This window comes from Erithacus rubecula, assembly GCF_903797595.1.
Source record: "Erithacus rubecula genome assembly, chromosome: 6".
Classification (NCBI taxonomy): Eukaryota; Metazoa; Chordata; class Aves; order Passeriformes; family Muscicapidae; genus Erithacus; species Erithacus rubecula.
In genome coordinates, this window is record NC_136688.1 from 2,480,816 (window position 1) to 2,766,627 (window position 285,812).

The 285,812-nt window shown below is 40.0% G+C and overlaps 4 protein-coding genes across 4 annotated transcripts; all 4 read left to right on the forward strand.

Moving 5' to 3' along the window:
- Nucleotides 1-39,141: 39,141 nt before the first annotated feature.
- MUC2 (mucin 2, oligomeric mucus/gel-forming) lies at nt 39,142-100,155 on the forward strand (the record flags this gene model as incomplete). The annotated part of the gene is given in 65 exon segments (XM_079309981.1): nt 39,142-39,211; nt 40,810-41,074; nt 43,473-43,587; nt 43,724-43,814; nt 44,199-44,308; nt 44,534-44,750; nt 45,192-45,317; nt 46,003-46,120; nt 46,403-46,541; nt 47,060-47,170; nt 48,154-48,223; nt 48,649-48,786; nt 49,344-49,508; nt 50,077-50,114; nt 50,116-50,172; nt 51,059-51,185; nt 51,824-52,079; nt 52,967-53,019; nt 53,286-53,398; nt 53,809-53,960; nt 54,398-54,536; nt 55,089-55,199; nt 55,500-55,679; nt 56,612-56,851; nt 58,061-58,217; nt 59,252-59,380; nt 61,221-61,371; nt 62,061-62,104; nt 62,663-62,866; nt 63,215-63,244; nt 63,575-64,003; nt 64,581-64,730; nt 65,638-65,778; nt 66,951-67,565; nt 68,235-68,384; nt 69,416-70,171; nt 70,814-70,951; nt 71,606-71,836; nt 73,140-73,289; nt 77,053-77,667; nt 78,287-78,475; nt 79,425-79,562; nt 80,699-80,905; nt 81,983-82,132; nt 83,270-83,485; nt 84,531-84,734; nt 85,482-85,682; nt 86,730-87,988; nt 89,161-89,335; nt 89,890-90,137; nt 91,171-91,354; nt 91,477-91,681; nt 92,323-92,501; nt 93,119-93,188; nt 93,505-93,605; nt 93,765-93,796; nt 93,970-94,144; nt 94,753-94,857; nt 95,446-95,486; nt 96,107-96,229; nt 96,714-96,812; nt 97,468-97,596; nt 98,274-98,313; nt 98,593-98,722; nt 99,828-100,155. Coding segments are annotated over 65 exon segments (12,147 nt in total). The 3' UTR covers nt 100,084-100,155.
- An 8,934-nt stretch (nt 100,156-109,089) lies between these two features.
- LOC306803937 (mucin-5B) lies at nt 109,090-151,181 on the forward strand. The gene is made up of 47 exons (XM_079309962.1): nt 109,090-109,177; nt 110,761-111,016; nt 112,559-112,673; nt 114,009-114,096; nt 114,983-115,116; nt 115,294-115,519; nt 116,319-116,444; nt 117,164-117,281; nt 118,526-118,664; nt 119,267-119,368; nt 119,567-119,636; nt 119,869-120,006; nt 120,557-120,721; nt 121,559-121,653; nt 123,119-123,245; nt 126,260-126,512; nt 127,470-127,522; nt 127,928-128,028; nt 128,312-128,463; nt 130,201-130,339; nt 131,018-131,128; nt 131,536-131,715; nt 132,010-132,246; nt 133,096-133,252; nt 133,463-133,591; nt 134,020-134,104; nt 134,306-134,343; nt 135,390-135,545; nt 136,666-136,758; nt 137,380-137,621; nt 138,139-138,316; nt 138,605-138,855; nt 139,279-139,462; nt 139,969-140,161; nt 140,786-140,964; nt 142,687-142,756; nt 142,910-143,031; nt 143,395-143,426; nt 143,870-144,047; nt 144,626-144,730; nt 145,418-145,458; nt 146,018-146,140; nt 147,039-147,134; nt 148,417-148,545; nt 149,437-149,476; nt 150,152-150,275; nt 150,824-151,181. Exons 1-47 carry the CDS (start codon nt 109,096-109,098, stop codon nt 150,993-150,995), a joined length of 6,324 nt encoding a protein of 2,107 aa, XP_079166088.1. The 5' UTR covers nt 109,090-109,095; the 3' UTR covers nt 150,996-151,181.
- Nucleotides 151,182-219,136: 67,955 nt separating this feature from the next.
- Nucleotides 219,137-226,367, forward strand: LOC306804003 (mucin-2-like). The gene is made up of 9 exons (XM_079310064.1): nt 219,137-219,242; nt 220,806-220,877; nt 221,752-221,811; nt 222,722-222,983; nt 223,809-223,923; nt 224,406-224,496; nt 224,921-225,033; nt 225,527-225,743; nt 226,090-226,367. The coding sequence occupies exons 1-9, from the start codon at nt 219,170-219,172 to the stop codon at nt 226,257-226,259; spliced, it is 1,173 nt and encodes a 390-aa protein (XP_079166190.1). The 5' UTR covers nt 219,137-219,169; the 3' UTR covers nt 226,260-226,367.
- Nucleotides 226,368-227,215: 848 nt separating this feature from the next.
- LOC306803960 (mucin-5AC-like) lies at nt 227,216-264,724 on the forward strand (the record flags this gene model as incomplete). Its single annotated transcript, XM_079309982.1, has 42 exons — nt 227,216-227,331; nt 228,102-228,240; nt 229,550-229,660; nt 230,053-230,122; nt 230,879-231,016; nt 231,101-231,265; nt 231,972-232,066; nt 233,006-233,132; nt 233,677-233,932; nt 234,516-234,565; nt 235,160-235,260; nt 235,387-235,538; nt 236,044-236,182; nt 236,280-236,393; nt 236,686-236,865; nt 237,371-237,610; nt 238,155-238,311; nt 238,884-239,012; nt 239,342-239,483; nt 240,087-240,130; nt 240,221-240,427; nt 241,262-246,567; nt 246,618-249,437; nt 249,487-252,190; nt 252,343-252,566; nt 253,449-253,623; nt 253,810-254,060; nt 255,338-255,521; nt 255,872-256,070; nt 256,998-257,176; nt 257,402-257,471; nt 257,755-257,852; nt 258,214-258,245; nt 258,915-259,092; nt 259,752-259,856; nt 260,069-260,103; nt 260,487-260,609; nt 260,721-260,819; nt 261,480-261,608; nt 262,212-262,269; nt 262,878-262,983; nt 263,507-264,724. The coding sequence occupies 42 exons, from the start codon at nt 227,216-227,218 to the stop codon at nt 263,736-263,738; spliced, it is 16,179 nt and encodes a 5,392-aa protein (XP_079166108.1). The 3' UTR covers nt 263,739-264,724.
- Nucleotides 264,725-285,812: the final 21,088 nt, after the last annotated feature.

Genomic DNA, 285,812 nt, shown 5'->3' on the forward strand with positions numbered 1-285,812 from the left:
TATTGAATTCTTACTCATTTCTACTGCATCACACTTATGATCTTGCTTTCTTCCAGTAATGCACTGCAAAACAAGACAACACATCTGCCAGATAGTGGTTCAATCTCTCATTCTTCCCCAAGGTGAGAAAGATGCAGTAGTGGGGCTCTTGTTTAAAGAGCTGGTGTTTAACAAACACCATTAAATGTACCAGAAAAGCTGAGGTCAGTGCTGGCACACGGTGCATGACAAGCAGTGAGCATTAGAGCAGTCCTCTCTTGCTCTCAGGTAAACTCATTGGGGTATAATGTCAGCTTATCTAAAAGGCTGCCAATGTGGTAGAAGAGCATTGCTGAGGATTACAGCCTTTTGTCAGAGCTTTCTCAATGCTGAATTCAGACAGACTGCTGAAAGGCTGGTTCTGGATTTGAAACTGTATGGGAAGGCAGCACAGCTAACAAAGGATATGTGATACACTTATTATGGACTGATGAGAAGATGCTCTGCAGCATTTCTCATTGGCTATCTTTTCCCATATAATGAAAGTTTCGTGCTCAGTTTATTATCCTCTATGACAGTCAAGTCAATGCCATTTGTTGGAAAGATATTTAGCAGCTTTATATCCAATGGGAGACAACAAAAGAACTGTTTGTAGCCACTCATTGCTATCTGAGAATACCCATTTGTTACAGCCTATACTGACAGAGGCAGGTTTTCTACAGAGAGCTGCAAGCTACGAAGTGTTTTACTCAGCAGAAATACATTAATAACCATGAAAACATTTTTGCTGGTTTTGTCAGTGTTAATATTTTGTTCTGTTTGGAGTGATGATGAACACAGGTGAGAGAGAGAGAAAAAATGGTGTTTTCCAGCAGATTTTATAATGGCTAAACCTGAATGACCTTACTTCTCACAACTGAGAACAGTGGGGTGGCTGCTGTTGGGAGATGGAGGTTTTCTACTGTTTTCTACAATGCCATATGGCAACTCTATGATACACCAAGAAACTCAGCTAAGGCAACCTGCATCATGGGTGTGTCCTGGTTTAGGCTGGGATAGAGCTAGATGCCTCCTTAGTAGCTATGTTTCGGAGTTAGTATGAGAACAATGCTGAAAACAAATCAGTGTTTTGGATGTTGCTAAGTAGTGTTTACCCTTGGTCAAGGATTTTTCAATTTCTCACACTGCCAGTGAGGAGATGCACAGGAAGCTGGAGGGAACATGGCTGGGGCAGCTGACCTGAACTGTCCAAGAGCATGTTCCATACCACAGAACATCATATTCAGCATATAAACTGAAGTGAGTTATATGGATGGGTACAGCCACTGTTTGAGGACAGGGTGGGCACTGGATAGTGAGCATTTGTATTGTGCATCACTTGTTTGGTTGGTTTATTCCCAAGTTTTATTATTAGTTATTAATGTAATATAACATCAACATTAATTTTTATAATTAGCACTGTTATATTCTACATTTATATACTAAATTTATTAAACTACTGTTATCTCAACCCATTAGTTTGCTGGGTTTTTTCCTTTCCCTGACTCTCCTATCCCACAGCAGAGCAGACACAGGGGTGAGTGAGCAGCTTTTTGGTACTTGGTTAGCAGCTGGGGATAAACCCTGACAGTGGATTCTTACTTGGAAACAACTTAGTCTTGGAGCAAACAGGATAACAATCATGACCATTCTCTTGACAGTCTAGGTTGAGGACACTAATAACTTACATGATCATTCTTCACAATTGGTTTCCTAATTATAAGTCCAATAGGGGTTCCACTGGGATGCTAAAGGCACACTTATTGTCATAAACCTGTCCCTGCATGAAAGTTTTTTTCCAGAATCACAGATACAACCAGCAAAATGCTTCAGACACTGCCTGTACTGCTACACTGACTTCTATCACTAAGGCTATAATTCTCAACTTTTTTAAACTAGATGTGAACATAATGTTGTGTGTTGTTCAAGATTTAGCACTTTAATAGTGCCTACTTGCTAAATTAAATCCTAAAGGATCAGCAGAAAGTAGTTAAATGACCGTGGTAAAATCTCATCAGCAAGCACCAAACTCAACAGATATCTCAACAATGACACAAGCATGATTCACCACATCAGGATATCCTTGAGCATTTGAGGTTTTGAAATATTTACAACAAAGTTCTTTAGTGGAGTCAAATATAAGAATACACAAATGGAAGATGACTGGGTTTTCAATTGCTTATTTTTACTGAAGATGCAACATCTGTTCTTTTCATGTTGCCTTTTCAAGTATTTGGCCCTTTGAAGCATGTGGATTTAGAGAAGTCATGCTATTGGTTCTGGCAAAGGAAATGTCCATTCATGGCTACTGGCAAGGAGGGAAGGGTAAGAAACTCTCATCATTACTAAAGCATGTCCTCATCATTAAGTACTCTCATCATTACTGAAGTATGTACTGCTAAGTGTCTAAAGTCCAGCATCTAAAAAGTCCATATTATGAAAGAAAATAGATTTTAAAAGAAACATAATGGTTTCCCCAGCCGTCTTCTGCAGACCTGGGAGGCACAGAAGATCATCAAGGTAACTTTCTGGATCTGGGACCAGTGATGGTCCACATAAAAACCAGTAATATACTGTAAGACTTGTGTCTACAGATTGCTACTGGGTGGGATATCTCACTGATTCAGGGAAATTTTGTCAGATCCCCCACAAAAATGGTCTCACTGTATCTAATGTAGCAATACAAAAACAGAGCAACAGCATAAGAATTTGTGGAAATTACAAAGAGCTCTATTAATAAAGCAGTTATGAAGCATCTGTGACTTGTGATCTTACATATGGCATCATTTATTGATAATCTTACTAAAGGATCACCTAAGAAAAAAAACTCCTGAGCAACTTCAAGAAGATTTGAGCTATATTATATGACATTTGAGATATATATATATATGTTGGTTTTTTTTTTTTTCACCTGAGAGCAGATCAGGTAAACTAAATTCCCAATGCCCTAAAGTCAAAAGCCAAACATTAGGCTTGTACACTTTTTTTTTTAATTCCTTAATTTTTAACAGGCTTCTACTTCAAATTTTGAAAAAAAGTTGAAATTCTTCCCTACCTCTGTGACACTGAAGTTCTGTGAATACCCATCCATAAATAGGAAGAAGCATCCAAAACCAGTAAGCTTCTGAGATGTGATTCCATCCTTTCTAATGTGACAAACCAGGACTTTTCATGGCCATATGTTCAATATTTTCACATGTGACATCCTTACCTTGATAGGCCTGAAGCATTAAAGCCTGATACTCAGTAGCATTGTCTCTAACTCAAAAAAATACACATATGCAGACACAGAACAATTCCTCAGTGGATTGGAAAACAAAAAACAAAAAAGCAAACCAAAACACCACCTCACATCAACCCTCCAAATCAAACCCAGCTGTAATTACAGCTGAAGTAGCTTGTTTGTGGTTGGTATGGAGAGAAATACAGTGTTAAAGAGCATCTCTCTCTCCAATGACTAGTTAACTCTTCCTTTTGGAACCTCCCATGCTATTGAACATAATACTGAACACTGATCATTCATTACCCATGAAAATCTATTATGATTATGCTATTCTGGCATATTCAGACAGACTCAAGTCTTAAGGATGACTCTCAAAGTTCCAACAGCAACATAGGTTTAGGTAGGAATGAAGGGGATGCCTGATTAGGAAACCATCTGGTGAGCTCAAACTATTTTAAGCCATTAATTGAAAATGAAATGCCTTCAGGGCAGGCTCTCCTGAAAGAGAATAGCTGATCACTTGAGCTGTGTGAAATGTAGCAGACCCAGCTACCACACAATGAAACTGTCAGCAAGAAATTGTGTCCAGCAACTCGGAACTACTGCAAACACACCGAAACTGACAAACCACAGAACCAGCTTTCAATGTGCAATGATTCTTGTAATTTTCAGCATTTCTCTGGAGAATTATGCAAACACCATACTCAGTCTATTCTAGACAATTCATAGTCTCTTTCTAGCAGAAAAAAACCCCAGCTTTCAGGTAGCGTAGTCATACTTCAAAACGACTTAGGAATTTCGTGTCATTGCAAACACCATCTGTAACATTCCCCATTCTACAGCAATAGTTTGTGACAGGGTTGTGAAGGCAGCTTACCTGTCCGGCCATCCAGGAGCCATTCCAGCCGTGCCACACTCCCCCCCTGAGGGGACCAGGCCCTCAGGGCAGAGCCGCGGTGACCCAGGGGCTCCCTGCACACCCCCCTCACACTCAGACAAGGACTCCTTACCGCCTCGCCCCTCGCTTTCCCACAGCAGAGTCCCGCATGTCTGGATCCTCACAAGAATTTAACCACCACGCAGCAACATAACTACCAGCTCGAGCTGGGGACCGCCAAAAGATTTCCCGAGCTTTTGCCCTCACAGTCTGTGGCCTTCCTTCAGCACCTGCTGTGCCGCCGAGGTCCCCGCCGGGCCGCACGTCCCCGGCCCTTTGTTGTGCAAAGGTTCAGCACTTCACAGCCCCTTGCCCGGGGCTCCCGCCACGCAGAGCTCAGCCCTCACTGCAGCTGTTACCTGCATGAGTGTGCTCCTCAGCAGAGGGCTACATTCGGCAATTGGAGTGCTTTCACCTCCCGGCCTCAGGGCTTAACCAAAACCAGCTGCGCCTCAGCCTTCAACACTGCGCTGCAGCAAGTGCAGCCCGACTACGTGAAGGATTTCAAGCGACCTTTTCAATAAAAGTGAGTGTCTTGGTTTAAAGGACAGGTATTTTGCTAAGAAAGGCAGGAACTTTTTCCGATTATTATAATTTTTGAATTAGGGGCTTTCAGGCAGAGATATGGAGGTAGGAATAGCAGCTCTTTACTAATATATCAAACCAGACAAACGGTAACAACAGCAGCTATGAAAATTAACAACAAAACAGAGCAAATAACTCAGTTCTAGTCCCTTTCAGCTGCAGACGCATTCTGCCTGTGCTTGGTCCCAGCATAATAATGGGAAAAATTCTCTAAAGAGGAGGAAAAAATGTAAGGGAACAAACCCCAACCCCCAATAGTGAGTTTCCCTGACAATCAGACTAGAAGTATTACCATTTTAAACTATAAGATGCAGAATGGTTTTGGTTTAGAAACAAAAGGGAAAGAATGGGAGAAGACTGTGAACACAAACCCACAACATCCTCACAGCACAGCTTTTAACTCGGGGCACATCTTCCTCTTAGCCTTCCCCATGGCCTGAGCCCCCCTGTGCAACCCCCTGTGGGTTCTCAGAACTCTGACCTCGTTAATCCTGCAGGCCCCCTCACTATTCATGGGGCTCAGCTAAAACTTCCCTTCCCTTCCCTTCCCTTCCCTTCCCTTCCCTTCCCTTCCCTTCCCTTCCCTTCCCTTCCCTTCCCTTCCCTTCCCTTCCCTTCCCTTCCCTTCCCTTCCCTTCCCTTCCCTTCCCTTCCCTTCCCTTCCCTGTGGATGCCCAGCAGCTTGCAGGGAAGTGCCCTCATGCAAGAGGCAGCTGGTGAAAAGGAAGCAGTTTTCTCCTTTACTATTCAGCTGGGTTTTTTTTGAGGCAAAATACTGTCAAATATACATTAAATTGCAGGCAATTTGACATACTGTGTACCGAGTCTTGTGCTTTGAAAAAACTGAGTAGGGAGGTGGCCTGATGTGGTTTGCCAGGCAGTGTATCCCTCAGATACCCCTTTGGAGTCTGATCTGTCATCCACAAAACCTGTGCTCAGTCTGTCAGAGTGGTTCAAAGTGGTGTGGTGGGACAATTACTGAAAGTGGTTCAAAGAATGTATGGTGGGACTGGTTACACACCCAGGTTGTGTCTGCAGCAAAGTGGGAATGGCAGGTATTGAGCAATGCCAATTTTTTTTGCATACCAAAATATAGATGTCTATCAGTGATGCTGGCCTGTGTAGACCTAATGGAGTTGGTTTCAAACCTGGGTCTGTTTTCTCTCTCAGTAGTAATAAAACACAAAGGTAATTTATGTACATGTATTAAACTGAACTCAGCTAGGGTGTTGATTTGGTCTATTGTGGTTATTGACCCTTTGATCTTCCTGTTCTTCAAATTTTTGGATGTAATTTATTCAAAATTCTATATGCTCTGCTTTAAAATCTAGTTACCAGTGTGGTATCAAGAATATAATCTTTTTGATTTAATTTAAATATAGCATGTTAAGAGGATCAGTTCATGAGTAAAATAAAAGGATTTTTTTTAATTTTTGTTTTTTAATTTTTCTTGACTATGAGTATTATTGTTTCAAATCTAAGAGAGTCAATGGGGACTTTGGTATCTCTGAAAACCAGGATTCTGAGTACGTCAATAATCTCCAGAACAATAATTTTTATATCAAGAAATCCAGTAAAATTTAAAATGTTTACTCTTAACTGATTTTCCAGGACTTTAACTACGCAATCAACAGATAGAGTATGTTTACATATTGGTAGCAGTCAGTGAGTCACTATTTAGTATTTACATTCAGTGATGATGTTGATACCAGATTGTGATATCTCTGTAAGTTCCATATGGGCTTTTTTTTTATACTGTTGGTCTAACAGCCAGGTTTATCTCATCTTGTACCTACGGTATCTAAAGGATATTTCTATAGATTTCGTTTAGAGGACAAAATTGAATTGTCTGAAGCAAAGAATATGTGGTTGCTGGCATCTTTTGGCAGTATTTCTTTGTGGCAAATGCTGAAATTATTTGAGAGTTTTTCAGAGCAAAGTGTTGCCTATCTGAAATAAGAACTTGTGGCAGGTTGACCCTGGCTGGATGTCAGGTGCTTTATCACTCCCCTTCTCAACTGGCCAGGGTAGAGAAAATACAGCTAAAGGCTGTAATCTCATGGATTGAGATAAGGATGGGGAGAGATCAATCAGCAGTTGCTGTCACAGGCAAAACAGACTTGAGTTGGATCTGTTACTGAAGATTTACCCTCTGGTAAATCAGGGCTGGCTACTCCTGATTGAACTTCCTTGTCCTTCATGTCCCTTAAAATGTGTTCCAGGATTGGGCTCTCTGTCACCTTCCCAGGTATTGAGGTGAGGGTGAGCAGCCTCTAGTTTCCTGTGGCATTCCCTTAGAGGAAGTACCAGGATCTCACTTTGTCTATGAATTGTTCCAAATAATTTGAACCAATTACTTGCAAAGGAATCTTGCTAACTGTCAGTTTGATAGTGGAAAATCCTAAAAATCTCTTTCTGTGGTTTAGGAGACTATTTTGGTTTGTTAAGTATTACTTAAAATACCAGCATCTCCAAAATTCAAAAAATTTCCGGAATTATTTGGAGTTGCTCTGAATTGTTTGCATGCCTCTTATCAATTATCTCTGTATTCTCCAGTAAGTATAACAAAAGCAGTTCCTTAAATAGAATCATTACTCTTAGTTAGTAACCATTAGTTATTCAAAGAGCCAAAGCTAATTGCTTTGTATTCTAGTGATCTTTCCTTCCTGCTGTCTGAGGACACGACTTCTGGCCAAGATCCAGCAATCCTCCCCCAGATGTCTCCTCTGCTCATTACTCTCCTGTGCCAGGACTTCCCTTAGTTCTGGACCATGCTCTCTGCTGCTGCCTGCTGTGTATCTCCAGGCAGAAACACTGGAATCATTGGGAGGCAATGAGGAGAAATGTTGGTGTCTCAGGCCCAAGGCAGAGAACCTTTCAAGGCACACTGAAATGAGCATTGTGTATAAGGTTCAGACGTAAAGGTCTCCTACAGACCTAGCTGGATTCCATGACTGAAATCATGGGATGCAGAAGTGTTTCTCTGTTAAGGTGAGGTTTTCCAGCAAGGCCCAAAATGCAAGAACTAATTTGCAAGATCTGGTTTTTCTGCCTTTCCCTGAGTTGCAGAGCAAGATGAATTCTGCTTTAGGGTAGGGAGCTGTCATGCAATCTCTACGATTCCCCACTTCCATCATTAACACCTATTAGCACTGGTACTGATCCTTTACACTTCCTAAGCAGGGTGTGGTAAACTGTTCTGCCAGGCAGGAAGAAAATTATTAGTTCCAATCCAAAAATGAGAATACTGTGAGAGACAAAGATACCATTGGAACTGGATCTGCCTTTACTGATTATTTGGCTGACAAAGATTTATAGCAGGACCTGTGTCTTTCAGGGTGCCCTTAACCATCCATTCATCAGCACAAAACTACAAATCCTTTGTACCAGTCTGTGCTACAGAAAATTAGATATGGGTTTATGGTTGTTTTATTCACTTTCAGAATCTGTCAGTCTGAGTTGCTGGCTGCTTTATCAAAGACAAACCTGGATGAAGAAGCCATCTTCTCTGAGTGCTCTGCTTCTGTCACCTACTCCATGTGGCTTTGCAGTCTCATCTGTGTAGGCCTTTGTGCAGGCTGAGTAGACACCACAGAACTGCTCCTGGAAGGTAATTGCTACATCTTCCTCTGTGGTAACAGCTTTGAGGTAGTGCTGGCCATGCTGAGCTTTGGCCCCTTTGAAGATAAGAAGGATGGCAGCCATTCTGAACAACATTTAGGAGTGTTTATCATGCTTCTTTGGGGCTGGATTATAACAAAAGGTTGGCATTATTAGAGCAGTATACAATTTATAAACCCCTACAGTATATGAAGGCAGGAGTGGGAAGAAACTGATTTGGTGGGCACTGCCCCCTCTGAAAAGCATCTCCTCTGAGGAGTATGTAATACTGTGAAAGGAATACTGTGAAACTGTGTGTTTCTGTGAAAGGAAACTCCTAAAACTGCAGGTATAGGAAATCTAGTATGATGAACAAGGAGATAATTTTGAAAGAAAATCCTTGCATTAAGAATAGTAAGTACATAAAATATAAAAGGGCAAGATGTATTTTTATTCTTCTGGTCTATTTGCTACTAGATAAATAGGTAATTAAAATGGTATTAATGACTCTTTATATTCACTTTAGCTTGTATGTTTGGGGGTCTCCATTTCTGCTTGAGAAGGACTCTCCCTTTCCAAGCAGCCTTTGCAAGAGATATCAATTCATGATATTTCATGTGAAAATGCTGCCTTCAGAAATTCAAAGTGGAAATGTGTGGATGATCTCCCTAATACCTAATCACAGAAATCTATTTGATCAGAAGTAAAAAGATTTGGTAAATGGTGTAATAGCATATAATGGATAAGTGGTGTAACAGCAAAATTGACTTTTCTGTCCATGAGCAAAAGTCTCTGGGCTTCCCTCAGCGTGTGACCGGAAATCCGCTATATCATACAGAGAATCCGTGTGCCTTGGCACCTCTGCACTTCAAACTTGACTGGCCACCCAGAACTCCCTATTGTAATCCTTAGGGAGACTTGGCTGCTTCTGCATGCACTCCACTGTCCCTTAATTGATTAATATTGCTTCATTTATAAAGTTCCACTGGCAAGAGGTGACATTTGTATGGTTGCATTTGGATGGTGTTTGATATATTGCTGAGTACAGAATGGCTGTCAGGTTTGACAGCACAGTAACAGCATTGCCCATATTTTATATGCAATTGTGCAAAGTGATTTGGGCATTTCTGAGTTTGAAAGCCGAAAAATTCTTCTTTGATCTGCATACAAATTAATTATTTAGGAAAAAAGGTTCACAGGTTTTCCCTTTTGGCTTTATATAAATTGAAAAAATTGGACCTGACATACATAGGCAAAATCTACTGCTCTATAAGGATTATTCCCTGGATTTACAAAAATGCCACACAGTAACATTTATCTACTTATAAAACCACTATTTTTATAAAATAATGATAATCTATTGATATTGGTATTTGTAGTTGTTGATGTAAGAACTGCATGAGCATGACTGGCACAGTCCTGATAAGTAAGCAAGAGTTTTTGTGTGTGCTATTGGCAGGAGCAGGTGTGTCCAGTGATAGGTGCTTGGATTTTTATGAATACCTGCTTATGCAGGAGCAAGGAAATTATTTGTAGAAATCTCAACACAAAATAAATGAGTTTACCTCATTTAATTTAAAAGAATCCATTGTTAATTATGTGGAAAAGGAAATAAATAGTTGTGAGGGAGAGAAAATAAATTCTTTTTGCTTTTTGCTTTAATTATTTTTAAGAAAAGCATATGCACAATTTCAGTGAAAGAGTTTATTTTTCTTTTTATTTTCCTATTTTTAATTATTTTTTTAAATTTAGTATGATCTTTAGTTATGATTTTACAAAAAGCCTTCTTAATATATTCATGTTTCTTTATCTGGTGTTTTTAAAAGAAAGCTTGAGAGCAATGAATCAAGATCTAGTTTACTTCCAAATTCAAGTTTTGCAGTCACTGTCTCTTTGCTTTTGTACTTTTGGAACCAGACACAACTTCCAAAGGAGAATGCAGCTTCTCAAGTCTGAGGCAACAGAGTGCCTGGGCCTGGGGTACTTAGTGTTCTGGCCTGCCCAGAGCTGTGAAATCACTGGTGAGCTGTGCCTCCATGTGAAACAGCTGTGGGGAGGGGTCCACGAGCTGTGAAGAATCTGAAAGGATGAGAAGACCATCAAATGGCAATTCTCTGAGACCCCAGGCAAAACTGCCAGAGCAAGGGTGACCTGAGAAGTATCAGGTGTGGCTGAAGGGCAGTGGGGCAGTGATGAAGTCTTTGGGGATGGAGGTGGTGTTCATCTTGGTTTTGTCACTGAAGGAAGGGTCTGAGGATGACTCAGATCCCTCAGATCCCTTCCTTTTCTGAATCAGCATTCCTGGGCACTGCTCTGGAAGGCCTGGGCACTGATGAATGCAGTGTGGGGAACAAGCACAAGTTAAAAGTTTTAGAGTAGTTAGAGAGATGTCACCTCACTGGGGTTTGAAGGTGTGGTGGGATAGGTCACATGGTTGGAGTGTTCCAGAGGAGGGACCCACCAAGGCAAAATCCACCTGTTGATGCTCACAATTTCTCTTACAAATCTAATACCTTCTCAAACTGAATAGAGTCCAGTGTGATTTACCACTGCTGTCAAAGGAGAACTGCTATAGCAAAGATGAGACAGTGGTGGTCATAAAGGAGGAAGCAGATAAAAGAATCCAAATAAAGAATTCAAATTTGCCAAAGGTATTGGTAAATGAATTACCTTACTTAAAAAACTTTTTCCTCCATTCACATCTTGAATATTTCTATTTTTGAAATGTTTAGCAAACATCTTTAAAATGCTGTCATGAATGAGAGGAATAACTTTAAAAAGTAATGAAAAATCTTCCAACCATACAGAAAAACCCAGAAAACAACAAGCCAAAATTATATGCTACCACAAATACTAGATGCTGAGGCTAGAATGCCAATAAACAATAAGAAAATACTTAAGAATATTAAGAAATTGTCTACTTTGGTATCTACTAATGTTAAAAAGATACAGAGGAGTGGGATGCCTATTTCACTACCAACATCTGATTGAATTTAAAATAAATATTTTTATATATTTTTATCATAAAAATAATAGTATTATATTTATTGAGGACCTGCCTGTTTGTAAATTAAGGGGTTTGTTGCATGACTGCTTGATGCATATCAGCTAGAAATACTGCTTGGGTTTTTTTTTTTAAATGTGCTAGTCTCATGGGTGAGTAATTTCTATTTGACATTTCAAAAGCTTGAGAACAACACTAGGTATCTGGAGCTGATATTGAGAGAGGGTTTTTAACCTCTTCCTCATGTGTTTATTTCTGTTGCTTTAATATAGTAAACATTCTGTAATCTTGGATTCCAGTGTGATAAGACTCTAATTTTCCCTCACCAGCCAGGCCATCTAGCCCACAAAGTCCAATTTAATGTACAGAAAAAAAAATATAAAGGAAATAAAAGAACTGGATTTGTTTTCCTAGTGATAAAATTTTATGGACAAACTCTTGCTGTGTGTAGAGTTTGAGTGAGCACACTCTATGTGGCACACTTTGGTGGGAAAAGGGAATGGGCTCTCCCCTGCCAACCAGTACAGCAGATCAACAAATAACTTGCTCCTTTATCAGAGCTGGGAATGCAAGGGTAGGCATTCACAGCAAGGAACTCCCAAACTCAGGTTAATGAGCAGCCTTACTGCACCTAGAAAACAGATCACATATGGGTGTTAACACTTTTCTCAGTCTGTGGCATGTGCATGGAATAAATGGGGGATGTTTAGTTTGAATCAAGCAAGATACTCTGCATTTTTAGCATGTTTTGAAAAGGTAGTTTACAGCATCTGGAAAATGTAGACTGTAGATTTCTGTCAGCTAAGAACTATGCTATTGCCTGTTGACTAGAAACCATTTTGATGCTAACTTCAGCTCAGCTAAACAAGATTTTAACTCCAAATAATAGAAGTAACAATATTGTGCTATGCCTGTTAATTGTTTAATAAGGTCAGTAATCCACATCATATCTTATTTTCTATGTGATGGAAATTTAGGAATAATGCAAAGAATGAAGGAACAGACAGAAAAGATCATTTTCTCCAGTCAATATAACTACCCCAATCGATGAGAAGAATGACTATTCATAGTTTCAAGCAATACCAGGCAATCTGTTCTGGGGCATGGAATAACTCTGTTGTTTTTTTGCTGATGGGAACATTTGTCATTTGCAATTGCCAGACTGTACATATGTTGGCATTAGATAAATTCTCAGTATGCTTCTTGAATATTTTCTGCCTACTGAATGATTTGTGGCTGAAAACAAATCTGAGGAACTCCTGTCTTCTCTAATAAGCTAATCAGACAGTTCTGTTCCCTCCTCAGTCTGTGGGAGTACAAACCCATGTCTCTTATGGTTCACCAGGGTGCACTGATCACCATTAAACTGCCTCCTAGTCTGTGCAGAAATGCTCCTTTTTACAGTTTTATTGATGGTGTGACACAGTGCAGCAAGATTCGTGGAAGGGAGATAAAGCAAATGAGAAGGATCACTGCCCTCTAGCTTCTGGGATAGGGCATTCATCTGGAAGGTTGAAATACATCTCTGTTAGGCCCTGCAAAAACTCTAGCCCAGTAATTTGATGTTATGCTGTCATAATTACTTTTGTTACACCGTAACCAGCATTATACTTTCACACATACTTGTGTGCAGTTTAAAAAAGGATTAAATTGTCTGTCCTAGTAGATTTAGCATAGCAGCAAACTAGGGAGGTTCAGTAGCAGTATTCAAAGGAGATTGATGGCTTTAATGCTGTGCTCATTACAGACCTTTGCAAAAACAGAAGTCCTAAATGCTTACAGATCTCAATGCTAAAATCTTGAAGCCAATTGCTTGAAAGATGTGTTTGCACATTTTTTTTTTTCTTCAGTGAACTAATCTAAATGGAGGCAGTGTTTACTTCTGTGTGCATTTCCTCCAAAATCCGAACCTCAGATAACTGAAATGTCAGGTTACATTTTAAGAAATTACTTGTAATCAAATCAGCAGTTCTGTGTCATGGCAGATTTTACTGGCTGACAAAAAGAAAGGGAAAACTGATTCCAGATAGTTGTGTGTAATACATTATCTTGTTCTGTGTTATTTAAATAGTCCTGGTATCTGTGACTTCCACCTGTTACATGCCAAGGAAAGCAGCACATGCAAAAGTGTGGTAGAAAATTGTCTTTGTGTCATTTTCTTTCCATTCTCATTCAAGATCAGCTGTGTGGCTGCCTTTTACACTGACTCTCTTAGCCAGTATTGTGTGCTTACATTGCTTCTAATTTTCTCATGGGTATTAATTATAACTTCATTGGCTGGAAGTAGAGTTCCTGCCCTTTTGGAATTGTCATTGTGTTGCTGTCATGATTCCAGAGAGCAAACACTGTGCTTGCTTCCCTCTGGGAGTAGCAGTTCTTTCCTGTTTTGGAGCAAAGTCAGTTTCACGTTTTAGCACTATGGTAGCATCCCAAAATTTTCACAACCAGGATTATTAGCTTTTATAGTCTGATGGCTTTTTTTTTTTTTTTTTTTTTTTTTTTTTTTTTTTTTTTTTTTTTTGAGGTGTCTTTGCCTCTTCAGGAAATCAGTTACTCTGTATTTCTGCCTGCTGTGTCAGGTGGAAGGACAAATTTAAACTCTTCCAGCCATCATTATCTTTCCATAAATCTACATTAAAAATGCACTGAATTGACTTAAATACTACAGTTTAAAGAAAACAAATTAGATCATGAATTCTCAGTGAACATCAATGAGGTGTCTCATGACACTGATTATGAAAGATAAATCATTATATGGGAAAGTGTCTGCAAAGCCTAATTTTGGATCAGTAATAGACCATATCTGAACCCATTCTGTTATAAGTAATTTCAAAGAACTCTGCATAAACAAGCTTTTTCTCCTGGTAGTAGCCATGAGTAACTTCCTGAGATAGGCTGGTTGCTGGGGATTGCAACAGGTTCCCGGCAGTTCTGTCTGTGGCTATAAGGACTATGAACAATGCCAGGAAAAAAAGCTGGTTAATAAGTTACAGTGCCCTCAGGTGGGTTTATTGTGAGTGACCTGGATCATGGTGCATGCTTTACAATGAAGTGGTTTGCAGTGTCTTGTTTGGAGTGCCCACTTTGAAGTGTGTTAGAATATATGCAGTGAAATGCCAATGGGAAACCAGCAGCTCATGTAGACGAGCACATTAATGCAGAAAAGTAAATAGCAAACTTTCAGAGGTCACAGACTGGTCTATTGCTTTTTTTTTCTGTATTCTGGAATTTGGACAGCACAGTTGGCTGACAGAGGATCTAATTAGAGGTCACACAGGGCATGAGACTGGCAACTGTCACTGTCCTATGGGAACAAGTTTGGATCTGTATTATTTGGGCTTGTCCAGGAATAAAGGGACCAAACATGATGCTGAAGAGAGACTGGTATTAATGTTTGCAGGCTTTGTGTCCTTTCCCCTGTCCTTTGGTCAATGAATTCCTACCAGGGAAAGATCTTTCTTCTTATTTTCCATTTCCTGTGCAATGTCTTTATTTTTTCAGCCCCACCATATGTTGCCAGTGAATTTTGACAGAAGACTACTACTTAATGTTTATTCAAATAGTTTTATCTTTGGAACACAGTATAAAGGCCGTCTGCTGCTTGAAAATTCTCTTAAGGCTGGGGTGGCAAATGGTGTTAGTTTTGCTGCAGCAGAAAATGGAGAAGTGACTCATCCGTGATTGCAAAGTTTGTTGGCATTACTGCTAGAGAAAGAGAGAGCTCTGTACTAAACGGTCTCTAGAAATGGTTCCTAGCAAAGGAATTTCCCTTTTCTTCAGAAAAATTGATGTATTCGATCAGAGTCACTTAGAATAACCTTTTCAAGCTCCTCCTCTTCTGACTACCCAGCTTTATCCCAGATGGCTGATATAACCAATCCTCTGCTGTGGCAGAGACTTCTGTCTATGGTGATGCTTTTGCTATTTGTCTTTTTCTACTCAATCTTTTTTATCCATCTTCGTTCACTCCATGTACTCACTTTCTTCATATCTATTGAGACAAGAAATTACAAAGCAAAGGAGCCAGCACTGAGTTCTGAAGTGCATTAGGTGACACTGCTGCTTGACCCGTGTTCTTGGAGACTGTGTACCAAGCTGAGAAGGACAACTTCCTTCTTAGTTTTACAGTTTAGAAATAAGATTATAATTTTAGCAATTCAATGCGTTTGCCAACATCAGCTGATCTTTGAAAATCAGGTTCCTAGGCAATGCAATGTAAAACAGATTATCATAAAATCATAGATAAATGGTAGGATTTACTGTATAAATTACTATACTGTATAAATTACTGTGTTTTACCTGCCCTTTCCATCATTCAGCTACCACAGCTTCACCAATTCAATTTATCCTGCCATCTAGCACTGCATTTTGCCAATGGCGTGGGGGGAGAAGCGAGACAGCACAGCGGGGAAGTCGTGACTGAAGAGCTGTGTGTGCAGCGGTCCCTGTGGCAGAGCTGGAGCGGCTGCTGCAGCCGAGCCGGTGCCGCAGTGACTCAGGGAGCACAGCCGAGCACAGCCCGTCCCGGTGAATCACCGCAGCCTGGGCTACGCCCGGAGATCTGCACCCAGCGCCGCCGCTGGGGCACTCGCAGCTCCCATTCAGCACAGCTGCAAGCCCCAGCTCCCGTCCCCACCCGCACAGGGTCCTCTCCGTTTGCTGAGAAATCAGGGTTGGCTGCGGGAGAGCTCGGACTGGCAGTCTGGGAGTGGGAAGAGCTGCAGATCTCCCCTGCTGGTATGCAGAGACAGATGGAACTGATTGCTCGAGCACCTTTGGCCTGGGATGGTCATCAGACATCACAAATAACATGTTTTCTCTCTGAGCAGTAAATTCGTGTCCCAGTGTAGTAAAAAAGAAAAAAAAGAAAGAAAGAAAAAAAAGCCTGATAGGGTTTCATCTTCAGGGGCATTATGTTCTTCAGTCAGGCTAATTTTCTGCGCATGACTGTACATTTTCATCTTATTGCCTGAAATGATTTGTATTGTTGCTTAAATAGCTTCTGCACTTCATACCAGGTCTAACTGTGCTTCAGTGGTGGTTAAATAATAACTTTAGAATGCAAGAATTATTCCTGATAGTTATCCCGGTATGCCAAAGTGAAAGTAGTGGATGTAGCACTATTGGACAAATTCCAGATATATGGATAAAAGTATGTAAATGGGTTTTGTTGAACACCCCTGCTGGAATATGTGTGCATATACATATACATACACACTTTTAAAGGAAAAGAAAGGTAATTAAGAAGCTAATCTTTTTTTAAAAAGTTTGATTTCCCTGGTATTAGCCTAATTTATTGACCCCACCCAATGTTAAGACATAGTAAACAAAAAGCTTCATTGCAGCTGTGTGCTTCCAGCTGTGTGCATCCAGCTGTGGAAGCACACTACTTCAGCTGCAATGCATGAATGTGACTTTTTCTGTATTGTACAGTTGGGAAATTATTTCAATGCTGAAAAAACAGTTCTCTGTTAGTTTGTATCAGATCAAATTACATCTGATACAAGCATTATTATAAAATGCTTTTCATTAAGACTGTGACATAAAATCGTAACTCCCCCACATCCTCTTTGTTGGCTTACTAGTTTGCTTTTATCCTGTCTTTCAGAGAATCTTTAGGGCTGAGACCTTAGTACCTCTTTGCCAAGCATTTGAACAAATTCAGAACAGTGCTGGTAATCAGTCATTTTAGAATGGCTTTGAGTATTTTCACAGGCTTGGTTCCAGTAATTTCTCTCATCAGTCTATAATAGAGAAAAATTAAACATAAGGTAGTACAAGGCGTATTCATCTCACTGGGTTCTGTTCTTGGAAATGGAGGAGACTAAGAAGCAGAAATGTATGTTTGGTATTTAAGCAATGCTGTGAAACAGCTCCTGGGTATTGCAACAATACCATGAGGCTACATCCCCAACAAGATATCAGTTATTCCCAGTGTTTGGCTTGGTAAAGCTATGTTGTCATTACTGAGATATAGGATAAAGCATTGAAACTCTGAGTATCTCAGGAAGAAATGTCAGCTGATGGTCTGTAGATGTGGAAGTTGCTGAAAATAAATAAAGCAGTTGAGGCACTGGATTTAAAATCTGAATACAAAAGCTGTGGAGATATGAGCAGAAGAAAAAAGGGGCCTTTATTTTTTTTCAGTGAATGCTAACTCAGATAATTTGCTTTTCCCTACCCACTGGTTAAAAAGCTAATAATATATTTCTTACTCTTTTCCTAATGACCATCCTAAGAACCTTTTCCTAATGTCCATCCCATCTGAATGTCCCTTGACACAGCTTCGTACCATTATGTATTATCAGGGGTTGTAATTATGTTTAATAGGATTATTCATTAATTTTTGCATCACTTTCCATTTAATTGCAGGAATAGAATAATTGTTTACAGGCATTGTGATTCAGGGCCCAAGTCCATCTGCACAGGGCAATTTAAAGGAAAAAAGTATTCAAAGTAGTTTCTGTATGCAATAGCTTTCTAAATAATTTTTCATTAGCTATCAATTTATATGAGGCTTAAATTAGATGCGGATCTCTTTCTGTACATTATCTCTATGAACCTTTTTCACAGGTATGAACTGTATAAATGATCTGTGGTGTGTTATTACAGTGAGTTTTGGTATTTTCTGTCTCTTTCTGTCAGCATCCTGGTGTGGTCAGAGGGTTTCTTTTATCCGCCACTGTCCACTGAAACATAAACATGGCACCTTAGGCAAAGCATTCCATTTTTATGCAGGAATAAAAGAGCAAAAATATCTACACAGCTTTTGTTGATAATGCAGATCTTTTCCCTCAATCCCTTTCCGTAATGAGAAGTAATGTTGCCATCTGCTGGCAGAGGATGAGGACTCTCTCTGCTGCTTCTGGTGCTTTCTTCATAAAGCTGATGTGTTCCCTTGATGAGTTACAAATCTTTTCTTTCCCCCACGTGTTTGATTCATTGATCTTGGCCATATCTTTACCACACCGAGGCAATTATTTCTCTGTGAGATCCATGAGTTATTTATGAAGGTTTGAATCAGAAAACCATCTACATAGAAAGTTTTCCTTTCAGGTATCCATTGGCTTTGTCTTAGTAAAGGAGTTTAATAAAACATTAATGATGTGATTCTCATTATGATTTAATTAATCGGTGAGACGGTGTTAAAGCAATTTTTTTTCCTGTGAAACAGGGTAAATGTATGCTTTTGCTGTAAACCAGGAAGTTCCTTTCACTGCCACCTGCATAATAAGAAAATATTTCAGATCCTCTAATCTCAGTCAGAGGTCTCAACAGTAAAGCAAACAGAAAGAGACAGCTGGTCCCTCAGACCCTGCTCATCTGTCTTTTAATGCCTAGTTAATGAATGAATGCCGTAAAATACTGTCTAGGACTTTTGGGACTGTGTTGCTACTTTGCTAGAATGGGGATACCCGAACAAGACACTGGTTCAGTGCCAGTTGACACATTCTTCTTTGCTCTTGAAATGTGTACCCCTTTAATACCCCTGACCTGGGGTATTGTCTAGAAAGATACAGAAAAAATACTTGTTTCTCTCTGACGTTTTTAATGGTCTGATGCCATATCTGACAGCTTATTCCTAGGACTCCTCTTAGTTTAGCTTGGAAGAGCAATTCATATTCCTTTTCTCAGTCTGAGGGAAACTCCTCGAGACTGGTTTCACTTTAGCTCACAAGACTCAGTTTTTAAATCTTTTCTCTTAAACCACTGCCCCTTTGTTAAATTACTTTAACTCGGATCAGTTTTATAACTCCATTTTGCTTATTTTCCCAGATATCAAGTGTTAGCTCAGTTCAACTCCTGGAAATATAGGAAAAGTAAAAAATAAAACCAAAACACCAAAGCAACAACAACAACAACAAAAACAAAACAAAACAAAACCAAAAAACAAACAAAAAAAGCCCCAACCAGTCCCCAAACCAGCACCACCAACTGAGAATGCACCAGAGAATTGTTTCACCTGAGAACATCTGAAATTCTGTTCACAGATGACTAACAGATGTTGAGAAACATTAAAAGGAAAATGTGTAATACCTATATTCAAAAGAAAATAATAAATCAAACAGCCTTTTTTCCTTATCTGAAACATATTTTGTTTTAATACAGTACCATTTGGCTTTGTTGCTTTTTGCCTTCTGAACACAATGATACTCTTCTTCCTCTTTTCATAAAACTGCTGATCCTGAGGAGACAGGGGGAGAAAATATCCTGGTTTAACCTTGCTTAATTTTGCAGACCTCGTGTATGTTGCAGGATGCCAGTGGTTAAAAGTCCAGGCCTTCTGAAGGCTGTGGGAATGCTTTTCCATGAGTAACCACAGAGGGGCTCTGAAGGGTGTGTGATACTGCCCTACAGTATTTCTGACATTGATAATCTTCACCAACTGCTGGATTAAAAAAGGTGCATTTTTGTTGGAAATGGGGTATTATTAATTTCTTCTCTATGCAAACAAATGCTATGTCTGATGCCCAGGCCTTGATTTGGATATCAAATGCTGTGGAGTAGAGGAAGCTGCAGCTTTTCATTAACATACAAATCTCATCCATATGATAAGGTGGTGAATGTAAATAGCACCAGTGTCTAGGGAGAAATCATTCTGACTTCCTGGGGTTTTGGCAATTAAAGGCCAAGTTGTAGTAAATTCTACTTAAGTTCAAGGAAGGATGAGGAAGGAAACATTGCAAAAATTTGCAAAGAATCCTCACTGGTTAAGGCCTATGCTGATGTCAGAGTGGACAGCTCTTGAGAGATCTCAGATCACAGCTGTTGCGTGACATTGTTTGAATTGAAAGCTTTCCTCCTTCCTTGTCTCCAGGGAGAAGCAACCTGTTGGGTTACTGTGCATGACTGAGCATACCTGACATGCTTCTAATGAACAGACTGCTCTTTAGGCAGGTGTGTACTGAAGAGAAAGTATTTCTCAAATCTCCTGCAGAAAAAAAAGGGGATTAATGCAGAAAAGGAAAGCTGGTCTTCCCTGCTCCACATGGTTGGAACTGGAGAAGAGTTTCCATTGCTTCTTCATATGCTCATTTTTTTAATGGCAAGAAGGGAAAGAAGAAGAGGAGATTTCTTGGATGTAGTTGAGGGACAAAGCTGTCTCCACCATTTCATCCCTAGGCCCTGCAGGAAGATGGATTGTCTTTGAGGTTGGAGGACCGTAATAGGAACATGCATTGGAGTTGAAACAGAAAGCTAAAGCATATATAGCCAATTTGGGGGGATGAAGAAGTAAGGTTAAGTGAGCAGAAAAGTAAGGAACTGAGAGCTGAGAGGGAGGGGACTGGAGGTGAGAGAGAAGGGACTAACAGGAACTTGGATGCCCTGAATTCTGGAGCAGACTTTTCTGTAACCTAGGTTACTTCCTTTAACCTAATTTTATTTGCTCTTTCATTAAATTGCAAATCCCCTTATTTCTCTGTATTTTGGAGAGTCTTTTGTTCTGCCATGTCAAGTTTTAGTGCTTGGTACTTGGATAAATTAAAGATAGACTGAAAGAGATATTAAAAACCTTATCCATGAACATTCTATGATTTGGTTTTCAGTAGGTCAGCTGACAGTACCCTGTACCTCTGTGACCTGACACTGCAAATGAAATCCTTGCCTAGCCAATACTTCTATTTTCTGCTGCAGCCTGAGAAGTTTTAAACACAAACCTGAGAGTGTCTTCACCACCAAAATTATGGGAATGTGCTGGTGGAAATCCCTCTAATCTATCTAATCTAAATCTGTTCCTGCTGAGGCTAAATAACTGTGAGAAAGCAAGTTAACTAGAGGAAGCTCTGATAAAAAAGAGGCATCCTAGTTTTGGAAGTGAGAAACCCTGACCACAGGGCTTATATTGTTTATTGTATCTAATACCTTCTGTTTATTGTGACTGTGAACTCATCAACATTGTGATTTATGAAAACTAATCTGAAATAACTTTCTGAGTTTCTATGCAAACTTAGTTTCTATGCAAAAAACTTTGAATAATTTCTTAATCATATTAAATCTCTGTGTTTACCATTAAATTTTTACATGGTTAAAAACAACTGTGTTCCACCCGAGTGGGACTTTGACAGAGCCATAGCTGTGGAACAGTAAATTTTATTTTACTCTGGCCCTTTTTCACAGGTAGTAAATTACATTGCATGCAAACACTCAGGATTTGAATTTTCTGTTATGCTATCTCAAACCCAGTTCTACTGAAAAATGATTTGAAATGGACACAAAGAGTTTTGACTTATTTGGAAGTGGTGAAACAAAATGCTCAAATCAGTATATGGCTTGTCAAGAAAATTGTTGTTGCCAAAAAAGTCACTACCCCAAATGCCAAATCCTCTTTTTGCATAAAATGCGAGAGGTTTCATATTTTTGTTATGGAGATTTCTACCACAGCTCCTTCCATGGCCTTAGATTTCCAGTTTTTTTCTCTTGCTGCATTCATCCTGAATCTTTTATGGAATTTCTTAGCTGTCAGTCTTGGCCACAACAGCTAAACTGCATTAGCTAGATCTATCAAAATACAGCATTCACTCCAATGGGTAAGCTAGTTTGTTCTAAAAAGAAAAGATTTTTGCTCCATTATTTGGAATGTACAAAGTAATTTTTTACACAGTGGTGATAGTTGCTGTAAGGTTAAGAAATTTACATTTATAATGAAAATGTTACCCCGTGTCAACGCCACTGACTTTAACATTGAATTAAAAAAATCTTTGAGTTGGAGAATATAATTGAAGGAGAGCTTATTCTATGCTTAGCACAACAGGTTCATGTGTGGGTGAACTCTTCTATGCTACTGCTACAGAACGGAAGAATTGGATCTTCTAATGTTCTTTGAAAGAAAATAAATGCACTTAGGTGTTGAAGTGAGGTATGTTTAAGTGGTCAGTGCATTATACTATTGAACATTAGCTAAACAATACTGTTTGGGCTTTCTTTTTTATTTATTTTTCCCTTTGTGTTTTAAAATTCTGTTTGTAGCCCTGCCTTCAATCCAGATGCTTTAGCAGTCACTTCATTTCACTGTGATGATCATAACAAAATGCCCTGTGCAAGAGAACAAGTGGCATTTTACCTAGTCACAGTCAAAATTCATTGATCTGCTCTGCTGCAAACAAACATGACATATTAGCATGTGTGCAGACTGTCTTTATTTAAGTTACAGGAGGAGGCTGCTTTTCTTAGGAAATGGTTGTAGAATCACAGTCACAGGGTTTTAAGAAGAGCATTTCTTTACAAAACCGGAACTTCCTTTCCTTGAACCAGGAACTTGCCATAAGTCAAGTCACAAACGTAAAGATGGGTGCAAACTCCACATATAGGCACTCTCATAATTGTTATTTTTTTATCAGCTGTGGCATACAGCTGTTGTTAATTCTTCAGCTCCTCCTGGAGCCTCTATTGTTTGTTCCTTTTGGAAACTGGGCGGAGATTAAATAATGAATGTCTTTACTGGGTGTTTATCTTGGGCCAGGCAGCTCTTTAATGACTGCTGTTCTTTGTTGTAAAGAGAGTTTTCATTTTCAGAATCTTAGGATTACAGCATCTGCAGGATCTGGATAATTTAAAACTCCTTCAGAACATTCAGCTTCTCTTCACTGTTGTTCCCAAAAGCTAGTCTGAGTTTTCTGTATCAAAATGATCCAATTTTAGAGATGCTTTCCTCCATAGATCCAGTAAATGAAAAATAAGCATGTCCAATAAACTGTGTGTGATGAATAAAATATCATTCACTTGAGCTGCATGCTCAATCAGTTTATTACAATGAAGTCCTAAAGGCAGAAATCCTTTGTTTAGGATAGAGTTGCAGTGTTTGGTGAGATAGTTTTACAAGCAGCAGGCTGTATTTGTGAGATTAGAAGAATACTGAGTGAAAAGAGCTGGTAATGATTTTCTAGTTTTCAGTGTTGTGAAAATAAGTGTATGCACTGAAAAATGGTATGGTGTATGCATTTTTTATTTGAAAAATTACTTCAGTACTTAAGGAGTAGAATAAATATCAATGCTTGGGGGTATAAAGCATTTACTATAACCACATAATTGATACAACACAGTCGGTGCCTGTTTGTGCTTCAATGCTCTGTCTCATCTCAGCTTTGCTGATGCAGAATGACCACTAAGAAAAAAAAATGAATTATTGATGCATTTGATTGTGATTTGAGTCAGATGAATTCCTATAGACACTAGAAAGAACACAGTACTATTAATTTCATTTCTGGTATAGAATATGCATACTGCTAAAGCTGGAGTGATTTAACCTCAGTACCATTATCTCAGTTGTTTTCGAATTTCTCGCCAAGATATAAAGAAGATCTAAATACCATTAACAATTAAGAAAATTAATGGTCTACAGTGTATGGTACTATGAAAATTATGGCATCTCTTTAAGTCTTCATGCTTTTGCTTGTTATGTATTTATATTTTACCCTTTCCCAATCATTCTTACTTTTGTCTGATCATTAGGAAGGCTGCAGTTATTTGTGAAGTTTTCTTTTCAAAGTCGGTGTGTGATGAATTAACTATGACATTAAGATGGCATGTAAGAGGAAAAGAACTAAGCTGTAATGACAGGCTTTTATTTATTAGCTCTTAAACTCTGCCTCCCACTCAATTATTGCTTTAAAAATTGAGATCAGTACAAAGTGCCAAAAGACACTAGGTATTAATGGTACCAAATGGGTCTGTCTATATGTCATATATATTTGGATTTTTCTCTGATGATAATAATTATCCTGTTGTACTTCGCCCATTTTCATATTTTCTCTTCCTTTGATGGGGACTTTTAGATTGTCCCTGACAGTCTATTGCATTGCAGGTATTAACAATATATGTTATTTGCTACTGTCAAAATGTGTGTTTATTACACCCTAAAGATAGCCATGCATTTTGGAAAGGTGTAACTATTCATTCTATCACCATGGGTAACTCATGAATAAGGAAAAATTAGAACTGTGGATTTTTACTAAGGGAAATTTAACATTTTCTCACACCCAAAACCTGTAGATATCAAGAAATGGAATACAAATTTTCTCTGGAGTTCAAAAATAAGAGAAGGTGACTATGCAGTGGAAGCTCCTGCAAATGCCATCATTTGAATAACTCACACCGAGATTTAAGAAAATAAAAAGTATACTTCAGAAAGTAACCATGTTTGCAAAAAGCAGAGATGATAAAAAGAGCTGTGTGCTTCCACATACAGATAAATTACAGAATACCTTTCAATCATATTTATCTGTATTTTTTGACAGGAAATACTAATACATGCTTGATTGATCAAATATCATGTTATAGTTAGTCTTTCTTAATGTGGCTTTTATTTGTCAGAGAGTCTTTTATTCTAGCAGTTTGAAGTAACTCTTATGTAAGAAAGATCTAGCACCCATGTCTGTAAATGATTGTGTGCATAAGCAGTCTAGTTTGTAAAATGGATGCATTTAAATAAAGTAGGTAAATAGAGGTGAGAGGATAAGTCTTGTCTTAGAAATTAACCGTGTAAAAGAAGGCTACCAAGTACCCATGTCTTACATAACATCTCACTGCAAAGGTGGAAGAGACAGAAATAAGTAGTCAAGCCTTCAGAGTGAGAGGATTAGTGGGGCCAACTGTGACTTTAATTTCAAAAGTCTACTCCTGGGAGAAAATGCTGAATATTGATATATTTTTCCTACAAAATGCCTTGTTTTTCTTTAAATCCAAAATAAAAATTAATATTTTTTTCTTTGCATTGAGCAGTATCTACAACTGAGCAGAAATCACTGTGCTAACAGAAACCACTGTAGTAGCTATAGACTTAAAATCCCATCCTACTTTAGGGAAAATGTTGGTTAAATGTTAAGAGGAGGCCAACGCACTTTTGATTATTCATGCAACATAGGAAAAGTTGGAAGTAGAGGAAGTAGTCAGGAAAAAGAGAGAAAGAAGATATGGCTGCAAGAACAGAACATGTCTGCTTAGCAGTATCCATACACAGCATTCAAATGTTCAAAAGAACTTATTATTTTCTCACAATTTTTTTTTGATGCTGAAATGGACTCTTGAAAACACACACTTGGGAAGAAAAACCACCCCCTAACCCCAAAGTGCAAAAACCTTTAAAGGTCGTTTGAAAAAATGATTTTCTGACTTGACATTATTTCTGGAAAGTATTCACCTTGTCTGTGAGTTCTTAAGGCAGACAGACAACTGTGGGGCTGGACTGTGCTCACCTGATAGCAGCCTTCCTGTAGGTAAAGAGGCCTTAGGAAAAGTCTGGAGTGGGACTTTTCACAAGGGAATGTAGTGATAGAACAAGGGAGAATAGCCGTAAGCTGAAGGGGGGTAGGTTTAAATTAGATAATAGGAAAGAATTTTTTACTATGAGGATAGTGAGGCAGTGGAACAGGTTGCCCAGACACACTGTGGACTTTCCATCCCTGAAGGTGTTCAAGGTCAGGCTGGATGGGGCTCTAAATAACCTTGTCTAGTGAAAGGTATTCCTGTCCGTGGCAGGGGGTTAGAAGTACATGGTCTTTGAAGACCCTTCCAACCCACCCATTCTATGAGTCCGTGATTTGCCCAAGCTCATGTTTGTGTTCAGCACCATGGCCAGGGCAAAAGGTAGGGGATATGTAACAAGGGCAAGGGGGATGTGTAAATAATTTTAATAACAAGTAACCTTTTCCTGGATATGTTGCTGGTTGTATATTCAGTAGATGATCAGTAACATATGACTAGCAAGATTTACCAGGCATAAAACTGCTTGATTTCCTCCTCTTCTTGATAGTCAGTCTGTGTTTGTTTCTCCTGTAAGTCAGAGCTGACAGTAAGGGAGGTAAATTGCACTGTATTTATAAACTCTTAATCAGAAGTTGTTGGAGTTAGCGAGTTGGGGGTTTCTGAATTCTTTAGAAAGAAATTAAAGTACAGAGAATAAATTAAAGCTTGTAGATAAATTGAAGCATATTAAGTTACTTACATATAAAGTAGAAGTGTAGGTTTAAGTTTTAAAATCAAGTAAGTTTTTTTAAAATAAGTCAAGTAAGTTTTTTAAAATAAGTAAGTTGTACTGTAAGCTCTAATGCTTTTAAAATTCTAAGCTAAAACTTGGCATAAATTTAAATATCTGTGACTATGCCTTTTAAAACTGATGTACTTCTGCAATAAATAACCTTTTAATAATTATTAGCTGCTTTGCTCATTTTAGAAGATAACACAAGTTGTAACCTCCCAAGAAGTGGAAGATAATAATGCCCACAAGGAACTATGATCATGTCCCCTTCAATAGTGCCTTGCTTAGCTTCCTCTTTAGCACCTCGAGTAAGGAGTTGAAATGTTTATTCTAGGAAGCGTATTCCAGGTATGAGAGAAACGTAGTAAGCTCAAGAAACTCAGGATGTGCTTCTCTTTCTGCCTCTGTATCAAATATAAAGGTGATCTTCATAACTCATGCCTTCCCCACCCTGCCCAATCATTTACTAATCGGCATATCCCCTGAAAGAAAACATTAGTAATAAAACCCTGCCCAATAATTTGTAATCAGTGGCATATCCCCTGTAAGAAAACATTTGTAATAAAACTATGCATGGAATGTTTTGGAAAATGAGAGAGATTCTTATTTACAAAACTTCTAAATGAGTTTATCTCTCCTGAATTTCATTCAGTTGCCCTTTCACACTCACATTTTGCAAGCATTGAGCTTGGGTTGCCAAGTTTTACCAGCTTTGGCCAGGATTGTTGGTGTGCAAAGTAAAGTACAAGAGATATTGTTGTCAATGCCTACTGCATTTTTTTTTTTTGATTGGTGGACAAACTACTTTATTGATCTGTATATCCTTTTGTAGTCCCTAGCTGTTAAGACACGATCATTTGCCACAGAATATGGCTTATTTCAGCTTTCTGAAGTCTTAGATCTGATTACTGCTTATTATCTGTTTTCCCCCATTTAAGTTATATGTCTTTAGCTTGTTTTCTTGGCAAACTAAAGGAAAAGGAATGGAATACGTGACATGGTGCTACTTATTTCAGTCCCAGTCTCAGGATGCAGGTCTTACACTGTCAAGTTGTCTGTGCTGTGGTCTTAGCAGAGTGCAGACTTTTTTTCAGGATGCAAACAACACAATACCACTTTATCCCTGATAGCAGAGTCTTGGTACCAGTGTTCTTAAATTATAATTTTGTTCTTTCAGTCTTGGTTCTGCCACTTCTTCTAATGCTTACACACATACACATTCTTTTTCATATACATTCACATTCCTACCACCATCATCTAGTTCTGGGTCTAGTTCTGAAAATCACAGATTTTTAATAGTGTAACCCACACTCAGTGGCACTTCATATATAAGATATACACTTAGCAATGGAAAAAGTGGTGTAGGAAAATACAGACAGCCATAGTCATCTGTAGTGTCCATAGCTGTTCATAGACAATAAATGAGGGGCATCTGAAGACATCCAAGGTCCTTATAAGTGGTTAACAGAACTCCAGCTTTGCAGGTGAATATTCTGACCTTTTATAATAGGAAAATATGCTTCTTGGAATGGAATGACCAGAATAAGAATTTTGAGTTTTTTTTTTAAAATGTGATCCCTCCATGAATGCAATGTAGAATATTTCACTGTTACTTTGTGCTTCATTCTCTATGCCTTTAATACCACCATATTAACATTTTGAATGTCACTGGTCACTTAGATGGTATTACTTGGTACTTATCACATTTCAAGATATTTTTCCTGACAGCTGATAATATAATTGTTCCCTTTATGTCTGTAGGAAGGAAGGCAGTCTGTAAGAAGGAAGGATGGGAAGATAGTGTGGACACGCTGAAATTCTTCTTTTGAATTCACACTTTATGCAGGTAGTCACTGAATTTTATCTACCATTTTTTTCTCTCTCAACATTGTAGTCTAGTTCTGCAGTTCTCTTTCATTTTAGTTTTGGCTTTCTTGGATAATCTTGGATCTTAACAAATGGTGTGTAGCTTCACAGTTTACCACCCTTAAACCTGGACAGGTCACAGCAGTTGCTTCTGTCTGTTGTGACAACTGACTTTCCTACAGCTTGTTTAAATATCTAGAAAATTTGATCATCCAGGAAGTGACTACTCATGGGAGCTTGCCCTCCAACTACTGTTGAAGTGTAGCAGTTTTGTACTTGAGCTTCCTTAGAACAGTTAAGGAATGCCATCCAGTCTTGGAAGTTTGTTTACTGTCCAGTTTATCAATTTATTCTAAAATCTCCTTTTTCTTTATTTTGGACTATTTATTTTGGACTATTTTGGACTGTTATTTTGTCTCTATTACGGCTGGGCTTGGCCATGCTGGTTTTTGTTCTCATTCCTAGTTCTTTTAGCTCTGTTTTGGTTTATTCACCTATTTGAGCCTTTAATATGCCTGTAAACAGCTACAAGATCACTCCTTATTTTGATTGATGGTCAATCATTCATGGGCATTTCCCATTTTTAAAGTTAAATATTAATCTGCTATTAATGGCTTTATTACTCCCTGAGGTGTTGAATTATGTACATTAAAGCATTATTAAAGCATCTCATATCTCCACTCCTACATATAGCAGACAAGCCTCCACAAAACACATTGCAGACCAAGTTGTCTGTGCTTGATACTCAGATTTCCAGCACTGTAGTTTTGGTAGTGTCTGCCTTATTGCAAATCTTGTTTTTAGCTAATACCCATGGGTTGAAAAACAAAACAAAACAATTTCCCCAAACAACCCCAACCCCTAGCAATTAAAGAAAAATAAATTGTAATTGCTATAAATGTAATGCTGTAGAATTTGAGAAACTACACAGCAGAAAAGTAACTTCTAAAAAATTTTAATAACATATTTAAAATGCCTCCTTGATCCTGCTGTTTCAGTAGCTGAACAATTTACATCTCAGAAGGGTAAGCCTTTAACTTGTAACAGAAAGCTGTGTCAACTTCCTGAAGTTGTTGAGTAACATATGGATAGACGTGTTGGACCTGTTGGTGCTCTAGGTCTAATTGTCCTTTCTGACACTGTGTCTCTCAGATTACAGAGGAGATTGCAAACTCAGTCATGGCACTCGGGAGGTATAGATAGACCAGGCTCTGTCTCACAGAAATATGTTTGTGACTAGCAATGCTCATGATCTTGAGAATATTTTCATTAGGTTTTCCACAGAATCAAGATAAAGGTTCCCAGGAAGCTGTGCTGATTTTGGCTGGGATAGACTGAGTTTTCTTCATACTATCTGGTATGGGGCTGTGTTTAGGATCTGTGCTGTAAATAGTTGATAACACAGGGATGTTTTAGTTATCCCTGAGCAGAGGTGACACAGAGTCCAGGTCTTTTCTGCTCCTCACCCCATCAGCATGGAGGCTGGGGTGCACAAGGAGTTGTGAGGAGACACAGCCAAGACAGCTGACCCCAGCTGGCCAAAGGGATATTCCAGACTATATGGTTTCATGCTCAGCAGTATGAAGTTGGGGGAAGAAGAAGAAAGGGAGAGACACATTTAAAATGTGGGCGTTTTGTCTTGCCAAGTAACCATTGCATGTAATGTAGTCCTGCTTTCCTGTTGGTTCATGCCATTTTACAGTATTGAACTTTTTTTTTCTTTTTAATATCTTTTGCTTTTTTACTGTTCTTTTGAAAATTTTACTCCTGGTAGTTAGTGGTTTTTGTATTGACACAGTTCCACACAGGAAGTAGTTTTTGTGAGATGCATTTGATGACTACAAGGGTTCATAATAAATGAGAATATGAATGGTGGCAATGAAAGATATGAAGTGCTTTTTTTCTTTTTTTAGTCCAAATGACAGTATTTAGGCAACTCTTGTTCTGACATACAAGTCTTGGATTGAATGCAAATATCTGACATGGATTGTATAGAGTTAGAAACTGAAGTCTTCTATTCTTTTAATTATAACTATTTAGTCTTGTCACTATTTTGCTTTCTTCCAGCTACTCAAACTAGAAAGCTTTTTCTTAAGTCTCGTATAGAGTTACCTAACTCATGCTCATGACTCAGTAGCATGCACTAATCTTCTATTCACATCAGACTCCTTTTATATTTTTTACATTTACTTTGTGAAAGGGGAGTTGCCAGATTGTATGGGAGTTTCTCAGTAAACAAAGAGGATACACCTCCTTAGTCAATTAGAGAATTTATTATGAAGGTAAATGCCATAAGTTAAGCATCAATCACTTCCAAGTTCATCCAGGTATGCTTTGTTTGCTGACCTACTTTAATATTATTTATATAATCGGAGTCAAGATAATATACAGGATTATATAAATCCTGTTTAGCTTCATAAACCCAAATTCTGTTAGTTCAAAATTACTGAATCATTCCTTGCACCTTTAACGAAAATGTCGTCTAGTCATCCCAATGTAGGATGGGGTGAATTGCTCTTTTCAAGCACACTGTCCCCTCAGTTGAAAATTACTCTTTTTGTGTTTGCAGTTTATTTTGGCTCAGTTCCATATACTAGCTTACATGAGGGAGACCTAACATGTCTAGGGTCATGACATGAAAATGGAATTTTCAACCAAAGAGGGAGCTTTTTCTAGGACAGCTACAAAGTAGTTCCTATTAAAACTTGGATAATCCATGTTTTGTAATCTGTATTTCCATTAATATTGTGTGTTTAATATAAGTTTGTTTACAATAAATACTATCATTTGTATACATAGTGAAGCCTAGAAGTATGATTTACTTTCTATTTTATTATAATACTCTTCTTCAAGAGCTCATGTGCCTGTCTCAGTCTTTCAATTTCTGTAATGTCCTGAGCATGCTGAGCATCTTGTGATAAATCTACATTAAAGTATGACCATTTAAAAATAATTTTTGTTGTTTTAAGTACTTTTTCTGAATGGTGGGTGATTTACAGAAGAATGTTCCCCTCTTCTCAGAATGCTTGGATTCAATATCTTCAGAGTAAATGCCTAATTGCATTGTTAGTTTAGTGACAAGCATGTTCTATCTGGCCTAAAATACCAGAAAAAATATATTTTATTAATCATATGACCCTTTGAGATGATGAAGAGATGTTTCTGTAATAATTTGTGTACAGGTGTGTGGTACATGGTGAGATTTTGGTGATGGGAGCTGCACGGGGGCCTCTGTAGGATGAGATTTGGACAGCCCTGTGGCAGACCCAGCACAGCACACAGCTGAGCCTATCAGCCACACTGGTGGCTTGGAAATATATGTATGTGTTAGGAAATATATTTAAGAAATGTTGGAAATATATTTAAGAAAGACTAAAATGCTGTATAGCAGTTGGAGAGAAGAGGGAGAAATGTTCTGTTGAGGGGAGTGAGAGAGCTGCTGGATGAGGGTTTACAGTCAGCCAAGATGAACCCATCACAGCTGGCAAAATGAAGATTCTTTGAGTCTAATTACAGATTTGCCAGATTGCTGCAACACTTAATGCAACATTGGTGGAACACTGTTCTGGAAACTTTACTCTAGTCTCTGTCTTGGGAAAGTACAGATAAGATATTATCACTTATCTCATGGACTTGCTTTTGATTTAACATTTTTATTAAGCTATTTGCCTTCAGCAAACATCTCTTACAGAGTTCTTATGACATACTTTTCCTCTATAATGTTTCTAATTTACGTAAGCATTGCCAGAAAAATAACTGTTCTTCAAACTGGGCAGAGAAAGGGGATTGTACTCTGTCATCCATGTTCTTCACACTCATTCACATGTTCATGTTTACATGAACATATTCAGGTTCAGCTAAGTCTTACTTTTCAGGCCAAGATAAAAATTCAGCTTTCTTTTTTTAATTATCTTTTTCTTCCCATAATCTGAGAAACCTCTTTAGAGCTAGATAAAAAAATGTGGGTTTATATCCATATGAAAGTTCCATTTCCACAAGATACATCAAATATTTGGATTAAATGTGATCACGTCTCTCCTTCGTTTTCTCATCAATGATTTCCTCTAATTTCTGCATTGTAGAGTCATGCTCATTCCTGCTTATCTTACCTTTGGAAAAGTGAAGAAGGGAAGTATTCTGTGCAAAACTGAAGTGTTTCAAAATCAGAAGAGAGCCTTAGAGCCCAGGGATTCATGTATTAAAATAGAATTGGTCAGTTATAAGGGACCACACATGCCTTAAAGTAATTAATTTCTTTCTAGTATCAAATTTAAATCTACCCTCCTTCAGGTTAAAGTCATTCCCTTTTGCCCATGTAAAAAGTCACTCTCCAGTTTTCTTGTAGGCCCCTTTTCAGTATTGGAAGGTGCTTTAAGATCTCTCCAGAGTTTTCTTCCAGCTGTTTTTTTTTTTTTTTTGTTTGTTTGTTTTTTTAATTAGATTTTCCTTTTGCCTGGTGCAGGTATCTCCTTGTTCAGAATGCTGGAGTTTTGTGAAGGTGCATGTATCAAAGCTCTGAGAAATTCTGATGCTCTGGTAGCAGTTCTTTTGAACATTAATTACCCATAATTTGAAGTTATAATCAGATTTTTTTATTCCTAACATTATTTATCCATCCTTTACAAAGTTTGTATGTAGGTAGACCCAGTAGATGTAATAGAGTGAATGGCATGGACTGTCAGTCTTACTACTGGCATTTTATAGTGCAGATAATTGACTTCTGAGAATTGATATTTGAAAAAACAGCAACTGAAGAGGAGAAGGATGAAGGAATGCTCAAAAGTATTTTTCAGTTTTGCTTTCTGTTTGTCCCCTTCCAAAAGATACCTTGAGAGTAATATGATTCAAATTTTGAAATTACATGGAAAATAAACAAATAGTGCAAAACATCATGGAAATGTGTAAAGGAAAATTTTTCTCAGGTTTTCTAATTCATCATTTTGCAAAGTTTTCTTCTATATACTTTTTATATTCAAAATGTTGCTCTGATAAAGTGCTGTATTGACAATATAGTCTTTTTGATGACTCAAATGTTAGTTATAAAGTAACGTTGTTAGGAAATGTGCATGGCAGCTGGAAGGTTTGGATAGGAGTCAGACATATTCTCTTGTTTGACGCAGTTATTCCCTGTCCTACAGTACAGAAGGCACCATTAACTACGTAACTGCTGCCTTACATAACAGAAAAAAGTTAAACTTTACCATAACTATGCCAAGTTTGCTATTTTTTTGCAAGCGCAGCAAATTATACCAGCAGGATTGCAGTATTTGGTGGTAAGAAGAGGAAGACTGAAGATTCTTAGCAATTCTTACTTCAGATGAGCTCAACTGTTCATAACATCCTGTGGAACCATCACCATACCACTACTCAGAATATTGTTTATCTCAGCTACTTGATATTAAATCTTAAACTTACAAAAATCTGTCCCTTCAGTGGAGCTGTTGACTGTGGGCCATAAACTAAGCCATTCTATTAAGAGCTGGGGAGAAATGGGAAAAGTTTAATCTATCAGCCAAGAGACTAGGCTGGCCATGCTGAAAAATAAAAGAATATACTGTGCTGAGGAGTAATATTTGAAGTGTCTTCATAACTTGTTGTTTTGAAAGCTAAAAAATAACTCAGAGCAAATGTTGGTTTGAAGGCAATATTGATATGCTGTTGCAAATAGGAAAGAGTGAAGGATTTCCTCTCCATTTTTTTCGTGACAGTGAGTCTGATTTCCCATATAAAACTTTTAGTAAATGCAAATTTACTTCAGTTCCACCTTCAGTGTCAATTGGAATTTTGACACAAGGAGGTGGTAGAAAATATTAATAGAATAAATATGCAATTATAACACGTATGCTCACTTAGTTTTTTTGTTCAAATTCTCTCTAACATCTTGGTATGTGAGCTCCATTGAAAGAGCACAGGTTTAGGTACTCAAGTTTTGTCTGGAATATTTTCTAGCATCTAAGTGAACTATATTTTCAGAAAAAATCCTCTCCAGTGGACAGAGGAAAAAAAAGCACATTTTGCCAATATTTTTTTCTCCCGCTTTTTCCTACAGAGAAAAGAAATTATTCAGAAAATCCCACTCCCCTAGCAAAATTGCCAGTGTGGTATGTGTATTACCAGAGTAAAGTATGTGATGTGTAATTCCCTTGATGCCTTTCTCATGCCATCTCTTCTTAGCTTAGTTCATTTCCCTGTAGTAAATCTGACAGATGTAATCTGAGCAAAGGAAAGCTGGTCTAATATTATTTTAAATCATCAACTATTTTTCCTTGTGTATTGATGTAGAAGCTGCTGTGAGGATGCTTTTTGCAGACTAAAATTTTCTAGAAGCTGTGTCAGTAGGAAAGCTTACTATTTGAAGTTATTTCCTACATCCCTTCCTAATCTTCAGTAATTGTGTGTCGTGTTTAACCCCACTTGTACCTAACTGGAAGAGAAGGAAGTGTTTTGCAATTTTAGTCTCAGAGGATGAGCTGCTGACTTACAAAGTAGGAAGTACTATGAGTGGAAAATGTATGCTATTCTTAAAATTTCCCTGCTAAACCACTTAAGGAAGGGCATGTGAGAACATTATACTGCAGCCAGTATCAGCAGATATTTTACAATATTGTGTTTGTTGGAACAAAAAGTAATGCCCATAACCTAAAGGCTGCTCAAGGTTACAGTGATGAAATTGATTCTATATCAGTTTTACATCCATCTAAATGTTGGCATCTTTTGTGTTGATAATTCTGGATTAATCTGTTGATAGCATGCATGTCAAAATGAAATTCACCCCCATTACTTATATGTCATTGCTTTAACACTTTCATGCACTGTTCAGCCTTCTGCTGCTTGTCTCTGTTGCTTGTTAAGGTTTTGTCAAGATGTGCTATAGAGAGCTTAAATGCCTTGGTCAAGGAAATACATCTCTGAATTCATAATTTGACTAGATTTTACCTGAGCTATTTTAGAATGGCTGTCAAGGGAGTTCCAGCAACCCAGTTCAGACAACCTAAAAGGAATGATGTGCATATTGTGCATATTGTGTTGTATGGTCATGTGTAAGGCTGTGTGTGCTCTGGTGAAATTCTGGCAGGTAGAAGAGTGGCAGATCAAAATCCTTGGGTTACTTCTGAAGAGCAACATTACTGATAGAACACTGTTGCTTGATTTGGCAGACTGTGATCAGCAAGTCAGGACTACAAAAGCAGATATGGAAAAGACGTCAGTCACCAAGTATAATTGCACTTTTTGAGGTATTTGTACAGTTGTCATCCTGTAATTGCTGTGGCAAGACTGCAAATAGATTTCCTCTTATGTTAGCTAATAGAAACAAACTCCACATTCTTGAAAAATTGTTTATGCTTCCTAAAACAATAAACCCAGTCAGGTCTCAGCTGAATTATATCTTAAAGTCATATAAATTATATATATAGGCTCTTTTTTTTGCAGTGTGATTCAGAATGAAGATAATCTTCCATGTAGACTCTCTTTTTAACAACAAGTGTATTGCAAAATAAGTTTACCCTGTGACTAAATGAATATTAAAGGTTAGCTATGCTGATGGAACGATTGGAAATAGTCTCATAAAACTTTAAGGGTAGAAAAACAATGCATTGACATAACCATGACTCAAAACACATCTTTTATCTCTTCTTCTGCATCTACTGCTATAACAAACACACTTGCCATGCAACCAAGTTTTCTTTTTTATGCTTTGGGCTTTAGCAGTGATTTTTGTAGCACTGCTGATGTTTGGGCTTCCAGGTCAGGCATATAGTGAAAGCTTATGGAAAGTTATATTGCTACTCATGGGCTTCAGGAACTTTTAAAAAACTATCTCTGTTAATACTCAACTGTGGAACCTAAATATGAAAATCCTTCTTGTCACTTGTTCTGCTGCCTCTTGCATAGTGACAGCATGCAAAATTACCAGTAATATCTTTGGTAATAAAAGTGCCTGAACACCTGACATTGAAAAGAGGAAGGTGATTTCTGATGAAGATGACTAGAAGCAGGAATGGAAAAGTTCCACAAAAAGGTCAACACAGGTATAGATAATTTAGGTTAAGCTCAGGGCAAAGATGATAATGGTAAAGTGGAATTGACTTCATTGCAAAATGATTGGTTATTTCAGGATGTTAAACAATTTAAGGTAAATAAATTAATACATACATACAGATGTTACCTGCACATTATCAGTAAGATTCTTCTGGATTAAAATGTATAGTCCAAAAACCTTTGAGGCACCTTAGCAAGAAATAAACCAGGCTACCGCAAAGACTGATTATTTCTGAAAGACATATAAAACAGGTGGTAGACAGGATCATTACCCTTCTGACAATAAGGAAACAGAGACAGTATAGGTCAGGACACCTTCTAATGCTACCAAAAGTACAAATACCTAGGAATTTTGGAGATAAGGATCTATATTTCTCTTCAGATCATTATAGCCGTGTAAGCTCAAGTGTGAATTCTGCAAGAGTGGTCTCAGTGCTTAAAGACATGTTGATGTCTCTTATTCTCCAGTTAGGGATGTCATAGCAAGCCACATATAGGTGAGAAGAAGGGACACTTGGAAGTTGTTCTCTGAGAAGCAGAAATTGCAGAAGGAAAATTGTCCTGTGCAACTTCATAGCTCAAGAAGAAATCATGCTCCCTGTACAGGCAGGACAAAACTGGAGCAGAGTAAATCAGTCTCTAAAATTTAGAGGTGCTTAACTAAAAGTTAAGTCTCCTACACAGAATATATTAAAATTATTAAAATACCAGCATATTGAAGGATGGTGCAACTGTAATTGAAGGATTATTACCTTTCCCAGTCCAAATAAATGAATGAGTTATGTTCCATCAGGATCTAGAAGCTTTGGGCAAAGAAACCTGAATGAAAAATATGCACATTTCCAATTTGCACCAGTCAGCATGCACATCTGATTTAATCTAAAAAGGGGTCAGGTTTGCTGTGTACATGGAGTTGTTGCACTTTGCAAAGAAGGAATTAAGTAATGGAAACCTTTTTTCTTCTGAGGTGATAGTTCTAGCCAGGGGGACTACCTAGAAAAACACAGGCAGGAAAAGAAAAGGTCAAAGGAATCTCCTAAGTATTTTTAGGAACTAAAACACTTCTGAACTAAGAGTTTTGGTGGCATAAAAGAAAATACCAAGTTGGGAGATGTCTCTGAGATATCATAAGAAGTTAAGTCTGTTAAAATAACCACTGAGGAAAGATCTCTGTAGACTGTGTTTTTTCTTTGCTTTCTATGAATGATTGGTTCTAACTGGTTATTTCTGGGTTTATTTTTATTTTCCAAGAGGGAAAATAAAGTTATATTCTTCCAGTGGCAGATTCATCAGGGAGAAAAGGACTACTACTTAATTTGTGATAACACTATATAGTGTTAACTATAACACGAGTAGTGATAACACTATGTAAGGGTAAGAGAAGTGCGAATTTGTATTCTCAAATAGAGAAAGAAGAAAATCTGAAACCTTTTGAGACGTATTGTGGGAAAACAGGAAAATGTTCAGATAGAGTCTAGGCTATAGTTGAGATAAAATTATTAAATAAAAAAATAGCAGCTAAAGAATATGCTTTTATAAGAGGATATTTCTAGTTGACTAGAACAGCTGAAAGGGTTGAGTAAAAAGTTTCCTTGATGTTTTGAAAAATATAAAAATTCTATTTGTAATAATCTGATCAATGAAAGTAAGAAATACTTTAAATAATCAAGAGGATTACAGATTTCTGGTCACTGCATTGAAAATTTTTTTGATGCACAAATAGAGGCTGGCCTGAAAGCTTTAAGAAGTAAAACTCTGTTAGTGCTATTAAGCAGATGTGTTACAAGATGTGTTGAAGGACTCAAGGAGCCTGTGTTTTGTCTTCTGAAGAGACTTGCAGAAAGACTTTCAGCACAAAATAATGTGCATGTGGAAATTTTCTATTTCTGAAGCAGGATTCTGAACTTGCTTCTGATTCTGTTTTCTGCTTTCTGTCTTCTTCTCCAAAGGACCTTCCCATCTTTCTTGGCACAAAGCAAAGCTGACCTTATAGCTTTTGTAGGATCTGATGTGGGACAGCAGAGTGCAAATTCATCTTTTAGGTAGAAAGTAAGCCAGAATGAGCAAGAATGTTTGGGGAGATTAAGGACAGTAATGTTTTCTTGTTTTCCCTTTATTTACTTTTTCTCTAAAACTTAATATTATATGAGAATGTCTACAACTTTGATAGACATTTTTTTGCACCATGATAAGGTTAGAAAGATCACCTCTTTTACTGTAAAATCTTTGAACTTACTGTGTCACCCAGTCTCAATTATGTTTTGGGCAAAATGTGCAGTATGGGCAGCATTTTGGATTCGACATTCCTAAGAGCTTTAAAAATTAAAGAAATCCAATAATTGCCTGCAAAATAATTTTACAGCACATGATGTGCCATTTTATTTTTAAAGGTTACTGTTAATTACAGAGCTTCACAAGCATCACTTAATTTTTACAGAAATCATTCTATGTGATGATGAAAAATTAAAAACTCTTTGGTTTTGAAGCCTTTATTTTAGGGTCTCATCTTAAAATTTCTTCAAGGGATTTCTTTGTTGAGCCACCCCAAAATTCATTATTTGTTATGGGAGTTGCTGAAGGTTAAACTTGGCGTGAGCATTTGAAGGATTTAAAAGCACAGCATCCTGTAGATGAAATAGAGCAATAAAAAAATTACATGATTACTGAATCAATATTCTATCGTTTCCTGTATGCTGAATTCCTTCATTTATGAAGGAAAAAAAAAAGATTGTCTATTTACTTCTTATCTTCTGCAAATAATACACCTGTTTTTTCACCCCTCCTCTTGCCTCCTCCCTTTGAATCTCCTCCCCTGTGGTAGAATCAATTGCCCCAGTGGGTATTATAAAAAGCCGAGTTTTCAGTGGAGCTGCCGGTCACCCACCTTAGCCACCATGGGGCTAAGAGCGGCCAGCCTCTTCCTACTCTGGCTGGCGCTTTCCTCTGCTTATGAAATAAAAAAAGGTAAGCTCTACAGATGAAATGGTAGCAGGCTGCCTCCTGGAAAAGAGGGAGAGTTAAAATATCACTGAGGAGCTAGAATGAGGCAGTTCTTTTAAATAATGCCCTAGAGTTCCAGGATGCCTTAAATTACTTAAGCTTTCAAATACTGAGGCTGCATTGCTTGGACAAAACTGGTAGATACTACTTTCTTTGGAGAGATTAAGTGCCTATATCTACTGCATTGATGTCTAGTTTGATGTGCTTGGAAAATATTTTCAATGTTGCTTTTCTTTCCATGCATTGAGTCTTTACTAGGTATGGCAACGACTTGGCAGACAGGAACTGTATGACTTTGAAAGGTTCATTGTTAAAGCAATGAAGGGAGTGGATGATGGTGTCTTCTGCTATTTTGGAACAACATAAATTGTTCTTTAAAAATGAGCATAATAACATTGAAAAAAGCTAATTTTGTCATTTAGGAAATTTTCAACCCTTTTTGCAAAACCTCTAACTTACTGAATTTGCTATCAAATTTGAAGTGATAGCATGGAGCACTCCTACTGAAAACTGCCTTTTAGAGGAACAGGTGATGAATTACATCTAGTGATCAGGTTTGGGCTATCGAACTTGGTCTGCTGTGTCCTGAATTCAGCAATGGTAGGAAAGCTTTGCCTTGCATTTAGTCTTCCAGCTGTGAGCTCTGGAAGGAACTCTGTGCAACCTTCCTTCTGGGAAGGAATGGGTTCCAGCTTGGCTGGATGCATCTGGTATGATTGATACCATCAAAGTACAGTAACCTAGAGGTTTTCTTAGCAGTTTTGCTTTCTCATGTTAAATGCTGCAAGAAAATCTTGTGAAGATGAGAGATATGTCAAGATTCCCAAGGATGCTCAGCTTCTATGATTTGCCCCTAATCTACAATATCTGGAGATTTATCAGATATTGTGTTAATTTGTATTATTTGTTGGTATAGATGGCAGGGAAAGGAACAAATCATCTTCATATTTTGCTATTGCAAAAACTTATTTTTTCCCTCCTACCATGACTATTTTCTGACCTATCTTCTGGAAAATTCCTGTCTTGCAGTAATAGAAATCACTACTGCTATTAGGAAAAGAAGTAATTCCCTGAAATCTCCTATTTTGCCCAAGCCCTTTCATAACCTTTTAAGTATTTGCCTCCAGACTATGTAGTACTTTCTTGATTTCCTACCTGTTTTGTTTCTAGTACATATTGCACCAAGGAAGAAGGTAGTTCTTGGAAAAATTTATTATTGATAAAAATAATACTGTGATTCAGAATAAAATCATGTGCTTGGCGCAGAAGCCAAGTTAATGGTCAGTATTAAGTTTCCCCACACCATGCAGATAAGTTCCTTCACCTCAGTGAGAATTATAGGGTATACCCTGGTCTCAGAATTATTTAATATCTTATTCTCCTTTAGAGATTTTCATATTTCTGCTGGCCTGGCAGATACTTGATCAGGCTTAAAATCTTTGGAATCACGGTTCACATAATTGCAAGTGGTTCCTACTGTAAAAAGGAACACTTACCTTTTTTCACTCTAGATCATTTCTTGTGCTTCTTTTCATCTCTATTTCTTTTTCATCACTTAACAGGAAGAACAAGAAACCATGGCCACTATGTCTGCAGCACTTGGGGAAACAACCACTTCAAAACTTTTGATGGAGACGTCTACCAATTCCCTGGCGTTTGCGAGTATAATTTTGTTTCCGACTGCCGAGATGCTTACAAGGAATTCTCTGTCCACATCCAGCGTGCTCTCAACAGCAATGGCCATCCTGAGATCCAGTATATTCTGATGAAAATCAAGGATATAGCCATCTACCTCAAACCAAACCTGGTTGTGGTGGATGGGCGGATGTAAGTTCTTTTGTTATAATGGTGTTCAGAGAAATGTGCTGGGAAGATAAAAGCAGGGTTGATTCTTTACACAACTGTCTGTGTACAATTGCAGAAACTGCTGCAAAGCATTTCCACAGACTAACAAACAAACAAAAAAGCCTTTTGAAATTCAGCATTAAAATTGCTTTGGGGAGGAGCATTAGTATTAATTGTCATTTCTACACTGGCATAAGAGATTACTTAAATACAAGGTTTGAGTGAATTGTTCTTCCAGTTATGCAGAAAAAAGTGCACCTCATGAGCCAGATTTTTCACTGGCATAAAATGACATAGCTTCATTTGTTTAATGGCATCATCTTGAGTTTACTTAAGCAGATAGTCTAGAAAATCCTTGAAAAGGAAACGCATTTCTCTGGGGTTTTTCCTCCTATTTTCTGACAGAAGAGAGGTAGTTTTTTCTGATCTTCATAAATAATTCTCTAAGATCTGATGGCCATTCCTCAAGGGATTTTAACACACATAACACAGGTCAAAATTTTCACTAATTTATCTGTGGCAATATGTACTTTTTCAGACTAAGCAGTGCTATTTTTCTCTTTCTGTAACATGATTACACAAGAATCTCGTCTGACACCATTACTGATGCTAAGTAGTGTCTTAACCTAGTCTTTCCTATCATTAGCTTATCCTTATAGTGTGTGCATTTATATTCTGAAACAAGTGAAGCAACTCATGAGTTAATTAGTATGTTTTAGCATAATTGAAAAACAAAAAATAACTTTAAAATTGTCATTGGAGAACTCAGTTTTTCCCAGAATTCAGCTTTTGCTCTAAAGTTTGAAAGTCACTGCAATGAAAATATGTTCAAAGATTGAAAGTAATGTTCAGTTTTCCAAAGATTATACTGCAATGCATAAAATTACAAAAAATGTGTTCTTGCCTCAAATTGGAAAAAGTCTTTATTGTGTACTCTTAAATAAAAGAACTAAATGAAAAACAAGTTAGAAGTCCTTTTAAAACTTTCTCTTAAACTGAGCTGTTTTTCTCTTAGGTAGACTTTATTGTCATAAAACAACAGATCCCTGGCAAACAGGTTTTTGCTGTTTGGAGAACTTATTTTTTGTAGAACCTAATTTTCCATATTGATCCTGAAATGATAAATGATCAATTGTCATGTAAAATAGCATTTCACAGTGCTGAAGTGCAAACTGTAAAGTAGGAAAGTGTATGGATTACCCTTCAGGTACCTGATCTACTGATTGACTGAATGTTCTACTATTAGAAAAAAAAGATAAATATTCCATGCTGTGATAGCTAACAACTGAAAAGTTGTCCAACATTTTATGCTCCCCCTCAAGAAACATAATCTCTCAAGACTTCATTGTTTATTGGTGAGCAATACAGTCAAAAGCAGAAATAATGATCTCTGAGTTTGCACCTAGTCATTTGGGCATGTTAAAAAATGCCTGAGGTAAACAGCTGTAAAAACCCCAGTGACAGAAATTCAAGAGATAAAACTCTCTCAGTCAAGAGACTAGTTAAGAGGTGTGCATACACATGCATGAATCCTAATGAATAGCAATTGCATTGATAAATTTGTAGAATTACCCAGTTATTTTCACTGGATTGCAGTTGACATTACTTCTGTTTGAACAGACTCTAGTTCTCTAGATTTTATAGGATGAGACTGCCTGCCACAATCCTTTTATTGCTGAATGAAATTCAGCAGTTTAGTTTACTTGTAAGACAGACATGAATCGTTACCACACAAAAATATCTGTGCTCAGCCCTCTGCAAAATGTCTTGTCACCACTAACGAGCTCAGTCCTGCCCACTTAAAACTAAGTAACTAACTATACTGAAAGAGCTACTAAATTCCTCTTAACATGCTCCTTTCTTCTCAAAATTGTGTCGGCAGTCCCTGTAACTGCCTGTGCATTCTGAACTCTCTCTTAAGGAGACAGTTCCTTGCCATGGAATGTTAATTCTCTCTGAAATGGCTGTGAGATATTTTGGTAAAGAAATGCTGTAAATTAGGTTGTGGCTCCTTTCATTGATGTAAATTATTAGCGAGTATTTGAGAATATCCTCTGTTAATAGCACAATGATGATTTTTTTTTCTTTAATTAATTTGAAGACATCTGTCATTTTGGTTTTTCTTAAGTTAAAGAGTCCAAAGTGTTGGGTAAGCTTTTCCTCTGAAATTGCTTTTCATTTTAAATGAGTTTTGCAATGAGTTATTGTCTCAAGTGTCAGAGAGAGAAGACTGTGCTTCATTAAAACAGAGCATCCTGTGCAGTTAGGATGAGGTAGTCTGACTAGTTCCTCTATTCCTTGGGGCATTTGGCTTACTACAGACATTCATGTCAGCCCTTATGTTACCTAACTAATGCAATGTCTGTGATTTTATTTCTAGTGTGAAGACACCTTACTACTCCTCTGCAGTCTTCATTGAGGCCAATGAAATTTACACCAAGATTTATGCCAAATTAGGCATGGTTCTGATGTGGAACCAGCAGGATGCCCTGATGGTATGTATGATCAAAGTATTTTTAATTGGTATTTCCTGGGTTTCCTGGAATATATCTCTATTTCAGGAGGGGAAAAAAAAAGAGGGGAAAAAAAAGTAAATATTTTATGTTTTTCCTTTTTCGTTTCATTATTTAGGTGGAGCTGGACAACAAATTTAATAACCATACCTGTGGTCTCTGTGGGGATTACAATGGAATTCAGATCTACAATGAGTTCATCAAAGGAGGTGAGTCATCCCACCATACTGACAATTGTCACTGAAGATAGACTGACAAGCCTTGTGCATAGAAACATTACAGGAGAACAGATTTCACTTGAGAGGTTTCTGTGATTGCCCCAGACTAAACATGAAGTTCCAATGCTGCATTCCTAGTCTGAATTTATTCTATTCCAAATTAATCTTTTGGTTCTTTACTAGCTTTCTTTTTCTGTTTCCCCTTTACATTTTTAAGCACAATTAGGCAACATTCAGAGCCAGTACCTGTGTCTAACATGCATATTTGATACCATGGTAACTGTTTCCCTTGATCAGTACAGTTCCAGTTCAGATGCTCCTTGTTGTCAATTTTAGGAGCTCAGCAAGTTTTCTTTCTATTTTTTTTTCTCATAGATACAAGCTACAACTCAATTACATTTGGGAACATGCAGAAGATCAGCAAACCCACAGCCAAATGTGAAGATCCAGATGAAACCCAGGCTCTTCCAAGCTGTAATGAGCATGTAAGTATTTCTTATGGTGAACTTCACTTACATGGGCACGAGGACACATCCCTGTGCAACATGGAGTTAATTGCAAGGAGCTGGGAGGACTATCCCTTCCAGGATAAATGGTTACTTTTTCCTAGCTGTTCAAAAGAAAAGAAGGGTTTTTTTTTGCAAGATAAGGAATGTCCAGAAGCTCAGATGCTTGCAAATCTCTTAAACATTATTCCTCTTTCTCCTCAGCGTGATGAGTGTCACAGGTTGCTGACTTCCTCTGCATTTGCTGATTGTCGGCTCCGTCTTAATTTGGAAATGTACATCCAAGCCTGCATGCAGGACAAGTGTGCCTGTAGTGGGAAGACAGACTCCTTCTGCCTCTGCAGCACCATCTCTGAGTATTCCCGCCAGTGTTCGCACGCAGGCGGCCGCCCGGGAGAATGGAGGACAGAGAGCTTCTGCCGTAAGCAGTGACACAAATTTTATAAAATCCAAATGTTTCATGCATGTAGCACCAAGAGATTTAAATTCACTACTTCTTCACAAAGCTGTTGGCATGTATTATAAATTTCATACCGATAGTGCTAAAATATTATGTTCTCCCTCTTTTCTTCTTCTATTACTTTTGCAATTAAGAAATATTTTTCGGCAAATTCTGTTCCCATTTTAAAAAACTGGGATTTGATGCTGCAGGAGATGGGAATAATTTGGTATCTTTGAAACCAAAAGAAGTAAATATAAAACCCAGGAAAAGCAGTTCAGAATTAGACGAACATGCTTTGCCATGTGGAGTCTGGCTTGAGACACCACTGACTTGAAGGGAATAGGGTGTAGGATCTGTGGTTTCTCTCGAATGATGGACTTAGCACTCAAATAACTCTTGGTGTCTTTCTTATTCTTTCAGCCAAGAGCTGTCCTGCTACCATGGTCTACAGAGAAAGCAGCTCACCCTGCATGGATACTTGCTCACACTTGGACATCAGCAGCCTTTGTGAGGAGCACTACATGGATGGCTGTTTCTGCCCTGAAGGCAAGTGTTGTTCTAGCTGTTGCATTTGGGACAAAAGCAAGAGGCCTGTCTAAGGAAGTCATATTAAAATACTACATGTAGTCAAATTATGTCTTTTAAACTAGTAGAGCTACTCATTATTTTTCCCTCTAGAGGAAAATAACTGTAAAATTTTCTAAGGATATAATAATTGATTAATTAATCAATTATTTTATATTTCAAACATATTAAGGCAGTGGCAGGTAATAAACCTGCTTTTTAATTCTCAACAAGTGGGCTTTTGATACTACATAGTGAATCATGCTTTTTAGGTTGAATAGTTCTGAGACAATGGACATCATTTGCCCAGAGAGTGGCAGTGAACAAGACTGAGTGAAATTCTCAGGCTTGCTGTCAACTTTGGGAAAGAAGATTACATTGGTAGTCTTCACAGCCAAAAAGACTAAAAATCTAAACATGTGACATTCTGAGACTGTTCTTATATGCTTGTAATAGCCTTTTAACATGTGCATAGTTATATAAATGAACAGACTTGGATTTTCAAAGCTGAATAAAAGTGCTTTCCATGTGTCTTATATTATAAAAAATAGAGGCAGTATTCTTCACAGTTTAGGTAAACTCAGCCTTTGTGGCAAATTAGAGTTTTTTCTTTGTGGAAATTGATAATTTGAAAAAGAGCTGAAATAGTTAATGTTGTGTTTTATAGGGACTGTGTATGATGATATCAGTGAAAAAGGTTGCATCCCTGTTAACCAGTGCCACTGCAAACTCGGTGAAAAGACCTATGCACCTGGAGAAAGGATTTCCAAAGAATGTGAAGAATGGTAAGGATCCTGGTTGTTGTACACCTTTCTTTGAATGATTGTAAATGGGTCTGCATTTTTCAAATTTCTCGGTCATAGTAGATGTCCTGAAAACACTCTGAATTTAATGTTTATGTTGCACATCTATAAAACAAAATTTCTGAAAAGTTTTCTTGATATGGCATATGTCAAAGGGAAAAGCTAAGGAAATGGTCAAGGATAACGTTTTAATGCAGATACTTTCAGTGCTCTCAGCTCCTGTAATAACTACAAGCATTTTTTGTATTATTTGTCTGTTTATAGCACCTGCAATTCAGGCAGATGGACCTGCAAAGATCTAGACTGTCCAGGCACATGCTCAGTGGAAGGAGGTTCCCATATTTCCACCTTTGATGGGAAGAAATACACCTTCCATGGAGACTGCTACTATGTGTTGGCCAAGGTACTGTGTACTGTGGGTCTGTTCTCTTGTAGAATAAAACAGTGTCAGTGGGCTGATGTGTATCAGTTGGGAGTTATTGTTCTATTCCACTTCTATATAGTGGGGGAAGCAGAAATGCTGTAAGTTATACTAGAAAATTCAGGATTTAGCTGTAAAAGCCCTAAGGGGAAGCTGGGGACTTATTGCAACTGGTGATTAACTTAGTGAGATAGAAGACTCCTATACTGTCATTATCCAGTGAGTCCTTTGTATATAAGAAATCAAAAAGTCTCAGGATTAGAAGTTCTTGAACATTTCTGTAATAGTTATTTCTGAGTGTCAAAGTCAGGTGGGGAAAAAAGGGAGGCAGCTGTTTCATTCATCCCTAAAATATCTGGTGTCCATTATTCTAGAGAGAGAGGAAAATCTTGTTGAGCTAGGAAGGCTACTGCAACTGATAAATTTAGTCTTTGTTGTGGAAATAATCTAATGAGATTTTTTTATTTGACTAATGGATGTTTCTTTTCCTGTGATTGTAGGGTACTGAAAATGAGAATTATGCTCTCCTGGCAGAGCTGACTCCCTGTGGCTCCACAGACAAACAGACCTGCTTGAAGACTGTTGTGCTGTTAGCGGATAACAAAAAGAATGTAAGTGATGTTCTGTGAATTTTGCTAGATATATTGAAAATTAACATATTTCCCTTAATGTGGGGAAATATCTTTTTTCTTCTGGAGTCATTATTGTGGATAGATAAGGAACTTCAGACAGGCTGACAAACAGCTCAGATTTTTGCCTTGAGAATTCAAAATAGACCTAAACTTAAGAAAAGATAAGACTCAAAACAACTGACATTTCCCCCTCTTCTTTACTCTGCTCTGCACAGTATGATTATTCTCACAGGATTCCAGGTGTCTGGAAGCAGAAGTACCATTCTTCTTCCCATCACAAAATTTTTCTTAATTCAGATATAATTTTATAGATCTAATTGAGTCTTTTTCAGAATAATGTCTTTGTATAGTGATACAATCCGACCTCCTCAAATATTCTCTTTGTTTATGAGAATATATAGACTACCTATATATATAATTTATATACATATACACATTATTTTCCTCACATATTTTTGGGCTTCCATGTCCTTGCCAGCATTACTAGAACATAAGAAAACCAAATAAAAACCCAATAATTTTATGTTTCTATTGTATAGAGTAGCATTTTTGAGGAAGTTTAATAAACGGCTTTCTTGCCATGTCAGAATCATATTAACCATCACATAGAAGCTGTAGCACATGCTTTAATAAGGAATAAGAACTTGCTACAGATCCTGAAGACCTAATATTTTTTTCTACTTGCTGAAACCAAAGTGCCCAATATAAATGAGTTTTTAATTTCATTATTGCTATGAATTTTTGTAGGCAGATATAAGAGAAACACTGAATAGCAAGATACCTTATGCACACCCTATAGGGCTGCTGCCATGTTCAATTTTCAGACAGATTTTTTCCTGTAAAAAATTTGGAATTCAAGACAGAGCCTAAATTTGTAAAATGTCCTTCCTGTTAATTTTCTTTGTGTTAGTTCATTTTCCTCAGTCCCTGGAAGCTCATTGATTCCATTTGCCATTACACAGGTGGTGGTTTTCAGATCAGATGGCAATGTGCTCCTGAATGACATGACAGTGAATGTGCCTCATGTGTCAGGTAAGGGACACAGCCTTGTATGTCAAGTGTCACACACCTGATTTCTCTTATAGAGGTGTATTTTTATTGAAGCAAAAGTGGAAGAGAGTTATTTAGCACTTTCCCAACCTGGCTACATGGTGTGGGCATGCCCATTTGGTTCTGATCCCAGAGACCAATCTTTCTAAGTAATCAACTTGTTAATCAACTTGTTAATCAAGTAATCAGCTTGTAAATTTTTGAGGACCAGCATCATATCTAGTTGGCCAGTGATTTTTAAAGGAAAAAAATTAATTTGATCCTGGTCTCAGAGATTTAATGCCGGGTGATACATGAGAATCTATGTATAGAGATTAAATATAAGAATATATATATAAAAGAAGTGTTTCTTTTGGCAGCCTGTGTGTGTGTCTGTTTACTACAACAGTTCATGTTTTGTTTTTCAGCCAGCTTCTCAGTATTCAAGCCATCTTCCAACTACTTTGTTGTACAAACTTCTTTTGGGCTTCAGATGCAGATCCAGCTGTCTCGAGTCATGCAGCTGTTTGTGACTGTGGATCAATCAGTTAAAGGAAAACTTCAAGGCAAGTGTCTACACGAATGGCAAGGAAAACCGTGCTGTTCCACTGAATAGTCATGTATTTTTTATATGAGGGATAACTCATTCTATTTGTTGATTCAAGGGGAGAAAACAGAAAGAAAATCATCTCAAGCAAACTAGAAATGTGTTTTTATTTTTTGATATTAAAATGGCCTATCACTCTGGTGCCAGTACACAGGTGTTTCTTAGAATATTCCTTACTTTTATATTAAGTTTAATTTTTAGCTATCCACAAAACCAGGTTTTTGGTGTATTTTGTGGTTTCAATATCATGAGAAGGCATAAAAACTATGGGTTAGAATAGGTATCTCTTGAAGCACAAATATCTTCATGATTACTATTGTAGAAATTGAAGATTCAAAGCAGGGCTTCTAAAACTTCAAATACTAACTTCAAATAATGCATATTTATAACATGCATTAAATTGATGTGGGGTAATCAGATGTTTCTAATGTTTGTGATCAGTTGTCCCTTTCCTTTGACCTTTCAGTATGAGAATAGGTAATGCTTATGTGAAGTTTTTACTTTGTTCTCAAATAGGTCTTTGTGGAAACTTCAACGGAGTGGAAGGTGATGACTTTAAAACAACCAGCGGGCTGGTTGAGGCTACAGGATCTGCCTTTGCTAACACATGGAAAGCTCAGTCCACCTGCTCAGACCAGGTAGAAAAGCTGGAAGACCCCTGCAGTCTCAGCATTGAAAGTGGTAAGCAAATTAATAAGCCAAATAATTGGCTTCTGCCAGGGTGAGCAGTGTCTGCTGTGCGTTACTGCAACAGGCATGTAAGAGTTTTAGTGGGGCATTGAAGATTTTTTACAGGACTGTAAAATTAATAATTAATATCTGCAAGTATGTATACATAGAAGAACTTCATCAAACTGAAGTGAAAATTTAAGGGGTGATTGTAAAAGAATCCTAAGGTGGAAGAATGGAAACAACAGTCATTAATTTGCATTATCTGCATAGACAGCTTGTATCTCCTAGCACTATCTATCATTATGTTTAACTTAGCTTTATGGTCCCCAAATGGAAACAATTCCTGTGCAGAAGTTGCAAAAGTATGGTGCAATTTTTGATTTTATGATTGCATTTCTCTGAATTAAGGATTAGAAATGTATGTATGGTGGTTGCATATAGTTTCTCCACTCCCCAAAATGCACACAGTTCTCTCATTTGTATTGCTGCACTGCAATTATGTGTCAGCATAATTATGCACAGCACAGGGAATATAAGGAAATGTGATGAATTCCTTTTTTTTTTTTTTTTTTTTCAGCAAATTATGCTGAGCATTGGTGTTCTTTGCTGAAAAAACCCAAAGGGTCCTTTTGCAAGATGTCACGCAGCCATTGATCCTTCAGAATACTATAAGGTATTGTAATTTTGCACTCTTTTTGTACTGCATTATAGATGGTAAACCTGTAATTTATCATTGTTTGAACATTTGAGGCATCAGTGAGTAGCTTGTCCGTAAGAGATGATGAAGTTTTTACATTGACTGATTCAAGCAGCACAGCATCCAAAGTATCTCATCTGATTAGATCCTTATGGGTTGTTGCTGAATAAAAATGTACATTTTTTCTTTTGCTTTCTTATGTTTTGTGTTTCATGTACATTTTTATTGGCTTGGATATTTGGACTGAAAAGAAGATTCAAGAGTTGCATGTGTATGTTCACAGTTTAGGCCTACCCTTAAAGATTGGTTTCCATAAAGTGAGGGGGAAAATTCCAACCATATATTGGTTGGAATGTAACACCAAATTGATTTTCATGCCAGATTCTCCATTCCACCTCATCTCTGTTGAGCAGTAAGTGAAGCTTACCTGAGGAAAAGGAATTCCAAAATCATTACTTATACTTGGAAGTTAGTGTGAGCTCAAATGTTGTAAAGGTCTTCATAGACTTGGATAATACTTTGCCTTTATTATTCAGGCTTTTGTGGATCTCTGCATTTCTAATTAGTAACTGAGAACGAATGGTATCAATATCCTTTAAAAAAGGTATTCTTAAGGAGGCTGACTGCTTTTTAAAGGTTCAAGAGGCTTGGCTTAGGTTAGAATAAGCATCCAAATATTTTCATTGTGTATGAAATGGAGCAGCACTTTAACTCTCTGGTCTTTGCTTGTTCCTTCTTGTTCTCTCTTCATGGGAATTAATACAAATAACATCAGGAAAAGCAAACAGGACATTTTGTAGCAATCAAGCCCATTGATTTCCTGGGGACTTAGTGACCCTTTAGTTCTTTTTCTTTCTTTCAGAAATGTAAATATGACACCTGCCTCTGTGAAGACAATGAAGAATGTTTGTGTGCTGCCCTGTCCTCCTACTCAAGAGCCTGTGCTTTCAAAGGGATCATACTGGGAGACTGGAGAAATAGTGTCTGCAGTAAGTAGTGGCACAGTAATCCCTGTGGAAATAATTAACCATGAGAAATAAGCAGGTTTTCTCTGAATTTGGTTGTCAGTGATCTCACTGTTAAGGGATTTAGAGTATCTTAGAAATGTCTAATGGACCTAAAAGAGACAATGCTGAAAATGTTTGCTAATCCATGTTATATTCTTCAGGTGTAATTTGAAATTTTTATACTTAAAAGCAGAAAGCAATATTTTTAACTTTCATCTTCTTTCCCCCAATCTGGTTAATATAATTCCATTTACTAATGGAATCCCAGCCATCAGGGCATTTACCATGCATTTGTTTATCAATGTCTATGTTTCTAATCATGCTTGCTTTTCATCAACAGTTCAGTATGTTTGAGACTAGGAGTTTATCTGATTATCAGTATGTGAAACAAATAGGGGTATGAAAGTAGAAACTACTAATAGCAGTTAAAAATAAGTCTTCAACTGGTAAAGTTAGGTTAGTGTTACTTGTGACTTCTGATATTTTTGTACTTTAATAAGATCTAAGGGAATGTTTTTATCACGACATAAGGCACAGCCAAGGAAACCAGAATGGAAATATTAAGGCCAAATTGTCCATCCTACATTCCTTTTATATCAGTTTGGTTTTTTTCCCTCCAGGCAGCGAAACATCTTCTTGCTCAGGAAATCAAGTCTTCCTTTACAATCTTACAATGTGCCAACAAACCTGTCGTTCCTTTGCTGATGGTGAAAAGTATTGCTTGCAAGACTTTGCTCCTGTGGATGGCTGTGGCTGCCCATCCAATACATACTTGGATAACCAGGATAACTGTGTGCCCATCTCCCAGTGCCCCTGTTATTACAAGGGCTCATACCTGGAACCCGGGAAGTATTTCACAAAAGATGGAGAACGCTGGTATGTTTTATTTTGGTTTCTTTTTTGTGGGGAAAAAGCCCTTTAAAGATTGCTTGTTAAGTGTAAGGTGCTTAGGGTTTTTGGTACTTTAATGAGTAGTTGTAATGCATTTCACAACATCTTCATGCTGAGCAAAGCATTATCCTGTTGCAATGCAATTTACCAATGACTGAGCAGTGCAGCTTGCTTTGGAGGTGTGAGTACTGGCCTTCACAGATAAATGGTACTCTGAAGGCACAGTGTTAATAAGGCTTTGTTAAGCAGAAGGGTGAAAGGAAGATAAGCTATATGATATGTTTGCTTTTCTAGCAGACATGGATTGCTTGTATTTTCCACTAGAGGAAGGTCCTCTATCCTTGATATGTATTTACTTTAGCATAGGCTTTTGAAAACAACATCAATGATTCTGTTATCTTTTGCCATGATCTCTGGCAATGGTTTGCTGCCTGAGTCATCAGTGCAAATTGTGAGATGTTTTCTTTCATCCAGCAGAGGAAGCATATAGGTCAACAGATTTGCAGCATATAAATGGAATAGGCATGAAAATACACTGCATATCTAAATGGAGGCTTTGATTTAAATTATCACTTTTATCTGTATCATTATTATCTAATTCCTGAGTTGTCGTAAAACACAGTACTAAAGATTAATAGAATAGCTGTCATTCCTTATAACCTTTCTGTGCATTGTTCCTAAAATCTTGCTACACTTTTTCTCCAACAAAAAAAGATCAGTGTGATTCAATAGACTTGACCTTGAAATTTCAGTAGAAATTATGCAGGACATCTTTAATAAATTCTCTCAAATCTATATAAACAAATCCTTAGACTTAAATTGAAGATATTGAGCTTACTTTTTTTTTAATTTTACTTACTTCACTTTTCTAGTGTTTGCCGAAATGCTAAGATCCAGTGCACTTCAGTGAAAATAAAAATGAGAAGTAAGTGACATTCTATAAACTAAACTAAAATAAAACCCATAACCAACCTCCCAAGCCTACTTTCCTTTTGAATTTTCCATGTACTTGTTTGGCATGTTTTTTTCTCTTTATGTAAAACAGTAACACGTTTTTGCTTTGTTCTCTCTTCACTGAGCCTATTTTTTTCATAATGATATACTGAGATTTCTGTCTCAGAAATTAACACCTTTCATTCACATTTCTTTTGCCTTTTCTTGATTGATCTAAACCAACAATGTACCTTTCAGGTGAAGAAGCACCTTGTTCTTCCAACAAGACATACTTTGACTGCAGTGCATCCTCAAAGTGGAGTTCACAAACACCTCTACAGCTTAGCTGTCATACTCCTCAAACTGATCATGTATGTATTCAACTTTTCTTTCTATCTTGCTTTCTTTATTCTGTATTCATTGCATGACATGGTGCTACACAGCAAACACAGTTGTAACTAACAGTTTTTTCTCTTTGGTTTAATCAACCCTTTTTTCCTCCCCATGATATTAATCTGTTGCCATTTTTATGATGATTCCACTTATGGTTTACTGTGGCTTCAGTAGAGTGGTAATTTCCAGGTGAAAAAGAATTTTGCTTCTTGGACAATCAAAAAAGAAAAGAAAAACATTAGAAACCTAGAAAAAAAGAACCTTATAAAAATAATCAATATTAGACTATGTGGTTGTAAATGCAGTTTTTAAAGAGTGCTTGTGGATGAAGTAGAATTAAGATGCAGTGCTTTGTCATAAGGTAACCATTTCTCCTTATATTCCTTAGTTCCAGACAGAGTGTGTCTCAGGCTGTGTGTGTCCTGAAGGTCTATTTGATGATGGCAGAGGGGGCTGTGTTGAGCAGAAAGATTGCCCATGCATTCATAACAATGAATTGTATTCTTCTGGACAAAAGATAAAAGTGGACTGCAACACTTGGTGAGTTATAAGTAAATATTCTCTTCTAGAATATATTCATGCAGTATATTCATATCATATCTAGGCTTATGTACTACAGTAGCTGCAAAAGCTGGAAGTATCATCCTTAATTTTCAGGAATACTTACTGCTAACTCAGAAAATATAGATTCTTCTAGAAGTATGGGGGTAGTAGTTACCTCTGTTTTCAGTAGGCATCTCTTGTTGGGAAAATTCACTTGTTTTTAATAATGAAATGCTATCAGATTTAAGATTGTAGCTCAACAGAGAATGAAGTTGTATTATAGGCTTAAAAACAGGCAAAACAATTGAAGTTGAGGCTTGGATATTTTGCACATTATCACATTATATCAGGCAGCTGCTTGGCTTGTTCTGCAGTTTTTCAAACTGCATACTATTGGTGAGATCTGAAAATTCAACTTCTCTGCTCTCTTCTAGCACCTGCCAGAAAGGGCTTTGGAAATGCACTGACGACGTGTGCTATGGGACTTGCACAATATATGGAAGTGGCCATTATAACACTTTTGATGGGAAATTCTATGACTTTGATGGGAGCTGTGAATATGTGGCTGCTCAGGTAATGCTCATCAGGAGGGCTGAAAAGGAATTTGATTGCCTTGAAAATTTACTTTCGTCCATGGTTTTGTCATTGCTTATTGCCTGCAATCATTGTTCCCAAGATGTTCACACATTCTGTCAGGGTAAATTGTGTGTTTTCAGTGCAGGCAAGCTGTATGAATGTGGTTTTTTTTTCCCCCCCAGATATATCATAAATTGCACGTAACAGAACTGTGTTGCAGTGAGAGCTAACTATCATTTGTGAAATAAATCCAAATTCTAAGCTTAGAAATTTGAAACTTATTTTTAAAGATATATTCCTCACTTTGTTTTATTTTCCCACTCTTCTTCCCAGGCTGAGACTATGTTAACTGTTTATATATATGTATGGAAGTATGCATATATGGCTGTGCATCTGTAGAAATATGTGTGTGTAGGATCTCACATTTGAAGGAGCAGTAACTACTTATACATTGTGAAGATTTAAATGGTTGCAATTATTATGAGACTGAACTACAATGAAATATTCTACCTAATTTTCTCATGTTCTTTTCTTTCTCTTTTTCAATAGGACTTCTGTGGCGACAAAAATTCCAGTGGCTCATTCAGTATCATCACAGAGAATGTCCCTTGTGGAACTACAGGAGTCACCTGCTCAAAGGCTATCAAAATGTTCCTAGGGGTGAGTGGTGATAGTACATATCAGTAATCAAGTATTACCAAAAATGTAATGCTCCAAAGTCACGCCCCTAAAAGCAGCTGTAACAAGCATTAGAAGCCCTGTCAAATTATTCTGTAAAGGTGTGGGTTCTCAGCTGGTGAAAAACCTCTCAAACAGAAGTGCTACACCATTCCCTGCCATCTTGGAAGTCATCCCAGAGTTTGAGATATTGGTTTCAGAATGAGTTGCATTGTTACAAGTGTCTAATTTCTTGTCTCATCTTAGAGGTTAGTGTTACAATATTTCTATTTTATCTTTCAGAAAACTGAACTGAAATTGGAGAACAAAGAGTACAAAGAAATTCAGCGAGATGTTGGTGATGATGTGCAGTATTGGAACAGGACAGTCGGGCTGTACTTGGTTATTGAGGCTAGCAATGGTGTGATGCTGATCTGGGACAAGAAGACCACTGTTTTCATCAAGCTGAGCCCTGATTACAAAGTTAGTGCCTGTCTGTCTTTTTCTGAAGTAGTATTGTGAATAGAAAAGGAAACATAAATGTTCTTTTATTCTGACTCCTTGTCTAATTTCTATATCCTCTATGCACTGATGATTAGCTTGCATTATTACCATCACAGCTTGCAGAAGCACTTCTGAGGTTTCTTGCAGTCTATCACAATGTATTGCACAGAATTCACAGGATGTAACTCTAATAGAGATAAACAGGCAATACTCTTGAGTTTGTGAGTATTGATAGCAAATCATCCAGAATAATTTAGGGGGTGTGGACTGGCTGCATATGTGCTTGGAAACCTACATGCAGTCTCAGCCCTGTCTTAAAACCAAACTCCCTATGCAATGTATGTATGGCCATGGTTCTGGTTCCTGAAATTCAGCATGCTGAATTGGAGAATATTGAGGCATTGTACCAAAAATTCGCCATTGAGGACAGATTGATACATTTTTTTCAAGAAAAATGGTTCCCTGTAATTTCTCTTCCATGAATGAGGAAATGGTTTTCATTATATTAGAAATCTTTAATAAAAACAGCTTTGAGCAGAAATCAATTACCTCAGATTTATATTAATAGATGAGTTATGATAAATTGAGAACAACAGAGAAAAAAATAATTCTTCTCAGCTGTAAGAGGCTTGGGCACTCTTTAATATCTTAAATTGGATATGGAGACAGAGATACGGAAATAAGCCAGATATAATTGATTTTAAGGAGGGAAGACATGGCAGCTGAATAATTTGCCGAGGATGGATAAATAAAAATTTAATTTCTGTACAAATGATTTGATAGTAAATATGAAAGTCATCATTTACAGAGACAGTAATTTGTCACTTTTCATGTCAATGTTTTGCGTTTACTTTACCAGAGTCTGTTTCTCACTTCCATGGTATATTTAAAAACTCAATTTTCTTTTCCAGGGCAAAGTGTGTGGTCTGTGTGGCAACTTTGATGACAAGGCAAACAATGACTTTACAACAAGGAGTGGACTGCAGGACTCTAATCCTCTGATTTTTGGAAATTCCTGGAAACAATCTCCCATGTGCCCAGATGTCACAGAAGAGATTAAGCCCTGTGATCTGAAACCACACCGGAAATCCTGGGCAGAGAAAGAATGCAGCATCATCCAGAGCGAAGTCTTCGAAATTTGTCACTCCAAGGTTTGTAGAAGACAGTAGGTGATGGGACAGCACAGTGCATTTCTGATAATGCAGAACCAAAAAGACCATTAGAAATGAATGAACAGATGGTTAAACAGAGTGATCTTCATTTAACTCTTCAGTGCATCTACAGATGTCAGCACATTTCATGTGGCCTTAGTAAAGTAGTCTGAGTCTGTGGCAATGGGACTGTGTGGTGACAGCCCCAGCTGTACAATATTCATCCCCACAGTTTCACTGCTACTACTCTGCAAGTTAACTTCAGAAATGTATCCTGAACAGGTCTTTGTTTGCTACAGTTGCACCATCTCTTGTTTAGAGACTGTCAGTATTACAAGTACTGAAGGACCTTACAATCATCAGACCCATCTCCTGATGAAAATTAATACTAAACATGAAAGGTGACTGTTGAAGGGGCTACTACTTGTAGTATTCAATCCACAAAAGGATCTTCTTAGACACCACTGACATCACACAGTTTAGATAGACAGATGCTGATACTGTGCCTCCAAATTGCCACAGCAAACATTGTGACAGCCCACAGCTCCCACAGTACACTGCACAGAGAGCACTGCTCTTTGTTTCCCATCTCTTTCCTGATGTATGGTAATATTGTCAACAGTTTTTTCTTGACTCACAGTGGAGAAGTCACAAACAATTATTAAGTTAATTAATTTACTATATGTTTCCTTGTGGTTTACTTCAGCAGCAAAAATCCAGTCTAAGTTTCTCCTCTTGCAGTCGCAAACAAAAAAAAAAAAAAAAGCTTTTTTAAATTGTGTCATTGGATAAACTCCAAAAACTGACAGGCACTAAATTATATAATTCATATTTGCTGTGAATGCAGCCTTTCTGACATTGTTCAGCATTTGGTTGGCAAAGCTTGCTGGAAGATAAGACTTCACTGGCATAAATTCAACTTGGTTTTCGGAGCATTAAAATGGAACTCTATTAGGAAATGTGATCACTGCCAAGGACTCTTACTTTGTTTTTTCAGTCATAGCAACTTACAAAGGAGATCTATTATTTTAAGTCTGTTATTCCCCAGAATGTATTGAGCAGCTTCAAGCTTGTAAATGTTTGTGATTTGGTAACTCTTAGACACAATCTCATTCCTGGCCAATTCAATTCCCAAGTATCAAGAGCTCTCAAACATATTAGTTTGAAAACTAGTGAAATTAACTGGGGCATCATTTCTTCCCCTGACAGGTGAACCCACTTCCTTTCTATGAAGCTTGTGTTCATGATGCCTGCTCTTGTGACAGCGGTGGAGATTGCGAGTGCTTCTGCTCTGCAGTTGCAGCGTACGCCCAAGAGTGCATCAAGGCTGAGGCCTGTGTTTTCTGGAGAACTCCTGATATCTGCCGTGAGTAACAGATAAACACAACTGTATCTTTTAGCTGCTGTCAGAAAGCCAGTCACTGTCACTGCAAAGTCATGCTGGCTACTTGGTGAAATCTTTTCTCAGCATGTCAGGGAACACCAGGGCTAGTAAATTTATGTATCTCAACTCTCTTTTGTTCAAACTGGCTTTTCTTTTATCTCTTTTCTCTTTTTCTCTTTTCTTTGATCTCTCTCCTCTCTCAGTTCTTCAAATTACTCAGAATTTGATTATAGCAAAAAGTATACAGCACTCCCATGCTTTAGCACTGAACCTTATCAGTGTTATGTGTATTAAACAGTGTCCATTAGTCATGCTAGTATTCATACCAGTACACCATATATGAACATAAAATATTATTTAAATTAATATTACCCAAAAAGCACTCAAATCAAAATGTTGAGATTCTAAGTAGCAGAAATATACAATTTTTTAATTTAAAAAATTCCTTCAAATTCAGAATTTGGACTAATTGGAGCTTTTAAATGTAAGAAGCCAGTGAAACAAAAATTCTAAGTTTCATTCTGCTCTGATATATAATTTAATAAAAGCTCCTTCCTCTGTCTCTAGTCATCTAAGCTGAATTTAAGTTGTATTCATAACGGCTCATATGTTTCCTCTTGGTCTTTCAGCCTGTCTGGTACAGCAAGATGGCAATATTTTGTATAAAATGGAAAAATATTTAGGAGTTTGCAAGTAGCTACAGAAGAGAAATACTCTCAGAAATAAACCTTTAATTTTAAGCACAAATTATTTTTAAGAAATATCTTTATATCTTAAATCTTTATAATTTGAAGCATTTTTACCCAGTGGCTTGAATGTTTAAAATTTCAGTCTTGGGCACTGGTGTTTTGATGTATCCTTAGTTTCAGCAGAGTAGCAGAAAGTCTAGGTCTTGTACCTCAAGAGGAATTTGGCCAGCTTAACTTGTATATGATGCAGCTTGTACCTTTGAAGGCCTGCTCAGAACTGCATTCTGGCAACCCTGTTTTTAATCAGTTTCTCTCTTTTCTCATCAGCCATATTCTGTGACTACTACAACCCTCGCAATGAGTGTGACTGGCACTACGAGCCTTGTGGCAGTAATATCACAACCTGCAGGATGATCAACAATGTCAGCACCAACTTTACAATACCACTACTGGAAGGTAATGAATTCCTTGCCGTTCTATATTGTGTTTTGTATAACTTTGTTCAGATATCTTGCAATAATTATGGACTAGTCAGTCAACTTGATGAGATGTTCCTAAATCTGCTATATTGAGTTTGCCTCCAGTCTTACGTAGATGTTTCCTGTAACGTAATTTATTATTTATTAACCTCAATGGGTTATTAGTTGCATTGCTGTCAGCCACAAAACTAATCTCTGCTTGGATAGTATCCTTAAACATGCATTATTATTACATCATAGTTATTTTGAATCCCATGCAAAAGTATTTCAAAAGCAGGAAAATTTTTGATATGGCAAAGAAGCAAGTCAGTGATAGTAGGGCATTTTTTACCTTATTATTTCTTATGTTCCAGATCATCTTGCTTTTACTAGATTAGAGTGCAACATTTACCTACCTTTACACTGGAAAATATCTTTCATAGCAGACACACTGATGCTGCTATATATTGGATTCTTAAGAGAGATTCTGTTTCCTGTGTAGATGAGATACTAGTAGGTGACAGTCCTTGTGGTTGATAATGGAACAGAAATTTCACATTAAAAGGACTGCAGTGATCCAAGAATGTGAAAGATTTTACAGGTAGCTTCTGGTTTACCACAAGGTAAAGCTGGAGAAAAAACCTGTATTTTTAGCCATAAAGTCTTTTCGGTCTGTATTGGAAGCACTTACCTCCAGTTTAGGGATTGGCAAGAAATGCCTTGAGTTTGACTTTCCTTTGAACTGGTGGTAAAAAAATTAAAAGAAAAAAAATGAAACAAACCAAAACTCAAGAGAAACAAAACAAAACAAAATACTACCACAAAATTGTACTAAAAAATCAACAAAAATCCCTCACCAAAACATTTTTTAAAAACCCAACAAACCTCTGTGTTTAAAAATAATTATTAGAAATATCTGGGAAGGGTCAGAAGGCAGATTATTATATATCCAAGTATCTTTCTGGATGATTTTTGTTGTTTAATTTCACTAGAAATATAGAGCACACCTATTTTTGTTAGGGCATCTTAAGTACAGTCTGGCAGTGTAAGTACTAGCTAATTACATGGTGTTTCATTGTAAAGGCCATTTAGAACTCCAGTACAGTGCAAAGAGGACTTCATATTATATTATTCATATTAATATTCGTATTCGTATTCGTATTATTATTATTATTATTATTATTAATAATAATAATATTATTATGTCCTTAATAATTGGACTTAATAAGAGGTTATTTGGACAAAGGAGATACAGTAATAATAGCAGAATACTATTTTAAGTGCATTCACATGAAAAATGGAATGAGAATTTATAGTCAGTTAATTGTTTGCATTGAAGTTTGGATCCCTGCCCAAGGGTTAGGAAAAATACAGATAAATTGTCTATTTGAGATAAAGACATCTGATATATTCAAGACAAGCAAGAAATGTAGTGAAAAACCTGTTCATTAGTGAATCTTCTTCCATATTCCACACAAAAGTATTAGTGTGATTTATACAAAAATTGGGGTGTTTCTTTGTCTTAAAATTACTAGCTGCCCATTAAAATGAGTATAAATTAGGGATTTCTCTAAGGTATTGAACTAACAAAAAGAAACTTCACTAGTTTTTGTAAAAACACCTCTTACTTAATCCTCACCCCAGTATTATCAATGAAAACTGTTGAAGTCTTTTGGAAAGGCTAATTGTCCATGGATTGATTTGAATGGGAAGTTTTAGATTTCTTTCACTGTGCTCGATTCAGTGAGAATGATTTGCCTTCAGATGGTAACATATCACCGAGTTAGCTTTTTGTACTTTTTCTTCATCCTGTATTCTGTTCTACCTGTCATCAATAGGCTGCTACCCCAGATGCCCTAAGGACAAGCCTATTTATAATGAAGAGACAAAGGAATGTGTGACTGAAGATAAATGTGGATGTTACCTCGAGGATGGAACCCATGTACCCCCTGGGCAAGAAGTAGTCACAGAAGACAACTGTACAATATGGTATGTAAAAATTACTTGCAGTAATTCAGGAAATAATTTATGTATGCAGAGTCCCTCATTTATGTTACTGGGCCTCAAAAACTTCAGCTGAAGAGCTGGTATTCTTGTATTTCATAATTTTCCAAACCCACAATAATCCAGATTTCAGGTTGGTAGTGTTATTATAATAAATGTATTAGCAAATTCATTAGTTATACCTGTCAACTGTCATAAATTATAATACTTAAACCTGGGTGAACTTATAAAACAACTTTTCAATTCTCATGACTCTTTGGGAATAGAGGGGCTACTCTGCCTTGTATTGTCACTTAAAACTGGGACTTCCATATCACTGTAATCTGAAATACTCTTGCCTTGAAAGTTGAGTCCCAACTATGTGCTTAGGGTGTTGGCAATAATAGCACTTACACCTCTGGTTCTACATGGTGACCAGAGAATAATCTGATCTAGCTATTAAGTTCACTCTGCAAAACAATTGTTATTGCAGTATTGCAACTTGCAATTGTATTGGAAATGGTGACTTAATTTGAAAGAAAAATGGTAGGCAATACTAAAAAATATACCCAGAAAAATATCCAGTAGTGTGAATGAAGATCAAGTGGCAAATATATGTTTCTGTGCTTTTAACTCTGCTAACAGGTGTCATAAAACATCAGCAATATTTTAACTTTTGAAAATTTTTCTTTTAGTGTCTGTGTCCCATCAGGATCTATACAGTGTAAACCACTCCCAGGTAAATAACATTTGTGTTTTTCTGGAAAGAAAAAGAAAAAAAAATCATAAACTGCTCTGTCTGACTCTACAAAAGACTTAGTATTAATTTAGAATAATTCTTTCCAGTGCTAGTGAAAGTAGTGACTAAAGAAAGTTTGCCAGCACTTTCGTTGAACTTTGCTGTTAGTCCTTCTGGTTCAACCTTTTTCTCATGCCTCTTCAGTCTTTCTTCCCATGTCCCATATCCAAACTAATGGATTTCACCAGGACTTTGCACTTCCTGAACATGTAGTTATTAATACAGAAGTGTCAGTTAGTAAAATGCAATTATTATTTCTCTCAGAACATTTTAAAACCTACTTTCTAAGTCTGTGTCACCAGGCATTTTATTCAGGACTTGATTAAATATGTCCTATTGCTTTAAATGTAAAGATAAATTAGCACAATATGGTAGATCTAAGTTCCAGGTACAGCTCTCAAAAACACAACTCATGTAAATGCTCTCTTGTCCTAAGTATTTTGCCTCTGCCTCTTACATGGTAATAGAAAAATTGCACAGTAAAGCCCTTTCTTGCAGGGTGTCCTTGTGTCATCAATGGAACACGCTATGAAGTGGGTGAAGTTGTGGGAATAGTACAGGATGGCGACATATGTATAATATACATTTGTGGAGAAGATGGTTCTCCATATCCTATTAGGAATGAGACTTGTCCAACAGCTTCACCTACAACCATTTCAACCTCCTTCTCTTCCAGCACTCTTACCACCACCACCACCACAGGTAAATCATCAATACAAATGTGATCTAAAACTTGTTTTCTTAAGGAAAATATTTTAAATATAGAATGTACAATTATATAGAATTATAGTTGAGCCACAGATAGAGCCATATTTATGAATTGTTTTATCACACCACACTAAGAAAGACTTTTAGCATTTTTAATTGATTTATTTCTCGTGAAAGAAATTGTAAGTATAAATGTATAGGTGCCTTTCTATTTCTGGAAAACACATGTTAGCTTTACAATATCCTAATGGGATAGTAGAAATAACATTAGGACTGTCAGTAAAACAATACTATTATATTTCTTTTGAAATGATGAAGTAATCACTTTTTGTTCTATTTCAGTTTCCACTACGAGCCATCCAGTAACTACAAGTAAGTTATAAAACAGAGTTATTAAAAATGTCAAAGGCAATCAACTGAGAAAAATATATTTTAAACAAAAATGAATAGTTTTTTTATAATTTCAAAAGTGCCATTAGTATATAGAGAAGAAGGACCTTTAAAGGTTTTGGCTTGGTGATTTTATTTTGGTGCAAAATTTCCGGTTTAAAGACCTGGTAATGCAGAACCAAATTTAGAACTCTTTTCGTTGTTAAGATGACAAATTGCAATGCAGTCCTCTAATCCCTAATAGAAGAAAATAAATATTTCTCTTCTGAGGATGTTCTCTATAATGTCTGAAATCTCTGTCTTTTCTTGCAGCTCCCTGCTTTGGACTGATCTGTGATTGGACTGAGTGGTTTGATGTTAGCAAACCTGAAGAAGGTGATGGTGACTATGAAACATATGAGGAAATAAGAAACCATGGAAACAAAATATGCACAGCTCCTGAAAAAATTGAATGCAGGGCTAAGGATAAACCTGATGTGAGCTTAGAAGAACTTGGCCAGAAAGTCCAGTGTAATGTTACATATGGGCTAATCTGTAAAAATGATGAGCAAGATGTAACTATGTGGCAACTTTGCTATAATTATGAAATCAGAGTAAACTGTTGTGAGTGGCAAGAAAAACCTTGTGAGCCTACAACTACACCTACTACACCACAAACTACAACTTCAACCACCATCAAGACAATACCCACCACCACTACAATCAGGACTTCAACCACACCTATATCCGAGCCTACGACAAGTGAGTATATACCAATAGTCTTCACTCCAGTAACCTCAACATCTACAGGTATTAATAGAAAAATACTCTGTGATCTTACTTTGCCTTTGGAGAAATAAAAGGCTATTGGCTACTAAAGGCAGGTCACAATCACAGAAACCATTGATCTGCAAGGAAGTCTTACTTAGGAGGGTTTGGACTTTTAAGTTTCTGCTGGAGAGAATTTATCCAGAGAAAAGAGCAGACCACTTTTCTAACACCTGTTGGTAGAGGCATTTTCTGGGTGGGGCTGCGAAGGCTTCCTTCTTCAGGCTGACATGGTCTTTCTGATTTTTTAAGAAGCACTTTTCAGCACCATGCCTAATCCCTTCACTAGGAAAAGATGGCCATGATCTTCTCTATGCACGGATGTCAGGAATTCTGTTTTCTGGGGCCAGAAGGGGAGGGCTGGTGGTAGGGGCCTTTGCAGGGCTAAAGGTGGGCTGACCTGTCTATGTCTGTAGCAGCTGCCTCATGCACAGCTTCTGTTCAGTTCATATTGAGTCCCACTCATGCCTTTGTGCCTTTGTCTGTTTTCTCTCCCTGCTGATTCTAACAGGCACACCGAGCACAGCATCCCCAACAACAGAATTGCCAACCACTTCCACATCACCAGAGACTCCCACCACCACCACCCCCACTACCACAACCACGACAGGACCAACGACAACAACAACTGTTCCACCAACCACAACCACAGTTACAGAAGGTATGATCCAAAACCAAATAATTCCCACCAAAGGCCCTGTGCCTCCAACTACAGTACCAACACAGAATTCTCTTGCTCTGTTGTCATTTGTGTCCTTGCTGTGGGAGTAGTAAAGATCCATGAGAACCTCCATTTGTGACTCTGGATGGGATCAGGGAGGGTGTAACTTTCGGACATACTAGGAAATTTCGTGTTGCCAAAGCTGGCATTTTTGGCTGGGGCACTTAAATGAAACAAGGATTTAGGGGTCTTTGGGAGAAGATTCTGTCTTCCCTAACTTGACAGTGCTCCAAGAAAGCACTTCTTCCTTTGCAATGTCAGAGCTAGAGGATGCCAGCGTCTATAGATGTACGAAGCAAGGATTTCTGTGACAGGCTTTTGGGAACAGTTTCACTCTGCAGACTGTCCCTTCCTCTGAAGTGTGGTCATTGGCTGATGACATCCACTACTCCTCTGGGAAGCCCTTCAGAGGGCTGACATCGAATCAGTGGAACTCTTATGACAATGAGGCAGGAACAAGCCACACATCCCGCTCCCAACTTTTGCCCCAGAATTTAGGAAGGAGTTTAGGTAATGAGGCAGAGATAAAAGGCCCCAGCCAAATCCAAAGCACTACTTCTCCTCATCTCTTGCTTGCTCTTTCTGATTTTGGGAGAAACATCTTCCAGCACTATCCTCAGTATCTTCACTAGGCATGGAGGGACAGGACTGTCTCTGTGCATGGATGTCAAGGATTTTGCTTTCTCAGGCCAGAAAGGAAGGGTTGGTGCTATGGATCTTTGCTCTGTTAGGGTGGGCTGACCTCTCTAGGTCTGAGACAGTTGTTTCATGCACAGCTTCTGTTCATTTCACATTGAGTCCCACTTCTGCCTTTGTCTATTTTCTCTGTCCCTGCTGATTCCAATAGGCACAACAAGCACTACATCCCCTACAACAGAACTGCCAACCACTTCGACATCACCAGAGACTCCCAGCACTACCACAACCACTACCACCACCACCACAGGACCAACGACAACAACAACTGTTCCAACAACACCCCCGCCAGGTCTGTGAAGTATGATCCAAAACCAAATAATTACCACCAAAAGCCCTGTTCCTCCAACTACAGTACCAGCAAAGAATTTTCTTGCTCTCTTGTCATTTGTGCCCATGTTGTGGGAATAGTAAAGATCCATGAGCACCTCCATTTGTGGCTGTGGATGGGATCAGGGATGGGTGTAACTTCTGGGCAACCTGTGGCCAAACCTGGCTCATTGCCTCGCTGTTTCATCAGGAGCAAGGATTTAGGGGTCCTTGGGAGAAGGTGTTGCCTTCCCTGACTCAACAGTGGTCCAAGGAGCTATTTCATGCTTGTGCCCAGCTTAGACAGCTACTGAAGTGATGGCAATGTTGCTTTTGCTGCTACGGGATGGTGTCCTTCAGCTGGACAGAATGTAGTCCCTGGATCCATGGTGTGCAGTTGGAGTGGGCTAAAGTTGGTTCTAGTGGCATTTCAGGCTGTGTTTGGGCACAGCTGTGCAGACCTTCTTTCCTTTCTCTCCTGTTTTGTTTCTGTGGCCATTGCTGCTACTTACCAGCTGTTTGGGCTGTAGAAGCTTCCATGGCTATTGCTGGCAGAGTTTGGGGAATGGTTTCAGAGTGCAGATTGCCCCATTGGACAGACACAAGCTCTGGGCAGCTGGATTCTTCCAGCATTCCTGTTGGTGCTTGGCTCCAGCAATCTGTGTGCTGCTGAGATGCAGCTGAGGCTTTGTCAGCAGCGTGTGTTCTGTTGCCTGCTTTCCCTGTGGTCAGGTTCCTTCCCAGTGCTTAGTTTCTCCACGATATATTGAGGTGGTGTGCATGGCCCGAGAAGCTGAGAGTGGCAGGAGTCTCTGCTTAGTCCCACTCTGCCTCCTGTGTCCATCTTTTGTGAGTGTTTCTTTGCACACAAGAGTCCATACAAATCAATGTGGCCCAGCTGGGGGGGGGCATGGAGAGAACTCATCAGTGCCTGTGTCCTGATTTGGGCCTGGAGTGGTTTGTGGGGCCAAGAAGGAGAGGCCTGGCCACACCACTGAGCTGTCTTGTGGCCAGTGTTGGCTGAGTGCAATAGCAGCATGAGGAGCACTGTTGAGTGCAGGGGATGCCCAAGGCACCAGCTGTGTGAGGTGGTGCCCTGCATTGGTGTCTCTGTCCTGTCTGTTTCTAATTGTCTGTCTTGTTGTCGCCTCCCAGACTGTGGCTGCATCTGGTCGGAGTGGATTGACATGACTTACCCAAATGCTACTGACAAGAACAGTGGTGACTACGAAACTTTTGATAACATTTGGAAGAACTACCCCAACTGGGAGTGTGCAAAAGTTGAAAATGTTTCATGCCGAGCAGAGAAATTCCCCAATACTTCCATTGCAGATTTAGGGCAGAAAGTGGAATGTAGTGTTGACGTAGGGCTCATCTGTAACAATAAAGATCAGCAGATAGGAGGTATAATTCCAATGCCAGTCTGCCTCAACTATGAGATCAGTGTCTGCTGCACCCCCAACCGCCCAGAGTGTCTTCCAACTCCGAGCACCCCGAGCACCACACCTTCCACAGCTTCACCCACTACAACCAGTGTGTCCACTCCAAGATCAACAACCACTCCAACGCCAACACCAGAGACTCCCAGCAGTACCACCCCTACCACCACCACCACCACCACTACGACCACGATGACCCCCAGCACCCCCACCACCAGTGGCAGCACCTCGCAGACAACGCCAACTGTTCCTGTCTCAACCACACCCATTTCAACTACTTCAAGCACAGCTACGCCTACACCAACATACACCACCACCACACAAACTCCAGGTACTTCTCTGGTCTGTGCTTTCATGAGTTTCTTTGCTGTGGGGAATTGAAGGTCTGTGAGCACCTCCACCTGTGCCTCTCTAGGGATTCTGAGATTGGACTAATTGCTGTGTATCCCCTGAAATGGCCTTTTCCCAAGGTGGCCCTTGGGCTGGTTGTTTCAGAAGGAACAAGGACACAGGGGCCTATGTCCTCCTTTCCTGTGGAGGTATTGATCCTCTTGGTATTCATCCTTCCCTGACCACAGATTCTTATCTCAGCTCTTACTCCACGAGTTAGTGAGGTGTTCATGTAATGAGGCACAGATAGAAACCACCCAGTAGATGAAAAGCATTGTTCCTCCTCCTCTCTTCCCTATCGGTAGATCTCTCTGATTTTGTGAGAAGCACCTTCCACCACTATCCCCAGTATCTTCACTAGGCATGGAGGCCTGTGACCCTGTGTGTGCATGGCTTTTAAGGATTCTGCCTTTTGGGGCCAGAAAGGAAGGGCTGGTGCTAGGGACCTTTGTTGTTCTAAGGGTGGGCTAATCTCTATAGGTCTGTGGAAGCAGCCAAATGTGCTGCTTCTGCTGACTTAATGTTGAATCCTATTCATTGAATTAATTCCCACTCTATCTCATTCCTTTGTCCCTTTGTTTTTTCTCTCTGTTCCTGCTGTTTCTAACAGGCACACCTCCACCCACACCGAGCACACCAATGACAACAACAACTCCCAGGACACCGGAAACTCCCACCCCCAGCCCTCCGAGCACAACAACACTACCACCACCAACAACAACAACTACAACAACGGTTACTGGATCAACACCTCCTGGAAGTATGTTCCCAGCTGTAGTAATTCCCACCAAATTCTTCTCCATCTAACTATATAACCAACAAATAATTTTCTGTTTCTGTTTTAATTTTTTACTTGAACTGGGAGTACTGAAGTTCAGAGAGTACCTCTATTTGTGGCTGTAGATGGGATCAGGGATGGGTAACTTCTGGGCATTCTAGGAAATGCCATGTGGCCCTAGATAATATTTTGGTCTGGCTGTTTCATCAGGAGCAATTATTTAGGGTTCTTCAGGAAAAGGTGTTGCTTTCCCTGACTCAACAGTGGTCCAAGGAGCTATTTCATGTTTGTGCCCAGCTTAGACAGCTACTGAAGTGATGGCAATGTTGCTTTTGCTGCTACGGGATGGTGTCGTTCAGCTGGACAGAATGTAGTCCCTGGATCCATGGTGTGCAGTTGGAGTGGGCTAAAGTTGGTGCTAGTGGCATTTCAGGCTGTGTTTGGGCACAGCTGTGCAGACCTTCTTTCCTTTCTCTCCTGTTTTGTTTCTGTGGCCATTGCTGCTACTTACCAGCTGTTTGGGCTGTAGAAGCTTCCATGGCTATTGCTGGCAGAGTTTGGGGAATGGTTTCAGAGTGCAGATTGCCCCATTGGACAGACACAAGCTCTGGGCAGCTGGATTCTTCCAGCATTCCTGTTGGTGCTTGGCTCCAGCAATCTGTGTGCTGCTGAGATGCAGCTGAGGCTTTGTCAGCAGCGTGTGTTCTGTTGCCTGCTTTCCCTGTGGTCAGGTTCCTTCCCAGTGCTTAGTTTCTCCACGATATATTGAGGTGGTGTGCATGGCCCGAGAAGCTGAGAGTGGCAGGAGTCTCTGCTTAGTCCTACTCTGCCTCCTGTGTCCATCATTTGTGAGTGTTTCTTTGCACACAAGAGTCCATACAAATCAATGTGGCCCAGCTGGGGGGGGGCATGGAGAGAACTCATCAGTGCCTGTGTCCTGATTTGAGCCTGGAGTGGTATGTAGGGCCAAGAAGGAGAGGCCTGGCCACACCACTGAGCTGTCTTGTGGCCAGTGTTGGCTGAGTGCAGTAGCAGCATGAGGAGCACTGTTGAGTGCAGGGGATGCCCAAGGCACCAGCTGTGTGAGGTGGTGCCCTGCATTGGTGTCTCTGTCCTGTCTGTTTCTAATTGTCTGTCTTGTTGTCGCCTCCCAGTCTGTGACTGCGTCTGGTCGGAGTGGATCGACATGACTTACCCAGATGGTTCCGACAAGAACAGTGGTGACTATGAAACCTTTGAGAACATTTGGAAGAACTACCCCAACTGGGAGTGTGCAAAAGTTGAAAATGTTTCATGCCGAGCACAGAAATTCCCTCACATTCCCATTGGAGATTTAGGGCAGAAAGTGGAATGTAGTGTTGACGTAGGGCTCATCTGTAACAATAAAGATCAGCAGATAGGAGGTATAATTCCAATTCCAGTCTGCCTCAACTATGAGATCAGTGTCTGCTGCACCCCCAACCACCCAGAGTGTCTTCCAACTCCGAGCACCCCGAGCACCACACCTTCCACAGCTTCACCCACTACAACCAGTGTGTCCACTCCAAGATCAACAACCACTCCAACGCCAACACCAGAGACTCCCAGCAGTACCACCCCTACCACCACCACCACCACCACTACGACCACGATGACCCCCAGCACCCCCACCACCAGTGGCAGCACCTCGCAGACAACGCCAACTGTTCCTGTCTCAACCACACCCATTTCAACTACTTCAAGCACAGCTACGCCTACACCAACATACACCACCACCACACAAACTCCAGGTACTTCTCTGGTCTGTGCTTTCATGAGTTTCTTTGCTGTGGGGAATTGAAGGTCTGTGAGCACCTCCACCTGTGCCTCTCTAGGGATTCTGAGATTGGACTAATTGCTGTGTATCCCCTGAAATGGCCTTTTCCCAAGGTGGCCCTTGGGCTGGTTGTTTCAGAAGGAACAAGGACACAGGGGCCTATGTCCTCCTCTCCTGTGGAGGTATTGATCCTCTTGGTATTCATCCTTCCCTGACCACAGATTCTCATCTCAACTTACTCCATGAGTTAGTGAGGTGTTCATGTAATGAGGCGCAGATAGAAACCACCCAGTAGATGAAAAGCATTGTTCCTCCTCCTCTCTTCCCTATCGGTAGATCTCTCTGATTTTGTGCGAAGCACCTTCCACCACTATCCCCAGTATCTTCACTAGGCATGGAGGCCTGTGACCCTGTGTGTGCATGGCTTTTAAGGATTCTGCTTTTTAGGGCCAGAAAAGAAGGGCTGGTGCTAGGGACCTTTGTTGTTCTAAGGGTGGGCTAATCTAGATAGGTCTGTGGAAGCAGCCAAATGTGCAGCTTCTGCTGAGTTAATGTTGAATCCCATTCATTTCTTTGTCCCTTTGTTTTTTCTCTCTGTTCCTGCTGTTTCTAACAGGCACACCTCCACCCACACCGAGCACACCCAAACCAACGACTCCCTCAACACCAGAGACTACCACCCCCATCACCACCACCACCAGCCCTCCGAGCACAACAACAACAACAACTGTTACTGGATCGCCAACTCCTGGAAGTATGTTCCCTGCAGTAGTAATTTCCACCAAATTCTTCTCCATCTAACTGCACAACCGACAAATAATTGTCTGGTTGTATTTTAATTTCTGTCCTTGTACTGGGTGTACTGAAGCTCTGAGAGTACCTCCATTTGTGGCTGTGGGTGGGATCAGGGATTGGGAACTTCTGGGCATTCTAGGAAATGCCATGTGGCCCTAGCTAATATTTTGGTCTGGCTGTTTCAGAAGGAGCAATTATTTAGGGGTCTTGCGGAGAAGGTTTTTAGCTTCCCTGACTCAACAGTGGTCCAAGGATCTCTTTCATCCTGGTGCCTCATGTTATACAGTTTCTGAACAACTGGAAATCTTGGTTTTACCATTGTTGAACGGTGTCCTTCAACTGGCCAGAATGTAGTCACTGGACCCATGGAGTGCAACTGGAGTGGGAGTTGGTCTTGTGACACTTGCATTTCTGGCTCTCTTTGGGCACAGCTGTGTATAGTCAAAGATTCTGCTTTCTGAGGCCAGAAAGGGAGAGCTGCTGCTTGCGATCTTTGCTGCACTAAGGGTGGGATGACCTCTCTATGTCTGTGGCAGCTGCCTCATGCATAGCTACTGTTCAGTTTCTATCGAGTCCCACTCATGCCTTTGTGTCTTGATTTTCTCTGTCCCAGGCACACCTCCACCCACACCAAGCACAGCACCCACTACACCAGAATCGACAACAAGTCCCTTGCCACCCCAGACTCCCACCACCACTGCCAGTACCACCATGCCCCCCAGCACCACCACCAGCATCAGCACCCCGAGCACGACGACTGTTACTGGACCACCAACACCGGTTTCAACTACTCCAAGCACATCCACGCCCACACCAACATACACCAGTACCACACCAACTCCAGGTACTTCTACATTTTGTGGTCTAACATTCCCCTGCTCTTGGAGTAATGAAGGTCCATAAGCACCTCTTTTTGCCTCTGTATGTGATCAGGGATGGGTAAAATTTCCAGGTATTCCAGGAAATGGCCTGTTCCAAAGCTGGTATTTTGGGCTGACTGTTTCATAAGGAACAAGAATTCAGGGGTCGTGAGGAGAAGGTCTTGGCTTCTCTGACTCAATACGTCTCCAAGTAGTCATTTCATGTGGTGCCCAGCTTAGAAATATGCTGAACTGATGAGAAATGTTGCTTTCGCTGTTTTTGGACCTCATTCTTCTGCTGCCCAGAACAGAATCACTGGAGCCATGGAGTCCAATTGGATTGAGGTTTGGTCTAGTGGTAGTGGTGTGTCAGGCTCTGTTTGGACACAGCTGTGCCAAGTTTTTTCAATTTTGCCTTTTTCTTTGTCCTGTCACTGCTAACAGTTGTCAGTTGTAATAGATGTTGGAAGGAAGGATTTCCCTGCCAGGCTTTTGGGAACAATTTCTCTCTGCAAATTGCCCCTTGCTGTGGACTCAATGTGGCCTTTGAGATTCACTAGTGCCCAGGAGCGAATATATTCACAGCATCAGTTAGGTTGGAAAAGATGTCTAAGATCATCATGTCCAACCTTTGCCTGAATGCTACCATATCAACTAGACCATGGCACTAAGTGCCACATCCACTTTTGTCTTAAAAGCCACCAGACACTGTGGTTCTGCCACCTCCTTGGGCAGTCAATTGCAGTGTCTAATCATTTGTTCTCTGGAGAAACTCCTCCTAATGTCCAACTTAAATGTCCCCTGGAACAACTTAAGACTATGTCCTCCTGTCCCATCCTGTTAGTGCTCTCATTCCAGGGCATGCTTCCTTCCCTTACTAGAGCTTCCTATCTCAGCTCTTAACCATGGATTTAGTCAGGGGTTCAAGGTAATGACACAGAGATAGAAAGCCCTAGCCAGATGGAAGGCATTGCTTCTTCTCTCATCTCTTACCTATTGGTATGTTTCTCTGATTCTATGAGAAACATCTTCCAGAACCATCCCCAGTTTCTTCACCAGGGAAGGAAGGCCATGACCATCTCTGTGCATGGATGTCAAGGAGTCCTCCTTCTGGGGCCAGAAAGGGAGGGCTGGGGCTAGAGACCTCTGCAGTGCTAAGGGTGGGCTCTTGGACATCTCTGTGTCTCTGGCAGCTGTCTCATGTGCAGCTTCTGTTCAGTTCACATTGAATCCCACTAATGCTTTTGTCCCTTTGTCTGTTTTCTCTGTGCCTGCTGTTTCTAACAGCCCCACCTACGTCCACACCAAGCACACCAAAATCAACAACCACTCCCTCGACACCAGAGACTACCACCACCACCACCACCACCACCAGCAGCCCTCCGAGCACAACAACCACTGTTCCTGAAACAACAACTACCACCTCAACTCCTGGAAGTATGTTCCCAAAAGCAGTAATTCTCACCAAAACCCCTCTGCCCCCAGGAACAGAATTGCCAAAAGATTCTCTGGTTCTGTTGTCATTTCTAGCCTTGCTGTGCGAGTAGTGGATGTCCATGAACACCTCCATATGTGTCTCTAGATGGGATCAAGGCTATGTGTAAATTCATGGAATCCCAGGAAAAGTCCTGTGCCCAAATCTAGCTCTTGGGCTACTGTTTCATAAGAAACAAGGTTTTGAGGATTCTTGGGGGAAGTCTTGTCTTTCCTGACTCAACAGTGCTCCAAGGAGGTATTTCATGGTGGTGCCCAGCTTAGACAGATGCTGAAACAATGGGCAACATTGCTTTTGCAGCTGTTGAACCATTTCCTTCAGCTGGGTAAAATGTAGTTGCTGGACACATGAAGTGCATTTAAAGTGGGACTTGGTCTTGTAGCAGTGGCATTTCAGTCTCTTTTTGGGTTCAGCTGTGTAGACTTTCCACCCTTTCTACTCCTTCTATGCCCTCTGAATGTTAGTTTTTGTTGTCATCTATTAGACATGCAAGAAGGAGGGATTCTTCTGCCACTATTTGAGGGAACAGCTTCACTGTGCAGACTGCCTCTTGCCATGAACTATAATTTTTGGCTGAAGCTTTATCTGATGAGATCCACTAGTGCCCAGAAAAGCCCTACATCAGGCTGACATTGAAAAGCAGAGGGAATCACATGCCAGTCAGGGCAGCCAACTCCTGGGCATGCTTTCTTTCCTGACCCCAGCTTCCACTCTTAAATCCTATTCCATGAATTATTGAGGTGTTCATATAATAAGGCAGAAATAGAAAGCTCCAGCCAGATTCAAAGCATTACTCCACCTCATCTCTTACCTATTGGCTGGTTTCTGTGATTTTGTGTGAAGCAGCTTTCAGCACCATGTCTAATCTCTTCACTAGGAGGGAAGGGCCATCACAGTTTCTGTGCATGAATATCAAGGAGTCTCCTTTTCAGGGCCAGAAAGGGAAGGCTAGTTCTGGGGACCTTTGCAGTACTAAGGGTGGGCTGACCTGTCTGTGTCTGTGGCAGTTGCCTTATGCACAACTTCTGTTGAGTTCCTGTTGTGTCCCACTCATGCCTTTGCTTGTTGTCTCTGTCCCTGCTGTGTCTAACAGGCACACCTCCACCCACACCGAGCACACCAGGAACGCCGGAAACACCAGCTACTCCCACACCAACAGCATCTCAAACTCCCATCATCACTGCCAGCACCACAGTGCCCCCCAGCTCTACCACCAGCATCAGCACCCCTAAGACAACAACGACTGTTACCGGATCATCAACAACCTCCTCAACTACTTCAAGTGCATCCACACCCACAGTAGAACATACAACCACTCTAGGAACTCCAGGTACTGCTGCCTTGTCTGATTTTGTATCCCCTTGCTTTGGGACTAATGGAGATGTGCTAGCACTTCCATTTGTGCCTCAGTGTGGAATTAGGGATGGATGTAACTGCTATGCATCCCATGAAATGTGCTTTGCCAAAAGCTGGAACTTGGGTTGGCATTTCAGAAGTGATGAGAATTCAGGGGTCCTTGTGAGAAGCGCTTGGCTTCCATTACTCAACAAGTGTATAACAAGGTATTTCATGTTGGTACTCTGGCTGGGCTTAAAGAGATCCAAAACTGATGGGAAATATTGTGTTCTTGTTGGACATTGTCCTTCATCTGTCAAGAATGTAGTCACTGGACTTAAGGTGTAAAATTGCACTGGGGGTTATTCTTGTGGCACTGTAATTTCAGCTGCATTCTGGAAAAAAAATTTGCGGACTTTCTTCACTGTCTTCTCTTCCTTTGCAATCTCAGTGCAAGTGAATTCCAGTGTCCTTAGATATAGGAAGCGAGGATTTCTATGGCAGGCTTTTGGGAACTGTTTCACTCTGCAGACTATCCCTTCCTCTGAAGTGTGGTCATTGGCTGATGACATCCACTACTCCTCTGGGAAGCCCTTCAGAGGGCTGACATCGAATCAGTGGAACTCTTAGGACAATGGTGCAGGAACATATTCCTGTGTGTGCATTGTTTTAAACCACACATTCCCCTCTCAGCTCTTGCCCCAGAATTTTGGAAGGAGTTTAGGTAATGAGGCAGAGATAAAAGGCCCCAGCCAGATCCAAAGCACTACTCTTCCTCATCTCTTGCTTGCTCTTTCTGATTTTGGGAGAAACATCTTCCAGGACTATCCCCAGTATCTTCACTAGGCATGGAGGGACATGACTGTCTCTGTAAATGGATATCAAGGATACAGCTTTCTCAGGCCAGAAAGGAAGGGTTGGTGCTATGGATCTTTGCTCTGTTAGGGTGGGCTGACCTCTCTAGGTCTGGGACAGTTGTTTCATGCACAGCTTCTGTTCATTTCACATTGAGTCCCACTTCTACCTTTGTCTGTTTTCTCTGTCCCTGCTGATTCCAACAGGCACAAGCACTACATCCCCTACAACAGAACTGCTAACCACTTCCACATCACCAGAGACTCCCAGCACTACCACAACCACTACCACCACCACCACAGGACCAACGACAACAACAACTGTTCCAACAACACCCCCGCCAGGTCTGTGAAGTATGATCCAAAACCAAATAATTCCCACCAAAAGCCCTGTGCCTCCAACTACAGTACCAGCAAAGAATTTTCTTGCTCTCTTGTCATTTGTGCCCATGTTGTGGGAATAGTAAAGATCCATGAGCACCTCCATTTGTGGCTGTGGATGGGATCAGGGATGGGTGTAACTTCTGGGCAACCTGTGGCCAAACCTGGCTCATTGCCTCGCTGTTTCATCAGGAGCAAGGATTTAGGGGTCCTTGGGAGAAGGTGTTGCCTTCCCTGACTCAACAGGGGTCCAAGAAGCTATTTCATGTTTGTGCCCAGCTTAGACAGCTACTGAAGTGATGGCAATGTTGCTTTTGCTGCTACGGGATGGTGTCCTTCAGCTGGACAGAATGTAGTCCCTGGATCCATGGTGTGCAGTTGGAGTGGGCTAAAGTTGGTGCTAGTGGCATTTCAGGCTGTGTTTGGGCACAGCTGTGCAGACCTTCTTTCCTTTCTCTCCTGTTTTGTTTCTGTGGCCATTGCTGCTACTTACCAGCTGTTTGGGCTGTAGGAAGCTTCCATGGCTATTGCTGGCAGAGTTTGGGGAATGGTTTCAGAGTGCAGATTGCCCCATTGGACAGACACAAGCTCTGGGCAGCTGGATTCTTCCAGCATTCCTGTTGGTGCTTGGCTCCAGCAATCTGTGCTGCTGAGATGCAGCTGAGGCTTTGTCAGCAGCGTGTGTTCTGTTGCCTGCTTTCCCTGTGGTCAGGTTCCTTCCCAGTGCTTAGTTTCTCCACGATATATTGAGGTGGTGTGCATGGCCCGAGAAGCTGAGAGTGGCAGGAGTCTCTGCTTAGTCCCACTCTGCCTCCTGTGTCCGTCTTTTGTGAGTGTTTCTTTGCACACAAGAGTCCATACAAATCAATGTGGCCCAGCTGTGGGGGGGCATGGAGAGAACTCATCAGTGCCTGTGTCCTGATTTGAGCCTGGAGTGGTTTGTAGGGCCAAGAAGGAGAGGCCTGGCCACACCACTGAGCTGTCTTGTGGCCAGTGTTGGCTGAGTGCAGTAGCAGCATGAGGAGCACTGTTGAGTGCAGGGGATGCCCAAGGCACCAGCTGTGTGAGGTGGTGCCCTGCATTGGTGTCTCTGTCCTGTCTGTTTCTAATTGTCTGTCTTGTTGTTACATTGCAGGCTGTGACTGCGTCTGGTCGGAGTGGATCGACATGACTTACCCAGATGGTTCCGACAAGAACAGTGGTGACTATGAAACCTTTGAGAACATTTGGAAGAACTACCCCAACTGGGAGTGTGCAAAAGTTGAAAATGTTTCATGCCGAGCAGAGAAATTCCCTCACATTCCCATTGGAGATTTAGGGCAGAAAGTGGAATGTAGTGTTGACGTAGGGCTCATCTGTAACAATAAAGATCAGCGGCCCGGAGGTGTAGCACTAATTCCAGTCTGCCTCAACTATGAGATCAGTGTCTGCTGCACCCCCAACCGCCCAGAGTGTCTTCCAACTCCGAGCACCCCGAGCACCACACCTTCCACAGCTTCACCCACTACAACCAGTGTGTCCACTCCAAGATCAACAACCACTCCAACGCCAACACCAGAGACTCCCAGCAGTACCACCCCTACCACCACCACCACCACCACTACGACCACGATGACCCCCAGCACCCCCACCACCAGTGGCAGCACCTCGCAGACAACGCCAACTGTTCCTGTCTCAACCACACCCATTTCAACTACTTCAAGCACAGCTACGCCTACACCAACATACACCACCACCACACAAACTCCAGGTACTTCTCTGGTCTGTGCTTTCATGAGTTTCTTTGCTGTGGGGAATTGAAGGTCTGTGAGCACCTCCACCTGTGCCTCTCTAGGGATTCTGAGATTGGACTAATTGCTGTGTATCCCCTGAAATGGCCTTTTCCCAAGGTGGCCCTTGGGCTGGTTGTTTCAGAAGGAACAAGGACACAGGGGCCTATGTCCTCCTCTCCTGTGGAGGTATTGATCCTCTTGGTATTCATCCTTCCCTGACCACAGATTCTTATCTCAGCTCTTACTCCATGAGTTAGTGAGGTGTTCATGTAATGAGGCACAGATAGAAACCACCCAGTAGATGAAAAGCATTGTTCCTCCTCCTCTCTTCCCTATCAGTAGATCTCTCTGATTTTGTGTGAAGCACCTTCCACCACTATCCCCAGTATCTTCACTAGGCATGGAGGCCTGTGACCCTGTGTGTGCATGGCTTTTAAGGATTCTGCTTTTTAGGGCCAGAAAAGAAGGGCTGGTGCTAGGGACCTTTGTTGTTGTAAGGGTGGGCTGATCTCTATAGGTCTGTGGCAGCTGCCTTATGCAGCTTCTTTTGGATCCCACTCATTTCTTTGTTTTCTCTGTTCCTGCTGTTTCTAACAGTCACTCCAAGCAAAGCATCCACTACACCAGAATTACCAACCACATCACCAGAGACTCCCAGTACCACCACCACCACCACCAGCTCTCCGACCACAACCACAACTGGTACTGGGTCACCAACACCCACCTCAACTACTTCTAGCACATCCTCTCCCACACCAACATACACCAGCACCCTACCAACTCCAGGTATTTCTAAGTTTTGTAGTCTCATATTTCTTTGTCTTTGGGAGTACTGAGGGTCTGTGAACACCTCCTTTTTTTTTTTTTTTTTTCTGTGGGGGATCAAGAATGGGTTTAACTTCTGGACAGCCCCTGAAACAGCCTTTGCCCAAAGCTGGCCCTTCAGCTCTGTTTCAGAAAGTAGAACTTAGTAGCTTTTGGTGCTGTTGGACTTTGTCTTTCCGGTGGCCAGAGTCATGTCACTGGACACTTGGAGTGTAATGGAGTGGAGCTTGATTTTGTGACATTTGCATTTTAAGCTCTCTTTAGGCACTGATGTGCAGACTTTCTTCCTTCTCTTCTGCTCCTTTGCCAAGTCAATACTAATGCTTCTCAGCTATTAGAAATGTAGGAAGGAAGCATTCCTCCAAAATGCTCTTGGAAACAGTTTCACTCTGCAGACTGTGACTTTCTGTGAACTGTGGTCTTTTGCCAGACAAGATTCACTAGTGCTCTGGGAACTCCTGACATCAGAAAACCGCATAGGAGCGTAGTCCTGTGCATGCTTCCTTCCCTGATCGCAACTTCCCCTCTCAGCTCTTACCCCAGGATTTAGTGAGGTGTTCTAGATAATGGGGCAGAGATAGAAAGCCCCAGCTAGAGCCAAAGAACTACTCCTTCTCATCTCTTGCCTGTTGGTAGGTCCTTCTGATTTTGTGAGAAGCACCTTCCAGCACCATCCCCAATCTCTTTGCTAGGAGATGAGGGACATGACCCTGCGTGTGCACAAATTTCAAAAAGTTTGCTTTCCAGGGCCAGAAAGGAAGCACTTGTTCTAGGGATCTTTACTGTGCTAAGGGTGGTCTGACCTATCAAGCTCTGTGCCAGCTGCCTCGTTTGAAGTCTCTGTTCAGTTCATATTGAGTCCCACTGATGCCTTTGTGCCTTTGTTTTCTGTCCTTGCTCTTTCCAACAGTCACACCTCCATCCACACCAAGCACACCAAAATCAACAACCACTCCTCCATCACCAGAGACTACCACCACCACCACCAGTCCTCCGAGCACAACAACCACTGTTCCTGGAACAACAACAACCATCTCAACTCCTGGAAGTATGTTCCTGATACTAGTAATTCCCATAAAAACCCCTCTGCTTCTAACCACAGAACCAAAAAAAATTTCTCTGGTTCTTTTGTCATTTTTGGTATTGCCACAGGAGTAATGAAGGTCTGTGAGTACATCCATTTGTGGCTATGTGTGGGATCAAGGATGTGTGTAATTTTTGGGCATTCCAGGAAATGAGTTGTGCCCAAATTTCCTTTGGGCTGTTACAAAACTGATGAGGATGCAGGGGTCCTGGGAAGAAGGTCTTGTCTTTCTTATACAAAGATGCTGTAAGGAGGTATTTCATCTGGCTGCCCAGATAAGACAGATGCTGAACTGATGGAAAATGTTGCTTTTGCAACATTTGCTGTATGACCATGTCCTTCAGCTGGGCAGAATACATTCAATGACACGCAGTTGGACAGTGACTTTGATTTTTGGCACTGGTGTTTTAGGCACTGTTTTACACTCAGCTAAGAAGTCAGTATAGACTTCTTTCCCTCTCTCCTCCTTCTTGGTGGTATCTGTGCTAATGCTTATCAGTGGTTATAGATGTAGGAAGGAAGGAGTCCCCTACCATGCTTTTGGCTACATACTACCTCTTGCAGTGAACTGTGGTCTTTGGATGACCACAGAGTTCCAGTATGACCATAGTGATCACTATTTTTGATGTCCTTTATCAGGGTGACATTGGGAAAATCATATGACTATCAGGCAGAAACATATTCTGTTGCATGATCCATTCCTGGACCACAGATTCCCCTCAGTTCTTACTCCATGAGTTAGCAAGGTGTTTAGGTAATGAAGCAGAGATAGAAAGCTCCAGCCAGATCCAAAGCATTACTCCTCCTGGTCTCTTTCCTACTGGTAGGTCTCTAACCTTCTGAGAAGCACCTTTCAGCACCATCCCTAGTCTCTTCACTAGCAAAGGAGGACCATGACCATCTCTGCACATGGATGTCAATGAGTTTTCTTTCTGGGCCAGAACAGAAGGCCTGCTAGGGAGCTTTGCAGTGCTAAGGGTGGGCTGAACTCTCTAGCTCTTTGCCAGTTGCCTCATCTGCAGCTTCTGTTCAGTTCCAATTGAGTCCCACTCATGCATTTGTCCCTTTGTTTTTTTCTCTGTGCCTGCTGTTTCTAACAGGCACACCTCCACCCACACCAAGCACACCAAAATCGACAACCACTCCTTCGACACCAGAGACTCCCACCACCACCACCACCACCACCACCACCACCCCCAGCCCTCCAAGCACAACCACTCTAACTGGACCAACTCCAACACCCACTTGGACTACTTCAAGCACATCCTCACCAACACCAACATACACCACCACCCTATCAACTCCAGGTACTTTTATGTTTTGTGCTTCCTATGTTGCCTTCCTGTGGTGGTAATGAAGGTCTATGAGCTTTACCATTTGAGGCTCTCTATGGGATTCAGGATGGGAGGAATGACTATTGGGCATTACAGGAAATGTCCCTTACCCAAAGCAGGCCTTTGGGGCTGGCTATTTCAGAAGAAAGAAGGATTCAGGAGTCATGAGGAGGTCTTGGTTTCCCTGATTCAACAGTTTCTGATGAGGCTTTTCATCCTAGTCCCCAGCTTAGACATATGCTGAACTGACAGGAAATCTAGCTTTGCTACACTTGAACTTTGTTCTTCAGCTAGGCAGAATGTAGTCACTGAAGCCATGGTGCGTAGGTAGAGTGGGGTTTAAGTTAGTGACAGTGGCATTTTAGACAGTCTTTAGGACTTTGCAGACATTCTTCCCTTTCTCTCCTACTCCTTTGCCTATCTATGCTAAAGGTTTTCAGAGGTTATAAATATAGGGAGGAAGGATTCCCCTGACATGCTTTTGGGAGAAGTTTCACTCTGCATACCACATCATGCTGTGAATTATGGCCTTTGGGCGACCAGATCCACTAATATGCTGGGATGTCCTTTATCAAGGTGACATTGGGAACACTACATGCCAATCAGGCAGGTACCTATTCCCATACATGCTTAATTCCTGGACTGCATATTCCACCTTCAGCTCTTGCTACAGGATTTAGTGAGGTGTTCTAGATAATGACATAGAGATAAAAAGCCCCAGCCAAATGCAAAGAATTACTTCTTCTCATCTCTTACCTATTGATAGGTTTCTCTGATTCTGTGAGAAACATCTTCCAGAACCATCCCCAGTTTCTTCACCAGGGAAGGAAGGCCATGACCATCTCTGTGCATGGATGTCAAGGAGTCCTTCTTCTGGGGCCAGAAAGGGAGGGCTGGGGCTAGAGACCTCTGCAGTGCTAAGGGTGGGCTCTTGGACATCTCTGTGTCTCTGGCAGCTGTCTCATGTGCAGCTTCTGTTCAGTTCACATTGAATCCCACTAATGCTTTTGTCCCTTTGTCTGTTTTCTCTGTGCCTGCTGTTTCTAACAGCCCCACCTACGTCCACACCAAGCACACCAAAATCAACAACCACTCCCTCGACACCAGAGACTACCACCACCACCACCACCACCACCAGCAGCCCTCCGAGCACAACAACCACTGTTCCTGAAACAACAACTACCACCTCAACTCCTGGAAGTATGTTCCCAAAAGCAGTAATTCTCACCAAAACCCCTCTGCCCCCAGGAACAGAATCGCCAAAAGATTCTCTGGTTCTGTTGTCATTTCAAGCCTTGCTGTGCGAGTAGTGGATGTCCATGAACACCTCCATATGTGTCTCTAGATGGGATCAAGGCTATGTGTAAATTCATGGAAACCCAGGAAAAGTCCTGTGCCCAAATCTAGCTCTTGGGCTACTGTTTCATAAGAAACAAGGTTTTGAGGATTCTTGGGGGAAGTCTTGTCTTTCCTGACTCAACAGTGCTCCAAGGAGGTATTTCATGGTGGTGCCCAGCTTAGACAGATGCTGAAACAATGGGCAACATTGCTTTTGCAGCTGTTGAACCATTTCCTTCAGCTGGATAAAACGTAGTTGCTGGACACATGAAGTGCATTTAAAGTGGGACTTGGTCTTGTAGCAGTGGCATTTCAGTCTCTTTTTGGGTTCAGCTGTGTAGACTTTCCACCCTTTCTACTCCTTCTATGCCCTCTGAATGTTAGTTTTTGTTGTCATCTATTAGACATGCAAGAAGGAGGGATTCTTCTGCCACTGTTTGAGGGAACAGCTTCACTGTGCAGACTGCCTCTTGCCATGAACTGTAATTTTTGGCTGAAGCTTTGTCTGATGAGATCCCAGGGAAGCCCTACATCAGGCTGACATTGGAACACAGGGGGAATCACATGCCATGTGCATGCTTCTATCCCTGATCACAGCTTCCCATCTCAGCTCTACCCTAGGATTTAGCATAGTGTTCAGGTAATGAGGCAAATATAGAAAGCCCCAGCCAGATCCAAAGCATTGCTCCTTCTCATCTCTATTGGCTGGTTTCTGTGATCCTGTGTGAAGCAGTTTTCAGCACCACCTCTAATATCTTCGAGACAGAGGAGAGGAGGGAGAGGAGGGCCATGACACTTTCCATGCATGGATGTCAAGGAGTCTCCTTTCTGGGCCACAGATGAAGGACTAGGGCTAGGGGCATTTGCAGTGCTAAGGGCAGGCTGACCTGTCTATGTCTATGGCAGCTGCCTCATCTGCAGCTTCTCTTCAGTTCACATTGAATCCCACTCATGCATTTGTCCCTTTGTTTTTTTCTCTGTCCCTGCTGTTTCTAACAGGCACACCTCCACCCACACCAAGCACACCAAAATCAACAACCACTCCTTCGACACCAGAGACTCCCACCACCACCACCACCACCACCACCACCACCAGCACCACCAGCCCTCCAAGCACAACAACCACTGTAACTGGACCAACTCCAACACCCACTTGGACTACTTCAAGCACATCCTCACCAACACCAACATACACAACCACCCAACCAACTCCAGGTAATTGTCTGGCCTGTGCTGTTGTTTGTTCCCTTCCTGTGCTTGCCCTGAAGGTACATGAGCACCTCAAATTCTTCCTCTCAGATGGATCTGGGGTGAGTGTAACTGCAGGGCAACACTGGAACAGCCTTTGCTTAAAACTTGCCTTTCATCTGGCTGTTTAAGAAGGAACAAGGTTTTGGGGTTCTGGGGAAAAAAAGTCTTGGCTTCCCTGACAGAATAGACTACAAGGAGAAATTTTGTGCTGCTGCCTAGCTTACACAGATCTTGAACTGATGGAAAATCTTGCCTTTTTTGCTGCTGAACCTTGTTCTTCAGCTGGCCCAAATGTAGCCACTGTATGCCTTTAATTTTTTTGGCTCTGGTATTTTAGGCACTGTTTGAACATAGTACTGTAAACTTTCTTCTCTCTCTCCTGTTCCTTTGCCCTGTTAGTGCTGAAACATTTTAGTGGTTATAGATGTAGGAAGAATGATTCCCCTGCCATCCTATTGGAAGAGTTTCACCCTGCAGACTGTGACTTTCTTTGAACTGTGATCTTTGGCTGATGAGATCCACTAGTACTCTGGGAAGCCATTTCTCAAGGTGACATTGGGAAAACCACATGCCAATCAGACAGGAACATATTCCTGTGCAGGCTTTCTTCCCTGATCACAGCTTCCCATCTCAGCTCTTACCGTGAGATTTAGCAAGGTGTTCAGGTAATGAGGCGATAGAAAGCCCCAGCCGGAATCAAAGCATTACTTCTCTTCATCTCTTACCTATTGGTAGGTCATTCTCATTTTTTGCAAAGCATCTTCCAGCACTATGACCAGTCTCTGTGCTAGGAGAGGAGGGCTGTGATACGTTCTATGCATTGATTTCAAATGTTCTGCTTTTCTGGGCCAGAACGGAAAGGCTGGTGGTAGGGGCCTTAGCAGTGCTAAGGGTGGGCTGACCTGTCTATGGCAGCTGCCTCATCTGCAGCTTCTGTTCAGTTCACATTGAGTCCCGCTCATGCATTTGTTCCATTGTCTGCTTTCTCTGTCCCTGCTGTTTCTAACAGGCACACCTCCACCCACACCAAGCACACCAAAATCGACAACCACTCCTTCGACACCAGAGACTCCCACCACCACCACCACCACCAGCACCACCAGCCCTTCAAGCACAACAACCACTGTAACTGGACCAACACCAACACCCACTTGGACTACTTCAAGCACATCCTCACCAACACCAACATACACGACCACCCAACCAACTCCAGGTAATTATATGGCCTGTGCTGTTATTTGTTCCCTTCCTGTGCTTGCCCTGAAGGTACATGAGCACCTCAAATTCTTCCTCTCAGATGGATCTGGGGTGAGTGTAACTGCAGGGCAACACTGGAACAGCCTTTGCTTAAAACTTGCCTTTCATCTGGCTGTTTAAGGAGGAACAAGGTTTTGGGGTTCTGGGGAAAAAAAGTCTTGGCTTCCCTGACAGAATAGACTACAAGGAGAAATTTTGTGCTGCTGCCTAGCTTACACAGATCTTGAACTGATGGAAAATCTTGCCTTTTTTGCTGCTGAACCGTGTTCTTCGCCAGAACTGGACATACATGCAATTGTGGCATGGCTTTGGGTTTTGGTACTTGCGTTTTAGGCACTGATTGGCACTGATTCTTCCCTCTCTCCTGTTTCTTTGCCCTTAGTGCTAATGCTTGTCAGCTGGTAGATGTCAGAAGGATGGATATGGTTTTGGGAACAGTTTCACTCTGCAGACTCTCACTTTCTTAGAACTTCCAGCACCATCTCATTGCTCAGAGGGAAGGGCCATGACCCTCTGTGTGCATGGATTTCAAATACTGTTCTTTTTGGGGCCAGAAAGGGAGGGCTAGTGCTAAGGGTGGGCTGACCCACCTTAGCTGTTGTGTGGCAGCTGCCTCATGTGCAGCTTCTGTTCAGTTCACATTGAGTCCCATTAATGCCTTTGTGCCTTTGTCTGTTTTCTCTGTCCCTGCTGATTCTAACAGCGCCACCTTCGTCCACACTGAGCACACCAAAATCAACGACTCCTCCACCATCAGAGACTCCTATCACCACCACCACCACCACCACCACCACCACCACCAGCCCTCCGAGACCAACAACCACTCTTCCTGGATCAACACCCGGCTCAACTCCTGAAAATGTTTTCACCAGGACCCCATCGCATCCACCCACAGAAGCAATAAGTAATTCCCAGGGTTTCATGTCATTTGCTGGTTTTAGGAAGTGGGCTTTATTGGCATCTTTTTAGTTTCTATACTCTGCACTTATGTAGTTAATTATATTTCAAAAACATCCCAGCTAACTTTTCAGCAGCAATGTCATATCCCCTACTGTCCCAGTTCTTCTGCCTCTGTTAAAGGACATGAAGTAGATGAACAAGTTTGCCTGTCCTCACCCAAATGTGAATTAGTTTTCATTGAAAGACTGTCCTTGTGGGCTGCCTGGGCAGAACCAGTGTATCTTAATTCCTCTAGCATTACTACTGCACTCTTATTATATACACAGTGCTTCTCTCTCTACTATGTGTCACTTATATCATGCTATAAAAGCACAAATAGATGGCTCTGACACTGGCCTGTGAGAATCATGAACACTTTTTACCATCCTAATCAAAAATGATTTTAAAGGGGTCTCCATTAGCAACCATAGTGAAAACTGGCCGTGTGAAAAAGCAGAAAACTGTATTTTGGTTCACAGCATCCCAAAATAGCTTGTGTGTGAGTAATCTTAAAAGCCTGAGCATCAGAAATGGAACACAGACTGCTCTAGCAACTGCTCCATTTCTGTAGAATCAAATGACTCTGAGCATAACCGATGGTGATATGAACCACCATGAAGCAGCACCGGAAATAATAGTCTTTCCATGGAATATAGTATGACAGCAATACAGTGTTAACCAGAGTTCACTGATCTACTCAGTGGATTCCCCTGGATCTAGGACTGCCGAACTCTTCAATATAAAATTTTAACACTGCCAAAGATGTTCCCTCTGACATTGATTGCTGACAAAGTGTTTATATCAATATCTCCTATGCAAGATGCAGGAGATTTTGTTAATAATCTCTCAGTGATGCATAAACCATTAATAAAACAGTTTCTGCTTTATTTCAGTCTGAAGACCCTATGCTTAGGTTTGTTGAATTACATATGCTTAGTAGAAAATGAGATGACATTAGGAAGAAAATGCAATTTCCCACTTAAAATACTCTTGTTTTGTCCCTGTCTTAAAGAGGGTACCACAACACCTGAGATGCCAACCAAGACAAACACTCCAGTTACTCCTTCAACTACCCCACTGCCAACAACAAGAACGACAGAAGTAAGTACACCTACTACAAGCACCACTAGTCAACAGTCAACATCACCAGTGTCAACAAGCCCAGTGACAGTTACCACCTCTGAAGTCACTGAAACAACACCAACCACGAAGACCACCACTTCAGGCCCCACGCCCTCAAGATCCACCAGCACCACACCAGTAACAGAAACACCTTACCATGAGAGCACTACCATCAGGACCCCAAGCCCCCCATCTACCACCACTTCCAGCCCTGGCACCACCACAACCTCGGGACCAAGCAGCACTACAGAAACACTACCACCAATAACAACAACCCCATTCACTGGAATTACGTCAACCACCAAGACCACCACTTCAGGCCCTACACCCTCAAGATCCACCAGCACCACACCAGTAACAGAAACACCTTACCATGAGAGCACTACCATCAGGACCCCAAGCCCCCCATCTACCACCACTTCCAGCCCTGGCACCACCACAACCTCGGGACCAAGCAGCACTACAGAAACACCACCACCAATAACAACAACCCCATTCACTGGAATTACATCAACCACCAAGACCACCACTTCAGGCCCCACGCCCTCAAGATCCACCAGCACCACACCAGTAACAGAAACACCTTACCATGAGAGCACTACCATCAGGACCCCAAGCCCCCCATCTACCACCACTTCCAGCCCTGGCACCACCACAACCTCGGGACCAAGCAGCACTACAGAAACACTACCACCAATAACAACAACCCCATTCACTGGAATTACGTCAACCACCAAGACCACCACTTCAGGCCCTACACCCTCAGTGTCCACTCCCCCCACCACCACAGCAGGAACCGAAATAAGTACCCCAGGGACAACCTCTTCAACTGTTACTACTCCAACAACATCACCTGCATCAACCAGCCCTGTGTCAACCACCACCTCTGGTACTACTCCAACAGAAAGCTTTACCACCACTTCAGGAACCACCTCTGTCAATGCAACCACCACCTCTACCACCTTCACAACTCTTCCCCCTAGCTCAACTACTACATCTGGGCCAACTGCAACATCAACTGCAGTCACCACTACAGGAAGTTCTACGCACAGTGTAACTCCTCCAGTTAATGGCTCAAGTTCAACTACAAGTCTAACACCAACCACTCCTAAAAAGACTTGTACTATTTTCCCTAATGAATCTTATGAGGTGAGTAGATTTCATGCTTTCATTGTGCTTTGGATGGTGACTAGGCAAATCACTTCAATGTTAGTAACATGGAGAGTAGGCATTAATCGGGTTAGGAAAGGAAGTATCAGTCTGTTCTATTTCTTTAGTTTTCTTAGGCATCAGCAGGACTTCCAATGATTTTTGGATTGGCAGCTTATATGTTGCAATTAGCTCTTCAAGGATAATTTTTTAAAAGCTTTCTGCAAGGAGCTAGATCGCAGGTCAGTGTTTGTCTTTGTTGTAGGATAGCTCTGATGAAAAGGAAACCAAGAGCTAAGTGGTGCTAAGCTATCTTTTCTATTTCTGCTTTTGAATAAGTCGAGGTTGGGTAAAAGTTGCTTGTGTGTTTACATTGCAGTCAACAAAAATCCACAGGGCTGAATTTGTCTGAGTTTGGAATGAGTCATACTTGTTTACAGACTGGTTTCAGGAGAGGACTGTGAAACAGATCACTGCATTCAAACGCTTGTGAAATTTGACTCAATTTTTTCCTTTTTTTCTTTTCTTTTTTTTTTTTTTTTTAAACCCTCCACCTCTGACATACACAAGTTAGTGTCTTGTACATTTCTAAAGCCTCCTCATAGTTTAGATGCATACCAACTTGCTCGGTAGATCTGCAGGAATAAAAATTATACATAGCTGAAAAACTGTTAGAAGATAGAAAAAAACTCATACTGCCACAATGCATGCATATATAATCACCTTGGACATTTTCCCCTCATACAGTTGTTGTTCACTGTAGCTTTAGCTATTAATCTGTTCTAGGCATTCATGGAAGGATATTGACCACATATTGGCCATTCATATTGATGAGTGTCTTTCACTGTTCTTTAGAGAGTGTGTTAAGGTGATGAGATTAGATGAAACATTTCACTTTTAGATACCTGAAACTAGAAGAGGAAATTCCCATTTCAGTTTACTGGCTTGATTTTGTAAGTAATGCTTTTCACTTTGCAGCTCTTGGTTGCAGACCTAGATAGGGCTGAATGATGCACTTCCATCCTATTTTCAGATTTCTGGTGGGGGAAAGCTTGTCAATAAACATATGGCTTTTTAGAAACCTGCAGAAGATATTCAGGCATAACTGTGGTCAGTTTCACAGCTTCCTAAGGTTTGTTTCTGTCTCCTCCCTCCTCTCTTTTCAAACACAGCAAGGTGACTCATGGTGGCTCTGTAACTGCACTAAGGCAATATGTATAGAAGACAACATTGTCCAGGTGATTCCAGTAATCTGCAATCCACCTCCAAAACCCACATGTTCCAATGGATTGTCTCCTGTGCCAGTCATTGATGAGGATGGATGCTGTTGGCACTGGGAGTGTGATTGTAAGTGTATATTTTGTTGAATATTTAATCTCCTGAGGGAACAATACTATTGTCAAGACTAACGATATTTATCAGGGAACAAGTATTGTGCAAGGCTGTGACTCAGTCTTCTAGTGTTGATTTGAGTGGTCTGTTGATTCTTTTGAGCCAAATGAGGGATTTGCTTAAGTTATCATTATCGCTACATAACTGTTGTGTTAGTAAATTGGTCTCCCAAAGTCAGATTTAAATGTCCAGAGGCTGACATCTATAGACTAGAAGCCTATATATATGTTACTTGTTCAGACTGTTGTTGAAGACTTATCTGTGGTACAGTTAATCCTGTTCTCAGTTGTCTGTCATTAATGTCAGATGAACTGTGCATTGAAAGTGGCTGATTTTTATTGATGACTTCTAGCTAATGAGCTCATGCATTGACATGTACACTTCATTAAAATTAAAATGCCCGAAGTTCACTGAAATGTTTCCCAAACCTACAGATTTTACTTGTAGTCTGATATGTTTTTATTTTGTATGCTGCCATAATAGCCTAACTTAGCTGTATGTTTTTTTAGGCTACTGCACTGGCTGGGGAGATCCACATTACATGACTTTTGATGGATTGTACTACAGCTTTCAAGGAAATTGTACATATGTCCTTGTGGAAGAGATCATTAAGAACGTTGACTCCTTTGGTGTCTACATTGACAATTACCATTGTGATGCACGGGATGTAGTGTCCTGTCCTCGAACACTCATCGTGAGACACGAGACTCAGGAAATCAGGCTAAGAACAGCACAACCAAATACTCTACAAGTAGAGGTACTAAAGAATGTTACCACTGATTTCTTGATTCAGATATTAATACTACTACTTAAAAGCATTTTTTACTCCAAATGTGGAGAAAAAATTCTACAACTTCCTGTCTTTTTAATCTTAAATCTATGCAGATCTCTCCTGAATACACAAGTGGGTTCAAATTGCTAAGAGTTAAGGATTTAAAACAATTTATAATTTATAATTAGTATTAAAGTAACGAAGGAAAACAACATGGAATGGGAGGATGACATAACATCAATAAAGTGCTGGCCTGAAGCATTTTTAAAAAGTACCATTAGTAGCTTTGACTTGTGTTACCTTTTTAATTTTTCAGAATAGGGCACTTACAAGTTATCCCATTGATAAATGTGATGTCACAGTTTTTGGATTTCAAAATTAGTGAGAAGTGTTTGGGGCTTTTTGTAGCTTTTAACTGTTTGTCTAGTTCATTTTTTACATTACTATATGAGAATATTGCAAGTTAGGTTGCAACATATTGTGGAAAATTTACAACCTTTAGACCTCTGTTTTTGTTTTTTTTTTCTCTAAAGCAAAGGAATCTCCAATTGCTGAGTGGAAGTATTAGTGTTAGTTTCACAGGTATATCATGGCTACTGTATTTTAAAAAATAATACAGTTTTAGTCTTATTTCTGCAACTTAATTTTCCTATAAGCATGTTTGCTTTATGCCAAAAAATCTAAAATTTTATTAATTAGGAGAATTTTTTATTCCACTTTCATCAGGAGTCCTTGATGCCATAGTCACTCTAATAAGTCTGTTGAGTGTTAGGATTTAGCTGATTAAAACCTTGAATTTATAGACTCATTTGTTGATAGCTAATGGTTAATGGACTTTTTGTAGCTCAGAGAAGAAAAGTTTGACTTTCCAGTAACAAAGGAAACACAGGAACATTTGTTACAAATTAAAAGGATATTATTTACCTTTACATTCTTTCTGCAAAACAAAGGAACAGTCAATTGTTTTGAAAAGTCTCACTGAATTTATGCCTCTTTTCTGTTTTCCTTTATTTATTAGGTGACAGTAAACAACCAGCTCGTGGCTTTGCCTTATAAGAAGTTTGGTGTGAGCATCTATGAGTCAGGCATAAATCGTGTTGTGGAAATTCCTGAGCTGAAAATGAATGTGACCTACAATGGCTTGTCCTTTTCTATCAGAATGCCCTACAGCCTGTTTGGCAACAACACCCAGGGACAGTGTGGTAAGGCTTACTCTTCCAATTTTTGCACTCTCAGAAAACCACAGTGCCAGTCCTGCTTCAAAGATGAATGGAATTTCCTAATAAATCTGTCAATTAATTCTTTCTCTCCTTGTCACCCTTAGGTACTTGCAATAACAACACAGCAGATGACTGCATGCTGCCAAATGGAAAAATTGCAGATAACTGTGAAACCATGGCAGATCATTGGCAAGTTGTTGATCCTTCCAAACCACAGTGCTCTCCAGGCCTAGTTCCTACAGGTTCACCAAGCACAACACCAACACAGCCTTGCAAAGAATCTTCCATCTGCGAGCTTCTTTTGGGAAGGTAACATTACTCTTGGCTTTACAAGTCTTTGGTCTTTGATTTAAGTGGAAATTTTAGGATTAATTTACCAATGGAAAGTGTTTCTAACTATTGCTTTATTTCTTGTGTCTTTATGGTTTGCTTCTACTCCTTTCACTTTTTCTGGTTGTTATTTTTTGATGACAGTATCTTTCAACCCTCTGGCTGCCACGCTAACCTTTTTTGATGTTTCCACATTCTCCTATACACTCAGCCCTCCCCTGTCCCATGATCATGCCTTTTCCCACATTTACTTAGCAGAAAACAGAGTCCAACTGATAACAGAGATCTTAATTTTTAGAACACTGTGTCAGAACTTAAAAAAAAAAATAAAACCAAAATAACTTTAAAGAGATAGCACATGGTTGCACCTAATAATATACAGCTCCTGGACTCAAGATATTGGAGTCTAAGTGTTTTGTAGGTAAGGGAAAAAGATTTTAAGATATGTTGGAAGGTTACTATTTGGATAGGTGCTCTTAGCACAAATCTCTCAACAGTAGTCCACATCCACATCTTCTTAATCTTCCATGTTCTCTGTTTCCACATCATAACATGTTAAACACATTGAAAAATATATGGATCATTCAGTAACTAATAATAATAAATATTTCTTTTTCTAGTGTGTTCAAGCCATGCCATGCATTTGTCCAGCCTGAAAAGTACTATGCAGCCTGTGTTTTTGATAGCTGTGTACTTCCCAACCTAGACCTGGAATGCTCAAGTCTGCAGATCTATGCTGCCACCTGTGCTGATCAAGGCGTGTGCATTGACTGGAGAAAACACACCAGTGGTGTATGCTGTAAGTATCTGGCCATTCATCTTGAATTATTAAGGAAGGATGTGTTGAACTGTTTCAGCAGTAATGTCATACTGCTTTCAGAGTAATGAAGACACCAGTAAATCACAACAGCTGCTCTCCTTAAGTAATATTGCAGGTAACATTAACAATGGAAATGGGCCTTCAAAAATATACATGTATTGACTGTTCCAGAAACATCTGTATCAGTACATAATTTTTGGTATGCAGGCAGTCCTATGCTTTTCAGGCATCAGCAGGTCACTCTATTTGGTGACTTGTACATTAGTTTTCATCTGTAGTAAAAACACAAGAAAGACACTATTCTTTGAGGGCTTGTGCCAAAGAGACTGAAATTATGGAAAAAAATTGTAATCAAGATGTAGACTCTAGGCTTTATCACCTTAGTGTATAGTACAGTACTATAACTCTATAGCTAAATTGCACAAAATTATTCCATTTAGACGCATGACTCTGTCGGCTTTTTCCTCTTCGCTTCTCAGGATTGTCATAGATATATAAGAAAATGAGTAAACAGTGTTTAAGTTCTTGGCATAAGGTCATGAGGCTTTTATGATATTGTTACTGAGCTCTTCCTCCTTTTTGTTTTTCCATTCCAGCTCATGAATGTCCTTCTGGCAAAGAATACAGAGCATGTGGTCCTATTAAAGAGATGACCTGCAAATCAAGGTAAAAAGTTCCTTCACAATTAATTATAGCTTGTACAACTATTCAGTTGTATCTAATGCACAGGTGAATGAGCAGAATCAACCTCCTCTCATATCTTAAACTGACTGTCCAATTTATTAGTACTATTCTGCTGATCCTAAATCTGGGTGCCTGAACTGTGTCTGTTTCTGTTATATCAAAACACAGACATGGACAATCCTCCATCACAAATGTGCAGATCACTTGCACTGTGATTTTAGTGAAAGGTTATTTGGCATAATCCTCCTGTATGTGCCTACAACATTAATTGTGTTCCTCTAAACATTTTGTCTCACAGAGAGCAGAACGACACATCAACTAAACAAGTGGAAGGATGTTTCTGTCCTAATGGAACCATGCTGTATGACTCTGGTGTGGATGTCTGCGTGAAAACTTGTGGTGAGTTTTACTGCTTCACTTGAATGCATGTTTCTTTCTTCTTTGTTTCCTTCCATGTATGCAATAAAGATTTGACTGTATGCAGTTCTCATACAATGTATAGTAGAGGTGCCTTCTGTTATGTGACTGGTAATGGAAATTTGTTTTGGTATTTTCCAGGCTGTGTTGGAGTGGATATGATACCAAGAGAGGTATGATGCTATACTTTTGGATTTTCAAGTAGAAGTTTGGGTGGGGAGAGGAGAGTGGTCTCCACTGGTACAATCTTACTTTGTCATATCCAAACTTTTTATTCCTGGTTTTACTTCTTTTCCTTTTAATTGGTTGCTATGCAGCCACTCATTTTATTGTTTTTCAATGACAGTTTGGAGAAAAGTTTACAGTGGACTGTCAGGACTGTATTTGCCTGGAAGGTGAACATGGCATTGTATGTGAACCTCATGTATGTGATCAGAAGAAGGTCACTTGTGATGGAGAAGGCTTATATGAAGTCATTGAAGTCAATCCTAAAGACCCCTGCTGCCCTCTTTTCACTTGCAGTGAGTTTATACTTTTGTTTCTAGTCTTTCTATAACTCTTGGAAATTGAAAGGAAATTACACTGAACTAGCTTAGTACCAGAGATCTACAGCAGGAAGTCACAAAATATTACCTTTCCTCATGCTTTTTGAAGCCCAGTGTTAGAGAAAATACATTTTAATATTGCAGTGATTCAGTATAACTGAATTTACTGTTATGGGACTCAACATAACTCAAGCTATAGTTCTTATGTTCAGGGTCACATTTTATTTAAGAAAAATGCAGAGAAATTAGGGAATTCTCTGTAGATTTTAATTTTCTAGCAGTTGCCTAAAATCCTGGAGAGAGTAGGAATTGTTCCCTACTTCTTCGCATAGAGTGGTGATACTTTATCAAGACAGAATAATTGTAGAAAAAATTTCATAAACTAATACAATAGCTCCATATCCAGTGGCTGGATTTATGAGGAAAAATGTGTTCCCTATCTGCAATTTGTTCCCTTGAAAAGAATCTGGACTATTCCCTTGCAATGGAAAGTTCATCCTAAGAGCTTTGATAGGTGCTTATTTCTAGTAGCTGTGATTTAGTGTTCTTTCTGGCTTATTCTTATTTCTTTTTTACCTTCTCAGAATGCAATACAACCTCGTGCACAACCAAAGCCCCCAAGTGCTCACTGGGATTCGAAGTTCATTCTTATATTCCCAGTGGTCAGTGCTGTCCTGTATACCAATGTGGTAAGTCCCTTGGAAATATGATGAGCCTCATAGTTTTATTTAAATAATTTAGCATGACACTTAATAAGACTGTATGCAATAACCTGTTAAAAGAGGTATTAAACACAGTCAGATTATACAAATTCACTACTATTAAAATTGGTTATTAATGCTATAGTTATGAAACTAGGAAATCAGGTATAACTCAGGGGCCTCAAGGTCAATTTCCTGCTTATAAATACATGCAAGAACAGCTATAGAATTAACTGGGATAATGGTCTCAGCTTAATCCAGCAAAAAGTCCCTAGAATCCCCAGTAGAAGACAGATTTACAGTTCTTGGTGACTGAAACAAGGACATATTCATATCTGTTAAGTGGACATTCTTGGCTATGAACTGGACCACATATTTTGGAACAAATCTTTTTCTCTTCTTGTGCATGCAGTATTTGTTTTTATACTTCGTGCATGTCCTATCTGCTACCAGAATTGGGGAATAACCATATGAATTGTGATTGATTGTGGAAAAAATGAGTTTGATTAGAGTGGGGTGAAGACATTTTTTATTCTCTTTTCCTCTCTAAACATCTAACTCCTTGCTTATTCACAGTTCCCAAGGGGGTTTGCGTACACGAGAATGCTGAGTTCTTGGTAAGTTCCTGTTTCAACCATCTTCTAAAAATGCTTAAAAGACCAGATAGTATACTTGATCAGAAGTGCTGTGAAAATGGTTATCCAGTATAAAAAATATTTTGGAAATTTTCAAATTTCTGTCAGGAGTTTATTAATTTCAGAAAGCCTAAATATTTTCTGAAAAGTTTCCTGTGTAGGAAAGAAATTGAAGAGCTGCATGTATGTCAGTATCATAGAGGAATTTGGGTTAAGTGTGCTGACATTTTAAAAAGTCAGTTCACATTTACTATCCGCACATTACTGCAGTTCTAAACTCTGTTTTCAAAAATGAAAAGACATATAAATAAGTATTGTTCTACTAAATGATCTTGGGTCCAGTAATTGTACCTGTTCTTTTAATATCAGAGTTTGTCATTGCTGTACAGGACTTTAATCAGGACACAATTAATATAATTAAATAATATTCAGTATTTAAAATGTTGTCTTCATAAATGGCTAGTCAAATAGCAATCCAGTTGTCTTTATGATTTTTTCCTTTTCCACTGCTTCATTTATAGATCTTTTAAAAATTAATAAATGTCTGGTAAACATGTAATATCTCATTACTATGTGATTTTTTTTTTCCTTAAAATGTGTAGCCCAACTCCTCAGTCTTTGTTGACAAGTGTCAGAATTGTGTGTGCACAAATGATGTTAACGTCAGCACTCAACTGAACATCATCTCCTGTCAACATGTCCCCTGCAACACATACTGTCAACCAGTAAGTGGCAAGCTTAAAGAAACAAAAGAGCCCAAAATACCCATATATTTTATAAGTTTATTTTAATTAATGTTTAATTATAGTTAATATAATTTTAATTATTAAAATATAATATTACAATAAGCAAAGGACAGGGAGTTGAAACCCAGAGACCAACTCCAGCATGGATATGAACTGTTCTTTGGGCAATCTACTGCCTGAGATTTGACTGTTAAACTCTCAGCATTCAGTTCACATTGGCAGAATTAGCTGGGAAATTTCTGTAGATCGCCTTGTGGAGTGATGTTTAATTATTATGCATATTTATTCCAGTGCTTTAATTTATTCACTTTATAACCAGCTTCCATTACTTGTCTTCTGTTGGGTTGGAAGGCACAAATCTAAAGTTCAGTTCAAAGTGTAATCAATTAATAGATTCGTATGTTTTCATTTATTTCTCAAAAATTCATCTATCATAGTGCTATTGTTTTTAATTTATTTCTAGGGATATGAACTTAAACCAGTGAAAGGTGAATGCTGTGGAAAATGTGTGCAGACCAAGTGTATTATACGCACAGCAGACAATTCTGAACTCATCTTGAGTGTAAGTATGCTCTTAGTTCTCCACCAAATCTGTAAAGTTCCCAGTTCCAGAAAGGGAACATCTCCTTGCCAGAGACAAGATTTTAGTATAAGTTTGCACCTGAAAGATCACAATCTCATCTAAACAAAATCTAGCTACAATTTTCTAACCTGAAGATAGGTCTCATGAAATAAAATTATCTGTAAGGCCCTTCCTGGAATGAGAAATCCAATACCATTGGAAGGGGTTTTCTTCCAGCCAAGGAAGCTTGGCCTTTTCTATGTCATTTGAGTTCTGTATGCTGAAAAACACTATTAAAGCCTCCATATGGAACAATTATATTGCCCTAGCAGGATGAAGGTTTAGGATTTTTCTTAATTAATATATAACAGTCTAGCCTTTTGAAGGCAAAATCCATTGGCATGGATGATTATGTTAAAGTACTCTAAGTACTTTAGAGATATTTTTCTTTCTCAAAGAAAATACATATAAAACTGAAATTCTCTCCATGGTATGGCATATAACAATACATGTCATGATCTGTATCCCAAAATGGCTGTTAACCTGAAAATAATTGACTGGGAAACAAGATGAAAGTCATTTTGTCAGAGGGCAAGAAAATTTCTGTCTGAGCTCCCTTCAGCTTTTCTTATTACATTTTGCATTTCTCTTGCAGCCTGGAGACTTTAAAAATGATCCTCAGAACAACTGCACCATTTATAGCTGTGTAGATGTCCACAACCAGCTTATCGCTTCCACATCTGAGATTACCTGTCCAGCATTCAATGAGGAGAGCTGCAAACCTGTGAGTAAAAATGGAAAATTTACCCCCTGGTCCATACATAGATTGCTTCAGTTTAATTCCGCCATCTAACTAACAACAAAAGTAAAATTTAGCTCTGATGGACTTTTATCATAATTTCTCAGTCCTAAGGGCAAAAAATTGCAGATGCATGCATGCACAGCCCTAGACAGTGTATAAAATAAGATACCTGGGTGAGAATTCAAGGTTTATAACTGGTAGCTGTCTCTCAGTAGCCAAAACAGTGATCAGCACCAAGATACTGAATCTTTGTTGACTGCTTTGTTTGTGGTTTTGTCTCAGCAAGAACTAGATTGCCTTGAATGTTAAAGAAACGCAAGCTGTTCAGTCAGTAGGCTGCCAGTTACACCATGCATAGTCCCAATTCAAAAACAGAGCACTCTGAGAAACCATTTGTTGGAATTGCTTCTGAGGAAAAATTGCATGAAGTTAACTGTAGACTTTCTTCACAGAATTGTTTTTATTTTCACAATCTTTTGTAAATTGATAGATTTCAAGTCAGGAAGAAGCTGTTATCTTTGCTTATTTAGATCAATGTTACAGTTTTCACTGGTTATTTCGAGCCACTGAAGAATTGCTCTCCTCAGTTTTTGGCCTTAATGCCTATTTAAAATAGAAAAATAATCTGGGTTTTTTTCACTGTTTCTTTTTTCTTTTAGGGAACTATTTCATTCTTACCTAATGGTTGCTGCAAAACCTGTAAGTATGCCAGTGTATCTGAATCAACAATACAGAGAATGAATTGTCTTCTTAAATCAGCCCATTTTCCAGATAAATTTGTATTTAAATATATTTTTTAATGTTTATATTTATCATTCCAAGCCTTCACTATCTAATCTCTCTGGAGAAGTTTAAGCTGAAGTAGAAAGACCCCTTAAGGCAATTCTTTGAGTGCACCAGTGAAGCCCAAGGAATGCTGAGGTGTGAGGGACTTTTGGAGCTCTTTCCCTGAAAGTATTTTGTGCTCTTTCCCTGTAGGTGCCCCTCTGGACAGCAGCACCCCGTGCTCTGTGCGCCACAGAACAGACTTTATTGTCTACAATGGCTGCCGCTCCGTGGACAGAGTTGACTTGACTGAATGTGAAGGAACATGTGGAACCTTCTCACTGTAAGTAAACTCACCAGACAATGAGGTTTAAGTCCTGGTGGCACTGAGCTTGTTTATATAAAAAGAACAATAAATACTAGACTGCACAATGGTAGAAGACCTGGAACTATCTGCTTCCTGAATCATGGAAAACAAATCATGGAATCTGTGACTGACCAGTTAATTTGTTATAATATGAAGCAGAAAAGTGTATCAAATTCTCTTGGGATTCAAGCAACTCTAATAGGACCTATTAATACATTTAGAGCTGGCTTTGTGTCAGACCACCTAGGCTAGAAATCGTCACCAAAGAACATGAATTATTTCCTGTAATGAGAATGAGCCTGGAGAGCAGCCAGGCTTAAGAACTGAAAGTGGAAAATCTGCTTCTCAACAGTTAACACTTAGAATGAAATATACATATATCTTTTAAAGGAAGATTCAAATATGCACAATTTTTATACAGTGAAGAAATGAGAAAATGAATGGTTTAGGTGTAGTGTTAGTAGAGTCACTTGATTGTACATTTTTCTCTGAAATGAGAGAATATATTAAAAAGTGGCTATAAGGAAGTGGTTAGTATGACACCTGGTAGTGAGCTACTGAAACACTGGGAAATCAACTCTTAACTCTCCAAAGAAACTGTCACTTACTGCCTATCACTGAGTCTGTCACCATGCACCTTACATGGCTGAAAACTGGTCTTTAGTATCACATGAAACTGAAAAGCCAGGGAGTTTATTAGCATTTTGAAATTCCTGATGATCTTAGGGTCTTGCTGTGGTTGCTTCTACCTAATACAAGGAAAAGAATGATCTTGCCACAGTTTGTAGCCTGATATTGACAGATTCTTCAGGTTAAGAATGGTGCTTAGGAAGCTGATGAACACAAGACTGCAAAAAATACTTTGCTGTGAGATGGGAACAAAAGAACTGCTGCTTCCCCTTCATGTTAATACTGCCCTGATTGGCTTATGCATTTTATAATCACTGTTCTGTTAGATGAGCTTAGCACTTCCATTAGTCACAACTGTGGCTCTTCTCACAGGAGTGCTGTACCTGATTTCACCCTCTCCTACATGTTGGCTTCTGGCACAGAGTAACATTGCCATTTTGCATGTTAACAGATACTCTGCTGAGGCCAATTCTCTGGACCACAGCTGCTCCTGCTGCAGAGAAACAAGCACCACTGAGAAGCACGTGGTTCTGAAATGCCCTGGTGGGCACTCAGTGTCACACAAGTACATCTATGTGGAGAGCTGCAGCTGTCAAGACACTGCATGCAGCAGGCCCCAGTCCAATGACCTGCAGAACAATGAAGAAAATGACGAGGCGAGCGCTCTGAGCCGGGTCAAGAGAGCCATCAGCTTAACATCAAAATGAAAGCAAAAAACCCTGGCACCATTAACTAAAAGGACTGAAAACCATTCCTAACTTCCTTCAGTACTTCTGAATTTTGCTGCATACTGTTTGTTCTCTACTCTATTTATTTGTGCACAAAATAAGAACACAAATTTGTATTCTTACAAGTGCACAGCCTCTTAAGTCCTTTTCAAATCTACTTATTTTTTTCTTACTGATTAAAAGCATATCTCAAAAAGCATGACTTTTGTACTTATTCTTATACAATCTTGATGAGTTTGAGTTTTACAAGAGAAGAAAAGTTCTTTTTCAAGTTATAGGAAGTCAAGTGATTTCCTACGTTTTTGGGGTATCTACTTCTGGCTGCTTAAAAGCTGATCAGATTGTGCTGTTCAGAAGACCCAGTCTAAGATGGGAGAGAAGATGATGCTATCTGCCAGAACAAAGGCAAAGATGAATAATGATTGTTAAATTATTCAGGTGACTTGGAGAAACTTTTAGTTCAGCACCAGAACTTACTTCAGCAGGGCTCTGTATGTTAGAACTGTCTCAGTTCATTGCAATTATGTGTTTTCACTAAAGAAGTAGTCCCTCAGTCACTCACAGTGCTTTCAGGATATGTAGTTGCTACTGTAGTATGAGATCTCCAAATTCCAACATTTGCAAAACAGATGCCCATCACTAAGCTAGTAATCCTAGACTTCCTCTGCAGAAAATTGAAAGCAATAGCCATTTTTGATATTCATTTGTCTCACAACAAAGGACATATCTAAAGGACTGCCTGTTTATCTTATTGTAAGAAGAGCTAAAGCAGGTAACAGGAAGTTATTAATCTATCTTGAATCATCTTAGAGTACAATGAGGGTAAACCACACCTGTTGTAGTGAAAAAAATGCTTTTGGCTTATTTTTGTCTCCATTAACGAAATCTTTGCTGGCAATAACTGATCTCAATACTGGCATCTTTGCTACCTAAAGGATTGGTGGCACCATTTTTTGCTACTAGTAGCCCATCAGATGTTCTGCAGCTTAAAAGGCTGATAAGATTTCTGCTTTTTTATAAGACTGATAAAGATGTGCAGAAAATGAAACTCCACTTTTTTTTTTCAGCATTGCAATACTATGCTTGGAAAGCAGACTTCTCTGGAGTTGGAGATAGTTGATCTAACAAGAAGGAATTTTTGTTGGTTTACAGAGGAAGCTGCAGAATTAATGAAGCCCAGTTTCTGCTTTAGTATGGGTTTCTAAGGATTTCTATCTCTGCATTCATTGTAAGATGTTATTGAGTTTTCTCCCAGAGCACTTGCAAAGTCACTCTTCTCTGTGGATTCTTTGTTATCCAACAATTTCTGTGCTGATACTAGAACCATACATTTCCTTGAGCTTTTTGCAAAAACGGCTTTTCTCAAAATCTCTTGATGTGTAACTGTCTTTGAGATTTCATTTTTGCAGTTAAATTTGGCTGAAGTCAGCAAATAAATTCTGGAGACAGATACAAGGACAGAGACAGATCAAATCTACCTCGTTTCTTATGAAAAAGAAAAAAATATTACTAGTCAGTAGTGGCAGTTTGCAGTACACTGTATTTACACTGAAATATAAAATCTTCCTTGCTTCATTTATTTTTCATTTGGTCTGGAGTTTGCACAGGCACTTTCTGTCCCTTCTAGTGATTGGCAAACTACTCTTGAATGAGGAATTCTAAAGATCCTGGATAAAAGTCAGCAAGGCTGCAGATTTTGGCTTCACCACTGCAGGGCAGTCTATGGCTGAGAATGTAAAGGCATTTCATACCAAAAAAGCAAGTTGCCTTGAAAGGGAGTTTCTATTTCATCTCATAGAGGGTTTTATCTCTGAAAAGAATGAATGCTGATCGCTCCCCACAGACATTTATATGCTCTTAGTTAGCACTTGAAAAACAATTATTCTGGCAGGAATTTACATGCTAGGTGTTGTTAGTCACAGTGCTCTGGGTTATGGCAGCCCTCTCAGTTTTGGTGCTGGGTCAGTGCTGCCCATAAGGAGGTTCACAAGCACACACTGTCAGAGAATTATTACTTACAAGTGCTAGGCAGTTCCAGGTCACACTGCACATGTCAAATCTCCACCTTCTTTTGCACTTTTATTCACCTTAGAACTTCATGGTGCAGTTTGTTCTGGCATTTCCAGTGGAACTAGATGACAGAGTTGAACAGATTAAACTTTCTCCAGTGGAGAAATCCACCAATAGTATTTGGAAGAAAAAAGGAGGAAATAAATCTTATCTATGTATCCCTACAAAGAATAGTAATAGCAGTGAGCAGCACTTTTGGTCCCTTCCACAACCCTCTTGGAAGTAAATTGAGAACTGTATTATCTGACCCCAGGAAGCATTTTGTTTCTTAAGTAAGAGTTGTTGAGTCTGCAGGTCACAAGAAGAGATTCTTCTGGAAAACCCAGGAAAAAAACTGAGGAAATGTCTCTCATCACCCTCTCTGAAAGGGTGATATCAGCACTTTAGGGACTCAGGAGACTGTATAACCTTCTGATCCCATTGTCTTCCAGGCAGGACCTACCACAAAGGACCCTGGCAGATTTATATAAAGCATTAGTGCTGGAAGGGAGTGGGCTTGACTCTCTCTGTCCTGAAAGAATGACACTGTTCTCCAGGAATTGCCTTTCTACTGGAGTCAAGCAAAAAGGGAGCAGTAGCAAGAGCCCATCCATGTCTTGTCTCCATGCCTGAGTCCTGTGTTCATCTCCTCCAGATTTTCTATCTAGCCTCCCACTTTCATTGGTGGTGAGGGGTTTCTCTTTGTTTCATTTCTTTTTCTTCCTCTCCCAGTGCTTAACACTTTCAGTTTTGTCTTGAAAAATGGGGAAGAGTTCTTGGGAGGCAAATAGGACTTCCAGCCACACAGCCTTTGAAGGCACCAAAGTCAAGATCCCAGCTCCTGCTGTCCAAGTAGTCTTCTCATCCAAGATAGTTTGAATCTCAAACAATTTCCTTGCAGTTACCTGGAGATGCACTGTAAACTCAGTGTTGTTCATAGGACTCTTCAGCAACACAGTGAGAACTTCCATCTGTGGTTAAAAAGGAGTTCACAGAAGATTTGTTCATAAAGAGAGCACAGTTGTTTTATGAAGCATTATTGGATATGTGCTTTGAGAACACCAGAGACAGAAAGGAAAATACTTGTTAGCAATATGGAAAAATCAGCTGTTGAGGTGAGGCAGATGGGATTCAGAGAGAGGGGAAAAACCACATGCAAACCAAGAATTCTTCCCAAAATAATACAAAATAGGGGTTTCTGATCTGATAACTACCTTGTTTTCTGATCTAACTATGTTCCTTAATAGTATTATTTTGTGCTGTGGGAAGGGTAAGATAAAATTTTCAGTGTGTTTACCATTTGACTGTACTTTGCTAAACCACACTTCACTGAACTAAGCACATACAACTCTGCACATAAGCCCCAGTGAAAGGACTTTAGCAAAGGCAAAGCCCAAAGTAAATAATCATGCAGTTACTGTACTTGTTATACACTGTTGCTCTTGTCTGGAAAAGCAAACTCAGATAGGAGGAAAGAACAGAAATAGACTTACAAACTCTGAGATCACAGGAAAGAAAATTCTTGTAGTTTTAGGTCTGACAAAAAATGAAATACATTTAAATAACTGCAACATTGATATACAATTTCTGAAATTTCACCTCTCAACAGAAGCTTTGAGGGATGGGGGGGTATTTTAAGGCAGAACAAGTTTTTAAAGTTGAGCAGCCCTCTTCCAGGGCCAAATTTCCAAAATTAACTCACTCTTTTGAGGCTGCCACAAACACCTGTGTTCTTAACTGGCAACCTCCCAGACTAAGGTCAAAACAGGTCCAAGTAGCTACCTAAGTTATATTTCTGTCACTAATATGGAAAATCCTGCAAGTTCTTTTTCAGCATCATGCTTCTAAAATCTGTTCTGTGCATACTGAATTCCCTTTAATGTTCCAGTTTTTCAGCACTCTTACATGAAAGGCTTGAATTCTTTTCACAAACTGGTGTCTAGAAGAGTAAAAAACACCACTGTGATGTTTTCATTACCCCAAGACTTTGAGAAAACTCAAACAGAGAGAAAGTATGGCAGAGCTGGCACTGAGGAGGAGCACCTGTGCTCCATGCAGCTTTCTTTCAAGCAGTAACAAAAGGCAAAAGTGATCAAGGATTGTCCTTTACACAGTGGCCTGTGACTTGATGGAGCAGGTAAATTTCAACAGCCTATCCATTTGGACTAGTGTAGCTGAGCACTTCTTGGGCTTTTTTGCAGAATTTATGGGATCTATATGATAATTCTTCTCCTTAAAAGTACAGGGAGTCTGAGCAAAACGTGAGGGCAGGTAGTTCCTGGCTGGCTAATTCTACCTTCCACACAAAAAACCCTAGGCCAATGTTGCTTAGATTCCCACCTTAACTTTTTTTCTGCCCCTTCTCTTATCCTTTCTTTTGGCTTGCAGTAACTTTCCTTGTTATGGACATGGTTACTGGATGTGTAATTTCATGTAATTACAAGGTTGTAAAGACTTCAGTATTAAGCATACTGTGGCCTCTTCTGAATTATCTTAGCACCCAGGAAATAAGAAATTGCTTTTTAAAAAGAGGTAGAATCTGCTCTAGCCTAAATCCCATAAAAGTTCTAATTATTAAAGCAGAAAATTCATATGCTTCCTTTAGTTCTGCTACCCCCTATTTTTCCAGCAGGATAGCTGTTTGAAGAAAAACCTTTCAAGTAGAAAATCTCAAGGGCCCAACCTCCTGAAGAGATGACTTTCTATGTAGGGAGTCTCTCTTACGTGAGGAAGTGCCAATAGGTCAAAGAGACCTGTGTGCATGAACACCAATCAGCCGTGTCATTACTCCTTGTACATGGACTCTGAAAGATCTACATCTTCTTAAGGAAAAACAGAAAAGAGCAGCTGGACTCGTTCCTCATTCCTTGCAAACAGGAATAACTAATGTCCTTGATTTGTTCACAAAAAGTCAAGGAGCTCTATGGCAAGATGAGAGGTTAAGGAGCTTTGTATCCATTCTAAGGCAAAATGTAAGAAAACATCCAACCTCCTCTTACCAAAATTGAAATACTGAAGACATTTATCCTGTATTTTAATGGACAATTAATGACAGATATCTATTCCCTCCTTTCCCACTGCCTACTACAGGTCACCTTATACTTCTGTTTCAAACTGGTAGACACAAATCTGATAGATCTAATAAATCTTTAATGTAACTTTCCTAAATTCTATGATATCATGCAAAGGATTGAAAAGGATAATCCATGTTGTTCTTAAATTCTGCTTACAATTTAGAATGTACAAATGATTGTTATAACTGCCACTTATGTAAAATATTTTGCTAAAATCACTTCGGATGTTTTTTATCATGTGGATTATTAGCACAAATTGCCTGACACCAAATGAAATGTTTTCCTAGCTAGCATTACTTTGTTAATGGAACACACATAATTTCTCAAGAGTTATTTTCTAGGCAGTGCTTGTAAAACACCATCTTGTAGTGGATGCTCATTTCAAGAAGCAGTACCAGTTTTGCCTGAAATTAACTGGATTGTTAGAGGATTTCCAAGCTCAACCTCCCAGTGCTGAACTGACTCATGATGACCATAACTCTTTACAGCACACATGGAATCACCTTTTGACAGAAGGATATGATACAAATGCAACTGCCAGACTTCAGTACAGTGTCTGGCTATGAAGAGCATTAATCCACCAGGTACCTCTTATTTGAGTGTGTCTTTTACCAAGTTTGTAGCAAAAATATATTTTTGTGAGTCACTGGTATATTACATTAGCTTCATGATGGCTTATCTTCAGTGAGTCAGTGGTGATAAAGAAGCTGAGTTAATATTTACCTATTGTGTTTACTAAAATCACATACCCTTTAATGCCAAATGATCCATGAAATGGGCTGTAAAGGGGCCAAGAGGAATTGTTCTTTTTTGCTAATACAGCTGCAGAAGAGGTAATGCCTCTTATCCTGCAGGATCCAATAAAGGGAAGAGTTATTAATCCCAGTTTTTCACTGCAGGGGGAATAGTTATAACTTGCATGCCAATAGCAATGATTCAGTGGTAAGTGATCAACACAGTCTGTAAGCTCCCTGTCAATCTGCATTTCCTTCTGAAAAGCTTCCATGTATTTCTCCTGAAAACCTCAGTGATTCCATGCTTGAATATAAAAACTTCATTTGAATGCAAATATCCTTCCTCTGTCAGTAGCCCTGAAATCATTGCAGAGGATTGAAGCAACCAGTGATTTCTAAAGAGTGTAGCCTGCAGTATGTGTGGAGAAGCCAGAAGCAGCAGCTCTGGTTAGTCATTGACAGAAACTCTGCTCCCCAAGAAATGGCAAAGGAATGGCAGAAATGACAGAGCTGACAAGCAGAGGTAAGAAAATGGCTAGGTACTGAGCAAGAGGACTGGGTTTCCCATTTCTCTGAGTAGGGTTTTGCTCTTGCTTTTCTCAGGGCAGGATCCCAGATGACTGATACTATTGTCTCTGCTGAGTAGAGCATAAGTGGATGGTGGTTCAATGAATAATTTGTTTTATTCTATCTGTTCCTTGAAAATTTCAACATGTGCTGTTCATGTTTTTCCAGGCCCCTAAGTGCAAGTAAGGCATACAGAGGTAAATCATGCCTTAGCTCATTCCTTGGCCCATCCTCTCATTGCTTTGAATCACCCCACATGTAGAACACAAAATGCTGGAAGTTGCCAACCTCCCTATGTCTTTGTTATCAAAGGACTACTCCAATCTGAAGGGTATCTTTGGCAAGTAGTTACTACATGGTTCCTGCTGCTTTTGTGCAGTTCAGTGGGAATAAAGGGGTTTTTTTCCGGAGTCAGGAGTCATACTCCTAGAGTCTGATTCTTCCTTCTACTCTCATGCCAAAATGAATGAAATAGGTACTTTGATTTCTTGGGTGGGAATGGGAAAGGAAAAGGACAGTGATTGAAGAAACATGGACTTTATCTCAGCAGAGGTGTGCATTTGAATTTAGACACTAGCATTGATTTTGGAAAATTCATATATTTCAGCTATCTGCCTTTACCCTCAACTATGCTCTATTAGTCTGTATCTCTGGTCTACTGACTTATACGTTTTTCCTCCTGGGCTTCACAGCCCTTCCCCACACCTGCCATTAGCCCTGTTCTGTAGCCTGAACAAGAGCTCAGTATGAAAATTGCCAGGAGAATCTGTTGAATTTGAGTGTTGATATTTCACTGTATTCAATTTCAGATCATCTTCATATTTCCAATATCATATTCTCATGGTTAAGTTATTCTCCTAAATAAGATATTCTCCCAGCTTACTTTGTACCTATTTGGACAGATATCAGGAGGGAAGATGTTTTGTGATTAAAAGGAAAAGCAGCAGCAGTCCATGACTTCTATCACCAGTGCCATAAAGTCTGTTGGTTCTGTATTCCAACCAAAATGGCAGGGCTTGAAGAACTGCCTCCAGTAGTGCCCTGCCTCAAGTGTGGCTGACAATGGAATTAATGGAGCAGGGACGGTGGCAAAGGGGTGACACGAACTCTTGTTTCACGTCCTGCACAATGCTCACACATGCTGCTGCAGAGTTTTCTCTAGAGCAAGGGCAGCAGCAAATCTTCATCTGGCAGCTGCTGTCACTGCAACTGTGCAAAGCACCTTGTGCCTGTGTAGGGCAGCAGAAGGTGGGAGCAGTGGGCCAGCTGTGGGACACTCCACCTTGGCAATAGCTCAAAGCCTGGTAAAACAGCAACCAAGACCCTGTTCCCAAGGCCCAGATTGCTGCCCACCAACCAGATAAAAAGCATTCTTTTTCATATTCCCCAATGGGTGCATGGGCATGCTTGAGTTGAGGCCTTACAAGAAGGGGCAAAACTATGTTCAACTTAAACTGCATTTCTGCCCACTTAACTACTGGCAATCACTTTGGCTTTACTGTTTTCCCAAAGAAGATGGAGCAGCTGGAAGCGTGGGAATGTCTGCTATCCATGTTTGATTTGCTGGGACTAGGTGAGAGGCTTCCTCTCTTGTTAGAGTTCCCCCATGGCACAGATGAGAAAAAGAAATGCAAGGTCAGTTTGTGTCAACAAAGCAAGTAAATCTCTTCAAGGGATTCTAAAATTACTGATATCAAAATATCTGACAGGATGTCCTACAAGGGGCTTTAGAGCTCATAATTGAGCTCACTGGATTTTTTTATGGTATGTGGTAGGTATTAAAGTACTTTGAGAGCACCAAGGGACCCTTTTGCAGCAGTGTGATTCAGGTGGTGAAGGAATGAACTGTGTTCTACATTATGATAGGACTTGGCACTGCTCCCTTATGATGTTTGAAGAATCCACCACCTCTGTGTGCGTAAAGAATAAATTAAAACCCTTTTGTGCAGTTGAGGTGAGAATTTTTGACCTTTTGGTTTTATTTGTGGTCTATTGAAGTAGTAAATCTGGCCTTTTTTGGTAAGATATTTTGGATACACTTTTTAAAGGACAATGCCCTCTTGCCAAAAGATTTTGTTCTAAATAAATTGTACATTATGCCTGACCTGATAATACTTTTTGCTCTTTTTGTTTAGAAGTAGTCATTAAAGCTGGTAGAGGCAACACGTCTTGTGCTGGGGGATTCCAGTGAATGTGCCAGACAGAGAAAAACTCTGAAAGAGGTCAGTGATTGCTTGTAATTAATCAAATGTTATAAAAAATTAAAACTATTGCTGCTGTAGGAAGAGGGTGAGGGGACCTATTTTCAAAGGAGGAAATTAGAAACAGCCAGTTCTCTGTCCACATAAAGCAAGAAAGAACTGAATACCTGTCCTGTCCAAAAGAGAGGAGGTTTCTGGGTGCTAATAATGAATGACTGAAAGAAAATTTAATGAAGCTCCACCTTTCAGGGACCCTGCCATCAGTGTTTTGTTCTCATGCCAAACTCCTGGACTATAAAAATCTGCCTATAAGCCAAGAAAAAACACTTCCCTGAAAGGACTTTCCAGTTACGACTTCATGCCAAGATGGAAATAAAAAACAGAAGATCATTTTGGATCTTCTGCCTAATTTGGAGTTTTTGCAAGGGCAAAGAACCAGTTCAGATAGGTAAGAAAAGAATCTAATTCTTGCATTACTTGCTCTCATATGGCTCTCTGTAGGTGAGAAATAGAGTTGACAAATGAAAATGTGTAGCATATTCATGTAAGAGCTGTAGATACACCAGATACTATTAAACATTGTACATTTTTATCCTTATTGTCAACCATTTAAGTATTTACTTCTTTCTTTTCATTACTAGGTGGTGTATCAACTGTTTTATGTCCTAAGTGACTAATCTTAAAGAGGAGACCCTCTGAATGCAGTTTGCACCAAAAAACAAAGCAAAAAATGGTGATACACTTTTCAACACATTTCCCACATGTTCTTCATAGAGGAAGTACTTGCCATATCACCAGCTAGGCTTGATTGACCAGCATTAAATGCTGAATAAGCAGGAATCACATTTTTTTGTGGTCTGCTGCACTGCTACCTCCTGGTTTAGTTTTTAATGTCTTACACTTTTCCCAACTGCTTAATATACAGTTGATATACCAGTTATTGCCACCTTAGTAATTGCAGTAATTTCACTTCCAGGATAGCCAAACTTTCTCACTTGCCCTTGCTACTGTGTAGAAAAGTGGTAAATTGCCTTATTCCACTACAGTGCTGCAACCACCTATGACACTATCAGTCCCCTTAAAAGCTTATGCAAGAACTTATTGGGCATCTGAGTTTGGGCTGCACCTTTATAACATAGGGATCTGAATTTCTCAGTTCTTCCCTGCTGATTCTTAGGCAGGAATATTTCATAATATTTTAGGGTTAACTGAGTAAATGAGTAAGTGTTTTTTATTTGATCTGTGGTGGATGTTGCTATTCCTAAATGTATTACCTGAATCAACACAGAGAAATTTGCCCATTTCATTTCTCATTCTTTCAGAAGAAATGTTGAGAGTATGTTGTAGCAAGCACATATAATTTAATTCAAGGTGATTCATGTTTTCTTTGTGAAGCTTACTTGTGTGAAAACTGCTTTCTGAAGTAATGTCTTATTATGCTCTTAGAGTATGTATCTATACCTTTGACTGAAGTACAACTTAGAGGTCCAAAACATGAGTTGAGAAGGAAAACTAAAATCTCTTAGCCAACAGCTGAAGCTGGTAGCAGCCTCAACCACTAAGATCAGCAGCTGCCACTTTGCTGTAAATCCATGCCTCCTGGAAAACACTCAATACAAAGTCTTGCCTAAGTTAAATGAGATTTAGACATCCAGAATGGGATTCTCCTCACTTCACTTTAAATATCTACATTGTAAATATTCTACAGCATATATACAGCCTTTCTAGACAATGGAGAGATGCATATGGTTTTCAGCATCTTCTTGCTAGGCACATATGTAAGATAAGAAAGCTGAACCTCTTCTGCTTCTCACTGTTAACTTCAAAGGAGACTGGGCTAATCTGCTCACGTTGCAGGTATCTCTGTACTTCAAAAGTAATGGACTTCAAAAGTTCAGTGAGATGAAACTGCTTCCCAAGGGCTTCTTTTTGCCTTTGAAAATCTGCCCCTTTAATGTTTCTCAGCAAAAAAGGGGCAAGAACCTCATATGGGGTGAATTTCTAAGTTCCCCTACCATGATTTTTCTTTAGTCCAGGTCTCTGCTGTCAGTAGGAGCGAATGTGCCACCTGGGGCAATTTCCACTTCCATACATTTGACCATGTAAAGTTTACTTTCCCTGGAACGTGTACCTATGTCTTCGCTTCGCACTGCAACGACAGCTACCAGGACTTTAACATTCAGATCAGGCGCAGTGCCAAGAACAGCTTCCTGATCTACTTCACTGTCACCATTGATGGAGTGGTCCTGGAGGTGAAGGAGACAGGAATCACTGTGAACGGGAAGAGGTGAGAAAAGCCTGAGCTGTTGTTTGGTGCTGCATTTTCATGGCTGTTTGTTAGGTGGTTTGACTGAAAAGCAGTGGTTGTGTATGAGATGTTCATAGCTTTTTGAGCAGGGTGTTGTGAAGAGACCCCCCTGTGGTGTTGAGAAGGGAAGAAGCATTTAAACTAAACTACACATCCCAGGGAACAACACCAACAAGTTAAGTAGAGAGCAATGAGATAAGATATAATAAACAATCCTTGAAACAAGAGAAAACCATCTCTGGCAATCTCTCTTTGGCTGCTTCAGAGAGAACCAGAGTTTGAACCACCTCATGTCCCTCTGGGGTAACCTCAGGGCAAAGGAGAAACCTCAAACTGGAACATGTATATTATAAAAGCAGGTGTTTTAAGGTTTCCTTAATGTTGCTTTGATTTGAGAGGGAGGGATAGAGGAAAGTGCATAAACTCTAACACTTTATTCATAAAAGGTTTAGATTTGTAGAAGCCCTGTGGTTTTTCTATTTGCTCAAAACATTACTTCTGTGGTACTAACCCTACTGTTTAATGCTGCTGTTCAGAAATAGATGGTTCTTTTAGGAATAATTTTCTGCTTCCAGATAAATTAGTTTAGAAAATTGCACTGCTTTACAACTTGCCCAGGGATCTTCTTATAAGAAAAGGTAAAATTTTTAGAAGTCAAAATCGATACCTTTCTTTCCAATTCAACAACGAGCCACAAAGGAAACTGCAAAGAGAGGGGTAAAAATATTCCATAAGTAAAAATCATATGCAACAATAGCTGAAAATCTGGCACAATTTTAAGGGCAGTCCTTATGAGAAGTGCAGAGTTCTGCTGCTAACATATAATTATGAAGGGCCTAGTCAACCTTTGACTCTGGGAAATCCCCTCACAGTCTTGTTGGAGAGAAAATTGTAAGTATATGGGGTGTCCTGACAGCCTTCTAGAAACAACCAAATACAGAATAGCACCATTCTGTTGTAATTATAGCATCAAAGCCCATATGTGTCTCCTAAACCAAAAGGGAAAGAAATCTCTTATCTTCTAGCCATTTTCTGAATTTCTAAGTTTTCAGGCTTTTGCTAAATGAATGTTAATTGTCTTGGTAAGATGGAAAAGTAATGCAGGTGTGAGTTACATTAGTATATGAGTAACAGAGTTGTGCATGAATCCCAAGTGTCAAGGAAATACTGGAAGGATGATAATAACCTGTAGTGTACTCATGCAGAAGGCCATTTTCCCAATATTATTATCTTGCTTTTTGTAAACTTTTGGGTTATATCCTTGGGTTTGGCTGCATTCTGTCAGTTGAGTGGCTGATGTAGTATTGACAAGAGACCAAAATGCATTGAGTTGTGGATTAAGGTTGGTAAAAGGACACAGTGGACAATGTAATGCGTTGTGTGGATGAAGACTAACCTTGCAAAGAGTGTTCCCATGTCATATTTACTTCCTTTTAACTCTAATTTTCTTTCCTAAATGTCTGTGAGGATTTCATTAGTCTTTTTTTCACTGCAATCTGTTTTGCTCCCTTGAATTTCCAGGATTGCCATGCCTTTCAGCTTGAAGAGCATCCTGATTGAGGACACCTGTACATACTTCCAAGTCACTTCCAAGCTGGGCCTGACACTCAAGTGGAACTGGGCTGACACTCTCCTAGTATGAACAGTCAGTTAGTTGTTTTCCTCCTAGTGAACCTCATCAGTGATGAAAAGCAGGGCTGGATGCAGGCACTGTGTTGATGTATGAAATTGTGGGAGGGAGGTATCACTGTATCCATAAGCTGATAGAGAAATACCAAACTAGGTAATAGTTTCACAATGCAGAGGCAGGGAGGAACAACCCTGTGGCCTTTCCAGCTAATTTTACATAATAAAAGGGTTAACCCTGGATATAACACATCTGTAGTTAGCTCCTTGCTCCATGGGGTACTGGCAGCAAACAGCAGCCCACCCACTTTGCCTTGCTACTCTGCCTCAAGCACATCTTGTATGGGAAACTCATCTGTGTGACTACTTCAGATCTGAGACTTTTTCACTCCAAAGCCATGCTATGAGGGAATTCTCCTCTAAACATCCACTCTGCAATGTCCTCTTCTGCAAGAGTGCATTTACATTTTTGTGCGTGAATGCTTGTCCTTCACAATCAGGACTGAGATTAACTAAATGAAAGTTATATGTCATGTTTTGCCATTCAGAGAGACAGAGAGAGGTTAAAAGGTGAATAGAGAGAAAAAATATCAGGAAGCAATTAACTGATATTGAAATTCTGATTTATTGAAGTATTTGCTTTCTCCCTTCCCGTGTACTAATTAATACCTAAAGTGTTAAAGGCAGTATCTCTACATTACTGTAGAGTGGACACAACAGTAGGAAAAGCACTGCCATTTTTGGTGGACTTGAGTGGCACCACTACTGTTCCTCAAGCATGAAGGAGTGAAAAGGTACAATAGTTTTATCCAGCAAGGCAGTAGTGTGCTAACCTAGCTGTTTATTTCCACTGAGCATGGACAAAACAAGTAATGCTGGGCAGACACACCTAGAACTGCTATAAAATTATTCATCATCCTATGGACTAGAAAACACATTATATATGGCTAAAAGTTAGCCAGAGGCTGCTTTTTTACAGCATCCAACATTAGAACACAGCTCATGTGCCCAGAGAGGAGCTGTGGTACCCTGCAAGATGTACCAAATGTTTGTATACCAGTGTCTCTGTACTGGAAGACACTGGTCAAGGGATTAGTCCAGTATTCAACATGCATCAGTTACCTCTTCAGTGGGTAGCAATGACAATTGCTGAAGGATTCTCTTCCCATTTGAATTCCATCTGTCTGCAGATAATTTTTTTTGAGAGATTTGTACCAGGAAAGGAGATTGCTACAAACTGGGAATGAGCATTTCTGCCACTGCACTTTTCTGTTGTGAATCACTTTGCAACAAGTGCTGGTGATACAGGGAAAAGCCTTTAAACTCTGGGTTTCCTCTTTTGTAGCTGGACCTGGAAGAAACATATAAAGAGAAAATATGTGGTCTATGTGGGAATTATGATGGAAATGGGAAGAATGATTTGATTTTGGATGGTAGGTCATAAATACAGCATATTCCACTCTGAACAGAATTCCTCATACATGAAACTTGATATTTGTTTACTCTGAGCAGGCTTTCAGATTTCCTAGAAGGCACATGAATATTTCTGTATACAGGAGATGTATTTTAAGAGGTTCTGAGATGATTTGGGATTTTATGCTCTTTTCATATTTGTAATGATGCCTTGAGAAAGTCTCCAACCTCTTTGAGCAAAATTAATTGCTTGGCTATTAGGCAGCAGCACTGACAATAACATCCTTTAATGAAATGCACAAGTGCATTTTCTGTTCTTCTATTTTAATCACTCTATGCATGATTATTTTTGCCTCTGTAATGAAATAAAAGCATCAGAGAAAACACAAAGTGTCTTTGAAGAAACTGTGGTGCCATCCACTGACACCTTCAAATATTGCAAATAGCTGAGCCTATAAACCTACAGCAGGTTATATGGATGGAAAGAAACCTTCATCCTGGGATGTCAGCTGCAGGACTGAATCCAAAGTTATAACAACACCCCTTTATGCAATACCTGCATGACTGTTACACATGCCAACAGAAAACTCTATAGGATCAAACACATCCTAAACAGATAAGTCTTTGGAAATGATCAGAAGTAACAGAAAGTTCAAGAGTCTCACATGATTTTAAATGCCTGGGCTGACAACAGGCCTTGATACAAGTGTGCCAGATTCCTGACTTTAGCTCAACAGAAGGTTTTATCAGGCTGATCCTCTATAAAATATGTATGCTGTTTAAATTTGGGCATCTCATGAAGTGCATACTGCCTTTGAGCCCAAAGAGTAAGTGCATTTTTATAGCCCACTAATTGACCTAAAGAATTGCAGGCAGTTACTGAAATGCATCTGGGGGTTTTTGCAGGGTATAAAATGCATCCAAGGCAGTTTGGGAACTTCCACAAAGTAGAGGATCCGTCACAAAAGTGTGCTGATGTGAGCCCAGATGACGACACTGGAAGACATCCCAGAAGGAAAGACAATAGATGCAGTACATATGTAAGTGTGTGGGACCAAGAACTACAAACCCTCCCAACCTACAGTGTTGAAGAGCCTGTTGAAACAAATCTTAATTACAGAGCATGCACTCTTCTGAAAAACTGAATTTTTCAGAGCTCTATACATAAATTTGAGCAAATTTTTTTTTTTTTTTTTTTTTTTTTTTTTTTTAAATAGAAAAAAAGATGCAAGAAGCTTATGTCCCGTTTTGGAAACTGCCCCAGAGTGGTTGCCTTTGATGACTACATAGAGACCTGTGCTGAGGATATGTGCTCCTGTGCAGTTAACTCCTCTCACTCTGATTTGGTTTCCAGCTGCATATGCAGCACTTTAAACCAGTATTCTCGAGACTGTGTCCTGAGGAAGGGAGACCCTGGGGAATGGAGGACCAAAGAACTCTGCTGTAAGTAGCTACTGCTCTGCAGATTTATTTCAGGTTACACATTTACACGAGTATTCTGATCCCAGCAGAGCAAAGCTAGAAGCTCTGGTAACTACCTTGAATCAATCTTTGACACAAACATTGTTAATGGAAAAGCTTCTACAAATTTAACTTGATTTTGCTCCTTAAATTAGAACTATACCTTGATATGGCCCACAATATTTTTCTTACAACTAGGTTTTCTCAAGTTTGGGTTTTTTTTAATTCTACTATGCACAGTTAACTCATAAAGAGGCTTATTTTAACATGGTGACAACTAGACAGAAGTAGTTACTGAGAAGAGCAATATGTTTGTACTTATCTTACCCTGTGTTTTCTTACTCGGTAATCCAGTTGCTGAGTAGGAAATCTCTTTAAATCCAGGGGCAAGGCTACAGGTAGTTCAGCCAAACTGCTGGTGGGGATTGGGATAGCAAATCAATGTCAGAAGAACTGATGCTTCAGACAAAAATAAACTATTATGAATCCCTAAATGTATCTGGTGTTCTTTGCTTGCATTGTGACTACAGCCAACCTTGAGATAGTAATGTAATGTGGGAAAGCTCATATTTCCCAGCAGCACAGTTTTGTCCAAAAGATAAAGTAAAAGTGGTCATAAAACATTCCTTTAAGAGGTTAAACAAATACAACATCTCTGGATAGAAGGTCTTGCAAAAAAATATGGAGCAAAGGAGGAAGAAGGCGTTGGGTAGTGACACAACAATTTGAGAGATCTTATAAATACGTCATTAACATAGTCCATTTTGGTTTGGTCTTGCAGATCAGGAGTGCCCAAACAACATGGAATACATGGAATGCGGAAATTCCTGTGCTGACACATGTGCAGACCCAGAAAGAAGCAAGATTTGTAAAGCCCCATGTACAGATGGCTGTTTCTGTCCTCCTGGTAAGGCAGCTCGCTTCTGCCAATGGTTACATACATCAAGGGACAAAAAGGGAAGTTGTTCCCTCTCTTTAGCATTTCAGACAACAAATAAACTGGTTCTTCTAGCACCATTTACCATTGGAAGAAAGTCTAAAGACTTGACATCCTGGCACTGGAGAGGGGAGGCAAAGACTTCTAAGGACTAGACAGGGGAAAAAATGGTGCAGAAATGGAAAGAGAAGAGGTGCTCTCTAGACAGTAAGAATGCAAGTGAAGATGTTTCATGAGATGCCTCCTTGCTATGACACTAAATCTTGTTGTAGCTTAAGTGACACAAAATATAAATGCAACATACATACATTTCCATGTATGTGCATGTGTAAATTTGCACATGAAATAGTCTAAGATGAGGCTCTGATTTATGGTAGATTTATTATTAGAAAAGGATGGAAACTGGCTCAGAGCCTTGCAATCTGGCACTTGATAATCCTGCTCACTGTGAAAAATTTCGTAACAGGAAATGTTCTTTGAGTTTGGCATTGATTTCATTTGAGTTCTAGTTAGAAATATTTCCCACCCATTAACATCTGAAAGAGCCCAGTCTGATGTTTTCCTTTAAAATTATCACATTCATTTTAAGAATTGCTGAATACTCCAGAGTTTTTTCAATACTCTAATCTTCCTTATGGTGTTTCCCAGACTCACCAAAGGAATATTAACTAACCATTGTGTCTGAACAGGAACTATCCTTGATGACCTCAGCAGCAAGAAGTGCATCCCCAGAGAAACCTGCCCCTGTATGTTTCAAGGCAAAGTCTACTTATCTGGAGGAACTTACTCCACTCCCTGCCAGAACTGGTACTGTTGTCATCTTGATTGCACTAACAAAGCAGAAGTATTTATTTCAATACATTGACCAGTTGCATTCTGTACTTTCCTTGTTTTGTTGTTGTTGTTTTCTGTTGTTTGTGGTTTGTTTTTTTTTCCTTTTCCTGTCATTTGTCTTAAATAACAATTCAAAACCTTGTTTTCAATTTCAACAGTGTAGGAAAACTTAGAGGTATTCCTCAAACACACATAGTTGTTACTCACTCTCACTTGAAACTGCTTGTGAAAACTGAACTCGAGATTTTAGAATGTAGAAAAATTATACTATTTACTGCTTAATTCAGAGATTTTGGCCACTAGTCAGGTGAGAAGTGAGATGAGAAGTCATGCCATGTTAATAAGTGATACTTCCAACAATATCTGGCTTCCCACAAGGCGGTTTAAAGGCCAAATCTCAGCAGTCCTGATCCTTGAGAATGATTAAATTTAGAAAAAAAACCTGGCAGCTTGAACCCATCTCTATTCTGCATTGGTGTAAGGTGATAAGATCTTAGCTATATTACTCTCAAAACAGTTTTACTATTTCTTACTCTGTATGTGTAATCTGGGCTCCTGACACAACATCATTTTTTGACCGTTGGTTAAAGCTTTACTATAGGGAGGGATGAAATGTGTTATGGTGCATGGCCAAACATTCTGCAAGCCCCTTTGGAATTAATATATCCTGAATTTTGAGAAAATGCTTCTCAAATCCCAGAAAATTTTAGTATTTGAATTTAATGAGCTTTGGGGGGGTTCCCATCTTGCCACATCCTCATTTACTCCTCTCAGAGGAGCCAAAGCCTATGTGGCTGGACTGTTTTCTTCTTGTGTGCACAGGTGTGGAAATTGCTCATTAGCTCAGGTCCTCCACAATTAGCTTCTTAAACATCCCATCAGTGACTTGCTGAATAGTTGCTTCAGTAGCACAAGATGTTGCAAGGTCCTGCTTGACGAGGTTCTTTCTTTCTTTAAAAAGTCAAGTGAACAATTTAGGCCCAGAAAAGCATTTCTTCTTTTCCCATCTCAGCCCAAAGCCCAGTGCAGTTAACTCTCTCACTTAGAGGAATTACACCCTCACACTTTAAGGGCTTAATATAAAGGCTTCCACCCACAAGGTTTTAATAAGAAACCAAAATAATCAGCTGAAAATACAAAGAGGCCACACCTGTGTATCACCTTTGCTCCCCTGAAGCTGTGTTTATTCTGATGGCTGCTTTTTGGGTTTTGCACAGCACTTGCAAAGGAGGCCACTGGAGCTGTATCTCTCTGCCCTGCTCTGGAAGTTGCCACATAGATGGAGGATTCCATATAACAACATTTGATAATAAGAGGTTCAATTTTCATGGCAACTGTCATTATGTCTTAGCTAAGGTATGAGCAATTTCTCTTTTCACTCCTAAATCTCCTGAGTAGCACAAGGCATTAAACTGTGTTGGAGCTTTATATGACTTAATTTAATTAAATGGCACCAATCCAGCAAAGCACTTCAACACATGCTCAGGCTTAAACCCCATAAATTCTTGAATTTGCAATGGATTGCAAGTCAATTGCTGATGCTTAACTTCAAAGTTTTGCAGTTTCAACATACTTGCACTATTTTTAAAATTAAATCATTTTCTTAATGGATGTATTAGTGTTGATTCAAGCATTTCTTTTGAAGTTTTCTTCATGTGTGACTGTCAGAAGGAAGTGGATGAGCCAAAATTTCTTTAAAAAGCAAAAAGCTTTTTATTATCTATGAATGTTTGCAAATGAGATCCACACAGGCTGATAGCGAGGAAAAAGAGTGCAAAGGAAAGCTACTGAAATTATTGATTTTGGCAATAAAATAAACAGTTTTCAGTTAGGTATCAAATACCCCAATTCTTTCATTACTCCTTCTTAGCCTTTCAGTGACACCTTTTTCTCTTCAAGCTCCTAGCCTGTAACATGCTCAAAATGTCTGCACACACATTTTTCTCATGTCTTCTCAGAACACTGATGACACAGTTGTGGTGATTGGGGAGATCATTCAGTGTGGGACTTCAAGGACAATGACTTGCCTAAAGAATGTATTAGTCACACTAGGAAGAACTGTGAGTAACTGTCTATTATTAGTGATAGGTCACTTCTATTTTCCTTACGTTCTTGTGTGGTGTCTGGACACTGACCCCAGGGGTGATGAGGGTTTGAAGACACTACTCCTTAATGCTTAATGAAGCTTGTCAGGTTGCTCTTGTCTGTCTCATGTCATATGCATTCACTACTGTGGGCTTTTTTCCTTTTCCCTGCAGACTATAAAAATATGTTCCTGTGGAAATATCTACATGAACAATTTCATTGTGAAGCTGCCTGTAAGAAAAGGTAAATCCCCTTCTTCACACCTTCCACAGAATAGTCTACATCTATTTGCAGAGGGATTCCTGCTCCTTTCTCTGAGAAGAAGATGATCCTACTCAATGTTATTTGGATACTTGGTCTGGGATTCTCTAGGAATCCCTGTGTTACTGCATGCACTGGCAAATGGAAATTCCTGTTTATTCAGATTTGTAAAGATTTGCATACGACTTTTTTTTTTTTCCTCTTTATTGTTTAGATGGCATCACCATCTTCAGACAATCTACATTTTTCATCAAAATCTTGAGCTCAGCTGGAGTGCAGATCCGAGTGCAAATGAAACCTGTAATGCAGCTCTCCATTACAGTCGATCATTCCTTTCAGAATCGCACATCTGGTAGGACACACAAGGCTAAACCCTTCAATGTGCTGAAGAAAACCTCTGTGGTGTTTAGTGTGTGCAAGTCTTTTAGACTCCATCTGTTTAAACAGGCCTTCATCAGAGACTTGTGAAGTGCAGACTGTATTCTTGGTTTTGCCACCAGTCTCATGTTTACACCATTGAAGATTTTTGTGCTTCTGTTTCCTGTCTGTGCAATGGGATTACACCCTGTCTCTCAGATCCATTTTGTTTTTCTTTGGCCATTTCCTTTATTTATAAATCTTTGGGGAAGATATTCTCTGTCTGCCAGTGTTTACTGAAGCACATTTAAGCAGTTCCAATCTCTGTGCTATCACTAAGGGCTACTGTAATGCAGAAAAATAATAAATACCCTATAAACATCTGATTTATGGAAACATCAGGAAGTCTCTGAAGGAAAATGGTTTTCTCTCAGACAAGGTCCATTACAGAGCTAAGAGTGTTCATCTGGAAGCCATTCCTTTTTTCATGCATCTACTGATTTCTTCTTTTCTTTTGCCTTTTTTTCTTTTGCCTCCCACACAAGGTCTTTGTGGCAACTTCAATAACATCCAGACTGATGACTTCAGAACAGTCACTGGAGCGGTGGAGGATTCAGCTTCTGCTTTTGGTAACTCATGGAAAACTAGAGCCAGCTGTTTTGATGTTGAGGACAGCTTTGAAGATCCTTGTTCAAACAGTGTGGATAAAGGTACCAGGCTTTTCATCCCTGGCTTATCAGTGTGAAATAATTTTCACATGATGGATAATCAAAAAAGCTTTAGAAATCTCATAAACATCAAAACCCTCCATCTTTGAGGCTATTACCAGAGGAAAAGAATACTGTGTTTTGAAGGTCTTTAAGAGGATAGTTATGTTTTCAGAACAAAAAAGTGGAGAAAGAGCCAACACATTCACTGATGACTTGAAAAGCACACACAGCATCAATGACAGCAATTTAGATTTAAGGAAGAGCACAGCTGGTTGCCAATATTTGGGCAACATCTTCATTCAGTCTAGGCTGTTACAGCTGTGCGGAAATTCAGAGAAGGAAGTTATCAACAGTGCTGAGTTAAACAAGCATTGCATTGTACCAGGTGTTCTGTCTGATTTTTCACTCTGACTAGATTTGGATATATTATTTGGACTGACCTCTTCTAAGTACTGCCACATGTAATTAAAGCTGCAGTCACTGATTATTACATGCTTGGTATTATTGCTTGACTATGAGGATTTACCTGGCTGTAAAGAATTAAGAAAATTTGATGAAAAATAATGAAAATGGGGAGGTTCTGTATATGTTCTGCAAATCCAGCTGCAGTAATAATGTGGACAAATACTTGGAAGGTGAAAGTTTTCTTTTAGGAAGGTGGCTGGTCATCCATCCAACTATGCTTATCCCTTTGATAAGTTAATGACCTGTATTTCTATCCAACATTACCCAAACACTTCAGGACATTCTAGTTCAGTTGATACCTGATAAGAATATTGATTCAGACAGTAATGTGGTTTAAGTGATTATGGACAATGATATTTTTTCCCACTTCAGAAAAATTCGCCCAGCACTGGTGTGCTCTTCTGTCCAATACAAGCAGTGTGTTTGCTGCCTGCCATTCTGTTGTAGACCCTTCTGTGTACATCAAGGTAAGGCATTGCTCCAAATGAGTGGTTTAATCTAGTCCAGAGACTGATCCCACATGAAGGTGGTCTGGCCTAGGGGAATGAAATACGTTACAGTAGTGACTGGTCACAAAGACGTTCACTAATGCTGATAAGAAAAATTATAAAATAGGAGTTTGTGCAAGATGGGCCTTTTTAGCTACAGCCCCATAAATAATTGATTGGCATCACTGGCTTCTGTTGTATGACCCAGAAGCAAAATGAAAAAATCAGTTCAAGATTTCAAAGAGTGAAAACTGTTCACTCTTTGACTAGCAGAATAAGTATTTCTGAATGGAATTGAATTGAGAGTTTTACCAGCCCCATGGATTCCCTCTGACTTGTTTCAAAATTCACCTCTAGGGAGAGGATGTGTATTTACATTGTTTATGTCTCATTTATTACCTTTGAATCTTGTTAGTATCCTTGAGTTTTGAATGCATGAAACTGCCCATATATTTTCTTGTGTAAACCTCTTATAATGGTGCTGAGAAAGCTGTCTGAGCTAGAGAGTTGCCACATTTATGTGGATGGTAAAGAAGTTCCTGCAAAAACACAGAAAGTTTGTGCAGGGGGTGTATGTGTGATAAAACTAAGAAAATACCTGAGCCTGAAATTTTGCCTAGAATATGTCTTCAGGTACCTTTACAAATATACCTTATGTATCACCTCTACCAGAAGAAAATATATTTACTTCAGAATTCATGTAAACTATGAATAAAATAGAATTTTGCAATTTTCAGTTAAGGAGAAATAATAACCAGTTTCTTATAGACATGTCTGTTACTCCTGCTGATCTCATCAGATTTTAAATCAGGATGCATGAAAGCCTTTTCCACAACATTAGTAATAGCAGGATAAGTCACTGCCTATCCAGTATGATCCTACTGCTCTAGAGTGACTAGCTGTATCTATGTGTTCTTTTGTACAGCCCACACAGTTACAAGAACTCAAGCTTTAAATTCCAGCTATTCTTATATAATTAGTTCTTAAAATGTCATTACATATGACTGACTCTATAAACCATCTTCTGTCATGCACCTGTCATGTCATTGGGTGCATCTCATCTGCTTACTAGGTAGGTACACAGAGTGCCAGTCATCAGTGTGCAATATTTTCAGATGATATATTTTGACAGGTCCTATATTGTACATCCTCATGGGAGGCTGGTATAGACATTTCTTAGCATTTTAATGAACTCTAGGTGCCTCTATCTTTTTTATTATTCATCTGTTAATGAGTGTTAGACATAATGTAATTGCAGTTTCTGTAACTGATTTGCTAATTTCTCAGGTTTTCATTAGCATACATTTTCTCTTAGAGATATTAAGTTTCATTGGTAATAATACTTTTTTTAAAACTATATTGGTTGACTGCTTTTTGAATTGCTACATGTTTTGCTATTTCTTCTATGATCTAGACATAATAATATCCATATCCTTTCCTTTAGAAATGCATGTATGACACCTGTAATGCTGAGAAGAGTGAAGTTGCACTGTGCAGTGTGCTCTCTACTTACTCCAGAGACTGTGCTTCAGCAGGCGTGTCCCTGCAGGGCTGGAGGCAGGGAGTCTGTGGTATGTGAGCTGAAATTCCTTGGGCAGGGATATGAAGGAACAGCTTCATAGCAGCCTTTTTTGTGGCAGTCAGTGTCTTCTGTCTTTAGTCATCAAGTTAGAGAGCCTTTGAAAAACAGTATAAGCATTTATTCTATAAAATTCAGTTTGTGACTGCTTTATGCTCTTACAATGCATGTTCCTTGTGTATAATCTTAGGTGAATTCAGCACTCAGAGAAGCAAAATAGTACAAGGCATATTATTCAAATCAAAACAGGAGTAAGGGTTAGTTTTAGTTAAGGTTTAGTTAGCAATTAGGTTACTTTTGAACGCATGGACCTCTCCCCTATTTTAATTCCAACACCTTTTTTACATTGCATTGTCCTCTTGTCCCAGACGATACAAATGGCATCACTCTTATTTACCACATTTTTCCATGTTACAGTAAAATAGTAAATTTTAAAAATAAATATATATTGGTGATATCTGAGAATGTGAAAATCTTTAAGGCATTTTCAGCTCAGGATTACCTAAAAAATGAACAAAAGTTTCTTGGTCATACACATTGTCACCAAATCCTGAGTACAGAGCCCACATATGTATGCATTTTCCTTTGGCACTGCCAGAATTTATTACAAGATGGTGTAAGATCTGAAAATAAAACTCACTATCTTGGATTCTGAATTTTGCTTCAATATTCCCAGGTTGTCATTGATGGTCAGAGAGTTCAAATGAGATTTGCCTCTGTCAATATGAAAATAGATGTGTGGGTTTCTTGACTAATTGCACATCTGAATAGACAACATAACAATGATTATGTTTTTGGAGCTTGATGCAGCTATGATCTATTTAATTGACTGACTAAGGGGCCAGCTGGGATACTTAATAGAGGCAAACAATGTAACTGGTGTGACGCATTGTCAGAGGCATTTAAGACTGTGATAAGGACAATTTCACAAACCTGTGCTGAAATAATTCAAAGGAACACAGTTTAGTCCACAGCAAATTGTCCTAGAATCCTGCAGAGTTATGCACTAGACACTGACACTGTTTATTGAAAGCTTTGTTCCCAACATGGAATTACTGACATTTTTATGGCAAATCAAGACTGGTTCACAGCATGGGTTTGGCTGAAATCTGTGTTCTTAAGGCACAGTAGATAATATTGACTTAAACAGTGCAGTAACCTTGAGAAAAAAAAAATGCTAATGGCTTAATCAGATCATTTTAGGCCTTATTTAAGAAGAAATAATCTTTTGGGAACATGGCTGTGATAAGAGTAAGGTTGTTCATGACTCACTGTTCATGAGTGAAAGACTAAATGTGCCACAGCCTTCACTCTGTGTTCTGTCCCATTGCGGGAGTTGGAAAAACTGTCGCAGCTTCTGAAGCTGCATCCACTCTGCCAAACTGCAGGCAGCATCCAAGACAGGTTTATCCCAAGCAGATGTCTGCACTGCAGCCCACAGGGTGTGTGAAACAAGCTAATCCTGCTAGTTGAACTCTGAGCATGCCTGTTACACACTCTAGCAGAAGCATGAGCCATTACTGGAGCTGCTGGCTGCCCAGCAGTTCACTGGGAGAACAGTCTTGGCACTGCTTTTCTGGTGCTCCCTGTGCAAGCTAGCTTGAAGGTATCTGTGGTATGCTCATGTTCTCTGCTCTCATGCCTCCAGATATGATTTGTCATCTTAGATGTGTGTCACTCCTGTGACCATGAGCACATAATCAAATAACCTTTCTCTTACCAGTCTCACTTTATCGAAAGTGATCTTATTCCTCTATGAAAATTTAAAGGGAGAAAGTAAAGACTTTATTTTATTATATTAATAGCTAATGATTGAGACAGATGTAAATTAATATTCAACATCTTTATTAATATCTTTTTTATTTGGCCTATTTTGACTTACAAATACTACTTGCTGTATCTTCAAAGAGTAAAAAGTAGGAGAATATGGCTTGCCTGACTTACACATGGGATGTTGTGTTTGCTCCAGCAAAGGACCAGAAAACCAACTGATTTATGGTGGTAGAGGTGCTGGTTTTGAATGTGTACACAAGCCTAGCACACTAACTAATCTAAAAAAGTGTGTAACAGTCATGGACTGGAAAAACATACAGAGCTTTCTTTAAGCATGGAACCTATTGTTGATAAGTTCTTAGCATTGCTGCAAAGCTGATTAGCACAGGTGGCCATGACCAACACCCCTGTACCTTCTAGTGCATCTGTGTATCTGAAAAACAGCTGCAGGGTTAAATCTGCAGAATTAGAAAGAGGCCTGAGATGGCTATATCTCCAGTTCTCACTGAATTTCAAGGAAATCTGGATGCCAGACTTGCTTGAAAAATGCAGCCTTAATGTGGGTGATGTTTCCTGACAAAATTTAATGTCATCCGTATGAATCAATACTGCAGATTTTATGGCAGAGCTCTGATGGTGGTGTATACTGTCAGCCTGTGAAAATTCACCAGCTTTTTACTGTCTTTCAGGGTTAGTTGAGCTCTTTAGATTCTGGCATTTACCTGTTTGGCTTGCCCAGAGATCTTAGAAACTATTGTTTCTCATTTCCCCAGAGGATGACAACAAGAATTTTCCTCAAGACATCTGTGAGAACTGAAATGCCCTTTCCTTGGTAGCATCAATCGATTGGCAGAGTTCCTTGTCACTGTCATTTAATGTCAAAATTTGTCTCTTACAAAATATGGCCATTTCTTAAGTTATGCCAAAGAAATAATTTGTAAAGGCCAGAAAATAAAATTTTAACGAATCAGAAGTTATTGTTTTCAGTTCTTGGCATAAGATAGAAATGTAAATTGTGGAAATTACAAAAATATGCACCCTGCTGAGTATTTCAGTGTTCAGTGTCATATAATTTAGGCTATGCAAGTAGATTCTTCCAGAACCCAGGGAGACAAGATTGGGTAGTTTGATAAAAGCACATTTATGGCTACCAGAGTTCAGAAAGACATGCTAAAGTCATGAGGTTTGATTGCACAAAGGAGGCCATACATCCCTTTTATTTCTCTTGCAAAGATCCCTCTGAGGAGTGTCCTGAGACTATGGTTTATAACTATAGTGTGAAGTACTGCAACCAGTCCTGCCGCTCGCTGGATGAGCCCGACCCGCTGTGCAAGGTCCAGATTGCACCCATGGAGGGCTGTGCTTGCCCTGGGGGCACCTACCTTAACGATGAGGAGGAATGTGTGCCTCCAGATGACTGCCCCTGCTACTACAAAGGCAAGATTGTTCAGCCTGGCAACTCCTTCCAGGAGGATAAGCTCATGTGGTGAGTTGCTGTGGGACATCAGGGCTCATCTGTTCCAATCTGTGAATGGCATCATTTTACAGTTAGGGAAAAAGGTAAATTCTTCCTAGATTGGATCTTCCCCTGGTAGAAAGTGCAGCCACAGCAAATGTTAAGATCCCATATTCCTGCTAGCAAACAAGAACCTGAAAACATGTTAAATAGAAGAATATTTGTAATCTATCTCTTGCAGAGTTCATTGTGTAAAAAATATCCACAAACAGTGGGAGTAGGTTTTCTAGAAGACAGAAGGCTTGGAGGAGTTTCAGGCTTTGAAATGAAAGAGCAAAGGGAAAACCACCACACCATCCTGCAGACTATTTAAAAAATAAAAATGGTCCATGAAAAAACCCACCAAATTCTCAGTATTAAAACTGAATTTTTAGAAAAGAGAGAGAGAGAAAATGGTGGGGGTCATGGGGGAGGATACTAAAAATAGTGTAATGCATTTGCATCTGCCTTGAGAAACTATTGTCATTATTCTCATTTTCAACAACCTTAGGGCAGCAATGGAAGCAACTACCAGAGGAAGGCTTTTTTCTTATCTTTATATGTTCTCTCTCTAGCTGTCTTCCTACTAAGGATTCTAGACTATTTTGTAATCACATATTCATTTAGTAATTTAAGGGATCTCATATTTAAGAAAGCATTAGTCTTATCTCATGGAGTGGAAAAATGGATGCTTAGGAAAAACTTGACTTAGGGAAAACACACAATGAACCAGTGGCAGATGAAGGAAGAGTATTTTAAGAGATAGGTCTTTTAATTTTCCTTCTGGGGATGGTAATTCATGCCTGTGAAACTGATAGCTGTAACAAATATTCATTTTGATAGGAATTTGTTATTCATGTGACAAGTGAAGCTCTGCAGTGCCTTTCTCCCTAGTGAGGGAGAAAAGTGCAAAGAGCTGATGTGTTTTGTTTTATGGAATCTCTTTAGCAAATGCATTCAAGGAAGATTAGACTGCATTGGAGAAACTGTCTTGGTAAAAGGTGAGATTTTGTTAAATAATGGCATTATTGTGTCAGCCAATATTTATAATGTTTTTCTGTGTTATCTTACACTTTCTGTAACATTTTAGCATTCTGCACATTTTTCCATTCTCCCTGAAATGTGTTAGGTATTGATAACATTTGTCTCTGTAAAATGTCACTAGACTTGCTAGACTTTTTAGACGATGAGGATATTTCCCAAAGCTTACAAGTTATCTGCCTTCTTCTCCCTTCACTGTTATTGGGCAGAAGCAAAACTATTAGAAACTTCAAATGATAGACACCTGCTGCCCTCTGAAATCTTCTGGCTGTTTTTTTTTTTTTTTTTTTTTTTTTTGCAATTGCTGATGGCATCCTTATTGCTCTCTCTAAATTACCTTCCTGACATGTTTTCTCCTACTGCAGATTGCCCAGCTCCTATGTATTACTTCAACTGCAGCTCTGCAGGTCCTGGAGCAACTGGATCAGAGTGCCAGAAAAGCTGCAAGACACAGGACATGCACTGTGTAAGAATTCACCTCCCAGCACAGCACAGCACAGCATGGCTGTACATGTAGGATTGTCCTTATCAAGCACTGATGGGAACAGGTTATACTGGGCACACACTGTTTCACTGATAACACAATAGCTGTAGCTAACAATGTATCTGTGATGTTTGTAGTATGATTTCCCCTACCTTGCAATTAAGGAGTTGGGTTTTTTTTAATCCAGAGCTAGCACACCTCTGCTGGTTCCCTGTTCTTTCTGTGCACTAACAAGTTGTCTTCTCTTGTATCTTCTAATGTGCAGTATGTCACAGAATGTGTTTCTGGCTGCATGTGTCCCGATGGACTGGTATTGGATGGCAGTGGAGGATGTATTCCCAAAGATCAATGTCCATGTGTTCATGGAGGACACTTCTATAAACCTGGGGAAACCATCAAAGTGGACTGCAACACATGGTGTGTAATCCCAGAGAGTCTTGTTTTATAACAAAGTTTGCAAGGATTGTCAGTCCATAGTGCACTCATGGGGCAGGCTGTGCTTTGAAGTCTTCCTCTCCATCATGAGAGCCATTGGGCTGCTAGTAAAAATAAGAGAGAAAGTATTTCTCTGCATCATGCTGCATGAACCTGCACTTGGGGAGAACAAGCACCAATATCTTCTGTCAAACGCTTTTCATCCTTTTCTGTTTCCCTACCAGCTTCAGAAACAGCAACCTTACCCTGGTTGGTGTGTGGTTGCTCATTCAATAAGGGGGAATTGAGTCTCTGTGTGTTAGGCACAGCTGAACCCTGGAAAATGATTGAATTTGTCAAAGAGGAATTGCAGTGGTCCTCCCTTGAGACCTGCAGTGCTTCCAGATGCACTGTTCTCCAGAGAAATTAATACTCAAGTTGCTCAAATTTTTAGTGCCATAGACTTCACTGTTGTTACTGATTGTGGTGGGTAAAATGCTTTTAATCCTTATCCATTATTTAGTAAGGATGAGACTGTATAGTTCTGCCAAATGCATGCACAGAAAATAAGAGCTAGAAGCACTTTGGTCTAATCACCATTGGTACAGGTAGTCAAGTTTAGCATGTGAAGTCAAAATCTGACAAGCTGTTGCTGCTTATCAGAGTCATTAAGAAATTTTATTGCAATGAGGGCTTAGTTTTCTTATGAGAAGAGGACACACATGGGAAAGAAAAGGCAGACTCTGTGTCAGGGCTATAAAACTAAATTTTCTGTCTAAGTCCTCCTGAGCTAGAGGTGACGTTTGTCAAGGTATGGTGGGTTGACTTTGGCTGGACATTAGGTGGCCACCTAGCTGCTCTATCACTACCCTGCTCAGCTAGACAGGGTTTGGGAGAAAACAAGATGGAAAAAACTCATGGGTCAAAATAAAGATGGTTTAATAAAGCAGAAGCAAAGGCTGTGTGCAGAAGAAAATTAAAACAAAATATTTATCCCCTACTTCCCATCAGCAGGTGATGTCCAACCCTCTTTCCAAGGAGTAGGGCCTCAGAAAACAAACATCATAGCATACATGACTCTGTTCCCTCCCCATTCTCCCATTCTCTTGGCTTTTATTGCTGAGCAGACATCACATGGTTTGGAATATCCATTTGGCCAGTTCAGGACAGCTGTCCTGTCTCTGTCCCCTCCCAAAACCTTATCCATGCCCCAGCCTACTGGTGAGAGGGAGAATACTGAGGAGACAGCACTGATGCTGTGGGAGTGCTGCTCAGCAGTAGCCAAAACATTGGGGTGTTACCACACCTTTGCAGCTGCCAATGCAAAGCTGCTGAGGGGAAAAAATTCTCTCCATCTCAGCTAGACCCGAGGAAAGACAGAGATAATGTTTGTTCATACCATTCATACCACTGTAACAGAACTACAACATGATCCCTAACAGAATAAAATTCAGAGATGGTTGAAATATTCAGTTCTTCACCTTGAATTTGTCTCCTAAACCCTACCATCTGCTGCCAAGACTCAATTATTTAAAATATACTTGAAGGAAATAATAGTATAAATGTGTCAGGGTAGTAACTGTGAACTTTCTGATTTATATGGCATCTCATGGCATGATCTTAGAACAGTTGAGAGGGCACTGCAAACAACAAACCTTTTAATTATTCTGCCCCTGTTTGGGGTTAAGGAAAGCCCATGTTTCATGCAAATGGTGATATTCTTTGCATTTTGCCTCCCAGCACCTGCAACAAAAGGCAGTGGAACTGCACAGACAATCCCTGCAAGGGAACCTGCACTGTATATGGAAATGGGCATTACATGAGCTTTGATGGGGAGAAGTTTGATTTCCTTGGAGACTGTGACTATATCCTAGCTCAGGTATCAAATTATTTTCAATTTCCTATCCATATGCTTTTCAAGCCCACACTGTAGGCTTTATACTGGGTAATTAAAAAGCATTCCCATACAAAATAGCCAAACTGATGAGCAGAACCTACTCCTGTCCTCTTGCACCTGGAACTGGTAGAGTGAAGCAAATTGACTCTCAGAAGTGACACAAGAGGGCACTGTGTGATCCGAAATTATTCACTCCTTGGTTGGACTTCCCTTTCCTGACAGCATTCCCGCGTTTTAAAGGGAAAGGAATTGGTGTGGTGCTGAAAAGTGTTTCCGTCAGCCATCCAAGACTGGCGTTAGTTTTGTTGTGACAGAAGCATGCAGAGGTTAACGTGTGAGCCTCGTATAATAATTGCATGTGATGGGACAATACTCAGTGGGTTATTTTGTCATCCCCAAATTTCAGTTTGTTTTGCTAATTTTAAGAAAATATGTTTTTACCTTTTTGGGCTGCTGCTATGACAAGCTCATTTTTCCCATCAGTTTTTCTTTTTTAAAATCCTGGTTAAGTATGAACCTGCCACTAGGTCATCTTCCACCAGATTCTTCTAAAATTCCTAGAATTTTAGTGAAAAAAGAAGTCAGATCAGAGTGTCATTCAGCTTATGACTGGTTTAGTTGCCTGACAAGATCCAAGAGAATGTTACCTGTTTTTCTCAGGATTTTTGCCCTAATAACGTGGATGCTGGCACCTTCCGGATTGTGATTCAGAACAACGCCTGTGGGAAGTCACGCTCCATCTGCTCCCTAAAGATCACATTGATTTTTGAGGTTTGTCTGGAGCCAGTTATAACCAAGGAGATGCAGTCTTGATTTTGTAGTATTTACTGTACCATTCTCTTATATTCCATCTCAGTTGCTGCTAAAGATTACCTATGGAAGTCAAACAGCAAGCAAGCTAAGGCAGGGAAGTTGGAAAAGACTTAGGTATTTGATGTTAACAGGGATTGGACACTTCTGAGGATTAGGGGAAAGATGTAAGGAGTCAACAACACTCTATGAATATGTTTTATGTGTTTGCATTTGTGACAGTAGGCTCTGTGCATCCATGACTGTGGCTCACCTATCTACCAAGACAGAGTGTGAAGATGACAAAGAAAAAGAGGCAGAGTGCCAGTGCTGTTGCACTAGGTTTTCTGTTTGATTTTCTTCCATGAAATGTGTCTGTTCCTTTGTAGAGCAGTGAAATAAGGCTCTTGGAGGGAAGAATTCAGGAGATAGCCACTGATCCAGGAGCTGAGAAAAATTACAAAGTGGACCTCAGAGGAGGTTATATTGTAATTGAAACAAATCAAGGGATGAACTTCATGTGGGACCAAAAGACTACTGTTGTTGTTCATGTGGCCCCATCTTTCCAGGTAAGTAGGAGGTGGACTGGGAGTTATGATTTCAAACTCAGAGTTATGCATCCAGAACTGGAGCCCCAGTTGTGTTTTATTGCACTGTTCAGAATATTTGGGGCTAGAAGTATTGGTAATGCATTAGGAGCGTTTCTGTCACTTGAAGTCCAACGTTTTCTAAGCCGTTTTTTGCTGTCTGTTTAGAAACTTGTACCTATTTTGCCTTTACAAGTTCTATAGTTTATTTTTGTCAAAGAGTGGGCTGCACTCAAAATAACCACAGCATTTACTGTGCCTACACAAATTACACAGGGGAAAGTCTGTGGTCTTTGTGGGGACTTTGATGGCCGCTCAAGGAATGATTTCACAACCAGAGGGCAGTCAATGGAGATGAGCATCCAGGAGTTTGGAAACAGCTGGAAAATAACAAGCACCTGCTCAAATATCAATATGACAGACCTGTGTGCAGATCAGCCTTTCAAGTCTGCCCTGGGACAGAAGCACTGCAGCATCATTAAGAGTAGCATCTTTGAAGCCTGTCACAGCAAGGTAATCCTGTTCTCTCATCCTCAATAGTTTCACACTAGATATTTGTTGCTGTTTTGCATCACATTTGCAGCATATTTTTAGAATGGAAGCCACTACACAGTAGTACAACGCTACCTCTCTCAAAACCTCACTTCACAGCTATGCCAGTTAAATCCTCTTGTACAGTATTGAGGAAACAGCAGTGCCTGTTTTGAACAACTGAAGATAAAGAGGATAATAGTTGGCCACCAGTAGAAGTAGAAAGTTAGGTATCTGTAAAATGTAGAGATAAGTTAGGCTAGGATCATTTGTATGGTATCCTTGGGAAGTTCATTCAAGTTTATTTGAGTCACAAATTGAATTAATTTAAACAGCAACACAGCTACTCTTCTTAATTAGAATGTCTATACAAGGCTTCAGTGCACTTTATTAAACAATTGTAAAAACAGACTTGGCCTAATTTCCTTGGTTAGTTTATGTTGGCTATGGTTAAAAAACAAGAGACTTGAAGTTTAGTGGAAATAGGATTTCCTTTTATATTCCCTTAATCACTGTCTCTCAGATGAAGAGTGAACACACTGTGTAGTTGTGCTAAGCCAAAACAATGTAGTTCAGTCCTGCAGAAATCACACTGGGAAGGCATTTTAAGTGTAAGTGGCAGCATTACACATATGAGAATAGGAAGATTTACAGTCCAATTCTACCAGGCAGGTGAAAATAGAAAACTACCTGTTGTAAAATATCACAGCTCTTTCATGACAATCCCAATTTGCGACAAACCATCAGTGCATGACAGAAATTCCCTTTCCCTCATTAAAACCCAGTGCAGCAGATACAGCTGTGGTGACAGCTCTGTCGGTGTTTTGGCAGGTGAACCCAATTCCGTACTATGAATCTTGTGTGTCTGACTTCTGTGGCTGTGACAGTGTGGGAGACTGTGAGTGCTTTTGTACCTCAGTTGCTGCTTACTCGAGGAGCTGCAGCAGGGCTGGTGTCTGTGTTAACTGGAGAACCCCTGCCATTTGCCGTAAGTACTGCACTGAAATGCACCCAGAAAGCAGTGCCCCCCTGTGCTCAGGCACACAGGGGATGATGCACAACACTTACATTGCTCTGCATGTGTGACTGAACAAGCTCTTTTTATCATGTTTATCTTATTAAAATCTTTTAAACAAGATTTAAAAATAGTCCCTGCCCAGTGTCTGAGATATAAATGTTTTTTATTCTTTTGTTCCAGCTGTGTTCTGCGATTATTACAATCCACCTGACAAACATGAGTGGTTCTATAAACCATGTGGAGTCCCTTGTCTAAGGACCTGCAGGAACCCACAAGGGAAATGTGGGAACTTGCTGTACAGTTTAGAGGGTAATTCTTCCTTGACTTTAATGCAGCTTATGGGAGTTGCAGCTACTAGTCTGGACTAGTTTAAAATGTCTGAAGCATCAGGATGACTGAAAGATTGTCCCATCTGTCCCAGAAGCTCATTGACCATGCCTTGCTGATTCCCTGTGTGATGGTGCCATTCATAGCATCATTTGCCTGCTGCCTTTAAATATATGGAGAGATAAAACACCATTCAATATAAATTAGCAAAGAATAATTATCTGTTGACAAACATAGTAAATTAAAACTTTGGAGAGAGAGAAGTAAAAAGAGGACTTGGATAAATAATTGCCAGTAAAAAGAACATTAATACTACAATCACATTCATTTGGGGATCATATCTGTATTTTTATCTGTGTTTTCCTGTGTCTGTGTAACTCAGACTAAGAATACTTTGTATAATTTTCCAGGCTGCTACCCAGAGTGTAGTCCTGACAAGCCATATTTTGATGAGGAGAGCAGAGAGTGTGTCTCCCTCCCCAACTGCACTTCATGGTAGGTCAATTGATGGTGAGAAAGGTAAAATAGGACTGGAAAGGACAAATTAGGAGATGTTTTGTTAATGTTTATAGGCAGTGGCAATTACTATTAAATCCAGGCATAGTTTTTTTGTAAAAGTAGGTACATTTGCAGACACTGTTATTCCATATACTAATTCATTTCAATAAAACAATTAATTTTACTCTTTCTCTTCAGTGATCCCAAAGAGAAACTATGTACTGAAGACTCCAAAGGTAACTTTTCACCAGCCTCACCATGCATTGAGTGATGGCAGTACTGAAACAACCCAGCATCACATGTTACTGCAGACATACTGGTAATGAGAGGCCAGACCAGTAGGTTAATATGTGGGTGCACAGCAGCACAGATATACTTTGATAAGCAAAATGCAACCTTTGTCCTCAAGAACTGTGTAAAGGATAGTCATGGGGAGGAAGGAGACAGGTGTGATATGTAGGATTCATCTTACCCAGGTTAATACCACTTCTCCACTTCCTTGGTAGTCAGTGAAGACAGATAGGTAGTAATCTGTAGCAGGCCATTAATGTACCTCTTTTAAAAAGTACTTCTAGAACAAGGCAAATCTTGTAGAAGTGCTGTTTCCTGACCATTCATTTAATAAAATAAACTAAGACAGCTAGATTATTAGATATGTGTTTATGTGCATAAAGGACATATTTGGTTAAGGTGCAGTATCAGTTCATTTCCATATCTGGGCAAAATCATCCCAAAACACAGGGTGACCCAGTAGTTAATGCATTTGCAGTTTAGCTGATTTTGTTACAGTAATAGATACACTTCCTTTGGTTCTTACATGTACAGTCTCCAAAATCTGGAGAGCTTCTATATTTAAAGGAAATTGTGTACCACTGCATGCTCCTCATTTGTGGATGGAAATGCTGTGCAACACCTCCTGAGCCAGTGTTTTTTCACTCAGAAAGGCAGTAATCCCAGTCACACTCCCTGCCCAGAGGGAGTTCTCCTGTGCTCCATGCTGGGTTAGGCCAGTACAGTTATCATACTTTTACCAGCCAGTATTTCCTCTGTGCAAGCTGACTCCAAGAAACACCAGCAACCAGAAAAACCCAACACACTTTAAATGAGATAGACTCACAGTGCAGCTTCTCAAATAGAAACTGAGAAAGTTTCTTAGCCAGATAATTAATGTCTGATGTTGTGAGCTCCAGAAAAGTAAATGTAAAGTTTGGTTTGCTTTTTACTTGTATTTATATTGCAAGTGTCCTCTGTTGCCATGGCATTTTCTCTTTTGGTGCCTCAGTTTGCCTGTGCTGCTACAATGGGAAGACCTACACCTTAAATGAAACTGTGTACAGCCACATGTATGGGCCTGAGTGTGGTGAAGCTGTCTGTGGCCCTGATGGACAGATCATTAAAACCCTTACCCCCTGCAGAACTCCATCTACACCAGCACAAGGTACCAGACTGATAAAAGGCTTGGGGGTGATTCTGTGCAAGTCCATAATTGTAATAAGATTTATTCATCCTGGAAAAAGCCTCCTATGGCATGTCTAGGATAAGAGCAGAATTTAAGATTGTTGAACTTTCAAAACTGAGGGATCACAGCTTGTGGGTCTTATGGTGAGGACCAAAAGGGCAATTTTACAGATTCTTACTGACCTTACTGCCAGTGAGGTTAAGACAGGATAGAAAGATTCAGCAATTTTTCATACAACCTTTACAATAAGCTCGAGCATATCACAGTTGACACTCTGGTGTTGTTAGTCTCAATATTTCATACTTTTAAATATTTTTTCTCCTTATCACCTATAACACACTCTGGTTTTTATTGTACTGTTTTCTACACTGGAATAAGTGAATCTCAGATGGGTCACTGGAATATGAAAATAAAGCTTCCTGGCAGTTAACTCCTGTTCAAAAGACATTTTCCAGTGTGAATGGAATGTGAAAAATCAGAAAATAGGAAGGAAAAAGGGACAAAGAAAAGTGGGGAATTTGCCACATGATTTTTACAAATAAAAATAAATGGCTAATATACATGTATGTATATGTTTAGTATTTACTGTAAATGTTAACAAGTGGAATAAGTACAGTGAAGTAATACCTAGTAAAGGAAGGATTATTGAAAGCAGACTGTAGGTGGCACAGTGAAATATTTACATGATCTGTCTCTATTTAAACCAACAGTTTCTTTGAAACAAAACCTTAAAAATCCAAACGGAGTGCCACTGAAAATCACCTCTCCAAAGTCAGGTGAAGTACTGCAGGACTAGAAACATTAAATTGAAATGAATAAATGACAGAAGAAGGGGCATTTATTGTATTTCAAATAAGAAAAAAATAACTAGGGGGTGTGTGTGTCTGTGTAGTATTACAGCACTTTACTCTGTAATAGAGAGAGTGTTTATAAATACAGAGGATGGTTTCAGTGTGGATATGTACAGAATGTAGTGGGGGTAAATAAAAGGTTGTTTTTTCTTTTTTTTATTTTGGTTGTAGATAATGTAAGACATATCATAGGGCTTGAAAGTAGAGTAGTAGAGGATTAAAATACTAATTGATTTGATTTCCTGCAGAACCACATATGCAATATATAACATCTGCACCCCCCTCATCAAAGGTTGCCACTCCCTGCTTCTGCAATGACAATGGACAGTTGATACAAATAGGTGAGAAGCCATGCAATCTTTTTTCTGCACCATTGGCATGGAAAGATGTTCTGATTGATAAAAGTGCTTCAGCAAGTGCTCATTCTGCCTGTCACAGTTAGACAGTACCAGAAGCTGTTACATCTTTGAACAGTAGCTAACACCTTCATAACTAAAACTCTGTCATGCCCAAAAACTTTGTTCTGGTTTGAATACCCTTGGTGTAAGAAAACTAGTAGCAATTGCTGATGTCAACAGAGTTCTGAATCCCAAACTAATGAACATGAGCTTGTAACTCGCAGTAATATTCCAAATATTCTTCATCTCTTAGTAGCTCCTGCTTCACTTACCTCCTGGTGTTTGTGAAAAGCAGATGCACTCGATGTACTCAGTATTGTCTCTTCTTGTACTCAGTTTCAATTCCTTCTAATGTACCTAAGAGCAGAATTTCAGATTAGGCCTTGTGGCCCTCCCTCAGTCTTTGCCATTTGGATGATTTGCTGTCCAGTTCAGCCACTGCATCCCAGGAGCTGCAGACAGACAGTCCTCTGAGTATGGCTGTTGGGTACAGATGGTTAAATGCAGGGCTGAGAAAGCAACTGCTCTGTCATCATAACTAACACTTGAGTTTTGCCCTTGCAGGAGAAAATGTTTCTCTGCCAGTGAATGTATCAGGTCGTTGTGCTTACTCTGTCTGCAATAAATCCTGCCAGATTGAATTAGTTTGGGCAGAGTGTAAAACTGGTCATGCTGAGACCCTCAAGTTCTGTGACCCACATTCTGAAACCTGTCCATCAACACCTGCTCCTGGTGTAACAAACCAAGTTCCTGCTCCCACAAGGACTTCTGTGAGCGATTGTCTTGCACTCATTCCCCCCAGAAAGGTGAGAGACCTTGAAGAAGATGTGTTTCATCATTCCACCATTCATGCATTGCCTGCAGCCAAGATTTAGTGTTCTCCTCTCATGCTGGTATCCAGCACTACAGCTGGACTGCAGGTGTGGCTGAATGAGATGATTTAGAAGTATGCCAGAAATCCCCTGAAAGAATAAGTTGATGATTCTTCTGTTCACCTGAAACACCTACATGATTGTATGTGAGTACAGCTACCTAAGATGAACAAAGACTAGGAAGCCACATCTTCCAGTGTCCTACCATCAGATGTGGTCAGGACCCTAACATATATATCTAAAACAGTAGATATCAAGGCTCTCTTTTTTCCTACATGGCTTATATTGCCTGCTTTCCAGAGCCAAATTTTGCTATGCTAGACAATTAACTAAATGGTATGTAGTTGTTTTGTGTGATTTTAAAGATTTTGTGACATTACTTTGTTATTTGCCTCTCCTCTTTTTTTTTTCTTTTTTTTTTTTTTTTTTTTTTTTTCCAATTAATCAATAGTTTAATGAAACATGGAATTTTGGAAACTGCCATACTGCCACTTGTCTGGGAGAAGGAAACAATGTCAAATTGTCTGTCATGACATGCCCACCTCAGCAAATGAAACTCTGTGTCAATGGTTTCCCGTTCACAAAACACTCTGATGAAACTGGTTGCTGTGAAGTCTCTGAGTGTCAGTGTAAGTGGCAGGAGAATTTCTGAAATTTATCCTATGTTCAGCTGGGCCTCAAAAAATAAAAGCCTATCTGGTCAACATCTATATTAGGTTCATATGAATTCAATAGTATGGAAGAGAAATCCCACCTAAGATCTTGCCTGTTGAAAGCAGATGACCTTGCTAGAGTAATTTTTCTTTATCCAAATGGATATTTTGTCTCTGACTGGAAGTGAGTTAAAAGGTTAAAACTAACTTGTACATACAGGTAGCTCAGAAATCAAACTTGAAGCCTGTCATTCTGTCTTCTAGGTATTTGCAGTGGATGGGGTAATGAGCATTATGTGACTTTTGATGGAGCATATTACCATTTTAAGGAAAACTGCACCTATGTCCTTGTGAAGTCAATTCATCCTGACTCTTACAACTTCTGGATTCACATAGACAACTACTACTGTGCAGCCAAGGGTGGAGCAATTTGTTCAATGTCCCTTATCATTTTTTACTCCAACTCTGTTGTTATTCTGACACAAGCAATGGAACATGGAAAAGAAACCAACTTGGTAAATTATTGTGTTTAAATGAATTCTCAAAATTATTTTGCTGTAGTTGTATTACTGTACTGCCAAATGTCCTGTCATTACAAAAGATTAAGCTTGTAAAATTGGAATGGGTAAGAAATGCGATTACTTTGCTTCTTCTCTCTCTTTTTTGCTTTGTGTCGATAGAATCTGTATATTCTAAAAATCAGGGAAATTATCACATAATAGAAAATTTTGTTTTTCATACTGATATAAGTATTCAAATATAAATTGCAACATATTAAAAAGGAATATAGACAAGTGCCTAAATAACTGCCTATGACAGACATAATTTGGTGTATCTATGGTTTGAATTTGTGCTGCTCTGCTTTCCAGTTGCACTAATCATGTACCTTACTCAATGAAAGAGTGCCTATAAAAACCTTTTGTTTCTTTTCTTTTCAGATTTTGTTTGATGATAAGAAAGTTGTTCCAGACATTTTTAAGAATGGTATCAGGATAACCAGTTCTGGCCTTTATGCCATAATTGAAATACCTGAATTAGAGGTTTACATCTCTTATAGTCAACTTGCATTTTACATAAAACTCCCCTTCAGCAAGTTTTATAACAATACCAAGGGACTCTGTGGTAAGTGTCCTCATCAGCTGATAAAAAAATTAGTGCTCTGAATTTTCGTCTTTCTATCTCTCATTCCCTTGTAAAATCTCTAAATGCTTGCAACTTCACTATTTCTCACAAATGTTCATAAGTTTATTTAATGGAAAGACACTGTCAGGGAATGTAGTTTTAAGTCATATCATTTCATTCTGTTTGCAGTCTGTTGGGAGATGGAGATAGAATTTTTCTAGGCCTTTGCTTTTCATCATACCCACTTCATATAGGAATGTAGGAAATGTGAAGTCCTGTGCCATCTCAGTTACTCTGTCCACCAGGAGAAATGTATCAATGAACACATCAACTCTGGTTTTCATGAGTAGCCAGAAAACTGTTTCTTTGAGCCTTCTCTTCCTAGAAACAGGACCCCACTTGTTGCTCCCTTCACACAAGAAGGAGAACTTCCCCAAAGATTTTCTCTAAAAGCAGCTTCACCAGTATCAACTGTCCTTGAACTGTCATTTTTATATTGCTACCAGGTACCTGCACCAACCAGAAGTCTGATGATGCTATGAAGAGGAATGGTGAGGTTGTCAAGTCCTTCAAAGAGATGGCATTAGATTGGAAAGTCCCATATCCTACCAACAGATACTGTAATCCTGGTGTCTCACAGCTATGGAAACCTGGGTACCATCAACATTGTGTGCCTTCTAATCTGTGTAAAATCATCTGGTAAGACAACTCCCAAAAGTATCAGAAAAATAAGTCCACAGGGTAATTTTGTTCTTCACTAAATGGCTTGGAACTGATTCTAGGATATGAAGAAAACACAAAATCTTGCATACCTTGTGAAACTGAGCAGTGAATGTGTGTGATGTGTGTGCTCTTGAGCTTGGCAGACATTTTTCAGCTGCATTAGCAAAATCAGTCCTCTCTTAATAATGTCTGCTGCTTGGCACTCCCTATGCCTGTCAGTTCTGGAGAGGCCAAGTGAGAACTACCTATAATTCAGTATCTGAAAGCTCTGAATGATATGAAACACAGAATATAGTAAGCAAGTATATGTGCCTGTTTTTAAAATAATTTCGTTGTTTAAAGCAGGTTTTTCAAACATGCTAGCATAAAAACGTCAGCATACAGACTTATAGCTATGAGCTGTGCAGGAGCCTTTGCAGGTAACAGTCCAATATAATATTGTTTTCTTTCAAAGCATTGTAAATAATGGCAGGTAAGCTGTGGGAGTGTATTGCCTATGAGAACAATTTGAGACTTTGCCTGGGGCAGGAGGGATGGTTTGGCTCTGAGTAGAATTCTTCCATGGAAATAGCCCAAGATTTTTTTGCTTGCTTTGTGAAGGACTCTGACGGAGTGCCACGGCGTGGTGCCCCCCCAGCCCTACTACGAGGCGTGTGTGGCCAGCGGGTGCTCAGAGGAGCACCCCAGCTCCGAGTGCCAGAGCATGCAGACCTACGCTGCGCTGTGCGGGCTCCACGGGGTCTGCGCGGACTGGAGAAGGCTGGCGAACGGGCAGTGCGGTGAGACTGGGAATGGCAGGGCTGAGAGACTGGGAATGGCAGGGCTGAGAGACTGGGAATGGCAGGGCTGAGAGCATGGCAATGGCAGTGCTGTGAGCCTGGGAATGGCAGTGCTGTGAGCATGGCAATGGCAGTGCTGTGAGCCTGGGAATGGCAGTGCTGTGAGCACGGGAATGGCAGTGCTGTGAGCATGGCAATGGCAGTGCTGTGAGTCTGGCAATGGCAGTGCTGTGAGCATGGCAATGGCAGTGCTGTGAGCATGGCAATGGCAGTGCTGTGAGTCTGGCAATGGCAGTGCTGAGAGCCTGGGAATGGCAGTGCTGTGAGCCTGGGAATGGCAGTGCTGTGAGCCTGGGAATGGCAGTGCTGTGAGTCTGGCAATGGCAGTGCTGTGAGCATGGCAATGGCAGTGCTGTGAGCCTGGCAATGGCAGTGCTGTGAGCCTGGGAATGGCAGGGCTGAGAGCACGGGAATGGCAGTGCTGTGAGCCTGGCAATGGCAGTGCTGTGAGCATGGCAATGGCAGTGCTGTGAGCCTGGCAATGGCAGTGCTGTGAGCATGGGAATGGCAGTGCTGTGAGCCTGGGAATGGCAGTGCTGTGAGCATGGCAATGGCAGTGCTGTGAGCCTGGGAATGGCAGTGCTGTGAGCCTCGGAATGGCAGTGCTGTGAGCATGGCAATGGCAGTGCTGTGAGCCTGGGAATGGCAGGGCTGTGAGTCTGGCAATGGCAGTGCTGTGAGCATGGCAATGGCAGTGCTGTGAGCCTGGCAATGGCAGTGCTGTGAGCATGGCAATGGCAGTGCTGTGAGCCTGGGAATGGCAGTGCTGTGAGCCTCGGAATGGCAGTGCTGTGAGCATGGCAATGGCAGTGCTGTGAGCCTGGGAATGGCAGGGCTGTGAGCCTGGCAATGGCAGTGCTGTGAGCATGGCAATGGCAGTGCTGTGAGCATGGCAATGGCAGTGCTGTGAGCATGGGAATGGCAGTGCTGTGAGCATGGCAATGGCAGGGCTGAGAGCCTGGGAATGGCAGTGCTGTGAGCCTGGGAATGGCAGTGCTGTGAGCCTGGGAATGGCAGTGCTGTGAGCCTGGGAATGGCAGTGCTGTGAGCACGGGAATGGCAGGGCTGAGAGCACGGGAATGGCAGTGCTGTGAGCCTGGGAATGGCAGTGCTGTGAGCCTGGGAATGGCAGTGCTGTGAGCATGGCAATGGCAGGGCTGAGAGCACGGGAATGGCAGTGCTGTGAGCATGGGAATGGCCAGCGAGTTAAGCCTGGAAAACACCCCTTGCGGTGAAGCATGTCTGATCTACTGTGTCCTCCCCTGCTTCTCTGGACCTGAGAAAAAGCAGGAACAATCCAAAGGCGTTGTTCCAGTCCCGACCTGGTGGAAAACAAGGGGGAACCAGGCCCACAGTGTCTCTTGCGTAGCTCAGAGGAGGAGTTCTGTGTGTTCCCCGCAGTTTGGGCACTAGATGGCAACACACCGCTTCCCTCTGCGTGCCCTGCCCTGCTCGGGCCGCCGCATGGATCAGGGCAGCGCTGCTGGTCCTGTCGCTTGCTCCCTGCTGGCCCCACCAGCCCCTCTGGCAGCTCTCCTTGCCGGGCTGTGCCCACCCGGGAGGATGCTGCCGTAGCCTGGGCGCTTTGTCCCTTCGAGTCCCCGCATGGGAGGGTACACACGGGTCTGGGCTGTTTAACTTGTGTGTTGTAATGCTCCACAGAGGCCAGCTGTCCTCAGGATCAGGTGTACAAGCCATGCGAGGAAGCAAAAAGAAACACTTGCTTCAGCAGGTGGGTCATTTACTATAAGGCGTTTTTCAAGTCCATAATGTGAAAATTGCCAGGGAAGTTTGAAGTTCACATTCCCTTGGGGTTTAGGTGTCTTGATTGCCCTGGGCTATGTTTTTCCTCTCCTTCATTCTCTTTTATATTCTGACTGTGCAGAGGAGTCGTTTCGGACACCCTTCCCTCCCAAAATAGCACATCGGTGTTTGTTGAAGGATGCTACTGTCCTGATGGGAAAATTCTGCTGAATGATCGTGATGGCATTTGTGTGTCTGTTTGTGGTAAGAAATGGTGGAAATGGTGCTATGGGAAGTGGGATAAGAGCCTGACTAGAAGTGTGCATTAAGGGGTTGGTTTGGGTACAGAGGAAATGGAGGAGACCTTGTTACTGTCCCTTCCTGGTGAGGCTGGAAGCATTCCAGATTGGGAATTTCTGCCTGCTCTTATATGCAGAAGGTGCAACTTTCAAAAGAACAAAGAACAGCATGTTTAAGATGTTTTTGTGTTTACAACCTGTGACTTTGCACTCTGAATTTCTCTTTGTGGGTGTGTTTTAGATTTCAATACCTTCTTTCTGTTCCTGTTTTTCTTCTTGTTTTCCCTGATTGAGTTACCTTTAAAGTAACATCTAATTCATTTTATAGGTTGTACTGCACAAGATGGGTCAGTGAAAAAGGTAAGAGAGAAAATATGGTTTTTATAGTTTATCTGTGTTCTGTGACCTTCTGCAAAAATTACTGCATAAATTGTTTCTTTTAATTCTAAGTTTTAAACCCAGTGAACTGCAATGACAGTGGGGAGAAAATAAGAAGGTTTTATTAACTCCAGAGCTTGTTTAATCACTTGAACTACAGAAACAGAAAGAGCAGTTTGTGGAAATCAGTTTCCTGGTAGAACAATCAGGCTTTCCTCCTGGAAACACACAAGCCTGCAAAGGAAGGTGGCAAATAATGGCATTTTTTCTTACTGTTCCCTTCCTCTCCCTCTGGGATTTGAACTGCAATTTTCCTACACAATAAATTAGCTCAACTCAGTCCTACACTGGCTTGCAGCAGGCATTCATCAATATAATGCTTCCAGGTTCTGCTCTCTGAACTGCTATCCCTCTTGTTTTCACAGCCTAGAGAGGCTTGGGAACATGACTGTCAATACTGTACTTGTGATGAAGCGACCCTGAACGTCTCTTGCTTCCCCCGCCCTTGTGCTAAATCTCCACCTATCAACTGCACAAAGGAAGGCTTTGTACGCAAAACAAAACCACGTCTGGAAGACCCCTGCTGCACAGAGACAGTCTGTGGTGAGCAGATCCTTCACATGCCATAGTATGGCATCATTTGCCTTCATCAGTAATCCTGAGTGAGATGTGGTGCCCCACAGGTAGCAGATTCAAGTAAGCACACTGGAGTGGTCACTGCTTCCATCTACATGCCAGGAGCTCTTGCTCTGGTCCAGCTTGTACTCCTAATTAGTGCCTTGACCTGGCAGATATTTACACTGGAAAATCCCCTGTGGAGCAGGTGCTCCACAGGATCTTTTGGCTCCTGCCCTTCTGAGATGAGAAGGTGATCCCTCCACAGAGATTTGCCCAGTAAGGGAGGATGTGTTCATTTTCTGGGCTTCCCTAAGGCTTCCTGTGGAGGTTCCTGATACATGTTTTCCCTCAGCTTTGCATTTTCACCCTCCCAGTCCCAAATGCCCACGACAGCACAGGAGCAGCCTGCTCCTAAACCTGGCCATTCCCAGTATATATACGATGACACGGGACAGAGGATCCTGGCAATGGTAATAGGATGGTTTTTCCCAGGTAACACTGTCTGCAAGTAACACTGCTGGATGGGATACTTTGGTTTACTTTGTCTCTGCTGTCTATTGCAGAATGTGATATAAAAACCTGCATTATCAACAAAACAGGATGTGACTTAGGTTTCCAGCCAGTGGTTGCTATATCTGAGGATGGTTGTTGCCCTATCTTCTCCTGTAGTAAGTACCTCGTTTCCTTACAGTGTTTTATTTATTCCTTGAAGTATTTGATTTTTCTAAATGAGTTAACATCATGGCAGAAGCTTGTTCCCTTCCCTCTCAGCCTTTACAATAGGGTGCACTTTTATATATATATATATATATATATATATATATGTATATATATATATATATATATATATATATATATATAATTTTTTTTAATTTTTTTTTTAATAATAACTGGTTCAGGTTCTCTGTAGCAAATATTCTGGGATTGTAAGCTATTGACCATATACTGAATGATGGTTGCACTGAACCCATCCAGAAGCTCTGCTGCCAATCTGTATTTCCAGATTCACACACATAAACCCGTTACCTTTGTTACCTGCATGGTGGTTAACAATAAAGAAAAAGTCAAGTAATATCAAGTATGGGTAAAAAAATCACAAGGCAAAGAGATTTTGCCTTATGGAAAACACCAGGGTATAGAATTATCCCTACTTGATGCATACATGTAAGCAGATGATACATGTGGGCTTCTGAATACCAACTAGCATCATGTATAAGTTGCTTTTTTTTCCACCTCTTGTATGGGCTGTTAAGTTCAGCTTTATTGTTTGACTTCTCTAAATCACTCACAATTCAGAGATGAGTACAGTAACTGCATAATTCCTAGCACAACCTTTTCATTTATGTTTCTTACAGTACCAAAAGGTGTATGTGTTTCTGAAGGAGTTGAATTTAAGGTAGGTCTTCTTCCAGACACTTCTTCCTATGAGTTAATCTTGCCTGAGTCAGAATTATCTGAAGGTCTTGTTTTCAACCCTCACACAAAAAGCAGGATTAGGATGGCATGTAATTCTTCCCTGTCAGTAGTCTCCTCCCAACCCCAAGAAATCTGTAATTCTGGAATAAGTTACTGAATAGGTAATGCTAGAGACCAGCAACATGCTTACTAAAAGAAGTCTTGCTTATGCTTTAGAGTCAATGGGTCAGACTTGTGATTGAACACAAATTTTAAATCTCGTTGAATGTTGCACGTTTATTGCTTCGTCAAACTGACCAAAAACAGATGCTTGGAATTTATGAGAACTCATTTAACATCATTGATACATTTGGGAGTGTCAGGTGCTTGTTTTGTGATACCCATGGTGAGGTTTTAGAGATCTGGATGCATATTCATTTCAGGAAATTCTTCCAAAAACAAACCTCTTAAGCAGTAGTTTCTTTGATAGGCCAGGGGGATGTTTATTCCTGAACCCTCTCAATTCTTGTCATGGTTTTCTCTCTCCCCTGTATTTCCAGCCAGGGGCAATGGTGCCTAAAAGCTCTTGTGAGAACTGTGTGTGCTTGGATGAGCAGGATCCTGTGACACAGACCAACCGCATCCAGTGCCTTCCAGTGCAATGCCAAACCACCTGTCAGCAGGTCAGCACCTCCTTGACCACAAGGGCTATTGAGTTGAAACAAGGACAGTGTAACTGCAGTATCCATGCAACACAGCAGGACAGACTCTTCTATTAATTTTGTACAGTCATTTTTAGAGTGCTGGTTATTTTCGCTCCAGCAAATTTAAGAGGTCACTGTTGGAAAGGTGCCCTGAGGGAAAATGATTGCAAACCTGTTAAAGACTGACTGCTGAAAGATGTTTGTGTCATTCTGTTGATGTTGTCCATTGTCATCTCATAAATTAAGATGGTGAGGAAACTGTACAGTGGTTTGTATGTTTCCAAGACACTTTCATTTTTGGGTGGGGAATACTTAGTTACTTCTCAGTACTTGTGAGAATCAACACTCAAGTTGTTCAGTCTGTTACTGACTATAAGCAGAGTGGTTGCTTTTCCATTCATGCCCTGATAAGGACAGATGCACTGCCAATGTTAAAAATGGACATAACCTTTCTTTATACTATTTCCTGAAGCCAGCCACACCCACAGTCACTAGAAGACCAATGAATACCTAAAACACAGGGGAGAAAATCTTCATATCTCTGACGGCAATAGTTCTTGTAGATAATGATATCAGACCAAGCAGTGGTGGCAGATTTGCAAGTAATCATGTGCTAAATTAATTTATTTAACCTCTAGTCAATGACAGGGTCTTCATGGCAACTGAAGTACCCAGAAGTCATTATTCAGTAAGGCAGAAAAATTACCAGCTTTGATTGTCAGGCTTAATGTGGTTCCAACAGGTTTCAAAAGACAACAGAATTGAAACCAGAAGGTTGGCTCATTTCCTCTGCCATCTTCAGCGTGGCTTTGATCCAAAGATGTTTCAGCAACAAGACATGGGTTCACATGGATAAATAGAAACTTTGTTCCCACAGGGTTTTCGCTATGTAGAAGAGAAGGGTCAGTGCTGCAGCCAGTGCCAGCAAGTGGCATGTGTGGCAGATTTTCCATTTGGCAATGTGACCATCGAGGTAAGCACTCCCTTGCTCTGCACAATAAGGCTGAATCATCAAAGCATTTCAAGGCTGGGAGGACCTCAAGGAGATTGTAAAAATGTCTGTGTTTCCAAGTGAATGTAGATGTTTATACAGCTGTTCCCTGCTGTGTGCATCTCATAGGCACTACCATGTTGACAATTCCATTTTCTGGCAGGAATGGAAATCTTGTTACCTCCACTTCTCTTGACATGAAATAGCAAGAAAGAATTTGGAAGGGATGGTGACATGGTGTAATGCTGCTCTTGCAGAGATACATGTGCTGGCTTCACATCTCACTGTTCCCATCTAAAGCAATTTCATTATCTTGCCCTGAAGATATGGGGATACAGTGTGAGCAAGCTGATAGAGCTGTGCTGCCACTGCTTCTGAATTTGCTGAGGCAGAAATCAAGTGACACAGCTGCTGTAGTGTTCTGTGACTTGGTACATACACAGCTAATACATCATGTCTTGCAAATGTAGCATTGTGTAGGCATGAGCTGAACCTTTAAAGGATGGGCTTGATCTTGGAGGTCTTTTCCACCCTTAATGATACTATGATTCCCTGATTCTAACTCTTTGGTTTTACTACAGCCTGTTGCTCCTGTGTATGGTTAATGATTCTGTTTCAACCAGTGGCTTGTCTTACATGCTATTGCTTCTTTGACAGCTCTTGTGTTCTGCATCTTTTCTATTTCATTATTTTATTCCTTGATAATTTATCTTACCAGCTAGATTTTTCTGTTCCAATATACAGCTTTTATCTCTGCATGAGGAGGCTTTGCAGTTATCCATTAACCTCTATTGTAAAGACTTTTTTTCTCTTTCACTCCTTTAAATTTTATTCCATCTATTAAAAAAGAAAACTGTTTAAATATTTTGAAAGAGTTATTGTTCTTTTGAGTATATTCTAGCCCACAAACATGAACACATTTGCCTTCTGGCATTTCTGTTAATAACTTTATGCTCATTGTGGCATTCTTTCCCCCTGGGAGGCCACAGAAATGATTTTGCATAGACTGGTAGTGGGCAAGCTTGGTATATAATTTGTAGATGTGAGTTGCAGACATCTCAGCTCTTTCAGACTGATATGAACAACCCAGTCTCTGCCAGTTCATTGACTTTATTACTATTTCAGTTTTCTAATTTTATTGCTTACTCCATTGACTTGTTTTTGTGGGGTTTTTTTTTGTTTGTTTGTTTGGTTTGGTTTGAGGGGTTTGTTTTTGTTTGTTTTGCTTTAATTTTATTTTTAATTTTTTTCCTGTTTTTATCAGGTTGGAAAGAGTTATAAAGATCCATATGACAACTGTACTCAGTACACGTGCACTGAATCAGCAGGCCAGTTTTCCTTGATTAGTACAATTAAGGTCTGCCTACCATTTGAAGAAGCAAACTGTGTGCCAGTAAGTGTTTTACAGCCCAAAAAAGACTTCTGTAATGAGCCCTGATGCTGGCCTGGGAGTTATATCTGCTGTTTTTAATGAGTATTTCTTGATATTTCTGGTATGATCATCCTTGTTTGAAGGAAATGTGCTTTTCCAGCCCTGTGTCCCATGGAAATTAAGCAAAAATATTTGCAAACAGCCCACACAACTTACATTGTTGTGAGCACTGGAACTTGAAAGAGAAGGGTATTGGAGCAATAGCAAGGAGGGATTTTTCATCACTTGAGAAATGTCACTGTTGTAAAATGCAATTGAACAAGTGGTAACTCACCATGGATCCTGAGGGACTGATGAATAAAGTGTCTCCTGATATGTGGTGTACCATGAAGTGAGGAAAAGGAACAGTGAATGAGCAAGGGGTACCATTCATACACAGGCTTTCAGCTATTGGTGGTTTTGTTATCAGTAACCTTCAGAAGCATTTTGGGACTTCACAGCAGATCAAAGCAGGGACTAGGACAGCTTGAATTAACTCTGAGGTAGGCTCTGCCCAGGTCAGGCTGTTCAATTCCAGGGGCAGCTGTCATTCTCTGGGGCTGGGGTTTTTATGCTGGCTTCAATAGGACCTAAATAAGACCAGGCATGAATTACAGGGCATCTTACCAGGCTTGTGAGAGGATATATAGTTCTAAGAAAATTCAATCCCTTCTTTGGTGGATGATTTGTTTTGGTTTGGATTTTTTAAGCAGCTTTGTATGTAATTGGTACACAAATAGGTCTGATGAGGAATTTGTGTGGATTAGAGATGAGGGACTGTAACTGAATTCTCATTTACTCAGTTCTCAGTTACTACTGTCTGCTTAGCACTACATGCATCTGAACTGACTGTTCTGGTTATTTTCAATACAGGGGACAGTTGAGGTGTCTTCAGATGGCTGCTGTAAGACATGTGAGTGCAATGAATCACTGCTTCTCTATTCCAATACTGTTTGGTCCTTCCCTGCTTGTAGCCCTGTTTCTGCATGCACTGAGAGCCTGCACATTTCACAGACTGAAGGACAGTTTTACAGCAGCAGAACTGTTCTGTACCTCACAGCCAAGATTAAAAATCTGCCTCATTCTTCCAATGGGAACACTAAAATCTTTTTATCTCCCTTTCTGTGTTTTTAAATAATTGAAATACTGTTAGCTTAAACTATATTCTTGATAAGAAAACTTGTAAAAAATATTCTCTGTGTTCTAGCATCTGCAAATTGCATGGAAACAAAGTTTTGGGTTTTTTTTTCCTGTAGCATCCACTCAGAAATCCTAAGTTGTTACAGAGTCACAAATGTAATTTATAGCAATTTTAGAAAAACCTAAACCCTTCATGTGTCCTTTAGGTCTTCATTCAACAGTATCTTTACATGCTAAAACTAGTCCACAAGTGGAAAAGTGCATTGACCATTGAGGAATCATTTTGCTGAATTAATGCCTCTTTGCACTCTCATTTGTGGTTATGGTTGTGCATTTGAACTGTGACAAATTTTACTAGGATGAACTGTCCTTGGTTTACTAGTAGATACCTTTCAAACCATTTGTTCCCCATTCTGAAGAAGCCTAACAGAAGTGTTCTTCTGCCCAGGTATTGACCTACCACACAAATGCAAACGCAGTGTGAAGGAGCAGTACATTGTCCATGGCAACTGCAAGTCTGCTGCTCCTGTCCCAGTGCCCTTTTGTGAAGGGATGTGCAGTACCTACTCTGTGTAAGTAGGAAGTCTTCCCCTGTCCTCCTCTGTGCCTTGTCTTCCTGGGTTCTTTTCACCAGTGGGCTGCAGCTGTTTTCCCCTTCCTGCTGTTTGAAGGGATCCTGTTGGGAAACTGGGTGTGCAGAAGAGTAGTCAGTAGCAATGGCTTCAGTTTGATAGAGTGCCTTATCTTAGTCAGGAAAATAGATCCTTTGGGAAAGATGGCAGCTAAATTCATTAAATGTGCTCTTAAAACATGTCCTTGTATGGTTTTTGAACAGTTCTACGAGGTTTTCCTTCCTTTTGTTATCTGCATGAATTGCTCCTTTCTGTCTTGCTAAAATGGGCCTAATCCAAAATCCACTGAAGTTACTGGGATTTTCCCCACTGGTGTCAAAGGATCTGACTCTGCATGGCCAATGGCATCCTGAGGAAAGGCTGTTATGAATAAGCAGAAAAATAGGAAATTTTGCTCCTTAGTAGTATGTGCATTTGGAGCAGCAAATACAGATGAGTTTGGAAAAACCACAGGCAGCAGACTCATATGAAAAATCTCATTTCTATAGGTATTCTTTTGAGGCCAGTGAAATGGAACACAAATGCACTTGCTGCCATGAAAAAAGAAGTCACAAAGTGAAGGTGGACCTGGTTTGCTCGAACCATAAAACAGTCCAGTTCACATATGTGTACATAGATGAATGTGGATGTGTGGAAACAAAATGCCCAAAGAGAACATGAGTATAAACCAAAGGAAACATTCCATCTCCTATTTAATCTTTCCCTAGCAAGTGAGTAGTTTAGAAAACAGCTGTGAGTAACCTTCAAATGACCATAGTAGCACTTTTTCTTTCTGGTATTATATGCAGTTATGGAAATTAGCTAAGATTTTATTCTAAATGTTTGTAGAATAAACTGCATTTCAAAGAGGACTTGTTCTGCTGTTTCAGTGATGCTAATGGGGCAAAGTGGCTGATGTCTTTAATCCCACACTGATGTATAAACCAAGGTTATTACAAGACACTCTAGAGACAACTGATGCCTTTCAAAAGTCCTGCCTGAAGAAAGTGCACATTTTTAAAACATAACCACATGTATCACTTCATTTTCCTTGAAGGGAATCAACAGTCACTTCTACAGCTGCACTTCAGGCAGAGGCAGGACTTGGCTCAGAGCCACATTTCTGTTCTTCTCCCCAGTGGTCCCAGATCTACTTTGGCTGTGACTCTGGGTCACTGGAGGAAGTCAAGGTGTTTTTTTTTTCCTTCTTCACAGTGACCACTGTATCAGGAATGTAAAAACATAGATCTTATATATACACTACAAAATTAATATATGTGCACCTTTATTGGGAGTCCTTATCTCACTGGGATTTTTTATTATTTGCCAACATCAAGCTCTAATCTGTGTGTTAGTTCACTCTCACTACTGGTTACATGACTGTGATTTGTGATGCAAATTGACTCCCAGCTAGCATGTCCTGTGTACTGGTGACAGTATTTCATGTGAACAGGGATCAAAATGATCCAACAATACTTTGAGAGTACACAGGAAGGCAGATGATTCTGCCATTTGTGACCTGACAGGGATCTGAATGCTGTGACTTTCTTAGTGTCCTGCAGCCTGCTGTGGAGGCTTTTTGAGAATTGTTTTGCAGGGAATGCTTTTGAACTGACCAAGTAGATAAACACTATATTTCAGCTTTCCATTTTTAAAGTGTTGCAGCTCTTGAGTCCCAAGGAATCTTTAATTTGCTTCTTTTTCATAATAAATCTTTCTGGCAGATGTCACATTTCTTTGATGTGTACTGTTACTGATCCTAAAATTATGGGGATCCTTTATATTGTTTGATTAAAAGTTATAGGAACCTCCAAATAATTCAGTTACTGTCTGTACAATGCAGTTCCCTTGGAAAGCACAATTGCTTGACTGAGGCTCGTACAAATTTCACATTAGTCCAGAAAACTGTTTGTATTGATACAAATCAAGCTCACAAATGCTTTTGCAATGCAAGGAACAGCACCAAAAAAAAAAAAAAAAAAAGGACATTCCTTTCTTTTCTCCTTGCCTTTCCCTGAGGGGGAAGAGGTCATTCTTGAGTGTTTTTGTCATCAGAATAGTAAGCATACTCTGTAAGTAGTCATATACACATTCATGCAAATCAACCTGCCAACCAGCCCTGCAAATCAATAATTGTCAGCAAGATGACTTAGCAGGAACAGGATCAGAAACCTTTCATATCTCTGCATTATCTTGAGGTGGGAGAAGGGAATAAACCACAATCTAATCATGCCAGCTGTCTTTAGATTTCTATTCTCTTGTCTGTTTCAGTGATTATAAGGTTTTATATGAAGCTGAAAATGGCACTGACTTAAAAGCATGCTTTCTTGCTCATTTTTGGCATGCATTTTACTTTTCAAGTAAGTGGAATGCTCAAACCAAAGGCATATTTCTATCTCCAGGATGCTTTTGATCATGTGAAATCTCACATGCTCCTTCTTCATTCCCAGTAACACCTGGCACTCCATTTACTCACTCAATCCAGCATCTAACTGGTCTATGTGATACTACTTAGAGCCCTGAGGGCCAGGTTTTAAAGAGAACTCTTTGGTTGTCTGTTTGGAGGTGCCGAGTCTTACTTAGCTGCCAGCAAGGTAAAGCCTTTTTAATAGAATTTCAGCTTCTTCAGCTAAAAGAGAGTCAGTAAATACTACAGAATCAAAGAGCAAGCTGAATTGGAAGGGACCCACAAGGATCATGGAATCCAGCTCCTGTTCCTGCACAGGACACCCCAGGAGTCACACCCTGTGCCTGAGAACATTATCCAAACACTTCTTGTGCTCTGTCAGGCTGTGACCCTTCCCTGGGGAGCCTGTTCCAGTGCCCAGGCACCCTCTGGGTGAAGAGCCTTTTCCTAATATCCAACCCAAACCTCCTCTGAATGCAAATTCAGGCCATTGCCCTGGTTTCTGTCACTGGTCAGAGAATAATTCAGTGCCTGTGCTTCCTCTTCCCCTCACGAGGAAGTTATAAGTGCAATGAGGTCTCCACTCAGTCTCTTCTTCTCCAGGATGAACAGAACAAGTGCCCTCAGCCCCTACTCATACAGCTTCTCCTCAAGGCCCTTCACTGTCTTTGTTGCCCTCATTTGGATCCTCTCTAATAGTTTAATATCTTATATTGTGGTGACTGAAAGCATACACAGTACTCCAGTCAATGGATCAAACACCTCCCCACCCACCACAAAACCAAAGTCAGCCTGGAGGCTGTTTAATCAAGATGCTGACAAGCTGGACTGCTGCAAAAGTCTGTGTGTCTTTCTTTAGGCTGTTTCCACAAGCTCCCCACCAAAATGGGCAAAGTTAAACACAGGTGGCCTTGCCTGAAAGAGCTTTATTTGACCATGATCCTGCTGATGTTGCTGTGTGGCTGCTTCTCACGTGTGCAGGGTCAAGCCTTCCTCTGCAGCCCAAGGCCATCTCTTCTGGTTACTGACTGGTCTCTGCAAGTCAAACATTTCCCTGGCGTAACTCAGGAAAAATCAGTGGCATGACTCCAAGTACTGTTTATTCCTTTTGTGTGAATTCTTTACACCAGCATAAACTTCAATAGGGTAACCCCAGGAGAACCAGTGCTCAGCTGAGCCAGCTGGGCCAGGGCTCAGCTGGTTTCAGCCTGTAGCCATTCTTTCCTTATCTACGAGGATGGTACTCCCAACTCACTGAACAGTTCTGAGCCAGCACACCAGGAAGTACTGTCACATATTGCTAAAATAAATATTTGCCAGAGATACTGCCTCATGTCAGGTGAACAATTCCTAAGACAGTTTATCATTTTACTGGTGTGCTCTGAATATGGGTTGCTGTTGTAAGATGAGCTCTGACTTGCCTGTTGGTTTGAGGCTTGGAAAGGTCAGTTCACAGTATTACTTTGATATAGTTTAGCTAATTTTTTTGGTTTTTTTGCTTATACTACCAGTTATTGGCACGTGCAAGGAAGAGAAGAAAATTCAGGTTCTACTCTGAATTTTTATTTGGGGAGAGGTTCTATTCTTTGACCTAGTTCTCTAGTGAGTGATCCCCTGGCCGTGGAATCCGACCTATAGTGTTATCTATGGTGTGTGTTATCGATATGAATCTGTTCTGATATCTAGAATCTCGAGCTGAGAACAAAGACTGTGAACTGTAAATGCCCTCTGATACAGAAGGGATTGTTTTAAAGAATGCAGCACCTACTTTGTTTCAGTGTACCAGCTTAACAATTGTAAAGTTGCAAGGTAAACATGAAAAATTCATCTAAATATCACTCAGGAAAGTTATCTGATTAGTAATGAACCGGAAAAGGGAAGAATCTGGCAAATTCGATGGATCATCGTTTAGATGAGGGGGAGAATAAAGCTTGAGTGGTCTGAGAGCTGTGCCTGATGCTTCTACAGATTCGTGTGTTCAAAGACAAGTTCTTGGCCTTGTTTATATTTCCCTCCTGATCTAAGATAAGGACAAGGCTAGGCCTTTGTTTCTTCTATGTGATTGTTTCTTTTACATGATTGTAACATTTAAGTTCATAGAGCCTACCTGGCATCCCAAACATCCTTTACAAGAAAGAACTGTGACAATTTTCCACAGACACGAAGACAAAGGTATCAGTTGTGAAAATCTTTCTTGCTTTTACACTTCAAAGGATCTGATTATTCAGTATCTTTAGGGCAACAATGGGGTCTCAGTTTACCTGTACAAGGCCATTCTCGCAGCCATTTAATGCTTTGACAATGGAAATGGCTCTCTCAGGAGAGCAGCCTGGCTGGAGACCTGCCTGGGTAATTGCTTCTGTCAGGGGTAGGCTGCAGTTGGATCCTGATGCCACACAACATTGTAATTTCTTGAACATTTCTCTCTTAAAAAGGTGAAATCCTGATTTCCATCAGCAGTCTGTAAAGCAGTTTAATTGATACTCCCTGGCTCAAATGCAATATGTCCAGTGGCTTCCTGCAACTGTGGATTGACACTTCTGGTCACAGCTATCCCTGTTTCACTCGAACTTGGTTTCTCCAAATGCCTGCTTTTAAACTGTCCTCTTTGTTGGAAAGAAAATTATTTAACTACAGATTCTCCAGAGCATCCAGTCCAGAAACCAAGAAAGACTGAATAGCTAGGCAATGGTTCATCCCATTTGCATAAAAAAGTCTGTATAAATGAGGACTTGAAGCACTGTACTCCTTCTGTTTAGAAGAATTAATTTGCTATGCATCTTACTTCAGCCCAGCCCTTCTCTGGAAATGTTCCCACCTCTCCTTCTTTTGATTTCCCAGCCCTTCCTCACCTAAATCCTTTAAGGAATGTAAGGATTTGATCTCAAATGCCAATTTTATATACTTGCGACAGCAAGAACCAGATATTTGCCACAAATTCTGCCAACCCTATCTCCTACATTGAACATCTCAACAAGCAGCTGTCAACTTTCAGTGAAAAACTCTTTCACCCTGAATTTTGCTAAGATTAATGCTGAGAACAGTTTCATAGCTTATTATAGCTTCTTTGTAAAGGGCTTAATTTCACTTGCTTTTAACATTTATAGTAATTTTCTGAATTTTTCCTTTACTCTTTTTTTTGGTGCTTTAAATGCAGTCCTTAGAAATGGATCTCATTCTCAACCCTGACACTGAATGAGTCATATTTTAACCTACATTAATGTCCCTTAGCATGACTAGCAAATCAAAGGGAGTTTAAAACTGGGCCAAATTAGCAGTGCAGTCAGTGCCATCCCTATGAATTATATTTATCAGTTATATTCAGTTTCAATGAAACTGAAACAATCAGTTTCAATGTATGTAGGTCTCTGAAGAAGTGCAGAAACCCTTTTGTATTCCAGCTCTGAGATGGTTTGTTTCACGTCACACACTGCTATTCAAAGAGAATCCTGAGGCAAGCCAATTGCCACTCCTTTACAGCATCTTGACTTCACTTCTTTACATATCTTGACATTATCCTATATTGACTAATCTATTTCCTGTAATGCCATAAAAACCTGGCTTAAAACCAGAGTTTAATCCAACCTGCAGTGAGCATTGTTCTATAAACAAAAGACTACTGAAGTGCAGTGTAGCCATACCAGCTGCCACTTTATGGCCTGGAATTAGCCTTTCCCCAGGGGCTATTTCTCTCAAGGACCAGTGCATAAACCTTAACTTCCCCAAGCACCCCAGTTTAGTTCTAGCAAGCTTGCTTGAAATTTCTGTTTGCTCTTTATGATGTTTTCTGTTTTTTCAGACTTCAGGTTAGGCATGGAATAGATTTCCTGGATATGTGATATATGCTATAAATCCATCTTCCTTCACTGTTGCTCAAGGAAAATTTTTAGGAACTGCTATAATCGATCACACTATTCCTGAATTAGTGGTTGGGAAAATCCTTTGAAGAATTTTTATAGCCTGCAATACTGGTCTGTATGGAGAAGTTCTTGTCTGGATTCTGTTTACTTAGAACCAGAATAGCTCCTGAAGCTCCTGTGGATATTTGTTCTTCTCCATCACCAAATAAATTGGACTGGACATCCTCCTAGAGATGCAGTGCCTTTCCAGGAGCAAGTAATTGACTGGGTGACGTTTTTGTGTCCTGTGTTGTGCTGCTCACAGTAAATCATAATAATGACCCTTATAGCCCATTATAGGAGGAAAATCAGTTTCAAACACATTCTCATCCTACATCTACACTTTCTTAGTGGAATAAATATTCAATGCAAAGGTTTCTGCCAGAAGGAGAAGCTATGCCTATTAATTCACCTTTCCCTCAAGCTCAATGACTTGAAAAGCATCTGAAAGATAAACTCCAATCAAGGTGAAAAAAGTAAACAAATGTTTCCCAGCAGTCTCATATTTTGTATTCAGAGCAATGTTCACAAGTATGCTTGACTTTCCTGACATGTTTTTGTTAATAGCTAATGAATTAAACTGCTTGCTTTTGATGTTGATTTTTCACTGCAGAATATGACTCAGTGAAAGGAGCTTCTTTGCACCCTGAGCATTTTGTGGGATGGCATAGCACTTTTGATAGCAAAATTTTCTCTTCCATAAAAATGAGTCGTTATTTTATCTGATGGACAGTTCTACAATATTGTGTAATATCATCCTTGCTTGTAGATACTCTGGGATTCCATAATACAGTTCCATTTCAATGCTTCTTTATCACTTTGAATTCCCTAGTTTCTAATAGCTTTGGGCCTGACTCTCTTCTCCTTTCTATTTCATAAATATGTGATAATTAAATATTGTTTTTCTAATCACAGCTTTTAATTGCAGCTTTAAAACTGAACTTTTTTTTTTTTGTTTTTATTTCCCTCATAAGGTGGGCTGCCTTGCCTGAGAAAGATTCTTCTAACAAAATAATAAATAACAAAGTTTTCATTATCATCAACAAAGATTAATTACTCTGTACTGGCTATTTGAACAAAATAGTCTGTTAATAATGCATGCAAGGGATTATTAGTAATTAAGAACTGTTTCTCCTTGTTCCTGCAGTCAAAACAAGGGAGCAAACATTGAAACATATAATCTTTGTTGCTAATGGATTCTGCCTGGACTGGTAGATCCTGCTTCATCTGCACAATTTTCTTTGAAACAAAACTAAATTAGTTGTGTATCCATTCTGCCATACAGCTTGAGCCCTGAGATAGGTCAGTACTGTCCTTTGGAGTGTAATATAAGCTTATACCAGCAGAATCCAAAAGTGAGGAAAGCCTTTGCTTTCTCTGAAAATCCCAACCTGTCATCTGATACAAGAAGACATTGAAAGTGGTGGTATGATGTGACAGTGGTGTGACAGGATCCCTAGGCAGCCAGTTCACTGAAGTGGAATGTTTTTGAAGTAAAAAGGATTCTCCCTTACAAAAAACAAACAAACAAACAAACAAACAAACAAACAAACCCCAACCAACCAACCAAAAACCAACCAACAAAACAAACAAACAACCACCTAAAATCACCTTCCACCAGAAACCTTCCAACTGGATTTACTGGAGTTCATGATAATAATCTGCAGTGGGATAACCTTTAGAGGGAGTGCAGAGCTCCAAGGTGAATCTGATTTTAAAAGCTTTATAAAATAGATCTCTTGTCAGCTCTGTTCATGAGGAGCAGGAGCTTTCCCCCAATCCAGCCCCTGCCAGCAGCTCTGATTTGCCAGCTCTCTTCAGGGTGCCTGGGAGCCTCCTTCTGTCCCTCACCTCTGAAATCTGGCTTTGGGTCTGCCCTCAGCTGCAGGGAGCCTCTGCTCCTTCTCTCCCAGTCCACACTCCTGCTGCAGGCTCAGCTCCTATGTTTCATACCCTCCCTCTATGCATTTGCCCCCTCAAACCTTCCCCCAGATAAATCTGTGCAATACTCTCAAGAAAGGAGCCATCTCTCCTTCCTCCACAGGGATTACTTCAGGCTGAAACAGGTACTGGACAATTCCTGGTATCTCTGCAATGTGTGGTTAATTAATGGTGAGTTATCCTTGCAGAGGAGGACTGGAGGATACTGGGGGATGTAAACTTGGAAATGAGCTGGCAGTGTGCCCTGCAGCCCAGGCAACTGCATCCTGGGCTGCATCAGAAGAGGTGTGACCAGCAAGCTGAGGGAGTTGATTCTCCCCACTACTCCATCCCCTCTGGAGAGAGCCCACCTGGAGTGCTGCATTCTGCCCTGGAATCCCCAGCACAAGAAAGACATGGACCTGTTAGTTCCAGAGGGCTGGAGCACCTCTCCTAAATAGAGAGGCTGACAGGTGAGTTTGTTCAGGAGAAGAGAAGGCTCCAGAGAGACCTCACAGCAACTTTTTAATATACAAAGAAGGCTGATTAAAAAGGTATAGAAACACTTTTTACCAGGGAATGTAGAGACCTGACAAGGGACAACAGTTTTAAATGAAAGAGATTAGGTTTAAATTGTGGATAAAGAGAATGTTTTTCTTTTAATAGCAGTGGTGAGACACAGAAACAAGTTACGTGAGAAAGTTGTGGATGCCCCATCAAAGTGTTCACAGCCAGGTGAGACAGCACTTTGAGCAACCTAGGGTAGTGAAAGATGCTTTTACAGGGGTATTGGACTAGATGATCTTTGAACATCTTCCCACAACCCACCAGCCATTCTTTCAATTTATGGTTCTATGTTGTTCTACTCTCCAGAGAGGCACTACTTATCAGAACATGCAACAGCAGTTACTTTCACCAAACTGAAAATCTGTAATAATTTGTTTGGGGTTTTTGCTGTTTTGTTTTGTTAGTTAGTTAGTTTGTTTTGTTTTTTGGGTTTTTTTGTTTGTTTGTTTGTTTTTAAATGAATGCAAAGACAGTGAAAAGCATGGCAGTGTTCTGCACCTCTTTTTGGCAGAGACAGCTACTCCAGTACCTCCTGCCACTACCAAAAATCCTCATTGCTTGTTCTCTGGGCTTGTGACTCTAACCTGCCAGAGCACACTGACTGATTTTCTAGTTGTTTAACTTGCAGCTGTTCTCAATCTTTTTGCTGTACCCCTGGCTTTTGCACCAAAAAATATTAACAAAGTAACCACAGTCATTTCTGTTGTTAAAATTTTTTGTGCATAATTACATCACTACAAAATAAACCCTTTCACAAGTCTGTTTTTCCCCTTCAGTGATGTTGTTACTACAGGGCTCACTACAAACACTGAGCACTTTTTACATAAATCCTGGTTTTCTTTGAGCATAAGTTTACAAGACTGTGTCAGGAAATATACTTGGTCTGAAAATTTTTGCAGTATTTTTAAATATGACGAATTGGCAAGGTGAAAAAACTCATAAAGTGAGTTTTTCAAAGCTCTTTAACTTAGATTGATATACTGCTAAATTAAAAATATTTTTGGGCTCTGGCTTTTGGAGAATACCAGGACTATAGTAGGCATTCCAGAAATGAAATTTTATGAAGTGCCAGTTCATTCACTCTGGTAGATCTTAATCTTTCCTTTACAGTATCTAAAGATCATAATTAAAGCAATGAAGCTATTAACAGAACAAATTAAAAGTTAAAAGTCTATATTACACCTAAAAGCACTGAAATGCTTTCCCATATTTTGATAGAGTATAAGACTAAACTGTATCCACAAAGATTACATTTTAAGAGGAAAAGCAACACAGTTTGAATGTATGCCACTCCTAGGTTAACATTTTCTTGCTTAATGGAAATTATTCTTGGATTTAAGAGAAACATAGGAAAAAATTATTTTTAAGCCAGTTCTCAAGATAACATGATGGTTTTCCATTTCATTAAATATCAGAATATTTAGCATTATGAGAATTTTGTTTATAATTGTTGTGGGTATACTTAATATTCTTAAATCATCTTTTATTTCTGTAGATAGAATTTATGATTTCCTAAATGTATTTTGATAACCATTTCTCTCTGCTTGCACCAGTCTATTGTCCTCACATTGCTGTGGTATTCTGTGAATACATTTACATCATCAGTTATTTAGCATAATGACTTTACACCAGTTTTAGCCTAACTTATACATATAGTGAGAAAATATCACTCATCAAGCACTGCTGATTGTGTTACCATTTAACTCTATTTGAAACAACCCTGTGTTTTGTTGTTGTTGTTGCAGATGTTACTGCCTTTACTTAGGCCAATATAAGGCAGAACAAAATTCACTGAAGTCAGCAGAGCTCTAGTGAGACAATAAAGAAATGGTGGGAAAAGGGAGTTATTCTTTTGTTTACAGTAAAGCTTTAGATTTGTAAGTACAAGATCCGTTTGCTTGTGTATCAATCCTGTTATTTCATGTGTTTTGTATTACAGTGCTCCTAATTCCTGCTTATAACCATAGTCCTTCTATTATGTGCCTGTAGCAATGAATGTTTGGAGAGAACCAAAAGATCTGATGCTGACAGTTTTCTCAGAAGAAAGGTAAAGAATCCATTTGCATATTTTTATGCACATATTATCTGCATCCAGAAAGTCAATACAAGAAGGGTGTAACAATCAACAGATTTTACAGAGATATTTGCTTTGTATTCCTTAATCTGAAATGAGGCATATTTTTTAAGCCATCAAATGTGTAAGGCCCTGTAACATTTTTTCTTAGGAAATGGCAAAGAGGAAAAACCGTTTTGGTTTAGGGTAGAGATCATTAATTTATGAGAGATCACCTGATATGGTTCTTTCTATATAGCAGAAGGGAATATGGTGATCTCAGAACTCTATTCCACTTGGAGAGTCATACTAAATTTCATGCATAGACCAGATGCATGAGTTCTAGTGGCATGAGTCAAGAGGCCACCTTGATACTTTCAGTGCCCATTGAAGTCCATATTTGCTGTTTGAACAACATGTTCCTGACCGTTGGTGTATTTCTGTCCAGAGAGCCAAATTAAACTTCGTCCTCTTGCTTTCAGTACATGATTTGACATAAATCATGACTGCAGAGGCATGTCCAGGACCTTTGCCAGACTGAGCACTTAACATAGTTTGTCCTGAACTAGTGTTCCTTACTCAGCTCCCACACTGGATTTTTAGCACTAGCTTTATAATTTCTCTTGTAATTACAGTAATATCCCTTTATCAAATCTGTGACTCTTTCTTCACCATGAATGTGGCAATCTCAAAGCCTGAAGTTAAATCAAGTAATCTGGCTTTTTTTGCTGTGCTTGGCAGGGATTTGTGGAGGCTTGTAAGACTGTCTCTGTTTCATGAATCACATTTGAAATTCACTGTCACAAATTCAGACTCTCTTTGGTGTTCATGCTGCAGAAAAGCTGAGTGCACCTCCTCTATCCTAGCTCAGTCACATTTTCTTCTCAGGATTACATACCCTGTAGGATCAAGTGTTAGTCCAGTGGTATTCTGCCATGTTTTGTGAGGTCCTAAAGGAAAAAATTAGAGAAGCAAACTGCTGTGTGTCACTAGTGGTGATATTGCACTGAACCATGTTTGCTTTCCAAAACCCATTTTCAATAGAGGTAATAAATCATTTAATTGCTTTCCACAAGTCTGCTGCAGCACAGCCAACCTCCTGCTTAACTGGCCAGACAAACTTCAGCAAACACTCTGCACAGGAGAGGTGAAAAGGGGCCCTAACATAATGGCAGAAGAAAATTTGTTTCTGTGTTGGCAAAAGCAACTATTTCTCCCTAAATCACATGCCAGTACAATGCAATCAGCCCGAAATACAGCATATTGTGCTGCTCTTAAGTTGTAGCATGGGAGTCTGAGCCCTCATTGTTCTTTCCCATGTGCCAGTAAGCAGTGGTGTTTACTGTACAATTTCCGTGGGTTCAGCTTTTGTGCCTAGTTAATTACAAGGAAGCAGCTACAATTCAAAGTCCCTGCATTTCTGAAAGCAGGACAAAACACTACTGGACAAGACTTACATGTTCTGTGACTGAGCAAGTGCTTTTGAACAGCTTTAAAGGACTAGAATCTTCATTCTTTCTATACATATCCAGCCCTGAGTCTTTTTCATCACATACCATTGAGTTCCACAACAAAGATGAACAAATGTATGGGTTTGGTAAATTTGCAGTGTCAGTGTAAGTGACAGGAGCTACCTGGGGAGCAGCAGATGATCTATAAGGGGTCTGGAGAAGTCCTGCAGCCTGCTGCTCAGAAGTGGAAGACCACAGGGACCAGTGCTGCAAAAAGGTAGGGATGCCAAAGGCTTCCAGTGTGTTTACTGGAGATGATAGCAAAGCAGTAATGAGACAAACCCAGCTCTATGAGACAAGGACTGTTTTCCTGCAAAAATGACCCCAAAATAAAGAAGCAACTTAGCTGCAAAACAATGGACCCATCTGCTCCGTCTTAAATTGTAACTCAGGTTCACAAACCAGAAATGCTCCTGTGCAGCACACTTGCTAAGGAAATAGGCTAAAACCAGCTGCAGTCATGTTTTTTCCTCCTGATTCCATGTGTTTTCAGAAGAATTTAGCTTCTTTTGATAACTCACCAAGGGTGAGTTTCTGCAGAGGCAAGAGTTATAGCAGTCACTGCAGGGTTTAGTCCTGAGCATATCAAATGTATTGCACATCACCCAATGTCCTCAGTGGTTTGAGTACATGATAATTTTCCAGCTGTTTTATGCCTTGGTTTTTAGTTTATCCTTTTGACTGAGCTTATGATCAAATGTTGGCCTGTTAAAAAGGAAATGTTTCTGATGTAAATTAGCATGGGAGCAATTCTCTCATTTCTACTTCTGACTTAATTTTCCAGGACTTACATTTAATTTAAGTTATGAAACCACACCTCCCATTCTGCTTTCTCCATTTATACTGGTTGATTAGTGAACTTGCAGAAAGCTTATCTCCTTATGGAAGTGAATTTGGATTAAGGGTGTGTGTATTAATTTAAACTGTGCTGCTTCTCATTGATTGGCTTCCTTAGATACTGTTCTTATCTGGGAAGTGAGAGGTCTGTATACAAAACCAATTCTGAATAAGACACTCTACAGCTTCAGAAAGCTTTATTTTCCCATTTGCCTTCATCTGCAAAATACTGGTTCAGACAGGATGTAGGTCCTGGAATGAGATGTTCAAAAGAGGCAGGAAGGGTTGGAAGACTAGGGCTGTGCCATTGGCCCTACAGAGCATCAATCACAAACCCACATCCTTTTTGATAACCCACAAGAGCTGATAATGGTTGAAACTATGTTTGCTGCTGTTAGGTCTCTATAGGCTTGTGAGTAATTTGCAGTCTTGGACAACATTTAAAATTCTGCCTCATTTGTGGCCAATACAGTATTTATGATATTTTTCATAGAGCTCAAAGTGCTAACACCCTGCTATCCTGCATCTATTCCATCATGCATACTTCCAGTTTGCTTACCCTTGCTAGCCCTGTAGTTCCATCTCCTGTAGCCAAAGCATTTGCTGCTTCTTGTTCCAAACTGGCAAATAAATGCCATGTTGTCAGCCTGTTGACTCACAGGGCAGGGCATTCTTACAGCTTGCACTCTTATTACACCTGTCTTGTAAAGAAAGCTTGTTATATCACACATGCACAAAACATTTTAGCTGTCACCATCTTTCCCTCATTCTTTTAACTATTCAAACATTTACCTAAGGAATGGTCATTTTCCATTCTTGGCCAACATGAGGTTTGGGGTTGGTTTTGTTTGTTTTATTTTTACTGGAAAAACTGTTTCCAGATTTGGGGTTTTTTTTTAGAAATGCAGTTTGCCTTCTTCCTCTGACATTTTTTCCAGCATAGTGGTTGACATTCTTCCTCTTTTTCCCATTTTCTGGTTTTTATATATTATTAAAAGGTCCAGTAGGTACAACTAACAAATGTATCCTTAGATCAGAAAAAAAATTACACCAATAAGAATATAAATTGATTAAATCTTGACACTGGGCCTGTGAGCAGTGCCAGTATTGACTACTTGTACTATCTACATTGGCTAAATACAATAATAATAATAATAGTAATAATAAACCCAAAGATCCTAACAGAGAAAAAGACTAATAATTTCTCAGCAATCTCAGGGTTGTACTGATTGTGTATTCTTATTCCTGTCACTCAAAAAAACGGAGGCAATGACTTTAGGCCATACATGGTGGAAGGCATTTCACTGTTCAATGTCCAAGAAATTCCTCCAAAGCACCTGTGTTTGATGCTTCAGCAGAGGGGAGTCATTCATATGAAGTTTGTATTGAGATGAGCCTTACAAGGTTGTCTAGTTTATTGAATCAAGAATTAAAAGGACTTTTATTAGTTCATCTACATGAAGATGTAGGGATTTTTTTTTTTTTTTTTTTTAATTAAGATATCTGGCCTAAGTTTCCAGGATATATAGTCTAATAATATTTGGCAACAGTGTCTACTTTTAAGAGTGTTTTTCTCAGCGTTGACCTTACATATGTTTCTTGACAAAAGTCAGCATGCACCTCCCTGCTTCACTCAAGACTGGGCAATGAGGCCTTACTTCATATCTTCTGCACACCCAGATTGTCAGCAGTAATAGCTGAATAGAACCACTGAAATACTAATTGTGTTCAGTAAGGAGTTTCTTTTTCACCACTGATTTTTTACTTGTTATCTTGAAAATCAAGGGAAATCAAAATTAATCAGACTGACTGCAGCAGTGAAAATAAATGTAGAGTTCCCCTAGGAAGGTTTCCCAATGCTGCAGATTTCTCACATATTCATTTTGGTGGAAACATCCAGAGAATAAACAGAGCCATATTTAACAATAAAAAAGGCCCTGAAAATGCAAAAAATTGGTAGGAAAGTTAATGTCCTTATGTTTTAAAGCATGATTTACAGGCAGAGCTGTGATGTTGGATGTATTTTCAGTTAAAATAGTGTACACACAGTACAATCCTTTTATTTCACAAGAGCATTAGGATTCTTGGTTAAGAAAGGCTCTATTATAAATGCAACATATGATTATAATTATTAATATGTTAACAATTATAAGAATTATTGCAAAGGAAGTGAGCAATTTGTTCAAACAATATCATTTTATCATCTGTTCCTATCTATGCACAATATAAATGGGATTGAATCCAGTCCACAATGTCAAAGTCCAACTGAATTTCATTTACAGTGCATTAAGCAGGAAAGAAAGATAATTTGGGAAGTGTGGGATGTTTGCACTTTGCTTTCTTTGGCAAGACTCATTCCTGCATAATAGATTCCTGGCTCTCCCATTTTTGCAGTCAACATATGTGGGTCTTTTTCAGTGCCAGAAGATCAGTGTGCTTCTTACAAAACAAGGTTACATAATGCTCTTAACACGTGTGCCAAGGGGAAACCCCCTTTATTCTGTGTCCTACAGCCTTTTAAAGCAAGTGATGGCATTTTTTCCATTTTGCTGCATGTGGTTAATTTTTTTAACTTGCTGCAAGTATGAAAAAAAAAAAAAAAAAAGGCAGGCCAATGTTTGCAATGAGTGCACCTATCAGAGAACTAGGTGGTGCCCAGCCTGATGCATTCGGGCCCTACACTGAACCCATTTACCTCTAAACTTCCCAGATAGATGGAGATATTATTGCTAGCTTTATCCTTTGCCCCTCAATTCACATGTTTTTAGCACATCCTCTCTCCCAGAAGGAGTGAAAGAGCTCCACCACTGCTTTTTCATCACCACCCCCGACATCACCATCTGCTCTCCATGATCTCCAGCCCAATGGGTGCTCTGGATTTACAGCTATCCCAGTCAGTTTTTCCTAAGACTTGTCAACACATTTCCTCTTTAAATAGCACAAAAATCTACATGGTGGGAAGAAAGGGAGAAGAGTGCACCCTGAATGATTTTGCAGAAGTCTGATCTCCTTTCCTTGACCAGTTGGGAGCACTCTGAGAATGATTCCTGCATCTCAGCTGCCTTGTTTGCATGAGGCTGGAATGTTTAATGAAGAGGAAAGGAAAAAAAGGAAGTGGCAGCTTGCAATCTGTTGAATGTTTTCTGAGGACCTTCTTCCAGCCATTGATTAATTTCTGGCAGCTCCAAGCATAAGCAATACAAGCACTATCTGGAGTTCTGACCTTCTGAGAGTCCTTTAGGCCATCTCTATCCCTCATCAAATCACATCTAGCTACCAGCTTTACAGTATGCATGGAAACTAATCTTTCACATTTTTTTTTTAATATTTGATGCTTTGTAAGTCCCCCAGCCCAGGTGCCAGTGGATACAAATTGCCATGAACAGCTGCAGCTAAGCCATGGCTGTACACTGGCTCACATCTTGTGGGACTTGTGGCCACTGGGAAACTTCAGGAATTTCTCCTGTCTAAACAGGTGTTTTGTTCCTTAGAGAGGTGTGGATCAGGCAATGAGAGGAGGCCAGAGTAGGAAGAGTGGAGAGGCAGGGACATGGTACTCCAGTTTGAGAGGGCACGTGTGTGGTGGGATGCCATGGGTCCTGTGTGCCCTGGACAGGTCTGGCCAATCCTTCTGGGGTGTCATCAAAGTCCAATTTCCTGGACAACTAAAGGCTGTGCCTCTTCAGTGCAGCAATTACAGCATCTTTACTGCAGCTGATCTTTTAATCCCACTGTCATCCAAATAAATTTTATTTGATCTTGATTGAGCCTTCAGAATGGACAGAATTTACTTGCTCTTGCTCCTCTTGCTCTTTTCAGACATTCAGTATTATAAGACCTCTCAGACATATCTGGGGATTTTTGTTCTGCTTTTAGAAAAATCTAGTGCTCCAAACTCTAGCCATTTTCATTTGGGAAAAGGAAAGTAAGTGAAAATTAGTTATCATTAAATTTTAGTAATTGTTTAGTCTGATCTTAGACCAGTTGCTAACTGATAGTTCTTTTTGCTGGACTCTTTTCAAATGAGACTTGTAGCTGCCCCTCCTTTCCTGTTTAGTGCAAGCAGCAGGAGGTAAGAGGAGAAGGTAGAGAGGGATTTAAATCTGAACAAAACCCCTCATGTTGCATTTACAGAGGAATTTCTCAGTTTCTTAAAGGATCACAGCATGCAGTTCTATGACTTCAAAACACAGAATACCAGGAAGGTGATTACATTTCTGCTGTTACCATATCAGAACTATTGAGTATTTGATGGACCATGTTTAAAAAACTCCTTTGTCAAGGTATTGCGTTTATAGATTCTAAAGCCAAGTAAATTTCATAAAAAACCCCAACATTTTTCCTTTAAAAAGGTAATTACTGAGCTCCTAGCCCATCCCCTCTTGATTGAGGTTTGTTCGAGTCATGGAGGGTTGGTCTTAAACAAATATCCCAATGAATTTTTTACGTCAAAGTCATGTTCACTCCATTGTGTCTAATGCCAAAGGCATTGAGGAAATTCCATCAACAAAATAATTTTTCAGTCTCCCTGCATTCATTCCCAAGAACAGCATCAGCACAGCTGATAAAAAGAGCTGCCTTTTTCTGTAACATTCCTTTTAAAGGAAAAACCAAAGCAAAACCAGCAGTGTCACTAGAATATAAATTGAGAAAACAAAAAGCTTAAAACATCACTTTTGTAGTTCTCAGTTGAATAAGACTTTATGTGACTTTTACTTTAGGCCTAAATTGAAACAGATGCTAAAATTTACTTCTTGAATTAAGGCCCTGCCCTGGTTGGGACCTGCTCATCTTTGGTGTAATAAAGGCCATGCAAGGATGTTCAGTATAAGTGAAAGGCTCATCAGGGTTCAATTCCCCTCCTAACTAACTGTAGACATGGTTGTTACCCTTACACGGTGTAAGACACATCCCTTCCCCCCTCCCCCAGATTACAGTTCTCTAGTGGCTGTTCCTGTTTTTATTTTGATCACTTCCATCTTTGCAAAAAGAATAAGGATGGTAGAATGAGATAGATTTTTTTTTTTTTTGCATATTATCTGGGATTTATCTCTAGGAAAGTGAAGGAGAAGATTTAAAACTCATGAAGTTCAAAGGGAGAATAATTAGAATAGCTTCCACTGCACACCATCTTCAGTTACTAGATAAACAGAGGCCCTGTGTGCACACAAACTGTTCCTTATGCCTAAGGCCAGAGCATGTTCTCTCAAGCAAACCAGAGGGACTTCAGGTGTGTTTCAAGCCAGATGCCAGAACCAAACCTAACCAAACTTTAAGGTGTTCACATCCTGCATTCTGATTTTCCATATGGGACATTTCCCTATTTCACAACTTGTCTAAAAGAGAAAACAGGAGGATGTGGCTTTGCATTGCAGAACCCAAACTCCTTTTGAGTTGCCTCTCCCACTGCTTATCTTCATTCATCTACTCATTCTTTCCTATATCATGTGCTTGTGATGCAATTGCAGGAACAACACATGGGCTCACAGCCCATGCACAGAGCAGAAATGTTATACCCCCAGGATTACAGCATTTGTAGAGCTGGAAGAGTTAATGAAGAGTAAATGGCAACAGGCAACTTGAGAGGAGGGAGAGATGTTAAGAATTGAGGCATTGTTTTCTGGATTAATGGATCGTACACAGAAAAAAAAGTCAAAACCTTTCCTGCTACAGGCAGTTGGGATTGGTAGAACCTGGACACACCTTTAGAAAAAAATTCTTAACAATTTACTCCAAACAATTCCAAGTAAACTGAAACTTTCCAGGTTACTTAGTATGCCTCCTGACGTACCATCCAGGGATGACTTAACACTTGAGAGTGGAGTTTGGTGTTTAACACCTGATACTGGAGCTGTAGCATTGAGAAGAGAGACTTGTGTTGGATGGATGGATATGTGCAAGCCTGGATCCTCCTGCTCTGCAAACTCTGGAGGACAGTAGGCAGTAACTGACCAAAGCTGAAGGGGTTGAGTGTTAGGAAGGGTAACCAAAGCACCTAGAGTTACACATAGAAAAAACAGTCTTAATAGTGAATCACTAAAACTGGTTATTCATTATCCTCTTAAATCCTTCTTCTGACAAAGTTATCCAGTTAGCCAGTACATTGTTAGCTGCTATGCAGAATTGTCTGTGAGAAGAACTCAACCTCTAGGAGAAGAGATGAATCCAGACAGAAGAAATATCATCAGTAAAAGTGTTACGCAGATTTCCCAGTAGGAAACATCATGACAATGACTTCAGGTACTTGTGGATCATTAGATCTCATTCTCAGTCTCTTTTCTCTCCCACACCCTGCCTTGTCTTTCCCTGGATGGCTGCTTCTTCCTGAATGTACCTTAGATTATTTCTAAGTGCTTCTTCATGAAGGAACGTGGCAGTTCAGTTCCATAGAAACACTGTTTTAAGTTCATTTATTGAGAAAATACAACCTGCTGCTTGGCCTACCTTGAGTGATCATAGACTGACATAATACCAAGATTGGTCACAAATTCTGTGGAGACAGAGGTACATTTATAGGTAGATTCTTGCTCCGTTTGCTCCTATTTTTACATAAGGTGGGTGCCTAAGAGGAAAAGTTGGGGCACAGGTTTGCTTGGTGTAGCACTCTACTGTATGATGGAGAGGCAGGAGGCTCATCAAATTAGATTTTAGTTCCTAGGATCCTCTTTAAATTTCAGTCTGAGGTCACACCCTGAATGCCACAAATGCAATTTTGGGTTTATACTATCTAATTCCAACTGTTTAAGAGCATTAGTGAGGTCCTTAGTTGCCCACTAGGTGAACACCCCACCAAGGCAGTTCAGCCAGTTAGAGACACAAATCTCTTTGCATGATTCTTCACTGACTCGGGTCCTGAATCAAATATTTCACTTAGGTAACCACATCAAAATGAATGTATTTAGGAACCTCATATTTTACTGGCAAGTAATCTCTTGACATCCATTAAAACTAGAATTTGCTGTGAATACTTATTTGAAGATACTTAGTTGGGCTCCAGGCTTTGAGCACTGAGTGTTTCCTTGCTTTCCTACGTGCAACACATCAAAAATCTGTTGATGGTCTGATATGGAGAGAGATCCCATCAGGAATATGCCCCAGATTTGACCAGTCTTTATCCTGCAATTTACTGTCCAGATAAGTCCTTCAGTGTGCTCCTTGGAGAACCTGAATGCTTTGTAAACCTTCTTGTCCACAAACCTCACAGTCTAACATGCAATTTCATTCTATCATACACAACAAATCCTGTGACTGGTCTGCTTCAAGATTACAGATTCTCAGGGATCATTGGAACAACAACCTAAAACTGGTAGTAACTTCATGATCAAGGAAACTTTCCATAAGCTTGGGGAAGCAGAGTTCAGTTGTGCTACCAAATGTCAAGTTAAATATTACTTTGATTTCTGAGGGCAGTGATTGGTTCCAACTCCTAGCCCTGAAAAGCTGCCTGGTTCTAGCATCACCCTTGTTGTCTTGTGATGAGTGGGGTTTCATGGAAGATGGATTGAACCAGCAGATGTGAGCTTCCAGGAGAGACCATATTTCAGTATCTGGGGGTGGTTTTCAGGATCCTGAGTGAAGCAGTACATTCAATACAGAGCCACAGATCTCAAGGGCAGAGAAGTCAAGGGGAACATTGTCACAGACTGCAGCTGCATTGGGATCACATCTGTCATCTTCACTGCCTCTGGTGATTTTGTGTATCAGCTGACTCCAGAATGATGTTGTAGTTACAGGTGATACAGGGTGCCAGGAAGGATGCCCTATAGGAAATCAAAGGGCCTTTTCAGCAGAACTGCAAGAATAACTCAGCAACAGAAAGCCACACAGTACTCAGTATGATAAAGGCCAAATTCCTCCATATCTGCACTTGATATTCATAACTGGAGAACAGTGGAAGTGCTTGTAAACACCTAGGAACTTCCTCTAGCATGACTAAAATGAATTATAAACAATCTTTATTCTTGCAAAATGTCAGGGGTTATCACCAGTTCATCCAGCCTCCTTGTATCCCATGAAGAACTCTGAATTGTCAATTTCCTTCTCAACTCTCTCTCCATCCCGTCCATCACCTAAAGCTTATACTTCTTAGGTTACTATCTTGGTGTTGTCAGGACATTAAGTATCTTTATACTGTATTTCATGCTACTCTATGAAGTGTCCCTTAATGAAGGCTAATACTATTTTAAAATATGATCTACCCACTAAATTAGCTACTGAATTTTTATCCTACATTTTTTATTATCCTCTACCTGTTTCCCAGCCTTTCACAAAGCCTTTAAGTATTATGAGATCCAGGAAAATGAAACCATTCTTGATGAATCAGATTTTCTTGTCAACTTTGGGAAATAATAGTATAGGGGACCACTAAATTGTTGGACTTCTGAAAAGATATTAGAACCCACCATCTTTACATGTTAGGATTTTGTCGATTTTTTTCAGCCAGTGTTTCAGAGGAGCACTTTTTTCCTTGACTTTGTTTCTTAAAATAAAAATTTCCTGATTAGGAAGAACTTAAGGAAATGCTTTTACAGTTTTTTACATTCCCCAAATTGTTATGCAAAATTAAATCTACACTGGTAAATATAAATCACTTTACTTTGGGGGGAGATTAAGTCATAGATAAACAAAAAGGGAATAGTCAGATAATATTTCCATAGTAATGAACAATGCTTGTATGTTTGCATAGGTGTACTCAGACAAGAAGATTTCCCTTGTTGAGACACTTCCACCTATGCAAGACAAATTTGCTCAAGTCTGTGCTAAACTGTCTGCTGTGACTGACTGGGTGAAGCAGATCCAGAGTGATTAGAGATGAGTAAGAATAGGGACAATAGTCAACTGTTATATCAAAATCCATCAGACACGTGTTCCAGAAAAACAGGAGTGAAAGAAACGTGATCTACTGTAGCTTGAGGATCTTGCATTTTCCCTGAGGGAACCCTTCCCCAAAGCCTAAGAAGTTAAAATGCACAACATTTTGTTTGCTTCACAGTGGCTACTTACGTGACAGGCCTCAGGATAAAGCACCATAAATCATATTTTTATTTTGTCAGGATGCTTAAAAATCTGATATAAACAGGCTCCTGACAAAAATGTTACACCACTGGAATAGCCAGGAGTCATTGATTTTATGTTTACAGGTTCTCTTCCCCAGATTCAAAACAGTCCAGTTTACAGCCAAATGAGAGTTGTCAGGGAAGCAATTTCAAACTTTGAAAGCCACTTACATCAATGGCTTAACAAAAGAGATGAGTTAGCTAAGGAGAACTGAGACGCTCATCCCTCATGATAATAATGCCCATTTAATCTCAAATTATTTCTCAAAATATTTGTATAAACCATTAATCTAAAGGCGAAGGTGCCTCTTACTTCAAATCAGTCTCAATTTGTGCTGAAGCTGTCTCAGCACCACTATGGAGCAGAACTATCAAGTCCACAAAGACAGGGAAGGTAAAACTGCAAAACCCTGATTATAGAATAGCTGAAAACTGCACTCAAAGTATCTCTCTTTATCTAACAAGCACGATCCTATTTTCAAATGATGTTCATAGAAGGTAGCAGTACCAAACAAAAGGGACCCTAAGATCTGCTGTAAAGCTGTTACCCTAAGGCAATGTGAAATGAATGGGCTAAAAGAATGGGTGAAATAAATGTGTGAATGGGTCTAATGAAGGAGTTAAAATGAATGGGTTAAAAGTTCGAGTGCTACAGATGTTAGGGAGGGCACAGAATTTAACAAAATCTGAAAAGGTTAAATTTGGAGGGTTTAAATTAAGGTTAAGTTAAAAGGACGATATTGTAATTTGCAGACTTAATTCAAAGACATGGAGGGAATGTTGATTTGGCTGAAGGGCAGTGCAGTTTGCCTGAGGGGTAAGGTCAATCTGCCTCTGTGTGTGTCTGTGTGTCTGTGTGTCTGTGTCTGTGTGTGCAGTGTGGGAAAACGGGACAAACAAAATCTAAGCAATAAATTGATTTTAAAGATCTGGCAAAAAAATATGATGACCTTGACCATGTATGAAAAATAACACATTTAAGAAATTACCAAATTCCTGTGCATCCCCACTGGGGCTCTCACAAACTGGAGCTCTCTCTGCTCAAGAAGGTTTTCTTTGTGTTTCCAACATGAAAATACAGATATTTTTTATTACAGCAAACAGCAATTAGCAAATTTATATGAAACCAATAAAAAAGTTTCAGAATCTATCTCAAACATAGCAAGATTACAAGAGAAAAAAGATAAAGCATTTACAGCAAGTTACGTGCCTCAGTGGTGCCTTATCAGGTTATGTGAATACCAAAGATCACACAAGGGGCAGTTAAGAGAGTAATAAAGTCTGTACAATATTAGGCTTTAGCAATATTGACACTTCCAGGAAGGCAGAAGGTAGGCTGTGTTAAATAAATCTTAATAAATTCCATTAAAGTAAGCACTGTTTGCTTGCCATAAAATCAAATCACTAACACAGATGCCCATGCAGAGTATTATCCACATGGTTTCAGATAAAGAAGACTTGTATCTTCATCCTTCAGTTTTTCTTGACAAATGGACAGAGTCCCTCTTCAGCAATTTATCTTTTGTCAACACCTTCTGAACAATGAAAATTTACAAGCAACACAGCTGACAAGTTTTGCTGCTGGGACTCCAACAGAAAAACTAAACCAGATATCCAACATCCAGGTAGATTTAGAATGAGTCCTTTGATATGACAAAAGGGCAAAAACTATTCTATTCTTCAGTTTTCAGTTTATGTGTTATAGTGTTGCAGTTTCAATTTATTTAAATGCCCTGAAATGCAGGTATACAAACATACATATATCTCACTCTTAGTATTAAATATAATTATTATATTTTATAATTTTCCTATAACATAAAACATAATAAAAAATTAATACACATTAGAGCTACTCCAAATGGCTCTAACTTGCATTAATTACCATTGCATTGTAATGTTTACATTAATTATAATAATCAAAAATGCTTCAGCAAGGTAAAAATACCAATTAGAGCCACTAAATATGTGGACATCATCTTCGAACATATCATCCAAAAAGTGCAAATGTTTTAATTTAGTATTTGTATTGATTTGTTTAAATCTCCCTAGCATGCACACAAATGAATGGATAGAGCTTGTATGGGTTAACCTGCTGGCCTATCCTACACACACTGGAGAGAACTAGACTTGGTAGCTATGGGAATCATATGGATTTCCATGGAAACCAGAGGATAAGTCAGAGAGGATCTATGTAAAACATTGAATGTTTTCCTGCAGTGTCTCATCAGAGAGCTAACTCTCCAGCTGCTGGCTGCAACAAGACAAGGAAGAGCTCAAGTCATAAAATAAATCAGAACTGGGTCTCAGTCACTTTGGAATGGAAGCTTTTAGTTTCATTTGCCTTATTGCACTGACAGGTCCATGAACAAAATAGACAAAAATTATCCAGAGTCAAAAGTCAGAAATAAACACTCATGGCTGTGGTGTAGGTTAAGACAGAAACAAACAACATCATAAACACCCCAAACAAATTCCCAAGTGCTGTCAATGCTATTCATGTGAAGACACCCAGCAAAATGCCTGACTTTTGGTCATTGTCCATAAAGTAAAAAAAAGATTGATTTACCTCACATAGGTTTTTTCTCACTGCACATGAAATGACAAATGTCTTGTCTTGCTGCTCCTGTCTGGACAAAAATTACAAAAAATAAAGGAGAGTGACAATTTAGACAGTGATTTTGAATATCTTATAACATTAGAAATGTACATAATCCCTTCTCACACTAAAACAACATCTTCATAGTTTTTCTGTACAGTAAGAGATTGAGACAGTTCCTTGTGCAAAATCTCTGTTTGTATGAAAAGAAAACCAAATTTGTGCATAAATGCTCTTGATGATTTTTCACAGTGGTTTTGGACTTTCCTGCGCTGCTCAATCATTCCTTTTTTCTGCTATAAAATACATGTATTTTAACATATGACTTATTTTTACTTGAGTCTCTCTTACTCAAAAGGAGTAAGGATTATGAACTAGTTAATTAAAATGAGTTGAAAGAGAATAACTTATTTAGCCAGAGATCCAGAGGGTGATATGACATTTCTTTGTATACAAAGAGAAGATCTGAGTTGGAATTGGGGTGATATGGGTGTGATTCAGTAAGGTTGATGTACACAGAAAAGCCTGCATCCCATTCTTTTCTGTATCCTTTGCTCTGTTACTTATTATATGACATCTTTAAAGAGATAGGCTCTGTCTAGGCTGAGATTTTTATGTTTTCTTGATTTATGACCTTCTAGTGAGTTTCCTCTAAGAAAACATTATTTCAGATTTGTGCCTTTAGTGGGATATACATTCACGAGGCAAGGTAAATGTTTTCAGGAAATAAAATACAGTAGGGGACACTGACTTTTGGAATTTATGCCATCTCCCTTATGCAGCAATAGTGACAAGCAAACGTCTCTGCTCCAACATTTCCACGAGGTCTTCTGTACTTAGCACTCTTTATTTTATTGACAGCTCCAGACTGACTTTAGAACTTTATCCTGCTATCATGGCATTGAATGGAAAGTTGGGATTTTCATGTGATCTTTCAACAGCTATGTTTCTTTTAAGACAGGCACCAGAGGATTCTGAGGCTTGTCATGAAATAGTGATGCCAGCCTGATTTCAAGCATATAGTCTCTGATGTGAGGAAATTTTATGCAAGTGGAACCTATTCCCTGGTTTCTAGACAGATTTCCAATAGGTTCACTGTGCTCTGATTTGTCTTTTTTTAATGCATAGTAGCTTTATCTGTAGCAAACTGGCTAGCCCCTACAAATCATTTTCTACATGTTCTTGGAAAGGTATCAAATCCAGAAAGAAGGTTAATTAACCTTTGTGGTCACGCTGATAAAGCACAAAACTTATTTGCAGCAGTTACACTGGCTAAATACAGATGGTTAATCTTGATGAGGACATCAGCCATCAAAATGTCCTTTAAGCTTTTACTTCCCTCTATATATCATTTTTGCTGTGATATATTTCCCCTGCTATGAAATTTTAGATAGATGGAAATTCATGAGAGATTTCTGAGGCATACATATGAATCTGCATATTTCTGCCAAAGGAATGAGAAATTATCTGATGTGCTGCTGTGGGCTCATAGTGTTGTTGGAATGATGATGTTACTGACATATGTACTGGCAAATTCTCTCAGGAATCCTTTTGGATGAAAGGCACTAGCCAAATGTAAATCTTAACTTTTAGCAATATCACTTACAACTCTGGATTAGGAATTACATGAGGAGATGTTGAATAGGCTGGCTAATTCTCATTGAAATGCAGGGCATAAGGTAACACTGTGCAGGCCTGGTTTGAGTCTAGGACAATAGGAATTCAGAGAGGCCAGGAGTTAAAAGCAAGGAGTACTGGAAAAGACAGGCAAGATCTGTAAGTGTCCCTGCCTGCTCCCTTACTTTTCTTAGGGGGGAAAAGGGACATCATGAAAGAACCAGTTCATTGTCTTCTTTCAAAGCCTATCACATTCCCAAGGAGTCTTTCCACTACCTTAATCAGTTTTTTTTTTATGGTTTAAATTTTTCATGTACCTCCACAGCTTTCTTGGTAACATGGCTTCCAGCAGGCCACATATCCATCAACTGCTGCCGCTCAACATTCACTCATTTTGCACCACTGACAGCAGGATACTGCTTCCTCTGCTACATGTCTGAAAAGACCTGATTTTTTCTAGAGTTGCATCTTTTTCCTATGTCCTTTAAGGATGCATACACTGATTAATGAACACAGGACTCCAAACAATCTGTGTGCCAAACTGTTCAGTCCTACTTTGCAAGTACATTAGAACGTGATTTCAATGTCCAGGCTTTTTGCAATTGTCAGAGAATGAAGATGACTTAGAAGTTGTCTTTACTGATGTTGAGAGCTGGCTTGTTTTGCTTTTTACCAGCTGTCCTCCCACCTTTGTATCTGGTTCTGTATCCTGTATTCTGTATCCTGTATCTATCCTGTATCCTGCATTGAAACACACATCCATGCATTTTTAAAGTCAGCAAAAAAGATTTGTGCCAAAGGCCAGGAGATGCCAAAGGAGCCTCTCCTTGACATCTCATATCCATTCCTGTGGGGAACATCTCAGCAGACACTTGGTTCTCCTCCAGACATCTCTCCACTCCATATAGAATGTGAGAGATGCTATGCTGAGAGGTCAGGAGCCAGGAACATGAAATTGTGCAAATCCTGTGCACTGTCTTTCTGTGTTAAGTTGTGCACGTGTGCTGACTCCAGCCACACAGACACTGGCCAGAGGGTCAGCAGCCAAGGGGTCAGTCTGGGACCCAGAGATGGCCAGATCTGCCACCAGGGTCAGGCTGCTCTGCTGTGCAGGGTCAAGTGAAAAAACCTCAGGGTTGAGATAAAAGGCAGATAGGGGCCCAAGGCCAACATTAAGGACAGTGTAACTTCAACTACAGCTGCAGCTTTACTGACATAGCAGAACTATGCAGAACTTAAGGGCACACGTACACAGATTCTTCACTGAATGCTTTCAGTGGGTCACCCCAGTATTTGCAGTGATTTAGCTTCAGGCAAAGCAGCAAGGTGCTTTCTTCCTCCAGAAAAGTTTTCCAGGTAATAACATGTGCTGTTGACACAGACAGGAAAAAAATGCTAGTTTTTCACTTCCCTCAGTCTTGCTAATTTGTGATGTTAGACAGCTAGGACAAAAATAAGCCAGAAAAATAATGAAAACTACTGAAATAAAAGTATCTGCTATCTAACCTGCATGGTTCTCTGCATTTTCAGCACAGACACCTCCCCAGTAATAACACTATCTCACATTCATTCAAGGCCTTTCAAGGCTGTGATTTCACAAGCTGTTTTAGGAATCCAGTGTGGAGAGGTGATTTCCATTTACAGGCAAGGTGGAGCACAAAGAAACATTGCAGAACAGAGGATAACTGATGCACTCTACTTAGAAGAAAATTTAAAGCAAGATTTCTAGCCATGAAAATTCCTCCAAGCTGTAATCAGACCACCACAGGATTACTGGATCTTCTCCTTTACTGAATTTACCTCTGATGGTCAATTTTTGTCCATACAACTGTTCTTTCAGAAAAAAGCCATCTTCTATTTTTATGTGTGATGGATGGGAAACAATGCTGGGATAAAAGGTGAATGAGTCACCTACTGAATTGTTTGTACCACACATCAAGGGTCTCTGAAAGGTGCCATTCACATGCAAAATGGCCAAGATTGTGCTACAAGTCTGTATGTAGCAAAAAGAAGTACAGGAAGCAGAGATGTTGCATCACTGGCATTAGAAACTAAAGAAGGAAAGCATCAGAAATCTTTGCTAAATTCAAGTCTTGTTCTCAAGTCTCTGTACCTGCAGAATTCCTTCAAAAACCTTGTGGGTTTAGAGTTATCATAGTGGCTCAGGTTTAAAACACAGTGAAGTGGAGTGTTTCCATTTTATTGACATTTTTATCAAGATGGCCACCATGACTAAGATTTTGCTCTATTTTCCATTGGAAAAAATGAGAAAGTACATGATTTTGTACACACATTGCTGATTTTTCAGTGGATGTGAGCCAGTGGTCATTTCTGTCCTGTTTGTCAGATTTTTGGTACTTCAGAAGTCAAAACTCGTGGTATCTTTAGCTCCTGCTTTACTAGAAAAAACCAACCAACTACGTGGCAAATTACTCTAAGAGTTTGCAGTAATGTTCCAAATTTTTAAAGTATCACTGACATAGTAAAAGTATACCTAGGAATGTAGAGATAATCTTGAAGATAACAGGTATTACCCCACTATATTAAGTAATTAAACCTTAGAGACCCCGGAAGAAAAAAGACCAATATAGTCAAAAACTACCTTCTAAAGACCTTTTCCTAATCTCTGTTACTGGCATTCATTTCAACCCACACACACTGCTATATAATCTCTATGAATATTTACTGAGTCCTTGCTGCTGGTTCACTGTTTTTACCTAGACAACAAGATTCATGGAAACATTGACAAATCATAATCTAATCACAGATGAGATACTGTAAACGAGCTTTACGTGACTGGAGTGGCTCAACAGGTTTTGATACGTGTCTGGTACACCTGTGAGTGCTTTATGGGGACATCCCATTCAATTCACATCCACAAGGGCAATCCTTTATTGGTCTGAGAACTTCTTACAACAACCAGTTCCTACTTCACCCCAGCAAATTGCTCTTATCTATCATCTATTTATTTGTCTCAGTTTGGAAGATCCTTTATTGTTGGGGGTTTTGTTTGTTTTTATTTCTCAGATAAATTAACTGGATGCAACCTCATCTGCAACCATGCTGATCTCTTTTCACAATGAATTTTCAGGTGCCTGCTTGTGTTTGGCCCAAGGCTGATACATTTGCATATCCCAATTCCTCAGACCTTTAGTTCCTTGAATGGCACCTTCAAAACCAGTTACCGTGCAATGATTTCAATGAACAGTTTGTACCTGGCTCATTTCTTGGCCACACAGCTACTTATTGATCAGTGCCTTGAACATGTTTCCAAGCCAGAAGGAGCCAAGAGCTGTTCTGTCTACATTCACATACTGATTGACCTGCTTGCTGTGCATCAGGAAGATGGAAAGGGTTTCAAACACAAGGGTTTTTTTAAAATTAATGAATGTTGCAGTATTATCTGTGTTAGAGGAGTTTCTTTTTCATGTCAGTTAATTTTAATCAATGTTTTTCAAATCCTAAATGAAATCCAGGAGTCTGAAACATGCTCAGAGAAGGAGGAAAGAAACACTGAGGAAGCTTGAGTCTACCTATTGTGAAAGTAATATTTTACTGTATATGATTAATCATCAAAAAAGAATTAGAAATAATCAGAAAAAAATTAGGTAATTCCATATAAATGATCTGTTTCAGCTCAGTCTAATTTCTTGGATTACATAGAAACAAGACAAAAGTCTTATGTATAGCATAATCTTTGTAAAAATCTTTGAGAGGGTCTGGCAGTACTACACTCTGTACAGAACCTCTTTTCCATGAGGACTGAGACTACAACTTCTATGACAAAGTTGATCCAACTTTCCTTTCCATACGATGCTATGAATCATTGTGTGAATAATACTCTGAGAGAACCCGTTTCTGACCAGGCATTGCAAAAGAAAGCACAAACACTGCAGATATCAAATGGGGCATAAAATGCAGTCCACCTCTTTCTCTTTGTCTAATTAATTACATTCTAGAAATATTAGCGATATCCATAAACAGTGAGCATTGTTGCAGATCTTTTGGGAGGTGCTCCTTTACATCATACCCTTTTCATTCAATATTGTTAACGTAAAAACACGCAACAAAATGTAGTGAGCTTTGTTATGGTTACTAGAGATAAAGATCTGCACATTCACCCCCTGCCTTCTTTTAAGGCACTTTTGACCTCATGGTTTTGTTCCTCCATGCATGGGTACAGTGTCTCTTGGTACTAGGGACTTGAGGAGGTAAACACTGTGCCAAAGGGAAAATAGTCTCTCTGCATGACAGCCTTTAAATGTCATGCATGGCCAGAGAAGCAAGGCAGAAGCTTTATTTCCCTTTTGCACTTCCAGCTTAATGGATCACCAGAATATGAATATGGCTCATTTGGCTTCCATATTAAATCACTCCAGTATGAAGTACTTTTAACAAATATCCAGAAGTCCAAAATGCATATATGGCTTCATCACACAGAATCTGAAATGCAGACTACACTGATGGTGTAGGGATTCAGGATGAATCCACTCATGGTAGTGAGTTCAGGATTTTCTTGGATTATGTGAAATACATTCACACCATATAAAGTAAAAAGCAAAGATACAATATAGATAAAAATACAGTGTCCAGCTCAAGGATTGTACAGTGAGGAGTAAAGATAGATGATGACTGCCCAAGTGAACTTTACTGCAGTATCTACGTAGGTGGAAATGCATTATTCATAAGTATGTAAAATAATTTACCCTTTTTATAAATAATCCATTTATCTGGCTTGTGGGCCTGTTCATGTGGAGAAATACCCATCACTTCTGTTAAGAAAAATAATAGGCCACATTCTCCTGTGGCATGGTTTGTCTTTCCTGCACTAGTAGAGTTCACAGTGTGATCATGATTACAGCAGGAATAGAGTGGCTTCCCTTATATAAAAACCTTTATAAACACCATGAACACACCACATGTACAACACTCACATTGTGACCATGCTACATTTTTGGTTCAGGTAGAAGAATGTGACTTCCATGTATAGACAAAGCAAACATGAAGCAAAATCAACCAGTCAAACCCATGCAAAATACATGCATGTAAAATTCAGTAAAATAAGCAATGTTATGAGGAAAAAACCAACATGTTGCACAAGCTGTGGAACAAGAAGACCTGGCTTCTCTGCTAAATAGCAAGGGTTGAGCTTATAGATCAATATTAGCCTTCCTTTTAATAGCTACTGTTTTTCTTTTACTTCATGGGGTTTGCAAGAATCTAGGGCCTCTGGGATCACATACCTGCCAGATTCCACAAAAATCATCCACCAGCTACAGATGTTGTCTGGGAGCAGCAGGTGAATAGGTGGACAGATCTCTGATACATCACTGGATGACCTTAACTGCATCAAAATAACCTGAAGCAATAAGGAAAAAAAATAATTTATTCAATACAGTAGCCATTTGGAAGAAGTGAGGTTTTATACTCACTTAAATGTACGTTAGTCTAGTATTCTGCTTTTCTGTTCCTCCTTCTATTCCCAAGCCCAGTACATAAGTGAAATGGAGCCCCACAACCTGGGGTAGGAAAAGACATTAGAGGTAGAGAAGCTAAAATGCCCATAGGGTGGCTGAAGCTCCAGGAAGGCCCTGTGGCTTTCAGCAATCTCTGTTTTCCAGCAGGTTGTGCAGCAGGGCAGGGGTGGCAGCTGCTGAGCAGTGAGGTATGGTGCTGATGCAGTTTCCCAGCAAGCCTGAGGCTCTCACAGAGAGCAGCAGGGAAGCAAAACAGCAGTGAAAGATTTTCACTTTGCCTGTGAAAGATGCAACCCCAATTTCTCCTCCCACACCAGCTCTTTGTACACTCCTGGGCAGTGAATTTCATTGACCTGTACTAAGACTCCTTTTACCTGGAAAATCACTCAGTGAGCTTCTCCATCCCTGTAGGAACAATTGCCTTGTAGTACAAAGGAATGGTACAAAAACCCTTCCTGGAGAAAGAAGAAATGAGTCTCCCCAGCAAAGGATGCCAGCATTCAGCTTTGTGCCATGTGCTTTGTATACCTGGTGGGTGCATCTGTTCCCAACTCTCCCTGTTTCCAGACAGTACCTTGGCACACAGTGACAATGATTACCTGCTATATCTTGTCTGTAATATGACATCTCCCTCCCAGCATCCACTTCAGCCTCCTGTGACACAGGAGCAAACACAGCCCACCAATGAAACACACTCTTTTCATCCCTTCTTCAGCAAATACCTTCCATTCCTCATTTGTATCAGAGATGTAGAAGACAAAGCACCTTCCATGTGGGAGTTGTAGGCTGATGCCACTTCATGTTCTGCCATCTGGCACTGTTCCAATTGAAAATCAATTAGAAATATTTAGGTTGTTTAAATAAAAGCTACAACTTTACCCTGCCAATGATTCATATCTCCAGAGTACAGAAGTAATATTATTTTAAAAGTCTGTTATCATATTATTTTAAAAGTCTGTTATCATTCCCTTGAATTGGGATTTTGACTTTGAAGAATTGTAGAATTTAAGAGATCTTGTGCAATTGCCAAGTGGCTTTTTTTTTCTCTGTGTCTGTGTGAACATTTTGAACATTACAAGTGGTCACTTTTCTGACATTAAAAATGCATCTCACTGGGAACTGGTGGTTGCTGCTGACAAAGCAACAGAAATTTTCCCTGGACTTCCATCCAGTGACAAACTTTCCAAAAAGGAAAAAAATGACTACATGGACAGCATGTCTCTATTTCTTAGGTCAACCAAGTCCAAGAATTATATCAAAAAGGAGGACTGCAGGGAAAACATCAGCATATAGACTGATTGAATATGACAGTAGCAGATCTATATTTTCTTTCAAGTAGGTAGTCTGTGTAATAACTTTGAATAATATGGTTCACAGCTTTGCTCTTTTCTGCCTGTTTTTCAACAAATATAACTAAACTGAGAATATTTGCCTACAGCTATCACCAGAACTCAAATACTTCAACTTGCTATATACTATATATACCTAGTTACAGATTCAAGACCTCCAGGTACTGAAAGAATGTAATCCCATCAGTCCAGTGACTGCAATGTAACTGTTAATGCTGATGAAAAACAAAAATTTGGAAATGCAAAGAAAACTTTAGTTCTCAAGCTAGCTCATGATATTTAAAAAGTAACCTATTCCCATGCAATGCATGTTATGTTATTAACAGGTCAGCAAAAGAGCAATTTTTAATACCAGTATCATGTTTCAATACAATCACAATGCTTATTACAGTATAATAGCAACTATATTAAGCAGTTATAATACTCTAGAATCTTTCAGTAGCAATGTCATATCACAACCCTTTTTCCTCTCATATTCAAAGTTTTTTTGCTTAAGAGAAGCAAGAACAGCAGGTATTGGAAAGGAAAAAGTTATTTAATTAGTTGTCTTGTTGGGGTTTGTATTGGTTCTGTATCTTGTTGGTTAACATAATTACACCACTTATAGTACTAATATCACTAAAAACATAATGTCAAATATTAACTTTGTGAGTCTCTTGAAAAATACTGCTGGACTTAAAAGGATATTTGATCCCAAAATATCTTTGCTGTGCAATTTATAAAGATTTCAATCTTACCACATGAATACTGCAAGATTAATTTCTTGTATTATTCCTTGAAAGGCAGCCATGTGACTGTTCTGATATTAAGGTAAACCACAATATACTTATTTTATTCTCACGTTCAAGGCTCACACCTTCTTTTGTCTGTTCAAGCAATTGTGCAGCTTTTAGCAAGGCCTCCCAAACAGTTACTGGTTTCTGTTTGCACAGTTCTATGGTCATTAGAGTTAGAAGTTTAATGCAGTGAATAAATACCTCTCCATGACCAGCTGACTGCCTTCCAAATTCATTCACTGATGTATTAGAGCCTGACACACTTCTTATTTTGGATGTGCATGTCTCCAACATTGCATCAGAATTTATTCTTCTCAGAACTGTGTCAGGATCTCCAGTGAGGACACCAAAAGAGGTCTTATTGAGCTCATGTCATACAAAAACTGATTTATCCCTGATTTGGAAGAATGTGTGAGTGCACAGTAAGTAGATAGAAATGCAAAGCAACCACATCGTGGAAGGCTCTTTTTACCTAACTTTGGGGATCTGAAGTTTGAGCACAGAAGACTTCACAAATGCTTCACTTCCTCTGTCCAACACACCCCAAGAGAGGGGTATAATTTTCTAGAGCTGTCCATCTTCCTCTCTGAACTAATGGAGATCTGCATGAAACCATAATGCCCCAGAGCTGTCTTCAGAAGGCTCAGCTTAAGAGAGACTTCCTAAACTAGACAGCACGTCTCCATAGAGATATTATCTTACTTTAAAATAAAGCAGATACTTTCATTAATCAGCTGCTGCAGCATGGGCTATTTTAGATGCATTTGGCACAGGTTTTGTGGTATGGATGCCCTGTGCTGCTGAAGTGACAGCAGGGTAGACATGCCTGCAGGGAAACGGATGTTGGTTTACCAGTGATTCATGCAAGGCGTTGAGAGCCCTGATGTCTCCACAATTAATGTGCTGATTGCAGGCTGGGTACCACTGGGTGTGCACTGTTGAGTCCTACTTCAATGTACTGCTTGTTTTCTCATTTATAATGTTCTTTCTAAGTAATAGGAGCAACTGAAAATAAAGCTGTGAACAAACTAGGTACTACATAATGAAAATCATCATGTTCAAGGCTCCTTCTGAAATTCTCAGATCTTGCATTAAAAAAAGCCTCTGGTTTCTGCACATCAGTAATATTTTCTTATATAAGTGGTATAGTTAAAAAGGCAGCATAAAATCTTAAAGCCATTGTTTCCCTTCCTTGGGCTATGTAGAAAGAATTAGAAACTATGCCTGTTTATCTGGCATTTATCTCAAACATGTGTGAACTACCAAAAGTAAAAAGAAGCTATTTGTAGAGAACAAATATTTTTCCTTATCTGCTTTTTTTTCAGGCCACTGAATCTTAACTGGCAAACAGAAATGGTTTTGTGGCTCAGTGACTTATCAGTCTTCATCAGAAACATTTATTTACAAGCTGTTTCTCAAAGTTGACTGTATTATACAGTAAATTCAAGTGTTTTATAAGCTAAGAGTCAGCACTTCAGCAAACTGATAAAACATCATTTACATGAACAGGAGCACATCTATGCTTTTGACCCAACATGTTTACTTATAGATGACGTATTTGTCCCAGTTTAGAGGTTTAGTTCACTACAGTACAGAATTATTTCTGAGATTGACAAAGCTAGCTCAGTCTCTGGATAAAACACCAGGGATACCCTTGGCTCATTAGAGGTCTATACAGAGCATGCTGCACCACCATCCCTCCTCACTCCTAATCCTGACCTTCCCCAAAATTACCAACCCCTGGGGCAAGCTTGTCACCCCTGAGTCTCCACTGCTCCTTTGGATTTTCTTCAAATCCATGTATTTTCCTCTCTGGAAAGTCACTGAAGGTCCTTTTCATAGGTCTGCTGTGTGTCAGCTGTATTCACAGTATGGTGGGATACTCCTTTTTGCTATTTCCTGTTTTGCTCTTTCTGCCCATCTAGACATAATCCAGTAGTACTTGGATATGCTTTCCAGTTTATCTGCATGGCCTTGTGAGCACATTTGATGGCAGAGGTAGATGACAGAGTTACTCCCCTACTTGTCTCACTGTTACAGACTTTCTCTTTAGCCAAGACAACTTCTTAGACAGAAATAATATTACTACATCCTGTACATCTCTTCCTCCTATAGCCATGGTTAAAACTTACCTTAACAGTCACGCAAACACAAAATTAGAACCAGGAAAGAGGTAGTACTTTCCTTTTACATAGTTTCTCCATCAGCAGCAAACCCTGACAAAACCTCTCAGTGCGCAGTTAAACTTTGACATGGAGCATATCTCCATGAAACATTTAGTGTTAGGGAGTTAATGGACCACATCCTCTATTAGCTAAAGATCATAGTAAGCCTAGTGAAAATGAGGGTGGCTGATAACAACTAGAGATATATCCTGTTCAGGAGCCTCCTTTAAGATATGCCCATTTTGTCTAACTTTTAGACAGGAATGAGGTAGCAAGGCCATATTGGGCTTGGGAGGACCTCAGGGATTCCTATGGACCAAATAACTATTTCACTATGGCAAAAAAATAAACTCAGAGGACAACTGGGTAAAGGCTATAGAATTGCATCCATAGGCATGCTGGATATAATTCCTGTTTTACATATCTTTCTTTCTTTTTACTTCTCTCATGTAATTTTGCAGCAGTTTGCAATCGTTGAACTTATTTTCTGCTTTGTAACTTGCATGTGTTGCTCACTTAAATGAATTTCTAGATAAATAAAAGGTTGAAAAGATTAATATAAATAAGGTTATTACTATTTAATAAGTGAGTCACAGTTACCTGAAATACTGAAGCAGGGAAGCATCAGCTATGTATAAGTCAGTAAGGCAAATACAATTTTGGGCTTCACTACATTAAGAAGATAAATAGCCTTAGTCACCTCCTACCAGAAACTCATTTACTCAAAGTAAAACTCATTTCACTATTAGCTTTCCTGATTTTTTGATAAGTAGACAGTCCTCTTTTTGGAAAGCCAGACTAACTTTTTTGCTTACTTTCCTCAATTCTTTTTTTTTAGAAACTAAATCTTTCTCACAAAGGCCATAGCTTATAAAAAATCCAAAGCAGGGAAAATGGGAGGAAACATGGTCAGTTTTAAGAATCTGAATGTGTCTCATTCTTTGAAACTTCAGAATTTTGAAGATGCTCTGGGAAGAGAAATATACAATCCATGTACTACAGGTTTTGTTTTTCTTTCTTTCTATTCAAATCAGTTTTGAAACAGTTTTCTTAATTTTTTTGGATTTGTCCATTTGTCCTCAGTTAGCTGTTCCTCAGCATGCTTTGCTCCTCACCTATTCTCCTAAAACAGGAAGACCAACAACCCTTGGCTATTCCTACCATTTGCCCTTTCCCACCTCTGAACACCACAGGCTGTCAGACTGTATGCTACACTACTGTGCTAATGACAAGGGAGCTCTCCTTCTAGAAGAAAATCAGGACATCACATCTGAAAATATATCCTGGAACACTAATATGTTTACTGGAGACTGAGAAGAGAACTGAAGGAGACAGAGCTGAACATCACCCATGTTGAAGCTGTGGAGTTGAAATAGCCCCTGAGGTAAATGAAAACAAATAAATTGTATTATTTCCCCTTTTGTGAATGAAACACAACTACAGGCTTCCTTCTTTGTTTCTGAAGGTGAAGGTGTCCTTTACAAATGTACAGTTTTGCAGAACCAGGAAGAGACTCTTGAATCACCATGTCAGTAAAACTTAAACTGCTGGTAGGGCAACCCAACACCTCCTCCCTGCCACCCCTAGGAGCACTGGACAAAGACCAAAACTCACGTGGTGTAATACAACGTGTCGCATTACTTGGCAAATCTACCAGAAGAGCGGAGTCTTGCGTAGCACTTTGATAAATCACTCATGAACAGATTTTCTTTCACCTTTGCATGTGGATTAAAGAGAGGGGAGTAAAAGGGAAAATATAGGTGTCATACCAGGAACAACACGAATGAAAAGAGAATTGCATGAAAAACTAAAATTCCCTGTCCCACTTTCCCAATTTCTCTAGGGAAATATGTGCATTTGAGGTGTGTCTGTTTGCTGCCCTTTCCACTTGATATGCAGACAGAAATGCTTGCATCCTGCCCACTCTCCACCAAAAATTTGACTGAGGAAATAGATCCTCTTTGCCTACAGGCATTCAAGCCTAAACTCCAGACAGAGAGTAATATCATTTCCTGTACACTATGAGGAAGAAAGAGAAGTCCCTTTTTCCTGTAAATGTTGGACAATGTGACTTAACAGGGGGCTGTTTCTTGTACAAGGCTAAAGACTGACTGGAGATCACCTATGGGATTGGGTTGTAAGCATGTGACAAAGACAAAATACTGTCTGGACAGCTGTGGACAGCTCCAGCAAGGAGGGCTGATGCACTGTGATGTGCAGTTTTTGCTTGGATGAATGGCATGGTGGCTATGTTCATGGATTTACTTGAGAAAAAGCTGTCTGGGAGATCAGCAGGGGCTGCAAGAATCTCTATGCTGTTTCTCCTCTACCACAAGCATCAAGATTTTACCAAATAAAGACCAAATGTCTGTGCAAAGGTTCCAACCTCATGACCCAAAGAGAACTGAAGAAGAACTTACTGAATACTGAAGAAACAACTTTGAAATTAAGAATAAACAACAGTTAGCCAAAAAAAGATAAAAACATGAAGTTCAGACTGAATTTACAAAGGAGGGATGGCAGTTCAACAAAGTACCAGGAACAAAGTCCTGAAAGTAGGAAGGTGAGCAAAGCTCTCAAAGTCAGACAAGCAAAAATATTATCCTGGTGTGCACAGCTGGCAAAACACAGAAAAAGAGGCACTTCAGACAACCAGGATGCTCTCAGGCTCAGAGGTAACAAAGAATGGGGAAGAAAGGGCAGTAGAGCTGAAAATGCCTTCATGACTCACAGCGATTGGAAAGTACATGATTACATAAAAGGAGGAGAGGAAATGGCCCCAAGTTGCGCCAGGGGATGTTTAGATTAGATATTAGGAAAAGTTTCTTCACAGCAGGGGTCGTCAAGCGTAGGAACAGGCTGCCCAGGGAAGTGGTGGAGTCACCATCTCTGGAAGTGTTCAAAAAACCTGTGAATATGGCACTCAAGGACATAGTTGAGTGGAGAACATGGTGGGTTGACAGTTGAACTTGATGATGTTAGAGGTTTTTTCCAACTGAATAGGTCTGTTTCTCTAAAAAAGTACCACTAATTTTACAGCTAAAAGGGGAGTAATTCATCCCTCTCAGACCAGTAATGTGCTATGAGGGATGACCACAGTGGAGTCATTCAGTTACAGGCAAAAAAAAATTTTGCCCAGTAGTTCCACAGCCATTGGACGTAATAAAAACTCATTTCCCAGAGGGTTCTGTCTACTTGTGCCACTGAATCTTTAACTGAATTACACTAAAAGGAATTCTAATTGAACTATGCTAATGTTATTCCTTCAAGCTAAGAGATTATGAATGTGTCAGCTTCCAGTCAGTTTACTCATCTTATTGGACATCACAGAGCCCACCTGTCAGTTCAGATGTTTTGGAATGTGTGGGGCAATGATGCCTTGTTTCCAACATATAAACATTTTGATGTTCAGCCCTCATTCTGATTCCCTATGCAGTAAGGGGTAAATTAATATTGAAGCTTTTTCTGAAGTGCAAGGACTTTAACAGAAGTATCCTAATAAAGTTTCTTTCTTTTATCTGGCTAAGTAATTTTTCTAGCTTTACAGAAACTCACATAAACTTGAGATATCTATTAATCTGCCAGATTTGATTGAAATTGGCCAAAGATCCAGAGAGTATTCTGGGGGTCAGACAGATGTTTACAGAGCACATTATTATTATATAACACATATAGTATAAATAAGTGGTATGGTAATAATTTAGAGATTGGACCTTTTCTACTAACTCCCAGTGGTAAAGTGTTTTGAGTGACCAGGAATATTTCTTTCCTGGACATGTTCACAAGGCTTTGGCAAGTGTCCTTAGCAAAGAGTATATCTGTGTGTACTCACTGCTGCTTCTGGAAAATACTGTTTCTGCAGGCAGGGGTTGGCTTGTGTTCAGCAAGGCCAGAAAGCACAATCAATTTTTGAATGTACACAGGGTCAAACTTTTGCACAGCTGGCATATTACTTCAGAGAGAGGTGAAAGAATTTGTAGAAGAAAAAAAACTGCAGGATAAGAATAGAGTGTGTATAACTTTGCACTGATCTCCACAGCTTCTGGACTCCAACTCTCTAGTTTTGATTAGGATTTTCCTACTGCTTAATTTCAAAGCCAATAAAATGGTCTCTGTTCTCTATGATTTGCTGTTTTCCCTATAAATGTACATTGACTCTCACTGCTTGCTAACAAGGTCCTATGCCAATTCTTCCCTGACATTTACTTCTTGCAAATAGAAAGTCTTTATGTCTGAAATAATTCTAGTTCAGTTTACACTGGAATGTCTCTGGGGTCAGTTTATCACGCACAGCTGATAACAGGTGAAAGGTATGCCCTGGATGGCTCATCTAACTTAATGTGCTTACCTCCCCCTCCGGACATTTTGCCCAGGATAAATCAGATAGTACATCTTCTACCAGTCATGGCTCAAGACTGCATTTCAATGCACTATTAAGCAGCTTGTGATTCATGCAGAGTCATGGCATACCTGAAGGATTTCCCACCACTACCAGACTACAAGTTTATCAGTGTAACCATGTTAAATTGGGGAAGTCTTCCTCTTTACAGTACTTGCCAGTACATTACCCCGTGCCTTTCCTGGTACATATATGTGAATATAATTACATGATATGGTATGATGTGATATGATAAGTATAATCTCCAAGGTGCCTGGTTCTAACTACATGAGATTGTCTCCTTGCAACCTGGTACAATTCTGGGCAGGGCACATCATTACGGCACTTGTCCCCCAGGTCCTATGCATAGACTGGTGTGTAAATAGTTAATGATTTATTTTCTCGCTGTCTTTTATGTTCCAGAAAGTTCCTAAACTGCTATTTGTCAAGCATGGCTGAGATATTCCAGAGGAATAAAATATTATAGAATCATTGAATGGGTTTGATTGGAAGGGACCCTAAAGATCATCTAGTCACAGCCATGGGCAGAGATATCACTCACTAGACCAGGTTGCTCAAAGCCCCATCCAACTTGGTCTTCTTGAACATTTCTAGGGGTGAGGCAACCCAACCCCTCTAGGCAACCTGTTCCTGTACTTCACCACCCTCTGAGCAAAGAATTTCCCCCTAATATCTAACCTAAAGCTACCTTCTTTTAGTTTAAAAGCTAACTGCTTTTACAAGAAGTCCCCCTCCAGCTTTCTTGTAGACCCCATTTAAGTACTGGAAGGTGCTCTAAGCTCTTCCCAAAGCCTTCTCTTCTCCAGGCTGAGCAGCCCCTTCTCTTCCAGCCTGTCTGCCTAGGAGAGGTGTTCCAGTCCTTATGATCAACTTAGTGGCTCTGCTCTGGACTCATTCCAACAGATCCATGTCTTTCTTGAGCTGAGGTTCTCAAACCTGGACACAGCACTCCACATGGGGTCTCAGGAGGGCAGAATAGAGGGGCAGAATCACCTCAACCTGAAGGAGCTGTGAAAGGTTGCTGCCAAAGGAAAGTGGATCTCAGCTCTTGAAGTAAAACTGCAGTCATCCTAATGGCAAAAGTCAGCTGAGTAACACTTGAGGAACAGGTTTTAAACTGATGGGCTTGAATCTGTAAGAAAACTCCAAACCGCCAAAACAAACAAATGAAAAAAGAATAGCACAGTGGTTTCTGGTTTGTCTGCATGCTAGACAGGGTGGAGGCAGACTTATCCTGAGCTCCAGTGCTCCACCAAGGGCTCCCAGCACTGCTTGGAACTCCTGCTGCCCCTAGAAAACATTGCTGATTACCAAGGAGCAAGACCTCACCGCTATCTACACCAGAGCTATCAGACGTTTTTCTTGTTCAAACTGAAGCAGAAGAAAGGGACACATCTCCTTCCTACCCAACACTTTGTTAAACAGCCTGTTAGTCAAAGATTAGAATCCAAAGGGGAGCAACAAAAGGAGAACCAAACTATGAAATAAACTACATGGCATTCTTCCATAGGGGTTTCCACCCTTGGAAAAGGAAACATAAGCCCTAACAGTATGTCTCACAATATGTATCATATTTTCCTTTACTTTGTGATAGTGATGTGTGACAACAGTTACACAGAGGGAAGGAAGGGTTTGGCCATGTTGTGGTAATACCCAGTGTATGTATTTTATGATCTACAGTTACAGGATTATGTAGACAATGAAAGCTCTGCCTCCAGCTCTGGATTTGGGGATTTTTCTCAAATTTGATATAAATAACTGATCTTGCTGGTCAGAGAACTTATAAACCAGCATGTACATCTGCGACCTTGAAACTGAAGTTTCTACATTACTTCTTTTGTTTTCTTTTTTTGGCTTCAAAAAATGGCAAAAACATGAAGTGCCCTAAGGACACTCAAATGAGAAATGAACTCTCTGACACTAAGTCTTAAGAGAACGGATCCTTACAAGCAGATGGGCCCCACCTTGCAGCAAATTGGACAAATAAAAAGTAATTTATCTTTAGGTGCAGTAAGCATCATACAGGTTTGCCAAAGGCTGGATAATTCCATAAAGCTGCTCAGCAAGAAGCCAGAATTGATTAGAAATGAAAGGTCTCACACCACCACCCTGAGTACTCAGCTCTTAATCAGGTTATCAGGCAGTAGGGCTTTTCTTAATTGATATAGTCTTTTATCAAATGAGGGTGTTATCTCATTGGTGAGGTCATAAAAAGTGAGTCACACAGAGTCAATAGGGTATCTAGCACAAAGGCATGGTATGCATTATAGAGGCTAAACACACTGCAGGTACTGTAGGTGCTGTTTACTTACAGGCAACTACTAAGTGTTGTGTCTCCCTTCAACCTTCAGTAAAAGCTGTTGCAACCTCATTTTAAGCTGTGCCTAATGTTCAGAATAATGCTGCTTATCATGTTTTGATATTGTTGCCTTGGCAATGCTGAGGGACATTTTGAACCCAGGGCCTTATTTCTCATTTTCTGTTGCCCCAACCGAGATTTTAATTTAGCTAAATGGAATGAGTTTTCTGAGGACTGAGCTCTGTGTGGTTGAACTAGCAATGAACTCATATTAAGAAAATAAAAATGAACACTTTTAATTGAGTGTTTTACAGTGCTACCAAATTTTTACCCCAAGAATAGCTGCCAGTCAGAACTGGATTTCTTATCTTGGAGATTTCTGTGATGATTCCAGGATTCATACATGAATTATTGTATGACTTTTGGCAGGTCTTTGGCTTTGATTTTCTTCTGCTCATAGGTACGCAACTCTTCAGTGCTGTACTCTTGCATGAAAACCAATGCCTTCTTAGTTTGCTTTTTTTTCTTCTTCTTCTTTTCCTATAAATTTAGAGACAATTACTCCATAAACAAACCCAAGGAATTTGGCTACCTCTTAGGAGACTCCTAGCAAAGTCCATTGCTGAAAAATCATTCCAGACTACTGTCATCATCCTGTTGCTAATGCTTTAAGCCCCAGAAAACAATGCAGTGTGTTAAAAGAGGTGATAATGAGATCAGCACAGAAAAGATTTTGTTTCTGAAATTATTTTTTACACCAAATCAAAAAAACTTTTAAGCTGATCAAACAATCTTGTGCACATATTAGAAATATTTTGTTTCAAGTCACTAATTATGCTTTTAAACATAGAATTACTTAAACGTAGAAGGCAGAAAGAAAGGGCTTTGTTTTTAATAGAATATCTAAAGATGGAAAGGACCCATAAGGATCACAAAGTCCAGTTTATCAGTTGGACTTAATGTATTAGTGATGGTAATTAAACATTCATCCTTCAGGCTTGAATTTCAGCCTGGAGGGCAGGACAGCCCCAGTTTGTTGTTAAGGTGTGCTGGGTTTCACTGTACAGCACCCCTGGCACACAGAGCACACAGAGACTCAGCTTCACTGTCCAGTTACAAACCTGTGGTTGGTTTGCCAGGCTGTTTTGTTACAAATCAGTGGTTGGTTTGCCAGGCACACTGAGACTGTGGCTTTTCCCACCTTTCTTCTCTCTTAGTTACTTAACACAACAGTCTGGTCAGCTGCATCAAGTGTAATGTTTCATCCTATGCCAGAAATGGTAATAAGCATTATGTCCAATGGAAAAATTATTTCATTCTGAGAGCAACTGTAGCTGGAAAATGCTCCCAAGCAGTATTGCAAAAAGAATGATCAGAAGAACAGGAGGCATCATCTCACACAGGAAATTAAAAAGTGTTAAAGATTAAACAAATTATGCTCATTAAAATTTTGCAAGAATAAAAGTCCTTCCAGTGTACCCTACAAAATGGTGTGAAGCTTTAGCTTCAAATAAGGTAAAAAACTGCTAAAGACCATCTCATACTCTGCTAAAGCCTAACAGGTGCCACAGATCTGTTCTTGTATTATCAGAGAACCGTAATAGTTTTAGGGGAATGAGAAACCCTAGGCAAAGATCTTCCTGCCACTGGGTTTGAACACCTTAAGGTAATACTGAACAAATTTCTACCTTCCTAGGCAGAAGAAAATCCCACCTTACTGCCATTAGACCCATTCTGTCCAGGCTGCCCTCAAGAGATCAGGTAGTAGAGCACTGCTCTAATGAGCATTGACATTATTGATTAAAAAGATTGTGTGCAATAATAAAAAAAAAGGCTTATTCAGCTAAGAGGCTGGTAGTTTAATTTGCATATTGCTTCTTAGATTTGAAAGCTCCACTGCCCTTACAAAGGCACTTAAGCAAAGTTGGAAATTGATTCTGTGTTTCATGACATATCCATATGCACAGGAGCTCATTGTTCCAGAGTAACTGTGTCATACTAAGACCAGTGTAGCAATAAATTTTGAAGATTAGTTTACTTAGATGGTGTATATGTGCTAATAAATACAGAGTGTGTTTTCCAAACGGAAACTGGATAATCTCTGGTTACATGGGTTTATCCGTGTAAGGAAGGGCAGAGAGTGAATAGCATAGACAATTAATACTGAAATGTAAAGTCTTACTTCTACCAACACTGAGGCAACCTCAAGCCTTAGTTCCACTGACTTCATCCCACCATCTCCTATCTGCTATGGAGTACTGTTCAAGCTGTGCTGTAGTTCAGTGGCTTCCTATTAGACAACTGCCATCAAACCACAACCCTGCCTTCCAGAAAGGCAGCTCTTTATAGTCACCTAGGATGACCTAATTTCCAGATTTCCAAAGAGGTGAATGCAGCTTGGTTACTCCAGCTGTATGCAGAAGATCACACTGGAGAGGTACTCAACCCACAGATTGCTATGATAGCATCTTTGTGCCAGCAGGGGAGCAATAGGTGTGGGTTTGGAGAATTTTAGGCAAATTCCGAGCTCACTGCCTGAGCAGAAGGCTGTGTTTATAACCCTTGCAGTAGTAAAGCCATTGCTGAAGGCCTCAGCAGTGCTGTGGCTGGCTCAGTTGCACTGCTGTAGCCATCACCAGGTTCTAGGCTTGCTGCCTTCTCTGCAGCAGCAGTGAATAGCCACAAAAGTCAGCTTCAGAGCTCAGAGCAGACATCTGGGCTGGGGGATGATATTTCCCCTGAAGTTAAGGAGAATCGAACAAGGAATCAAGCTCCTCCTGGGGAATATTTACAGCATCAAACTTGGCATCCTGGTATTCTCCCCTAGTGATACAGCTACAAGAACACAGGCAATGCAAGTATCTGGCATTGTCTGTGGAGGCAGAGGTAGAAGGACACAGATTTTCTGTTCATGACACTCAAGTGTCCTGGGATATTTAAAGGGGCACAAGTCTTTTTCTTTTGCACTCTGTTCAGGCAACTAAATCCTACATCTTGGGGTCTAGAGAATGGTGTCCAAAATAAGGCTGGGCCTGGGAGTGCTTCCAGAGGCAAGAAGATAACAAAGTGCTAAGGAACATCAGTTCAGTGAGAAGATGAGTTCATGACAAGGAGTCATTCATGTCTCATGAGTGAGACATCTGCTCTGTTCATGAAACTGTGAATTCCCATGGGGTTTGAAATCCTCTTTGACATGGGCAGGCACATCAATGGCTCACACTTGCTAAGATTTTATTCTCATCACAAATACAAGCCCAAACCTTTTACAGTCTGGAAAACTTTTCCTGTAGCTTCTGACAGAACTGCAATAGTATTCATGGTCTTTTTATATTTATCCCATGAAAATATAAATAAATTGCATCTACATTAATAAAGCTTTTAAAATGAAATTATAAGTATTCATGAAAAGTAATCTAACAAGCAATACTTCTTCCCTTCTCTTATACCAATAAAATAATAAAAGCCAGTGTTCCAGTCTTTGATAAGTAGCAAATGGAAAAATCAATGAACAACCCATTATGTAATTGTTTTTGAATAATCTGTGGAAAATGGCTTAGAAACTTCTTATAACAAAATTAAGGTAACTGAAATATTTTCAGATTTGGTGGAAAACTGTATTATCTCTGTTTTCAAACAAGAACCATTCCCTTTTATTTTTAAATTGCAGGGGTGCTACCTAAGAGATTAATGTTTTGAGTTTTCATTCACAAACCTCTGCAATAGTGGCTGCTGTGGAGATCAGATCCCAGCTATGGGACATCTCCAGCCTACCCACCAGTTGTGGCAGCCCTTATTTGGGATGTGGGGTCATGCAGGTGATGCAAATCGATTCCACCACTATCACCCTGCCTTTATCAGGGCTGTGCAGCTCACCCCTTGTTTGTACATAAAGCATTAGGTGGTGTGGCTATCACTTACTTCCTGCACAGCTGCTCCTTGTATCTTCAAGGGAATGGAGCCAAATAGGAACAACCTTGAATGTGGACTGTGCCAACAGGATGCAAGTGGCCCACCTCCATGGACATCTTTTCTTCGTTGTTTCCAGAGAACTGATGTATGGTCCATGTTACCATTGAGGAATGTTGGTTTGCCACTGGCCACAGGCACAGACAAGCTGATCAACTGACCCATGGGCTCTGAGTGTTGACACCAGCCATGCAGAATGGAATCTTGTGATCTCCCAAAACATATCCACCTCCCTGTGAACCTGGAGTGATGGGAGCCTTCTGCTGGTGGGCATGCCCAGGTGCATCACCAATAGAACCCCTAAAAATATCATGAGAGAGAAGCCTTTGCTGCTTAGGACTAAAGAATGAGCTCTTATTGCTAACTTCACCAAGTCAATACTTGAATGAGCTTTGTCAGTACTACAGAGATATTGCTTTATACAGCTGGTTAAAATACATATATATATATATATATATATATATAAAAATATATAAATATATATAATGGAAAACTCAAGAAAACTTCCATCTTCTGTGACCACAGTTCCTGTAACACATTTTATATGTTGTTAGAAATACCAGCCTTTAAAACTTGAACTGGAAGCTTGGTATGGGGCACAAGGAAAACATCTGGAAAATGCTAACAGTTCTATTCAGTGTGTGGTGAGTTCATCACATTCTCTCTCATGTGATCATGTGAAGGGTACCAGGTAGATTGTACCCACTGCCATGATTTCCCAAAGTATGATGTGTTTGAGTGCAGATCATCACTGCTGATACTCCCCTACTTGCTATCATGAAAAGGCAGAATGGGCACACAAAAAGTATCCTGAGGTGCATTCCTCATTCACCATAGTGCCTGCTTGGTCAGACTAAGCTGCAAGAGACACAGGGTGGGTAGTGACATCATGTAAGTAGCAATGGGAAGTAAAGGGAGGGTTTGAAGGGGGAGAAAATGCAGGCTGTTTGTTTATTTGTCCATGTAGCCAGGGACATCAAACAAATATAATAACTGACCCAGAGGTTTGTTGATTTGGGATATTGCCCAGAGTTGGATTTCAGCACCAGTCGAGGAAAAAGTCAGATTGTCTGACCCAATAAGTTTGAATGGGTTCCTATTTCTCTGGTTATTAAGTGGCATCTGAGAGCTGCTAAATCAGTCAATTGTTATCATTTCTGGATCTGAACTCAACAAGCTTGACTTGCTCATCCAGTCACTGTTGCACATGCTTTGACATCAACTTTATCAAGAAGGAGGACTTGAACCAGGAACTCCTATAAACAATTTTTCTTTGAAATCAGATTAGCTAGTCAGAAATGCCAAGTGATAAGAGAAGACTTTTCTTCACAAGACTTCCTTTAGCAATCCTGAGTCAATGGCAATGGGAGGATATTAGCCTTCATATCCACCCTACACAGGGTAGAAAAATTGATTCACTGTCATCACAAATATTATGATTTTACCTTTGCTTCAGCAACCTATGGAATATAATTAGAGACGTATTAAAACCACACATACTTTCCCTATTTTTAAAAGGAAAAGGTATTATGCACCTGGAAGAAAAGTTTGCCCTAAATCAGGATTTTAAAAAAAGAGAAAATAAAAATCAAGGGGAGAAAATCAGCCTGCAATGTCTTTGCTTGCTGGTTTTAGTATTATGGTCCTTTGCAGACCAAAAGTGAGCCTTCCAAGCGAGTAGATGGAAGGCTTCTTCTTTTGGTGGGGTGAAGAGATAGAGGTGGAGAGATGTTTCTTTTTTTGGAGATGACTGGTCACTAGAAAGATCTTTTTAGCAAATTTATCCTGGTGTAGTATTCCTGACTAGTTCTTCGAGCAGCAACTCTTGGACAGACTGGAATAAACCAAGAAGGCCCTTGCTTTGAGGCGTGCACAGCTGCACATTGGCATCACACCTACAAAATACACTCTTTGGAGAGTCAGATACACTGGAGGCTGTGGTTCCTCATCGAGCAGGCACGCAAGATTAGGGAGGAGTACTTGGTGAACATGTAGGAGGGCAGTTTCTTTTCTAAAAATAACCAGACAGTTTCCCTTTCTTTTCTTCTGTTGAGCCATAATGATACGGTCTCTCTCAGACTCAACACCTTTTCTGGAGACAGAACTCTAGAATGAAAAGTCAGATTGAAAGCAGGATGATATTGCAAGCAATTTGGGAACCTTCAAGTGTCCAAACTGCTACCAACAGAAGAGCAGCCCATTTTATACTTACATCTGTTTTTAAGGTTATTACGCAAAAGACATTACATTACAAATATCTTCAGATCATTGCTATTACAAAAATATTACTGCTACATTTTAAAACTTCTCTATATAGCAAAAATGCACTGATAATTATTCCACAATGTAGTATATCTCTACTATAGGCATCACATCACATCTAGCATCTACAAAACTGGATGGGTTATTCTCCAAAAAGCAGTTTTCTGGTGGATATTCATATGTATGCTGGTTTACACTGACCTAACGAAACCTCTCACACCCACCCTGTAGCATCCTAACCAAAATGGAATCCAAGGAGGTGAAAAACTCGGAGTGTGAAATGCACTCACTGGGTGTCTTAAATCCAGCAGTGAGTTTGATGGTCCTCTACTGAGAGTGGAGAGAAGCACTCCCAGAACACCATTCAGCCCACCTGGAATCTGACTGGAACACGCAGCATAGTTCCACCTGAGTTTACACCATTCTGCAGCAAGCACCATTAAAATGCAACATTTAGAAGTAGCTTCTGACACCTGATCCAAGAAGATCAGTGCCATTCCTTTGTCTTGATCAATTTTGATGCAAAAAAGAAAATACATTTTACTGCAGGAGGAATGGAGCCAAGCTCTATACATCCAGTGTTTTCATGCACAGGCTGTAGTTAGGGCTCTGATCTGTCACCACTGTGGTGGGTCATTACCCACAGGTATGAAGTTGCTTCTGTCAATATTTGTTCAAGCCTGCAAATAAATGGATTACCTGAGTGTATATGTCTCTGTAAAGATTTACATGTTAGATTTGTCCTTATCAGATCACAGAGGGTGTAACACAAATTTGACCACAATCATTTCAAAGAGCTAAGCTCCTTTCTCACCCAGGCATTTTACCACAGGTTTCAGAGTAATATCAACACCAGGACAGAGACAAGATCAAAAGACATAAAATAAATGCAGAGCAAGCAAAAATTCTGCTACTCTTACTTTTTGTTAGATTTAGTATGCAATAACACAATTAAAGGATTTCTCATCTGAAAAACATTTTAAAGATAAAAATGGCTTTGTGAGCTAATGCAAATGCACTTTCAAAAAACACAACTCCAAAGGAAATGAAAAGAAAAAACCTCAGGAGAAATTACGTTTTTTCCCCATTCTCATTTTCATAAATGTCTAAAAGGTCAGGGAGGATAATATACTGAAGATGTTAATATGACACTTCTTACATATCTTTGCTACATATCTGGTGGAAAGCTGGTTTTCCACTCACTGTATGAATTTTCTTGCAGCAGTGCTTCTTACTTTAAAGTGAATAAAGGGGAAAGTGTCAGAGGTGAACAAAAGAGTGCATATTTTTCTATCATACCTGGAAAATTATCTATAGCACCTACTTTATTAAGCTGTCATGGAAGCCAAGGCTGTGTTGAATCATTTCATCAGGATGTTCCAGTCCCTGGGAGAGTTTAGGTTCCTTTGAGGTTCATGGTTCAATGTTCAGCTCAGCCAGAGAATTAAGAGGTTTCCTGGCTGAAAGGAAGTATTTGTATTCATATCCTAGTGGAGGAATAGTATGTTCCACTGATGGGGAAGGAAACTCTTGTTAGACTTGACTGAGAATATTCATCCTTTTGAACATTTAAGATGGACTTTCAGAGATGCTCTTGAACTTAAAATTTCCTTGAGAACATGTGTTCATACTCAAAAGTAAAGCCAAGGAATCTGGATGCTACAAGACACATGAAATGGTCAGCAGGTTGAGAATTTTAGTTCCAAGTAGGTGATACAGTCCATTTTTAATGTTACACAGTGCTACAGTCAGAACTACCAGCAGTGGGCATTCATAGCACTGGCATCTACTTGCACTAAATAATAATAGCATTGAATATTGAAAAAACAAAACAAAACAAAAAACCAACCCTCAAAAAGCTATGTACTTCAAAATTAATCAGGCCTAAGAGGAGGAGGGAATACGAATTTTGATGTCTGTAAAATAATCATAACTGTAACTTTCATTTTTACTCCTGAACATTATTTTATATATTTGCTTTCAGTATTTCTTTGCTTCCTGTTTGCATTAAAATATTGTCTTTCACAAACCACCTCCATTAGGCTTATTCCCAAAGGAATTTATTCCAAATCAAACTACATTACTGCTCTTTTTATCCTTTTTCCTTTCTCAGTGTACATTTTCCCTCAAAAATTATGAATTTCTCTTTCTAATTTATTTCAAACCAGGAAATTTTCTGCTTGATATCGTCTCAGCTAATACCAGATAATTTTTCCCTTCTCCTTATGTCCCCCTTTTTAAGAGCTTCTTGTTTGATTTCTTCTGATATACACATATCTATCTCAAGTCCTTTATTGTAACATTTGTGAGTTTCATATATGTGTATTCTACTTTTTAGATATTATTTCTGTATCCTCTTTAAAGGGAAGTACTACTCTTTAATTTTCCACACACTGGTAGTATTTTTATTGCCCAGATAGAGAATATGAGCTCACACAGTTACGTGTCAGAGGGAAGAGTAAATGAGTTTGCTTTTTTTAAAATTATATTTTTAAAACGGTTTACCAGTTTTTGAGAAATAGTTGACACTTTTTTCCTTTATATCTCATCCCATTATAATTATCTATAAGGTGTCCATGCTGTTCTGGCTTCATATTTCTTCTGGTTTGGGCTGCAATTTTAGCATGCAAATGGCCAAACAATCAATTTATCCCCCAAAAATCATAACAATAACAATATCTGTGAGGCAGCAAAACTTCTATATTTTTAGAGATATTTTAGCACATTAGCAAAACCAGTTACTCAGTGAAGGGCTTACATGCTTCAAGAGGTTTTTTCCTGCTTTCTCCCTTCCCATTCCTGGTGATGCAGCTCTCCCTCCTCATTGGGTGCACACATAAATTCCAAAGTTTTCCCAGATGGGGAGCTGTTATGGGTGACCTCCACAGCCTCCAGGCTGCATCCTTGGGAAGGTAAAATGGGTTTATGCAATAGCTTTGGGCTTTGGATCTGAATTTTGGGTTCTTAATTCTCATAGCTGCTGGCTATGAGATTCGAACTCTGAGAAATGCAACTATGAAATCACAGGGACTTTGGACATAGTTAAACTGGTAGACATTGAGGTCTGGCACCTTTTTGTTCCTGGCAGCATTACCTGGGGGTTGCTGCACATTCCAAAGTTGTAAACCATCTAAACTTCTTCCCAGAGACCCATCAGCCATCTGAATAGACACAGGGCTAATAGCAAAATAAAGACCCGTGTTGACATGGAGCAGGGTTCCTTATTTAATCCTAGAACTGATCCAATGTTTCAGAAAGCCACCAAGCAGAACAAGGATCCCACACACTCAAAGGTGACTTCTGACTCTATTTCTGTATACAGGAAGAGATGAGTTATTTCTTTGTGAGCCAATCTCATAATTAGTCTTTACCATCAAAAGGTATTAGTAGAGCTGACTGGTCACTGGTGAATATCTCCTTTCCCACCCCAATATAAAACCAGCTATTTCCCAGCCATTTTCATTGCTACCATGTTCTTCTCTTTCTTCTTGCTCATTCCTACCAAGTCATATCTTCCTTCCTGGCGATCTGTGTGGCACTGTCAAATCTGCTCTAAAGAGCACTGTTGAAAAAAATGGGTTATTATCAACCATTCTCTGCTCTGAACACTGATTTCTGTTGTCATGACTGCTGAAATAGTGATATATGGTGTCTGTCAGTGTAAATAGTGACTGAAAGCTGCTGCCATCAGCACCACCACACAGAGGATGCATCTTGAAGGAGGTTCTCATGGAGCTCCTCATGCCCCAAAGAGCTGTTTCTACAAATGGTACATCTCATGTAGCTCGGGTCTGTCGTAAGAGAGTTAAAAGGAGAAACATTAGCTGTGGGTGACTGACTGAACACAAATAACTAGAGGGTACAGAGGTTTAAAATGCAGCTCATTTCCCTTCTTGACCTAGTCCCAGGCTTAACTGTAACATCTTGAAGGTAAATGTTCAGAAGAGGCAGACATTTTTCCTGCAGGGTATTCCCATCTTGCACAGGGTTTCATGAAGTTCTCCTTTTATGATGGCCTTGTGCAATGCTGTGAGCCCAGCAGAACGGGCTGTGGCAGGCTGCTTTGGCATTTCAGTCTTGCACTTGGTCCTCTCAGTCCATGGAATGCCTCCAAGAGAACAGGTGTGTAGTGGCTGAGCAGATCAGCTGATTTCACACACATACCCACGTTCCTCGACCTGGATGGATATCTGCAGTAATTCTTTGCTAATATTTACTCAAAGAGCTGCATTCTGTGGATGTTGTACTGTATCCTGTTTCCATGTTTTCTATTTTTTTCCAAAGCATTATTACTTGTGCCTGTTTTGCTGTCTTTTTTTTTTTGTTCTTTTGTTGCAGACCACTGTGGAAATATTTTGTCCCATAACTACACACCTAGTAAAGCAGAGATTTTGTCTGAAATCAAGATATTTGTACTTATAAATATGTAAGGACAGTAGTTCAGCTTCTCTTTATATGTTCATAACTCCATACCACCGTCCATAGTCACCTTCTCAAGACTGGCTTTAGATCATGTAACACCTGCATTTTTCTTAGGTCATTGTTCCTGTAATGAGCCATCTTTCCTAATTTCCCTTATTTATACTAGACATAAGGTATGAGACATGTATTGTAAAATAAAAGACCTTTGCCTGCCACAAATGTGGAACAGGCAAAGCAAGCCCTGTTTGTAATCAGAGGCAAGAGAAAAGAATGTGATGCAGATCTTTTGGAAGATGCAAATTATGGTTTTGATGTTAATGTTCAGGTGTACATCTGAGTGGCCTTAGCGGAGGGCAGAGAATCCCAGTTTAACATCTCTTTCCAGGGAACACCAGTGGCTATGTGCTCCTCTCTTACAGGTCATCATGAACCTAACTCATCATTAAATCAAGAGAGCTACATTGAAGTAAGTAGAAGAGGGTATCACAGTACCCAAGTATTTGCCTCTACTAATTTCTGGTAATAGACTAGAAATTTTCCAGTCAGGTATATCCAAACAATGGCTTCTATGAGACATTTGATGCAAATATTTATTTAAATTTATGTCAAATTCTCAGAAGTTTAGGGAGAATTTGAATAGAAATAGATGATTACAGGACTGTCAAGGGTGTTCAAATAAGAGATGCATATTCTCATTAGCTTAAATTAAATTAGCATGGATAAATAACAAAGAATAAATACCCAGCTATAATTCTTGCTTTAACTTAAGTATTTAGAGAGTTTAAATGTGAGACTGAAGTGTAGCACAAGCTCTGTTCTGAAACCTCATTTAAGGGACCAATGTGATCCCATTTGGGGACACAATTTACAAGAAATATGGATTTTTACAGCTAGATATTCACATACACTGAATGTGGGTTAAAGGATTCCTATCCCACCTAGAACATTATATTTGGTTTAAAAATTGTCCATACACTGATATAATGAGCATTCCTCTCTACAGAACAGGCTGAATGCAAATCTAATGCTATGTGCTTATATTTCAAAGTCAGTGGGTTTATGCTAATTTATTAAAAATCAAGATGGCTAATAATTACTCCACCAGGTCTAACTCACAAGTTTAACTGAACTTTACATCATATCCTAGTTTGACTTCCTTTTTTTTCCTTTTAAAGAGACTTTTCCAGTCTTCCAAAAGGACTCATGCATGTTACAAATATCTTTATATCATTTTTAATGAGATAAAACAAATTAAATACTGGCAACAGAATTTCCTCTAAGTCACTATCTGTAAAAATTCAATAATGTCCTCAGAGGTAGCAGCTTTGCAAAGGCTATTGTCTGTTGCCTGGATGGCTGAAGAGCTACAGCAGTGGTCAGATATCTCTGGAAGTCTGATTATCAAAAGATATATTAAATGACATTAGCAAATGCCTCAGGAAACAATTTCAGAGGAGCCAGAGGGTCCAACCTGGCAGAAAAAGCCAGTATTAGCTGGTCCAGGACACTGCCTTCTTTACTTAATCTAGATAACCAAACAGCAGATGAAATCAGAAATCTTAAGAGTTCTGAAAAAAACTACTTTCATCCCACCATTCAACTGAAAAATCACATTTCTATGCAATACTTTAATATGCTTTCATATGAAAACAGAATTCATCTAAGGTTTACATATTCACTTTGTCTTATTTGAGACCCAGATGGGTTTTTTCCTCTTTCAGAAACAGACTTGCAGGGCCAATGTACCTTGTGGGAGTTTTTCTAGTTGCCTCACGGTTTGGGTGCTTAGAGCTGTCTTTCCACACCTTTGCAATAATTGCTACACAAAGCAAGAGACAGAGGTGAAACACTTAATACTCCAGCATCCCTGTCCTTAACTGAGTTGAGATGCATGGCACTTTCAGGAAATTCACCTTTTGACTTGACTGCTGTTCCTCCTCTTCTTTCATTTTGATCTTGAACTGGCGAATCCCGTTTTCCTCTTGAACAGCATTAAACCTGACTATCCTACATAATCCCAAAATGGCATCACAGTGTGAAAACCACCACTTTGAATCATTTCCCCAACATAATAATCATGTTAGAAATGTAGCATTATTTTTTTTTTCTACAGCAGGGTAGGTGTTACTTTCTAAACTTAGCAGAAGCCACTTCCCAGCTGGCACCATGAACAAATATGGAAAAACAAACAAGTAGGTTGGACTCAATGATCTCAGGACTTTTCCAATCTAATTGATTCTATGATTCTGTGAAATAAAAGTAGACAAACATTCTCTAACTTCCAAAGATGGCAGGTACAACCAAGTGATCTAGAAGCTGTTTGTTGAAACAAGTAATTGTCAGAATACGTACCTCTAACAAGAACCATCAGTCATTAAGTTCACGCAAATGCAGAATTTAATCTTGAACTTATATTTGTTTGTATTAACTTGTGTCATAATAATTAATTATAATTAATAATGAGAAGGGTCAAAATCATCCTCCCTTATTTTCTGACACAACTAACTCAAAAAATGGTCCTTTCCCTGTCTGTGCACCAAAGGAATCTTTCATCCAAACTGCCTCAGCATCCTCACTCCATTCTCACATTAGCTCTACTCCTTGAATGCCTACTTCACTACCTGCCAGTACAGAAAAGGAACTAAAGTGAGACTCTGCCTTTTCTCAGCTGCATACTCAGGAGTCATCAGCCATATCCCTGCCTGACAAATGGGAAATGGGACTTGGAACCAAGTCTTGATTTGGACTGAATTTCACTGGGACAGAATCAGCATTTCTGAGATGTGAAAATGTGTGATCTTGCCAACAGAATGTTGCACATTGCAGATATCCATGGTCTCAAAGAGCCAAACAATCACAAGCCACAGGATCCTTGCACAGAAGTCTCCTATAATTAATGACAGGCACTATAGGGTCAATATATTTCATTAGTTCAATTGAAGGTTCTACTACAGATAATGACAGAATACTTCAGGATCTGGGTTTTAACCTGGCCACAGTGTTTTTGTTCAAAATAGAATGAAATTTCCTGGCTGAAATGTGTTGATCTCAGAGAATGTAATTATGGAAAGAAGCTGTGACATGAGCATTGGCAAAGCGGATTTCTGAGGACTCTGCCTATTTCCTGCTGTTGCTGCACCATAGCTCTTGATAAGAACATGCCCTTTCAGGTGTGTTGCTCACTGTTAGTCAGCCAAGATGGAAACTCTTGGTATTCAGGGTTGTTTCCAAGGACCTGTGACAGGTACAGTAATGTTTGTCTCATCCATTTTGGAAAAGGTGCTGTCTGACACCCACAGAAGCCCTGTGTAAACTGGCACGCTCCTCATATGTGCAGGCTGGTGCTCAGCTCAGTAAATTTAAACTCCTTAGTACACAACACCACCCATCAGGAATAAATGACTCTTCCATCCACATTAGATGAACCAGGACACCTCTCTGGGTGAAAGTGCAATTTTGTTTATTGCAGTCATTGCAGAAACAAATGGATTTAACTTTGTAGGTTTTCATATGAGACATTTTGGCGGAACAAGAATTCCAAATTTGGGACCTGTGGGGTTATAGGTGGTATGGTTATTATAAAGAGAAATCTTTGAATTAATCTCAGATAAAATTAAGTGAGAGTTCTCTACTTTGTTCTTACTGAACATGAGAAATTTTCTTTCAGACACCTAGCACAGCCTAGTAATTAAGCATGCACTTCTGGGTGGAAACCAACTACAAAATTGCATTCTTTGCTGTAGTTCTTGTTCTCTTAGATAATGGTTGAATGAGCTAGTCTTTGTTTTCGATGATGCTTGACTTGAAGTTGTTAATTTAGTGTTTTGGCACTAAACAGAACAACCTTTTGGCAATCTCTGTGACTGTGTACCACAATATTTTGTTTAAAAAATACAGTAATAATAATAAAATAATAAAATCTATTCACTCCAATGGAAAATACTGAAATATTCAAATAACACAGATTATGCACTAATACCCAAGAGAATGGGAAATTGCTAAGATAGGAATTATATAAATGAACAGTTTATTAAACAAATATAGCAAGCTATTATTATATATTGTACTGATATGGCAAATCATTCTAGTTCTTTGTATGAACATATAAATTGGTATGTGTTCTGGACATGAAGCCATTTAATGTTTCACTCATGATTTTGATAACACCTCTTCTTGATGATATCAACCTTGGATAGGCAACAAGTATTCAGAAATTGCAGAGAGAAATAGATGCCAGAAGCCTGCCAGGCAAGTGCATGCTGTTTGCTATAATATCCAGTTGGCACATCTGTAAAATAGCATCCTTTTACTTCCTGTTTCACATGAGATAGGCTTGCAAGTCTTATGCTTTCAGAGCATTGCTGTACATCCTTATGTATGTCAGCTGCCAGGAATTTTTACTACAGTTTCATTGTGATTAAAGAGATTTTCAAATCAGACTTCAATTTGTAACTACCAGTGGTTCTTATGAAGGAAAAGACTTATGGCTATTCTCAAATAATGCAGGCAAGGATATGCTAGTCAGACTCCAGATACTGAGGATGTAAGGACCAATTGGCAATAATCAGGATAGCTGCAAAATTCTCTAAATACATTATTCACTTTGGGGGGTAAACCTTCTGTTTAGGTTCAGTAATCTTGCAGATGATAGTAGTGACACATGAAGGAAGCAGTCTGTCCATAGCAAATCCTGCTCAGCACAGCTCCTCTCACTTCCATTTCTAGATGTTGCTCTTTCAGCACACCTTAACCAGACTTGCAATGCCTTCAAGAAACAGTGAGCTCTAAGGAAATTTGGTTTGGGATTGTGGCCAGAGTTTAAGATGCAGCATTGTACAACATTGTACAGCATACTACCTATAATTACCTTTCCTTCCACTTTCCCTCCTTAATCTCCCAACATTCCCATGAGAGGGGAACAAGAAGATTCTCTGCACACCCACCAGGACACAGTGTGGTGGTACTTCTATTGTGAGTAGTTTTATTCTTTTTGTTATTGGAATGAAGAGAAGTAGTAATGCAAGGGACATCTGTCTGGAGCTGTTTCTCCAATACCCTCTATGGCACCGTTTCTTCCCTGCTTTGAATAAGCACGTCAAGAAGGCTGCCAACAAAAGCATTGTTTCTGACTTTCAGTGTTTCAACAAATACTGTTTTCACACTATGAAATGTGCTCTGAGTTTTAAATGCCTTGTTTTCAGGGAATGGTAAAGGCAGGAGTGGTTGAACTTGTGCACAGACTGTGGGCACTTAAAATCCTCACCAGTGCCATAGCCCTGGCCTCCACCCTTTCTTAGCACTTAACCTGGCATTGTTATTAAATACTGAGCTTTGTTATACACTGCCCTACACAGTGGCTAGGCTTGTTGTGTATTTAAGATTTTAATAGGATTTGTCCTGGATAATCTTACATGCTGTAATTGCACAGTGTAAAACAGTCATTGCTCTTTATACAGGGAAAGTATCCTTAGACCCATTTATTTACTTATTCATGTATAGTTCTGGCTCTGACCTGCTTTTTCAGGCATTTCTACCCTATCCTGTTGTTTACCAATGTGGGAAGCAGCACAAACCATCATCCCTTCAATTTCTGTGATTTTTAAACTTCTAAGCTAGGACCCTAAGACATACCCATCTTTACTTAAAACACACACATACCAAAAAATGAAAAAACCCCAAACAACAAAAAACTCGAAAACATTAAAAAAAGAAATAAAAAAGAAACAAAAAATTTAAAAAACAAACTAAACCCCAAGCCTCCTTTTCTCAGTGTTGAAGTTAAAACAGTGCAAATTCTAAGCTGAAGGAATTTTCCCCTAGCTTCTGTAAAAGTAGATTGCCAAAGTACATTGCTTATCGAGGTGAATCATCTCCCTGGACCACTGAATTTAATGGATTGCACAACACAGTGATAATCATGACTTCCATAAGAGTTGAGAGTATGCTGAGAAAAGCCTTTGCTTTGAGAACAGCATAGTAAGTTTTGTGATTATCTGCAAAGGCATCCTTCAGTGGAAAAAGTTTAATTGAATATCAAGATTTTATAGGTCAGATACACTGGAACCTCTTTTTATTACTTCAGAATCTAGGACATTATAATGTTACATGAGAGAAATTAAAAAATATAAAAAATTTATTATGAACTCTTAGTGATACCTATCAGTACAGCTTGGAGCCACTAGAAAGGAAAGTGATTTCACATTATTGCTTACAACACTGCATGTTGTATTTCCTCAGCCACTCTAATCAGAGTAAGTGTAATTAATTAATGTGACCAATGAGAAGCTGGTTCACACAAGGGCCTAGCTTGATGGAGCTTCAAGCCTTAAATGTGCATAAACTACTCAGTACTTACTAAGTGTTATACAAATAATAAAAGAAAAAAAAGACATTTAAACCTTTCAATATACAGCAGTTACAGCGAAGTTGAAGTACACCAGAAAGCCTAGAGAACAGGCTGAAATTACTTTTGTGCAGCTCTGATGTGGTCAGAACAAGTAACTCTTGTACAGCTTCAATGTGGCTACAAAAAACCCAAACAATTCCTAAGACACTGAAAGGCTTCTCTCGCTTTTTTCACCTGCAGTCAATATTCTTTCTTGATCTGATCCACCTTCACTTGTGTGAGATAAAACTGAACTGATTTCCTGGGAACTGAAACTCCATATAAGAAAAAAAGCTACCAAACTGAATTTAACCAAATTTTGACATAAATCTTTCAGCAAACTGACTTAGTGTTCAACTGGGAAATGTTTCAGCTGCTGATGTATGCAATGCAGGCTTTCCCCCCTGATTCTTCCCTTAGACAAGGAAGACTGTCATTTAACAATGTTGAGTATATAACAAGGAATACAGCTTTTCAACAGATGCAGGCAATTTTCTGTCATCAGGGATCTCTGAGCCAAGAAGGGATATTTGCCTAAATGATGTGCCCTAAATGTATATTGACAAGTTACATGAAAAGAAAAGTACAGGATAAAATGTGTATGAGATATAAAGGAGTCTTATTCAACAAAAGTGATCACCTGATGGTTTTAAGTCTTTGAGTCAAGAAATGCAGTATTTGGAATACCAATGACAAGGCATGGGACTCACAGGTTTCCTTCTGTGCAGCCCAAAGGAGTTATGCTGAACTGCTCTGAAATTCAGCTGCGTAAGAGACTTGGGTTTCCTGGAACCTTGAATTCAATCCAAAACCTGCAAGGAAAGAAAGCGCTCCCCACCTGTTTGCAAGAATGATTCAGAGAGAACAAATGAGCATACAAAGGAGTTCCAAAACTGCAGGATCCACACCATAAAAGCAAACTTACTTTTCCTGTTTCTCTTCTTGTGGGACAGAAACACAAAATGGAGATGAACAGCCTTCTGGATCGTGTTTGTTTCAGAAAGCTTAAGAGCCCACTATCTGCTATGGAACAGATGTTTTCTATATTTTTTCTTAGATTGTAGACAGTAATTTATTTATTTATTTATTTATTCTTGTGTAGACAGGAAAAAAGTCTCTTCATTTCACAGCAATATTTTCTCTATCAAAAAGTTATTGCATTGATAAGGCTAATAATTGAAAACAGCCCTTTGTGTCAATATTAATCTGAGATAAATTTCAATAAGAAACCCTACTTCACCTTCAGTTTCTAAAAGAGTCAGCTTTTTACAGAAATATTTTTTGCATCCATTTCCATGATAATGCAATTAATTCAACAATGGACAAGCTTTCTTCAAATCTCTTCAACGTCCACTGTATAGAGATTGTAAGATTCTCAGTTCAGATCTGCATTTGATGCATTCATTTCTGCCTATTTTAATTGATCTAGTACAGTGTTTTCTATCTATAGTGTCCAAAATTCTTTCCAGAAATTTTAACAACATTCCTAAATTATTAAGAGCAATATAAACAAGAGATAACTGTGCTTTATTGTGTTGTATGAAAGGAATCATAGCTCTTCAACTCTGCATTTGTATAAAGGCATCAGCTCATAAGCATGTACTAGAACTAGCCACACACAGAATGTCACATCTAGTATGACTGCAAACAGTGTCCTGACTTTCCTAATCAGCACCTCACGAAAATCAGTTTCAGACCTGAAATCTACATCTGATTGTCTCTATTCAATTTATTACTAATAGTTCAGACTCTACCTTCATTTCATCAGAAATATTGTTAGTACTCAAAGAAGGCTAAGAGCTAGAAGATGTACACTCAAAATTAGACACCATCTGCAACAATCACTATCAGCTTACAACAGCAATCTCCAGCTGAAGACTGACAGTCAAACTGCCATAGATAAAATTTGCTTGATGATGGTAACAGAAAAGAGCAGAAAAATCTTCTCTTCACCCCTAAATCTGCAAGTCATTTCAGGTCATGGTAAGAAAGTTCAGTCCACAGAATTCCTATTTTCAAAACATGAACATGCAACACCAGTTTTCAGCTACTTGCAGCAACCAACCAAAGCAGATAAGGATTTTCATGGTTTTCAGATCAATAAAGCTGAAAATTGACCATAAAAAAGGTCAACAGACAATTCATCCACTGCATGTTGAATGTTCAATACAGTACAAGTCTAGCTGCTCAAGTTTGACAGCATTCTTGTTTTATATCATACTTCAGCACTGCAAAATGATAAGGAGTCTGACAGCTCAGCTTAGCAAACCATGCAAGCCCAGTTAGTCACCCCCATGATGCATATTTAGAGGATATATCTAAAACCCACAGTCTGTGATAACTTACAACACAGAGCCCTTGGGAATTTCTCGTGAGTCTTTCTGCTGTGCCTACTCAGACTGCTGGAGGAAGGAAGGGTTCCTTACGTGAGCAGGGAGTGCAGGCTATCAGAAGTCACAATGTGCCATCTTTGTGCGCACACAGGATTGCACAACCCTGAGTCTGAGATTGGATCCTGCTGCTCTCCACTGGACTGTGTGCACATCAGGCACCTGCTGCAGGGAGCTGAACCCGGATTCGAGTTCACTGACAGCACACTGAGCACGATCGTTGGTGGAGAATTTGGCCACTGCAGAGTGAAAATGGCACACAGATGTCACCATCAAAATGGATTCAAATTCTCCTTTATTTTGAATAGTTTCGATGCTGCACATATTCATTTAAACTGGAATTTTCACACTTGATGAGTTTTTTTTCTTTTACATTCTGTGATGGACACTTCAGCATCTCATCTGCAGAACAGTTCTGTCTGAAGATGACATACTAAACATGCAGCTACCAAAATAAAGTTCCATATTTTAAAAATGATTCCTAGGGGTGTTAGACTATTTGCCCCCCAAAATTACTATGTCTTATTTAGCAAAACGTAAAAAAAAGATAATATATCCCAAGTACTTAAAAATGTATTTTCAAAAGCGATACACTACTATTGAAGAACTTCTCAGGGACTCCAGTGATGGGTACCACAGAAAAGTAACTGAGGAAATTGCTGGCTGTGTTCAGTTAGGATTGAATAACACACAGTAACAAAGTGTTAGGACACATAGGTAAAAATAATTGAACAAAGAAAGACATTAATTATCATTCATTATTCAGTCTAAGAAAAACAAGAACCCTCTAAGAAACATAACATTTCACCCATGTAATTTAAAACTGTCTCATGGAACTGCACTGATGGTCTTAACATCAATATCTCCTAGTGTTTTGACATTGCAAACTTAATAACACTTTATAAAAATAAAGACAAGTTCTCCTTAAAATTTGCTAAAATAAAATAAAAAAAAATAGATAAAAACTGTGAACACAATAAACCCTCATATTAATAACTACATAAATGAGCATCAGGCTTGTCTCCAAAGTGATTATGATTCTTATCCCTGGTCTTAAAGAAATTATAGCAGTACTTCAATGTTTATAAACCTTTGCCAAATTAAATTAAATTTGTGGCCAATTTGTACCTGCCTGCATAATCTTCAATTACTTTAAGTCTTCATGCTGTACCATTATCCAAGTTTGCAAACTGAAATGCTGATTATAGAAAAAGACTTTTAAAAGTAACTTTTAAAAGTTACTTTAGAATAGAGATTGAATACACGTACACAGGTACCCCCATGCAATATGCTCCCCCTTCAAGGAAGATGACATAACAGAAGCTTAAATTATTAATGTGAATGGCAATATTTGCACTGTAATACTAAAGAGAGCTCTGCTAACTTTATACCACTTCTATAAATTTAGTTAATTTCTCTGAGTCTTGAATAATACATGGAGCAAAGGATTTTGTTTATTTTTCCATGTTTGTCCTTGCTTGTATGTGTTTAATTATATCCTCCATGCATTATTTTTTTGGAATAAGGAAGTCTGCTACTGGTTTAAGATAAGGGAATATACTCAAGGGTCCACTAATAATTGAACTTCTGATAAAACTTGCTAGTGGTAATAGTAAATGTACATATCTATCTCCACTTAAACACAGTCTGTAGTTTATATTATTACAAAAAACAAACAAACAAACAAAGTGTCATTCAGCAGAATTGTGTCCACCAGAGTACATTAATGCAGATTTTTTTGAGCTTGTGCATCACCAACAGGTTCCTTTGAATGTTTTTAGATACTGCTCAGCATAGCCCTCCACTTCACCCACTTTTTGACTAGTTGTACCATTTATTTCCCAAAGCCTGCAAGCACCAGTTGTTTCTAAAGACTGAATTTTGATTTGGCTCTCCAAGGCACTGCATAACAGACCCCAGCTTTCAGCTGGCTTTACAGAGTGCTGCAAAGGCCCTATGGCATTTCATAGCTCTAGGGAGAGCTCTGATCCCAAATGCAATGCTGCAGTGCCTCAGAAAAAAGCAAATTCTCCATCATGCAACTTCATATCAATGCAGTGACACTATTTCCTATTATGAATTTACCTTGGCATCTGCTAACAGAGGGATCTCTGCAACATGCACCACTGCACAATGTAAATATGCCCTCCAGTATGTGTGTACATCCATTTTTTAGTCTATAATACCAACTGCAAATATTGGCATGCACAGTTGTGGTGTCTGTGTTTATGAATTGTAAAGAGGCTTAAGTGTTTATCCCCTTTATACACAGAGATATCCTGGACGTGTTCAGACAACATGGAAACCCTACTCTGGCCCCGTGTTCATACTTCTCATGGTACAGGGTGCACATTATTTTTCCTTTACCAACTCTGCACAGGTTCTTTACTGACTTTCCAAAGGGAGAATGTATTAATACAGTACTCTTAGTTGTTCTCTGACTGATTTGCTTCCCAGGGGATAAATGTTCAATAAAATGATAAAATAATATTCTACTCAATATCTTTTACTTCCCAGTCACAGAGGTGTTAATGAGGCTCTTATGTTGCTGCTAGTTAGTCTCCAGTGCCTGATTTAAAATGTTATGCTTTGCTTGGGCTCTTCTAAGTGACACTTCAAACTTTGAAATGAACAGACCAGAAACAGATCCTAAGTTACCTATTACTTGTTTTGCAGTAAAAACGTAGAGATTGCAATGGAGGTTAAAGCATCATGTATTGCTCCTCTACAATGCACACACTACAAGACAGAAGAACTACTCATGTTAATGAAATGGGTTAAAATCTCAGTTATAATGTGATTTGATTTTCAATTAAGAAGTTTTATCTAAGCATTAGGGAGTAAAGAAATGGATTAATGGCTCTGTGTTTGATTAAGATTTGGTAAAGAACATAAAAGAGTTGTATCCCTATTTTAGTCTTTAACTATAGCTTTACTTTAGGTAGACTGTATTGTATCATACTATGAAATACTTATTGCAGCTTTTTGAAATGTAGTTCATCTTCACATAAGTAAGAGGACACCTGTAATATAAATGAACAACTTTTAAGCTGAAATTGGTCAGTTACTTCACTTTTCCACAGAACCTTTCAGACAAAAATCGTGCATTTGAATTTGCACAAAATTCAGGGACAATCTGAGTGGTACTTCAGCTGAATTCCATGCCCCAGCATCACTCTGGAGCTTAAACAGGCTTCAGAAGTGGCCAAATGACCAGACAGAGAAAAGTCCAGCAGGCAGCTCTTTGATAATCTGCATTTTAGCACTCATACACAGAGGAAGTGCTGTAATTCCTGTCAATTACACTTGTTTTCCTCCTTCCCTCGAAATGAGTATTCCCTACTCCAGTACGGCACCAGGTGGACTAGACAACCTTGTGCATGTCTGCATGAGTTCATCACTCTGTCTTTTTTAACTATAAATGGAGATACTGATTTCAGTCATTATTGCACCCAAAAGTTAACCAAGTTTGCCTCCACATCTTATTTGCATTCTACAGTGGGTATCTATGAAGATAAGATATGATGGTCTCATTTTATTTTATGAAGAAGGAGATTCAGAAATAATGAGTAAGATGTGTAAACATCACCACCATGTAGCATTTGATCATGTATGGTTAAAAAGAATGGGTCTGAAAATGCTAACAACTCTTTTACTGAAATATTTCATTCAATTTAATATTGCAGAGGCAGAGAGTAGGAATATGATCCTGTGAAAAAGAAAGAGAAACTATAGAAAGAAATGTCGGGGTTTTCAGATCAAATGCAATGACAAAATCATCTATCTTTTTTGTAAAAAAAATAGTTTAGGTACATCAATAAGTTCTTCAAATTTCCATTTATACAGTCTGTTGTATGGATTTGATCATAAGAAGGTTACAAAAATCTGACATGTTACTCCCACTAATTTTTAAAATATACTCTCCTACATCACCTGTGTATGTCTATTGAGTGAATGGAGGTGAAATACCATTTGAAGAGAAATTATTTCTTTGAATAATTAATAGTGCTACTAAACAATTTACATAAATGTTTGAGATTATTTTTGCAAATCTCATACATTTTAACACAATTTATAATAATTTCTGAGAAGAAATAGCACAATATAAGAAATTTAATATGGCAAGAGTGATATACCATAGTCCATGAATTAACCACTTAGTAGGGTCAGGATAGTTAATTCATGACATATATGAGATTTCAAAATTTCAGTCAAAAATATAGATATCACTTCTGTAGTGATCTTCTTCTCATTACAGAGAATCATTTCTGATGGTGCCTTAAAGCTCAATTAAAGGGTTTAAACTGAACTGTGAAGCAATTTCACCCTAATTCATGAAGACCAGACTGGGATGTCTCAGAGATCACAGTGCTTCCCTGAACATGCAGGAAATGTATATGAAACCACAGCATAGCAACTGTTGATATGAATTGATTTTTAGTGCTAAGTAAGACAATGATTCATAAAGTATATTTTTCTTTTCACAAGCATAATCTCTTAATAAGCTTATGTGTGTTACCCACATGAGTTTACCATACTATTTTATCATTACTTTAATTATGTACCATTTAAATCCATTATTTTTTTCATTTTTTCTAGACCTTCATCTTGGAACTTTGATAATACCATTAGAGACAATGATACTTCCTTAAATATTCACTGCATGTATTTCTGTATATACAAATATCTTGTAGACATCTTCTTTTCCTTGTTAAATAATGCTAAGGTAAATTCTACAGAGCTACATCAATGAAGTTGCTAAAGGTATAACTCATGACTGAAATGGAAAAATTCTTTCTGTCAAAACTCCCAATTCAATTTTGTTATGTCACCTTTATTTAAATAGTTGTGCTCTTAAAATGTTCAGGACAATCAGCATATTTTCTTGCTTTTGTTTGCTTTTTATCTAAAAATTGTGCCTTTTATTTTCCTCTTAGTGTTGAAGTTACTTCTTCAAATCTAAGAGAGATTTTTATTAGATATTAGGAAGAAATTCCTTTCTGTGAGGTGAGTGAGACACCAGAACAGGCTGCCCAGAGAAGTTGTGGATGCTCCATTCCCTGGAAGTGTCCAAGACCATGTTTGACAGGGGTCTGAACAAGCTGGGATAGTGGAAGGTGTTCCTGTCCATGGCAGGGGGTTGGAACTGGATGATCTTTAAAGTCCCTTCCAGCACAAACCATTCCATGATTCCATGACAATTTTTTCATAAAACATAATAGAAAATCATATTTGCGAGAATTTCAAATGGACATTTAGTCTATTCCCTTGCTCCAGAGCACTATCAACACCACTTAGACCATTCTCATGGAGATGTTTTACTACCTCAGTAATGGAAATTGGACAGTATTCCTAGGCAACCTAAAGGAATATTTCACTACCTTTTCAATACTCTTCTAACGTCCCTCCTAATGGCTAAACTTTATTCCATTTTGAATATAGTTATGAGTCCAAGGAATATGGAGACAATCCCAGTAACTTCTCCCTTGCAGGAACTGTTTGAACACACATGAGATTATGGGATCTGCTGCCTTAGTGAAAGACTCAGTTTCTCTACACCCCAGGGTAAAATGCTATAAAAGGTTAATTTCTACACTCCAGGGTAAAATGCTTTAAAAGGCTAATTTCCCAAAGTAATATAGCTGTAAATAATTATTCTAACATACTCAAAAAGCATTCTTCACACTCTCATTGCTCTTAAAGTAAGGAATATTCCAAAGAATATTCTTGCATATTTGTCCTTTAATGTCTCCAGGGTTAGAAAACACATAGATTTTTTTTAAATCATAGGTAGAATCCAAATAATTTTTAATGGTGAAATCATGTTTACTCAGAAGGGAAACAGCTGAAATAACCCTAAAATTGCCCATGTGAGAAAAGAAGTCCTTCAATATCAATGACTTGCCAACATAAAATGATTCTCATTGTGTATACCTGTATTATGGCTGGCCAGCAGAATAGCTGCTGACCTTAAACACCATTTGATTTCTTTATTTTCACAAGCCAAGTAGCTACATAGGCAGGTGCAAACTCATTAAAAGAAATTTGTATCAGGTGGAGCTTCCTCGGGTTTTTTTTTTTTTGAGTAGCTAATTATCACCACTTGCCCTGAGGAAAAAAAAAAAAAAAAAAAGTGAAATAATTCACTCAAACTTCCTGCTCAGAAGTCTCTTAAATTGTGTTTGTTCCACAATAAACAAAAATTTGGGAAGACTAAACCTAAGCAAAAATTCTTCTTGCTCACTTCTTGACATTTCATCAAAAATGTAGAAAGAAGACTCCTCCTAGAGTGTAAATAGCTGAGGGAAAGTCAGAGCATCCTCTATTTACCTCTGCACCTGCAAAAGAAAACAAAAATGTCTGAAGCCCCACCTTTTCAGAGCCTTGTGAAACAATCTGGGAAGGGAGCCAGAGTCTGCTCTCTCACTATATAAGACTTGGGAGCAGACAGGTGTTTCCTCAGAGGCAGGTAGTTCAGTGGCTCCTGCCGGGCTCCCAAAAGATGGGTAAAGGTGGTGGGACACGAATACCACTATGGATATCAATACTAGCCCTGGTCTTCATACATATCAAAGGTAGGAAGATTCATTTGCTTGGCATTTTTACTGTTTTAAAAAATTTATAACTTGCTTTGGAGTTTGAAGTTTTTTTTGTTTTTTTTTTCCCTTGGCTTTGTGAAGTTAATGAACCTATTACCTTCATGCAAGATTTTATTTTCTGCTTAAAATGCTTTCCTTCCTAAGGAGAGAAAATTAACTCTTTTGAAATTGTTGTCCTTTTTTTCTCCATTTAAAAATCTGGAACAGCTCCACAGCATTGAGTGGAGCTCCCTCAGAACTTACATTTCTACAAAAATACCTCAAGACTTGCATTCAGCTTTTAATATCCACTTCAAGGTGGTATAGAATTTCTAAATTACAAACCAAAAGGTGCAAAGGTACCTCTAGAAAGGAACAAATCAGTTGAGGATTATATCTGCATGAATTATTAAAGACTGTTTATCAGCTGATGAAAGAATATTGAAAAAAGTGAGGATTTTGCCTGAAAATCAGGCAATAGATTTTTTAAAATTAATTTAGTCTTGCTTATGAGGTTAAAAAGCTTAGCACATAGGGTTGGTTTGCAATGGGCTGAAAACAAATGAAACTGCTATCAGTATTCTGAGGACATTTACTAGTCATGGATAGAAATCTCTTTAATTTTTTTTTTCCTTTTTTCATCAGATAATTTAGTTTTAAGGTAACAAAAAGGTTAGTTTTAAATTTTGATATCAAGTGCAGATTTTATTGTATGATCTCATATTTTTCCTACTCCTAGGCAGTTCCATAGTAACTTAAGTGGTTAACTGCCCTTGCAGTTTTCTCTGGCCAGAATAGTCTTCCCCTCAACCTGCCCTCTGATGAACTCTCACTAAACAGTGCTTTGAAAGCCCCTCTGGCCCCTGCAGATTATGTATGTATTCCTACTCTGATGCTGCAGTGGAACAGAATGAAAAATGGTTTCTTTGCTTTGGGGCAAAATCAACAGGCACAAATGTATCTATTGGAAAGGGCTGTTTCCTTCTTTGTGGTGTGGCTTTTGCATTTGTTTTCCTTCTGTGGCTTATTACAAAGAGTGCTTGAAACTATAAAATGCAGAGGAACTTTGGTTTTGACAAAGATCTGACCTCTAACCCTAAAGTGAATTCTTCCTGTACAAAAGGGACTTATTTTAAAGCCATGTAGCTAGAAAAAAAAAAAAAAAAAAAGCTTTTACTGATGCTTAAAGCACAGAGTGACTGTAAAACCTAAGAAATTTAGGTCCTTTATCTGAAAAGCTCCTAAGGGAATCCAGGGGTATATGGTGACAGAAGCAGGACCTGCTCAAATCACCACAGGCATGTCTTTCCTGGCTTCCTTGCAGTAATTTATTACCAAAAAATTTAAAAAACAGAAAGGAAAAGGCTGAAGGAGTGGTGCTTGGCCATCATGGTTCCATGTAGCATGGGTCCTGATGCATTTCTGACCTCCTGTACATAAACATACTTTTGATGGTTTTGGTATGCCTAGTGTTGCATGTTTCAACAGATATAATTGAGACATTGAGGGAACTCAAGCAAATTGACATACATATTTCCTTTCTTCCTCTCCCTGATGCAGTTCAAGCCCAGGGTGGTGAACAACCAACAAAGTCAGAGTATGTTTCTCCATCTCTCCTGCAGCGACAAAACTGTAGGTATTTTTTTGCTGATCCCTTTCTAAGGTTTTTTCTAAATAAAGGTGATAAATAGTAAGCTAACTAGAATATTTTTATTCCTAGCTAAAATATACCACACACATTAAAAGAGAAGCCCTCTGTACAATATACCCAGTTCTCAGCCATTCTCTGACTGCTCTAAGCTTGAGAACTTTCTCAGATCTGGCCCAGTGGATCTGCTCTGCTGATATGATACTGTTATCTAATCTTTAACTTCACGAAAGGTACATAACATATCTAAAAGTGTATTTTCAGAAGAGGTGTGTGCTTACACACATCACCAAGGCACTTGATAGCAGGTAATAAAAGGCACATTTTTTTGCACTGTGTCAAGATGACTGCATCACTCACAAGAGAGTAAGAAAACTGTAGCTACCTTGGAATAACATAACTGAACAGTGCAAAATCAGGGTGGAAGGATCCAAAGCTGACTGGTGTATTAGTGATGACAGGCTGAAATAATTGATTATTATGTCTGTCCAGCTAAATATGTGCCACAGATTATTTTAAAATAGCTGTTGTAATCACTATTGCAAAACAGTGCTCTGAGGATCATATTGCTGCTTTTGATTCAGAGTATCAGGGCCAGCATCAGTTTGAAGTCTTGAACAAATTATGGAAGAAAGTACTACAGTCTGTGCAGTTTAGCTGTTAGTGAAATGTATAGAAAGATAGAAAATAAAGCATTGTGTAAAAACCACCAATAAAACCTTGTGGAAACTTTTCCCTAGAGTGTAACTAGTGGAAGGAAATGCTAATCACTAAAAAGACTAGGCAATCTCTACCCATGTTTTAGGACTTCAAAAAAGATTAAACCTGGTCACTTTTTTCCTTTCTATTTTCTACCAGCTGTCAAATCCCAAGGAGTGACAATCATTCCATCTTTTCCAAACACACTGAAAGTAAAGGGTAAGTTAAACAAATATCATGGCTCAAACATTCCTACTCCTCTTAATGACAAAGAGCATGGAGTGACTGAAAGAAATAAGTAGTGTAAGGTCCTTTAGCATCATAAAAAATTAGCAGAAAATTAATTCATCAGGCACTGTGGACAATCTAACTGTGAATCCAGTGCTTTGCCTCATCATTTTATGATGCAGCTGTAAAAAGAAATTTAATATATATATGTACGTATTGTACATGGTTTTCCCCAGTATTATATGTATTTTCAGTAAAGAGAGGAAAACACTAGTGTGCCAAAAACTGTCAAGACACCTTGGGATTCAAGCAGGCTGAGTGTAAATGTGGAAAGGGACTGGGAGGATAATCAGGGGTATTGGAGAGTATGCTTACAAGGAAAGGAAGACTAAAAAGAAAGATTTCTATAATGGGCAGGGGGAGGAGCAGGGAGGTGAACCCCCTTCAAGGTGAAATGTAATTTTGGCACAAGAACAACCAGGCATACATAGGATGGGGATATATTTTGGAAGATGTTAACAAAAGTCTTCCAGCCATTCAGAGGTTGTGGGTATGAGTGGCCTTCCCAAGCAGGAGCATCAGCTAATTTTAAACTAGCTTTAAAATGGTTTTATGATGAAACTTTAGGACTCCATACATTTAGGAAAGGATTTATAGGATAGGGAAGTCATCACAACGAGAGCCACTGGATCTAGTGAACCTGAAGGTCTCTTTTGATCCTAGGCCCTATATCCCTATGAAAACTGATTAAGCATAATAAAAAAATAATGACACAAATAGATTGACAAAACAGAAGAAAAGATGAGCTTTTTGGATGAAGAGGGTGAAAGAAGCAGGAGGGATAAAGCATCTACAGGGAGGATATTGCAGAAAATTCTTACTACTTATTTTGAATCCACAGCTGGCAACCCCTCTCACAATGGCCGTGTATGCAGCACATGGGGGAACTTCCACTTCAAGACCTTTGATGGGGACATTTTTTACTTCCCTGGGGTCTGCAATTACATCTTTGCCTCCAACTGCAAGTCTTCCTACGAGGACTTCAACATCCAGATTCGGCGTGCAATGGTGGAAAATGCTACTGTGATCACTCATGTCATCATGAAGCTGGAAGGAGTGGTGATCGAGCTGACCCCCAGCTCTGTGCTGCTCGACAACAAATTGTAAGCTCCCACCTTGTTCCCAGTGGGCTCTTTCAGCAAGCATCCCTTTCCCTCACCTGATCTCACATTGCTCCCAAGCAGTGAGAGGGGTCAGGCCCTTCCTGAAGCAGGGAGAAAAGGGAGGGCTTGAAAGCAAGCTAAGTGCCACTTCTGCAGGTCATTCCTGTGGCTGTCTTCTTCAGGGTTTGTCTTTGCACTGAACAGTGTGTGGTAAAGCAGTGACTGCTCTTCAGCTTGTACACGAATTAATTAAAAATTATTTGTTTTGGAAACTTGCTACTTATGTAGCAATCGTAGCACTGACTTTGGCATAGGGTGTGAAACCGACCCAAAAGGCCAAGTAAATATTTGGGTAGCTATCCCACAGTGAGCTGTCTCTTATGGCAGCTGTGTACAGTGAGTTAGTCTAAAGGTTATCTTGGTTACAGCTTCCTGAATGGCACTCATGTCACAGAAAGCCTGGAGTCTATCCCTTTATCAAATGCTTCAGGAGTAAATAGCAATATCCTGAAGCACACTGCCTGCAAAACACAGCCTCCCAGCACTTTTTTGAACAATACAACCACAGATATATGCTCATATTTTACACAGAAAAACATCCCTAATGGAGAAAGCCAAAAGGAATAATGGGAAAAGCAAGGCCAATCCATTTGCACGATGAGAGGCAATTTCATAGGAAATGGACAAAATATTACAAACCTGTGTTGTCTGTAGTAGTTATTGCTCTAATTTCTTCATGGATACAGAATGAGAAAGGATATAATTGTGGACATTCAATGAATATTCTGTCCCTACCCCTGCTGATTTATGATGGTCTTTCCCCAGGGTCCAGATGCCCTACAGCCACATGGGAGTCTTTATAGAAAGAAGTAACAACTATTTGAAAGTTTCTGCCAAGTTGGGACTGACCTTCCTTTGGAATGGACAAGATGCCCTCCTGGTAAGAAAACATCCAAAACACAGCAGAAAGTCTGTATTTTGAAAATAGCTTGTTTACACCTTTGCAGTGCTACAACCAGGCAGGTATTAGTTAGTTTTGGACTTGTGTGCAATTTTAGTGTATTACTCTATCTTTTAGTCTCAATTTCCCTTTTTTTTCCTACCAAGCTCAGCTCAGAATCAATAGATGCTGAATTATAATGTTACTACCTCCCCATGAAGTACTCCTCAGATTCCAGACCTGGCAAAATATTGATGTTCACAAACCAGGACTAGGATAAGAAAGAGCTTATCTTGATTATCACTGACCATTCCAATAGTGTCTACCTTGCTATCACACAGCATAGTCTCAACAACAACCATATCTCAAATTTTGAGTACATGAGCAATACTGGTATAGGCTGTACTCTTAACTATGAAGACTGCCATTTCTATAAACCTCCTCTCTTTTTTTTTTTTTTTTTTTTTTAAATTTTTTTTAAGGTGGAACTTGATAAGAAATATGCCAATCAAACTTGTGGACTTTGTGGGGACTTCAATGGAATTCCAGTCAGCAATGAATTTATTTCAGGGAGTAAGTAATAAAGAGCATTAATAAGTACTGGTGGTTTTTTTCTTTCTTTCTTCTTACAATGTATTTTAATACAGGTTGTGGGTTGTATAAACTGGAGATACTTCATGTATTCCTGTGATGTCAGCTGTGGAAAGTCAGGGCTTTGAGATGTATTAGACTGCTTGCATTAGACATGCAGTCCATTAGACTGCTTAAATATTTTAAGACCTGCCACATAAAAATTTCTACTTGTGTTCAATACTTAGGATCCAGTTCTTTACATACCCTGTTCATCTTTTCCTTTTCATATTATAGTGATATTATTTGGTAATCACTGTTCACTTTGTGGCAGGTAGTGTCACAAAAAATAAAAACTCCATGCAAAATACAGTAAGCATTATTCTAATACTGAATAACTGAAAAGTTGGGACTTTGTTTTTTACAGAGACAAAACTGACGCCCATACAGTTTGGTAATATGCAGAAGATGGATGGACCCACAGAGCAGTGTGATGATCCTATTCCTCCTACTTCTCTGATGAACTGCTCAAGAGAATTTGTAAGAACCTCTCTCTCAAAATTTGTTTTCTTGATGTGCATACATTCTCTGTCTTTGGAGAACTTTTTAGAAGAGGAAGAAACAGAGCATGAATATGACTCAGCTGTAGGTCTCAAAAGAAAAATATTTTAAATTTCATGTTGAATTCTTTGCTAAAGTGAATGCTAAAAATTTGCATTCCCCTTCTATAAGAAGACTGCATATTTTCTTGAAAGAGAAAATTACTAAGAAAGTCTTAATATAAGGAAATTATATAATGCTTGGGAAGTGATCTGAGGTGATGGTAACTAAGGATATGGAAGCTACTAGAGTTAATCAAAGGAGTTCCATGTGGTTTTGTCTTATAGTTATATTTTTCCCTAAATATCAGCTTATGGTTATTGTTGGATGAGTTTCTGGACAGATCAATCTTTGGTTTATTCTGCTCTGTCCCTTAAATAATTAGTTTCATATTTTCTTAACACTTTGTTTTCCCTCTCTTTTTTTTCCCTAGGCTTCTATCTGTGAGACAGTATTAACCAGCAAAGCCTTTACGAGTTGTAACATGCTTGTGAATGTCCAGGACTACATTGACACTTGCACACAAGACCTGTGTCACTGTGACAGCTCCATGGCTGATTTCTGCATGTGCAACACCTTTGCTGAGTACTCCCGGCAGTGTGCTCATGCAGGTGGACAGCCCTTGAACTGGAGAACCTCAGACCTGTGCCGTGAGTGTCTTGGGAAGGGACCTCCACCTGTGCTTACTGCACACATCCAGCAAACTTCAAATATGTGTGGTTTTTTTACTGAAGAAAACAGCAATTCTGAAGTGCATGCAGTTATAATGAAATCAGTTTTAGACTGGTCATACACAAGACTGAGAATATGGAAGTTTAGGGGATTTTGCCTAGGGAATTTTCAATGTAAATCAGAAAATCTAAAATGTTTCAGCCTCCGCTTGGATCAGGACACCCTGTCATATCTTGATACAAAACCACCTAAATTGCGAATAGTTCTTTCTCAAAATTTTAAATATAAATACTCTTTTAAATATAATACTCTTTCTACTTTTAGCCAAATCATGTCCGTTCAACATGCAATACCACGAGTGTGGCTCTCCCTGCTCTGACACGTGCAGCAACCCGGAACGATCTGCACTTTGTGAAGATCACTGTACAGATGGCTGCGTCTGTCCTCCAGGCAAGCTCATTTCCTGCCCTTTTCTCATTGCCAAAACCCTCTAGAATACCTACTTGTACACATTTAACAACTTTCATACTCTGGATCATTCCCATCACATCATCAGTGTTATTATCATTGAAGTAATAGTTGCATTTCTCCCCTGGATGCACTACTTCTATTCAAATTACTAAATATGCTCTTTTAAACAACAAATGTGCTCTATATGTATATCTAAAATGACTGAACTGAGAATAAAATAATTTGCTCCTAACAGAGTCTTCTATTCTCAGCATTCAAATTCAGTTCACAGAAAGTATAAAGTGTTTGAGCAGATTTTGCATGCAATAACTCCTGCTGTTAGGAAAGCTGCATCTGATTCCACAAATGACCAAACGCTTCTTGTCAAGTGTTGTGTGTCTAAACTACAAGGAGCTGACAGAGCATTAGGCAGTGTGTTAGATCTGGTGTTTTAGAGAATTACACACAAGAACTTCATATCAGTACAAGATAGAAGTGTTCTTTGTTGATGCTTCTGGGTCTAAATTTTTGTTGCTGTTGTGACTGTGTATCACAGGACCTTCACCCCTTGCAGCTGTTCTGCCCATCCCCATGATGTCTTACAAAATTCACCTTACTTGTTTGTGTAGTAGCATTGACTTTTCTAAGGCAATCCTCTGTCTCTGGGCATAGAAATATTTACTGTACAGATATGTCCCTGGGTAGTATTACAAATAGTTCATCTATTCCAGCTCATTACATAGCAGTTGTAATCTTAATTCCATTCTAAGGAAGTCCATAACAGAAAGGTATTTTCCTAGAAGTCCCTTTTGATCATGCTAAGATTTTTAGATAGATTTCAATGGAATATAGCCTTTCAATCTCTACATAGCTTGCATATCTACATATCCTATTATTTTAAAGTTCAGAAGAAACAGGACATAGGCAGCTACTAGCTGTGTGTTCAAAGGCAGGTTCTGCAGTGCACAGAATGAGTAACAGACCCTTTATTTTCCCAGGGATGGTGTTTGATGACGTTAATGGTGCTGGCTGCATTCCCCGCAGAGAATGCCACTGTACCTATGAAGGTGAAACTTACGCTCCTGGTGCCTCCTTTGCATCTAAATGCAGATCATGGTAATGTATTTTCTCACTTTTTATTTTTTGGGGTTTTTTTTTGGATTTTGGGTTGAGATTTTTGGTGCATTGGCTGAATATTTACTGATTTTTCCCTTAAAAACAAATGAGCAACTATTTACCATTTGAAGTTCCCTAATTGCATTGCTTTAGAGGTTACTTTCGTGTCTGTTTTCCCTTCACACTTGAAACAAAAATTAGAGTTTTTGAACAGGTGCTTCAATTTCAAGAAATACCAATGAAGGAAGATAATCAAAGTCAAATACCAGATGTGTTTAAAAATGTGTATTCATGTCATACCTTTGCAGCACCACAGTGTAATGCCAAGATGCTCATGTAAATACTATAGAGGCCATGACTTGTGGGTGCATGTTGCATTTAGAGTGGAAGACATAATTTGAGAGGCATGTTTGAAAAATACATAATATATTTTTAATATCCCTCTAATTACGGAAGGATTACTGCATAAGTTCATGTAGTACCTATATATTTATTTTCCAAGAAATACTTAGCATGCTTGACAAGGATTGCAAGTTCACCAGGACTGAATTCTGTCCAAAGACTGGAAATGAACAACAATATATATAGAAAATTATCACCTTAATAGAAACGTGCCTGCCCCATATTTGTCTGAGAATTTCAAAGCAATACTGGTTTCTCTACAGTATGATCAGTGTTTCAAGAGGAAAATGAAGGCATCATCTACCCTTACTGTCTATTGCATTTACACTTGCATTACCTGGTGTTACTGAATGACTCCTTCATTTCAGTACCTGTGTTGGAGGTGAATGGTCTTGTGTCACTCAGTCGTGCCCTGGGACTTGCAGTGTTGAAGGAGGTTCTCACATTTCAACATTTGATGAGAAGTACTATTCCTTCTTTGGAGACTGCAGTTATGTCCTAACCAAGGTAAAAAAAGTCACAATTCTTGCTAAAGAAAAATGTTCTTATTATATATGCTGGCAATCACATCAGTTTTCTGAATCTCAGAGGGTTAACGTGGTTAGAGGGTTAACATCCCTAAATGGATTTTAGGGGCTTTTCTGTTAGGGTTATACTAAATATTATTGAAGCATTTTTGTGTTCTTTGATCATTGTTTAGGATCAGCACTGCATTTTTGGTATATTTCATAACCCTAGGTTTATTCATTGCTTAATTTTACTGGATGCCTAAAGTAAATATTTTCATAAGGACTTCATATTAAATAAAATATATTCTTTACATGATCAATCTGAACAAGAATAAGAATAATAAAATCTTAGAAATGAACTAGAATGAGATGATTTAGAAATAGATTAGCCTAAATCAATGAAACTTTAGGATAAAATTCCCAAGCACTGCCTTGATGCAGAATGGCAGCATAGGTCAGACTTACACATTAAACTCCTTTTGGCACCAACATGCAAAACTAGATTCTCAGGGTCTCTGGAGGCAAAGGAAAACCCCTAAATTTGCATACAAAAGTTCAAAAAGCCCCAGAATTTAATACTGAATTTCTAGATGGCTATAATTCTGCATCTCAGCTGTCTTGAACTTAGTCTTCAATATACCAAAAAAAAGTAAGAAGACATGTTAGGAATCACAGCCTTGTTTGAGTCTTTCCCTGTTGTGTTTTGGCCATTAGGCACACTTTGGAGATGGCTTACAGAGCAAAGCCCTATGAAAATCAGAACTGAGTCCAAATCTGAACGTTCATCCAGTAACTTCCTGAATAATAATTTTAGTTTCATTTTTTCTTATGGGAGGATATTTAAATCCATATTTGCTACCTGCTAAAATAATGTCCAAACCCCCAGGATCTTGAATAATCTATTCAGTGCAGAAGACATTGGAAACAATCTTTCCTCTCCCTGGTAAACTTCATAACCAGTGGGCAAGAAAGGCACATCTCCTTCTGCTCAAGCCTATTAAATAGTTATTACCTGCACATTAAGAACTAGTCTTACTAATGCATGAGGAAGTTTTAATGTTCAGATAAATGTCTAACTCACCCCTGAATGCTAGAACCAATGTACAGCTTCCAGTGTGCAGACTGCACGAATGCCAACTTACATGGTAACTCTAGACATATGTTAGACCATATGAGCAAGAAGAAATCAAACAAACAATACATTAAAGGACTATCTTTGCTAAGAATTCCACTTGCTTGTGAATCTTTTTGAGATATTTCAATACAGCAAGTCCTTTTTAACAGTATCTCGTGTTTTCTTCTTCAAGCTGTGTGACAACAATGAGTTCACAGTGCTGGGGGACATCCACAAGTGTGGCCTGACTGACACTGAGACGTGCCTCAAGGGTGTAGCCATCAGCCTAAACGGAGGACAGACGGTGAGCAGCAAGTGCACACACCTGACATTCTACAGGGGTGTTATCTAACATTAACTGGCAAGGCAAAGGACATGTAACAGCACAGACAAGAAATTTGCACTGCCTTTTTGTTTTATCTCATTTGAACATTATTAAAAGAAAAATTAAGAATAAAATAAGCACATGGAAAGAGAAGGTCTTAGTAGCTCTCTGTTATTTAGATAATTTCTGGTTTTTGCTTTCTTGGACAATCAGTGGACACAATAACAAATATTAAAGAAATAGTACAGGAATCAGAACATCATCATAGTCTCCCTCGTTTCCCCCCTGCCCTTTATCTTGAATAGTATTGGATAGGAAACATTTGGAAAGTATTTAACTTCTTGATAACAATCATCTTTTCTTTTGGACAGAACATTGTGATCCAGCCTTCTGGGAGTGTATTTGTGAATATGATCTACACACAGCTACCATTCTCAGCAGGTAAGTTCCTTTGAAAAATTTCTATTTCTCATTTTTACTTTAAGATGTTATTACTTGAGTTAACTAAAGCCAAGTTCTACCTCTGGTTACACTGCAGCAAGCCCAGAGCACTGCCTCCCATTTTTATGTAATAGGATTTGCCTCTTCAACACTAATAATTTTTAGCAAAATCCTGATTTAAATTTAGCAATATCTAATTAGTTCAAGCAAATAGTGTTATTGCACACTTTCAGATCCAAACATTGTCATAAGAGAGGAAAGAAATTCTGATATGCAACTGGACTCCAATTCCCTGTGTTCCCCCTGTCCCTGTTCTTAAAGCAAATTCATTACTGAAGTTTCTTACATGCCAATTCTTCTCAAACACTACTGCACCTGAAGACAAAGCAAACCATGAAAGGACAGAGTAAGTCCAGGCTTGAGTCTTCAATTAAATAGTGCTATGGCATTTTCATCAAACAAAAGCAACTTTTTAAATAGCAACAGAAATGTGTGTTCTTCCCTCATTTTAAAACACCTGACAGAATGTGGAGGTTTTGTATACATTTGTTGCTTAGATGTTTAGGTTAGACTGTTTTGGTGCTGGATTTGAAATCCTGTGAGGATAACTTTCCCCTCAGTTCTTCAGAAATTAGGATCATATCAAACACACAGTTGTAGAATTTCTCTACTGTATTGTATTGCTCCTGTAATGAACAATTAATTCAACTGTTAATCTTGAATGAAATGATAACTATTTTGTTTTTATATCCCTAGCAAACGTCACCATCTTCAGGCCTTCATCCTTCTTCATAATTCTGCAAACAACTTTTGGTCTTCAGCTGCAGGTTCAACTTGTGCCTTCAATGCAAGTTTTTATAGATTTAGACCCATCACACAAAGGGCAGACCTGTGGTGAGTGACCTTGTCCTAACAACTGCCTTTACCAGTACCTGTCATCCTGTAAGAGACTTGCACAGACCATCTGCTTCCTTCTAGGTCTCTGTGGGAACTTCAATGATGTACAGACAGATGATTTCAAAACCACCAGTGGTGTGATAGAGGGCACTTCAGCTGCCTTTGGCAATACTTGGAAAACTCGGGCTGATTGTCCTGATGCCAAAAATACCTTTGAGGACCCCTGTACTGTCAGTATACAAAATGGTAAGTTCAGCAACATCTTCTATTCTCCTTTAAGATGCAAAGAAGGAATAAGCTGATCAATCACCAAGCATTTAGCCAAAAAAAACAGAACTACTTGCACACGCATACAATTTCCCTCAGTTGACACTAGAAATCTTCCATTAATAAATAATAACTAGCAAAATATTTTATATCTTCAGCTATATTCCTTTGGATCAAGACAGCAAGTCAATTTACTTAAGGGAAACTGGAACCATACAGCGTATTAGGGATTAATTCCTGGAAAAGACTGATTGTCACATAGGGGGGAAAAAAAGCTGTGCCTAGATGCTCTGAAGGTTGTGACCCTTCTTCTGCTCCTAAACTAAGAACCAGACTTGCAGTTCAGAGATTGAAAGCATACAAGCTCCATTTCAGCCAAAAATATATATAATTCTTGAGTATTCACAAGTTACTGTTCTTTGTCTTCTGAAATGAACTAGCATAATGTGAACCTTTCATTTTAAAATTCAGCTATCTTTAGTTTATTCTATGACATTCATTGATTGGAGAACACTCAGTGTATGAAGAATTCATATTTCTGCCTAAAAGTGCAAGATCGTGTGCCTCAGCAAATACAGAGCTTAATTATATTGTGACATTAAGTTTCTGCAATTTCCCTGGAGGAGGTATAGCTACCCTGAGACAAAAGTGCCATAGAAATCCTTACCATGTTTTCAATTCACAGACCAGTATGCTCAGCACTGGTGTGGACTGCTCTCTGATACCACAGGACCTTTTGCTGAATGTCACTCAACAGTGAATCCAGAAGTCTACCAGAAGGTATTTGGCTCTAACCCTATCCAATATGGGAGAAAATGACTTATTTCTGATACTGACACCTGAGAGAATAACTTGCTATTTGTGAGGGGATGCATTCATGGTAGTTCTTTACAAACCAAGGGTTCATTCTTATCTACACAATATGAAATCTTCTCCTTTGTGAAGCTATTTTTCTTTCCATCCCCTGGAGGATAAACTTACAAGTGTATTCCTCCTGCACCTATTTTTAAATGCAAACTTAGACCAAGCTAGGAGTCTGGATTCCCTGCAAAGGATGAAACTTCTCCCTTCTGAGACCTATAATGAAAGCTTTAGCCAGAATCCTAACTGGCACTTTACCTCCTTTGAACTGCTTTATATATATGCAAGGACAAGGCAAGAAGTGTGTAAAAATCAGCAATGAGAATTAGACAAGATATGAACAAAAATGCTCTAGTAATTCAAGGTGGTGAAACCCTGTAACAGAGTTCCTGGGTACTTTAGAAAACCTTCCAGCTGTTGGAAATTTGTAAGATTGTTTAATAAACATAATCTGGAATTAAAAATATTGTACTCTCCCTGCCCAGCACAGAAACACATCAAATAACTTCTTGTGTTCTTTGTTCCTCTGCTGCAGAGAGCTCAGGCTCTTAAGCATAAGCTCCAAAATCTGGGTGGCATCAAATAATCTCCATTTATTCTATATATACATGGAACAGTGGCAAAAAAATTGTAGTTGAAAAACTTAGGAAAAAAAGTTAAAAATAGTGGACCTCTAATTACGCTTTTTCCACATAAATAATCTCTCCTGAAATAGTTCAATAAAACTCGGATACATATTTACTTATACATGTGGATTATACTTGCTTTAACCTCTAATGAAAATAACACTCTTAAACTGCAGACTGCCATGGCTTTGACATGACATTCTAATGATCACATGTGATACTCTCTTCCTAGACCTGTATGTTTGACACCTGTAACTGTGAGAAGAGTGAGGACTGCATGTGTGCTGCCCTCTCCAGCTATGTCAGAGCCTGTGCTGCTAAAGGAGTCCTCCTCACTGGATGGAGGAGCAAAGCCTGCAGTAAGTTTTGCATCCCTTTGAAAATAATGACCAAGGAAGCCCCATGCAGCAGCTCCCAGGGATTCAACAGTAAATAGTATTAAACTAGGGTTGAAGTATAGCATTGACTTTCAAGAAGCTGAGGAGGAAAGGAATGCCATAAAAGACAAAAAGGAAGAAATGTTAAAAAGAGGTTTTGTTAGTTTACTTGCTGAGAACCATCAGAAAAAAAGCCTGAAGAGCAATTCCCTTGCAATACAAATAAAATAAGTAGGGTATTTCTCAACTTACTTTGACAAAAAGGATAAAAATAGCATAGAGGAAGAAACATATTGTCTTAATATAATTGAACTTCGTTCTTTTTTTTAACTTGGGCAAAACATTTGACACATTTAAAAGGGAAAATTTTGCCATAGTATTACAAAAAAATTACACTACTGGGGATATCAGTAAAGCAAGTGTACATACAATGCCATGTTTATCATATGTACTTTATCTGAAATACTTTATACCTATATTGATTCTTGAATGACCAACAAATGTGACTCACCTTCTTACTCTCAAGCAAAATACACCACCTTGTGTCCGAAGTCCTTGAAGTACACCTACAATGTCAATTCCTGCCAGCCCACCTGCCGCTCTCTGAGTGAGCCTGATGTCACATGCAGCATCAAGTTTGTCCCAGTTGATGGCTGTACCTGCATAAATGGAACCTACATGGATGACAGTGGCAAATGTGTGCCTGCTTCCAGCTGTCCTTGTTACTACAAAGGAATGCCTCTGTCTTCTGGAGAAGTTGTCCATGATAATGGTGTTGTCTGGTAAGAGATCGCCTATTCCCATTTCTTTTAACCAATCATGAAACCATATAAATGATATGAAATCAAATCAAATTAATTTCTATACCTAAAACTTTCACTTTAAAAAATCACAGCTTCTTAAAAAATTCTTAGGGCTACCCATGTTTGGCAGATTGTACATAAACAACTATAGGAATTCAATAAACAGTCCTGTGGTGGGTCAGCCTTTGCTAACAGCTAAACTCCCACCTTGAATCTTTCTCTCTGCCTTCCTTTGTTCCATGCATACTTTTCTTATCCATGACTGAAAAATGCTTGTTCCATGCTGAAAGATGTCTGATAATTGTTACCAGTTAATTCCATTATGATGGCAATCTGAAGGACAGTTTTAAACCAGGCATGTAGACAGACTAAATATTTCTTTGTATAGAATCTACTTGTATTTTGTTCTACTCTAATATAGAATATTGATATATTTGAAATGTGTGAACTATTTTAAAATAAGACACATTTATCACGCAGTATTTTTTCATTATTTCAAGTTCATTGGGAAATAGGCTGAAACCTAATAAGTTAAAAAATATCCATTCCCTTGTTTTTATAGCACTTGCACCTATGGAAAGCTGAGCTGCATTGGAGAGAAGCCTGAACCAGGTAACATATCATTTAAGATTTTCTTTAATTCTCCCTTTCCATCTTCACTATTTTCCTTTAGCTCTTCTCTTGTTATAATGATGCAAACCTGTACAAGTCTGAAATCAGCCAAGAAAATGAATTGAGAACTTCTGTAATGCCGAGGACATTCTCAAAATATAGAGAAACACGGTCTTACTTTTCAGGTGGCTGAAACAAGTTAGAACCCACTGGGTTACCCAAGGTAAAAGGATACTTGGTCACCTCACTCAATGTGAGAAGGAAGCTATTCACATTTTAATTGAAATGTAGAAGCAAAAAACCCCAAAGCAAACAAAAAACAAAAAAAAAAGTCCAAAATGTTATCCTATTTTGTTCTGTTTTCCTGAAAGGAAGTGTTTAATGAAACTAGCTAAAAATTAATTTTGAGTTGTCAAAGCATAATCACAACAACCAGGTGAATATGAGATCAAATCTATTTGGTTTCTCTTTCTTGCTACATGCATCACATTAAGGTACACATAATTCACTAAGGTGTACTTCCATTTTTTCTTGGAAACACAAAGATACATTTGTATGGTTGGTCTCACATTTCTCATGGCTTTTCTCTTCCAGTCTGTGTGCCTCCCATGGTTTATGTTGACTGTGGGAATGTCACTGCAAACGTGGTAGGAGCAGGATGCCAGAAGAGCTGTCAGACTCTAGATATGGAATGTGTAAGTACAGACTCTTTATACCTAGTTGAAAGGATATTAATCAAGACCTTTTACAATTACCAAGTACAGCTGGACTCTTCCAGCAGGCAAATGTTTCAAGACACATTTTCTTTATGGTCCTTACAGTACAAAACTCACTGTGTCTCTGGCTGTGTATGTCCCCATGACCAAGTGTTGGATGGCAAAGGTGGCTGTATAGCTCCAGAAGACTGTCCATGTATTCACAATGGGAATTCCTACAGTCCAGGAGAATCAATCAGAGTTGGCTGTAACAACTGGTAAGAGCATATAAAAAATAATATTTTGGAAATAGAACATTTAAGCTCTGTGTAAATAATATTATTTCACTCTAGCAATACCAAGATTTCTAGAAAGGAATCCTGCATAAAATTCATTTAGTACCTAAAAAGCAAGCTCTGAATATTTTTCTCAATGGTGCAGCCCAGAAATTGCAAGTAGTCAGAAAAACATAATAGTTTTGATGTTATATTCATTCAAATCAAAAGATCCTTTTCTCTTCCAAGAAAATCTTATTTCGGTAGATCCAACAGAATCTGGAAATGTGAAAGAATTGGTGTTTCCTAATGCAGATGATTAATTATATTATTAAGTAACAGTCTTTGGATAAATCCCAATAGTTATTGAGCTATGCTACATTTTTGAGAAGCAAACCTTATTTTTTCATTCGAATCTTAATGCATTTTAAAATATAAAAAAAGTACCTATATTTACATTGTGTGTTTGTCTAGTTTTTACATTTGGAGTGCTTTTTGTCCCGTGTAGCACATGCAGAAACAGAAAATGGCAATGCTCTGAGGAACCCTGCCTGGAGACATGTTCTGTTTATGGAGATGGGCATTATACCACCTTTGATGGCAAACGCTTTGATTTTGAAGGAGACTGTGAATATGTTCTGGTCCAGGTAACAGAGTCCTGCCTAGATTTTTGCTCTAAGCACCTTGTCTTTTATTTATGAACATATAACATAGTTAACAGTGGATATCACTCTCCTGTTTCAGAACTACTGTGGTCAACAGGCTATGAATCAGGGAACCTTCAGAGTCATCACTGAGAACATTCCATGTGGCACTACAGGAACTACCTGCTCTAAATCTATTAAAGTTTTCCTGGGAGTAAGTTTATTCCTTTGTTTTTTATAAGTTGTGTCAGGAGGATGGAACAAGCTGTCCCAGGTAGACTGCATAGGGGAAGTGGCCTCCAAGATAATGAAAATATCACTAGACTTTTTGCTCTCTGCTCTAGAAAGGATAGGAGGGAAATCTATAGAGAAATCTCTTAACATGAGGTTGTTGAATAGGATCCTTTTGATGACAACATTATTTCATGAAGTTACTATCAATATATAAAACTACAAAATGGGCAACTTTTTAAATTGGCCTTTAACTTTTTCTTCTCCTGTCTTAGAACTATGAGCTGGTACTCAGTGATGGACACTCTGATGTCATCCAGAGGACACCTGGAGGAAAAATGCCATTCCAAATCCGTTCCATGGGCATCTACCTGGTGGTTGATACTACTGTTGGTCTGATACTCATGTGGGACAAGAAAACCAGTATATTCATCAAACTTAGTCCCAGCTTTCAGGTATACTTTGAAAGTGAAAAGATGAATAAAATTAATTCTGTAGCATACTCATATTATCTCTCAAAGAAAGAGGGTGGAAATTCAGGCTGTAAACCAGGAGACTGTGACCAAAAGTGCAGAAATCACATATTTTTATCATTATTGTGTTGACCTAAATTTTGTACTATTTATTATCCTTTAATTACATTTTTTTTTTGCAATGGTATAATAGCAACTTTATCAGTAGCTGTCTTCATGAAAAACTCTCCCTGAAGAGATGTATTTAGGATCAGCTAAAACCAAATATCTTAGTACTTCAGAACAAAACCCATAAGTCTAATCCTTCCTCACAATAAGTTGAAGACTTTTCTTCATAAAAAGCATTTCATGGGAATGTCCAATGCTGTTACTAAATAGGCATTAATAACCTTAAATAAGATGGTTACATAGGAGTCATCCTGAGGTCTGTTACTCACTACGAAATTATACCTTATTGATCCTTGTCATTTTGTTTATCCTGATGCAGGGCCATGTCTGTGGACTTTGTGGAAACTATGATGGCAATGGGAATAATGACTTCACTACTCGCAGTCAGTCTGTGGTAGGAAGTGTGCTGGAGTTTGCCAATAGCTGGAAAGTGTCTTCTAGTTGCCCAAATGCCAATCGTACACAGGACCCATGCACTGCAAACCCATACAGGAAAGCCTGGGCACAGAAGCAATGCAGCATCATCACCAGCCAAGTGTTTGCCAAGTGTCACTCACAGGTATGACAAATTTAGTCTTAAAATTCTTGACAAAATTATTACATCCATTTTTATGTGAAATGGATTGAAAAATACTCTAAAATACACTTGGTCATGCCTGAGAGACTGCATAGAAATATTTTCACTTTCATTTTCTCGGCTTTTTTTCTTGAGCAAGTACACTGAAGAAATTGATTGTGTTGGTTGGTGTGTTTTCAATAGAAGGAATAACAATAGATAAATCTCAGTATATGCTTTATTTTCTAATAGCATAATTTTCTACTAATATAAATATTGCCACCTGATATGTATAACTGTGCTAGCTTGTAGTAATTACCAGTATTTTGCAACAGTCTTAAACATCAAACGGTTCTTAATATTACAGTTTGCTAGCAATAGGTTTATTCTACATTTGCCTCTTGATTTTTTTCAAAGCATTCTTGTAATTTTTTCCCCTTTTTTAGCTTTTTCACATACAGAGATGAGAGTTTCAGTTATCTTATTCAGCTATTTTAGGGTAGTGCATAGGACAAGGGCATGAAAACTTTAATGTTTTCTCCATCAGGTTGAACCAAATGAATATTACCAAGCATGTGTGGATGATGCTTGTGCCTGTGACACTGGAGGAGACTGTGAATGTTTCTGCACAGCAGTAGCTGCCTATGCTCAAGCATGTAATGAGCTGGACATCTGCATATCATGGAGAACCCCATCCATCTGCCGTGAGTTTCAAACCACTACCTTTTTAAGGGGGAAAGGAAACAAAGTAGAACAAGAAAGGAAGGATAAAATTCCATTTCTAAGAGGCACAGTTGTGTGCTTAAGAAACAAAGAGACAAAATCGAAAAAAACACCTAAAAACCCCCAACAAAGCAGTTCGGTAAATCACTAGGAGACAATCCATCTTAGTAAAATGAAACCACAGGTAATAATTTTACAAGCAATGTGATTAGTGTCCAATTAACTTGACAATCATGATAGACTACTGGTGAAATATGATATTTTATTACATTGCCACCTGTCTACATCAGGTTCTATGTAAATAAAACATTAGTGCATGTGTGACTCAATCAACTGATTTTCATGTTTAATGTGTAACTCTATTCTATGATGTGTATATTTATTGATGTCAAAAGGTTTTAGAAATGTAACAATTGTATTACCTTAGCAATAAGACAATGTAGTGTTTACCACCTATGTGATTATGCTGATCCTACTGGGTTTTTACCAAGCAAAACCAAAACAGTACAGAGCTAAATCATCAAAGACCATTTTCTGACATTTCTTCTTCTAGCTCTGTTCTGTGATTACTACAATCCACAAGGAGAATGTGAGTGGCACTACAAGCCATGTGGAGCACCTTGTATGAAGACCTGCAATAATCCAAGTGGGAAATGCCTTCATGAGATGAGGGGTTTGGAAGGTAAATATAATTATGCGTATCTCATTCTGCTTGAAAGGTTAAAATGCAGTAGGGTGAACAAAATTTGTATTACTCAATGTATGACATATTTACACTAGAAATTGTACGATGGAATGTTGTAATTAGTATTGCATGTCCTAATGAATTATGTACTTGTTTGGAATGAAGATGAGGAAAAAAAACTCCAAAGCATATTGTACAATCAAAGGAATAGCAGTAAGAGGGTCTGAAATTCCATTTACCATGTGGGACATTTTGGGAAAAGCAGATATGAGTATAGAGTTACTTAGGAAAGGCCTAGTGTAAACTTGACTTTCTTTTTATTGCAGGCTGCTATCCACAATGTCCAAAGAACAAGCCCTATTTTGATGAGGAAACTATGACCTGTGTTTCTAATTGTGGTTGCTTTGAAGATGGAAAAAATTACAAACCAGGAATGGAGATGCCTTCAAAGCAGAACTGTGAATCATGGTAGGATTAGAAAAGAATTTTAAAAGTAGAGTTTAAAATCGTGGAATGTAATTCATTGCATATTAAATTTGTTATTCACCAATGGGAACTAGGCCAATCAGAGGCTGAACAATGTCTAATTTTCTTACCAGGAAATTAAATGACAATGTAGTGAAACATTTTATCATTGAGAGATTAATTTACTACTTATTTTGTATATTTATTAAAGTTCTTTTAATTTATTATCATTATTAAATGAAGTGAAAATAAGATACAGTTACTGTGCTTTTCCCTTCCAAAAATAAATAGACCTATTGGGGAGACAGATGATTTGAAATATTCTTATCTCACACCTTTTGTCCTGTTCCCAAAAGCACTGGTAGGGATGCAGTATATTTTATATGCAGGCTCAAAGAAAAGAGCTACCTTTCTTGCCAGGGAACTACATGAAGATAGCTAGCCTGAATTTGTACAGCAGATCTGACTGTCTAACTCAGAGAAGATAGGGTCATTTTGTGCTTAAACACACAATGAATAGTGAAGGATTGATAGAAGAAAAATGAAAACAAAAAAATGTCACAAACAACTATGTCCATATTCATAGTCTGTTTTTCTCTTTTTCAGTGAATGTACAACTCATGGCAAAAAATGCAGATATGATGAACATGGTATGTTGATGAAGTGGTTTCTATATAAATAACATTTAGGGTACTCTGTGTTTCAGATAGCAAGGAATAATATCCTGTTTTAATCTACAGAATGTGTCTGCAGTTATGAGGGGCAGAAATACAACTACAAAGATGTAGTCTACAACACCACAGATGGAACAGGATGGTGCATTGTTGCAACTTGTGGTCCCAATGGAACGCTTCAAAGATTTATCTATGAATGTCCAAACTTAACATCACCTACAACAGCAACGACATTTCACTCCAGCTCTACACCACCTACCACTACTTCCACAGGTATATCCTTTGTAAACCATAAGAGTGAATTCTCTTGTTTAATGAGAAAAATATTTTACAGTGCTCAGTGGATTGCTCAGATATGGGCATTGAGGTAATGAAATTTTGAGTTTTAGGATTCTTGCACAATATTGTTTGGGTTGGGAATCCCTAGTTACTCTGGGCATATGTTGTTTTATGAAATCAATATTCAGTATAAAATACATAGATTTAGAAGTTACAGAATATATCAGCATTGCTAGAATTCAGTAGCAATTTTCCATCTATTTCATAATGAGAGTTCACCTCCAAATGCTCTCCAACCAATAAATGGTTTCTTAAGACAAAGTGTAGGAATGCTTGAAATAGAGGAGCAGAGATAATGCAGTGAGGAGTAAACTGATTTGGAAGAAAAAAGTAGCTATAGATCTCGTTGCATACACTAAACGTTAATCTTTTCAGTGATTTCAATGCATTCCAGAGAGACTAGTATATAGTGAAGAAAGATAGATGCAACCAAAGCAAGTACACTGAACCAAATGAAAAACAAGTGAGACTTGGGGTTTTTCCATTATAAAATTAGACCTGAGACTTAATTCAGCACCTTGTAACACATAATTAGTATTCTGTTACGAAGTGGCAGTTCCAAGCATGTCACTGCATTAAATTGCTGGGTGATGGATTTTCCATTCTACAACATATTAAATTATATGTATAATGAAGTGATGCACGACAGGAGAGCATGGTGGAAGAAAAATGATATCAGAAAAATTGCCAGCCCATTAAAAATAAGGAAAAAAAGTATCTGAAGGAATTCATTCTTAATTTCATGATATCTTTTTTTCTCCTTCACAGTGTCACCAACTACATCAGTATGCGTTCATGAAGTGTGTCAGTGGTCAGAATGGTATGATGGGAGTCTACAAACCCCTGGCTATGATGGGGGAGATTTTGAAACTTTTGATGATTTAAGAGGAAAAGGTTATGAAATCTGTCAAAACCCAAAGGCTGTTGAATGCAGAGCAGAAAAGTTCCCTGAAATACCGCTGACAGATCTTGGCCAAAAAGTAGAATGCAGTACAACACGAGGGCTTATATGTTACAACAAGGATCAAATTTCAACAATGTGCAACAACTACGAAATCAGAATCCTCTGCTGTGTTTTTGTACCATGCTCTTCCACAACACCTTTCAGGACATCAACTCCAGTCACAACTCCACCTCCAAAAGAAACATCTACTGAAACAACGTACACATTTCCTACAACTTCTGAAGCTACAACCTTCACAACTTCAACTATGGAGGAAACAACAACTACGACACCACCACCTGTAACCACATCACCTTCTACAATTCCTCTTTGTTTCAAAGAAAAATGTTACTGGACAAGATGGTATGACGTCAGTTATCCAGGATCAGGATACAATGATGGAGATTTTGATACAATTGAGAACATTAAAAATAAAGGATATAAAGTTTGTGACAATAGAAAGGATGTGGAATGTAGAGCAGTGCGGTTTCCTAATACACCATATCCCCTACTAGAGCAACACATAACATGCAACACAGAAGAAGGCCTGAAATGCTACAATAAAGATCAACTGCCACCGATTTGCTATAATTATGAATTGAGATTTAAATGCTGCGAAAATATAATGGTACCGTGTGAAACAACAACAAGAAGTGTCACTACAACACAAGAAACGACAATTTCGTCTACTACAACATCTGAAATAGTACCGACTACACTAAGTTTACAAACAAAACACAAGACAACAACGAAACACACAACTCAACCTAAAACAGAATTCATACATACTAGAACAACATCAAAACCCACAACGCAAACTACAAGCAGGACAACAGTAAAAACGACAACATATCCAATTACCACCAGCTGTGAACCTGAAGTGTGCGCCTGGAGCGAATGGTTCGACGTCGACTTCCCCTCCTCGGGGCCCAACCAGGGAGACTTTGAAACCTACCAGCACATCCGCGCCGCCGGCAAGCGAGTCTGCCGGCAGCCAAAGCAGATCGAGTGCCAGGCGGAGGACTACCCCGACGTACCCATCCAGCAGGTGGGACAGGTCGTGCAGTGCGACGTCCACTTTGGACTGGTGTGCAAGAACGAGGACCAGACGGGCAAGTTCAAGATGTGCCTCAACTACAGGATCCGCGTGCTCTGCTGCACCCCCAACTACAACTGCTCAACCCCCATCCCCTTCAGCACCACGAGCACAACGATCCCCTCCTCCCCCTTTGTCCGCCCCTCCACCTCCACGCCCTACATCCCCACCACCACCAGTCCCACCTCCACGGAAATCACCACCACCAGCTCTTCTACGCCGACCACATCTTCCACAACCTTGCCCATCATGACATCCACGACCACGTCCACCACCAGCTGTGAACCTGAAGTGTGCGCCTGGAGCGAATGGTTCGACGTCGACTTCCCCTCCTCGGGGCCCAACCAGGGAGACTTTGAAACCTACCAGCACATCCGTGCCGCCGGCAAGCGAGTCTGCCGGCAGCCAAAGCAGATCGAGTGCCAGGCGGAGGACTACCCCGACGTACCCATCCAGCAGGTGGGACAGGTCGTGCAGTGCGACGTCCACTCTGGACTGGTGTGCAAGAACGAGGACCAGACGGGCAAGTTCAAGATGTGCCTCAACTACAGGATCCGCGTGCTCTGCTGCACCCCCAACTACAACTGCTCAACCCCCATCCCCTTCAGCACCACGAGCACAACGATCCCCTCCTCCTCCTTTGTCCGCCCCTCCACCTCCACGCCCTACATCCCCACCACCACCAGTCCCACCTCCACGGAAATCACCACCACCAGCTCTTCTACGCCGACCACATCTTCCACAACCTTGCCCATCATGACATCCACGACCACGTCCACCACCAGCTGTGAACCTGAAGTGTGCGCCTGGAGCGAATGGTTCGACGTCGACTTCCCCTCCTCGGGGCCCAACCAGGGTGACTTTGAAACCTACCAGCACATCCGCGCCGCCGGCAAGCGAGTCTGCCGGCAGCCAAAGCAGATCGAGTGCCAGGCGGAGGACTACCCCGACGTACCCATCCAGCAGGTGGGACAGGTCGTGCAGTGCGACGTCCACTTTGGACTGGTGTGCAAGAACGAGGACCAGACGGGCAAGTTCAAGATGTGCCTCAACTACAGGATCCGCGTGCTCTGCTGCACCCCCAACTACAACTGCTCAACCCCCATCCCCTTCAGCACCACGAGCACAACGATCCCCTCCTCCTCCTTTGTCCGCCCCTCCACCTCCACGCCCTACATCCCCACCACCACCAGTCCCACCTCCACGGAAATCACCACCACCAGCTCTTCTACGCCGACCACAACATCCACGACCACGTCCACCACCAGCTGTGAACCTGAAGTGTGCGCCTGGAGCGAATGGTTCGACGTCGACTTCCCCTCCTCGGGGCCCAACCAGGGAGACTTTGAAACCTACCAGCACATCCGCGCCGCCGGCAAGCGAGTCTGCCGGCAGCCAAAGCAGATCGAGTGCCAGGCGGAGGACTACCCCGACGTACCCATCCAGCAGGTAGGACAGGTCGTGCAGTGCGACGTCCACTCTGGACTGGTGTGCAAGAACGAGGACCAGACGGGCAAGTTCAAGATGTGCCTCAACTACAGGATCCGCGTGCTCTGCTGCACCCCCAACTACAACTGCTCAACCCCCATCCCCTTCAGCACCACAAGCACAACGATCCCCTCCTCCTCCTTTGTCCGCCCCTCCACCTCCACGCCCTACATCCCCACCACCACCAGTCCCACCTCCACGGAAATCACCACCACCAGCTCTTCTACGCCGACCACATCTTCCACAACCTTGCCCATCATGACATCCACGACCACGTCCACCACCAGCTGTGAACCTGAAGTGTGCGCCTGGAGCGAATGGTTCGACGTCGACTTCCCCTCCTCGGGGCCCAACCAGGGAGACTTTGAAACCTACCAGCACATCCGCGCCGCCGGCAAGCGAGTCTGCCGGCAGCCAAAGCAGATCGAGTGCCAGGCGGAGGACTACCCCGACGTACCCATCCAGCAGGTGGGACAGGTCGTGCAGTGCGACGTCCACTTTGGACTGGTGTGCAAGAACGAGGACCAGACGGGCAAGTTCAAGATGTGCCTCAACTACAGGATCCGCGTGCTCTGCTGCACCCCCAACTACAACTGCTCAACCCCCATCCCCTTCAGCACCACGAGCACAACGATCCCCTCCTCCTCCTTTGTCCGCCCCTCCACCTCCACGCCCTACATCCCCACCACCACCAGTCCCACCTCCACGGAAATCACCACCACCAGCTCTTCTACGCCGACCACATCTTCCACAACCTTGCCCATCATGACATCCACGACCACGTCCACCACCAGCTGTGAACCTGAAGTGTGCGCCTGGAGCGAATGGTTCGACGTCGACTTCCCCTCCTCGGGGCCCAACCAGGGAGACTTTGAAACCTACCAGCACATCCGCGCCGCCGGCAAGCGAGTCTGCCGGCAGCCAAAGCAGATCGAGTGCCAGGCGGAGGACTACCCCGACGTACCCATCCAGCAGGTGGGACAGGTCGTGCAGTGCGACGTCCACTCTGGACTGGTGTGCAAGAACGAGGACCAGACGGGCAAGTTCAAGATGTGCCTCAACTACAGGATCCGCGTGCTCTGCTGCACCCCCAACTACAACTGCTCAACCCCCCTCCCCTTCAGCACCACGAGCACAACGATCCCCTCCTCCTCCTTTGTCCGCCCCTCCACCTCCACGCCCTACATCCCCACCACCACCAGTCCCACCTCCACGGAAATCACCACCACCAGCTCTTCTACGCCGACCACAACATCCACGACCACGTCCACCACCAGCTGTGAACCTGAAGTGTGCGCCTGGAGCGAATGGTTCGACGTCGACTTCCCCTCCTCGGGGCCCAACCAGGGAGACTTTGAAACCTACCAGCACATCCGCGCCGCCGGCAAGCGAGTCTGCCGGCAGCCAAAGCAGATCGAGTGCCAGGCGGAGGACTACCCCGACGTACCCATCCAGCAGGTAGGACAGGTCGTGCAGTGCGACGTCCACTCTGGACTGGTGTGCAAGAACGAGGACCAGACGGGCAAGTTCAAGATGTGCCTCAACTACAGGATCCGCGTGCTCTGCTGCACCCCCAACTACAACTGCTCAACCCCCATCCCCTTCAGCACCACAAGCACAACGATCCCCTCCTCCTCCTTTGTCCGCCCCTCCACCTCCACGCCCTACATCCCCACCACCACCAGTCCCACCTCCACGGAAATCACCACCACCAGCTCTTCTACGCCGACCACATCTTCCACAACCTTGCCCATCATGACATCCACGACCACGTCCACCACCAGCTGTGAACCTGAAGTGTGCGCCTGGAGCGAATGGTTCGACGTCGACTTCCCCTCCTCGGGGCCCAACCAGGGAGACTTTGAAACCTACCAGCACATCCGCGCCGCCGGCAAGCGAGTCTGCCGGCAGCCAAAGCAGATCGAGTGCCAGGCGGAGGACTACCCCGACGTACCCATCCAGCAGGTGGGACAGGTCGTGCAGTGCGACGTCCACTTTGGACTGGTGTGCAAGAACGAGGACCAGACGGGCAAGTTCAAGATGTGCCTCAACTACAGGATCCGCGTGCTCTGCTGCACCCCCAACTACAACTGCTCAACCCCCATCCCCTTCAGCACCACGAGTACAACGATCCCCTCCTCCCCCTTTGTCCGCCCCTCCACCTCCACGCCCTACATCCCCACCACCACCAGTCCCACCTCCACGGAAATCACCACCACCAGCTCTTCTACGCCGACCACAACATCCACGACCACGTCCACCACCAGCTGTGAACCTGAAGTGTGCGCCTGGAGCGAATGGTTCGACGTCGACTTCCCCTCCTCGGGGCCCAACCAGGGAGACTTTGAAACCTACCAGCACATCCGCGCCGCCGGCAAGCGAGTCTGCCGGCAGCCAAAGCAGATCGAGTGCCAGGCGGAGGACTACCCCGACGTACCCATCCAGCAGGTGGGACAGGTCGTGCAGTGCGACGTCCACTTTGGACTGGTGTGCAAGAACGAGGACCAGACGGGCAAGTTCAAGATGTGCCTCAACTACAGGATCCGCGTGCTCTGCTGCACCCCCAACTACAACTGCTCAACCCCCATCCCCTTCAGCACCACGAGCACAACGATCCCCTCCTCCCCTTTGTCCGCCCCTCCACCTCCACGCCCTACATCCCCACCACCACCAGTCCCACCTCCACGGAAATCACCACCACCAGCTCTTCTACGCCGACCACATCTTCCACAACCTTGCCCATCATGACATCCACGACCACGTCCACCACCAGCTGTGAACCTGAAGTGTGCACCTGGAGCGAATGGTTCGACGTCGACTTCCCCTCCTCGGGGCCCAACCAGGGTGACTTTGAAACCTACCAGCACATCCGCGCCGCCGGCAAGCGAGTCTGCCGGCAGCCAAAGCAGATCGAGTGCCAGGCGGAGGACTACCCCGACGTACCCATCCAGCAGGTGGGACAGGTCGTGCAGTGCGACGTCCACTTTGGACTGGTGTGCAAGAACGAGGACCAGACGGGCAAGTTCAAGATGTGCCTCAACTACAGGATCCGTGTGCTCTGCTGCACCCCCAACTACAACTGCTCAACCCCCATCCCCTTCAGCACCACGAGCACAACGATCCCCTCCTCCTCCTTTGTCCGCCCCTCCACCTCCACGCCCTACATCCCCACCACCACCAGTCCCACCTCCACGGAAATCACCACCACCAGCTCTTCTACGCCGACCACAACATCCACGACCACGTCCACCACCAGCTGTGAACCTGAAGTGTGCGCCTGGAGCGAATGGTTCGACGTCGACTTCCCCTCCTCGGGGCCCAACCAGGGAGACTTTGAAACCTACCAGCACATCCGCGCCGCCGGCAAGCGAGTCTGCCGGCAGCCAAAGCAGATCGAGTGCCAGGCGGAGGACTACCCCGACGTACCCATCCAGCAGGTGGGACAGGTCGTGCAGTGCGACGTCCACTTTGGACTGGTGTGCAAGAACGAGGACCAGACGGGCAAGTTCAAGATGTGCCTCAACTACAGGATCCGCGTGCTCTGCTGCACCCCCAACTACAACTGCTCAACCCCCATCCCCTTCAGCACCACGAGCACAACGATCCCCTCCTCCCCCTTTGTCCGCCCCTCCACCTCCACGCCCTACATCCCCACCACCACCAGTCCCACCTCCACGGAAATCACCACCACCAGCTCTTCTACGCCGACCACAACATCCACGACCACGTCCACCACCAGCTGTGAACCTGAAGTGTGCGCCTGGAGCGAATGGTTCGACGTCGACTTCCCCTCCTCGGGGCCCAACCAGGGAGACTTTGAAACCTACCAGCACATCCGCGCCGCCGGCAAGCGAGTCTGCCGGCAGCCAAAGCAGATCGAGTGCCAGGCGGAGGACTACCCCGACGTACCCATCCAGCAGGTAGGACAGGTCGTGCAGTGCGACGTCCACTCTGGACTGGTGTGCAAGAACGAGGACCAGACGGGCAAGTTCAAGATGTGCCTCAACTACAGGATCCGCGTGCTCTGCTGCACCCCCAACTACAACTGCTCAACCCCCATCCCCTTCAGCACCACAAGCACAACGATCCCCTCCTCCTCCTTTGTCCGCCCCTCCACCTCCACGCCCTACATCCCCACCACCACCAGTCCCACCTCCACGGAAATCACCACCACCAGCTCTTCTACGCCGACCACATCTTCCACAACCTTGCCCATCATGACATCCACGACCACGTCCACCACCAGCTGTGAACCTGAAGTGTGCACCTGGAGCGAATGGTTCGACGTCGACTTCCCCTCCTCGGGGCCCAACCAGGGTGACTTTGAAACCTACCAGCACATCCGCGCCGCCGGCAAGCGAGTCTGCCGGCAGCCAAAGCAGATCGAGTGCCAGGCGGAGGACTACCCCGACGTACCCATCCAGCAGGTGGGACAGGTCGTGCAGTGCGACGTCCACTTTGGACTGGTGTGCAAGAACGAGGACCAGACGGGCAAGTTCAAGATGTGCCTCAACTACAGGATCCGCGTGCTCTGCTGCACCCCCAACTACAACTGCTCAACCCCCATCCCCTTCAGCACCACGAGCACAACGATCCCCTCCTCCTCCTTTGTCCGCCCCTCCACCTCCACGCCCTACATCCCCACCACCACCAGTCCCACCTCCACGGAAATCACCACCACCAGCTCTTCTACGCCGACCACATCTTCCACAACCTTGCCCATCATGACATCCACGACCACGTCCACCACCAGCTGTGAACCTGAAGTGTGCGCCTGGAGCGAATGGTTCGACGTCGACTTCCCCTCCTCGGGGCCCAACCAGGGAGACTTTGAAACCTACCAGCACATCCGCGCCGCCGGCAAGCGAGTCTGCCGGCAGCCAAAGCAGATCGAGTGCCAGGCGGAGGACTACCCCGACGTACCCATCCAGCAGGTGGGACAGGTCGTGCAGTGCGACGTCCACTTTGGACTGGTGTGCAAGAACGAGGACCAGACGGGCAAGTTCAAGATGTGCCTCAACTACAGGATCCGCGTGCTCTGCTGCACCCCCAACTACAACTGCTCAACCCCCATCCCCTTCAGCACCACGAGCACAACGATCCCCTCCTCCTCCTTTGTCCGCCCCTCCACCTCCACGCCCTACATCCCCACCACCACCAGTCCCACCTCCACGGAAATCACCACCACCAGCTCTTCTACGCCGACCACAACATCCACGACCACGTCCACCACCAGCTGTGAACCTGAAGTGTGCGCCTGGAGCGAATGGTTCGACGTCGACTTCCCCTCCTCGGGGCCCAACCAGGGAGACTTTGAAACCTACCAGCACATCCGCGCCGCCGGCAAGCGAGTCTGCCGGCAGCCAAAGCAGATCGAGTGCCAGGCGGAGGACTACCCCGACGTACCCATCCAGCAGGTAGGGACAGGTCGTGCAGTGCGACGTCCACTCTGGACTGGTGTGCAAGAACGAGGACCAGACGGGCAAGTTCAAGATGTGCCTCAACTACAGGATCCGCGTGCTCTGCTGCACCCCCAACTACAACTGCTCAACCCCCATCCCCTTCAGCACCACAAGCACAACGATCCCCTCCTCCTCCTTTGTCCGCCCCTCCACCTCCACGCCCTACATCCCCACCACCACCAGTCCCACCTCCACGGAAATCACCACCACCAGCTCTTCTACGCCGACCACATCTTCCACAACCTTGCCCATCATGACATCCACGACCACGTCCACCACCAGCTGTGAACCTGAAGTGTGCGCCTGGAGCGAATGGTTCGACGTCGACTTCCCCTCCTCGGGGCCCAACCAGGGTGACTTTGAAACCTACCAGCACATCCGCGCCGCCGGCAAGCGAGTCTGCCGGCAGCCAAAGCAGATCGAGTGCCAGGCGGAGGACTACCCCGACGTACCCATCCAGCAGGTGGGACAGGTCGTGCAGTGCGACGTCCACTCTGGACTGGTGTGCAAGAACGAGGACCAGACGGGCAAGTTCAAGATGTGCCTCAACTACAGGATCCGTGTGCTCTGCTGCACCCCCAACTACAACTGCTCAACCCCCATCCCCTTCAGCACCACGAGCACAACGATCCCCTCCTCCTCCTTTGTCCGCCCCTCCACCTCCACGCCCTACATCCCCACCACCACCAGTCCCACCTCCACGGAAATCACCACCACCAGCTCTTCTACGCCGACCACAACATCCACGACCACGTCCACCACCAGCTGTGAACCTGAAGTGTGCGCCTGGAGCGAATGGTTCGACGTCGACTTCCCCTCCTCGGGGCCCAACCAGGGAGACTTTGAAACCTACCAGCACATCCGTGCCGCCGGCAAGCGAGTCTGCCGGCAGCCAAAGCAGATCGAGTGCCAGGCGGAGGACTACCCCGACGTACCCATCCAGCAGGTAGGACAGGTCGTGCAGTGCGACGTCCACTCTGGACTGGTGTGCAAGAACGAGGACCAGACGGGCAAGTTCAAGATGTGCCTCAACTACAGGATCCGCGTGCTCTGCTGCACCCCCAACTACAACTGCTCAACCCCCATCCCCTTCAGCACCACGAGCACAACGATCCCCTCCTCCTCCTTTGTCCGCCCCTCCACCTCCACGCCCTACATCCCCACCACCACCAGTCCCACCTCCACGGAAATCACCACCACCAGCTCTTCTACGCCGACCACATCTTCCACAACCTTGCCCATCATGACATCCACGACCACGTCCACCACCAGCTGTGAACCTGAAGTGTGCGCCTGGAGCGAATGGTTCGACGTCGACTTCCCCTCCTCGGGGCCCAACCAGGGTGACTTTGAAACCTACCAGCACATCCGCGCCGCCGGCAAGCGAGTCTGCCGGCAGCCAAAGCAGATCGAGTGCCAGGCGGAGGACTACCCCGACGTACCCATCCAGCAGGTGGGACAGGTCGTGCAGTGCGACGTCCACTTTGGACTGGTGTGCAAGAACGAGGACCAGACGGGCAAGTTCAAGATGTGCCTCAACTACAGGATCCGTGTGCTCTGCTGCACCCCCAACTACAACTGCTCAACCCCCATCCCCTTCAGCACCACGAGCACAACGATCCCCTCCTCCTCCTTTGTCCGCCCCTCCACCTCCACGCCCTACATCCCCACCACCACCAGTCCCACCTCCACGGAAATCACCACCACCAGCTCTTCTACGCCGACCACAACATCCACGACCACGTCCACCACCAGCTGTGAACCTGAAGTGTGCGCCTGGAGCGAATGGTTCGACGTCGACTTCCCCTCCTCGGGGCCCAACCAGGGAGACTTTGAAACCTACCAGCACATCCGCGCCGCCGGCAAGCGAGTCTGCCGGCAGCCAAAGCAGATCGAGTGCCAGGCGGAGGACTACCCCGACGTACCCATCCAGCAGGTAGGACAGGTCGTGCAGTGCGACGTCCACTTTGGACTGGTGTGCAAGAACGAGGACCAGACGGGCAAGTTCAAGATGTGCCTCAACTACAGGATCCGCGTGCTCTGCTGCACCCCCAACTACAACTGCTCAACCCCCATCCCCTTCAGCACCACAAGCACAACGATCCCCTCCTCCTCCTTTGTCCGCCCCTCCACCTCCACGCCCTACATCCCCACCACCACCAGTCCCACCTCCACGGAAATCACCACCACCAGCTCTTCTACGCCGACCACATCTTCCACAACCTTGCCCATCATGACATCCACGACCACGTCCACCACCAGCTGTGAACCTGAAGTGTGCGCCTGGAGCGAATGGTTCGACGTCGACTTCCCCTCCTCGGGGCCTAACCAGGGAGACTTTGAAACCTACCAGCACATCCGCGCCGCCGGCAAGCGAGTCTGCCGGCAGCCAAAGCAGATCGAGTGCCAGGCGGAGGACTACCCCGACGTACCCATCCAGCAGGTGGGACAGGTCGTGCAGTGCGACGTCCACTTTGGACTGGTGTGCAAGAACGAGGACCAGACGGGCAAGTTCAAGATGTGCCTCAACTACAGGATCCGCGTGCTCTGCTGCACCCCCAACTACAACTGCCCATTTTCGTCCACGTCCACCACCAGCAGCACATCTCCCTTTATTCCGTCAAGTCAACCGATTTTTACGACGCCTCCATCTCACATTTCTACAACACCATGTTTCTGCAAGATTGGTGATGCTATTTATTCACCTGGTTAGTTTGTTTGATTTTATAGCATTTCTTTCTTTTTTTAATTTTTTCCTTATTTTTAAATTATTTTTTTTCCAATTGTTTTTTTTTGGCCTTTGTACTTTTAAATGTTTTTTTTTATGGTTGTAATATTTCTATTGTTTCTTTGTGCATAGGTGACTTGATTTACAACAGAGTGGATAGTGAAGGATGTCGTTTGTATGCCATCTGTAGCCCGTCATGTAATGTTGAACGACATAGTGTGCATTGTAACATCATAACTTCACCAGCCACCACTTCTTCTGAGTGGTCGACAGTAACAACATCAGTTCCTCTCCCTCCCACTTCTACAAGTGCTCATTTTCATGGTTGTGTTTCCACTATGTACCCTCCATTACAAGTACGTAATTTTTGTGGGTTTTTTTCACCGTTGATATAGTATCACTTTTTGTATGGTACCAGATTGGAACAGTTGGTAGTCTTTCAACCTTCCATATACTGATTGTCTAAATTATTTTTTTCATGATGGACAATCTACAGGGCTTAATAATTTTTTGTTTTCTGAGATTTACTTTTTTTATACTGCTTAAGCAACTTACAGTATTCTTTTCTGTTTACTTTAATGTTTACAAAATTCTTTGATGCACTGCATGTGTAAGGTATCTTCTCACTGACACAATAGATGGATTTTTCTTGTGGATCTTTTTTTCTCAGTAAGGGGAAACATTTAAGATACAAGCCTTGACTGTATCCGTTTCTGTTCTCCTGCCCTTTTATCTATACTCCTTTAAACTTTATTATTCTTGTCTCCTCTGTTTACCTTCAAGTATGCTGTATATAGAACAGAGGAAAACAGTTCCTGTAACCTAATACATTTCCCCCAAGCCCCCCAAGTTCTCTTCATGCAGAAGAAACAAGTGTAGTTAATGCTTCCACTTCCTTTTAGCATTAAAAATTAATCCTGTATAATATTTGTTTCTAAATGCAAATATATAGAAAAGCTATAGATAGCTTTTTACTATCAGTGAAAAATTTCATTTTAGTCTTTGTTTTAGATTTTGAAAAGTAAGCTTTTTCTATCCCCATAACATGGTCAGAGTTTTGAAAAGCTCTAGTTGCCAGTAAATATCATTAATACTACAAATTTAAGACAAGTAACACATACTGCTTTCCTTTCCAACAGCACCATTACTGGAAACATTATAGCATAGTTCTAAGAAGATTAGTGAAGGTATGCCTGTTTGCAGAGTTTTTTGACAAAAGCTTTTTCTTCACTTTTCAGCCTGGAGAGAGATTCAAATTATCCAACTGTACAGAAGTCATCTGTAATGGCGACAATGATATAGATGTAGTACCAACGCACTGCCCACCTGTAAAGGAGATTACCTGTGCAAATAAATATCCACCAATGCTGGTACCTGATGAAAATGGATGCTGTTACCGATATGAGTGTCAATGTAAGTACCAATGGATTCAGGAATAACGTTTTGAAAAAAAAAAAAAAAAAAAAGCTGAACTTTACACAGATTATATGGGCATCTTCATTTCTTAGGGTTGCTCTACAAATTGTAGTATCTTCAGGTTTTAAATTTTCTTCTACAGAAATTGTCATCTTAATCTTCCAAATATTTTCTCTGTACCAGGTGTGTGTAGTGGATGGGGTGATCCTCATTACATTACTTTTGATGGAACCTATTACACCTTCCTTGAAAACTGCACTTACGTCCTGGTGAAACAGATTGTCCCTAGATATGACAACTTCCGTGTTTACATTGACAATTATTACTGCGATGCAAAAGATGGACTCTCCTGCCCTAAATCCATTCTTATTTTCTACAAATCTGCAGAAGTGGTGCTGACTCGTGAACTCATGAATGGTGTGATGACTAATGTGGTAAATATTCTATTTTCTATTTTTGCAAAAAAGAAATAGTGTCCATAAGCCTTACTGATGCTATTTTGAGATAGTCTCTTAGAATATCACATTGTGGAGGTGGTCAGGGCAGATTGTATCACTGGGGGGGGGGGGTGAAAAGGCATTGCACTGGATGTTAAGAACAAAATTTGCATTTCATGAAAACTGGTATATTACACTTATGTAAACAAACACACTGAAGAAACACAAATGCAAGTCGAAAGCAGGAGTCTTCTTTCGGGGAAAGATGGATATGTATCCCTTTTTTGCTGAATGACTAGGAATGCTTTCTCTACATAAGGATCTTCAGGCGCCAAACAGCACTAACATGATTCCCCTTTCAGTTTCCTACTCTGGAAAAAGATATAGCTGAAGAAAAGGGTTAACTTAGTCACCTCACCTTCATGATCCAAAGTGGTATTGGCAAACCAATGAAAATGAAAAGATAGTCTCCCTCTTATGCTGGAGAATCTATTAGTTGATTAGAGAATCAACACAAAGGGAGAAAAGTGTCTGAATAGGTGCTCTTGCCTTACAGTGCCATGCCAAATTCTTAGTCAGCAGCATGTTGGTTCCAGTGATTCCCTGTGAAAGAAAACAGTAACTGACAATTTTAATTCATGATTTAGCCTGATTCAGTGAGAAGAGAATTTCAGAATAACTTCTGACAAAATACTATTAGGCAAATATGTTTGCCTTTATTAGCTCATATAAGATACTGGTTACAAACTGAAAAGTTTAACAAATAAATATGATCACTACTACATAAAACTGGCAGTAAGTGCATCTGACTTAATTTTGAATTCAGACAACACTTCCAGTGTCAATTACTATGTAATATAGGGATGGTGTGATTATCTGGCTAAGTTTTTACATAACAATGGCAGGGATATTTCTGTAGCTAATGAAAACTACCACTCATTTCCATATGAAAAATGTTTCCAATACACATAATCATGAGGGATACAGTGAAAATACTTGGATTTATAGGCTTAGAACACTGTGTATTGGTATACAATCAGCATGAACATAATATGTAGAAGCTGCTTAGATTATTAATACATTATAGCAATACAAGTCAAGACATCAATGCAAATATATGCTATCATTAGGATGCCAATGGGCATGTGATGAACAACAATATGAAGTTATGTATAATTATGAAGATTAGAAGATATATTATTTACAGCAATCAGGCAGAAGTAGTACTTGTTCTGATGTGGTGTTTTGTTATTTTTTTTTAACCCTGCATTCAGATGTACTTCAACAAAAAGATTGTTCAACCAGGCTTCAAAAAAGATGGCATTTCTTTCTCCACTCTTGGCATCAATATGATTGTTGAAATAGAAGAAATTGGTGCTGTTATCACCTTTAGTGGTCTGATTTTCTCTGTGAAGCTCCCATACAGCAAGTTTGGCAACAACACCGAAGGACAATGTGGTAAGAAGAACGCACACATTGGAGGGGGTCCTCTTTCCCCACCCCTACCTTGGTTATGTTCACCTGCCCTGGCTATGCAGTCTTACAAGTTACAGAAATTTTTAAACAGCAGTAAATGGAAATGAGTACAGTTCAACTTCTGTAGGATGTCAAAAGCTCAATATTTCTTAGGGGTTGGCATTTTACATATGTTTTTCCATAACTTAAAGTTCATGTAACTAGAGAAAGCACTCCCTGTGAAGCAAGACAAAATATGCATTTCATGAGCACATCACTCCTAAACATATCAGCTCAGGAATATATTGTGCATCTCTGTGGCCTATGAGACTTACCCAGCTTGTCTCTTCCAGGAACGTGTACAAACAATAAAGAGGATGAATGCCGCTTACCAAGTGGTAAGATCATTTCCTCCTGTCCCCAAATGGCTCATCATTGGATTGTTGACAACAACAAGGACTGCCATGGAATACCAGTGCCACCAACTATAACCACACCTCCACCAAAGCCGCAATGTCAAACGCCTCAGCTCTGCAAGCTTATCTTTAGCGAGTAAGAAAAGAAATTCATTTTTTCTAGACAAAATTGTCTCAGTATCATAAAAGAAGAATAATAGCTATAGCTTTAGCATGTGATAACAGCTGAAAACGTCAGCTTAATAACAGAATATATGTAGTCAAAGGCCTTTGCAAAAGAAACTGGCCTTAATGCCAGTTATGCCTTAATGCCTTAATGACTTGCATGCCAAAGATAAGCGAACAAGGAGACGTAAAGTCAGAAAACCAGGTATGCAGCAAGCACTAAAATCAATACTCCCTGGATGCAATACTTCTAGAGTATGCTTATTAACTATTAAGCAAAGACTGAACACTAAATTTGAACAGTGTCTTCAGTACAAATCATAATAGAACCCAATTACCAAACAGGTAAAGAAAGCAGACACAAACAGCTGAGAAATGTCCTTAATTCTTTGCACATTTTAGCTAAAACATGGAGTTCAAAAAGCACAAAGGTTTTGTTTTCCTGAAGTATTTCTTCTATCTGTGCAGGCTGACAAAAGCTTTTTTTCAGACAAGTTCTTTATAAAGGCACTCTTACATATACTTTCTGTAGTATCTAGTAAGTTTGGAGCTATTTTGTGTGAGCTTTCTATTGCTACTTTTTTTCATTTCTTTTTGCTCAATCTGGTGCAGGTGCCTTTCACACTAATTTTCTGGTGTCAAACTGCTAAAAGGTTGCGTACACATACAGAAATATTATGACCATTAGCATCTGTAGGAAAAAAAGGCACTTCAGATTTCTTAATCTTTCCTGAATCTATCTCCCATCTTATTGGCCATTCCTAGGGTTTTGTTTCTCATACCTTTCTTTGTCAAGCAGAGTCACATGCTGTTAACTGGAAAGTGTTGTCTGACAGGAACAGACTTTGTATAATGGCTCATTAACATAGAAGGGGTTTGCTTTCCTTACTATCTGCAGGGTTTTTGCAGAATGCCATTCCGTGATACCACCAGAACCATTTTTCAAAGGCTGTGTTTTTGATGGATGTCGCATAGACGATGAATTCATGCAGTGTTCCAGTTTGGAGATATACGCAACAGAGTGCGCTGCTAGAGGTGTCTGCATTGATTGGAGAGGAATGACTAACAATACATGTTGTAAGTATTGCAGGACCCAAAATGTGTGTGATAAATGCTAGAAATTAGTGTTTTATTCACTAAACATGCCTTGTATCTGACACTTCGTTACTGTCTACAAAAATCCAGTGGGATCCTTCTCACAGAAGCTGCAGATGAAGGAGGCAAAGCTATAGTAATTTGAAAACAAAATACAAAATACGTCTACTGTCAATTTTAATTGTTTTTTTGTCTTTTTTCATACAGCATTCAGCTGTCCATCAAGCTTGGTATACAAGCCATGCGGGCCTATTAATCCAGTTAACTGTGACCAAAGGTATGGAAAAACAAAAAAAACCCCACCCTGACACATCTGCTTGTATTTTTCTTATCTATCTACTTTCCTCAGAAATTTGAGTTATTTCATAATGAAATGTGTTGCGAATTTCACTGATTTATTCAAGGTTTATAAATACCAATCAGCTCTAGGAACACGTGCTTCCTTGTTGCCCTTTGGAAAGTGTAAATTTTTTGTCTTGTATCTGACACAATATGCTGCTCTGCCCCCTGCCTCACCACAAAAGTGCTGTACTCAAGCACATATATTCTTCCCATTCCAGCTATGAGCGTCCTGGTTATGGAGTAACTGAAGGCTGTTTCTGTCCTGAAGGAATGACTCTATTGCATGCAGAGAGCACCACCTGTGTCTCTGAATGTGGTAAGTCATCTGTAGCTAGTTTGGGGAATAAATAGATTGGGGTTGTTAAGTCAGGAGGCCCGAGTTCTATAGTGATCTTCTACATGGTCAGATCATTGCAAATCAGCCTCCCTAAGTGTCCCCAATTACAAACTGAATAATAGTCAATATTGCCCTTTTTTCCATCATCCTTCCTTATGTAAGACCCACCAAGATGGTAGAATTCTACAGTTCAGCAAAACTAGTCTTCATATTCACTTTCAAATAAAAATATTGTGAAGACAAAGCTAACAAGAAACTGCATGTATGTACTCCTTTGTGAGTTTTAAGTGGTGTAAATAACCATTCATTTGTTTGTCTGGTTTTTTCTTTTTCTTTCCAGTCTGCAGAGAACCAAATGGAATGTCCAGATGGGTGAGTATCACAAGTGTGGCTTAATGAGCACAGACAAGTGAAACAAGATGCTATTTAGTGTTCTGCTAAACCAAAGCTTTGCCGCTCACTTTCAGTCTTAAAAATAATAAGTGCTAGAGCACCCCTAAGAAATTCAACAGTAAAAAGTGATAAAATATTATTTCAATAACCTCACAGACAGGGGAAAAAAACTTTAAAAAGAGAGAGATGGTAGTAGTGGAAGTTAGGCATATATGTTTATTTTACTTCTACAAGTTTGGTTCACTATAATTACTAGAAATGAAGGGGAAGATGGATAACAAAATTTACCTGTTACTTATGTTCATAGCCTGCATTCTTAGTTCCTCAGCTGCATAGAAATCAGCAAACTAATGTGAAAATGAGGCTCAATCACTTCTCTTTTAGAACTCCTGTAACCCTCATACTAATGCTATTAACAAAGAAAAAGCAATAGTTTTGTGAACTCAGGAACCTTTAGTGGCCTCCAATATCTTCACCTAATAAGAGATCGAGGGTTCCCTTTAAAATCTAAAATACAGAAAAGTTGATATAATCAGTTATCACTATATGCATGAATATGTCAACTGGAAGCAAATAAAATTATTTCAGTTTACTTTTATATTTGATTTTTTTATTTCCTTTCCTTTGTCTGTGTTTTTCTTTTTTTAGCCAGGAGAAAAATGGACAAAAGACTGCCAGGAATGTGTCTGTGACAAAAACACTCTTAAGGTGAAGTGTACAAAACATGAATGTTCTCTGACACAGCAAGTATTTTGTGAAGAACCAGGCTACATACCTGTTCAGATACCGATACCAGAAGATCCATGCTGCACTAGGACTGAGTGCTGTAAGTACTGTCTTAGTTCTTTATCATGGGGAATATGCTATATTAATTTTAGGAAACAACAGCAATCATTTCTCACTTTTTAATTCTTTGCATTGATGTCATAATGCTTTTCTCCCTCATACTGCTTTTCAGAGCCTTCTTGCAGAGCATATAGTAAATGCCTGAAGGTAACAAATTTAAAGACTAAAAGATTTTATATAGTTAGATATAAAGAAACTGAAAATCATCTATAATTTAATATTGAAAGCTTTTAATACTGCCACTATCTGAAACAATATTCAAAAAACATCCAAAACATTTTCTATTTCAAGGACCAGTATTAGGAAAATTAACTTTAAAAAATAGTCCTGACTACTTAAAAATTGCTCAAGAAAGTTCCAGAACCAGTTGTCGGACTAGATTTCCCCACTGGTTACAAATTTGCCTTCTTTCCAACAATTACCACTCTGTTCTTCTCAGTGTTTTGTTTTATAAAGGTTATGAAAAAGTCTGATCACATTGAAAATACCTTGGCACATAGACTGAATTAGTCATTAAGCTATTCTGTGTAAGCACCATATCTACCCCATGGGGAAACTTCAGAAGTTTATGTAAAACAAAACTGCTTCAATTCAAAAATTCTGAGCTTATTATTTTCTATATTCTCTTACATGAAACAGACTGCAACACAAGCCTCTGCCCTGGCATCACACCCCAGTGCTTAGAGGGACAGGAAATAATCACAGTAATGCCACCTGGAACCTGCTGTCCTGTCTTTGAATGCAGTGAGTGTTGTGCACCCTCTTAATTTGCTGCTGTATTTTTCTAAGTTACAAAAACCTTATGGGAGAGATGCAAATTATCTGTTACCATATTGGGCCTTGTTGTCAATAAGTGTTTTAAAGCTGCTGCCACAGGCCTACAAAGCTACAAAGCAGAAGCTTTTTCATGCATTTCTGCCTCTTAAAACTTATACCTCCTCCTTCCTTCTTTACAGGACAAGGCTGTGTGGTCAATGAAACCTATTATGCAGTAAGTACCCAGAGTTACTCATTATAAAAATGCAACTTCACATAGTTCACAGTGCAGTGTTTTTGAGATACTTGTCATGGTCCATATTTTGTAGGAAGGTCTGAGATAAAACATTATTCATTATTTCACTGAGGTTAATACTCTCTGTACAAGCACAAGCATTTTCTGCTCTTCTTTCTACTATTGCAGAATTTGATTCCAAAATTGGTATTACCAAACCAGAAACTCTGCTTAAATAAAACAACCAAAATTGCATTTATGGATAGCTTAGATTTATGGATATCTTAGTCTATACACAGTGCATCTTTGTATTTTCTATGACATGTATGCACACAGCAGCATGTTTTAACTGACTAATAATGAGTTTTTCCAACTTGCCCTAGCCTGGAGCTGCCATTCCATCAGGCCCCTGTGAAGAATGTACCTGCTCTGAATCCTCTCCCTCAAATCCTCAGCACCCCACAGTCAGGTGCCAGCCTGTGATCTGTGACACCTACTGTCCACTGGTGAGTGCTGTGCTGCTCTCAGAAATCCCTGCCCCACCCAGCTCCAGTAACCACCTGCTAAGGTCTGTGACCTGACTTAATGCCATTGCCTCTCCATTTCTTTCAAAACAGGGCTACAAATACACAGTGGAGCCTGGACAGTGCTGTGGCACGTGCAAGGCAGCAGCTTGTGTAGTGACTGTGGCAGACAACATCACACACGTGCTCCATGTAATTACTTCTGGTTTAGTTCACTTTTGGGGAACTCTGCTAGTCTTTTCCATTCTTTCCTCTCCTTATATTTGTCACATTTATTTTCTCCATCTTTCCTCATATTAGACAAATGCCTGCTTAGGAAGGGACTGGATAGTCTCCACAGAGCTGAAACAATACCCTACACCACAAAATGCCAGTTCTAAGACTTCTGGAAGCAACTGTGATTATGATACTGAACAATGGCTTTCAGAAATCAACATAGCAAAATACATAGGTGAAAGCAATGGGCTTTTGTTTGCCTCCAGTTCTGAAACTGTAGCACTTATTTTGCTCAAAGGATAATTTTATCTGTGGAGGCATTTTGATACTTTCATAAATTCTAATGGCAAAACCATTGAAATGCAAATTATTCTTTCCAAATGAGTCGACATACTTAGACTATTCACACAAAAAGCACATCTATATCCAGATAAAAATAGAGCCTCTTCACTTGGTTAATGAAAAGCACTTAATAGCAGTATGATAATATGGCAAATAATTATCAGCTGAAATTCACAGAAGTTGTTCAGAATAATCAAACTACTATACACAGCAACTATAAACCATAGGAGGGGGTTTTGTTTCATTTTTATATATAAGAAGATTTTAATTTGCTTTAATTTTGACTACTTTCAGGAAGGAGAATACTGGAATCCACCTGGTGATAACTGTACTGTTTACACATGTGAAAAACATGGTGACCAGTACATTCAAGTCATCAAAAAGGCAAGCTGTCCTGCCTTTAACCCTGATGAGTGTGATCCAGTAAGTACTGTTATCCCAGCTCTGATTTTTGGAAAGGCTGCAGTGCCTAACAGCAATGATCGAAGGATCATGGTGTCCAATGAAAATAACTATCAGAAGCATCATGCAGAAAGTAGCTCTCCTTTTATACTCTCTGGTCCCAGTTAAATTTTATCTCAGAAAAGCAACTCCAAATTAAAATGAGTGATGTATCAATCCTCACTGAGGATTGGATATTAGAGAAAAGCATAATATTTTGGAAGTGACCTAGAAGCAAAAATCAGCCTCTGGCAAGTCAGTTTTTTCATTCATTGTGTTGCCCTGTTATAATCCTTCACCTCTTCAGACTCTGGTCACAATATTTTGACTTACACATGCTACAAGCTTTATTGCTTGCTGAAATTATGCTACTAAACTGAGGGCTTTCCTCCAGCTCACCTTTCAAATAACTCTTATTAATATTAGAGACATGCCCTCAATATTGCGCCTTGCTGGGAGTCAGATTACTTGTGTGCAAAAATATACACATTGTCTTGTGCCAGAGAAAATTAAGAAGCAGGTAAAGTCTGTTTTAGTATGCAGATATGAAATCTGAGTTATCTTTTTTGTGTTTTCCCACTTAAGGAGGATGTCAAATTATCAGATGATGGCTGCTGTTTAGTGTGCCGAAGAATACCGAAACGTAAGTAATAATAATTTTGTTAAAAGTATTGATTCTATGTGCCATATTAGGTATATTAGCCCATTTTGCACAGTGGGTGCATAGACAGAAGAGGTGAACTGACCAGGTTTGGGTTCACTGCATCACTGGGGTGAAAAAAGGAAACAGGTTGAAAAGAAAGGAACAGGACATTTCCACTGTGTGTTTTACATCCTTATGAAACAGATGGAGAACTTTCCTACCCCCTAATGCTAAGTGTTGGCTTTTTTATGGGAGGGTAAGGACTATGACTATTCTCCATTTTCCATAGATGCATCCTCTTTAAGGAGGAAAGCAAAGCCAGTTCTGAGAGATGTGTGCATTGAGTAGTTGCCACAGCACTGCTCTTAATTTCTGCATCCTGCACCAAATTGCATAAGAAAAAGGGAAAGTTTCATCCACAGATAACACAAACAGCAAGTCTTCATTTGGCCCTCAGCAATTAAAGGAAAAATGCACTGTGACTTAGTTTTCTATTTCAGCTCCACCCACCTTAGTTTTCAGTTGCAAAATATCATATCTGTACACAGCTCTCTATTTATATGCACGTGTATTTTAACCTATTTTCCTTTGCTTTGTGATGATCTCAGTTTGTATGAAGCACAATATGACTACTGTCATCAACTATAATGGCTGTGTATCTCTTGCACCTGTCGAGATAACATACTGTGAAGGCAGCTGTGATGCTTACTCACGGTAAGTGGCATGAAATATAATTGTGGCCTCTTGTCTTCCACTCTTTACACCAGTTACATCAAGCAAATCACAAGTGTTTTTCTGATGTGCTCAACATCTACCCAGTCATCAACTGTTTCCACTGTGCTAATTAACATGGCATTGTACTAGCTTGATTACCTCGAGATGCAGTGTTTAACAGCCTGTTCAGTGCCACAGAGAATAGACCCGAATTTTGATTTTGCCCATTCAAAACTGAGATTATTTGTTTCTCATTATTCTCTCACTGGACTGGCTCACTAGGTGATCTGGAATAATTCCTTAGTTTTTCTGTGCCTTAATGAAGACTTAGAGTCATCAATTTTTACAATGAGGAGCAATTTACCTGGATTTCACCATAACACTAAAGAATGGTAATATTGAGCAATAATCCCACATGCAAGCGCACAACTTCTGGTTATGTTTTGTGATGGGTGGGAGGGGCAATGTTATTTCTCACAGAAATTCTGAATCTCTCTCTCCCATTGTTTTTTTTTTCAATCAGATACTCTCAAACAACGAACACAATGGTGCACAAATGCTCGTGTTGTCAGGAAATCAAGACCAGCAAAAGGAAGGTGACCCTGACGTGCAGTGATGGAACCTCCCTCGAACACTCCTACACCTACGTGGAGCAATGCAGCTGTGTGGGTGCTGAGTGCATTACCCAGGACAACACCCAACAGCAGACACAGCAGACAAAGACCTCTCAGGAGCAAGCCAATGTCAAAAATTAGAACTAGAGACAAGTCCTCAAACAAGGGCTGAGCATAAGACTAAATAAAGAAACTTCAAAAAATACAAAAGTGTCAAGAGCAGCTAAAATTTTGGATGAACAGATGAGGTTTTCTGCATAAATTCCCAGTATGTCTGTCTACAGAATTTCAGCTTTCATTATCAATATATCTCCCATTGTTTTTTATGTCTTTTCTTTTATACCTTGAGAGGTACAGCGCACATTCAGCTTGACATTTTCTGTTCATTTGTCTTCTGAGAAGTGCTGGACTTTTAATGACATTTTCATTCCAGTTCACAGAGAGAAATCAAAAGACAAATCCAGAAAACAAACCAAGCCCAAGGAAAACTGTACCCTCTGCTTCTATGTGTCTCTTTTTTTTTTTTTTTTTGAGGAAAACTTAAGAGTCCAGAAAGCAATATATTTTCAAAACTATAAACTTCAATATTTTGAACAATTTATGATGGACATATTTCCCTACATGGTTTTGTGAGGAAAAGGAAAAAAATCCTATTGTGAGAAGCTGCTGCACACTACTTTTTGTTTACATAACACCATCAGCATAGTAGCTGCATGAAAATATGGATTTTTTTATTTTGTTTTGTTATGTGGTTAAGTGTTTACAGAAGAAATATATATATATATATGTATTTGCCAACAGAGGCATATGAAGGATTTTTTTAAAACAGAAGTATAATAATAATAATTGTAAATTCTTTCCTAGGAAGCTTTAAAAACTTGAACCACTGCTATTTATTATTTTTTTAACTGATTTTTTTGGTTAATTTCTTTCAGAATTAATGTTATCCCATTTCTTACTCTCTGTCATGTTGTCTGGGTATGGTATATTTTCTTTTGTTTTTGAATATTATTTAATTTTTGTTCCTTAAGAAACAAAGAAATTATGATTAATAAATTTTGAGCATTTTACAGCACATCTGCTTTGACTTTTCAGTGAATCCCTTGCGTAAGAGTTGCTGGCTTCATAAAACAATTCCAAGTCAAAAGTCAATGTAGGCTGTGGTAGCTGAACCCCTATAGAGCTTTGATACTGCTTTGAATGAAAAACACTTAAAAACAAACACATCACTTCAGATGCTATCAATCAGTGAACTCTCAGAATGCAAGCATCTCTCTGAGTCTGCACCTGTTTCGTAGCCCTGAAAGGTCTTTACCTGACTGACATAAACTATCCAAAGTATTTCAAACCAGTCAGTCTCATGTTTTAGAGCCCACTGCAACATCCATAAATCTCTGAACTCTGTGTAATTACTATACTGAGAAGAAAGCTGATGTCTTTCCAAACGATTTGCTGGGTGAAGGTGTGGGTGTTAGTGTGTTTGAAATGGGTCCCAGTGTCTCTGCTGCCTTTGGGCAGCAGGTTTGGTGCAGAGCCCAGCTCCTGACACAGACAAGGGACTGCACAGCCTGAGGGTCTGAGCTGTGGGTAACACAGCAGGGTCAAGGGGGGAATCTGTGGGAGGAGGTTGGGGAAGGCTGTGCCTTCCCAGTGCCTCAGCAATGGGGAAAGGAAGAGGCAACATGTGGCTGGGAGTTCAGGATAAAAGGAGGCTGCACCCTCTGAAACCTGGAGAGAGGAAACCCCACAGGTGTGTGTCCTGGTGGAGTCTGTCCCTCCATCTGAATAAAGCTGAAGGATTCCTCTGCCTCCTTTTTTGGGCATAAACTTCTGGTGTTTGTGGAATTTTTGTGGAACCAGCCTCCACAGCTCTGACTGTACATTGTATAATGCCAAGCAACATCTTACCAATAACTGCTTCAGGATCTACAAACAGTAAAAAAATGCGGAAGTTTTTTACTAAACCTTTCTCCTACAGTCTGGATGGCTCACAGAGGTAGTAACAGGATAACAACACAGGCTTCCTGCAGGTGCCCTGCAGCAGCTCAGGCTGCTCTCACACCTGTTTTTCTTTCACAGGACAGTAATTATTCCTATACTTCCCCCTTCAGAGGCGAGTGCTGAGTTTTCTGTGAGAATCACCAACACTGCCATACTTCCTGCTGGCAGAAATCCTGACCTCCCTCCCAGCTTCCTGTTGACATATTGTTAATTTTTTCCATGCTTTGGACTTTTTTGCATCCCAGTGAGGTGGCATCCTCTCTTCCCAGCTAACCCACCAGGCTTCCCAATGTATCACTACTGCTGAATTCATGACCAGGTTAGTGTGTAACAGATTTTTTTTGCCTTACCTGCTATGCTAGGAAATTATTATTCTCCTATTCATTCTGCAGAAGGGAAATAATGTCTAAAAAAAAAATCAATTATTTTTCACCTTGTTGGTGAAAATGATGGGCAATGATGGTTAATGATGGGCAGCTCCTTGCCCATCATTAACCAACTGAAATAGCAGATTTCCTGCATGTTGCTTCAAGATCATTAGTTGTTTTCCCATACAAAACCTGTATTTTAGCATCCCAGAAGATATCCTCTTTCCTGGAGATCCCTGTGTGGGATAAGTCTGTACCACCAGCCACTTCATACACTGAAAGATAAAAAACTAATACAGTGAGAAAGAAGAGAAGGGGGGGAACATGGGAAGACTGAGAGGTGATAATGGCAGGGACAGCAGAGTTTGGTGGCATAAACAGAAAAGGAAAAACAGAAAGAGAATGAAGGGCACTGACAGGCTTCAGTCCTGGCATGGGGAGACAGGAAGGAAGGGGCACATCAGCCAAGGTAAATCATGGAGGCACACCAAACCTGTGGCTGAGGAAGTACTGGAGGCCACCCTGCCTTGGAGAAGGGAGGATCTCTGTCACAGATGCAGTCCCAGTGCTGAGAAAGAGCAAATGGGAACCCTCAATTCAAAAAGAGGACAGGGAACAGCATGCTTTGGGCATTAAAGGCAAAATGAAAGATATTGAAACAGGATATGGAGTAAATGTAAACCAGAGCACTACAATGGATGTAGTAGAGCATATTTACATTCTTCCTAAATCTTCCTTTACACAGGACCTATCTTTGCTCTGAGTTGTTGCTGACTCAGATTGGATAATAGCACCAAAGTAAACCTTCCTAAAAGTTAGGATAAATGATACCACTTATCTTTGAAAAAAAAAAAAAAAAAAAAAAAAAAAAAGACAGGTCAGAATACCTGAATATATATATATATATATATATATATATATACACATGAAAATATATATACACAGAATAACCAACTGTGCTGGTGGAGATGGTTAAAGTTTGTTACACTGACATGGCAACACCAGAGGGCTCTGGACTCACAGTTTATAGACCTGGATGAATAGGTTTGCTGTCAAAAGGGTTTTTTTTCCAGACACTTCAAAGTGAGCCACACAATGATTCCTTACTTTCAGATCCTGAGGATGAGCCTGAACTTACTCCTGAATCTACAAGCATCCGTTCACTTAACATAACAAGATTTGTTTATACATGTCTAAATTTTTTTATCTGATCATTGTTGGAACACAAATAGGTTGAAGCAGAGAAATAATTCACTTAGAAGTTATTCCAGCTGAAAAAAGCATTCAAAGACTTAGTGTCTAATTTCAATATTGAATTAATGGGCATTCATACTTTTGCTCTCAACTCAGGTCTCTTGTTATGTAGCTCAATTTTTTTCATGACTAGCTTCTTATTTTTATTTTTAATTCACACAACATATTAAAACTCTGCAGTGTAAATAACAAATGACTAATAATCACTTTTCAATTTTGCTTTGTAATTATCAGCAACATATAAACTATAACCTGAAATCATATGTCTCTTCAGATTCCAGCTTTGAATTCACTTCCAGTAATTAATTTTCCTCTTAAAGCAAGACTGTTTAAACCAAAACTGTTGTTGAAGGACTTAAGGCTGTTTGTGGCACAGCTCAGAAGCTGGGCTGGTAACAGAGAGCTCAAGAATGGAAGCCACACTTTATAATAGTAAAAACCCAACTCAAAGAAGGAATCTTTTCACCACTTCAGTAGGTTTTGTTCTAACCATTGCAGAAAAAAAAGCCACTCTGGCAACAAGTCAGATTAAGACAGAGTTTTATAACAGAAAAGGAGACTAGTTCTATTCAAATATTATTAATGATAATAAAGCAATTATAAATGCACAGGAAGTGCCTTTTTGCAGAGGATGCAGTGGCCATGACTGTCAAATTTTCCTTTGCTCCTTACAATTTCAAAAATTATCTTCTTTCTTAAGCCTCTGATTTCTTTTTGCATTCATTATAGCTCCTATTTTTAACTACAATTTGATAATGAGTAACCAGCAAATGTTTCCACTATTAAAATAATTGGGTTTGGGTTTTCTTAGAGAGAAACTTATTCTGCCTGCCTCTAACTAGTCTCCTCCTATTGCAACCATGCACACAAATAAAATCCCACTTTTGCCTCCTTCTGTTTTAAGAAAACAGAGGCTGTCCAGGCAGTCAAAAATGAAACTCTTAAATGGAGTAACTGTGGACATGTCACATTCTTAGTCTCACAAAATAAAAATGGGTAAAGTCTTAGTAGCCAATCCAGAAACTAAACCATTGCTTCTGCATTAGCACCAGCCTAGCTACAAGGATTCACTGGGATTCACTGACTTTAAAAAAAACAAACCCAAAACAAAACAGACAAAAAACCACCCCCAAAACCAGAGAGGTGTGGGGCCAAAACTGAGCTTTCTCTCATTACTCAGTGTCACAGCTACTGAAGCACACAGCTGCCAACTGCAACACAGCCATAACATCAAAATCTGCAGAAAAGGCATAATAAACACCTTCATGGAATGTCCTGGCACAACAGAACTGAATTTCTTATTCACATTAATTGCTGGTTGCTCTGTATTCTGAAGAATGAGATTATTCCACCTGATGTAGTTTTATCATCTTCTCTGCTATCATTGCTTTTGTGCTTTATGACCTCATTCTAATGGTAATTAAGGTCCATTATTCAGATATCTGCTATTTTAAAGGAAATGAGCATTGTAATTGCACTAAATTTGGTCAACTGAAGATAATGCAAAACATCACCTCACATACTTCATGGCAAGGAGTAGTTTTAATGCATTCATAATAAAGAAGCTATCACAGTACTCTTAATCTAACTTACATTTGACAAGGAAGCCATGGGAACAATGTCATCCATCCTCAGCAATACTGTGCAGGATTTCACTGAACAGTATTTCAGTAAACCCAGCTGAGATTCCATCATAAGTAAATTTTCAACCTAAACAATTTTTAGATTTCCAATATTATCTGTGCTTCTATAAAATAAAATTAAGTTTGTTAGTCACTGTGTGCTGGGTTTGGCTGGGATAGAGTTGACTCTTTTCATAGTAACCAGTATGGGCAATATTCTCCTGTGACACTACTGCAGTATAATATAGATTTAAATTATCAGTCACTTATTTGGCACAAGGAAGGCTTCAGCTGATTAAAATATTGTGTGATCTACTCTCCTCTGCCACTTCTTTGCTCTCCAAGCTCAGAGTAAACTGCAGAGAAAAGGCAAATAACAGTTCAAGTCCACTCAACTCCTGCAAACTTCACAAGACTCATGAGTTCCTCTGCCTCAGTACCAAAGAAGCACTTTCCAGAACCAAAGAAGCAGAACATCACATGAAACAGTGGCCCTAAGCCACAAGGCCATCAAGGCCAGCCTGCACTTTCCAAGACATACAGAAAAACTTGTCAGCATTACAGTGATGTAGATACAGTGGACATGATACCAGCAGGATCTCAATTCACCTCACAGGAGAATACAAATACTCACAATGACAAATCTCTGAGACTTGCTGGAAACTACATAAATGGCTTAGAGACTCTTTTTTACAGTTCATCCACCCAGTTGAAAAGATCCCTGAGCATCCCAGATGCCTCAGCATTACCATAAGTGAGATACCTCACTACCCAACTGAGGAAGCACATCTGAGGACATAATATGGTTAAAAATTACCAGAGACATAGACAATTTACCCTGCCTTGGCTCATTCATTCTGGTGTGATCATGCTGTGTTATTACATGATTTTTCCAGCACATGTGACAAGATCACCAAGCCTTCATATGCTGGAAATTAAACACAGAGCATGAGAATCACAATCTTTCTTGAATTTATGATAGTGAAGATAAAGAGGGAGCCATTTTCCTAAAGTCAGGTTTATTTCTCTTAGTTGTTAATTCACTTTAGGCTAATTGAAATTACTCTGACCTGTTGTTGTGACTGAGCTAAAGATTCAGAAATAATATGCCCATAATAAAGTCACCCAGTAGCAAATTGCTTCAATCCTGGCAACTCTGATTTTTTAAAGCTTATATGAAATATATAATTAATGGAACACATTACAAATAATCTCTCATGCAATTCAGTCACAAGTACCATTAAATAATAAAGAATCTAACCACATTCTGCTCCACACAGCTCTTTGAAAACTCCTTTTTTAAGGACTCTGAGTAATCAGTACAGGATGAAACAAATTTACCTGAATATGCCACAAGCAGTTTATCCATTCTTTAAGAGCTTTTGGGAAGGGGAGAAAGAGAACAACCACTCTTCTGAGAGCTTTTCCCACTCAAAACACCCCCATGGCTATCATAAACTGTTGATGCTGCAAAGCATTGGCAGTACAGGAGCTGTGAGAGCAGGAAGAAGGAGGTTGTGTCCACCCCAATGTGAGCTGTTGTCTGACTCCAGAGAAAGGGGCTGCCAAGTGGGATTTCTGTCAGTGCACCCCCTGCAAAGGGGGGCTGGCACCACCCTGTGCCCCACATGCAGGGCACTGACTGCTCCAGGGATGGCAATTCACCAGCATCCCCACTTCTCCAGGGGAAACACAGCAAGGTGTGTGCCTGCAGCATGGTGCTCCCTCCTGAGAAATTCCTTCTGAGAGAATGCTCTGCTGCATTTCTGCTACTGGGACAACAACCAAGATTGTGCCCGAATGGGCTGGAACAATTTTTTTTTAACTTTTCTTAGTTCCTTCCTTCTTTTTTCCAGACAGGAATTTGGATCAGAACAAGCCCATCCTCTACTGCAAACAGGCACTGCAGATGAAATCACAAGTTCTCCACCTTGAAATAACTTAGTGGAGCACAGGTTAATCCTCCTCAGTGGGGTAACCTGTTGACTCCTGCCCAAGATTGCATGTGAAGGGTTAAAAAGTGCTGCTGGCACACTGGTCCCCAGCACCCCTGAGGCCCCAGGAGGGGTGTCCTGGTCCTGCTGCAGCCCTGGGGTCAGCCCCTCTCAGCCCCTGCACACAGGGCTGAGCAATGTCCTTGCTCCATCCTGTATCCCCTGTGGCAAAGCACACTCCAGACAGTATTTATACAGCTGGTATACACACAGAGTTTATACAGAGGTGAACAAAGCAAACTGCTCCACCATTCTCCATAAAGTCAAGTCTCTAACGTCACTGGGATTTGGTGCAGATTTATCTTCTTTAAAGGTTAAAAGAGAATAAAGAGAAAAATGTATGCAGCTGTTTTTGAAAGTGGGTTGTTTTTATCAGCAGGTTTTGCTGGTGTGCCCTGGTTGCCTGGTTGCACTGGTCCTGTGTTTTACAGCCACTTGTGTCCTTGCTCTCCTGGTCTCCCCTGGGAGCACATCCCTGCTCTGTTCACAGGATCTTCAGGCAAACCTGAGGATTCTGTTAGCTCAGATGATGGGCTGATTCAGGACACTACTGGGAAGGCTCAAAGCTGTACTTATTCCTCTCCACAGATTGTGCCAAACTGTTCTGGCACTGCTGAGAATCTGATGTGCCATAGCAATGAACTTAGGAATCCTGACTGCAAAAGTAATGACTGTCAAGATCAAATATGTTCACTTACAAGGAAATGACAGAACATGCACAAGGACAGCCTGTTTTCCATCTTACTGAAAGAACAATTCTATCCCTGCTTGTGTTCCTTGAGGCTATGTCTGTCTTGTTATTTATTCTTTGTTTCATTCTTAATGTCCATTGTATCATGTATCTTAATGCATATTTGTACTTATGATTATATTGCCTTGCTTCTGTTACATGATATAGGCTACTGACTTTGATTATTGACATACTACTTTTTAAAGTTGTGAAATACATATTGTAAACATTTTTGTTGTTGTTGTTAGAGTGTGTGTTTATATTTAAATTAAATTCATAATCTTTCACTTTTCTAAAGAAATTTCATTGTTAGTCTCCAGGAAATACAAAGAGCTGCTTTCAGAATGACATAGGAAGTTTCATAGCTGTGCATTGATTTATTCTCTGGTCAGCAGTTGCATAGAAGATCATCGGCCTGTCCTGTCAGCCTTAGTTTCTATAAAATGAAATAGCAAATGGAGTGTTTTGCTTGAGGCAAGAGGTTATTTTGTTCCTTTCTCCCCAAAGGTTCTGTGTCATCTAGGATGTGACTCAGACACCTCAGCTGTGCTAGGCAATCTGCATTGATATCTATATAAACTCTCACACTGAGAGTTCTTTCTGCAGTTTGTGCCCAGGGGTCTCCAAAGGGAAAGAGTCTGCAGGGAAAGTGCAGGTTTGTTGTCTGCTGTTGTTTTTATTTCAAACAGGTTTTTTTTCTCTTATTATGAGTGAAGCTACTTGTACTCTTACTGCTCTGAAGTCTATTCAGCCCTCCCTCTTCAAATCAAAGTCAGATGCAATACAAGTTTTTAGGAAGTGGCAATGTTTTATTTATAATTAGTAAAATTAGGCAAGCTTTTTGGCACAGCAGACCTGCAGTCAGCTTAGGTATGTCTACCTCAGGAAGTGGTGTAATCCAGCCAAATCCTACTCTCCTAGCCTGTTCAGCTCAAGCCAGAATACTGGATCTGCACAGCTGGGACAAAATTTGGCCCACAGTCAGCTCCAGGAAAAAACATTGGAATCATTGACACTTGAAGAAAAATCCTGCATTATTTCAGAAATATGTTTGAAGTCTGGCATTCTCCCTGGGCTTCTGTTCCACTATAAACACTCTAAGCAATCAGTGTTGCTACTGTGAGATATGTGAGTTGCTATTTTTTATCTTCCTGCAGTGTTTCATGTACATTTCACTACACTGCATGTAAGGCTCATATGCCAACAACCATGTAAAAGCTAAACAAGCAGTCAGGATCTCACCTGTGAACAGCAAGGGGCCTGGGTCTCCAGGGATTGTTCCCTGCAGAAAAGATTGGTCCCTCTGCTGTTAGCATTGGTGTGTTTGGGGCTGTGATGGTTGCTTGTTTTACTGAATCATGTTTCATGACAGGAATTTTCAGGGTTCTCCACTCCTATCCAAGTGTGTAATGTCATTAGCTGCTGGTAGGGGACAAAGTTCTTCTAACTGGAAAAACTACTTTGCTCCTGAGTTCTGCAAAGGTTGGGAGTAGCTGTCATTTTATCTCAGATAATAAATCTCCTATTCATTTTGACAAAGGCTTGGTATTTAACAGCGTCACACAAACTGAATCTATACAGAGCAAACAGTCAGACAGAGACTGCCATTGTGGATGAATTACCTTCAGCCTGCTGCCTAAAAATGTCCTTGAAGCATGGTTTTTGCTCTACCCCAACACAATGCACATGCTGACAGATCAGAGCTTTGTAAAATAATTGTTGGTAGATAAAGTAAATCCTCATCAAAAATGTACTCTCTGATGAAAAGATCAATAGAAATAATGAAGACAGTCTGTTTGGGAGCCATGCAAAGGCTGTAGAAACAGAACAAGGACTAGGAGTTTTAGCTGAAGTGTTTCTGCAAAAATCATGCAGTAGCATAAGTAACATTTCTTTAGAATAAGGAATGAGTAACAAGGAAATGGCAATCCTAGTCTGTCTACTCTCTTTCCCTCTGTTTTTCTCTTTTTCTTCCTTGTCTGGTGTATTTTTTTTTAGTAGTTTTCTGATTGCATTTCATTAAGATCATTTCCATTTTGTGCCTGTGAGGTACTTGTTCTTAGGTGCCAACTCAGCCACATTCTTGAGAATTTATAAAACTCTAAACTCATTAATAGTGTTGGAACAACTGGGATTACTGAAATCTGTAAAGTCAGAGTCTATTTTAAACCCGATTCCATTCCACATATTTGTTCAGAAAGGTGATTTAAGAACATAGGCTTTTCAGAATAAACTAACTGCATGCTTTGGCATTAGCTTTATCCCAGCAGCTAAGAACTCCACTTACATGGACCAGGATTTTCCTGTGCTAGGCACCACAATATTCTATGCTCAACCAATTCTTTGAAATATGCACATGCATGCTTTGCCAAACAAGAGTAGAGTTTAATTTTGTTTACATCTCTCCACATTGTCCTATTTTTATTTATTCAGATATTTATTAAGCCATGGTAGTGCTTGTAGAAGAAGAGCATAGAATTACTCTCTGCTCTACTGTACAAACAAGAAACATGAGAATTCTTAGAGATAAAAGGTAACATAAAGACACGGAAGAGAGGAGAGAGGGAGCAGTAATAAGCATCTAATGTTACCTGTGCTGTTTATGGAGGTTAAAGGAAACAGACCATTGCTTGAAACCAGGATTTTTCTAGTTATTTCTGTAGTGTGCTCCCTGCTCTGCTAGTTTTCAGACAGTAGTCACAGTTTTCATGGAGTGAACAGTAGTCATCAAACAGAGGGAGGGATCAAAGTTGACCAGTGACAGAAACTTTTCTTAAACTCCAGCAAGCAATGTCATCTAAAGGAGACTCTGAGACACAAGGATGTCCGTGCACCACCTCCAAGACAAATAAAATTCAGAAGCATGACGTCCTTTTCATGGCTTGCCCAGAACAGCACAGAAAGGAATTCTTTATATGAAGTTGTTTAACTCTTTTAGTCACAAAGGCCAGCCAGTATCTTTAATTGTGTTTGATTTACTTTGTCTCCAGGATCTGGAGGTCAAATAGTGATATATCTGCTTTATTTTTTCATTTGCTACCTTACACACCATCTCAGCTTCCTCACTCATCCACATGTACCCACTTCCCTCTGACACCTTTCTGCATTCTGTCTCCTTACTCATCCATTCCAGCTGCTCTCCCTGTATGATCCCCAAGGCCCTCATTCTTCTTGTCCCCTCTCTCCCTGGCAGTGCTGCACTTTCCACCTCCCCTTTGTTCCTCTAAGAAAAAGCTGACACACAATCCAAAGGCCAAATCAAAAAGTTGCAGTGAAAACTCATGTGCTAGCAACAGCTGAGCTGCAACAGAAAGTCGTGAAGAGCATGAAATTGGTAAGTCTTAAAGAACTTTTGAAGCAAGCCAGAGGTCTTCCATTTTGTTTGCTTCTCCTCTACTCACTGCAGCCATGATCCATATGCCCTTGATAACAACAAACAAAACAATAACAACAACAACAAAGCCAACAAGAAATCCATAGAGACAGTGCTCTCGAAGGATTTACATCAAGCTCCTCTGAGCCACAGATTTGTGTAGCATTCAAGGATATTCACCAGAATTATCACTTTGTGCCTGCTCAGCTCTTTCCTTGACATTCTGTTGGCCACAGCCACAGATGGGGTTTTGGTTTGGATGGACATTTTCTCTCATGTACTTGTGGACATGCTTATACTAAATGATAAGGGTGAAAGGAGTTCTTACCTGGGTAAAGCCAACTTCAACTTGCCGTTCTTGCCTTACATTAGTGTTGGGGTAAAAAAAATAAAACCTTCAAACTTATTAACAAAGCAAACGTTTATCAGAAGGGTTTGATTCTGTTTCCCAGTGTCTAGTTTACTTTCCTGCTGAATTACAGAAAGGTTAAGAGTTTGATTTGGCATCCATTAAATGCTTTACCACACAATAGAAGTACCAGGATCTCTCTGAGCTAAATGTAACACCCTAGGGTGGCATCAGCAGTTGTATGAACAACTTGATTTCTGGTCAGTTCTAATGGAAAAGTGTTTGGTTTCCAAGTTTAGTTGACAAAGTATGATTTTCAAACATAAGCAAGTCCCCACCAAATTACATGATGATGCAATTTGTTAAATGATATATCAAGCAACTGATTCTCTTTCTACATTCTCACTGAAGTATTTCCACCTCCTCCTTCATAAAAGACTCGGCGCAAGTGGATCAAGAGTCTATAAAGTGTCAACCAAAGAAATTAGGTTTTTAGAGAAGAAATTTTAAGAAATTAAAATTTTGACAAAGCCTTAGCAGTTGGAAAGTGGGTCTTAGCATGAAAAATCCTGTGTAATCTCATCTGGCAGTGCTGTGAAGTGAAGATATAAGAAACACTCAAGAGCAAATAAAAAATGGAGTCAGTTACATTCAAGCCAATGTAAGCTGCTTGTTCAATATATTAACTCACAGCAGTAGATGTGCAATCATTCAGCTGCTGTGATTATACCTTGCATTATGCATTGCCTTGGGATAGGAAGCACTTTGCCCACTTAGTAAGGCAGCATGGGAAAGGATGCAATCATTATCAAAGTATACATTATTAAAGGATTAATAAAATTTATATAAGCTTCCATTGAAGTCTCATCATTGATTATAGTGGGAGGTGAATAGTGTTCTACATATATTAAATTCTTACCCAGCTGAAAAATAGAGGATAGGAGAGAGCTAGGAAGAAGGTTAATCACTAAAGTACAACTGTAAATTGTTATGTTTTAGCAAATTAGCATAATTTAAGAAAAAGTATAAATTTGCATAGAACTTCTTATGACTTTCATTATCTAGATTTCTGGACCACAGAAAAAAATACCCCAAACCAGTTCTTCTCCCAGGGCATTCTTCATTTAAGCAATTCAGATAATCTTCCTGCCTGTAAGCCCTTAGGAATAACTTTCCCAAATAGATTTTCAACAGCCTTTGAATAAAACATGGTCTGAGGAAAATTATTTTTTAAATAAATTTTTGTAGAGAACTGACTAATTCACATGCATAAATAAACTTATGTTCCTTTCACTTTATGAGTAAATATTAGCTGGAATAGTGACTAATTAGAGGGTACGCCCAAAAGAGCAACCATGAGAGTTTCTTGACATTCTATTCAATTCTCTTTGATTTCAAAATATAACATGCCAAAGGTTTTGCTCCATTCAGAACTTTCACATGGGTTTGATCCACAAATACCCTAGTAAATAATTCTAGAGCCAGATATCTTTTTGGGTACAGCTAATGTCTCTTATGTACAGAATGAGCTCACTCAGTTCTTTCATGACTGGTCAAACTGGAAATTCTTTCCCAAAGTCTTACTTGTCTTTGATCTTGATATGTGCAAGATTTTGTTAGGAAATAAGTAGCACTAAATGAAAAAAAAAACACTGGAATGTCTAGATGTGTATACAGCAAGGTCTGAGGTTGAGACCACCTTACCCTTCACAATTAAGTTTGGTTTATTTTAATCCAATGTTCTATTACATAAAAGAATCTCAAGAGGTGAGGCACAAGAGGTGAAGCATTTCTCTTTCATGAGTGAAACAAGAGAGCATTAGTTACTTTGCTCAGATTAGGACAACATCAAAGGCACTTTAATTTGCTCTTAGTGGCAAGGTATAATGAAGTCACTGCAGGCAGAAGAGTCCATTCCTGCCCTCAGCACACCAGATTATGGGGAAAGGGGTTTGCATGTAAAATTATCATTTTTCAGTAATTAGGTTTTTTTACTCTAGGAGCAACCAGTACTGGTTTCCTGTCGGAATAGGATGTAAATGTAGAATTTGTTAGTTTCTTCTTGCGACATTTATGATAAAAATATTTAGCCAGGGTTAGAGATGGAAATCAGACAGACAGAGAAATTTTGCACAATTGTATTCTACATCATGAAGCTGACAGCAAATCCAAGGACTCCTGACTCTCAGCAGACTGCCATATCCACCTCTGTGGAGACAAAAGTCTGACCAGATTCCTGCTAGAGATCACACCATTACTCTGATTCTGAATTACAGCAAATTTATTTTGATACTTTTTCTGTTAGCATTTCTTGCATTATACATCAAGATTCTTATTGCAAATTGTGTCCTATCCACATCCAGACTCAGACTTAAACAGAAATGCCCAGCTTTTGTTTCCTAAGTATTTCAATTGAGTTGCAAGTAGTTTGAAACAGTTCAACTGCTTTACCTACCCTATCAAGAGTTGTGGAGGATGACAAGTTGCTTTAATCACTTCATCTTAGTGCAAAGCACAAGGTATATGAATTTAAATATTGTGTTCTACATAGACAATGAGCTACACTATCTCATTGTAGCTATGGGTAGTATGCAGTATGAGTATGGGATACCCTAACATAAATGCAATGAAAAGATTTGTATCCTCCTTTTTCCATTATGATAGACATTTCAAGCACTTCTATATGCAATGCAATAAAATAAGCTACCTTGATATTACTCATTATTTAGATGCTCAAAAAAATAAAGTTAACAGATTTAAATGCTTATTTCAGCTACAATAAACTGACTGCCTGAGATCCATCAACATTCTGCTTTGACTGGGCCCTAAATAGCATATTCAGAATGGCAATTAATTTAAACCAAGTGTGAGTTGTCCTGCATGTTCTTTCTGTTTGTAAAGAACAATACTTAAAATTGCAACTCACCTCAGCTCTAAAATAATAACAGCAATCAGTACAGATCTATTGCTCTGGAAACCTCTTGTTGCAACTAAAATTAGTCAAGCAGTGCAGTCAAAAAAACACCAAGATTTTCACTTTGATTTGTGTCCTGTCAATGTTCATACACAGACATAGGCAGAAATAACCAGATTTTGTTTACTAAGTACTTTAAGTGAGTTGGAAGTGGTTTGAAAATCAGTTCTGCTTTATTTACCCCATCAGTGGCAGGCAGCAGTTTGCTGTAATTCTTGCTTTCTTCCTTTAAAATAAAGTGTGATGTCATGATCTGTGAAAAGCAGAAGTTTGGGGTTTTACCCCTATTCCTGCTTTGCCCCTCTTATTCTGTTTGCTGACTGCAGAACATCCTCAGAGAGCTGGTGGTGTACCCAGCACCAGGCTGGGCTCTCTTCTCAGTGTCTGGTAGTTACCAGTGTTTTAACAGATAAAATAAGGAGTGCATTTTAGCAGAGCAGTACAGTCACAGCCACAAGGGTCACAGTCCCTCTCCTTCATGGAAGTGGCAGCTGTTTGATGTCTTATATACATGACAATGCCTAGGGATTTGGGAAATCCTACTTTTAGGAAGCATTTGATGCAAGATGACTATATATAAGAAAAGGAATTAAACTAGAACACTGTTCCCTGTTCCTGAACAGGCAGAAGCACATTTAACAATCTCATGGTGACTTTTAACAATTGAAGAAGGTCTCTGAAATTTAAATAGGGATGAGTTAGTAAAGCAAAGATGGAAACAGAATCAGTAGTAAAAGGCCAGTACTGCAGCATTTAGATGTGTTATGAGTACTTGTATGAAGACCTAGAAGATCCCTCCAAAAATTTCAAGCCACAAATATGTCTTCTGTAAAACATATGATTTTAGTTCATGTACCCAAGAATTTGGAGGAACAATAAATCATAAACCACATATGATTTTTTTCAAAACTATAGAAAATAATAAACTCACAATGGATAATCTTGCACAAAAGGGTGATGAAATTTTGGAGTCAGGACATCCACTGACAAAGAGATCCAGAATGATAAGCTTGGCTCCTCAGACAGAAGTTCTGACCTGACTAAACTCAGTCAGCACTGAAGATAAGAATTAAACTTAGAGCCTGAACCTCTCATGAAATCTTCAGGCTGAATTAAAAGTTACCTGCCCACATGGGCACAATGTTAGTCTGTCAAGCTTTGAGGATATCTGCAGCACTGATGAGCATGCTCAAATCTGAACAGTTTTACAAAGAACATGTGCAGAAGTGACTCATCAAGTGTCACTGAGAAAGCCTCACAAGGAAAAGTACACCAAAACGTGTTCAACAGCAGATTCTGAAATAGGCAAAGAAATGCAAACTGTATTAAAGTCTCTCACCAAGGATTCAAAAGTCAGAATTGTCTCATGTATGTTATTAATATACAACAGAATAAGTATTTTATGAAATACAGAAAAGATGCACAGGCAAGGCATACCCACAATAGTGCCAAACAGATAACAAAATGCCAACCAGATCACACAGCATTGGTGGTGATATTAGCCCAGAAGGGTGTAGTCAGCACTATGCAGAAGAGGAAAACAAAGCTGAAATCCAGCCAGATGAACCAAGTGAGAGCTATAAACATCATCCTAACACTGTAAGAACCAAGCAAATACTGAAGGTGAAAAACCCAGCAGCTTTCATGCAACAGATATGCATGATATACAATGGAAAAGTTATGCTTTCAGCTGAATTAAGTGCCCTGTTGGGCTGGGTTGACCCTGGCTGTGTGCCATGTGCCCACCTATCCCCCAGTGTGGGCTCCTCTCCATGTGCTTCCAAAGGTCCTGCCAGGAGCCTCCTCCAGCACAGGTTTCCCTCAGGGCCACAGCCTTCCTTGGACATCCACCTGCCCTGGTGTGGGGTCCTCCATGGGCTGCAGGTGGAATTCTGCTCCTCCAGGGTCTCCATGGGCTGCAGGGGCACACCCTGGGCTGCAGGGGAATCTCTGCTCCAGCACCTGGAATACTTTTCCCCCCCTCCTTCTGCACTGACCTTGGTGCCTGCATGGCTGTTTCACATATCCTCACTCCTCTGGCTGCAATGCTTCTGTGGAGTTATTTATTTCCACTTCCTAAATAAATTGTCTCCCACCAGAGTCATTACCACCATCACTGACAGGCTCAGTTTGGCCAGAGGCAGGTCCCTCTTGGAGCTCTATGGCTCTCTTGGCTCTGTGGAAAGTGGGGAAAGTCAACCCTATAGTCCCTCTGCTATGGAAACCTTGCCACACAAAAACAATACAACAGGGAACTTAAGGACATTGGTATGTCCTTAAATAAATGTGGTAAAAGTGATTCATCACACCTCTGGGCAGAGAATGCATCAAGAGTAGTCCTGAGGGTGTTGGCAGATGAGAAGCTTGACATTCCAGATATCAAACCAGTGGCCTCCTGGTCTGTGTCAAAAGCAGTGTGGCCAGCAGGTGAAGGGAGGGGATTCATCTGGAGCACTGCATCCAGCTCTGGAGAGTGAGAAGAGCAGGGACCTGTTGGAATGAGTCAAGAGAAGGGCTACAAAGATGATCAGAGAGCTGCAGCATCTCTCCTGTCAGGAAAGACTGAGAGGGTTGTTCAGCCTGGAAAAGTGAAGGTTCTGGAGAGACCTTAGAGAAGCTTTCAGTCCCTAAACCAGGCCTACAAGAAAGCTGGAGGGAAACTTTTGCCAGGGCAGAAAGAGATAGGAGAAGGGGGAATGGCTTCAAACTGAAAGAGGGCAGGTTTAGATTAGATATTGGGAAGAAATTCTTTACCATGAGGGTGGTGAAACACTGGAGCTGGTTGCTGAGAGAATCTGTGGACATGCCATCCCTGTAGGTGTTCAGACCAGGCTGGATGGGGCTTTGAGCAACCTGGCCTGGTGGAAGGTGTCCCATGGCAGGGGTTGGGACTGGACAATCTTTAATATAACCACACACTTAAGGTGTCACTCTGGAATTAAGGAGCATTGACTAATACTGCTGACCACTGAGGCAAGTTACTTCATTGCTTCTAACCTTCAGTGATCTTAGCTCTCACTTTTTTTTCCCATTTAGACAATCTAATCTTCATAGAAAGTTTACTTCCACGTTCCACGGTACCTTGCATAACCAGTTCTACGATTACTGTAACAAAGTAAAAAGTGATAATAACAGTATATAACAAAGAGCTCATCTGCCATTGACTGCTAGAGTTTAATTCGCCCTCCACACGATTTTCAGCCTTGTTTTCTCTGGAGAAGTCTCTATGAGATTTCTCAAGTGGTGTGACATGTTATACTAAAAAACCCCAGAGTCTATAGTTTATTCTAAGGGAAAGGAGTCCATGGCCAGAGAGCATCCACCATTTTCTTCCACAGTGGCAATGCACATATTTATTGTGGGAAAGTTAACTGGCCATTGAAAGAAAGGGTGGAGAGTGAATCCCTGGGCAGGGCTGGAAAGTAAAACCCTGGGGTGCAGCCTGTAGACTGATGGAAGGAAAGAATGACTGAGGCTACCAGACAGGTGAGAAAAGCTTGAGCAGGACAAGCTGAGGAGAGGAACTAAACCCCTACAGAGCTTGGGGAGGGTGTGCCGGATCCTCTGCTTAAGTTAATACCAGCTCCGTTGACGTTAATTGCAGGCTGTCATTACGTACATTACTTCCCACACCACAATAGCCTCTTCTCTGGCCAATCCAGTCCTTTCCTTTTGCCAGTTGACATGGCAAGCAATGACTTCACAGATATGAGGCACAAAGCCTGGGCACAAACCCAAACTGGGCACAAAACCCTGGTCCCAGCTGTACCTGGTTTATCACATTCGGGAGGAAGTGCAGGTTCTGAATTCTACAGGAACTGTAATTTGAATACAGGCTAATGATTTTGGTTTTCACTAAGAGCCTTACTACTACCATTGCCTAAATTCTGAATGCTTACCTTTGCCACCCTCATATCATATGATCTACTTTCAGGCTGAAATTATTATATTTATAGTATATATGATGTTGACATTTTATCTGGTGTTTGAAATTTTAGATTAAACCAATGTAATCAATGTCTCATGTTTCGCCCCTACTTCTACTCAAGAAATCATGAAAAAAAGGGCAAAATTTGAGATATTATATCTACCCTCAGAATTATTTTATTTACTATTACAAGAGGTACTTTTAGTGATCAATCCATTGGTACAGATCTTTGATACAAGATCAAAATGAGATAAGAATACTTGTCAGCCATATCCTTGGCTGTTGCAGTTAACCTCCAATGACTTCCAATAACTTTCCGATATCTATAATCTCTAGAGATCCATCCTGAATTGATAGACATGGGAACTAATACTGAAATGTCAAGGCAAGCTTCTGGTTTTTCACACATTAAAACTGGGAACTTCACACATTAAAACTGAGAAAAACAGACAAAAATGCAATAAATAAATAAATAATGCCTTCAACACTTCCCTGAAAATTTTTTCTTGGAAATGAAAGAGCTTTGTTTTAGTACCAGCCAATACCAAAAACTGTGTTCCCTTGGTGTGTTCCTGATACAAATTAACTGTAAAAACAAGTGCTAAATTTCTCTTATTAAAACACTTCAAAACTTGCTTCTGGGGTTTATTTCCTCTCATACAACTGCAGATGAGAGCTTGCTCCTCCCTACCTGTGTAAGCTCTTTTCACTGTTTTATCTGGGAAGCTGCAAAGTCCTTGAACTACTTTTTTAAAATCTACATTAACCACTTGAAGCAATTCAGTGACCAATGAACATGTGTGCTTAAACCCTTGTATTTTTTATGATACTTTCATCTACAGACACGACTCCCCCACCAATCAGTAAAACACAAAAAAAACCTGATGGCTTTCAAAATTTCACAAGCCACCCAATAGAGTGACCCAAATTTCTTCTGCACCTGTTAATGTTATTAACAATTTCATCCACTCCTTGGGGTAGAGAGAGAGAGGAAGAAAAAGGCTGTAAAGTTGAATAACATGTCTGACTGTCCCCAGAGATCAAAAATCTCAGTCTGAGCAGGAGCAATCATGACAGCTCCAGAACATGAAAAGGTTGGAGCAAAATTCCTGGGCAATATCTTTTGAAGAACAGCTTGGAGTATGAGTGGGACAGCCTTCTGAACAACCACTGTGCACTGCTAAATGCTTAGTGGAATAATATCTTCAAGTCTGACATACACTGCTTTGGTCACAAGGAGTTATGAGAGTGAAAATTCAACACTATCTTAGAAGAAAAAGGAAATGTTAGATATTAGCACTTTGCTTAGCAACAATTCCAGTCAAAGAGACAGGACAAAGGAGAAAGCAGCCTTGACCCCAGTGACACTCCTAATCATCCTAGGTATGGACACCTTCATCTTCTTTACCACATGAGTATGAAAAGCATTGATTGCCCCTTCAGGAAGCTCATTATCAGTATTCCCTTGCTCCTATACACCCAGTGGAAAACAAGAAGCTCTCTCCAAATGTTTCAAAGCAGCATGAGAAGATCCTGACTCTGTTACGCCCCTCGTGCAGAGCTGGGTGTAGCTGAGAAGGGAGGCAAGCTCTGCTCCTTCTACCCATCACAAACAGCCTGTTGCTGAAGGCACATGCACCTTGGTTGCTGTAAGCCAAGTTTGTTGGGTGGCTTGTCTAATTGTGTAAGTGAGACCAGAGTATATTTGTTTAATACAGCTAACTGGTCACGTAAACAAAAAATCATTTGCCTTCTCTATGTACAGATGAATTGATATTCATTATGAGTACTGGCAGAGAATAAAACAATGTTCTTTGGGCAGGAAATGCAGTATTTTCTTTTCTCCTGGTTTGCTGAAGCATGAAGATATAGATTTAGAGTGAGTAAACAGCTTACTACTGATTAGGAAGATGTAACTTCATTAAACATCCTGGACATTTTGACAGAGAACATGTCTCATGGAAGACCAAACTGTTGACTGAAGTACCCCAACATTGCTGTAGCAAGCTTCCACCAATTTCAATACAGAAATCAAATCCAGATAATATTCCATAAAGAGACTATTTTTAATTTATTTTATAGTACTAAATATTATTTAACTCTATTTAGAGTTAAACAGAATTGGGAATAGGGGCTGAACTGGAAAAAATGGAAAGAAAATGACACCATTCAATTCAATAACACCTGAATGGAATATTGTATTATACTCTCCTATTCTTTTACGGAAATATTTTTAAATGTGTAATTGCAGGGTAGGATTTTCATAAGAACCCAAGGGAGTTAGGTTATGGCTGTGATCCCATTTTACAATTAGAACACCCTCCCGAGTTTGTGTCCTTCCCCTGCTTCAGCAGAAATGATAAACACAAGCAGAGACTGCTGAACTGGCTCTTACAGACAAGTAGAAAGTAAAACTGTCCCATTTTACCCAAAGAATGTCCTTTCTGCCTCTCCACACATGCTAGGTTTTGTGGGGTTTTTGGTCCTTACTCCTGAGGCTCCCCATCCCAAATTATATCTCCCAGGTCCCTCTGGCTAAATCCTCCACTGAGCAGCAGCCTTCATTCCATTCTTTATGATGGAGATTTTTTAAATTCATCAGCTACCTGCACTCTGGTAAACTGTGAAGAGGCTAAAGCTGAGGGTGAACTGAGGGAAAATGATGTATACACCAAGCACTGGACTGGAAATTGATTTTGCCAAATCTAGCAGTTTTAAAGAACACTTTCACTAACTTTGAATAATTTTGTCCATCTTTTGCTATAATAAAGTAAGATCTATTGACCTAGAAATAGAATAAAAATAGGCAGAAATCTGCCCAGAGCAATTCATCCTACCTCCAATTGCAAGCTAAAAAAGATAAAGTGACAAGAAGTAGAAATACTATCTGTGCTTATTGTAGCATGCATTTGTTCCTGCTTTTGAAATGGTTGCCCAGTAAAACTGCAAAAAGTCAATCTTCAGGGAAAAAAAAAGGTCTGTTAAACCTTTACTGGCAAGCCTTATACCCTTGATTCATTGCCTGTTTCTCTAATTTGTAGTTCTCATAACTCAGCAGATGTGAACAGAATAAAACAGGAGCAATTCTAAAACAATGTCATAATGATCACAGACTGTAATCAATCTTTTTAGTCCTAGAAAGCTGGTGCAAGACAGGCTGGCTGGCTGAAATTACTCCTGGTATTTTCTATGAGAAGGCAACACCAGAGAATTGAAAATAGATTTCAAGTTTTAAGGCCATCTCTAAGAAATGCAGGTGAAACTGGCTGAATCTTTCTCAGATGAATCTCTCTCAGCCTCATGCCTGTCAGTGTCACACTGAGGGGTTTCCATGGCATGCACTCACAGTGGCCACCTGAGACTGCAGCACCCTTCAAGGTTATTATTCTGTTCTTTTCACAAGATTAGCTGCCCAAATAAGCATGGAGGGACTTCTTAATACTGGGTCCCTACATATGAAATATTCCACAAACTGCAGAAATCAGTGGGGTTTTTTTGCCAATGAGTTAACTGGCATCAATTATAGTACTGAAAAACTTAGAACAGTTACTAGCCATCCATCTGCATAACTGAAAAACAAAACCAAATTAAATTTGTTCCAGGACCTGTTATTTGTGGAGGA

What these genes read in the sequence shown, in the direction of transcription:
- LOC306804003 (XM_079310064.1), top strand. Translation starts at nt 219,170, where the DNA reads ATGGGTAAAGGTGGTGGGACACGAATACCACTATGGATATCAATACTA. An exon ending in AAACACACTGAAAGTAAAGG is followed by an intron (nt 221,812 to 222,721) that starts GTAAGTTAAACA and finishes TTGAATCCACAG; the next exon opens with CTGGCAACCCCTCTCACAAT. An exon ending in ATGGACAAGATGCCCTCCTG is followed by an intron (nt 223,924 to 224,405) that starts GTAAGAAAACAT and finishes ATTTTTTTTAAG; the next exon opens with GTGGAACTTGATAAGAAATA.
- LOC306803937 (XM_079309962.1), top strand. Translation starts at nt 109,096, where the DNA reads ATGGAAATAAAAAACAGAAGATCATTTTGGATCTTCTGCCTAATTTGG. An exon ending in ACTGGGCTGACACTCTCCTA is followed by an intron (nt 112,674 to 114,008) that starts GTATGAACAGTC and finishes CCTCTTTTGTAG; the next exon opens with CTGGACCTGGAAGAAACATA. An exon ending in TTCAAACAGTGTGGATAAAG is followed by an intron (nt 120,722 to 121,558) that starts GTACCAGGCTTT and finishes TTCCCACTTCAG; the next exon opens with AAAAATTCGCCCAGCACTGG.